The sequence below is a fragment of the Tachyglossus aculeatus genome, chromosome 5 (genome assembly GCF_015852505.1).
Source record: "Tachyglossus aculeatus isolate mTacAcu1 chromosome 5, mTacAcu1.pri, whole genome shotgun sequence".
Lineage (NCBI taxonomy): Eukaryota > Metazoa > Chordata > Mammalia > Monotremata > Tachyglossidae > Tachyglossus > Tachyglossus aculeatus.
In genome coordinates this window covers 25,225,772-25,514,129 of record NC_052070.1, presented here as the reverse complement: position 1 = coordinate 25,514,129, position 288,358 = coordinate 25,225,772, and the positions used below count along the sequence as shown (strand labels likewise).

Sequence of the window (288,358 nt, the reverse complement as noted above, 5' to 3'; positions counted from 1 at the left end):
CCCAAAACACCAAGGGACAAAAACCTATGGTCACTTATTTCCTCTACCTATCATTCACTGAACTGTCTTTCTCTTCCACGAAACTGTAAGCTCCTTGAGGGCAGAGATCTTGATTGTCCTTTTGCAAGCACTTACCAAAGTGGTCTGCACAGAGAAAGCACTTAATAAAATACCATTGATTAATTGATTGATAAAGAGACATATATAGCCAGAGAGGCTTAGATCCCCAACTCCTGCTATAGATGCTCTTTTTAAATATTGAACTACATTTCCAGGAGGACGTGGGCATTCCTAGTTATCAACATGAGATGTGTTGCATTTCACTTAGTAAGCTTTTCCTATTTCTGTAATTGTTGAATGGTAACTGGTAGAGAGGAATAGGGCTGTGGGTTGCTTTACATGAGATGAAGCTTGTCTCGAACCTGTCAGGACCTTGCAAATGCTCAAAATTGAAATCGAGAAGCTAAGTAACCCCCAAAGGGCTCAAAATGCCATGCCTTCAAAATCATTACATTATCGTGTGTCAGACAAAACTTTTGTACGGAAACTTCAAAAAAGAACTTGCTACATTTTGCAAAACTTTTACCGAGATTTGAATTTCAAAAAAAAAAAGAACCCTCTGTTACTGCATTGTACTTGAAGGCAGCCTGAAATGCTGTAAGTAGAAATCATGTTGATTCAAGCTAAAAATCTGGATTCGAATTTTAGTATTCAAGCCCTGGGCTTTGAACACCTTTTTCTGACACTGAGAAAACACCAGAATAATAATTTGATAATTATTCTGAGCCATTTACTTGTATCGAATACAATAATGGTATGTACATAGGTCTTTTACATTCAAAGATGACACTACTAATATGGAAAGCCTACCCATATATCATCATCATCATCAATCATATTTATTGAGCGCTTACTATGTGCAGAGCACTGTACTAAGCGCTTGGGAGGTACAAATTGGCAACATATAGAGACAGTCCCTACCAAACAGTGGGCTCACAGTCTAAAGGGGGGAGACAGAGAACAAAACCAAACATACTAACAAAATAAAATAAATAGAATAGATATGTACAAGTAAAATAAATAAATAAATAGAGTAATAAATATGTACAAACATATATACATATATACAGTTGCTGTGGGGAAGGGAAGGAGGTAAGACGGGGGGATGGACAGGGGGACGAGGGGGAGAGGAAGGAAGGGGCTCAGTCTGGGAAGGCCTCCTGGAGGAGGTGAGCTCTCAGCAGGGCCTTGAAGGGAGGAAGAGAGCTAGCTTGGCGGATGGGCAGAGGGAGGGCATTCCAGGCCGGGGGGATGACGTGGGCCGGAGGTCGATGGCAGGACAGGTGAGAACGAGGTACGGTGAGGAGATTAGCGGCGGAGGAGCGGAGGGTGCGGGCTGGGCAGTAGAAGGAGTGAAGGGAGGTGAGGTAGGAGGGGGCGAGGTGATGGACAGCCTTGAAGCCCAGGGTGAGGAGTTTCTGCCTGATGCGCAGATTGATTGGTAGCCACTGGAGATTTTTGAGGAGGAGAGTAATATGCCCAGAGCGTTTCTGGACAAAGATAATCTGGGCAGCAGCATGAAGTATGGATTGAAGTGGGGAGAGACACGAGGATGGGAGATCAGAGAGAAGGCTGATGCAGTAGTCCAGACAGGATAGGATGAGAGCTTGAGTGAAAAGGCCAATGCATGATCGATACTCTCTCTTGCATTATTTGCGTATGAAGAATTTATTAGCTCTCTTCCTCCCGTCCAAGCCCTACTGAGAGCTCACCTCCTCCAGGAGACCTTCCCAGACTAAGCCCCCTCCTTTCTCTCCCTCTCCTCCCCCTCCCCATCCCCTCCGCCTTACCTCCTTCCCCTCCCCACAGCACCTGCATATAGGTATATATGTTTGTACATATTTATTACTCTATTTATTTTATTTGTATATATTTATTGTATTTATTTTATTTTGTTAATATGTTTTGTTTTGTTGTCTGTCTCCCTCTTCTAGACTGTGAGCCCACTGTTGGGTAGGGACCGTCTCTATATGTTGCCAACTTGTACTTCCCAAGCGCTTAGTACAGTGTTCTGCATACAGTATGCGCTCAATAAATACGATTAAATGAATGAATGAATGAAAAGAAAAATCTACACTGCTGCTTTGATGTACTGATCCCAATACAGGGCCTCTGTCAACTTTTGAGCTGGTTTCTTTGTCTGCCAGTCTTCACAAAGCCCTGGGTCCAGGGCAGCAACTCCTCTTCTGAGTGCTATGTCCCAGGTTGGTCTCACCGCTTCAATGGTTTCCCAACACCCCACCAATATATTGCATTATTTGAGATTGTGCTTCAATGGGTATTTGAACAATCATGTAATCTCATCCGGCAGAGGAGTTGGTTGGAGTACATGCCAACCATAGAACAATCTTCACCCTCCCAGCACTTACCACATTGATGATGACAGGTCATTGACATACTTCTGGGCAGTAGCACCCATAGCCAGTTTCTTGAGCTATACATCAGGGTAGGTGGCTATCCCCTGGGCCTTAGAGAAAAGGACCAGAAAGTCTCCTCTACAAGAGGAGATGCTTTCGGCATCTTCCTGATTAGTCTTTCTCCTAGTAGCAATCAATCAATCATTTTTATTGAGCACTTTCTATATGCAGAGCACTGTACTAAGCACTCAGGAAGGCAGCAGTATAACAGAGTTGGTAGACAATTCCCTGCCCACAACTAGCTTACAGTCAAGAGGGCGAGGCAGGCATTACTATAAACAAATAAATGACGAAATGTACATCAGTGTTAGGAGGAACTTAGGTCCACTGAGTCTTCCAGTTTAAGGGCCTCATTCACCTTCCTTGTTTCCTGGCAGCACTGAACTCACCCTATTATGGAGGATGATTATGCTCTCCGTCCATAACCCAGAGGTTAATTTTTAGCTATGCTCACTGCAGAAAATTATTTCTTAAGTCCCTCAGAAAGACACTGATAATAGGATGTGATGGTGTTCTAAAGTGTCTGCAGGGAGACTTCACTGAGTGTTTTCATTTTCCCAATTGCAGGAAAGCCACTGCCCGATCACCATAAACCACCCCATAAATGCCAAGTTGTGACGAGGAATATTAAGCTATTGAGATGCTGAACTTTAACACTTTGGTGATGGCATTTCTGTCAGTTGTAAAATCATTGGTACAACTGGTGTGACACACAGTTTTCCTTGATTTCTTCAATTGTTTTACTGTGGACAGAGATCTTGTCTTCCAATTCAGTTGTATTGTACTCTCCCAAGTGCTTGGTACAGTGCCCTAAGTCCTCATTTCCTCTTCTCCCATTCCTTTCCATATCGCCCTTGCACTTTGATTTGCATCCTTTATCTATGCCTCCCTCAGCCCCACAGCACTTACGTTCATATCTGTAATGTATTTATTTATACTAATGTCTGTCAATCCCTTTAGGCTGTAAACTCTTTGTGGGGAGGGAACATGTCTACCAACTCTGTTATACTATAGTCTCCCAAATAGTTAGTACAGTGCTCTGCACACAGTAAGTACACAATAAATAGAATTGCTTGTTTGACGTCAGTAAACTCATTTTTTTGGGTCCAGAAGTGAGGGTTATGGAGGGCAATTTGTTCAACCTAAAATGCAAAATCAAAGAGACAGGGAAGGAGGGAAGGAAGGAAGGAAGGAAGGAAGGAAGGAAGGAAGGAAGGAAGGAAGGAAGAAAGAAAGAAAGGAAGAAAGAAAGAAAGAAAGAAAGAAAGAAAGAAAGAAAGAAAGAAAGAAAGAAGAGAAAGAGAGAGAGAAAGAAAGAGAGAAAGAGAAAGGAAGAAAGAAAGGAGAAAGAAAGAAAGAAAAAGAGAGAAAGAGAAAGGAAGAAAGAAAGGAGAGAGAGAAAGAGAGAGACAGAAAGAAAGACAGAGAGGAAGGAAGGAAGGAAGGAAGGAAGGAAGGAAGGAAGGAAGGAGGGAAGGAAGGAAGGAAGGAAAAGGAAGACTATAAGACTATTTGGAAACAATTAGAAATGCAATAGCTAATTTTTCAATCTGACAACAAGGAGTCCTGTTCACTGGCACTGTGTATGAGAAGGAAGCTTAGGATATGTGTGTTAGGAAGATCTGCAACTCCCATGCAAGACTGTGAATAATGGACTAGTGTGTTGTTCTCTTATTTCTTGATATTAGTTATAAGAATACAAAAGTGTTTGCTTTTACTAAGCATATTAATTACAATCACTAGTCTTGTCATACCATAAATCATCCCCCTTCATTACAAAGATGTTCCTTGGATTAATAAAGGAAAATTACAAAACAAACAAACTAATCTTAGCTGAAAAGGCAGCTGATGGTTGAGTAAATTAATGTCATGCTGAGCCTCCCTCAGCTTCTTTCCAGAGATTCAGGGGTGGTTTACAAAGCCCACAAATATTCTTCATCTAACAAAGCTGTTCTACCAGCAGGAAACTCATGTTTCATCAGAATCACTTGGCAGAGAATACACAAGTAGAGGGACTTGGTTGCTTTGTCTAGAAAGGAGCAGTGCAAAAGGGAGAGGAAGTTGGGGAAATGTGGGCTTAGCTGGGGAAGGGCTTTTGGAGGAGATATGATTTTAGTGTTTTGAAGTTGGGGAGAGTGATCACCTGTTGGATACGAAGAAGGAAGGAGAAACATCCATGCCACTGGAACAGAAACCCGCAGGCAGTATGGTATTGCCGAGGGTGATATATTTATTAGAGAGTAACCAGAGCAACACAAATCGTCCTTTGGATCCCCTTCTTACTATGCCATTTTTCTTCTTACTACTGATAGATAATGAGGGTCAAGACATCCCTATAGCTATCTGTATACCCTAAGCCAATTAGAAAGCCAGAGACCTCCAAATGACACATACCATTCCAATCCTGACAGAAAATCAAGGAGGCCAGATGGTAAAAATTAAGAGTTCTTGAGAATAACATGAAGTTTTCTGAGAGTGCTTCATCCTTGAAGATTGATGCTACTTCAGAAATCTTTTCACAATGCCCCCTGGTTCAAAATACTCTCTCAGTTTCAAAGCACTTTGAGTAGTTTCAAGTTTGTATCCATGTTTTAGGCAGCTCTCATGAGCACTGAATGTCTCTTCTCATCTAACAACATAGCTCTTGTTCTATACCCCCTCAGCAATCTAGAAGATATGTCCTCTAGTTCTTTGCTTTCCTGAACCTTCATCCTGTTTCATCTAAGCATTTTTGTTCTCCCACTATCCCCAGGATTCTTACTCATTTTCTCTTCACTATTAGAGAAGCAGCATGGCTCAGTGGAAAGAGCCCGGGCTTTGGAGTCAGAGGTCATGAGTTCGAATCCCGACAGCCACATGTCTGCTGTGTGACCTTGGGCAAGTCACTTAACGTCTCTGAGCCTCAGTTACCTCATCTGTAAAATGGGGATTAAGACTGTGAGCCCCACGTGGGACAACCTGATCACTTTGTATCCCCCCAGCGCTTAGAACAGGGCTTTGCACATAGTAAGCACTTAACAAATGCCAACGTTATTATTATTATTATTATTGGTTGCCATTTAGCTCCAGAAGCGGCATGGCTTAGTGAATGGAGCACGGAGCTGGGAGTCAGAAGGTCATGGGATCTAATCACGACTTTGCCAATTGTCTGCTGTGTGACCTTAGACAAGTCACTTCACTTCTCTGGGCCAGAGTTCCCTTATCTGCAAAATGGGGATTGAGACCAAACCCCACATAGACCGTGAGCCCGTTGTCTTCTAGACTGTGAGCCCATTGTTGGGTAGGGACCGTCTCTATGGGTTGCCAACTTGTAATTCCCAAGTGCTTAGTACAGTGCTCTGCACACAGTAAGTGCTCAATAAATACAATTGAATGAATGAATGAATGACAGGAACCACATCCAGCCCAATTTGCTTGTATCTACCCCAGCGCATAGTACAGTGCCTGACACAAAGTAAGTGCTTAACAAAGACCACAATTAATTAATTAATCAGGAATCTGATGAGTACTTTGATAGAGGCACCACACCCAGGTGACACATCCCTTGCTAAATTGACAGCTTCAGTGACTGTTGGATAACTACAATTTCCAGACAGATTAGCTGAGAACATGAGGCCCAATCACGACATACTGCCTGATGGAAATGCCTCCAGGTCATGACTCCAACCACAATTATGGCTAACCATGGTACTTACTCCAAGTAGTAATTCCAAGAAGAGGAGCATTCTGGGCTTTGGGGGCGGTTCGGCACCTTTAGGGATCAGAAAAAGGCAGGTACCAGGGTTGATTTCCCCCTCCTACCTTCCCTCCCTGATTTCCGACTACAACCCAGGCTACACACTTTCCTCCACTACTACTAACCTACTCACTGTACCTGGATCTTATCTATCTCACCACTGACTCCTCGCCCTCTGGCCCCTGGCCTGGAATGCCCTCCCCCTTTGTATTTGATGTACAGTCACTCTTCCCACCCTCGAACCCTTACTAAAAGCACAACTCCTCCGAGAGGCCTTCCCCATTTAAACCCTTATTCCCTCTTCTCCCTGTCCTTTCTGTGTCACCATTGCACATGGATTTGCCCCCTTTATCCACCCCTCCCTCAGCCCCACCGTACTTAATTACATACCCATAATTTATTTATTTATGTTTGTATGTGCGCGTCCCCTTCTGGACTGTAAGCTTGTTCCGGACTGGGAACGTGTCTACCCACTCTGTTACAGTGTACTTTCCCAAGCCCTTAGCAACCTGCTCTGCAGACACTAAGCACTTAATGAGTATGACTGAATACTTGATTGATCTCATACCACTTAATCACAGCCATGGATCACCTTAATAAGTCAGCTTTCTTTGCTCCTGTGCACTGAGCACTGCTGACAAAAAGCCAGATATCACAACAACCTTGTCTATCTCAATTTCATCCACACCCCCTTTAACTCTGCCCTCTTTTCCATGTAGCAACATTATTTTTCCATCCTTATTTACTCTCATGCCCAATGCCTGGGCCTGTGGTTTCAGACATTAAACTCCCTATTCAATCCCCTTGTACCCCTATTCTCCCATCTCCTGCCCCAAAAGAGCTGGGCACAAACTTCATCGATAAAGTTGTAACCATCAGTCGTAATCTCCCTAAAAATCTCCCCAGCTTCTCTTCAGGCCTTCCTTCTTTCTGCCCCTTCTACTCACCCATCTTTCCCAGCAGTTTCACAAGAGATTTCCTACCTCCTCTCAAAATCTGTCTCCTCAGGCTGCACCTCTGACCTTATCCCTTAACACCTAATCAAAACACTTGTCCCCTTCATGTTTCCCTTCCTGACTGCCAACTTCAACTGCTCACTTTCCAATGGCTTCCTTCCCACTGCTTTTAAACATGGTCATGTATCTACTATCCTAAAAAACCCAAAAAACTTTTTTGACCCTTCAGCTCCCTCCTGCTATTTTCCTCCTACCATTCTTTTCCAAGCTCCTTGAGCAAACTGTCTTCAACCACTAGCTCCACTTCCTCTCCTCCAGTTCTCAACTTGACCCCCTCCAATTTGTGTTCAGCACCATTCACCGCATGGAAACTGCCCTCTCAAAGGTCACCAATGATCTCCTTGATGTCAAATCCAAATGCCTCAACTTTATTCTAATCCTCCTCGCCATCTCAGCTGCCTTCGACACTGACCTTCCCCTTATCCTGGAAACATAATCAAGACTTGGCTTCACTGATACTGTCTTCTCTTGGTTTTCCTTCCATCTCTCTGGGATGCTCCTTCTTAATCCCTTTTACAGGTACTCATCTGTAGATCTATTCTGACCTACACCCACTTGCTTGGAGAACCCATTCACTCTTATGGCTTCAACCACCACCTCTATATTCCTGAGTCTCAAATCTGTATCTCTAACCCTGACTTCTCTCCTTCTCTGCAGTTTCATATTTCCTCCTGCCTTCGGACACGGAAACTTGGATGTCCCATGGACTCCTCAAACTTAACATGTCCAAAACATAACTCATCTTCCCACTCAAACCCTGCCCTCTCCCTGTCTTTCCCATCACTATAGACATCACCACTAGTTTCCTATCTCAGAGAGGTAACTTTGGCATTATTATCGATTTAGCACTCTTATTCAACCCATGTATTCATTCTGTCAGTAAATCCTGTAAGTTCTATCATCACAGCATTGCTAAAATCTACCCTTTCTGTTACTTTGCTGATCGAAGTACTTATTATAATAATGATAATAATAATAATAATGGTATTTGTCAAGTGCTTACTAGGTGCAAAGCACTGTTCTAAGCGCTGTGGAGGTTACAAGGTGATCAGGTTGTCCCGCGGGGGTCTCACAGTCTTAATCCCCATTTTACAGATGAGGTAACTGAGGTCCAGAGAAGTGAAATGACTTGCCCAAAGTCACATAGCTGACAAGTGGCGGAGCCAGGATTTGAACCCATGACCTCTGGCTCCGAAGCCCAGGCTCTTTCCACTGAGCCACGCTGCTTCTCCTAATCTCCTTATCATACTCCACCTTGACTCCTGCATCAGCCTTTTTCACTGAATTCCCTGCCTCTTGTCTCCCAACTCCAGGCCTTACTTCAGTCTCCTGTCCAGATCATATTTCTAAAAACAGTTCAGTCCGTGCCTCTGCACTCCTCAAGAACCTCCAGTGGTTAATCACCTACCAGGTGCTCATCCACCTCTGTAACTAACAGAAATCCCTTACAATCAATTTAAAGCACTTAATCAGCTTGCCCCCTCACTGATTTCAAAAGACAATCTAGCCAACCTGCTTTACTTCTCTTACCAAATTTACTCACCATACCTTGATCTCATCTATCTTGCTTCCAATCACTTGCCCACATCCTCCCTCTGGCCTTTAACTTCTTCCCCCTTCATAGCTGACAGACTACTGCTCTCCCCAGCTTCAAACCCTTATGAAGGTTATATCTCTTCCAAGACACCTTTCCCAACTAAGCCCTCACTTTCTTTCCCTCCTCTCCTCTATGTGTCCCCTATACCCTTGGAGCTTTACTCTGTAAGCACTTGATATTAACCCCATTCTTAGACCCAGAGCAGCTATGTACATATCCGTAATGTATTTTAATATCTGTCTCCCCATCTAGACTGTAATCTCCTTGTAGAGAGGGAACCTGTCTGTGACCCTGTAGGATTGTAGTATTGAGAAACAGCATGGCTCAATGGAAAGAGCACGGGCTTTGGAGTCAGAGGTCATGGGTTCAAATCCTGCCTCTGCCAATTATCAGCTGTGTGACTTTGGGCAAGTAACTTAACTGCTCTGTGCCTCGGTTCCCTCATCTTTAAAATGGTGATTAAAACTGTGAGCCCCCCGTGGGACAACCTGATCATCTTGTAACCTCCCCAGGGCCTAGAACAGTGCTCTGCACAGAGTAAGCGCTTAACAAATGCCATCATTATCATTATTATACTCTTCTAAGTGCTTAGTGCATTGCCCTGCACAAGGCAAGCACCCAGTAAATACCACTGATTGATTTAAATTATATAATAATAATAATTATAATATTAATAATACTTAAAGTGCCTTCAATGTGATGGGGTATGTATAATATAATATATAATATATCCTTCTTTCACAAAGGGCACACAGTCTAAGGGGGAGGGAGAGCAGATAGCCCCACTTTTGCAGATGATGAAAATGAGGCACAGAGAAGTTCAGTGGTTGCCCAAGGTCACACAGCAGACAAGTGACTGCATCAGATTTAGACCCCAGCTTCTCTGAATGCCAGGTTCTTGCTCTATACACTATGCCACACGACTTCAGCTGCTTACAGCCTTGCTTTAAAAGTGAGGCATCCACGATGATCAAAAACTTTTTAAAATATAAGTGTAGGTTGCTTTTCAACAGAAACTGTATCTTCCTTCACACAATAATAATACTAATAATAATAATGGCATTTGTTAAGCGCTTACTATGTGCAAAGCACTGTTCTAAACACTGGGGAGGATACAAGGTGATCAGATTGTCCCACGTGGGACTCACAGTCTTCATCCCCATTTTACAGATGAGGTAACTGAGGCACAGAGAAGTTAAGTGACTTGCCCAAAGTTACACAGCTGACAATTGGCAGAGCTAGGATATATACCGTACTATGAATTAGGCTGAGCTGGCTTTGTGCCAGAGCCGCAGGAATGATTCTCAGGAGCTGGAATTTTTCTTTTGTTTTCATCTATAATCAAGGAAGGAAACCAACCTTAGTTTGTTAGCAGAATACAACACATATTTGTTACAAGTGACAATTTATTGTCGTCTGAGGAATTGTCCGTATTCCTTCTCCCCCTTAAACATAGCCAGACTCTGTGATCTTCTCCTTTGTTCTTTATGCCTTCTCACAGTTTATCCTTTAACTCTCCTAGGAGTAACTGTCACTTGAGTATAATTAGCCCAAGGGGTGGAATGACACACTATGACTCCAGCTGAAACAGTCATTGCAACCCATCGTTACTATGATTGATTTCCAGTTATTTATTTTTAAATCACGGACAGAGTGCATTGAACTAAAGCAAATATGCTCAAGGGATGAGGAAGCCCTTCCCCCTTAGTATTTGACAGACACCACTCCGCATCTTCAAAGCCTTACTAAAATCACATCTCCCCCGGGAAGCCTTCTTTGAGTAATCTCTCATCTTCCAAACCTGTTTTCCCTCCCTTGAGCACCCTTCTGTATAGGTGAATCCACCTAAGTCCTTACTCCTTAAAAAACTAGCTTCTTACTCTACTCCCTGACCCCCAGAGCATTTATGTAGACACTTTTATACTTGGCTCCTTCTCCTTGTTGTACTTGACTTTAAGATCTACCTCCCTGTCTAGACTTTAAGCTACTTGAAGGCAGGTATTGGGTGTACTTAACTAATGTACTCTCTCAAGGGCTTGGTGTAGTGCTCTGCAAAGGGTAAGCACTCAGTTTATACCATCAGTTGATCGATTGAAGAAGAAGAATTATGATATTTGTCCAGCACTAACTGAGTGCTAGGTAATAGACCAGGAGGTGTCAAAGATGCTTCATGAACAGAGCAGATGTGGGGCTCACAGTCTCAGAGGGAGAGGGAACAAAACAGTCATTCATTCAATTGTATTTATTGAGCACTTACTGGGTGCAGAGCACTGTACTAAGCGCTTGGAAAGCACAATCCCGCCTTGAAAGGAAACACATTATGTTGATCGGGTGCTTCTATAAGCCATCATCTCCCGCCTCTCCCCTAGATTTATTCCTTTTATACTCTGGAGGTGCACAGGCTATCAACATGATGTTGAATGAAATTCCGGCACGAGGCACTTGAAACAAAAGGTTTTTTTTTGAATTATTAAAAAAACTACAAAGGCAGAATCAGACAATTCACAGGAAGTCATGATCTGAAAAAAGACCAATAACAGACAGTACATTTTAATGAAGTCCAGAGTAACGCTGAAATGCATCATTTCATTTGCCGTTAACCTTTTTGCTATGTGACTCTGAGGTTTTTAGCTTCTTAAGGCAGGAAGCTTTTTTAATAACAGGGACAGGTGACTGTTCTTTTCTTTTGAGGCTGCTGACTGAACATGGCAGGGAGGCCAAATCAACAGGGACTATAAGCAAAGAGATATAGAATGCTTAAAAGAGGTGATTGAGTACTGAAAGGGGACGGCTGTTTCTCCTAGAGTTTGGAACTATCTCCCCGACTCCTTCGCGTAGTTAAAATAGAATCTCTGCCATTTAAAAGAAAAAAGCGATCACATTTTTTCCAGATGCTGTCTTATTGAAATTGCGACACTACTTTTTAAAGTATTTGCTCAAATGGAAAATGCCGAGGATCATGAATCTAGTTGCTGAAAGTGAAGTAACTCCCCGTATTTGAATGGTTCAGCATTTATAGTGGATTTTATATATAACTCTTTTTGCCAAATTCTTTTATATTTCATTGTTTTATTTCATGAAATTTCTGTGAACTTCACAATTTAATGTAGATAGTGCATTTGTTCTAGCTGGGCCAGGCAGTTTCGACAGAGGAGAAGTGTTCTGTAGAGGCAGCCAGCAAATGTTTAAATATTTAATACAAAGGACTTTCGGGTTGTACTACCAGCTCTGCTGTCACCTTTCCCACATAGCACTGCCTCATAAACAGTTCTGAAACCATTAGGTTCATGGAATCAGCAACAGGGTGAATCATGGTTCACGACGTAACCGTGTGCTGCTCTTCCCAAACCTTCCATCCCTAATTCCCTTGCTTAAGATTTTAGACATTTGTACCTATGAGGAATTTCACATGGCCAACCAGCAAATTACGCTTTTCTGTATGAAAAACCACATTCCTAGACTGCAAACTTGTTGTGGGCTGGGAAGATGTCTACCAACTATGTTGCATTGTACTCTACCAAAGGCTTAGTACAGCATTATGCACAGAGTAATTGCTCAAAGACTATCATTAATTGGCTGATTTAAAAGAAAATGTAGGTCTTCTGGGAATATTGTGGGTGGTTTTGGTTACTGCATTTTATGCAAGAGCTGTGGAGACGGTCAAGGGGATGGAGAAAGTTTCTTATGAAGATTAGTTGAAAAGGTTAAGACACTTGGGGATGAAATGATGAACGTTGTGGAGGGGCATGTTTGAAATTTAGAAAATCATGACTAGGGTGGACAGGATCATGTGGGATTGTCGTTCACCAAATCCCATACAACCAGGGTAAGTGGGTCCCACTGGCACTGGAGGGGAGTAGAATTAAAACAAACTGAAAGGAAATAATGTTTTCACACAGTGGGGTCAAAAACATAAGGGATGTGTTTCCACAAAAGTTTGCAGAGGCAGAAGACAGTAATGAATTCAAGGAGGACTTGGATATATTCATAGATTAGAAGTCCTGAATAGGATACTGAAAGGAAAATGAAGGAATACTAAAGTATACATCTTTAAACATGGGGAAGCTGTTAAGGCCAACAATCTTCACACTTCCTCCAAGCATCCTGTTGCTACAGTTGGAGGAAGAATGTGGGATTGGATGGATTGTCTTTCTGACAATATGGCATTTCTTACGATCTTGAGTACTGTTTGAAAATGATCAAAATACAATTGAAACACTGTCATAAACCCTTTTAAATTTAGTAATTTTGATTCTGCTTCCACATGAGAATAATGTGAACTAAATATTACAGGCAAAATGAAAACTCTGGTTTAGTCTCCTCACAGGAGGATTCGGGGGAGTTGAACAGCTTTGCCGGTGAAAATTGGAGAGAATAGCAATTGCCTTTTCACTTCTATCTCACTTCTTTAACCTCCCAAATCTCTGAAGCCCCCTAAGAGAGTAAAGTCTGGGGAATCTTCCCAGAAGTAAGGGTCCAGATTGGGGTTGAAAGGGGATTCACTTAATCGATTGTATTCATTAAGCACTTACTGTGTGCAGAGCACTGTACTAAGCATTTGGGAGAGTACATTATAACAACATAAATGATCATGATTTTTGTTACGGGCTCACTATGTGCCAAACATGTGGTAGATATGAGATAATCAAACCCCACAAGGGGCTCACAGTCTAATTAAGAGGGAGAACAGGTATTGAATCCCCATTTTGCAGATGAGGGAACTGAGGCACAGAGAAGTTAAGTGACTTGACCAAGGTTACATGGCAGATAAGAGGTGGAGCTGAGACAAGAACCCAGGTCCCCTGAGTCCCAGGCCCATGGGTCTTTTCACTAGGCCACACTGCTTCTCAGAGTTGGCAGATACATTCCCAGCTCCAAAGTGTTTAGAGTCTAGAGAGGACCCTGCAGTCTACAGAAGACAAAACTTACCCAGTTCTCTCACCCATGAATAAATACTACTGTTTCATCTACTATCCATTATTCACAATGATTATCTCCATATATATAGCACTTTCCTTCTTTTCAAAAATAATAATTTGATAATGAGATTTCATCACTCATACAATCTTGTCTGGAAGAACACCAATTAATCAATATCGATTGTACTTATTGGGCGCTTAATCCAGAGGAGCAGTGTGGCTCAGTGGAAAGAGCCTGGGCTTTGGAGTTAGAAGTCATGGGTTCAAATCCTGGCTCTGCCAATTGTCAGCTGTGTGACTTTGGGCAAGTCACTTAACTTCTCTGTGTCTCAGTTACCTCATCTGTAAAATGGGGATTAAGACTGTGAGCCCCCCGTGGGACAACCTGATCACCTTGTAACCCCCAGCCCTTAGAACAGTGCTTTGCACATAGTAAGTGCTTAATAAATGCCATTATAATTATTATTATTAATCTTGTGTAGAGCAGTCTACTACTGATGGATAATAGTGGTTCTTTTCATTTTGTGTTTCTATAAATACTGCTATTTTTCCTACTACCTCTACTACTATCTCTACTAGAGAAGCAGAGTGATATCCACCCCAACCCCAACCCCACAGCATGTCTGTATGTATCTTTTAATTACATATTGTGAATTAGTTATTTATTCATATTAATGCCTGTCTCCCCCTCTAGACTGTAAGCTTGTGTGCAAGGACACGGAACTGTTACACTACAAGGTTGCAGAACTGGAACTGTCCCAATCAGATAGACACCCTGGGAACATGGGGAGGACAAACCGGGACTAGGGGATGTCGTATATAAGAGGAATTGCTGCTATTATTAGTTGTAGGCATTTAGACTGAGCCCTGCAGAGCCTGCCCTGCGATTAGGACTCAGACCCCCCTCCTTCACTTGCTTGCTGCATTATAGCTATGTGAATTCACCCAGTAAAGAGGCAGAAGTGATCACTCTGGCTCGGTGTCTCATCTTTGGCTCGTCATCGCTCAAACTAAAGAACCCGGAGCCTCCCTCTGGTCAGCGACCCCAGCTGACTTGGGGGGTATCTCCCCACAGCTTGTTACGTGTCTGCTAATTCTGTTTCATTGCACTTTTCCAAGCATTTAATACAGTTCTCTGAACATAGTAAGCACTCAATAAATTCAACCGATTGATTGAGTGATTGATTGACCTAGTGGAAAAAATACTAGACTGTGAATCAGAGGAACTAGGTTTTAATCCCGCTCTTCTACTTGCCTGTTACATGAACTTGCACAAGTCATTTAACTTTTCTGTAGCTCAATTTTCCCTTCTGTAAAATGTGGCTTGGATACCTGTTTTTTTGGGGGGGTTGTTTGTTTGTTTTTTATGGTTATTTGCTAGGCTTTTGCAATGTACTAAGTGCTTTTAGATACAAGCTAATCAGGCGGGACACAGTCCATGTCCCACTTGGGGCTCACGGTCTTAATCCCTATTTTACAGATGAGGTAACTGAGGCACAAATAAGTTAAGTGACTTTCTCAAGGTCACATAGCAGGCAAGTAGTGGGGCCGGAATTAGAACCCAGGTCTTTCTGATTCCCCTATCCATGTTCTATCCACTAGGCTATATTGCTTCTCCAGTAGGCCAGCTTTTCTCCCTTACTTAGACTGTGAGCCCCATGTGGGATAGAAACGGTGTTTGATTTGATTATTTGATTTTTACCTACCCTACATGTTGTACAGTTCTTGGCACATAAACCATTTTCCTTATTGTAACTACTATTTGTGTGTCACCTTGTGTTCTGTGGGGCCAAGGAAGGAATAAAGAACATCCTTCCCTCATCTTCAAAAGTACTCCTCCACTGTTTTGTGGGGTGCCAGAAATATGGCATCCCAGGTCTCTACGCCTAGTCACAAATGGAGATGAACTGAGTCAAGTCCACTCAGGAAAAACTCATTGTCTTGTATTTGTCCCAGCATTTGACACATCAACACCACAACTCACTCCACATACACAGGTATCATTAGCTTCATTTGAAGCCTTGGTCACTGGGTGTGGCATACACTGGTGCTTCTGGGATGAATGCAGGGATGGGGAAGTGTCTCTGAGGCCAAGCGAAGGGAGAGAATACACTGTCCCACCAGCTCCAGAAGGGTACTTCTGTACACACACAACAGCCTTGTGGCTTTCAAAGGAGCAACTCCCTGGGTAATGAAAGCCTTTTGGCCACCTTCTCTTATTTCGGTTCCACCAAAAACCAAATATCAGTTTGCCGTAGTGGTTTACCCTTATCTCTCCATCCCCCTACACCACCTTAGTTCTGGAATCCAGGCACCCAACTCCAAGGAAACTGTGGTGGGGAAGTGAGGGGTGGAGTGGTAAGGTGGGAAAATGAGGGGAGAGGGTAGCAGCAGCAGACAAGCCTCCTTAAAGACAGCACTGGTTTCCCCTGCACTTCATCATCATCATCATCAACCGTATTTATTGAGCGCTTACTGTGTGCAGAGCACTGTACTAAGCGCTTGGGAAGTACAATTTGGCAACATATAGAGACAGTCCCTACCCAATATTGGGCACTTCCCTGAAGACAGCTCCCTGCCGTCACCTGGCATCCTTGTATCTCTCCAGCCACAACTGAGCTGTGGTTCTTTTCAGCACCCCCAACCTCCAGGCCCAGTTTCAGCCCCAGGCACAGCAGGCATCATCATCATCAATCGTATTTATTGAGCATTTACTGTGTTCAGAGCACTGTACTAAGCGCTTGGGAAGTACAAGTTGGCAAAATATAGAGATGGTCCCTACCCAACAATGGGCCTACAGTCTAGAAGGGGAATTCTGCAATTCTGCAATTCCGCTCCTCTAGCCACCGCAACCTACTGAGCTTCATTTTTATCTTTCTGTTCTCTTAGTGTTCCATTTTATCATTCCTTATATGTCGATCACCTGTCTGCTCTCCCCCTTTTTTTTTAGATTATGAATGTCCCACGGGTCAGGGACCATATTTAATTCCCACCTGTGGATTCTTTACTAGTTGCTAGCACAGTTCTGGCTTTATCTCAGCCTAATCTGGTAGTGAAAGGTCAGGGAGTTTGGCCAGTTGGCATGTGGGTGACGGTCCCGAAGGATCATTAGGATGGCTTTGCCCTGCTTCTCAGCTGGAAACAAATCCCCATCTTAGGAGTCAGGGAAATGTGTGACTGGATCAACGGTGCCCCACAGCTGCCCTTGACTAGGCTGCAGCTTTCCTCCATACTCAGGGTGGGCAGGAGGGGCAAATGGGTTGGGAATCCAGGTTTCCAGTATCGAGGAAACCGTGGGTACCTTGGAGATACTGTGGAAGAAGAGACAAGACCCTCCTGTCTTTCTAGAGGTGTGTCAGTTCTGACTCTTCACCTGTCCCTGACCTTTTGGTTAGTAGAGTCAAAATCGATCTGGACTTTGAAAAAGGGTAAAGCCACCTGTAATTTAATCAGATGTCATTTAATGACCCCGATATGATGCTCGCTTTCAAGAAAGTTATCTAAATTGTCATGGTTCCTCTTCTGTTTCCCTTGGCTCTTTCTGGGAGTCAACTATGCTCACCCGTGTAGGGAAGGGTGATGAGGCACATTTTTTTATGGCACTTCTTAAGCACGTACTTTGTGTGCCAGAGACTGTTCTAAGCTCTGGAGCAGATAAAAGTTAATCAGGTTATCCAGAGTCCATGTCCCACCCAGCGCTTACAGTTTTCATCCTCATTTTACAGATGAGGGAACTAAGGCACAGAGAAGTGAAGTGACTCACCCAAGGTCACCCAGCACACAAGTAGTGGAGCTGGGACTAGAATCCAAGCCCTTTTATCTCCCAGGCCTGTGCTCTATCCACTAGACAACACTGCTTCTGGAGGATGAGGGGAGGGGAATTGAGATGACTGTATCAAAGGATCACCAAAATACCAACTACATTTAAAAAGCATTTTGCTATCGATATTTTGAGTCACACAGTCCCTATTAATAAAAAAAAGAAAATCTAGTTCCAGAGAATTTCCAGTGCTAATAACTGTTCTCTCCAGTTAGGGGTTTGGTGTCAGGAGCATTAGAACAAATATTGAAAAATACAATTTCCCAGAATATAGTCATGAAGGTTTAGGAAAATAGATAAAAACAAAACACTGTCAGGGCTGCTAGGCTTGCAGTCCTTTAATCATGAGCAATTACCCACAGCCTGAAAAAGTAGGTCATTGGTTTGATTTCCAATATTGACTCATGCATATGTACGCCTTTTCTGGCCAAATTGCTTTTAACTCGCGAGGAGTTCGGGGAAGGCCTCAAATAAACCTGCGTTTACCTATGGCTTCTGAAAATTTCAAAATAGGTCCCACCAGTGGCAGAGACCATCATTTAAGAAGATAATTTGTCTATACTTTGGGATGATGAACTAAACTGGCAGAGGGACTGAAGTCTGCTCTCCTAAAACCGACTCCTGGACCTGGATTTCCATCGATTTTGACCCTGAAGTTTTTATTTACAGGATTGTCTCAGGCAGGCAACCCACACTCAGCTCTGGTCCCACACAGCTGCAAGCTTATTTTTTGGGGTCCTTCTTCCAAGCCTCTCATTGCAGTCATTTTCCTTTTAATGTGTGGAGGGAAGCTAAGCCAAACATCTTTGGGTTCACCCTGACAGCAGCATTATGCTCAAAAGCATAGAACAGTTCTTTAAATATAATCATGCAGGTACATGGGTAATAATGACAATAATTACTATTATTACTATTCTAGTATTTGTTAGGGGCTTACTATGTGCCTAGCACTGGGCTAAGCAATGGGATAATAATTATGGTATTTGGTAAGCCCCTACTATGTTTCAGGCACTATATTAAGTGCCGGGGTAAATAAAAGATGATCAGTTTAGAAACAGTCTCTGTCCCACAGGGGCTCACAGTTTAAGTAGAAGAGAGAACAGGTGTCTTTTCCCCATTTTATAGATGAGGCAACTGAGATCCAGAGAAGTTAACTGATTTTCCCAAGGTCATACAACAGGCAAGTGGCAGAACCAGGGTTAAAACCCTGTTCCTTTGACTTTCATTCATTCATTCATTCAATTGTATTTATTGAGTGCTTACTGTCTGCAGAGCACTGTACTAAGCACTTGGGAAGTACAAGTTGGCAACATATAGAGACACTCCCTACCCAACAGCGGGCTCACAGTCTAGAAGGGGGAGACAGACAACAAAACAAAACATATTAACAAAATAAAATAAATAGAATAAATATGTACAAAGAAAATAACTAGAGTAATAAATATGTACAAGCATATATGCATATAGACAGGTGCTGTGGGTAGGGGAAGGAGGTAAGGTGGGGGAGAGGAAGGAGGGGGCTCAGTCTGGGAAGGCCTCCTGGAGGAGGTGACCTCTCAGTAGGGCTTTGAAGGGAGGAAGAGAGCTAGTTTGGCGGATGTGCAAAAGGAGGGCATTCCAGACTAGGGGGAGGACGTGGGCCAGGGGTCGATGGTGGGACAGGCGCGAACGAGGCACGGTGAGGAGATTAGTGGCAGAGGAGCAGAGGGTGCGGGCTGGGCTGGAGAAGGAGAGAAGGGAGGTGAGGTAGGAGGGGGTGAGTTTATGGAGAGCCTTGAAGCCGAGGGTGAGGAGTTTTTGCTTGATGCGTAGGTTGCTTGGTAGCCACTGGTGATTTTTGAGGAGGGGAGTAACATGCCCAGAGCATTTCTGCACAGAGACGATCTGGGCAGCAGCGTGAAGTATGGATTGAAGTGGGAAGAGACAGGAGAATGGGAGATCAGAGAGGAGGCTGATGCAGTAATCCAGTCGGGATAGGATGAGAGATTGAACAAGCAGGGTAGCAGTTTGGATGGAGAGGAAAAGGCGGATCTTGGCAATGTTGTGGAGGTGAGACCAGCAGGTTTTGGTAACGGACTGGATATGAGGGGTGAATGAGAGAGCAGATTCGAGATGACACCAAGGTGGCGGGCTTGTGAGACGGGAAGAAGGGAAGTGCCATCAACGGTGATGGGAAAGTCAGGGAGAGGGCAGGGTTTGGGAGGGAAGATAAGGAGTTCAGTAACTGACCCTTGAGGAACCCCTTCAGTAAGGGGATGGGAGGGGGAGGAGGAGCCCGCAAAGGAGACTGAGAATGAACGGCTGGCTCGTGGGGTTCCAGACCTGTGTTATTTCCACTAGGCCAAACACAATTTGATCAGACACTGTCCCTGTCCCACATGGGGCTCAAAGTCTAAGGAGGAAGAAGGTCACTAATTTAACTCTCACTTCATAGATGAGAAAACTGAGGTAGAGAGAAGTTAAGTGAATTTTCCAGGTTCACACAGTAGGCAAGTAGTGAAGTCCTATTTAGAACCCAGGACTTCTGACTCCTAGCCCTGTGCTCTTTTCACTAGATCAGGATGTTATGAGACATCTGAGGATGCTATTACTGTGCCAAGGTGAACCAGAACACCCGCCTTCTGAAGGTCAAACCACTATCTTGCGACTGGCCAAGCTAGCGAAGAGTGACCTGGTAACACTGATGGGGAACCGCACTCGTTTCCTAAGCCGCCAGATACATTGGACCAGGAATGCCAGAGAAGGTGTCCCTTGTCCCCATTCCAACCAAATAAAATATGGAGGAGCAGGGAGAGGGGATGGGGATTGGACAAGAGAAATGTGGAAACCTTATTATCCCAGAAGGACAGATAATAAACACCTGCCTCATCCAATGCTCCGGGCAGCAGATCAAGACTTGCAGTAACCGGCTGCGTGGGGATACCCACTCTGTCTTCATCAAGTGAGGAACCGTGGAAAAGAGGAGTGTCCCACTGAGCTCACCATGGAGAGTACTGTACTAAATGCTTGGGAGACGTGATCCCGACCCACGAAGAGTTTATAATATAGTGAGTTTACAATCAGGTTGCTTACAATCTACTAGAACAGTTGGGAACCTCCTGAGTTCAGATCGCCATCGCCCAGGTCAGTGAACTACACTTCCAATCCTATTCTGAGATGCTGTCCAGAATATAGATCTCAGCTGTCATCTGACCGGTCCAGGCAGAAAGCAAGATAATTTGGGAAATTCTGATTAGTCTGAGAACTAAGATGCCAGAAAAACTCAGGCTTGCTTAACTGTGGCTGGGGATTTGAATCCTGATGTGATGCAGTTGGTGGTATCTGAACAGTGGTGAAGCTACAAATTTCTCTTGGGAGAAAATAAATGAGAAGATTCTGTTCACTTCCATCCCAACAGAATGAGAACAGTGAAAACAGACCCACTAGTAAAATATTGATCTACCCTTTCACTCTCTGTTGACTTTTCTGGTCAGCAGTGCACATATTGTTCTGCACACTGTAATGGCTCAATAAATGTGATTGAATGAATGAATGAATATTTTTAAGAGAATATTGTTGAACTCATGAAGGCTGCATGGGCTGAAGGGAAAAAGGAATATGGTACTCACAACTGGGCAGAGCACTGGAGGGTCATTCTATTTTGATTCCTGGGAGGTTTGAAAAGGTCAGTCAGAAGGTACTTTTTAAAAAAGCCTGAAAAATCACATCACATGATTTGAAGAAATAACATATAGCCTTATTGTCCCTACATTTATACTAATTCTCACATTTATACTAATTCAAATCACCTTCTAAATAATAATTATGGCATTTGTTAAGCACTTACTATGTGCCGAGCACTGTTTTAAGTACTAAATGTGTTCCAAAGAAAAGTATTTATAAAATCAAAGGGATGGCTTATTTTTAAACCCAGTGTCTCCCAGGTTTGGGCATTTCTGCTACCACACATGCTTTTATTATGGGATTTGGTTATAAAACAATGGTAATATTAAGGAATGTTGTTCCCTAATCACAAATCTGTTCTGGGTATAACATAATGGATAAACTGGTAAAAGCAATAGTGATAGTTACAATTGTAGTATTTGTTAAGTGCTTACTATGTACCAAGCACTGTGCTAAGCACTGGGGAAGAGGCAAGATAAACCAGTCCCTGTTCCATAAGAGGTTCATTTAGGTAGAAATTAATATTTGTGTCCAAGGACGTGGTGATGGCTAAGTGAGATACTGGTGCCCTTACCAACTGAGAGTCCTACTGAATGACACCAAACTGTACTTTGTGTTCCTTATTTTCACCTTTTTTTTGGTATTTAATACAGTAAAAAATAATGAGTGAAAAGCTTCCTAATAGTATTGCCCTCTCAAAAATCACCAATGATCTCCTTCTTGCCAAATCCAATGACCTCTGCTACATCCTAATCTTTCCTGACCTCTGAGCTACCTTCAAACACTGTCGACCACGCTCTTCTTCTGGAAACCTTATCCAACCTTGGCTTCACTGATACTGTCCTCTCCTGGTTAGTACAGTGCCTGGCACAAAGGTACCACGATTATTATTATCGTCATTATTATTATTATCATTATTACAGAGGTGGGAAAGTCAGAGGGAGGACAGGGTTTGGGTAGTAAAATGAGGATTTCTATTTTGGGCTTATTAAATTGGTGGTGTGGGCAGGACCTCAAACTACAGATGTCCTGAAGGCAGGAGGAAATACGAGAATACATTTTCTTTTCTCTCTGCCAGTGGAAAGAGCCTGGGCTTTGGAGTCAGAGGTCATGGGTTCAAATCCCGGCTCTGTCAACTGTCAGCTGTGTGACTTTGGGCAAGTCACTTAACTTCTCTGTGCCTCAGTTACCTCATCTGTAAAATGGGGATGAAGACTGTGAGCCCCCCATGGGACAACCCGATCACCTTGTACCTTCCCCAGCGCTTAGAACAGTGCTTTGCACATAGTAATCACTTAACAAAATACCTTCTCAGTCTCTTTCACAGACTCCTTCTTTGCCTCCCACCTTCTAAATATTGGGGACCCTGAAGGCTCAGATCTGCGTCCCCTTCTACTGTCCATTTCCATCCATACCCTTCCATGGCTTTAACTGTGCAGATGATCCCAAATCTACATCCCCAGCCCTGATCTCCCTCCTTCTCTGCAGTCTCCCATTCCCTCCTGCCTTCAGAACTACTTGGATGTCCTGCCGACACCACAAATTTAACATGCCCAAAATAGAAAGCCTCACCGTACTACCCAACTTCCACCTTCCCTCTACCATTCCCATCTCTGGTACCGTAATAATCGTGGTACCTGTGAAGCACTTACTGTGTGCCAGACACCAGGGTGGGCACAAGGGAGATTGGATACAGTCCCTGTCCCACTTATGGCTCAATCTTAATCCCCATTTTCCAGATCAAGGAACTGAGGCACAGAGACATTAAATGCCTTGCTCCAGGTCACACAGCAGAAAAGTGGCAGAGCCGGGATTAGAACCCAGGTCCTTCTGATTCCTAGGCCCAAGCTCTATCCAATAAACCATGCAGCTTCTCTTACATCACCATCCCTGTCTCACAAGTCCATGATCTTGGAATTATCCTCAACTCATCTCTCTCATTCAAACTACATATTCAGTCATCACCAAGTCCTGTTGGTTCTACTTTTACTACATCGTTAAAATCCACCCTTTATGCTACAGCAGAGACGACTGTCCTCGTTATTTAATTCTCTTATTACCTTTGGCAAAACTTCTGACGGAGACCTTGCTTTTACAGATTTTGGTTTTCCCTCTGCCTGCTGGAAGTGCTGTGCTTTAACACATAATCTGATTTTCTCAGGTCCCTTGACATAAATGAGTTGGCAAACCTCTCTCTCCTTAATACTCCCCAGTTCTAAGCACTGCCTGGGGGTGCCCAGGAGGTTTAAAACCCTCCCTCCAAATTGGCAGAATTCCCATTGTCTCCTAGGGCAGGGGTGGGATTCAGGATGTTAAATGTCAGCAATTAAAATTAATTAAAAATCATTAAGCAACTCCCTTTTCCCTTTTCCCCATTGGTATTTATTTAATTTTGACATTATCTCTTAGTTATTTCCTGCTGTCAGACTGAGCACAGTGGCCTTCTCTCCATCACTGTTCCCTGGATTACTGTTCATGGATGTCAATCATCTGAACGACTCTTAGACTCTTCTACCATACTGGCACTGAGCCAACAAGAGGAGAAAACAGGTGGTTTCACTGCCTTCATTGCTCTCCCCTTTCTCTCTGTTACAATTGTTAATAACTCTGCTTCAGCTGGGGAATGTTTAATGGTTTTAAGAGCTATCTTATGGTTTCACCTGCATTTTGCAGAGGCACAAACTTGAGAATTTCTTCTTAGGCTAATTCAGTCTCATTAGCTCGTCCTTCTCTTTCAGATGGATTGTCCTTCTCCCTTTGTGATAATCATACAGAATGATTATGGTTTTTTAAGCACATACTGCGTGTCTAGCACTGGATTAAAACACTCAGGTAGATACAAATTAATGAGGTAGGATGCTGATCTTGCACTGCAGCATAGTCTCGTGGCAAGAGGGCTTGGGAGTCAGAGGACGTGGGTACTAACCCCAGTTCTGCCACTTGTCTGCTGTGTGACCTTGGGTGAGTCATTTCACTTCTCTGTCCCTCAGTTACCTCATCTGTAAAATGGGGATTAAGACTGTGAGCTCCACGTGGGACAACCTGATTACCTGGTATCCACCCCAGCACTTAGAACAGAGCTTGGCACATGTAAGCACTTAACAAATACCATCATTATTATTATTCTTACAGTCCAACTAGGAGGGAGAACAGGCACTGGATCCCCATTTTACAGATGAGGAAACAGAAGCACAGAGAAATTCAGTGACTTGTCCAAGGTCATACAACAGATAAATGGCAAATCTGGGGCCCCCAGGTCTATGTGCTTTCCAATACACCACTCTGCTTCACACCACCTCTCTCTCCATGGGCTTTATTTTAAATCTATTTCTGTCCAAATATTGGTGTAGCTCTCGTTCTCTCAAATAAGAAACAGAAGTCATCAAACCCCATCTGTGACAATGAAATGTTAGGCATATGAAATACACAAATAGACACCGCATGGGAAAACAAGATGCAAGGAAAATAAAGCTGATATCCATACTCTGTGTGCCACATCATACTTCTCTAGGGATCCCTACTAAATCATGGATGAGAAGAAATGTGAAATTACCATCCAGAAGTCGAGGTGGATTCTGAGGTGAGAGAACCAGATTGACATCCTCTCCCAACTCAGATCATCTGAAATAATGCTCTCTTGCCATCTTCCCTAGACCAGCAGGGTGTTAAATTTTGTGAAAATGTAGGAAGGCAACATAAGGACTTGCCCAAGGTGGGTTTGATTAGCAGAGCAAGTATTTCAAAGGCTTTTTCCCTGAGCGTGGAAGGATTTATAATCTTGATTCAAGGTAAACGCTGGGCATACACATCCTGTGGGCTACCCAGGAGCTCCTTGGATAGGATTCTACTTTGGTGGTTAAACCCCTTCAATAGTTTTCTCTTAGAGGAAATCACGGGTTCATCTGTCATGTTATTGCTATATAGCTTAGCCTGTTAAAGCCCATAATGAGATACCTGGGGAGACAAATACACTTTTACTCTCTAATAGCTCTCAAATCTTTATCTTCTTTTTGTCCTAACTAGAAGACAAACTCACTCGTCAATTCTAGTTCACACCCAATTTAAGCATAGAATAAAAAAAAATGTTTCTCTATCTCATTTCAGATAAGACAAAAGTGTGGCTAGAAGATGGAAGAAAGAACCACTTGAAAAAAACAGAAAAGATTGTCTGTCATCTTAAAATCGGGACATCAGTTTGTTACTGAAATCCTCAGCCTAAGAGCAGAGTACCAGTAGAAGCTACACTTCCTAGTATTCTTTTCAAAATAATATTAGCTTAGATATAAAATGTTAAATAACCTTTGTGTGATCCAGATATTTTTACAAGCAAATATTAAATTAAGAGAGTTTTTATGGCACAATATTCTAAGTAAAGAAGGGTGATAGTCCACTGACAATGTCCTAGTTAAAATATTACAGAAATAATGGATTTTTTTTAACACTAGCAAGCATACAACACCTTCTTAACAAGCTCTCAATTATATCATCTTTTTTTCTATCATATACACTTCATATCGCCCTCATGGTTTTGAAACTCTAAATCCCAAGCATTACGACTCCATAATCTGATGATGCTAGAAATTGAGATGATTGAGTCCAATCAATCAGTTAATCAGTCAGTGGTATTTATTTAGCACTTTATGTGTGCAGAGTGCTGTACTAAATGCTTGATAGAGTACAATACAAAAAAAGTTATATACATGTTCCCTGCCCACAACAAGCTTATGGGCAAATCTCAATGTCTGGAGAAAGATTTTCGCAGGCAACAAAATCCCAAATTGGTCATGAAAAAAAAAAAACTGTCATAATGCCAATCACCAAAAAATAAAAGCCTAAAGGTCAATTTTCAACAAATCACCTATTTGATCATTAACAGACCAACTGTAGACAAAAATCAATCATTGAAATGCTATCAAAGAAAGCCCTAACAATAGCCTTATCTTAATCTTGTGGGGTTCTTCATTAATAAAGGATTTTTCATGATCGAGCTCACTGACAATTGTATTTCTGTTGTGAGGTATGTTGTTGATTGGAGTGCAATTTAGATATTTTGTTTAAAGGCAGTTCAGTTTCCTGACAGGTGTTATATATTATAATGACATTTATTAAGTGCTTACTATGTGCAAAGTACTGTTCTAAGCACTGTGGAGGTTACAAGGTGATCAGGTTGTCCTACAGGGGGGTTCACAGTCTTAATGCCCATTTTACAGATGAGGTAACTGAGGCCCAGAGAAGTTAAGTGACTTGCCCATAGTCACACAGCTGACAAAGTGGCAGAGCCGAGATTTGAACCCATGACCTCTGACTCCGAAGCCCGGGCTCTTTCCACTGAGCCATGCTGCTTCTCTTGGTAAATCTTTTGGTAAATCTACATTCCTCTCTGAAGCGGTGTCTACATAGAACTGCATAATTCAGTTTTTTTTAAACCTTCCATTTAAAGAGAAAGAGGGATTATTAAATTCAATTATCCAGATTTGCAGCCTTTCTCAGATAAGAGCTCAATGTTTCGAGCACTGACTGAGTCATATCAGGTTAGATACATTACCATCCTCCTTACCCTTATAACTGTTTTCCCTTTTGGGAGTATTTTGGTAAGAAAGGGAAGAATTTTCTCAATCATATGGATTCAAACTACTTTTGAGGGATGCTGTCTAGTCCTTATCAATCAATTAATGGTATTTATTGAGAGCTTACTGTGTGCAGAACTCTGTACTAAGTACTTGGGAAAATACAACGGAGTTGTTTGATATGATCCCTGCTCTCAAAGAATGAACACCCTACAGTCTACATGCTGACTTGTGAAAACAAAATCACTCCCTGAATCTACCACTTTCTAGCTGCTCCTGGTCTACAACTTTAATTAGTTTCTGGGCCAAAAGTAGTAAAATTTTAACACGGTACTCATGGAAAGGAAGCTAACTTTTAGCATCCCCTTGGCCCTAAATATTTAACGAGAATGGAAAGTCAACTTCATAAGGCCATTTCAATTTTTTCTGTAAATGCATTAGTTCAAATCATGAAGGTTATGACCTCAGCTAGATTTGGAAAGACCAAGCAATTAAATCCAAAATCAACTAAGTGTAGTTCCATAGAAGACTTTGAAAGGCAAGGAGGGCAGAAAGGGTATGGAACTCAGACACTTCCCTGGAGTGAGCAGATTTTTCAACTAATTATTGGTAATGATTATAAAGTGCTTGGAAAATATCAAAGTACTCCATATGGTTCAGATAATAAGGATGACAGTTGTATTTCCCAGACAAATATAAAGTTTGTTTAACCTCCTTATAGAAAACCACCTCTTCTGGTCATGTGCAATTATACTGGTCCTGGGCTATTCACCTATTCCAGTCCTCACATTAGAATTGCCTTTTCTATTAGAAGATGATGTCAATACTGATCAAAGGTATGTATTATCTGGCAGCTGTCCGGGGCTGAGCGTGTGGTCTCTGGATTTACAGCAGAATATCTTTGCCCACAGTCCTCTGCAAGACACTGCAGAACATGACCGCCTCAGATGAAGAAATTTTCATCAATGTTTGCATGTAGTGGTAATAAGAGGAAGAAAAATGGGAGAAGCAGAGTGGCCTAATGAATAGAGAATGATTCTGGGAGTCGAAAGGACCTGGGTTCTAATGCCAACTCTGCCATTCGTCTGCTGTGGGACCTTCTCCCTAGTGGTTAACGGGCCTGGGAGATAGAAAGACCTGGATTCTAATTCAGGCTTTGCCACTTGTCTGCTGTGTGACCTTGGCAAGTCGTTCATGTCTCTGAGCCTCAGTTACCTCCTCTGTAAAATGGGGATTAAGACTGTGAGCCCTATGTAGGACAGGGATTGTGTACTATCTGACAACCTTGTATCTACCCCAGTGCTTAGTTCAGTGCCTGACATATGGTAAATACTTAACATATACTACACACACACAAAAAGACACTCAACCTCTTTGTGCCTCAGTTGACTCATCTGTTAAATGAGGATGAAGACTTTGAGTCCCATGTGGGACATGGACTATATCCAACTTGATTATCTTTTATCTACCCCAGCATTTAATAGAGTGCCTGGCACATAGTAAGCACCTAACAATTACCATAAAAAAGAAGGAGAAGGAAGGAGAAGGGATGAGGTAAGGTGAGGAGGAGGAGGAGGAGGAATAGAGGGAAGGTGAATAATGGTAACATTTGTTGAGCCCCCACTTTTTGCGGTGCACTCAAGTAGGCATTTGGGAATTACTGAATAAAAACATGATGCCATCCCTGCCCACAAGGTGCTTACACTCTAATGAGGAAATAATTATAAACATATTTATGCCTACAGTGATCAAATTAACAATTGGTTATGGTTTACTTAACTGTACAGTTAGCTATTTGATTACATAGGTGCACAAATAATTGTTTATTCATCATATATACACCGAAGCTAAGGATAGGGGTAAAAAAGTGAACAAATGCTAGAGTTGGCTGATGGGATGATATGTTCAGGGTGCTGAGAAATCAGCCCGGGAAGCTTTTTGGAGGAGGTGAGATTTTAGAGAGAATGGATGACAGCCTCTAGGCGGTGAGCTCATTGTGGACAGGGATTGTCTCACTTTATTGCTTTATTATATTTTCCCAAGTGCTTAGTAGAGTGCTGTGTAAATGGTTAGTGCTCAATAAATATGATTGAATGAATTAATGAATGAATTTTAGGAGGAATCCAAAAGTGGGGAAAGATTTTGTCTGTCTGACAAGCGCTTAGTACAGGGCTCTGCACACAGTAAGTGCTCAATAAATACGATTGAATGAAATAAGGGCAGGGAGGGCCTTATAAACTGAAGTAACAGCATGAGAGAGGAGTTGAAAGCAGGAATGTGGAGTGAGAGGTAGAGCTAGGGACTGTCTCTATATGCTGCCAACTTGTACTTCCCAAGCGCTTAGTACAGTGCTCTGCACACAGTAAGCGCTCAATAAATACGATTGATGATGATGATGATGACTTGGGAGGAACAAAGAGAAAATCTTGGGGGATTGTGGGTTGGTGGGCAGCCTTGTAGCTAATCGTGAGTTTTTGTTTGCTACAGAAAAACCTGTGTATGTGTTTGTGGATTATAAAACCAATGCTTGACTGACAATACCTTCTGCCTTCTGTGCAAATACTGATTGTCCCTTGCTACACTGTTATATTTATTACCCACAGCTCCTGAAGGTGTATTTTTTTTCTTCTTCTTGCAGTCACAAGATGATAATTATCCCATTTGTAATTGCTGCATATCAGTTTCATTAATGTTTTCCGGGTGTTTCCTAACTGTCAAAACTTCTATGACCTGAAGTGCTTTGATATGCATTCCTCCTCAAGGCCCATGCATGTACGCACACATTCATCTGTAATTTATTTTAATTGTGGTATTTCTGAAGTACTTACTATACCAACACCGTGTGTTGAATACAAGCTAATCATGGTGGACAAACACAGTCCCTGTCCCAGATGTGGCTCACAGTCTTAATCCCCATTTCACAAATGAGGAAACTGAGGCACAGAGAAGTTAAATGACTTGCCCAAGGTCACACAGAAGACAGGTATGACAGTAATATCTGTCTCCCAAACTACTAAACTCTTTGTGGGCAGGGGTCATCTACATCTATTCTTTTGTATTGTGCTTTCCCAATCAATCAATCAATCATTTATTGAGCACTTACTGTGAGCACGTCACTATACCAAGCATCTGGAAGTGTAAAAACACAACAATATAACAGACATATTCCCTGCCCACAGTGAGCTTTCAGTCTAGAGGGGGAGAAAAATACCTAATACAGTAAGCACTCAATAAATAATGAGAATGATGGCATTTATTAAGCGCTTACTATATGCAAAGCACTGTTCTAAGCACTGGGGAGGTTACAAGGTGATCAGGTTGTCCCACGGGGGGCTCACAGTCTTAATCCCCATTTTACAGATGAGGGAACCTAGGCCCAGAGAAGTTAAGTGACTTGCCCAAAGTCACACAGCTGACAATTGGCAGAGCCGGGATTTGAACCCATGTCCTCTGACTCCGAAGCCTGTGCTGTTTTCCACTGAGCCACACTGCTTCTCAATAAATCTCATTTCAAGTTTTGCTTCATTGATAGCACCTCTCCTGTCCACATTTTCATTCAGCTAATACTACGTTTCAAGTGTCTACTGTGTGCAGAGCCTCTCTTGAGTAGCCCATTTCAGCTCACCATAGTGATGTTGGCGGAGTATGCTACTGTCGTCCATTGTCCTCGTACATCCTGCTCAATGAAAATGGGATGTGCTGATTATTTTTCCAATGACGGTGCCTGCTCAAGTTTCAGAACCCAACTGTGAAGGATCCTGGCTTGGCAGCTGAAGTTAAGAATTGTGTGTAGGTAGTGTTATTCTGGAAGTCCCAGATGGCATAATAATAATGATTATTTTGTTATTTGTTAAGTGCTATCTAGGAACCAAGTACTATACTAAGCAGGGGGTTGGATGCAATCAAATGAGATGCAGGCCTTGTCCCATGTGGGGCTCACAGTCTATGAAGTAGGGAGAACGGGTATTTAATTCCCATTTTGTGGTAATAAAGCTGAGGTATGGAGAAGTTGTGACTCGCCCAAGGTAGCACAACAGGCAAATGGGATGGATCTTTGCTCTTTCCCCTTGGTGATGCTGTGGATCGATGTCTTCAGACTGATTACCACCCAATGGGTATTTGACAGCTGCTTCCAGATCCTCTGATACATCCTTGAACAACCAATTGAGCTTAGCCACTTGGATTTGATTAATGTTCTATTCTATTGGTGTTGGACCATCAGCTAAGTTCCTCCAGATACAATGTGGCCAGCCAAATCATTGTGGACTGGGGTTCTAATCCTGGCTCCACCACTGGCCTGCTGTGTAACCCTTACCAAGTCAGTTATCTTTTCTCTGCCTCACTTTCATCATCTGTAAAATGACTATGAAAGACCTGTTCTCCTTCCCTCTTAGGCTGAATCCCTTTTGGAATAGGGGCTGAATCCAATCTAAATGAATTGTGTCTACCACAGGGCTTAGTGCTTGAGACACACTAAGTGCTCAACAAATACCACAATCATTATTGTATAGGTAACATAGTCTATTGCATAATATTCTATGATTATATTAGTAATGATATTCACAGTCGGCTCTCTTACCATTTGTCTTGAAACTGGTGATAATGGTGGCATCCTAGAAATCCTGTGCTGCTTCATCAGTGCTCCACATTTTCAGAAAATACCTGCAGAAGTGATTGAGCCGAATGGGCCCCTCCTACTTGCAGTTTTCTGCTGGTTGTGCCATCAGAATTTGGCCATCCTTTGTGGCTCTGCCTGCAGTGGAGACATTATTAAGTTGTTCAAGGAAGAGTCTTGTTTTTGTGAGGAAGCAGTAGATAGGGGAAATGGAGGAAAAAGGGAGGATGATGGAGAAGGAGAAGGAATGAGGATGAGGGAGGAGGAAAGGAAACAGGGAAGGGGAAGGAAGAACAAAGGAAGTGAAGGGGGAGAGAGAGACAGAGGACATAGGGAAAAAGGAAGGGAAAACAGAGAAGGGGAAAGAGTAATTGGGAGGGGAAATGGGGGAAAAGGAAGATGACAGGGAGGGAAGGAGAAGGGATGTGGATGAGGATGGGGGAAAGGAAACAGGGAAGGGGAAGGAAGAACAAGGGAGAGAGGGGGAATGGGGAAGCAGGGAGGGAAAATGAAGAGAAAGAGTGCTCCTCTTGGGTCCTCATCCTCTATGCTGAGAAGTTTGCCAAGGAGATCCTTGAGGTCAAAGGTTCATTTTGAACTGCAAATATGTGCAAATTAGACTTTGAGACTAAAAAAAAAAAAAGCTGAGCTTGCTCATTACCAACACATATTCCAAAATGTTATTTATACTGCATAAGCTGTCCTGCTTGGAGACATAATTGTTTGAAGATTTTAAAGTAAAGGAAGGTTGATGATTAAACATAAATACTGGCTTATTCCTGACCTTTTTATGTCAAGTTAACAAAACGTCTATATTATCAGAGAGCATGTTCAGCATGTAATTGTGAACAAAGGAGCACAAAATTGCAATGAAAATACTTTGAATTATGGGTAGTTGCATGGGTTCGGTAGTATATTTCTGAACATAATGTCACATCTTTCAAATGCTATAGAGCAAGGAGGAGATTCTGTTTGCTTTGATTAACTGTAACTATTTGAGAAAGCATTTCAATAATTACAGGTATTCTTTGTATTTCAATCTGCCTTTGTAAAACCACACTTAGGAAAATATTATAGGAGTCAGAAGGCCTGTGTTCTGTTGTAGTTTTTTGATTAGCCAGCTGTGTGACCTTGAGCAATAATAATAATAAGAATAATAATAATAATGGCATTTATTAAGTACTTACTATGTGCAAAGCACTGTTCTAAGTGCTGGGGAGGTTACAAGGTGATCAGGTTGTACCATGGGGCGCTCACAGTCTTAATCCCCATTTTACAGATGAGGGAACTGAGGCCCAGAGAAGTTAAGTGACTTGCCCAAAGTCACACAACTGACATATGGTGGAGCCAGGATTAGAACCCATGACCTCTGACTCCAAAGCCCATGCTCTTTCCACTGAGCCACGGGGCAAGACACATAACCACTCTGTGAGTCAGTTTCCTCATCTGTACATTTTTTATTTATATTTGCTTCACTGCCTCTAGATGCTATTATAAAGATAAAATGACATAATGTGAAAATGATTCATAAAAATTAAAAAAGCTCTGCAAATTCAGGGTGTTAGTATTAAAAAACCTTTGTATGAGTCCATGTGTTTGTTCCAAATATATGTCAACATTTTGTTAACTAGCAATAAAAATAATAGTAATGGTATTTGTTCATTCAGTCAATCACATTTATTGAGCACTTACTGCGTGCAGATCACTGTACTAAGGGATAACAAGCAAGATACGAAGCTGTAAGGTAGGAACAAGGCAATCAGATCAGGCATAGTCTTAGTTCCATACAGGACTGAAAGTGTAAATGGGAGGAAGAAGTTGTTTAAATCCCATTTTTTATGTCAGTAAACTGAGGCACAGAGAAGTCACACAGCAGAAAAGTGGAAGTATCCAAGATCATTCATTCATGCATTCAATCAATCATATATATTGAGCTCTTACTTTGTGAAGAGCACTGTACTCAGCATTTGGGAAAGTAGAGTGCAACAATAAACAGTGACATTTCCTGCCCACAACAAGCCTATGGTCTAGAGTGGGGGAGACAGACATCAAACTAAATAAATAAAATTACAGATAAGTACATAGTTACCGTGGGTCTGGGAGCGGGGAAGAGCACAGGGAGCAAGTCCGGGTGACTCAGAAGGGAGTGAGAGATGAGGAAAATTGGGGCTTAGTCTGGGAAAGCCTCTTGGAGAAGATTGACCTTGAATAAGGTTTAGAAGGCCGGGGAGAGTAATTATGTGTTGAATTTGAGGAGGGAGGGCATCCCAGGCCAGAGGCAGGACGTGGGCTAAGGGGCATTGGCCAGACAGGCGAGATTGAGGCACAGTGAGAAGGTTAACACTAGAGGAGCGAAGCGTGTGGGCTGGACTGTGGAAGGAGAGAAGCTAGGTGAGGTAGGAGGGAGCAAGTTGATGGAGTTATTTAAAGACAATGTGGGAGTTCTTGTTCGATACAGAGGTGGATGGACAACCTTGGAGTTTTTTGAGGAGTGGGGTGACATGTCCTGAACGTTTTGTAGAAAAATGATCCAGGCAGCAGAGTGAAGTAGGAACTGGAGTGGGAAGAGACAGGAGGCTGGGAGGTCAGCAAGAAGGCTGATGCGGTAATTCAGGCAGAATAGGACGAGTGACTGTGTTAACTTGTTGGTAGTTTGGATGGAGTGTGGGTTGAGGGAGAAAAAAGAGTCAAGGGTGAGTTTGAGGTACCAGGATTGTGAGGAAGGAAGGATGGTGGTTTCGTCAACAGAAATGGGAAAGTTGAGGGAAGGAGAGAGTTTTGGAGGGAAGATGAGAAGTTCAGTTTTGAACACGTTGAGTTTAAGGTGATGAAGGCTGTAGGGAATCTGAGATTGCAAAGAGTGGGAGAGATTGGGGCGGGAAAAGTAAATTTGGAATTCACTGGGATAGAGATGGTAATTAAAGCCGAGGGAGAGACTGTGTTCTTCAAGGAAGTGGTTGTAGAAGGAAAATAGAATAGAAATAAATAGATAGAAATAAATAGAATAAAATAGAAAATAAACCAAGGCTTGAAGGATCCTCACAGTTAGAAAATGTAAGGAAAAGGAGAAGTTGGTTAAAGAAACCCAAAAGGAGCAGCCAGAGGGGACGTTTAGGTAGACAAGCAGCATTACCTACTAGGTAGAGCATGGGCCTGGAAGTTATACACCACTTATCTGCTACATGACCTTGGACAAGTCACTTCAGTTCTCTGTGCCTCAGATACTTGATCTATACAATGGGGATTAAGACTTTGAACCCCATGTGGGACAGGGACTGTGTCCAACCTGATTAGCTTATAACTACCCCATTGCTTAGAACAATGCCTGGAACATAGTAAGTGCTTAACAAGTACCCTAAAAAAGGAGGGGAACCAAAAGAGGACAGTGTCAGAGATAGCCAATAGCAGTAGTAAAGCAACTCAATATTACAATTTTTAAAGTGCCACCATGGGAAAATGGGATAAGAAAACCAAAGTTCAGTCTGACAGAGAAAATGGAAAATGTTTTAAAGAGTCTTTGGGTTGCTGTAGCCAGGGAGTACAGATAATTGGGGTAGGGGGGCCTATCTGCTTACCACTGGGGAAACCAGCCCAGAACGAAACGACAGTTGAGATTCATTCTGCAGTCAGACGGTGAGTTCACTTTGGGCAGGGAACATGGCTACCAATTCTGTTGTATTGTACTCTACCAAGCACTTAGTACAGCACTCTGCACACAGTAAATGCTCAATAAATACCACTTTTTGATTAATGAAGAAGAGTCTCCCCTAATTTATAATAATGCTAGTAGTATTTGTTAAGCACTTTCTGTGTGCCAAGCACTATGCTGTGCATTGACCTAGAATATCATATCAGACACTGTGCACATTCCTCATGAGGGTCAAAAGCTAAGGGGGAGGGAGACCTACATCTACATTTTACAAATGTAAAATAAGGAAATCGAGGCACAAGGTCACACGCAGCAATCAAGTTCAATAGCTGGGAGGAGAATGCAGGTCTCCTGACCCAGGTTTTTCAGTTCTCAACTCCATTAACTTCCTGCTCATTCATTCATTCATTCATTCATTCATTCATTCAATCATATTTATTGAGCACTTATTGTGTGCAGAGCACTGTACTAAGCACTTGGGAAGTACAAGTTGGCAATATATAGAGACGGTTCCTACCCAACAATGGGCTCACAGTCTAGAAGGGGGAGACAGACAACAAAACAAAACATGTGGACAGGTGTCGTCACCATTCATTCATTCATTCAATCGTATTTATTGAGCGCTTACTGTGTGCAGAGGACTGTACTAAGCACTTGGGAAGTCCAAGTTGGCAACATATAGAGGCGGTCCCTACCCAACAGTGGGCTCACAGTCTAGAAGGGGGAGACAGAGAACAAAACAAAACATATTAACAAAATAAAATAAATAGAATAAATATGTACAAATAAAATAGAGTAATAAATATGTACAAACATATATACATATATATAGGTGCTGTGGGGAGGGGTAGGAGGTAAGTCGGGGGGAGGGGGAGGGGGAGGAGAGGAAGAGGAAGGGGGGGGGCTCAGTCTGGGAAGGCCTCCTGGAGGAGGCCACACCTCACCCACTCACCAACCTGGAGATACTCTCAGCCTCATCATTTTTAGTCACTCAGTCTATCATATTTATTGAGCTCTTACTGTGTGCAGAGCACTGTACTAGACTTTCGGGAGAGTACAATACGACAGTGTAACAGACACATTCTCTGCCCACAGCAAATTACAATCTAGAAGGGGAGACAGACATTAATATTAAGAAATAAATTACAGGTATGCACGCAGGTATCGTGGGGCTGGGAGGTGGGGATGAGTAAAGGGAGCAAGTCAGGGTGACACAGAAGGAAGTTTAAGAAAATGAAAAAGAGCTTAATCAGGAAAGGCCTCTTGAAGAAGATGTGCCTTCAATAAGGCTTTGAAGCAGGGTTGGGGAGGGGAGTAATTGTTGGAGATGAGGAGGGAGGGCATTCTGGGCCAGAGTCACACGGGCAGGGATCGTATTTACCAACTCTACTTAGGATGCATTTGGGATGTTTCCAGAGGTTCTCAGTCCTAAACCCAGCTGAAAGAGTCTCCTCTCCTGCCTCCAGTCCGTTTAGGAGTGCCCGGCTCCTGGTCAACCTCAGCTGGGTCAGAAATCCATTCAATCCTCTCATTTTGCACGGGTTTGGAGACCATTTATGCTTAATGCTCCCCAAGTCCCTGCAACCTCTATCACTGAAGCCCAGGTGTCTCCGCAAAAGTGAAGAGGTCATTAGGTACTCATATCACCCCAAATGCTCTTTAGGAGAAGCATTTAGCAGTAGACGACATCTTGCAAGGACTGGCACAGTGCACTCAATGGGCTTCTAGTAGCCTGAAAGAGTTAGTTTTACTCCAAAATGGCCTAAATTACTCCCTAGAAGTAACTTTCAACATTAGGAGAATCAGACCAATTTTGTTGTTGTCATTATTTTTGTTGTCATCAATTATTTCATGGTATTTGTTAAGTGCTATTTGCCAGGAATGTACTAAGCACCTAGGCAGATGCAAGCTGATCGGTTTGGACACAGTCTTTGTTCTACATGGGGGTCCTCATGACTTGCATTGTGGTTTAGAGGAAAGGGAACAGGCTTGAGAGGCAGAGGATGTGGGTTCAAATCATGACTCTGCCACTTGTCTGCTCTGTGACTTTGGACAGGCCACATAACTGCTCTGTGTCTCAGTAACCTCATCTGTAAAATGGGGATTAAGACTATGAGTCCCACATAGGACAACCTGATTACCTTGTATTTATCCCAACATTCAGAACAGTGCTTGGCACACTGCAAGAACTTAACGAATACCATAATTAGTATTAATTACTATTATTATTATCTGGAAATCTCTCCTCCAGCTCCTACCACTGGTGGACAAATGTGAGATATCAGAAGTATTTTATAGGTTTCTAAGAAGGTAACAAGGAAAATATGAAATATAAATATAAAAATATGAGATATCAGAAGTATTTTATAGGTTTCTAACAAGGCAACAAGGAAAAAAATTCTAATTTAAATCATCTTTTCTTCAGTCTATTCCATTTCCCCTCAGGATCCTTTCTACTTCCCTGTAGGTGTGCCAGGGCTCATGTTCCTCTGTCCCTTCCCCTCTTCTCTCTGGGCATCTCAGATTCTGGTCTCACCAACTCCAAGCCCTTTAGAATCAGGGTTCCTCAATGTCCTTTCTCCCCCTCAGGGGCAGAAGCCTCGCTCCTCTGGAATCTTATTTGTGGGACCCTAAACCTCCTGGGTACCTAAACCTTAATATTGGATCTTTTCCAATCCTTCCTTGTGTCCTGTGTCCATTCAGGGTCACGGCACGAGCTCACCCTGTGTTCTGCTCTCCCAGGACTTCAACTCACCACAACCTCCCCTTAAGATGGCTGGGGGTGATCTCCTTCCACAATCTGGACCCTCTACGTCCTCCCCAAGCCCTCTCTGATTATTCCTGCTGAGCATTTACACTTCCTTCAGGAAGGGGAACCACCATGTGAATCGCCTGACTTCCTCCTTCCTCTCCTAAGTGTAGGGGCCAGTGGAACTGTTCATCCCACCACTGTACTCTCCCATGAGGTTAGTATAGTGATCAGCTCACAGTAAGCACTCAATTATGACCATTAGTTGACTGATGGATCCCGTCTCCCAATCTTGTGCTGTTTCCATTAGGGCACACTGCTTTTCATATAAAATATTCGAAAATAATAATGACCCACATCATCCCAGTGCCTAAAGTCCTTCCCTGGGAATAGGATACACACTTTAGGAGAAGCATTTAACAGCAGATGACATTGCCAAGGACTGGGACAGAGCACTTAATGGTCCTCTAGTAATCTGAAAGAGTTTGCCTCCCAGATGGCCCATTTACTCCCTAGAAGTAACTTTCAACATTAGGAGAATCAGGCTAATTTTGTTGTTATCATTAGAGAAGCAGCATGGTGTAGAGAAGCAGTATGGCGCAGTGGCTAGAGCGTGGGCCTAAGAATCAAGCACTTAGTACAGTGCTCTGCACACAGTAAGAGCTCAATAAATACGATTGAATGAATGACTGAGTCAGAAGGTCATGGGTTCTACTCCCAACTCTGCCATTTGTCTGCTGTGTGTCCTTGGGCAAGTGCGTGGCTTTGTGAGTCAGAGGTCATGGGTTTGAATCCCGGCTCTGCCACTTGTCAGCTGTGTGACTTTGGGCAAGTCACTTCACTTCTCTGGGACTCAGTTACCTCACCTGTAAAATGGGGATGAAGACTGTGAGCCCCAAGTGGGACAACCTGATTACCTTGTATCTACTACATCCCTTAGTACAGTGTCTGTCACGTAGTAAGTGCCTAATAAATATAATAATAATAACAATGATGGTATTTGCTAAGTGCTTACTATGTGCCAACCACTGTTCTAAGTCATCATCATCATTAGTTCTTTATGTTGTCATCAATTATTTTATAGTATTTGTTAAGTGCTATGTGCCAGGAACTATACTAAGCACTGGGGCAATCAATTTGGACACAGACTCTATTCCACATGGAACTCAAGGTCTTAACCCCCATTTTACAGATGAGGTAACTGAGGCATAGAAAAGTGAAGTGACTTGAGCAAGGTCACACAACAGACAAGTGGAGGAGCTGAGATTAGTGAAATAAGACTTCTAAACCTGTGCTTTATCCAGTATGCCATGCTGCTTCTCAGAGAAAAAGCCCAGGCTTGGGAGTCAGAGGTCATGAGTTTGAATCCCCGCTCCACCACTTATCGGCTGTGTGACTTTGGGCAAGTCACTTAAGTTCTCTGTACCTCAGTTATCTCATCTGTAAAAGGGGAATTGAGACTGTGAGCCCCATGTGGGACAACCTGATTACCTTGTATCCCCCCCAGAACTTAGAACAGGACTTTGCACATAATAAGTGCTTAACACACACCATTATTATTATTGTTATTATTATTATTATGTTTTCAACGTTGTTTCTGATGCTGTTGATGTCGTTGTTGGTCTGTTTTTTCCCTGTTCAAACATGGTTAGATGAAAAGTGAGATCCTATCCTTGAGAACAAGTGTGGTGTGTACTATTCCAAAGCACTCATGGCATTCTGAAAATTAGTCTGTTATCTCTTTGCCTTCAAGATATTTTCTACACTTTCTAAGTAGAGACTTAATCTTGTAGAAAAAAGTATACTCTGTTTGAACTAGAGGGTCTCACTCTGCCTCGATCTCGCCTATCTCGCCGCCGACCCCTGGGCCACATTCTGCCTCTGGCCTGGAACTCCCTCCCTCCTTAAATCTGACAGACAATTACTCTTTCCCCTCCTTCAAAACCTTATTAAAGGCATATCTCCTCTAAGAGGCCTTTCCAGACTATGTCCCACATTGCCTCATCTCCCACTGCCTTCCGCATCACCCCGACTTAATAATAATAATAATGGTATTTGTTAAGTTCTTACTATGTACAAAGCACTGTTCTAAGCACTGGGGAGGTTACAAGGTGATCAGGTTGTCCCACGGGGAGCTCACAGTCTTAATCCCCATTTTACAGATGAGGTAACTCAGGCACAGCGAAGTGAAGTGACTTCCCCAAAGTCACACAGTTGACAGTTGGCGGAGCTGGGATTTGAACCCATGACCTCTGACTACAAAGCCCGGGCTCTTTCCACTGAGCCACACTGCCTCTCATGCTCCCTTTGCTCTCCCCAACCCCGAGCCCCACAGCCCTGATGTATGTACCTGTAATTTTATTTATTTTTATTAATATCTGTCTCTCCCCACCCACCCCTCCAGACTGTGAGCTCCCTGTGGGCAGAGATTGCCAGCATTTATTTTTGTATTGTACTCTTCTAAGCACTTAATACAGTACTCTTTATTAAGCAAATGCTTAATAAATATGATTGAATGAATGAAAGATAGAACCCAGAGCAAGGCTGAGAATGAAAGTTTATGAATCCATGTATCTTTTTTCTTTTTTTTTTCTTTTAATGGTATTTGCTAAGCACTTTTTATGTGCCAGGCATTGTACTAAGTCCTGGGGTAGATTCAAGTTAATTAGGTTGGACACAATCCTCACCATTAAGGTGCTGAATGGACAAGTCAATCAATCAATAGTGCTTATGGAGTGTTTACTATGCGCAGAGCACAGTACTAAGCAACACGCTACTCTTTGACCTCTAAAGTCCCCCTTCTAGACTGTGAGCCCACTGTTGGGTAGGGACCATCTCTATATGTTGCCATTTTGTACTTCCCAAGCGCTTAGTACAGTGCTCTGCACACAGTAAACGCTCAATAAATACGATTGATTAAGTGTTTCCAACCATTTCACTGAGCATCAGTTAACTGATTTCAGAGTCCAGGAAGAGCGAGATTCACTTAATTTTACAATACAATTTACATTTGAGTCTCCCGAGTTTACCTTTTCGTTTTCCAAAGTGTACTAAATTGAAAACTTCCACGTTAGCAGCTCTCCGATGACTTGTAGCTTTCAAACAACACATCCTGTTTCTGAGCCGGTAAGAGGAACAGCACATGTTCTAGCATCCTGTCACCCAGAATGGATCAGCACATTATTCAAAATTATCTTTGTTGCTTGTGAAACACATGTGTTAAACCAGTTCAATGAGCAACTGTGGAGGAATTGCTCAATGTTCTTTGTTTCTTTAAATGTAAAGTTCAGCAACAACTAACGGAATATTCTATGGGAAAAAAAAAAAACAGATTATGTTGCCAAAGTCTTCTATCAGTTCTATTCTATTTGCAGATTACTTGCTGTTTTGCCAATAGTCCACAGAGAGATAGTCCATAGCTTTCCCCTCATTCAGAGCCCTTCTCAAATCCCACCTTTTCCAACAGGCTTTCCCTGATTATTTGCCCAGAAACCTGAACCATAGCCACCCTTCAGCCAACTCCAACTCTTCTGAACTTACTTATACCCTTCTCAGACCAGCAGCTATGTTCATGTTCGTCTCCCAATCAATCAGTGGTATTTACTGAGTTTCTACTTGTGCAGAGTACTGTACTAAGTGCTTGGGACAGTACAATACAACAGAATTAGTGGACTTGTCCCCTGCCCATAATGAGCTTACAGTCTACAGAAATGTATTGGTGAAAGCTTCTTATAGGTTGGAATTGTGTCATTTCTTCACTGTGTGCTTTCCAGCCTCCTAGTACAGAGCACTGAACCAAGTTGGTGTCTAATTAATGCTCCTGCTGCTATTACTACTACTAGCAGCTGGTTCTCCCATAGTGTGGATCTTGCTTTTCTTTCAAAGATCCAGATTAAGGAAAAGTCTTGATGTAGAACTCAACCATTCTGATGTCATGTGTATCTGCATCAGGCATTTCTTTGGACACTGTAGTGCAATTTAAACAAGTTCTGTTTAGCAGTCAACAGGCTGTGAACCCAAAGCCAACAGGTTGTGACCCCTGTGTGTTGCAGGGACTGTGTACCACCTGATTATCAATCAATTAATCATACTTTTTGAGCACTGCAGTGCAGCACACTGTACTAAACTCTCGGTACTAAACACAGCAATATAACAGATATATTCAGAGAAGCAGCGTGCCTCAGTGGAAAGAGCACATGCTTTGGGGTCAGAGGTCATGGGTTCAAATCCCGGCTCTGCCAATTGTCAGCTTTGTGACTTTGGGCAAGTCACTTCGCTTCTCTGGACCTTAATTACCTCATCTTTAAAATGGGGATTAAGACTGTGAGCCCCCCGTGGGACAACCTGATCACTTTGTAACGACCCCAGTGCTTAGAACAGTGCTTTGCACATAGTAAGTGCTTAATAAATGTCATTATCATTATTATATTCCCTGCCCACAGTGAGTTTATACTCTAATGGGGAAAAGAGAAATTAATATAAATAAACAAATTATGGATATGCATATAAGTGCTGTAGGGCAGGGGGCTGAATGTTGAATAAAGGGAGTAAGTCAGGGAGATTCATTCAGTCAGTCAGTCATAGTCATTGAGCGCTTACTGCGTGCAGAGCACTGTACTAAGCGCTTGGGAAGTACAGGCTGGATGCAGAAGGGAGGGGGAGAAAAGGAACTGAGGGATTCACAGGGGAAGGTCTCTTGGAGGAGATGGGTTTTCATAAGGCTTTGTTGGTGGGGAGAGTCTGTTTGATATGAAAATGGAGGGTGTTCCAGGCCAGAGGTGGGACATGGGCTGGGCGGCGAGATAGATGAGATCAATGCACAGTGAATAGGTTGATTATCTTGTATCAGCCCCAGTACAGTGTCTGGCACACAGTAAGTGCTTAACAAATACCATTAGTAGGAAGGGAGGGAAAAAACGAAGGGAGCGAGGAAGGGAGGAAAAGATAGGGAACTTATAGAGGCAGGAAGCAAGGAAGAGAGGGAGAAATGGCGGAATAGAGAAAGGCAGGGAAGAAGGGAAAACTGTATTTCCTTTAATCCATCAAGAATCTGGTGGAAAATCATAATATCCATTCTGAAATACATGTTTCCACCGTGACATTTAATCTCTTCCAGTGTAACAATATCAAAGATCTCTAATTGAGCTAATGGTGACTTCCCAAGAAAGAAAAGGAGATAATAATGACATATAAATTATGAGATCAAAATTCAATAGGTCAGAAGCAAATGTGGTGCAAATAAACCTTTTCCCTTTCACATGACTGTGCTACATACTTATCCACTATTCATTCATTCCTTCAGTTGTATTTTCTGAGCGCTTACTGTGTGCAGAGCACTCTACTGAGCGCTTGGGAAGTACAAATGCAAATACACTAGGTTCTGTTTGTCCATCTGTTCTGATACTACTTCTTTTTGTGTATGTTTGCATTACAAGGCTTTTGCACTGTTTTTTTTTCACAGTGATGAACTGAAGCAGTTTCTTCATTGCCACAGTTTACCAAGATCACACATTCTAGAAAGGCATGAAATATTCAATCCCTTTCCTGATTCCCAGACTTCAGTGCTGTGGTCCATTTATTTGATGATTACCCCATGCTCGGGTGTCATCACGAGAGAGACCCACTGCACAAGTCAATCTCCAGAGGAATGAAATGATATAGTCTTAGAATTTCACTTTTATGTCCAGACCTAGTACTGTGGCTATTTTTTTTTAAAAAAAGCACCAGCATCTGTTTACAATGTTCTTTTGTATATTGAGGAAAGCCATGCATTTCCATTCACAAATCCTCACCCTGGTGTGTGGTCTCAGGACAGACCCGATGGATAATAATAATAATGATATTAGCATTTCTTAAGTGCTTACTATGTGCAAAGCACTGTTCTAAGTGCTGGGGAGGTTACAAGGTGATCAGGTTGTCCCACAGGGGGCTCACAGTCTTAATTCCCATTTTACAGATGAGGGAACTGAAGCACAGAGAAGTTAAGTGACTTGTCCAAAGTCACATAGCTGACAATTGGCAGAGCTGGGATTCAAACCCATGACCTCTGACTCCAGAGCCCGTGCTCTTTCCACTGAGCCACGCTGCTGAAACTTTTGTGTCTCTATGGATATAGCTTCTGTATGCCAGCAAAATTATTTTAGAAATTAGAGAAACAACAGTTTTGAGAGTAAGAAGAACTTCAAATCATGATTTCAGTAATGAACAAAGTTGTGGTTGTGGGTCTCTCAACTGCCATTCAACCTCCTGAGCATTCATGTCTCCTGACTTAGTCCTCTCTGAGAAACACATTCTTTGCTCCAATTCACCACCTCTGTCTCTGGTTGTTATTTTGAGTTCAAACAGCACATAAGCTCGTTACGGGCTGGGAATGTGCCTACCAACTGTGTTATATTATACCCTCTCAAGCGCTTAGTATAGTGCTCTGCACCCAGAAAGTGATCGATAAATACAACTGATTGATTATCAGCATTTCGTGATGGATCCTCAGTGTCTGGTAGGCCTGGTGGAAAGAGCATAGCATTGAACTCAGGAGACTCAGGTTCCATTTCCAGCTCTGTCACTTGCCGGCCAGGGAAATGAGGGCTTAATCAGAGAAGGCCTCTTGGAGGAGATGTGATTTTAATAAGTCTTTGTAGGTGGGGAGAGTGTCAAACTGTCTGTCAAATATGTACTGGCGAATATGAATTGGGGAAGGGAGTTCAGGCCAGAGGCAGGACATGGGTGAGCGGTCAGTGGAGAAATAGGTGAGATTGAGGTACAGTGAATAGACTGGTGTTGGAGGAGTGAAGTGACCATGCTGAATTGGGGAAAGAAACCAGCACCGGAGGAGTGGAGTGTGTGGGCTGGCATGTCTGCTGTGTGACCTTGGACAAGTCACTTATCTTCTCTGTGCCTCAGATACCTCATCTGCAAATGGGGTTAAGAGTGTGAGCCCCACGTGGGACAGGGACTATAGCCAACCTGATTGACTTGTATCTTCCTCAATACTTAGGACAGGGCTTGGCACATAGCACTTAACAAGTACCATTTATTTTTTTTTCTTGACAAGGACATAATTATTTTGTCTTACAATTCCGTTATATTGTACTCTCCTAAGTGCTTATTATGGTGCTCTGCATACCATAATTGTCTGGTAAATCTGACTGATTGATTGTAACTTTGGACAAGTCACAATTTTTCTGTACCTCAGTTTCCTCAAGCATAAATGGAAATTAAGATTTTAAAAATAGTTATCTCCCTTTAAGACTCAGTCCAACATGGGACTGGCTCTGTGTCTTGGAACAGGGACTGAGTATCTTTTATCTGCCTGAACACTTAATGCAATGCTTGGCACATAGTAATCCTTTAATTCATTCATTCATTCATTCAATCATACTTATTGAGCACTTACTGTGTTCAGAGACTGTAGTAAGCGCTTGGGAAGTACAAGTCGGCAACATGATGGGCTCACAGTCTAGAAGGGGGAGACAGACAACAAAACAAAACATGTAGATAGGTGTCAAAATCATCAGAACAAATAGAATTAAAGCTATATGCACATCATTAACGAAATAAATAGAATTGTACAAAATAAATAGAAGAGTAAATAATAAATACGTAGTATATTTAATAAATAGCATCATTATCATTGAAGTATTTCTCCTGTCCAACCTGAAAGTTAGGGTTCTTATATACATTTTAAAATCCTGGAGCCCATGAAAAATGGGTAGATTCTCTAGTTCTATCCACTATCCCCTCCACTTTGGAGGCTTTGTTTCATATCATATCTATTACAGGACCAAATCCTGTTGGTCCCACTTTTACATCATCGCTAAAACCCTCCCTTTCCTCTCCATCCAAACTGACTGTGAGCCCGTTGTGGGCAGGGATTGTCTCTGTTGCTGAATTGTACTTTCCAAGCTCTTAGTACAGTGCTCTGCACACAGTAATAAATAAATAAACACTTAATAAATATGATTGAATGAATAATACGATTACTCATCCTATCCTTCCTGAATTACTACATCAGCCTCCTTGCTGATCTCCCACCCTCCTGTCTCTCCCTACTCCAGTCCATACTTCAATCTGCTGTCCGAATCATTTTCCCACAAAATTATTCAGGACCTGTCACCACCCCCATTCTCAAGAAACTCCAGTGGTTGCCCATCCACCTCTATATCAAACAAAAACTCCTCACCATTGGCTTTAAAGCACTCCACCACCTTGTCCCCTCTTACCTCGCCTTGCTTCTCTCCTACAACCCCACTTTCATACTTCGCTCCTCTAGTGAGGCACCTTCTCACTGTGCCTCCATCTCGTCAGTCTTGCCTCCGACCTCTCGTCCACGCCCTGCTTCTGGCCTGTTACACCCACCCTCCTCAAATCTGACAATCATTTTCCCCCCTTTATAATGGCATTTATTAAGCGCTTACTATGTGCAAAGCACTGTTCTAAGCACTGGGGAGGTGACAAGGTGATGAGGTTGTCCCACGGGGGGCTCACAGTCTTCAACCCCATTTTGCAGGTGAGGGAACTGAGGCCCAGAGAAGTGAAGTGACTTGCCCAAAGTCACACAAAAGCCCGGGCTCTTTCCATTGAGCCACACTGCTTCTCCGATAAATTAAATCCCTTTAAATCCCTTCCCCCTTTAAATCCGTATTGCAGGTACATCTCCTCCAAAAGGCCTTCCTAGACTCAGTCCCACTGTTACTCATCTCCCGCTCCCTTCTGCATCACCCTGACTTGCTCCCTTTCCTTTCCCCCCCACTTCCAACCCCACAGCACTTTGTGCAAGACACTGCACAAAGCAGCAGTTTCCCCTGCTCTAGACTATCAGCTCATTGTTGGCAGTGAATGTCACCATTTATTGTTTTATTGTACTGTCCCAAGTGCTAAGTACAGTGTTCTGCACCCAGTAAGCACTCAATATATACAATTGAACTGAATCAAATTGAATCTTGTCTGAGAAGAATGTCAAAGCCCAATCTGGTTCTCCTCCTACCTCTCTGACTACTCCTCAAGTGTGTTTGCCAGTTCCTCCTCTGCCTCTCATATTTTTATCAAGAGAAGCAGGATGGTGCAGTGGCTAGAGCATGGGCCTGGGATTCGGAAGGTCCTGGGTTCTAATCCCTGCTTGGCCACTTGTCTGCTGTGTGACCTTGGACAAGTCTTAGTACAAGCGCTTAGTACCGTGCTCCGCACACAGTAAGCGCTCAATAAATACGATTGAATGAAAGTCACTTGACTTCTTGCTGCCTCAGTTACCTCATCTGTAAAATGGGGATTGAGACTGTGATCCCCTCATGGGACAGGGACTGTGTCCAACTCAATTTGTTTGTATCCACCCCAGTGCTTAGTACAGTGTCTTGCACATAGGAAGCACTTAATAAGTAGCATTATCATTATTAATATTACTGTGTGTAAATTTGTATGGCTGTCTTCTGGGTTTTCTGCTCTTCTTACTTACCACTCACTGTTTGAGGGTCTAATACACACCCTTAGCATCAGTTAGCACTTCTCTGGAAAAGACTCCCAAATCTATCGGTCACATTGACCTCTCATTCATTCATTCATTCAATCGTATTTATTGAGCGCTTACTGTGTGTGTGTTTATGGGCCTATATTCAGTTATACATTCTAATATTTAACCTGAGTATCCTTTTTAGAAATATTTTATGTCTATTTCAATAGAGTGTAAGCTCCTGGTTAATACTGATCAACTAGCTTCATTCATTCATTCAATAGTATTTATTGAGCGCTTACTGTGTGCATAGCACAGCACTAAGCACTTGGGAAGTACAAGTTGGTAACTTATAGAGACAGTCCCTAACCAATAACGGGCTCACAGTCTAGAAGGGGGAGACAGACAACAAAACAAAACATGTGGACAGGTGTCAAGTCATTAGAATAAATAGAAGTAAAGCTAGATGCACATCATTAACAAAATAAATAGTATAGTAAATATGTACAAGTAAAATACATAGAGTAATAAATCTGTACAAACAAACATACAGGTATTGTGGGGAGAGGAAGGAGGTAGGGCGGGGGGGATGGGAAGGAGGAGAGGAAAAAGGAGGCTCAGTGTGGGAAGGCCTCCTGGAGGAGGTGAGCTCTCAGTAGGGCTTTGAAGGGAGGAAGAGAGCTAGCTTGGAGGATGTGCGGAGGGAGGGCATTACAGGCCAGGGGAAGGACTTACACCGGGGGTTGACGGTGGGACAGGCGAGAACGACATACAGAGAGGAGGTTAGTGGCAGAGGAGCGGAGGGTGTGGGCTGGGCTGGTGAAGGAGAGAAGGGAGGTGAGGTAGGAGGGGGCGAGGTGATGGACAGCCTTGAAGCTGAGAGTGAGGAGTTTTTGCTCCCATGTGGGACATAGACTAAGTCCAATGTGATTAGCTTATATCTACTCCAGCATTTAGAATAGTGCCTGGCACAAAGTAAGCATTCAACAAGTACCATAAAAAGTAGGTGCTTCAAAGCCCTACTGAGAGCTCACTTCCTCCAGGAGGCCTTCACAAACTTAGCCCCCTCCTTCCTCTCCCCCTCCTTCCCCTCTCCATCCCCCCTGCCTTATCTCCTTCCCCTCCCCACAGCACCTGTATGTACGTATATATGTTTGTACGTATTTATTACTCTATTAATTAATTTATTTATTTATACATATTTATTCTATTTATTTTATTTTGTTAATATGTTTGGTTTTGTTGTCTGTCTCCCCCTTCTAGACTGTGAGCCCGCTGTTGGGTAGGGACCGTCTCTATATGTTGCCAACTTGTACTTCCCAAGCGCTTAGTACAGTGCTCTGCACACAGTAAGCGCTCAATAAATACGATTGAATGAATGAATGAATAGGTGCTCAATAAATGCAACTACAAGTACTAATTCTACTAATCATAAGACAGTGCATAACACCTGGCAGTTAGGAAACAGATGCAGAAGGCTAGTCATCTTGGCATGTATCTCCCAGAAATAGGACAACCGCCACTTAGCCGAGGCTTCGGAGAGATGGTGACTCTGAGGAGGAGAGAAACAAAATCAGGGACAGCGCCTGTTGTGACAAATGTGACAGTGTAGCAATGGGTAATTGTGAGTCCCCTGAAGGACAAGGGATCATGTGGAAATCCCACCTGTCTATTTTTTCTCAGTGCTGGTAGAGGGCTCTGCACAAGTAAGTACTTAATACTATTACTACTACTACTACTACTACTACTACTACTACTACTACTACTACTACTACTACAAATATTGCAGAAGGGATTGTCAGTCACTCATCGATAGAACACACATGCACACACATACACACACATAGATAAAATCACACCATCATTAGTGCCATCTCTGAACTTTACTGTTAGCTACATGTTCTTTTTCCTAAAGCTGAAAGGAGGACCCCAGATGAGCAGCTTGCCACATAGCAAGCCCCATCCCTTAGGATTTAAATTTATCTATATTCCTCAGTAGTGTTTCTGTTACTTGCACTCCTGTTGATGCAAGGAGTCCTGCAAAAATCATGTCATGACATCTTAATTGGTTATTCCGTGATTTTTCTTCAATAAAAAAGGTACTTAGGGGTTTCTTGCCAAAATATCTTCCAAAAGTCACACAAAAAGTAGAAATCATGCCATTTTTCATAGTAAAGAAAATATTTTGACAGGGAAATGTCGGCTTTTTAGAGAGTTTTCTCAGAGGAAATGAATGGGTTTGGTATTAGCTATTGGAGCTGTAAAAATAAGTTCTGTGTTTTTGATTAAGGAGTTCTAGATTTAAACATTTAAAAATTACTCTCATTCCTTATAGATGGTTTTATTGCTATGGGATACACCAAGTCTATAGGGTAGGATGACTTAACCAAGAGGGTACACACACACAAAATCCAATTAATGATCAATACCAATCAATAGATAAAAGTGCAATAATAGCTTTTCTCTCCTTTCTTTGGTGAACCTCTACCCAGCTTCCATTATCTCTTGCTCAGCTAATGTCTCATTCTATCATACCACTAGAAACACTAACCTTTCCGATGAGTTTGCTATCTAATCTGTGCTCCATCACCTTACTGTTGTGTGACCTTAGGCAAATCATTTCTGTGGGCTTCAGTTTCCTCATCTGTAAAATGGGGATCAAATGCCTGTTCTTCTTGTGCCCTAGACTGGGTCCTCCATGTTGGGACAGGGACAATCTGACCTGATTACCTTGTATCTACCTTAGCTTTCAGTACAATGCTTGGCATAAATTAAGCATGACAAAAACAAAACATAAGAAATCACAATTATTATTATAGTGAAAGACACTGTTTACCAAACATAAGAGAACATTTTTATTTTGAGACATCAAGAGCATTCAACTGAGGCACACTATTCTTGTCTGATATAAATGCTTTTATGTGGCTTAAATGACCCATTTAATATTAAACATGCCCCTTTCTGGCAAGTCATTTCATCTTATAAAGACATAAATAAGTATCTGCGTTTGGATATATTGTAGAAACTCAGCCACTACAGAGTCACAGTGGATGCTAAGAGTCTTGGACTCAGAATCTTGTCTTAAATTGCTCTGTGAGACCCTCATTTCAAAACAAAATCCAGGATCTCCAGACAAGGGTAGAGTTGAACAATTACTCTGGGTTTTCTGATCTTTGGTGAAGCTGGAGTGTTCTTCACAAAAGCCCTTTATTACTTCTCTTTCTCAGTAGTGATTAAACTATCTTATGAGATCAGCTCCCCTGAAATTGAATTATGAGCAACCTAAAATTCATCACTTTAGCCTAATTGCAAATTGAACAGAATTGCGAGGGCCGTGTGCCCTTTGATTTTCTTACCCACTGCCCCAACTAGAAGTCAGACTCCACAGACTCATTTATAAGAAACGAGGTTTCCCAGAAAAAAGCAATGCACATATTTATTCTGGACCTGCTTGGGACAGTGTAACCTCATAAACCAACTTCCAGAAATATAGAAATCTCTATTAGGCAGCAGATGCCAAGAAGCCACCAAAGAAGCCCAAAGAAGCCACCTGGTCAGACAAACAATCCACTTACTAGCCCATTCTTCCTCAGTCTTCCTAAAGAGGAATTGCGTCTTGCAAAACGTTAGAGATTCACTTCTTACCTGGCAGGAGTTTCCTCATGGATGGAAGGATTCTGATTCTGGAGTACTATTGAAGGAAAGAAGGTAGACACCAGAAATAGGGGGCCTAATGGAAAGAATGCTGGTGTGGCAGTCAAGGAACCTGATTTCTACACCTGGATCTACCATTTTTCTGCTTTGTGATCTTCAGCAAGTCATTTAACATCTCTGTGACTTGGTTTCCTCATCTGAAAAATGGGGATGGGCAAATACCAGTTCTTCCTTCTACGTAAACTGTTCCTACTTACATTCCTCCTACTTAAACCTTCTATGTGGGACTGTAGATGACTTGATTATCTTATAGAGATTTTCTTACAGAAAAGCAGTGTTGCTTAGTGGAAAGAGCACAGGCTTGAGAGTCAGAGGTCGTGGGCCCTAATCCCGGCTCTGCCATTTATCAGCTGCGTGACTTTGGGTAAGTCACTTAAATTCTCTGTGCCTCATTTACCTCACCTGTAAAATGGGGATTAAGACTGTGAGCCCCTCGTGGGACAACCTCATTATGTTTTATCTATTCCAGAACTTAGTACAGTGCTTGGCTCATAGTGAGCGCTTAACAAATACCATCGTTATTATTATCTTGTATCTAGTATAGTGTTTAGCTCACAGTAACTGCTTGCCAAATACCTCTATTAATAATATTATTGTCATTATTACTTTGGTGATGATGTTAATTCATCTGTTTCTACAACATTGTATTTTAAGGCCAGGCCCTGGGGGTGGGGCAAAGACCCTGAGATTCTCACCTCCTGAGACCCCTCCCCCTAATGATCTTCAGAGTGTGCAGGAAGTGGTGGGGAAATACTGGGGTTACATCTCTCTCTCTCCCCTCCATTACCTAGGCCTTCTCTCCTGTCGTTTTCTTGTCCCCTCTAAACTGATTTTTCTCCTCTCCTCACACATATACCCAAAGAAACAGCATGGCCCAGTGAATAAAGCACAGGTCTGAGAGTCAGAAGGACCTGGGTTCTAATCTGCGGCTCTACCACTTGTCGGCTGTGTGGCCTTAGGAAAGTCACTTAAGTAATCTGTACATCAGTTGCCTCATCTTTAAAATGGGTATTATACCTTTGAGCGCACTGTTGGACAGTGACTGTGTCCATCCTGATTAAGTAGTTCAATCTCTCATTCTATCCCGACTGGATTACTGCATCAGCCTCATCTCTGATCTCCCAACCCCCTGTCTCTCCCCACTTCAATCTATACTTCACGCTGCTGCCCGGATCGTCTTTGTGCAGAAACGCTCTGGGCATGTTACTCCTCTCCTCAAAAATCTCCAGTGGCTACCAATCAACCTACACATCAGGCAAAAACTCCTCACTCTCAGCTTCAAGACTCTCCATCACCTCGCCCCCTACTACCTCACCTCCCTTCTCTCCTTCTCCAGCCCAACCCGCACCCTCTGCTCCTCTGCTACTAACTTCCTCTCCATGCCTCGTCCTTGCCTGTCCTGCTGTCGACCCCCAACCCACGTCCTCCCCCTGGCCTGGAATGCCCTCCCTCCACACATTCGCCAAGCTAGCTCTCTTCCTCCCTTCAAAGCCCTACTGAGAGCTCCAGTTCTCCAGGAGGCTTTCCCACACTGAGCCCCCCCCATTCCTCTCCCCCTCCCCATCCCCCCGCCCTACCTCCTTCCCCTCCCCACAGCACCTGCATATATGTTTGTACAGATTTATTTTACTTTGACATATTTACTATTCTATTTATTTTAATTTGTTAATACGTTTTGTTTTGTTGTCTGTCTCCCCCTTCTAGACTGTAAGCCTGCTGTTGGGTAGGGACTGTCTCTATATGTTGCCAACTTGTACTTCCCAAGCACTTAGTACAGAGCTCTGCACACAGTAAGCACTCAATAAATGCGATTGAATGAATGAATGAATGAATGAATAATTACTACAGTGCCTGGCACATAGTAAGTGCTTAACAAATGCCAGGAGAAAAAAAAAAGATAAAGATCCAAAAAAATGGATAAAGCATGAAATGATTTCTAAATATTTGGTTATCATCATCATCATCAATCGTATTTATTGAGTGCTTACTATGTGCAGAGCACTGTACTAAGCGCTTGGGAAGTACAAATTGGCAACATATAGAGACAGTCCCTACCCAACAGTGGGCTCACAGTCTAAAAGGGGTTATATGTATAACATATACATATGTACATACATATACATATACATATACATATGTATAACATATATAGTTATATGTTCCAGCAGTAGTAATAATGCTCATTGAGTATCCACTGAATACAGTGCAGTATGTTGAGCACTAGTTTCTAGACTGTGAGCCTGTTGTTGGGTAGGAACCATCTCTAAATGTTGCCGACTTGTACTTCCCAAGCACTCTGCACACAGTAAGCGCTCAATAAATACAACTGAATAAATGAATGAACCTAGTTGATCAGTATTAACAAGGAGCTTACACTCTATTGAAATATACATAAAAATATTTCTAAAAAGGATACTCAGGTTAAATATTAGAATGTATAATTGAATATAGGCACACAAACACAAACACACATACCTCGAGGAAGCATGTGAATAATATTTAAAGTGACTGAATGGTGGTTTGAGATAGACTCAGAGAACACTTGTTGTAGGAGACCTTCCCAGTCTGAGCCCCTTCTTTCCTCTCCCCCTCGTCCCCCTCTCCATCCCCCCGTCTTACCTCCTTCCCTTCCCCACAGCACCTGTATATATGTATATATGGTTGTACATATTTATTACTCTATTTATTTATTTATTTATTTATTTTACTTATACATTTCTATCCTACTTATTTTATTTTGTTGGTATGTTTGGTTCAGTTCTCTGTCTCCCCCTTTTAGACTGTGAGCCCACTGTTGGGTAGGGACTGTCTCTATGTGATGCCAATTTGTACTTCCCAAGCGCTTAGTACAGTGCTCTGCACATAGTAAGCGCTCAATAAATACGATTGATTGATTGATTGATTGATAGGAGATGGGATTTTATGAGGGCTTTGACCATAGGAAGAAGTGTAGCGTGTCCAGTCTGGGGATTAGCATCAAGTCACAGCTCTCCATATAACAAACCTTTGCATAATATGGAAGAAGAGAAGTAGTAGTATGGCTTAGTGGAAAGAGCACGGGCTTGGGAGTCAGAGGTCATGGGTTCTGATTCTGGCTCTGCCACTTGTCTGCTGTATGGCCTTGGGCAAGCCACTTTACTTCTCTGGGCCTCAGTTACCTCCTCTGTAAAATGGGGATTTAATGGCCCACGTGGGACAACCTGATTACCTTGTATAATAATAATAATAATAATAATGGTGTATGTTAAGCACTTACTATGTATGAAGCACTGTTCTAAGCGCTGGGGGGGATACAAAGTGATCAGGTTGTCCCACGTGGGGCTCACTGTCTAAATCCCCATTTTACAGATGAGGGAACTGAGGCCCAGAGAAGTGAAGTGACTTGCCCAAAGTCACACAGCTGACAAGTGGCGGAGCCAGAATTAGAGCCCACGACCTCTGACTCCCAAGCCCACGCTCTTTCCACTGAACCACGCTGCTTCTCTGTCTACCCTAGTGCTTGGCACATAGTAAGTACTTCACAAATGCCATTATTATTATTATTGTTATAATATAGCTTCAGAATATGTAAATTACTTAATTTGCCACACACACACACACATATACATACACACACATATATATCCCATCCTTGAGAAAACACAATAGCTGTAGACAGCTCATATGTCTACAGACTCTCTTGTGTTGTATTCTCCCAAGCACTTTGAACAGTGCTCTGCACACAGTTTGTGCTCCTACAAATATTATTGATTGATTTTTAAAACAAATTTCTCTTTCCCCCAAATCATGACATTCATGAATCCTGGAACGAGATTAGTATGCTGGGAATGACATTTCCCATCCCCATTGGGTAATCAATCACTCAATAAATACTATTGAAAGAATGAAAAAATGAATACGGGGTGCTCTCTCACTGAACAGTGACACTCTCAACTAGATACTCACGTAAAGTTTAACAAATGTTTTCAATTGTCATATTAAGTTATTAAAAGTTTCTCAATATCAACATTTCCTGTAAGAAAAATCCACCATATGACATATTTTATATATTAACAGCAAAATCCTCACTTATTTTCAGTAATTTAAGCCTAGGTATATACACCGAACTAGGTTCCTAAAAAAAAAAATGGTGGTAATTTACAGCCAGTAAATCACCATAGTAACTCATTCTTAGTCTGAAAGGTGTGCATTGGCATCACTCTGCTCCATTCTTTTGCCCTGATATGTCTAATTATGCATTTTGATTTCTATTCAGTATTCACCAAATACTGCCTCAATTTGAAATTCTCCTTCCCTCGGGTATAATAACTACGTCTATTCTGTATTCATGAAATATAAAAAGATTGGATTTGTCTTTGTGATCCGGCTGGTAGCCTTCCAGTTGCCGTGCCCGCCTGATATTTTTAATCGGGAAATCTTGTTGAGTCAACTTACCCAGAAACATGGCCTGCTCGGGAGATGGGATTGGGGGCACAGTTAGAAATTTTGTTTCCAGGGAGGGGACAAGGCCCATCACAGCAGTCTCCCGAGGCAGGTGGATTATCCTCAAGAAGCAGCGTGGCTCAGTGGAAAGAGCCCGGGCTTTGGAGTCAGAGGTCGTGGGTTCTAATTCCGCCTCCGCCACTTAGCTGTGTGACTTTGGGCAAGTCACTTAACTTCTCTGGGCCTCAGTTCTCTCATCTGTAAAATGGGGATGAAGACTGGGAGCCCCACGTGGGACAACCTGATTACCTTGTATCTACCCCGGCGCTTAGAACAGTGCTTTGCACATAGTAAGCACTTAACAAATGCCAACATTATTATAAGAAGCAGCTTGGCCTAGTGGATAGATGAGGAGATGAGAGTCAGAAGGACTTGGTTCTAATCCTGGCTCTGCCACTTGTCTGCTGTGCGACCTTGGGCAAGTCATTCAACTTCTCTGTGCAGAGTGGTTGTGTTTTAGTCGACCGAGGCAACTTTTCATTTTCAAACCAAAAACCATAACAGATAGCTTAGTTTCAGTTATTGTAAAGAATGTAAGGGAGTCATTTGTTGCTCTGAGGTCAGCGTTTCCCCTAAAACCACTCCCATGCCCTTTCTGATCTCCGCCCGTGTCACTCTTCCTGGAACCAGATATTTCTTAAATATTCATTAGCTCTCAGTTGAAATGTTTCCCGTAGCAATAGTAATAGTGCAGAAGCAGCGTGGCTCAGTGGCAAGAGCATGGGCTTGGAAGTCAGAGGTCATGGGTTCAAATCCCAGCTCCTCTGCTTGTCAGCTGTGTGACTCTGGGCAAGTCACTTCACTTCTCTGTGTCTCAGTTACCTCATCTGTAAAAGGGGGATTAAGATTGTGAGCCACACATGGGACAACCTGATCATTTTGTATCCTTCCCAGTGCTTAGAACAGTGCTTTGCACATAGAAGTGCTTAACAGATACCAAAATTATTATATATGATTCCATCAGCATGAGGTAAGCTTGCCCTTTCTTGATTCTGCCATAGCAGAAAGAGAAGCAGCGTGGCGTAGCGGATGGAGCAAGGGGCTGAGAGTCAAAAGGTCATGGGTTCTAATCCCAGCTTGGCCACTTGTTTGCTGTGTGACCTTGGGCAAGTCACTTCGCTTCTCTGGGCCTCAGTTACCCCATCTGTAAAATGGGGATTGAGACTGTGAGCCCTACAGGGGACGGGGACTATGTCTGACCCGATTTGCTTGTGTCAACCCCAGCACTTAGTACGGTGCCTGACACATAGTTAAGCGCTTAACAAATACCATTATTGATGATTAATAATAATAGTTATAACTTGAGCATATTGTGAGCCAAAATCATTCAGAATTAGCACCTAAAACTTTGAAGGTACCCTGAGTGAGTGATACATGCCTTCTGTTGCGAGGGGAGCTTAGAAACATGAAAATGATTCCAAGGGTGGCTTTAGAGAAGTATCGTGACTTAGTGGAAAGAGCACGGGCTTGAATGTCAGAAGTCGTGGGTTCTAATCCCAGCTCTGCCACTTGTCAGCTGTGTGACTTTGGGCAAGTCACATAACTTCTCTGTGCCTCAGTTACCTCATCTTTAAATGGGGATTAAGACTGTAAGCCCTACGTGGGACAACCTGATTACCTTGTATCTACCCCAGTGCTTAGAACAGTGCTTGGCACATAGTAAGCATTTAACAAATACCATTATTATTATTACTGTTATTATTATTTAATGGAAAGAGCAGCAGCCAAATAATAAAGGGCCACGGATTATAATTACAACTCTACCTCTTACCTGCTGTGGGACCTTGGGGAAGTCACCTAACTTTTTTGTTCCTTGGTTTACTCATCTAGTAAATGGTAATGATAAATGGGGATAAAAATATTATGCTCTCCCATATTTTGGACTGTAAGTCCCATGTGGGCGAGGGACTGTGTCTCATCTGATTTTCTTTTATCTACCCCAGCACTTAAACTAGTGCTTGGCACATATTAAGTACTTAACAGATACCACTATTATCATTATTATTAGTATTATGGTTGTCGATGTTATCATCATTATTATCATTATTCATTATCATTATTCAAAAAGGTGGCTTTAATGCACTTAATCACCTTGCCCTCTCCTACCTTACCTCTCAGAATACTATAACCTAGCCTGCATATTCACTCTTCTAATGCCAAACTACTCACTGTACCTCGATCTCTTCTATCTCATTCATTCATTCATTCAATTGTATTTATTGATCACTGACTGTGTGCAGAGCACTGTACTAAGCTCTTGGAAAGTACAAGTTGGCAACATATAGAGTTGGTCCCTACCCAACAACGGGCTCACAGTCTAGAAGTGGGAGACAGACAACAAAAACAGACAACAAGAGAAGGAGGAATCAGTCTCACTGCTGACTCCTCACCAACTTTTTTCCTACGGCCTGAAGCTTCCTCTCTCTTCTATCTTCATTCATTTATTCAATCGTATTTATTGAGCGCTTACCGTGTACAGAGCACTTTACTATGCACTGGGAAGTACAAGTTGGCAACATATAGAGATGGTCCCTACCCAACAGCAGGCTCACAGTTTAGAAAGGGGAGACAGACAACAAAACAAAACATATTAACAAAATAAAATAAATAGGATAAATATATACAAATAAAATAAATAAATAAATAGAGTTGCAAATACGTACAAACATATATACATATATACAGGTGCTGTGGGGAGGGGAAGGAGGTAAGGTGGGGCGGATGGGGTGGGGGAGAAGGGCGAGATCTCTCTTTCCACCCTCAAAGCCTTATCAAAAGAACCTTTCCTTCAAGAGAACTTCACCAACTAAGGCCTCTTCTTCCACTCTCATCTGCTTCACCTTTGCACTTGGACTTGCAGCCTTTATTCACCCCATCTTCATGTACGTATCTGAAATGTATTCATTTATGTAAATGTTTGTCTCCCTCTCTGGACTGTAGGCTCCTTGTGGGTAGGGAAGGTGTCTACCGTCTCATCGTTAAAACAGGGATAAGACTCTGATCCCCATGTGGGACAGGTATGTTGTCCAGCCTGATTAACTTATCATCATCATCATCATCAATCGTATTTATTGAGCACTTACTGTGTGCAGAGCACAGTACTAAGCGCTTGGGAAGTACAAGTTGGCAACATATAGAGACAGTCCCTACCCAACAGTGGGCTCACAGTCTAAAAGGGGGAGACAGAGAACAAAACCAAACATACTAACAAAATAAAATAGAATAGATATGTACAAGTAAAATAAATAAATAAATAAACAGAGTAACAAATATGTACAAACATATATATATATATATATATATATATACATATATACAGGTGATATAGATATATACAGGTGATATACATATATACAGGTGATATACATATATACAGGTGATATACATATATAAACTCGAGGAGGCCGACAGATTGAATAAGCTGGCAAGGAGGATGGATAAGCATTAGCTATGTTTAAAACAAGATCATCACTCTCTCCCTTCTATGTTGTCACAGTCTTTTCCCACTATCCCTCAGTTTACAGTGCTTTGCACATATTAGCCATTCAGTATTACTGAAAGATTGGTTTACTGATTGAGAATAATAATAGCACAATACTATTGAAACATCTACACGTATAATAATGAATAATTTTGGTATTAGCACTTACTATGTGCCTGGCACTCTTTTAAGTGCTGGAGTAATAATAATAATAAAAATAATGGCATTTATTAAGTGCCTACTATGTGCAAAGCACAGATCTAAGTGCAGGGGAGGTTACAAGGTGATCAGGTTGTCCCACTGAAGGCTCACAGTCTTAATCCCCATTTTACAGATGAGGTAACTGAGGCCCAGAGAAGTGAAGTGACTTGCCCAAAGTCACGCAGCTGACAATTGGCAGAGCCGGGACTTGAACCCATGACCTCTAACTCTTAAGCCTGTGCTTTTTCCACTGAGCCACGCTACTTTGGAGTAGATGCAATCCGATCAGAAACAGCCCCTGTCCCATACAAGACTCATAGTCTAAGGCAGAGGAAGAACAGATAATTAATCCCCATTTCACAAATGAAGAAACTGACACCCAGAGAAGTGAAAGTAACTTGCCCAGTGTTGCACACAGCTAGATTGCAGAACTGGAATTAAAACCCAGGTCTCCTCCTGTGCTCTGTCCTTTAGACCACACTGCCTTCTAAAGAGATTAAGTGGTTATTGATGATCAATAACAATAATAATAATTGCAATGGCTTCATTTTTAAAGCATGACCAATGGCTTCTTCCTCATATGACTCTAATATTTACTAGAACGCTTCAAATACGTGTATTCATTTAATTCAGTACCGTTTTCCCAAATAACTCGAATAATTTTACCCATATTAACCCAATAATCCTTTCACTATCTCAATTAAAGAAATTAAAGGCTCAGATTTTATCCTAGTTTTGTAAATTGAGAAACAGAAGTATTGAGAAATTAAAGATTTAAGTAGGTTCTTTACTCCTGTGGTAAGCCTTACTTCAATGATTTTTGAGGCATTGCTGGTTAATTAGTCTGCTTATTACTTTCTCAAACCCTTGTTCTTTTTCTTGGAAGGAAACCACTGGAGCAGGATGCGAACGTGATAATGAAAACCTATTCACTTAGAGTTGATTGCAATTAGCTTTTGATTTAATATGAGTCAAGTAATACTGTCAACACATTTATTAAATACTTCAGACAATGAAAAGTCTATCAGATGCAGGAAAATAGTATTGACTTTTTTCCCCTAGTTCATTTAAACTCAATCCAGATATTTTCAAAAGCAAAGAGTAGTTGTTATTTAAGGAGAAAAATCAGTGCTTGACTGATCTGCTGGCTCAAAAAGGAAAAATTCATAAATAAAAGAGCCAATTTTCATCCTGAGTATGGGGATGAGGAGGAAAACATGAGCAAAGCTAAAAGCATCTGATACAATATGATACAATACAGTATGAGAAGTATGTTTGAAGTCTGAGTATAAGTATGAGAAGTCTCATACTTCTCCTGAGTATGAGAAGCAGCGTGGCTCAGTGGAAAGAGCACTGGCTTTGGAGTCAGAGGCCATGGGTTCAAATCCCGGCTCTGCCAATTGTCAGCTGTGTGACTTTGGGCAAGTCACTTCACTTCTTGGTGCGTCAGTTCCCTCATCTGAAAAATGGGCATTAAGACTGTGAGCCCCCTGTGGGACAACCTGATCACCTTGTAACCTCCCCAGTGCTTAGAACAGTGCCTTGCACATAGTAAGCGCTAAATAAATGCCATCATTGTTGTTGTTGTTGTTATGAGAAGCAGTATGGCTTAATGGAAAGAGCACGGGCTTGGGAGTCAGAGGTTGTGAATGCTAATCCCGCCTCCACCATTTGTCAGCTGTGTGACTCTGGGCAAGTCACTTAACTTCTCTGTGCCTCAGTTACCTCATCTGTAAAATGGGGATTAAGACTGTGAGCCCCACCTGGGACAACTGTATTACCCTTTACCTTCCCCACCTCTTAGAACAGTGTTTTTCACATAGTTAAGCGCTTAACAAATGCCATTATTATTATTATTATTATTATTATTATTATTACAAGAACAGTGTGGCATAATGGACAGAGCATGAATCTGGGAATCAGAGGGTCTGGATTCCAATCTCTGTTCTGCCCCTTGTGTGCTGTTTGACCTTGGGCAAGTTACTTAAATCTTCTGGGACTAAAGTTTTTGATCTGTAAAATGGAGATTAAATCTGTGAGTCCATATGGGTCATGGACTGTGTCCAACCTGGTTAGCTTGTATCTACCCCAGTACTTAGTACAGTGCCTAGATCATAGTAAGTGTTTAACAAATACCACTAAAAAATGTTCTGTTGGAAATAGATGTTTCAGGAAATGGTCAGTCAGTCAATCAGATTTCATTCATTCATTCATTCAATCATATTTATTGAGCGCTAACTGTGTGCAAAGCACTGTACTAAACACTTGGGAAGTACAAGTTGGCAACATATAGAGATGGTCCCTACCCAACAACAGGCTCAGAGTCTAGAGGGGGAAGACAGACAACAAAACAAAACATGTAGACAGGTGTCAAAATCGTCAGAACAAACAGAATGAAAGCTATATGCACATCATTAACAAAATAAATAGAATAGTATGTACAAGTAAAATAAATAGAGTAATAAATCTGTACAAATATATATACAAGTGCTGTGGGGAGGGGAAGGAGGTAGGGAGGAGGGGATGGGGAGGAGGAGAGGAAAAAGGGGGCTCAGTCTGGGAAGGCCTTCTGGAGGAGGTGAGCTCTCAGTAGGGCTTTGAAGGGAGGAAGAGAGCTAGTTTGGCGGATGTGGGGAGGGAGGGCATTCCAGGCCAGGGGGAGGACGTGGGTCGGGGGTCGACTACGGGACAGGCAAGAACGAGGCACGGTGAGGAGGTTAGTGGCAGAGGAGCGGAGGGTGCGAGCTGGGCTGGAGAAGGAGAGAAAGGAGGTGAGGTAGGAGGGGGTGAGGTGATGAAGAACCTTGAAGCTGAGAGTGAGGAGTTTTTGCTTGATTCGTAGGTTGACAGGCAGCCACTGGAGATTTTTGAGGAGGGGAGTAACATGCCCAGAGCGTTTCTCCACAAAGATGATCCGGGCAGCAGAGAGAAGTATAAACTGAAGTGGGGAGAGACAGAAGGATGGGAGATCAGAGAGGAGGCTGATGCAGTAATCCAGTCGGGATAGGATGAGAAATTGAAACAGCAGGGTAGCGGCTTGGATGGAGAGCAAAGGGCGGATCTTGGTGATGTTGTGGAGGTGAGACCGGCAGGTTTGGTGACAGATTGGATGTGTGGGGTGAAGGAGAGAGCAGAGTCACGGATGACACTAAGGTTGCGGGCATGTGAGACTTGTTGTGTTTACTGTGTGGAGAGCACTGTATTAAGCAATTAGGAGAGTAATATAACAATATAGCAGATATATTCTGATTGTAGGGATTCACTACAACATTGGCCTATGCCATTCAAAATATGGAAGAGTCCAGCTCACTATGCTTTGCCAACAGGCACCACTAGTTGGAAAAGCATTGGAGTTCTAAAAAGAGAGACTGTGGGTGTCATAATGGACAGGGACTGTGTCTGACCTGATTATCTCATACCTACCCCAGCACTTAGTACAGTCCTCGGCACAAAGTACGAAACATATAAGCATTGAAATAATGATATTTTGAATCCTGAACAGGTGCTCCTGGGTCTGTGGAATAAAATCTGACCATTCAATCTAGGAAGCAAAATATTGGAAGAGTCAGAATTGAAGAAATAGACTGCCTGATGAATCTCGGGAATAGTTCTTTGTTGTTTCTTTTTAATACCTGTGCTAAGAATGTCCCTCCTAGGGAGCTCAAAGACCATTAAACATGATTTTAATGTACACAGGTGAGGAACCAAACAATAAAAAAACCTAACATAAATATGGAAACTAAAGTTGATAAGACAGATGCTCGAAATAAAGGTGAAGATGAGGAGTTTAGAAATTGAATAAGGTTTAGGAATGAATAAGGTAAGTTATGTCTTCTGCATAACAAGCACTTTATGACAGTGTCCATGAATGCAATGAATCTATCATTTATTATATAACACATCTAATCACTTTAAGAAGTGTACAAAACCATCTCAGGGTTAAGAATGCCAGTTTCTTTCTACAGAACCCTGGTATCCTCAGCATACATGCTTTCCTTCAGATACTTTACTTCGGTGCTAATTCAAACATTGAAATGATTTTGCATATGTTGGAAGTATATAATATGAACAAGCAGCCATAATACATTGTCTCATTGCTCCCAAGACAGCGATGGATTTTGAGGAATGTCATTGCAAAATCCAGTCTTTGAATGCATTCCCTTTAGTACAACTGGAGCTTTCATTCATTCATTCATTCAATCAATCATATTTATTGAGTGCTTACTATGTGCAGAGCACTGTATTAAGCACTTGGAATATGCAATTAGGTAACAAATAGAAACAATCCCTACCCAACAACAGGCTCACAGTCTATAAGGGGGGAGACAGACAACAAAACAAAACAAAACAAGCGAACAGGCATCAACAGCATTTGTAAATACATGCTATAATTTTCCATTTTGGAAAGAAGGATCTGGGTTTTAATCCCGGCTCCACCACCTGTCTGCTGGGCGATATTGAGCAAGTCATTTCACTTCTCTGTGCCTCAGTAACCTAATTAACTTGTATCTAATTAACTAACCTAATTAACTTGTATCTATCTCAGCATCCAGTAGTGCCTGAAACACAGTAAGTGTTTAACAAATACCATAAACAAAGACACCAGATATATTGATTCTTTACCCTTTCTCCTTACATTCCTATCCCTCTCCCCAAAGCTTGAAACTTTCCTTCTTCAGATGTGGAAGCTTTTTTATTTTCATGGTTTTCTCAACTCCTTCATTATGCTATTGTCATCAGTATGTTATTGTTATTAATACATTATGAATGCACAGAGAGAGAGAGAGAAGGAGAAAGAAAAGAGGGAGGAACTAACCAAGAAATGAGAGAATTAGGGGAAATTGGAAGGGGAGAGGAAAGATAGGACAAAGGGAGAGTAGGAAAGAGAGACAGAAATAGACAGGCTCAGAAAGATACAGAGAGAAACAAATGTGTAAGCTTATGGGTGATAATTGAAGAACGAGCTTAGCATTTAAGTGGGCTTCTTCACGTGGAACAGCTTCAGGAGATGCTTTGTCTTGTTTTCACTAGTAGTTCCCTATTAATGCAGAATAAAAAAGTTCCTGAAGGTGTAGAGAAGCTTGGATGAAACATTGACAAAGCAATCAATAAGAGCTAGCTCAACTATGGCTGGCAGCAAAAATGCAGTATGTCTGTGCATATATACATGTTTATGTACATGTGTGAGAAGAAAAGCATATACAGGAACACCTAAGTTACAACCATCTCACAATGTGCACAACCAAGGCCCGCAGCCAATATCGTTTGATATTTGAATCCACAACTTCAGTGCTAGGCACCAAAACAGAAGGAAAAGTTATAATCTCTCCATCACCTGGTAAGATTTGGGGATTTGAAAGTCTTGTATCAATATTAAACAGATGGATTTATAAAAATGATTGGCAAAGATCCTGTTAGAGTGGAGGAGTTTAATGATGTGAAGAGGTGTTCAGAAGGAATTGGCTTATTATGAGGTACTTATTTTATGAAACAAGAAAGCTGTTACTTGAGGCCAGGGATCATGTCTATTGACATTACTATACTCTCCAAGGGCTTAGTTAAGTGCTCTGCACACAGTTAACACCCAATAAATACTATTGGGTATTTATACGCAATACCAATACTCTATTCCCAGAGAAGCAGTGTGGTTCAGTGGAAGGAACACGGGCTTTGGAGTCAGAGGTCATGGGTTCAAATCCTGGCTCCGCCACTTGTCAGCTGTGTGACTTTGGGCAAGTCACTTCACTTCTCTGTGCCTCAGTTCCCTCATCTGTAAAATGGGGATTAAGACTGTGAGCCCTACATGGGACTACCTGATCACCTTGTAACCCCCCCCAGCACTTAGAACAGTGCTTTGCACATAGTAAGCGTTTAACAAATACCATTTAAAAAAGTCAATTAACTTCTCTGTGCCTCAGTTACCTCCTCTGTAAAATGGGGATTAAGACTGTGATCACCCCGTGGGCCAACCTGATCACCTTGTAACTACCCCAGTGCTTAGAACAGTGCTTTGCACATAGTAAGCGCTTAATGAATGCCATTATTATTATTATTATTACTAATTGATCGATTGAAACATTCATCACTAGAGATGAGTAAGCACTACCCTCCTCATTAAAGTAAACCGAGTTTTGCAACCTCCTGAATAGATTCGTCACACTGAAACTCTTCATTTAATTAAAGCAGTAATGTTACGCTTTTAATTACTTTAAGATTATACGATAGCTTAGTGATTCTTAATGTAACCGTTACATAGCACATAAAGACAGTTCACATCGGTTTTCCTGAAAGGATTCCAATTTATAAATGTAAGTCAATGGTAAAACATGTCCCACAGTAGAGCGATTCACAATATCATCTGCATTTTGAAGGAATGCATCAAGGCTGTATCATGGGGAACATTTGTATCAGACAATGAATTCTCAGGTTCTGAATTGCTTCTTTTTCTAGAATAGGCTTAACATTTTAGTGGGTTTGGAGGTAGAACTTTGAAGAATGTTCAAGCTAGCTCTCTTCCGCCCTTCAAAGCCCTACTGAGAGCTCACCTCCTCCAGGAGGCCTTCCCACACTAAGCCCCCCATTCCTCTCCCCCTCTTCACCCTCCCTGTCCCCCCAGCCTCACCTCCTTCCCCTCCCCACAGCACCTATATATATGTTTGTACAGATTTATTACTCTATTAATTTTACTTGTACATATTTACTATTCTATTTATTTTATTTTGTTAATATGTTTTCTTTTGTTGTCTGTCTCCCCCTTCTAGACTGTGAGCCCGCTGTTGGGTAGGGACAGCCTCTATAGGTTGCCAACTTGTACTTCCCAAGCGCTTAGTACAGTGCTCTGCACACAGTAAGCGCTCAATAAATACAATTGAATGAATGAATGAATGAATTTTGTTAATATGTTTTGTTTTGTTGTCTGTCTCCCCCTTCTAGACTGTGAGCTCGCTGTTGGGTAGGGACTGTCTCTATATGTTGCCAACTTGTACTTCCCAAGTGTGTAGTACAGTGCTCTGCACACAGTAAGCGCTCAATAAATACGATTGAATGAATGAATGAATTAGTAAAGTGCTCTGCACACAGTAAGCGCTCAATAAATACGACTGAATGAATGAATGAATGGGACAACCTGATTGCCTTGTATCTATCCCAGTGCTTAGAATAGTGCCTGGCACATAGTAAGCGCTTACCAAATGCCATTATTATTATTATTATTATTATTAATAATAATAATAATTTCATATCACTTAAGAACCATTCTCAAAATGAAATGGTAACATAGGTTTCCCATCTCCTGTAATACTTCTCCCGTACTTTTAAAATTGAACTGGGACACCTCCTTCATAGTTCTGGTTCAGCCTGCTGGTGTCATTACTAGTGAAGGTTTCTGACCGTCAAAACCACCTAGATTGTTCTGCAAATTGGATAGGCCCAGGAGGAATACCGACAATAAGTCAGTTAACGAGGACAGCAAAGACCCCAGAAGCTACCAGGATAACGATCTGTCAGGCCGAGGGCCTTCCAGGCAGCACTACCTGCTTGTGGGCAAGGGACAGGTCATCATTTCGCTGTTTACTTCCCAATTCAGGTGTATTACACTCAGTGAATGCTCAAAAATACAATTACTAATACTGTACAGAGGTTCTGCATACAAAAACCAGAGAAGCAGCATGCCCTAATGGCTAGAGCGTGGGCCTAGGTGTCAGAGGGAGCTGGGTTCTAATCCCAGCTCTGCCACTTGTCTCCTGTGTGACCTTGAGCAAGTCACTTCACTTCTCTCTGCCTCAGTTACTGCATCTGTAAAATGGGGATTAAGACTGTGAGCCCGATGTGGGACAGGGACTGTGTCCAACCTGCTTAGCTTGTGTCTACCCCGGAGTTTAGAGCGGTGCTTGACACATATTTAGCACTTCACAAATATCATCATTATTATCATTATTCCAAAATGCTGCACATATATCCACCTCCATACCTGTTGCACAACCATGTCCCAGTGGGAACTCACTCAGCAGGCAAGAGAGAGGGTGAGTGATGATGCTCAAATCCAACCTTTCTTGCAGGCTTTTAATTCTGAAAGTCCCAGGATCAAAGCTTCTCTCCCTTACTTCATCAGGACCTTCGTTCGCCACAGACATACATTGACTGTGGCTTAATAGAAAGAGCATAGGCTTGGGAGTCAGAGGTCGTGGGTTCAAATCCTGCCTCCGCCTCTTGTCTGCTGTGTGTCCTTGGGAAAGTCACTTCACTTCTCTGTGCCTCAGTTACCTCATCTGTAAAATGGGGATTAACAATAATAATAATAATAATGATCGCATGTATTAAGCGCTTACTATGTGCAAAGCACTGTTCTAAGAGCTGGGGAGGTTACAAGGTGATCAGGTTGTCCCATTGGGGGGCTCACAGTCTTAATCCCCATTTTACAGATGAGGGAACCGAGGCCCAGAGGAGTTAAGTGACTTGCCCAAAATCACACAGCTGACAGTTGGTGGAGCCGGGCTTTGAACCCATGACCTCTGACTCCAAAGCCCGTGATCTTTCCACTGAGCCACACTGCTTCTCTGTGAGCCCACAGTCTTAATCCCCATTTTACAGATGAGGGCACCGAGGTCCAGAGAAGTGAGGTGACTTGCCCAAAGTCACACAGCTGATAGTTGGTGGAGCCGGGATTTGAACCCATGACCTCTGACTCCAAAGCCCGTGCTCTTTCCACTGAGCCGCACTGCTTCTCTGTGAGCCCCACGTGGGACAACCTGATTACCTTCTATCTATCTCAGTGCTTAGAACAGTGCTTGGCACATAGTAAGCCCTTACCAAATGCCATTATTATTATTATAATCATCATTATTATTATTAATAATAATAATTTCATATCACTTAAGAACCATTCTCAAACTCAAATGGTAAGATAGCTTTACCCTCCAGTGAGGTGATGGAATGCATTCAGCTCATTACAGCTTAGTTGGGCTGGCTCATCCTTTTTTTATAGTATTTGTTATGTGCTTACTATGTGCTAGGCACTGTACTAAGAGCTGGGGTAGATACAATTGAATCAGGTTGGACAAAGTTCCTGTCTCATGTGGGGCTCACCATGTTTATCCCCATTTCACAGATGAGGAAACTGAGGCACAGAGAAGTGAAGTGACTTTCCCAAGGTCACTCAGCAGATGAGTGGTAGAGCTGGGATTAGAACCCAGGTCTTTCTGATGCCCAGTTCCAAGCTGTATCCACAAAGGCTCTCTGCTTCTTCTGTTGAGGATTCTCAAGTAACCACTGCACAGTGAATATTACTGTGTGACTTTGGGCAAGTCAATTAACTTCTCTGTGCCTCAGTTACCTCATCTGTAAAATGAGGAGTAAGACTGTGAGCCCCACCTGGGGCAACTTGATTACCTTGTATCTATACCAGTACTTAGAACAGTGCTTGGCACCTAGTTAGCACTTAACAAATACCATCATTCATTTCTTTCTTATTTTATAAATAAAATAATCATTTTTTATTTTATAAATAGTGATCCAGAAGCATGGATGATAGAACAAACATTTTGATGATACACTGAAGCTTAACTTTAAACTCTATGATATAGTAATGGACTGATGGGAGACCTGCGCAGTGGACAGACCTGTTTGGTAGTGACAATTTGAAAGGGGCACGACCTCCTGCAGAGGTTTCAGAAAGACTGAGAAACAGACTTGGAAACGTCAACATAGGATGCAATTAACAAACACCTCGGAATGACAAAGCACAATTTTTATACACATATGGCATAGAATGCCTCTCAGGGTCACATCTGGAGAGTTTTCAGTACTCTCCCAGTCTTGACTATGGGAGGAAGATTCAAGTAGAGGCCTATCCATTCCATTCCTAGCTTGGGCCGTGGCTAGTGAGTGGAAGGCAATCTGCTACAAGTCGAAACACACCTGTGCTGGGCAGAAGCAGTGTGGGAGAGGGTCAAGGGCCAAGATTCAGGTTCACTGCGCAGAAGGAGGCTGTGATAAATGCTTCCATATTTTTGCCTAGAAAACGCTACGGATCCACTACCAGAACGATTGCAGATGGAGGGGGGGCATTCTGGAAGAGATGTGTCCATGGGGTTACTATGGGTTGGACACGACTCGGCAGCGTAAGACAACAACAACAAAAGCATAGAATGCCCTTCAATCCCAGTAAAAGGAGGAGGGGAGAGGGAGGGACTCGAAAGGAATTACACAACCATGAGGCGTTGTGAACTACACCAGGCTGCCTTTGAATTGTACCTTCCAAGCGCTTAGTACAATGCTCTGCACACAGTAAGCGCTCAATAAGTACGATTGAATGAATGAATGAAAGCTATTGGGGAAGTAGCTGATCATCCTTTTTTCACCCCTTTGGCCTTAGAGGTTTGCAAGTGTGTATTCTGTCCTTTGGTCAGCTACCTGTATGGGTCATTGTAAGTGGCACTTTTGGCAAATGCTCCCTGACCTGGGAGGAGCCTGGATAATAGTTGCGCAGTGGGTGACCTGTCCTTCTAAGCAGTTGGTGACTCATTCTAAGTGAGAGTTATCAGTTAGGCCTCAATGGGTATGATGTGGGGAGAATGGACAATAGTTAGATCCCAAAACCATGTATCATCTCTTTAGCCAGTTACATTTAATTTGCTGACACGTGACTTACGTATGATGGCCTCGGCCAAGTCTGGCTGGGTTTTCAGTTGTCGTGAGGGTGGAGGAGTGGGATCAGAGGTTAGAGGAGGCGCAGAGTACACTGCCTGTAGATAAAGGAAGTGGGTGGCAGTGTAGGAGGAGTACCAGGTGGCGTCCCGAGTAGTCCCCTCAGTTCTCCTGCCTCTGTTTCACACCTCTCATTCTCCCTCCATTTTCCTGTCCTCCTCTCCTTATTGGTTGCCTATCTTGAAAGGTCCCCATTCTTGGATAACGTTCGCTGTACGCAGAGGATCGCCACATCTGCGCCCTATCCCCTTCCTTCCCACTCTCTTTGAGGGGAGAGTTGTGGGTGACGTTTTGGGGCCTTCCCCCTTTGCAGATGGGGATCTAGACTGGCCACTCTCAATTTTGAGCACATTACTTACTGTGTCTCCATCTTGTTTGTCGCACTGTAGACCGTGGCTCATCCCCTCCCTCCAGCCTGGAACTTCCTCCCGCTTCATATCTAAAGACTACCACGCTCCACCACTTCAAGCCCTACTAAAATCATATTCCTCTAAGACACCTTGTCTGACTAATCTCACACTTCTCAACCCTATTCTCACCAACTTTTCTGCTTCACTTATGCATTCGGGTCTGTAACTCCCAAACACTATGATACCTATGCAACTGGGCCCCAGAGCACTTATGTATATATCCTTATAGCTGCTGCTCCCCCTTCCTAGAGTTTACTTCAATATCTGTCTTCCCCACTAGATTCTAATCTCCTTATGGATTATGTCTACCAACTCTATTATAGTGTACTATCCCAAGTGCTTAGTGCATTGTTCTGTCCACAGTAAGCATTCAAAAAATAGCATTGATCAATTGATGGACTTACTTTGGGATGGAGATGCTAGTTAAGCCTCACTGTAGGCTACCTGAGCTCCCGTTGAATGGTGATCTGAAATGGAGCACAGACAACAGGATGAGAGAAAAATGGAGTTGGTGGCAAGAAAAAAAAAAAGGAGAAACATTGACCTCTGGCATTAGACCAGCTCAAGCAGAATGCTTACCTGAAATATTTTGAAAATAAACTTCCCTAGAGGAGCAGTGTGGCTCAGTGGAAAGAGCACAGGCTTTGGAGTCAGAGGTCATGGATTCAAATCCTGCCTCTGCCACTTGTCACTGTGTGACTTTGGGCAAGTCACTTCACTTCTCTGTGCCTCGGTTCCCTCATCTCTAAAATGGGTTTTAAGACTGTGAGCCCCCTGTGGGACAACCTGATCATGTTCTAACCTCTCCGGCGCTTAGAACAGTGCTTTGCACATAATAAGTGCTTAATAAATGCCATCACTATTATTATTATTACCTACTACACTTCACTCTTGTTTCAGCCCCCAAGTATCTCTGGCACATTCCCTGCCTCCTGACAGGAACTCACCCCGCCCTTGTATATCTGACAGACTAGCACTTCCCTCTCTTCACAGCCCCACTGAAATCACAGCTCCTTCAGGAAGCCTTCCTAGATTAAGCTTTCTTCCCCCCCCACAGGCCCTATTTTCCCTCCTTACTGCTTCACTCATGCACTATTCCCAACCCCTAAGTAATTGTGGCATTTGTTAAGTGCTTACTATGTGCCAGGCACTGTACTAAGCACTGGGGTGGATACAAGCAAATCAGGTTGGACACAGTCCCTGTCCCACAAGGGGCACACAGTCTCAATCCCCATTTTGCAGATTAGGTAACTGGCACAGAGAAGTAAAGTGACTTGCCCAAGGTCACACAGCAGAGAATTGGTGGAGCTGGGATTAGAACCCTTGACCTTCTGACTCCCAGCCATCAGATCTCTCCATTACTCCATGCTGTTTCTCTATGTTTGAGCAGGGGTGTTTAGGTACTCACCCCACCTCTACCCTACAGCAAGAATGTACACATATTTACACTCTGTTGCTTCCCTTACCAATAATTCATTTTCATGTTTGTCTTTCCAACTAGATTGTAAACTCCTTGAGAACAGGAATTGTGTTTACACTTCCTCTGGTGTCCTATCCCAAGTGTTTAGTATGGTGTTCCACAAAGATTAAGCTCATTGTACTCTAGGCTGTAAACTAGTTTTGTGTAGGGAATGTGCCTGCTATATCGTTGTGCTGTACTCTCCCAAGTGCTTAGTAGTGTTCTGCACACAATAATAATAATAATAATAATAATTAATAATAATAATGATAATAATAATGATGGCATTTCTTAAGCACTTACTATGTGCAAAGCACTGTTCCAAGCACTGGGGAGGTTACAAGGTGTTCAGGTTGTCCCATGGGGGAGCTCACAGCCTTAATCCCCATTTTACAGATTAGGGAACTGAGGCACAGAGAAATTAAGTGACTTGCCCAAAGTCACACAGCTGACAATTGGTGGAGCCGGGGTTTGAACCCATGACCTCTGACTCCAAAGCCATACTCTTTCCACTGAGCCACGCTGAGCACTCAATAAATACCATTCAGTGCTCATTAAGTCCCATTGATTTTGAACCCAGTGCATTTCCAAATCACTCTGTTTTTTTATGAAAGCAGAGTATGCCCTCATTAAGATGTGGCCATAAATCTATAATACTTATGTTCTATTGTTTGTGTTGGAGGAAGAGTCATTTTGAGGTCTGATATTTTCCTTGTAAAATATATATATATGAGAAACAAGCCTGCTGTTGAGAAATTTGAGCATATAATATTTAACCATCCTTTTCACAGATTGTACATCAGAATAATCCCTTCTCTCCTCGGTGTAGGGAAAAGGTTTTCTCTATTTTATAAAATGTAAGCTGCCAGGTAATCTTACATATGACTTATGGCATTAGGTTTCATAACAAAGGATAAAATCCTATAGCACAATAATCCCAATGTGTTTTAGGAAATCTTCAAAGATAGACTACATATAGTTTAGCAGTTCTTTTCATCTAGTCTGAAGTTTTCAAAGAGTAATTTTATATCCAGTCGATGGGTTCTTAGTACAGTAAAATTTGAAGGATCATCCTGAAGTCATGAAAGAGCAAATGATTATGTTAAAAAAAAGGCATCTGAACTATCAGGGTGACCGTGTTTCTCAGTTTAGTTGGGAAAGTCCCAAATTGTCATTGGTCGCCTTGGCTTCACTTGCAGATGACCCAAGAATTAGAATCATCCTACTAAAATGGTTGAGCTGCATGCTCATAACCTACTGTTACCCATGCTTGAAATGCTTGACTTTCCATTTCAAAGATGGACCACATTCAGTGAAAGCTTAGTACGGGCGCCTCAGAACTACGAGGCTCGTAGCTCAGATTTCACAGAATATCGCTGAGAGACTGGAACCTCTCCACTGCTTTCACAGTCATCAAGAGAAGCAGCGTGCCTCAGTGGAAAGAACCCGGGCTTTAGGAGTCAGAGTTCATGGGTCCTAATCCCGGCTCTGCCACTTGTCAGATGTGTGACCTTGGGCAAGTCACTTAACTTCTTTGGGCCTCAGTTCCCTTGTCTGTAAAATGGGGATGAAGACTGTGAGCCCCACGTGGGACAACCTTGATTACCCTGTATTCCCCCCCCCACTGCCTGTGCTTAGAACAGTGCTTGGCACGTAGTAAGCGCTTAACAAATACCAACATTATTATTATTAAGAGCAAAGAGGGAAGCAGGCATGTGAGCTGGAGATGGTATCGTGACATGGACATGACCAACCCAGGCATGGACAGATCAAATCGAAGATTGACTTAAGATGAAAGGAATAGAAGAGGATTCAGATTCTGGGCATGTGGAAGAACAAGGCCACCAATGTCATTGTCCCAACGGGATCTTCAAAGGACAATTTAGTGAAATGCTTCCATCGGCACCTTTGACATCATAATCCCAAAGTACTGAAATATTTCATCTTCCTGTACACAAGGAGATTATTTTAAAGCTGTTTTCTCTAGACCCTGCTGTTGTAACAGCTATATTAGCTTAGGAGCATCTTTTATGAAATGGGGTAAGCTTGTGTGTTTGCTTTTTTTCCACATTATTTTATTGAAAACCTTACACGTGTGACTGAAAGTCAGGAGGCATATTCATAATTTCCATTACAAAACTGGTCATATAGATTTCTTAGTACAACTAGAAGCAAATCTATCAGTCGTGAAACAATGATTGTCTACAAAACGTTACCCAAATTAAAGAACTGTTTGCAGGTAATCAAATTTAATTAATCTTTTATTTTGATAAAGCTAAAGGCCACTTTCACATAGGTCATTTATAACATTGGGCTGCAAAAATTACAGACTCTCATAGATACATCTCCCCCATGTGTATTCAACATATTTTAACTTTTATTTAAAGGTATCTTTTCAGAAAGAAGCACTTTCAGAACACACTTTTCTACATAGTGCCCACTATCTGCAGATTCACTTAGGAACTGAACCAAAAAAAAAAAAAAAGAGAAAAAACTATCAAAAGAAAGAAAGAAATTCATTCTTAATTGAATATATGCATCATAGACTAATATTAAACCATGGACGATGATAGGTATAAATATTGAGTCATAAAAAAGTCATCTTAGTCTACGAAATCCTATTTCAAAATTGTTCAGTATTTTGACCGACTGTAATAATCTTCCTTCCTTTGGCACACCCAAACCAGTATAGAAATTATGCATTGTGAAGTAAATTCCTTGGGGCTTTTACTTATTTGCATCAGGATTTAAAGTTGGATTCTGAAGTTAATAGCATTACATTGCTTAACATATGAAAGGATTTTAAAACTCTTTTTCACTGAAGTGCTTCAACAGCAAAAGAGGGGGAAAAAAAATCAAGCTCTTTTAAAGTCTCAGGAGCACGTAGAACTTGTGACCTTGAAATCCAAATCTCGCATCAGAGACGCTCCTTGCTTCCTTGGAGTCTTCTTTCCGACGTGTACTGCGCCAATCTTTTATTCAAATGTTTCCAATGTGGTAATGGTTTGGAAGAACATCTGGGTGTCCTCATAGCTGTGTTCCTTCCTAAGATCTGAACGGCAGTTCGTGTGATTGGTCTACTGGGATTTCTCTATTTCTATGCTTCTTTTCCCTCTTGTAGCTGAGCCAGGAGAAAAAAAATCAGCATGTTCTGACGAGTTTAATACTGTGAGGCAGTATAATGGACCTGAGGAGATTGGCGCTCCAAAATAAATACACCACCATGTGTCAAATAAAATTTAAATAAAAAGATCAATTCTCCTGTACAAATCAGAAGAGATAATAAGAAACAACCAATAGACAGCAACTTTTTTCCATACCTACACAGGCACCACAGAATCATAGTTTTCTTTCCAGATTGTCCTCCTCAATCCATGGCTTTAGGAATTAGTGTGATGAGATAATGTTGAAGGCTTTCTCTTTCTGGGACCAAACCGCATTGGATTAGATTTTTCAGGAAGGGAGGGAGGGAATTATCCACGTATTTACGGATGCCACCGGTCACGTGGATCTTTTGACAAAATTTTGCCGGGTGTCAAAGCACAACTAACTGCAGCTTTCGCTGTAAACAAATCTGGTCAACCAGCTTGGTGTCGGTAAAGAACCAAGCAAGGCGTCATTGAACAGTCCATGATTTCCATCTTCCGCTCCTCACCAGTAGCTAATCAGCAATGCTGCGATCGACGCGGCTGGAGGATGAAGAGATTTACTGGACATCATCGGCTCCCAGAGCTCACAGTACATTTCTTCCCTCACAACCAGATGCCTCTGCAGGTATATACGGGGTTGCTGTCTATTCGCATATGGTGAGCATCTCGTTTTACCAAAATGCCATCAAATGCTCAGAATCACTGATAAGTGCAGTCCCTAGGACAAGTCGAATGAAGAAATGCTTCACCAAGGCAAAAAACCTAAAAGGTTAAAAATGGAGAAATATTTACAACTTCCTACTGTCCTCAAGCGGAGTTTTTATCTTTCTTCAGTGCATGTCAGAGGCGAGACCCAAGGCTATGAGTACAAGCTGTCCTGCCCCGGCCCATACAGGTCTGCCAGCCGTTTAAAACGGGGCCCCCAGTCACTGAGATAATCGTAATTTTGATCAGAGTTTGAGCTGATGGACTCTAAAGAGCTGAGGGACTCGGCGACTGAGCCGTTGCCCTCGAACGCATACGTCTGCAGAGAATCGTAAGGAGGAGCACAGGGATCCACGTCAGCTTCCTTTAGTCTCTCCCAGATAAATTCTCTAAAGATGACGTTATCCGGGATGCTTTTAAACGTCGGTCTGCTCAAGAACTGGATCTCAGGGGTCACGTCCCGCCGGCTTTTGGTATCTCGGATGATGTTGAGGTTCCTCAAGGCGGCCATGTCAAACGCTTCTGTGTCTTCCTCACCACCTCCCTCATCATCGTATCTGACGATGTTTTCTCGGATGTCCCTCTCCTCGTCAAAAATGAGTGGTTCCTTTTTCCGCCGTCTCATCGTAACGATCAGGAGGACCAGCACTGGAACACAGAATAGCGGACACTTAGCCAGAGTGAATTTTTCAGCAGCTTTTCTATTAATCTTTATTACTCCTGGAATCAGGCCTATAAAATTGACCCATAAAGAGTTCTCTCTAAATGGAAAACCATTGGCCACCCTGTACGATGGGGACTTCACACTACTAGATGGTTCTAAAATGCTAAAATGGCTTTTAAACAGAACATTTTTATACATCAAGAATTCCTTTTATATATTGGTTCTGAATTGATGTCTCCCTCTAATGTTATACCCTAAAGAATCTTATAGCACAAATTTAACAGCCAATTCAGGATGACTATTACAACCTCACAGCCATAAAATATAAAGAACCTTTTTTTGAACACCTTAATTGCTCAAGAAGTAAAAGCCGTTCACAAAGGTGCTGTTTGTAGTTTAACAATGGCAAATGGGAAAGTGACAAAATTACGGGATTTGGTCATAGGCTCTTTCATGAAATAGCCATTCCTTGACTGTGAAACTCTCAGTTAAGTCCAACATATCTTGTCGATACTCATGGATTAAAAGCATCTCAATAATAGATTAAACTTTGCTTTAATGTACAAAGTTCTCAACCTGATTCTTATGATCTTTGGCTCTGGTTTCTTAAACCTCCAAATGATCAACTTGGAATTTGACCGTTTGCTTTACTCTCCCTTCTATAAAGTAATTTTTTTGTTTTTGATGGGGAATGAAATAGTAAAAATGCACAAAATAGGTCGTATATATTTAGTATTTTCATTATCAGTTAAAACAATCATATGCTTCATATAGATAAATGAGAGGACTACCAAACAGAAGCTGAATCTTTTGGTTTCTTGAAAGTAGAAAAAAAAATGCAGTGTGAATTTCAAAACACAATCCTAAACTTCTGATTCCTTGGCACCTTAAAGGACTGCAAAACTTAAGTTGGAGAAAAATGGTGTGGAAATTTTATCTGTTCAAAAATATATTTATTCAATTGTTTTCATTCATTCATTCATCTATTAATCATATTTATTGAACACTTATTTTGGGCAGAGCAGTATACTAAGCACTTGGGAATGTACAATATAACAGAGTTGATAGACGTTTCCTGCCCACATCAAGCAGTCAGTCTAGAGTCTAGAGGGGGTGAAAGACATTAATATGAATACATTACAGATAGGTAAATAAGAACTGTGGGGCTGAGGGAGAGGTGAATAAATGGTACAAAGTGCAACTATTACAATGCACATAATAACTGTTCCATTAGCAGATGGCCTGAGAATATGAATTACTTCTATATCAACCTGTATTTTGGCAAAGCATCTAAAAGAAATGAAATAGATTCATTTGAACGGATAATTGTTAGTGACACATCTAGTGTGCAAAGGAGATTCGAAACATTTGAATTATGACTTTTCGAAATTTTAAAAATTATAAACTGGGTTGAAGAATTGGCTTTTGTTGCTGGTAGGTTCTACTGTCATTTTTTTGCTTTGTTTTGAGGTAAAATTAAATTATGTTTTCTGTTTATAATCTAAGTTTGTCATCTCAGTCCTTGTCTTTCTTCTCTTCAATCTTCCTTCAAACCCTCATGTCAGTCTGCTATCATTTATGTCCACGATATTATCCATTAATCATATTTACTGAGTACTTACTGTGTGCAAAGCACTGTACTAAGCACTTGGGAGAGTTCAATATAACAGACTTTGTAGAGACATTCCCTGCCCCTAGTGAGCTTACAGTCTAGAGGGGAAGGAAATGTTAATTTAAATGAAACAATTATAAATTTTAAACAAATAAATAAATAATTTCAAGCAACTACTTTTTTTCTTTAATCAAATGTGAGTATATTTTCCCATTGCAGCCAGGCAGAGATTTCCACTGAGACACTTAGTGCTCACTAAGGAACAATACTGAGTTAACTATGTCTTCCCCATGATACAATAAAAATAGAGACAAAACACATGTTATTTGGGGGTTAGTCTTGTAAATTTCAATTTTCCTCGAAGAATACAGAATATTTTAGGAGGATAGACAATTTTGATTTTGATCGTGTGAGACGGTATTCGTTCACGCCACTTGGGCCTCCTAGAAACAAATTTTAACCTTTACATAGACCAAGAATTAACTGCTCCACAGGGATTCTGGAGATAATTCCTAGATTAAGAAGAATGTTTTCCACCTAATTAATCAAGTGATTAAAATAAAAAAAGAGAGATTTTTGTGTGTCCAGCAGAGAGGCAGAAAAATGACAATGTCATTTTTTAACTTAGAAAAATGATGTTTGTGGTTCCATTCATTGCCCATTATTTACAGAGTGGGCATTTTTGTATCTCTTGTGCAATTACTGCTTCACCAAAATAATAATGATAATGATAATAATAATAATTATGGTATTTGCTAAGCACTTACTATGTGCCAAGCACGGTTCTAAGTGCTGGGGTAGATACAAGGTAATCAGGTTGCCCCACATGGGGCTCACCTTCTTAATCCCCATTTCACAGATGACACAACTGAGGCACAGAGAAGTTAAGTGTCTTGTCCAAGGTCACACAGCAGACAAGTGGCAGAGCCGGGATTAGAACCCCCGTCCTCTGAGTCCCAAGCCCGTGCTCTTTCCACTAAGCCACGCTGCTTCTCATGAATGAAAAGTAAAGGCAGAGCTGAAGTTCAGAGGATGATTAATCCCTTTTGCATACACCCTATATAATTATATCCCTTAGGACATAAGATCAAAAATATTGTAATTAGATCAATTTTGAAAATTTCTATGGATGTCTTTACCACAGCCATTGTAATGGTTTTTAGCTATTTAGAAGCTCTTCTATATATTGATCTGAAATATCCTTTCCTTTCATTGAATGTTCTTACCTTTTCCGACATACCCTTGGGTAATATCAGTGAATCCTCATATTTCTTTGGACTGAATTTCTTCCTCTCCAGCATTTTCCCTGAATTATTGTAACTTTTCAACCTTTGCAATAGAGTTAGAAATATAGCCAAAACAATCTAGAGTTTGTTCAGAGGCACAGAGTTTACTCTGAAAGGTTGCTGTGGTTCTAAGGAAGAAGATATACCCCTGCTGCCATTGTTGGCTTAATACCGAATAATATACTGTTCAGCAGAGCAGTTATTATAAAAGCAATTAGTATTGTGTCTGTGAGGTGCAAACCAAAAAATAAATTATGCTTCCTGAAATTGCCATATAATTTTCAGAGCAGACTATGTTAAAGGCTTTCAATTACTTATTCTAAACATTGTTTACAGCATAATATGAGTCACATTTGGTGGTCATTGGTTAAGGGTTTTTTTACGTGCATTAGTCAAAGTGTTCTTTGTTTGTTTCCCGTTTTCATACTGTGAACCTATTAGGTGGATGCAAGTATGAGTTTAAAATTCAATGGAAAAAATGACCTGGATTAGATGACCTCCCAATTTTCCTTCCAGCAATTTGATTCTCTGACTTAGGAAAGTATTAAGAAAAAACAAGTTGTGATGTCCTTGAAAAGTGATTAATTGTTTTTTGCATTGACTCTCTCTTAAAGGCTTTACTGATGTCCTCCTCTACCTTCACATACGCAAATCAAAGTCTACTTATTAACTAGTAGAAAGCACAGATTACCTGTATTAGAAATTTATAACACACTTTAGGTGCTTTAAGATCTTTTTCTATGTTACTTATTACAAAACCCCTTCAAAGGAAATCTGCATTGCTAACATCTCTGTACCCAGGGAAAATTAAGGGGTCAGATGAGCAGTTATTCAATGACGGATCAGCATAGACAGCCTCAGTGCATTATTCTAGCCCAAATCTCCTCAATATCTACATATCACTCCATTGCATTTTGTCTGAGTTAAAGTATCAGGCTCAAGGACATAGAGAGAGCTAGCACCAAATCAGAATGAACACTGAAACCCACTAACCTAGAGATGCAGCGTGGCTCAGTGGAAAGAGCATGGGCTTTGGACTCAGAGGTCATGGGTTCAAATCACTTAGCTGTGTGACTTTGGGCAAGTCACTTAACTTCTCTGGGCCTCAGTTACCTCATCTGTAAAATGGGGATTAAGACTGTGAGCCCCCCATGGGACAACCTGATCACCTTGTAACCTCCCCAGTGCTTAGAACAGTGCTTTGCACATAGTAAGTGCTTAAGAAATGCCATCATTATTATTATTTTTGTCGTTTAGATCATTGAACCTCAGAAAGGTGGAAAGAGACAGACTGGTATTTATTAGCATGGTATTTATTCATTCATTCAGTTGTACTCATTGAGTGTGTACTGTGTACAAAACACTGTACTAAGCACTTGTTTTGTTGTCTTTCTCCCCTCTTCTAGACTGTGAGCCCATTGTGGGCAGCGATTGTCTCTATTTGTTGCTGAATCATACTTCCCGAGCGCTTAGTACAGTGCTCAATAAATACATTTGAATGACTGAATGAACAGAGTTGGTAGGCATGTTCCGCTCTTTTCCCTCCACATGCAGTTCATGTCATCTTCTGATTTTAATTGTTTACTGCAATTAGGATATTCTATGATCTAGTCCCACCCACCCAAAAATATAGTAAAACAGAAACAATAATATAATAATAATATAATAATAATAAAATAATGACATTTGTTAAGCACTTACTATGAGCCAGGCACTGTACTGAGCTCTGGGGTGGATATAAGCAAATCCGGTTGGACACAGTACCCCCTCCCAGATGGGGCTCATAGTCTCAATCCCCATTGTACAGATGAGGTCACTGAGGCACAGAGAAGTGAAATGACTTGCCCAAGGTCACACAGCAGGCAAGTTGCCGAGCCAGGATTAGAACCCATGACCTTCTGATTCCTAGGCCCATGCTCTAACCACTACACCATGCTGCTTATCAATGCTAGTCTTGTGCTCCATCAATACTTCATTCATTCAATCATATTTATTGAGCGCTTGCTGTGTGCAGAGCACTGTACTAAGTGCTTAATACTTAATACTAAAACTTAATACTTAGTTTTTAAAATCCAACTGGCCCCCAAAGAGCTCAATAAAATGAGCTTCCTTTTCTTACAAATTCCCTGAGCAGGTGTTTCCACTTCACTGGCTTGTAAGGAAGCTGTTCCTAGCCTGCTATAATAATAATAACAATAATGACGGCATTTATTAAGTGCTTACTATATGCAAAGCACTGTTCTAAGTGCTAAGCACTGTTCTAAGCGCTATGGCATGGATAATTCCAATCCCAAATGAGAAAGTGATGAGGAAGGGTAGCCTGCCAAAATTTCTCTTGCCACGCCTCACAAGCACAAACACCACCACTCAAAATTTACTCCTTCCAGTCACAGCAGACTGGAAGTGTTTGGGAGATCCACCTAATCAATCAATCAATCAATCGTATTTATTGAGCACTTACTGTGTGCAGAGCACTGTACTAAGCACTTGGGAAGTACAAGGTGGCAACATATAGAGACAGTCCCTACCCAACAGTGGGCTCACAGTCTAAAAGGGGGAGACAGAGTCAATCCAGTAGGGAACAAGTCTTGCCACCAATTGTCGGCTGTGCGTGTCAGGGGACCTGTCTGATCAATCACACTTACAATGTGAAAGGGATGAAAACATCAGCCGACATGAGCTGTCTGATCAGATGGGTGCTTTCGTGACATTAGTGTCAATTATGTCAGTCGTTCCAAGAGATGTGGAAGCCTTTCGATTCACCATGGGGACACCAGGAACAAGGACAGAGCCTTGAATTATGACACATAATTTTTCGCAACATGTAAATCCTTTTCCCCACTTCCTAACGAGCCCCTTACCTCAGGTGTCCCAGCAGAATGATAGTAAGATGATTTTTTAAAAATGAATAATTACACAAAAAAGAGGGCAACTCTTCATGTCCAACTGGACCCCCTTCTAGACAGTGAGCCCACTGTTGGGTAGGGACCATCTCTATATGTTGCCAACTTGTACTTCCCAAGCGCTTAGTACAGTGCTCTGCACACAGTAAGCGCTCAATAAATACGATTGAATGAATGAATGAATGAATGAATGAACTGGACAAAGGAGAGGAAATCACTGGCTTATAAATGAGAATAGCTGACAGATAGGGAGTTGTATGTGGAGGAGTCTCTGCTCCTAAGCAAGTCTTATTACATTTATTATAAAGCAGGTAGGGTCTAATTAATCACAGCTGAACTAGAAATATATTGGCCAGAGGGACTACTGTAGGTTCTTGATTTTTGAACTGGGCTTAAAAGAGAAGAACAACAACAACAAAAAGTAAACTTTTACTGTAATTCTGCTTCAATTTTAATGTGCAGTAAAAAGCCTCTTTGAACTAAGCCACAATAAAAAGTGCCGGGAATTTCAACTCCGCATATTTTAGGAATACATTTTTAAACAAAGGAGCTAAAAACCAGTTCCTCTTTGATCATCTTCCATAAGAGACTCTTCCTCATTGGCTGCAGATGGGATGGCTCCACTCAGTTAATATTGGTTTCTGTAAATCGCTATGTGCCTTTTGGGAAATGGTGACATAAATTGACAATTAATATTTATCCTGATTAAAAGGACTGGCACAGTGTATGCATCTCTCATCTACTGAGGATATAATTTACTCTTAAGCCGCAGAGATACTGAAGCACTATGCATTCTTTTAAGAGATAAAAATGTTATAGGTTACTGGAGAAAATGAGATGGAGAAAAAAGTCTCATTTCATCTTAAAGCTAGCGTAATTATTATATCTTGTGCAGAATATTCAGAGCGAATCAATCAATGATATTCATTGGACACTTACTGTGTGCAGAGCAACATACTAAGTACTTGGGAAAGTAAATTACAACAGACTTGGTAGACGTTCTTTACCCATGATGAGCTTGCAGTCTATAGCAAATGAATTAAGTACTAAATTGTGAGGTCCTCAAAGGCAAGGATCATGTCTATTAAGTATCATGCTCTTCAAAGCAGTTAGTGAAGTGCTCTGCTCTAAATATGATTCAATGATTGATTGAATTAATTGTTATTAGCCGTTGAGACTCAGTCTCCCCTACAATATTAATAATGATGGCATTTATTAAGCACTTACTATATGCAAAACACTGTTCTAAGCACTGGGGAGGCTACAAGGTGATCAGGTTGTCCCACGGGGGGCTCACAGTCTTAATCCCCATTTTTACAGATGAGATAACTGATGTCCAGAGAAGTGAAGTGACTTGCCCAAAGTCACACAGCTGACAAGTGGAGGATCCGGGATTTGAACCCATGACCTCTGACTCCAAAGCTCATGCTCTTTCCACTGAGCCATGCTAAGAAACACTGGCTTTACTATACCAAGAAATATATGCTTCAAGGGCATCCCCAATACAGTAATATTAGTGAAAAATTGAATCAAAGGAATGAATGGTGTTTCTTGACCTTCTGTCATAGTCAGTCATTTTATACTTCCCAAGTGCTTAATACAGTGCTCTGCACACAGTAAGTGCTCAATAAATACGATTGAATGAATTCCCCTGGATATTGGCCTTGTTTTCAAAAATTCCCTTCTCAGCCTTCCCAGCTCTCTCTCTCTCTCCCCCCCCCCCCCCCCGCCACCTCTTTTTCTTCCTAAATGGTATTTTTAAGCACTTACTGAACACTAAACACTGTGGTCGATACAATGCAATGCAGTGCACTTATTGAACACTTGCTGTGTGTAGAGTCCTGTACAAAGCTCTTGATCAGACAGAGAGTTCCTGTCCCACATGTAGCCCATTATCTTAAGGGGGAGCAGAAGAGGTATTTAATCCCCATTTTCTGGTTGAGGTAATTGAGCCGTAGATAAGCCAAATGACTTGTCCAAGGTAACACAGCAGGCCAATTAGATCTGATTGCTGACGTTTAGGGAAGGAGTGGACAGAGGTGTTTGTTCCCCTAAACAGCCTTCCAGAATTTCCATACCTTTCATGGAAGCAGGTAAGAACAAAGTCCTATAATAAACTGCAAGCAAGTGGGAGGGAAAGGGGAATATATTATCTAGCCCCTCCTCAAGGACTTAAGCTGTTTTCTAGGCACAGGATACTGGGAACATTGAATTTGAGCTGAGACATAACCTGCTCAGAATTCAGGCTTCCAAGTCCAGGAAAATTGGAGGTAAATGGGTGGTTTGTGGGGAGGTGAGAGTTAAGAGGGGTGGTCCTGTAGCAGAAGGGGCTGGAGTCTGTTCCACCCACCTCCTCCCCCAGCCTTGTCCACTGTTCAGAAGGAAGGCCAAAATCAAGGCTTAGTAGAGTTGAGAAATGGAATAATTGCTCGGTAAAGACACCTCTAAAACAGCCAGTCTTGAGAGGATTCATCAAACATGTGGATCTCTGTTCAAAAATTTGGATTAGTTTCACAATACCGTAGCTGATTTAGAGTTGTGGCCACAAGCGGGCACCTAATGGTCACTACTGATGGTCAGATGGGGCCTTGCATGAATCAGAAATTGGCTGGGTTCTAGAGGTGAGAGAGAATGAGCAAACAGGGCACCAGGGTTACAACACTAGGACTTTCTACTTTCTTACCACTGGGTTCTATAAATGTTTGAAAAGTGCACTAAAAGGAGCCCATCCTACCCTGAATTGTGTATGTTATCTGAAAACAAACATTTGTTTAACAGGAACAGTCTGTCTTCAAATGTTTATCCAAGGAAACATAAGCTCCTCTGCATACTGCTAGGGAAATAGCTCGATTTTGATAATATTTATCTGAATTTTGAAAAGTACAAATGAATTTTGTTGCACGTGTCCCCCATACCTTGGAATAATAATAGTAATGGTAATAGTGATAACAATAATAATGATAATGAACTGTGGTATTTGTTACGCACTATGTGCCAAGAACTGGGGTAATAATAAGAATAATCATGATGCTATTTGTTTAGCATTCACTATGTGCCAAGCACTATTCTAAGTGCTGGGGTAGATAAAAGGTCATCAGATTGTCCTATTTGGGGTTCACAGACTTAATCCTCATTTTACAGATGAGGTAACTGAGGCACAGAAAAGTTAAGTGATTTGGCCAGGGTCACACAGCTGATAAGTGGAGGAGCCAGGTTTAGAACCCACAACCTCTGATTCCCAAGTCCATGCTGTTTCCACAAGCCAAAGATACAGGCTAGTCTGGTTAGATACGGTGCCTGTCCTTCATGAGCTTGAAGTCTATGAAAGAGGGAGAATATGAGGAAACTGAGACACAGAGAAGTTAATTGACTTGCCCAAGATTACCCAGCAGAGAAGTGGCAGAGCTGGAATTCACACCCAGTTCTCCTGACTCACAAACCCAGGCTCTTTTCACTAGGCCATGCTGCTTCTTCATCCTAATATAAATAGAACGTAAGCTTGTTGTGGGCAGGGAACATGTCTACCAACTGTGTTATATTATATTCTCCCAAGCACTTAGAACAGTGCTCTGCACACAGTAAGCAGTCAGTAAATATGATTGATTGATTGATTACCTTGCACACAGTAAGCACTCAATGAATACCACTGATTGAATGAGTGATTGATTGATCTCATACAAAGAATGTGTATAAATAGGCTTGGCATTTTCAGGCCTGAACAACTCTGCTTCAGGTTTGTTCCCATTATTCCTGCTGTTCTATTCATTCATTCATTCAATCGTATTTATTGAGAGCTTACTGTGTGCAGAGGACAGTACTAAGTGTTTGGGAAGTACAAGTTGGCAACATATAGAGACGGTCCCTACCCAACACCGGGCTCACAGTCTAGAAGAGGGAGACAGACAACAAAACAAAACATGTAGACAGGTGTCAAAACCGTCAGAATAAATAGAAGTATACCTATATTCATTCATTCAATCGTACTTATTGAGCGCTTACTGTATGCAGAGCACTGTACTAAGCGCTTGGGAAGTACAAGTTGGCAACATATAGAGACGGTCCCTACCCGACAGTGGGCTCACAGTCTAGAAGGGGGAGACAGAGAACAAAACAAACAAAACAAAACATATTAACAAAATAAAATAAAAAGAATAAATATGTACAAATAAAATAAATAGAGTAATAGATACGTACAAACATATATACAGATGCTGTGGGGAGGGGAAGGAGCTAAGGCGGGGGGGATGGGGAGGGGGAGGAGGAGGGGAGGAAAGAGGGGGCTCAGTCTGGGAAGGCCTCCTGGAGGAGGTGAGCTCTCAGTAGGGCTTTGAAGGGCCATATGCACATGGTTAATAAAATAAATAGAGTAGTAAATATGTACAAGTAAAATTAATAAATAACATACCATCATTAACCATCATTGCCTAATTGTGAAGGCCATTTAGTACCAGGGATTTTAGGAGGGAGAATGACGATGTGAGGAGAAAGGCTTCAAAGAACTCAAGTGGCAGAAAGCCACATTTCTGGGTTTCTTCAGCTCTGACTGTAAACTCAAGTGTGTTGTTGGAGACCGGACATGAGTGAGGCTGAAAGCCAATTCCAAAGATAGGGACAAATGTCCTCAGGGCCTCAGCGTCTCTGCTGAACTTCACATAGTACCACAAGATTACCAAGGACGAGGTCAGGAGCACAGTCAGTACACGGGCACTGAGGCAATGCTCATTGCTGCCAAGCTCCACTGGACAAGATGCAGAGGAGAATGGATAACCATCTGACACCCAAGCAGCAGCTATCAGGTGAAATGAAAGGGAAGCCAGGAGGGTACAATAAATGATGCCAGAAACCTTTGAAGCACAGTCTCAAACAACAAAACAGCAATACACCCAGACTGAGCCCCCTCCTTCCTCTCCCCCCATCCCCTTCCCCATCCCCCCCTGCCTTACCTCCTTCCCCTCTCCACAGCACCTGTATATATGTTTGTACAGATTTATTACTCTATTTATTTATTTTACTTGTACATATTTCTTCTATTTATTTTATTTTGTTAATATGTTTTGTTTTGTTGTCTGTCTCCCCCTTCTAGACTGTGAGCCCCCTGTTGGGTAGGGACTGTCTCTATATGTTGTCAACCTGTACTTCCCAAGCGCTTGGTACAGTGCTCTGCATACAGTAAGTGCTCAATAAATACGATTGAATGAATGCACTCTTGGGAGACCTCTATTGCAGGCCGACCGGCCCCGTGGCCCATAGTTCATTCATTCATTCATTCAATTGTATTTATTGAGCGCTTACCGTGTGCAGAGCACTGTACTAAGCGCTTGGGAAGTACAAGTTGGCAACATATAGAGACGGTCCCTACCCAACAGTGGGCTCACAGGCTAGAAGGGGGATACAGAGAACAAAACAAAACAAAACATATTAACAAAATAAAATAAATAGAATAAATATGTACAATAAAATAAATAGAGTAATAAATACATACGAACATATGTACATATATACAGGTGCTGTGGGGAGGGGAAGGAGGTAAGGCATGGAGGATGGAAGGGGGGGAGGGGGAGAGGAAGGAGGGGGCTCAGTCTGGGAAGGCCTCCTGGAGGAGGTGAGCTCTCATTTGCAAAAGGGGCTGGCCGAGGAATTGCTCTCCTGTAGCAAAGCCTTCACAGAGAAATACCTAATAAAAGACAGGCTCAAAAATAGATACAAACCCTACATTAGGGGGAAGCATTAGCTCAACAAGGAGTTATTTTTACACAAAGCAGAAGAGAAGCTTCATTAACACGTGGAGCTTTTCAATCGCACGGATGGGACTGCAAGGGCTTCTTCAGAAATGACACGGGTGGATGGGATTGGAAATGTGGGGAAAAGGCCGGGCCGTACCTAGCAGTGTCAGGACGCAGGCCAGGATGGCTATCAGGGCTCCGGTGCTCAGTCCCGCCGGGAGGATGTAGGCCTCGGCATTGCACGTTTGGGCAACTCCATCCGCGTCGCAGTCGCACACCCGGATTGTGAGCGTATTGGTGCTGCTCAGTGAAGGGGAGCCGCTGTCCACGATGAACACCGGCAAATAGAACACGGACTGCTCCTGCCTTCGGAAGCCGCTCCTCCGCGTGAGGATTGACGCTGTGTTGTCTAGGTAATTAAAGAGATGCAGGTGAGACTGGATTTCTTGTGGAATTGATCCCCACTTCTTTTTCCTCCCCCTGAAGCCAGGAATCCATCCATACCGCTACCCTGCTCATTCAAGCTCTCATACTATCCCGTCTGGACTACTGCATCAGCCTTCTCTCTGATCTCCCATTCTCGTGTCTCTCCCCACTTCAATCCATACTTCATGCTGCTGCCCGGATTATCTTTGTCCAGAAACGTTCTGGGCATATTACTCCCCTCCTCAAAAATCTCCAGTGGCTACCAATCAATCTGCGCATCAGGCAGAAACTCCTCACCCTGGGCTTCAAGGCTGTCCATCACCTCGCCCCCTCATACCTCACCTCCCTTCTCTCCTTCTACAGCCCAGTCCGCACCCTCCGCTCCTCTGCTGCTAATCTCCTTACCGTACCTCGTTGTCGCCTGTCCCGCCATCGACCCCTGGCCCACGTCATCCCCCGGGCCTGGAATGCCCTCCCTCTGCCCATCCGTCAAGCTAGCTCTCTTCCTCCCTTCAAGGCCCTACTGAGAGCTCACCTCCTCCAGGAGGCCTTCCCAGACTGAGCCCCTTCCTCCCTCCCCCCCTCGTCCCCCTCTCCATCTCCCATCTTACCTCCTTCCCTTCCCCACAGCACCTGTATATATGTATATATGTTTGTACATATTTATTACTCTATTTATTCATTTTATTTGTACATATCTATTCTATTTATTTTATTTTGTTAGTATGTTTGGTTTTGTTGTCTGTCTCCCCCTTTTAGACTGTGAGGCCACTGTTGGGTAGGGACTGTCTCTATATGTTGCCAATTTGTACTTCCCAAGAGCTTAGTACAGTGCTCTGCACATAGTAAGCGCTCAATAAATACAATTGATGATGATGATGATGATGATTTATTTTATTTTGTTAGTATGTTTGGTTTTGTTCTCTGTCTCCCCCTTTTAGACTGTGAGCCCACTGTTGGGTAGGGACTGTCTCTATATGTTGCCAAATTGTACTTCCCAAGCGCTTAGTACTGTGCTCTGCACACAGTAAGCGCTCAATAAATACGATTGATGATGATGATGATGATGATGATGAATCCGTTGTTGAGTAGAGCACGGCTGGGAATCAGGAGGGCTGGTAATAATCCCGGCTCTGCCACTTGTCCGCCAACTGCTAGAGTTAGGAGTGAGCAGTTGTGAACAGACAGCCTCCCGTAGCACTGACGCACCTATCTTTACAAACTTCTAACCTAAGCACTCTTCTCATTCCTAGCCACTTTACCCTTCACTCTCGTTGTTGTTGGTCTTGTTGTTAATGGTATTTGTTAAGTGCCTTCTATGTGTTAAACACTGTTCTAAGGGCTGGGGTGGTACAAATTAATTAGGTTGGTCACAGTCCCTGTCTCGCATGGGGCTCACAGTCTAAGTAGGAGAGAGAACGGGTATTGAACAAGTATTCATTTCTATCTGTAAATTAGTTTAGTGTCGGTTAATCTATGCAGTATGGACACATTAAAATAATAAAAGAGGCCTTTTATAATGATGGCCTTTCAAACTAAGTTTTAACATGGAATCAAATTTGAATGTGCGCTAGCCACATTAAGGCATGTTCATGAGTGTGCTTGCATGTGTGGTAGTTATCCATTTCTGCCAGAGGAAAAAGGAAACCTATTAAATGAACTTGAAATGTGTCCTCTAGGTCTCTATGTAAATAACTGCTAAAATCATAGCGAAGGAAGAACACAATCTAGGTTTGACTTCAGTTTTGTAGAGTTTTTTTTTCTGTTCTATACTCTATCGATACAGCGTAGGCCTTAGTAAAGGGTTTCAGACGTTTCCTAGGCATAAAAATGTTGATGGACAGAAAATGAGACACAACTCTTAGAGGAGAAAAATGGAAAGGTTTGGCCTCCCTTTTTTTGGCTAAAGGCTTAAAATGATTTAACAGCTGCTCTGTCGAGGCAGCTAATCCATGGATAAAAATGACTGGAGGGACTGATTTCTGTGTAATTAATGTCCACCGAGGCAAAGAAGTCCACCTCACCCTGAATAAGCATTTTCATTTCCTTGCTAAATGAAAAAAAGGCTCATCAGTGAATATTTACCAAATAGAACTATCTCTTCTCTGAATTCAAAGTTGACACTTCTGATGGTGACAGCCTACCCAAGTTTGTGGGACTGGCTTGAAAAGAGGTCTCTTCATGAGGGATAATCCACAGTGCCTACCTTTGTTATCCTTCAGGGAAAAATTGTGATTATTTGCTGCCTCGGCTGCCAAGCTGAAGTAAAACTTGTGACCATTCGATGGTTCATCCTTATCAACTGCACTGATTTTCTGGATCACCTAGAAAGAAATGTTGAGTGCCAAGAAATGGGTGTTGGGCAGCCATTGTTTAGTCACAAATCAAAGTTCACCTTCAAATTGCACGATTCACAATAAGTTAATGGTATTTCTTGAGCTCTTATTGTGTGCACAACACTGTACTAAGCATTTGGGAGAGTATAACATAATGGAGTTGTAGACATGTTCCCTGCCCATAAGGACCTTGCAGCCCAGAAGGGGAAACAGACATTAACATGACTTACAGGTATGGGAAATGAGTATAGGGCTATGTAGCTAAGCGCTGTAGGACTGGGGAAGGGTGAGTATGTACAGACCTAAGTGCATTGGCAACACAGAGGGGAAGGGGCATATGGTGAGAAAAAGAAAGGTTAGTCATGGAAGGCCTCCTGGAGGAGGCATGATTTCAGTGAGCTTTGAAAAGAGAGAGAGAGAGAGAGAGAGAGAGAGGTGGCCTGTTGGATAAGAAGGTGAAGGGAGATCCAAGGCAGGGTGAGGACATGGGCAAGGAATCAGCGGCGACAAGGTAGATAACCAAGATTGAGGTACCATTAGATTGGGATTTGATGGGTGTTAGAGGACTGAAGTATGCAGATTGGGTTGTAGTAAGAAAGTAGTGAGGTAAAAGCAGGAGAGGGAGAGCTGATTAAGCGCCTTAAAGCAGATGATAAGGAGTTCTATTTGCTACGTTGGTGGATGGGCAACCATAGGAAATTTTTGAGGAGTGGGAGATACATACTGAACTTTTTTTTAGAAAAATGATCTGGGTAGCAAAGTAAACTATGGACTTTAAAGAGGAGAGACAGGAGGCAGCGAGGTTAGCAAGGAGAGGCTGACGCAGTAGTAAAGGCGGGATATGAGAAATGTTTGGGTCTCAGTGGAGAGGATGTGATGGATTCTAGATATGTTGTGAAGGTAGAACCCGATAAGATTTGGGGATAGAATGAATATGAAGACTAAATGGAAGAGAGTCTCATCTTCTCACCTAAACCTTATCCTCCCCATGACTTCCCCATCACTGTAAAGAACAATGCCATCATCCTTGCGTCACAAGCTTGAAACCTTGGCATTATCCTAGACCCATCTCTCTCATTCAACTCACATAGTCAATTTGTCACCAAATCATGTCACCACACTGACATTTCCCCTCGGGATGTATTTGTATGTCAACCTCCCTCTCCAAACTGTAAGCATCTTGTGGGCAGGGAACACGTTTATCAACTCGTATTGTATTCTCCAAAAAACTTACTGCAGTGTTCTGCACACACTAAGATTCAAATACTCTTGATTGACAGACTGATTGATTACCTAATTGAAATTTGAATCAAGGATAAAGTCAAGATTATGGGCCAAGATTATGAGACAGGGACGATGGCTGTGTTGTCTACTGTGATGGGAAATTCTCAGAGAACGACAGGATTTGGGTTGGATGATGAGGAGTTCTGTTTTGAGATGTCACCAGGGTATCCAAGTAGAGGTGTCCTGAAGACAGGAAGAAATATGAGAATGCAGAGAAGAAGACAGGTCCACCCTATAATGGTAGATTTGGGAATTGCCTGCATAGAGTTGTGGGAGTGAATAAGTTCTTCAAGGGAGTGACTGTAGAGGGAGACTAGAAGGGAATCCAGAGACTCAAGGGATTCCCACAAATAGAGGCAGAGGGAGAGCCAATAAAATAGATTGAGAATGAGTGGCCAGAGAGATAGGAGGAGAACCCGGAGAGGACAGTGTCAGTGAAGCCAGGATTAGATAGCATTGCCAGGAGCGGGTGTTGGTTTATAGTGTCAAAAGCAGCTGAGTGGTCAAGGGGAATAAGGATGGAGTGGCCCCTTTTGAGACAAGACTATGTTAGATCTGATTGTATTGTATTTATCCCAGTGCTTGGCACAGTTCTTGGCACATGAATAAGTGCCTATGAAATAATACTAGTACTATTGCTATTATTTCTGTAGTATTAAGAATTATAACCATATCGAAATCCCCTTGATGCTGAATCACATCGTCACGCACGTTCTATCATGAAGACCAGTCAGTCATTGACAAGAATGCATCGTCGTCAATGTGAAAAAATATCAGAATTCCCCTCTCAACAAAATCAACCTTATTTAGGTTACGGTTAGGCAACAGTTACGTGAGACCATTTTGATTAAGGCTAGAAGTCTTATAATAAGGATTAAAGGTCCAAGTTCAACAATTGAACTGCTGATCATTGATCTTCTGATAATTGAACCGGCCGGTGCTAGTAGATTGTCAGTTACTGAATGCACAGTCCCTACTATATTCTAATGAATGAGTCATTTCACGTATTTTGAGTTGTAGGTATGGATTCAATATTTCATGTCTCATTTACAAAATTAAAGCAGATATCTGGACAACACAGACATACAGGATGAATCCAAATGAGATCAGCTGTTTTAAATTCCTGGGGCTGTGAGAAGCTTATAGCCCGCTGAGCCCAATAGTATCCGCAAACAGAGTCTGCTGGGTTTCCTGCTATAATACTGCTGAAGTACTTAGATATTTAACAGCCTTCTTTCTTGCCTGATTTCCTTCCTAAGGACTTTTCAACAGCTCCAGTAAACTAAAGTTTGAAAGTTCCTTTAATATTTGTTTATGCTGCACATCAAAGTGTTAGCTCAATGACAATGATCTGTTTATAGCTCCTCTTACAGCAGGGAAAGTTTCCAAAGGAATGCTACTCAACATCTAAAAATATCTGTCTGAGCTCGGGTAGGTAGCCATTTTACCTGGCCAGGCTGAGCATTTTCACAGACTGTCGTCTCATAGTCCATGGCAAACTCTGGAGGGTTGTCATTAACATCCAGGATGCTGATGGCCACATAGCCTCTTCCTACTTGCGAAGGGTTCTCTGTGTAAAAAAAAAAATATACAAAATTGCAAGTACCTTGGTTAGTAAGTGTTTGTTTATTCTCACCCTCTCTTGGCACATTCTATTTAAATACACACCAATTTTTTTTAAAAAATTGCCCAAATATCGAGCACCTAGAAATTCTGTGACTTTATTTACTCCTTGACAGCCCTCAGCCAGTGTGATTCTTTATACACTGAAATAAAACCTCTCCCACGGAAATCTGAAATATGACTAAGGCTGTGGGGCCTTACAGATAAAGGTATTTGGAATCCAGTTAGGTGTGTCTCTTATTCAGAAGGACAGACATTACATTCGCACAAAACGCTTTTGCTAATTTTGAATTTACTCAGCAGAATGTTTGATTTGTTTCAGCTTTGAGGGAAAACATCAATGCCATCTCCCCAAGACTATGAAGACAAGCAGGAACTGCACTGGAAATGGCTTTATATCAGAGGATTTCTACAGAATTCAGAAACTTGTGTCAGATTTCCCGAAAGGGTCTATACCCTTCAACTTAGCTTAACAATTTGGTAGGCAGGAGATCTAGGTAGTAATTATTAATTTGAAAAATTATATGCATAATCAAAAAGACCCAAACATACTTTTTTCAATCAATTATACTTCACACCCTATGATTTCCAGCAGCACATTGCTATAAAATATCTCATGCGGTGGGCTTTGTTGTGTGACTGTGGTCAAGAAATGAGCTTCCAACGTGAATACAGCAATCAATCAATTAGTGTGTACGTAAAAAAAAATATTTTGTCCTTTGAAATAATGAGGACTAGAAGATCAGTCAATCAATTAATGGAAATTATTACATGCCTATGTGCAAAGCACTATACCAAGCCCTGTGGGGAGTGTTTCCCTCCCAAACCCTGCCCTCTCCCTGACTTTCCTATCACTGTAGACGGCACTACCATTCTTCCCGTCTCACAAGCCCGCAACCTTGGTGTCATCCTCGACTCTGCTCTCTCATTCACCCCACGTATCCAGTCTGTCACCAAAACCTGCCAGTCTCACGTCCACAACATTGCCAGGATCCACCCTTTCCTATCTATCCAAAACGCTACCTTGCTGGTTCAATCTCTCATCGTATCCTGACTGGATTACTGCATCAGCCTCCTCTCTGATCTCCCATCCTCCTGTCTCTCCCCACTTCAGTCTATACTCCACTCTGCTGCCCGGATTATCTTTGTACAGAAACACTCTGGGCATGTTAGTCCCCTCCTCAAAAACCTCCAGTGGTTACCTTTCAACCTATGAATCGAGCAAAAACTCCTCACTCTCGGCTTCAAGGCTGTCCATCACCTCGCCCCCTCCTACGTCACCTCCCTTCTCTCCTTCTCCAACCCAGCCCGCACCCTCCGCTCCTCTGCTGCTAACCTCCTCACTTTGCCTCATTCTCACCTGTCCCGCCGTAGATCCCCGGCCCACGTCCTTCTCCTGCCCTGGAATGCCCTACCTCCACACATCTACCAAGCTAGCTCTGTTCCTCCCTTTAAAGCCCTACTGAGAGCTCACCTCCTCCAGGAGGTCTTCCCAGACTGAGCCCCCTTTTTCCTCTCCTCCTACTCATCCCCCATGTCCTACCCCCTTTCCCTCCCCACAACACTTGTATATATTTGCACAGATTTCTTACTCTATTTATTTTACTTACACATATTTACTATTCTATTTATTTTGTTAATGATGTGCACATAGCTTTAATTCTATTTGTTCTGATGATTTTGACACCTGTTTACGTGTTTTGTTTTGTTGTCTGTCTCCCCCTTCTAGACTGTGAGCCTGTTGTGGTGTAGGGACCATCTCTATATGTTGCCGACTTGTACTTCCCAAGTGCTTAGTACAGTGCTCTGCACACAGTAAGCGCTCAATAAATACGACTGAATGAATGAATCCCTGTCTCAAGGAGCTCAGAATCTAGACAGGAGAGATGCACCACACCAGAAATTACTAGTACTGGGAAGTGACAGAGTGAAAGGCTACATGCAAAGGGTTGCAGGTGTGGAAGAGAAAGAGTGAGTGGAGTTCAGTATAAAAATAAAGCTAAAATAACTAGTAATAGAAAATGATGTCAATAATAATAATAATTAGTAATAATTAGGGTATTTGTTAAGGCACTTACAATGTGCCAGGCACTGTACTAAGCACTGGGGTGGATACAAGCAAATCGAGTTAGCCTGCTGTTGGGTAGGGACCATCTCTATATGTTGTCAACTTGTACTTCCCAAGCACTGAGTACAGTGCTCTGCACACAGTAAGTTCTCAATAAATACGATTGAAGAAGAAGAAGAGTTGGACATAGTCTCTGTCCCACATGGGGCTCATAGTCTCAATCCCCACTTTACAGACGAGCTAACAGCCACAGAAAAGTGAAGTGACTTGCCCAAGTCCTCAAAGCAGACAGGTGATGGAGCCGTGATTGGAACCCATGACCTTCGGACTCCTAGGCCTATACTCTATCCACTCATCATCATCACCATCTCCTCCAAAATCATCAATCTCTTGGCTCAAAAGTATAATTGCACATTTTATTATCTCAAGTTTACATTTTACAACTGAAAGAAGCAAATTGCCCAATCTGCCTGTCTGAACTCATGTGGGATTGCTCCTTCAGAGCAGGATTTGGTTTGTCAATTACGGCAGACAATAAAGACAGATAACAGGAACCTTCAGAGTCCTCCATGAAGTGGCAGTTGTGGTAGGAGCCAGTCAGCAGGAAGGCAGGATCAATGGCCAAGGAAAGTCTCAAGTTAGACTGCGGAAAGACTTATAGGCAGAGATCCTGCTACTAACACTACGGTACTCTCCCAACCAATTATGTGTGTGTTCTGCACTCCATTTAGTGTTCAATAAATACTACTGATTGACTGACTGATTATTTTGGGAGATTAGGGGAGATGTCTGTCCCGATCTCACCATAGGTGAACTGACTATATGGAACAACTCTCATTCAACCCACATATTCAATCTGTCACTAAATCCTGCTGGTTCAACTTTCACAACAGTGCTAAAATCACCTTTCTTCTCCACCCAAACTGCTATTACAGTAATCCAACCACTTATCCTATCCTATTCAAGCACTTAGTACAGTGCTCTGCACACAGTAAATGCTCAATAAATACAATTGATTAAATGCCACCTTGATTACTGCATCAGCCTCCTTGGTGACCTCCCTGCCTCCTGTCTCTCTTCACTCCTGTCCATACTTCAGTCTGATGCCTAGATCTTTTTTCTACAGAAACATTCAGTTCACATTTCCCCACTCCTCAAGAAAATCCAATGGTTTCCCATCCACTTCTGCGTCAAACAGAAATTACTTCATATCATCTTTAAAACACTCAGTCACCTTGCCCTCTCCTATCTTACCTCCCTGCTTTCCTCCTTCACCCAGCCGACACACTTCACTTCACTAGTGCTAACTTACTCATGTCCCTCAGTCTCATCCATCTTGCCACTGACCTCTCGCCCACAACCTGCCTTTGATCTGAAATGCCCTCCGTCTTTATATCTGACGGATGGTCACTCCAAGAAACCTTCCAATCAATCAGTCAATCATACTTATTGAGTGCTTACTATTAGCAGAGCACCATACTAAGTATTTGGGAGAGTACAATATAACAATATAGCAGATGCATTCCCTGCCCACAATGAGCTTACAGTCCAGAGGGGGAGACAGACATTATTATAAATAAATAAATTATGGAAATGTACATAAATGGTGCGGGGCTGAGGCTAGGTAAATAAAAGGAGCAAAGCACTTAGTACAGTACCCTGCACACAGTAGGTGCTCAAAAATATGACTGAATGAATACAAAAGGTATGGGAAAAAAATGAAATGAGGCTTAGTCAGGGGAGGCTTCTTGGAAGAGATGTGCTTTCAATAAATTTTGAAGGTAGGGAGAGTAATTGTCTGTCGGATACGAAGAGGGAGGGCATTCCAGACCAGCTACGGGACATGGATGAGAGGTTGGCGTTGAGATACACAAAATCAAAGGTACACTGAGTAGGTTCATTCATTTATTCAATCGTATTTATTGAGCGCTTACTGTGTGCAGAGCACTGTACTAAGTGCTTATTGGCATTAGAGTGACGTATGCAGGCTGAGTTGTAGTAGGACAGTAGAGAGATGAGGCAGGAAGACGCAAGGTGATTGAGTGCTTTAAAGCTGATGGTGAGGAGTTTCTGTTTGATGTGTATGTAGATATGCAACTACTGGAGTTTCTTGTGGAGTGGGGAAACATGGGACTGAATGTTTTTGTAGAAAAATGATCCAGGCAGCAGAGTAAAGTATGGACTGGAGTTGGGGAGAGATAGCAGAGACAGGAAGAGGGAGGTCAGCAAAGAGGCTGATAGAGTGGTAATCAAGGCCGAATAGGGTAAGTGCTTGAATTACTGTGGTAGCAGTTTGGATGGAGAGGAAAGGGCAAATTTCAGTAATGTTGCGAAGTCTGAACTGGCAGGATTTCTTGACAGATTGAATATGCATGTTGAATGAGAGAGAGGAGTCAAGGACAACACCAAGGTTATGGACTTGAGAGACAGGAAAGGTGGCGATGCTGTCTACAATGATTGGAAAGTCAAGGGGAGGAGGACAGCACTTGGAGAGAAAGGTAATGAGCTCTGCTTTGGATATGTTTAATTTGAGGTGTCGGCGGGACATCCAAGTAGAGATGTCTTCAAGACAGGAGGAAATATGAGACTGCAGAGAGGGAGAGAGATCAGGGCTGGAGATCTTGATTTGGGAATCATTTCCATAGAGGTGGTAGTTGAAGCCATAAGAGCTAGTTAGTTCTCCAAGGGAATGGGGGTGAATGGAGAATAGAATAGAACTGAACCTTGAGAAATGCCCATAGTTAGGCAAAGAAGGAGCCCATGAAGGAGACTCAGAATGAGCAGCCAGAGAGATAGGAGGAGAACCAGGAGACGACAGTGTCGGTGAAGCCAAGGTTGGATAATGTATCCAGGAGAAGAGAGTGGTCGACAGTGTCGAAGGCAGCTGAGAGGTTGAGGAGGATTAGGATGGATTAGAGGGCATTGGATTTGGCTAAAAGGAGATTACTGATGACCTTTAAGAGGGCAGTTTCTGTAGAGCACAGGGAATGGAAGCCACACTGGAGGGGGTCAAGGAGAGAATTGGAGGAGAGGAACTTGAGACAGTCAGTAAAGACAACTCACCCAAGCAGTTTGGAGGGAAATGTAGAGTGGACACGGGGCAACTGGAGGGAGCCATGGGGCTAAGGGAGGGTATTTTTAGGAGAGGGGAGACATGGACAAGTTTTGAAGCAGTAGGAGGAAAAACCCTGAAGAATGAACAGTTGAAGATCATGGCCAGCAAGGGAAGAAGGAAGGGGGTAAGTGCTTAGATCAGGTATGAACGGATGGGGCCAGATGCGCAAGTGGTGGGGCTGGATTAGGTTCTCATGTCCTCATTTACCTTTCCCTTCTGCATCTCCCTTTTTTTTTGATGGCCTTTATTGAGCGCTTACTATGTGCAAAGCAATGTTCTAAGCGCTGTGGAGGTTACAAGGTGATCAGGTTGTCCCATGGGGGGCTCCCAGTCTTAATCCCCATTTTGCAGATGAGGTAACTGAGGCATGGAGAAGTAAAGTGACTTGCCCAAAGTCACACAGCTGACAACTGGCGGAGCCGGGATTTGAACCCATGAACTCTGACTCCAAAGCCCGTACTCTTTTCACTGAGTCATGCTGCTTCTCCCTTGCACTTAGCTTTGCACCCTTTATTTACCCTTCTCTCAGCCCCAAAGCACTAATGTACGTTTCCACAATTTATTTATTTACGTAAATATCTGTCACTCCCTGTAAACTGTAAGCTCATGGGTAGGCAATATGCCTACCAACTTTACTATATTGTACTCTCCTAAATGCTTAGTATGGTGTTCCGCACCCAGTAAGCACTAAAGAAATATCATTGATTGGTTGATTTACCTCAGCACTTTAGCAAAGTGCTTGGCACATAGTCAGTGCTCAGCAAAATCCATAAATTCTATTTTGTGTAGAAGGTATCTGTGGAAGTCTGGAAAGGGTGCAGGGGAGCTTTGATAAGAGATGATGTGTATATATGTAAGTGTGTATGGTTGACTTAAAAGGGTACGTTAAGGTAAGAAAAACCAAACACAGGGATTCAAGCACTGCACCCATTTAGAAAACAGAGTCTAGCATCTAAAAGAGATGGAGGAGCCTAATAATAAAATGATGGTATTTATTAAGCACTTGCTATGTGCAAAGCACTGTTCTAAGCACTGGAGAGGTTACAGGTAATCAGGTTGTCCCACGGGGGCTCACAGTCTTAATCCCCATTTTACAGATGCGGTAACTGAGGCAGAGAGAAGTTAAGTGACTTGCCCACAGTCACAAAGCTGACAACTGGCGGAGCGGGATTTGAACCCATGACCTCTGACTCCAAAACCCGGGCTCTTTCCACTGAGCCACGCTGCTTCTCTAGGAAACCTTTTACTGAACTAACCAAAGGGGAGAGAGGGAGTGATGGAGAGATACTGCTATGGTATCAAGTGTTTTATTTTCAAATAAAGCACAAAATGGCCTGTTAGTGCAGACACAACCCTTAAACATTCTGGAATCCAATTTCTGTGCAAGTGATTTATTTGATAGGATTTCAGGGCTGAGGAATAAAATTAGAGGAGTCTCAGACAGCAAATTATTACTCTATTTATCTATCTTGTACATATCTATTCTATTTATTTTATTTTGTTAGTATGTTTGGTTTTGTTCTCTGTCTCCCCCTTTTAGACTGTGAGCCCACTGTTGGGTAGGGACTGTCTCTATATGTTGCCAACTTGTACTTCCCAAGCGCTTAGTACTGTGCTCTGCACACAGTAAGCACTCAATAAATACGATTGACTGATTGATTGAAATCAGAAGCTTTCCTGCCAATCAATCAGTAGCATTTTTTGAGCTCCTACCAAGTGCAGAATGCTGTACTAAGCCTTTAGAAGGGAAGAATCGAATTAGCAGACATAGCCCTCCTCGTAAAGGAGCTTACACTGCAGTGGAGGAGAGAGAAAGAGATAGACAATAAAATAAATTACATCTAGAATGAAGGACAAGGAGATATATACGTGAATCAGCATTTATACTATAGGGTTTGCGAGATGTGAACACATGAACAAGTGCTATTGGGGAGGGTTTGTTTATACTTTAGCTCCCCTTTAGACTACAAGCTTGTTGAGGGCAGGGAACCTGTCTACTAACTCTGTTATATTGTACTCTCCCAAGTGCTTAGTACAGTGCTCTGCACACAGAATATGCTCGATGAATATGACTGTTTGATTAATGCTTAGGTTGCCCAGAGGTGCTGAAATGACAGCTTACGGGATATAAGCAGAGGAAAATTTAAAATTAATTGGGGAAGGCCTTTGCAGGACATGTGATGGAAAGGGCTTAAGATGGGGACAGTTGTAGCCTGTGAGATTTGTTGGCAAAGGGAGTTTCAGGCAAAGGGCATTCAATTGTGGAGGTGGGAGAGATTAGAAAAAGCTGGGGTGTGGTGGGAGAAGAGAGTGGATATGAACAAGGGTGAGAGCTGATTGAGTTACTTATGGTTAGATGTTTATTCCTAGTGTGGAGGGGAATGGGTAACCATTTTGTATTTTTGAGGTCTAGGCAGAACATTTTGGAAAAATGGTCAGGAGTATGGATGGGAGAGGACAGAAAATGGAGGCAGGGAAACCCATGAGGAGCCTGATGTGTAATAGCAATGTGCTATTATAGCCTGATGTGCTATAGCAAATGCCTGGACAACTATAGTGAACATTTGGATGGAGAGAAACATTTGGATGTTTGGAGAGAAAGATTCTAGAGATGCTGTGGATGAAAGACCATAAGGATTTTGTAACAGATTGAAAATGGGGGTTGACATATGAGAAGGAGTCAAGGATAGTGCCAAAGATATGTACTGCAGGAGATATGGAAGATGGGAGCATTGTCAACTGTGATGGGAAAGCTATGTGGAGGAGAGGATTTTGGAGGGAAGGTGAGTTCTGTTTTGTGTATATTGACATTGTGATGCCAGCAGGATATCTAAGTAGAGAAGCAGCATGGCTCAGTGGAAAGAGCCCCGGCTTTGGACTCGGAGGTCATGGGTTTAAATCCCAGCTCCGCCAGTTGTCAGCTTTGTGACTTTGGACAAGTCACTTAATGTCTCTGTGTCTCAGTTGCCTCATCTGTAAAATGGGGATTAAGACTGTGAGCCCCCCGTGGGACAACCTGATCACCTTGTAACCTCTCCAGCACTTAAAACAGTGCTTTGCACATAGTAAGCACTTAATAAATGCCATTATTATTATTATTATTATGTAGAAATGTACTGGACAAGGAAAGTGTCAACCAACTCTGTTATACTGCTCTCTTCCAAGCACACAGTAAGTGCTCACTGATTAAATACAATTGACTGACAAACTGGAAACAAGAGGTAATATGAGATTGAGGAGGATAGAGGTTGGATCTAGCAAGGTAAAATTGAGAGTCCGCTGCATGGAGGTGGCAGTTGAAGCCACAGAATGAGTGCAAACTGTTAGTGAAAAGGGAATCAGTACACTGATCTCGCAATTAAAACTGTTTACTTATCTACCTATGTATCTAACTTATCTGTCACAACATTCATTTGTTGAATCACCTAGCTAAGTTTTTTTTTATAAAATTAGGTAAGTTTGAACTCTGGCTAAGAAATGTAACTGATGATCTAGGTGCTCCATTTTAAGTGAGAAGTAGCAGGGTCAAACGGATAGATCACGGATCTGGGAGTGAGAGGATTTGGGTTCTAGGTCCAGCTCTGTTTTTTTGTTGTGCAATCCTGGGTAAGTCACTTAACCAATCTGTGCCTCAATTACCTCATCTGTAAAACAAGGATTAAGGCTGTTAGCCTCATGTGGAACATGGGGACATGGACCATCTCCAGCCTGATTAGCCTGTGTCTACCCCAGTGCTAAGAACAGTGCCTGGCACAAAGTAAAACGCTTAACAAATACCATTAAAAGAAAAAAAGTGCTTAAATGCTATTAGAAAAGTATTTTTTCATAGTTTGATTTCATTCAGTGTTGCCATAATTATGATGAGTTAAATCATAACTTACGACTTTCCATGGCCAAGACTGTGATGTTATGGACAGCATTTGTCTCTCGGTCCAAAGATTTGGCAGTTGTGATGACCCCACTGTTGGCATCAATATTGAAATAGCGTTCCAAGTCTGTGTTTCTATCTATTGAGTACCTGGTTGAAAAGAGAGGAAAACTTGTTCAATTTATCTTTAAAAGCAGGATATTTGAGATCCACCTGTAACTCTCAATTCTGTGGAACTGGTTCTTGCCATACACTAGCTATTGCTTCTCCTCACTACCTACCTTTTTCCACTCCAAAGAAACCAAAATATTGGGGTAAAACCTCATCATCCTTAGCACCCACCAGTCCCCAACCCCAGGCTCTTCACAGTTTCTTTATAGATCTTTCCCTTAGAATCATCACATTGACACTGGGTTCCTGCTAGTCAGAGCCCCCTAGGTTATCCCAACCCTCCCACAAAATAATAATAATAATAATGGCATTTATTAAGTGCTTACTATGTGCAAAGCACTGTTCGAAGTGCTGGGAGGTTACAAGATGATCAGGTTGTCCCACAGGGGGCTCACAGTCTTCATCCCCATTTTCCAGATGAGGTAACTGAGGCCCAGAGAAGTGACTTGCCCAAAGTCACACAGCTGACAAGTGGTGGAGCCGGGATTTGAACCCATGACCTCTGACTCCAAAGCCCGTGCCCTTTCCACTGAGCCATGCTGCTTCTCTATCCATCCACAGATCCATCCATATTCATTCATTCATTCATTCATTCAATTGTATTTATTGAGCGCTTACGGTGTGCAAAGCACTGTACTAAGCGCTTGGGAAGTACAAGTTGGCAACATATAGAGATGGTCCCTACAAAGTCACTTACACTTCGCCCTATTTGGTATATTCTTTCATCTTAGATCCTAGACATCTTCTTCCATGTCTCTTATCTGGCTATGCCAGCCTCTTAAATCCCTGAATTGTACTTCTCAAGCACTTACTGCAGTGCTCTGCATGCAGTAAGTATTCAATAAACATGATCGAATGAAGGCATTTCAATTGATCAATCATATTCATTGAACACTTACTATGTGCAGAGCACTGCATTAAGTGCTTGGGAGAGTACACATATTCCCTGCCCACAACAAGCTTACAGTCTAGAGGGGGAGACAGACATTAATAAATAAATAATGAATGAATTAATAAAAATAAATCATGGCTATCTACATGAGAACTGTGGGGCTGAGGAAGGGGTGAATAAAGGGTGCAGATCCTAGTGCTAGGGTGAGGCAGAAGGGGAAGGGAAAAGAAGAAATGTAGACTTAGTTTGGGAAGGCCTCTTGTGTCTACCCCAGTGCTTAGAATAGTTGCTTGGCATGTAGTAAGCGCATAACAAATACCATATTTAGAGAAGAAGAGTGGCTTAGTGGAAAGAGAACAGGCGTGGGAGTTAGAGGTCATGGGTTCTAATCCCGGCTCTGCCACTTGTCAGCTGTGTGACTTTGGGCAAGTCACTTACCTTCTCTGTGCCTCAGTCACCTCATCTGTAAAATGGGGACTAAGACTGTGAGCCCTACGTGGGATAACCTGATAACCTTGTATCTACCCCAGCACTTAGGACAGTGCTTGGCACATAGTAGGTGCTTAACAAATACCATCATTATTATTATTATTGTTACAAGTCTCACTACCACAGCCACTAGACTTCTAGAAGTGGTCTGAGGCCTTATGCCACAGGAGCTATTCTCTTCCCAGTGGGATGGTGTAAAGCAGGATGGGATGGGGTCCTCTTGATGATGTGGACGGGAGACAGCACCGGTTCCCCGGAAGGCAGCGTGGCTGCAGCACAGAGTTCACTCAGCCTCGGTCAGTGGTGGGGGCAAGACCGTGCAGGTGTCAGATGTTTCGCTCGGCCGCTGAGGTGAAGAGGTCGAGCAAAAGTCGAAATTAATTGGGCAAAGCCTCCTTTCCTACGATCCTAGTTATCATGAGGCACCACCATAGATTTTTGCAATGGTCCATGTTATTGACTCAACCCAAGAGAGGCTCCAAGTAACAGGAAAACACTAGTGGGCACGATCCCAGCTTCTTTGTTTACATTGTTTCAGCTCTTTCCCGACAAGTATTCCTTGCCACTCAAGTGCATAAGTGTTGTTCTTCCTTTCTGTCTACACACGGTGTTTCTTCTCTTATCAGAGAGTGCCAGTACTGCTGGAGCTTTAGTTAGCAAAGCTCTGGGAGAATTTTGCAGCTCATTGACTTCCTTCAGAGACTCTTCCTGTCACCTGGCAAAATTCTCAAACTTAGTGGTTAGAATGCTGTCATGCGAGTGACTGAAATGTTCTTTATTAGACTCAGAGAGGACTGAAGCTAGAGTAATGGTGGATATTCTCACTACACACAATATGAACCTGCAAAATACATTATCAAGAAAGTATTTCTGCGCTGATTAAATGCACTCTCATAGATAGGAGCACTGGCACTCCTTGGTAAATATTGCTAAATGGTAAACTCTTTAGGGGCAAGTATCATGTCTACTAACTCACTGGATTCTTCTAGGTTCTTAGCTTACTGCTCTGTGCAGAGAAGTTGCTCAATAAATTATAGTGATTTAACAGAGATTTAGCAGAGTCCTTACATACAGTTCCTAGAATTGAGTCTCCAACGCCAAAGCAGAGGATTGAATGACTCACTTCTGTATGACTGTCAGGAAGATTTAGGTAAAAGATTACTGCTGCAGTAGTGCACATCTGGTCTTCAAGTAGAACGAGACTGTGAGTGGGGAGATTTGCAGGGAGAAGGCTGTGATACTGAAAGGATAAGGTGAGTGACAGGGCCTGCTGAGAGATCCATCTGAATCCCCTTGACAGCACAATCTAACCCAACTCCTTGCAGTATTTCCTTCCTGTTAGGGTCAATGGGCACAGAAGGACAGGGATTGATTAGGTTAGGGGATGGCCATGCTGAAATAATAATAATAATTATGGTATTTGTTAAGTGCTCACTATGTGCCAGGCACTGTACTAAGCGCTGGGGTGGATACAAGGAAATTGGGTTGGACGCAGTCCCTGTCCCACGTGGGGCTCACAGTTTCAAGCTCCATTTTACAGATGAGGCAACTGAGACACAGAGAAGTGAAGTGACCTGCCCAAGGTCACCGGGCAGAAAAGTGGCAGAGCCGGGATTAGAACCCATGACCTGTTGAATCCCAGTCCCATCCATTACGCCATGCTTCTTCTCAGTTCTGCTACTGAAGCCCACATTTTGTCACACCAGGGTGACTCAGGTAAGGCATAATTTACCCTAGTGTTGATAGGTCCCTTCCGTCACAGTGTGGATATTTGTTGCTTCATGAGCGCAGACACTGAAATACAATAGAGATTTGACTTGTCTAAGACAAAGCCAATTGTCTGCCCGTAAGTCAAGAGCATGACTCAGTTGCCTAGGTTCCAGGTTCAATACCCATTTGAGGGTGCAATGTTGAATGCATTTCTCTTAAGACTTTACTCATGGAGTTATAGCCATGCCCTTTCCCCGTGACATTTGAACGACCTGAGAATTATGTTACATAAATCCTAAATGAGCTTACTCCTTTTATGAAATAACCTAATGCCACATTTATTCTCTCCAGCTCCATGCTATCACTATTTTATAAATAAAAAATCCCAGCCTAAAGTCAAGAAATTCACACTTCCATTAGATTCCATCCTGGGAGCTAATACTGCTATTATTCACTGAAACATCCAATTATCCCCTAGAGGGGCTTCTATAAGTGCCAAGAAAGGAACTAAAGAAAGTTTTGACTTATCTAGTAGTTGCAAATGAATTAAGAGCTTGCAGCATTGCACCCTGGATTCCTAGACTAAATCATTTGTCCATGGTTTGACATAAAGGCAAGACAAAATGATATGAATGTGAGCCAAGTGCATAGTATAAACATATCTCACAGACCCATCAACGCCCCTCACCTCTAGATCTGTTCATGCGTAATATATTTGTGATTACATATGCACACAATGTCTATACCAAATGGACACCAGGAACTGATGACTTTCCAGGGGAAATTTACCAGTAAGGAGGCAGTCTAATCCTTAGACATCTGATAAGTTCTTCAACATATGCAACATTGAAAAATGCAACAGAGATGCCACCTCGATCCCCGTCCTAAAGAAGGAAGATGAGAGTCGATGGAGGATGGTGGAAACTCTCACCGAATCTCTGAGTCTTCTAACAAAATCTTTCAAAATCCTAGAGAATAACATTGTCAACCATGAGCTACCTCGTTCCCAGTGTGGCTTCAGACCACGATGTAGCAAACCAGATATGGTCTTTGCAACACAACTGATCCAGGACAAGTACAGGGAGCCAAACCTAAACCTCGATATTGTGCACCAAGATCTTATCTAAAGATTACTCCCCTCCTCAAAAATCTCCAGTGGCTACCAATCAATCTGTGCATCAGGCAGAAACTCCTCACCCTGGGCTTCAAGGCTGTCCATCACCTCGCCCCCTCCTACCTCACCTCCCTTCTCTCCTTCTACTGCCCAGCCCGCAACCTCCGCTCCTCCACCGCTAATCTCCTCACTGTACCTCGTTCTCGCCTGTCCCGCCGTCGACCCCCGGCCCACGTCATCCCCCAGGCCTGGAATGCCCTCCCTCTGCCTCTCCGCCAAGCTAGCTCTCTTCCTCCCTTCAAGGCCCTGCTGAGAGCTCACCTCCTCCAGGAGGCCTTCCCAGACTGAGCCCCTTCTTTCCTCTCCCCCTCGTCCCCCTCTCCATCCCCCCGTCTTACCTCCTTCCCTTCCCCACAGCACCTGTATATATGTATATATGGTTGTACATATTTATTACTCTATTTATTTATTTTACTTGTACATTTCTATCCTACTTATTTTATTTTGTTGGTATGTTTGGTTCTGTTCTCTGTCTCCCCCTTTTAGACTGTGAGCCCACTGTTGGGTAGGGACTGTCTCTATGTGTTGCCAATTTGTACTTCCCAAGCGCTTAGTACAGTGCTCTGCACATAGTAAGTGCTCAATAAATACGATTGATTGATTGATTGATTGATGTGACAAGGCCAGACCTCTGTTACTTCGTAAGCAAACTTAACTGTCTTGTGAAATCATCCTACGCTACTCCATAACTCCATATTGGGTCATGTCAGAGTCAGATCTAAAGATGTCTTTTTTGCCCCTCTCCCCATCATTAGTGGAATGAAGCAGGGCTGTGTGATCAGTCCCAGTCCTCTGTGCACTTCAATTTGTGATCATTAGACACTTGATATTCACCCCACCCACAACCCCACAGTACTTACACACATATATTTGCATTATTTATTGGAAATTATTTATTCATTTTAATGTTTGTCTGCCCCTCTAGACTGTAAGCTCATTTTGGGCAGGGAATGTGTCTGTTGTTGTACTGTACTCTCCCAAGGGCTTAGTACAGTGCTTTGCATACAGCAAGCACTCAATAAATACGATTGAATGAATGAATAAAAGTGCTCTGCAAATAGTAATCGTTCACTAAATATGATTGATTGATCAGATTTTTTTCCACATATAGGTACTACGAGAAGATGCCTGCACTATATTGAGTACTTTGGGAGAAAAGAAGAAGAGGAAGGGGAAGGAGAAGATTTAGAAGGAGAAAAATTAGAAGAAGGGAAAGACAAAGGAGGAGAAGGAGGAGGATAAGAAAGAAGAAGGCGAAGGAGGAGGAGAACAACAACAAAGAGGAGAAGAAAAAGAAGGAGGAGGAGAACAACAACAAGGCAGAGGAGGAGGAGGAAGAAGAAAATGTAGAAGGAGGAAGGAGGAAAGAGGAGATAGGAAGGAAGGAGAAGAAAGGAGAAGGAAAGAGGAGGAAGGAGTAAAGGAGGAAGGAAGTGGAGAAGAAAGGAGAAGGGGGGAGAAGGAAAGAGAGGAGGGAGGAAGATGAGGAAGAGGAAGAAAAGGAGGAGGAGAGACTAGGAGGAAGGGGGAGGAAAGAGATGGAAGGAGGGCAGAGGAAGAAGGGAGGAATAAAGAGGAAGAGGAGGCCACAGGAAATCTGGAAGCTTAATCTCAGTCAACATCATCATCTTCAAAATGAACTCTCTATATTAATCTGGTTGAGATTAGTGTGATCCAAGTGAGATTCTCTAGATTGCTTGTTCCACCTCCTACCACCACCAAGCTGATCAAAGAGACTGCATCGCACTGTAAGAGTCTTGGAAGTCCTAAGCCTGTAGTGTGGGTTCAGTCCGGTACATATTTAATACAGTTGGATTCCTGAACTTCAACAATCTCCATTCCTGCTGTCTGCTCTCTGCTGGTCTAAGCAATAATGAAGGAGTGAATGGAGACAAAAAGCACATTTATCTTCCATTCTTTGCTCTGGCATTGTCTCCAACTGAGCTGGAGAGAAGGCCAAATGAAGAATAGGTAAAACTGTATTTACCTTTTCTGTGAGTGATGCTGTTGCTTCTGACACCAGAAAACATACCATATGACTATTCAATGGACCACACCTCCTTTATAAACATCATCCATGCTGGGCAGGGTAGTTTTTTTACTGAGCAAGAGTCTAAACCCATTTTATATAAAGTCAGCTATACTCTGAATTATATAACATCACAAAGACTGATCCCTTATTATCACCTTTAAAGTTTAAACAACCTATCATTGTGAGCACATTGTTTTTCTTTCCCAGTGTTTGATATGCAAATACACATGGAAATACATGATATATAAATGTTTATAATAAGGAAAAATTATGAAAATTTTCCAAGTTGCATTTATACATACACCTGAAGAACAAAGTAACGACTATGAGAAGAAGGAAGCTGTGCATAGAGTATTTTGTAAGATATCTGCCAAGATGAATGAATAGGACTTTTTCAAAGACTGGGCAACAGTTGAGCTAGGAGGGGCACCCACAAGCCAGGAGGGAAAGAAAACTAACATTAAAAAAAAAGGGAAGCACAATCTCAAAAAATCTGGCATGGCAGCGGCCTATCTGTAATATACCTGTAATTCATTTATTTATATTAATGTCTGTCTCCCCCTCTAGACTGTAAGCTCCCTGTGGGCAGGGATTGTGTTCGTTTGTTGTTATATAATAATAATGGTATTTGTTAAGCACTTACTATGTACAAAACACTGTTCTAAGTGCTGAAACGTTCTAAGTGTTACATTGTACTCTCCCAAGTGCTTAGTACAGTGCTCTGCACACAGTAAGTGCTCAATAAATATGATTGACTAACTGACTGACTATAGTAACACAACTGCAGCTGACAGACCAGACTGGCAATTAGGAATCTGGGAAATGGGCTGCTTTCCTTCAACAGAGACTTTGAGAAGATTGAAAGATCAAGTGGCAAGTCAAAAACAGAAAAGTCTTAAATGTAGGAAAGAGGCATGTTCCTCCATCTTTAGAAACAAGTCCAAATTCATTTGGTTAACTTAGCAAGCATCCTTGTCTCAAGCATAAACTCCAGTGATGCAATTTGTTCCACAAATGAATTTCTAATTTGAACTGTTCATTAATATATTGCTAGAACACACACACAGCCATTCTCCAACTAGGCGATGCATCACTTCATTTTTGAACATAGTTTGCTCTGAAATAGGTTCAGCATAATTGATTTAATGGAAACATAAGCTATGGCTTGTGGATAATGGATTCTTCCCAAAACAGCTACAGAATAATGACCTTGGATAATCATGTTTTTTTTTTTAATTACTTCCGAATTTAGGTTTTGAGACCCTGCATCCCTCACCACGGTGCAACAGAGGAGATACAAAAAAACACTAATGCAGCTCTCTGAGGCAGAGTTGGTCTGGGCTTGGAAGAGAGACACTGGGGTCCTAACAGGAATCTATGGAGAAGATTCAATTCATTCAATCGTATTTATTGGGCACTTACTGTGTGCAGAGCACTGTACTAAGTGCTTAAGATAAAGATAAGCCTTCCACTTACCTCACAGGACTGTTGGAAGAATCCGGGTCGTGAGCCGCCACCGTTCCAATGATATTCCCGACTTGTGTGGCTTCCGACACTTCCATGCGGTACAAACGGGAGGAAAATACGGGAGGCTCATCCACGTCCTCCACGATGATCTTGACTGTGGTCATATCGCTGAAAGGCCCCAGGCTCAGGAAGCGGGGATCTACATGCTTGTTGGATGCTTCTATCCGTAGAGTATAGCTAGCCTTGGTTTCAAAATCGAGCTCCTGCAAAGAGTAATATTGGAAATGCTTAATTATCAATTAAATAGGTGTAAAGCAGGGTTCTTCATATAGTAATTTCAATGTGCATTCAAGGAACTCTGTTATCAGAATTCAACCAAAACAACAGTGAAGCCAATTGATACCCTAGGAGCGTTTCTGAATAACAGATAATGGCTACTGCAGTTTCTGGCTGATTCTTCTGTTCTGCTACTCACCGTTTCACACAGTCTAAGCAATTTGACTATTGTATGAAAGGCAGCTGATAAAACAGAACTGTTTTCCCCTAGAGGCAAGATGCAATTTTCTCCTTTCCTATAATTCACCGGCACTACCCCAAGCTAAACTTTTAAAAAGGGGAACGTAACTTTCTGGAGACTTCCCTTCTTTGAAAGGCCAGTATCATTGATTTTGGAGGCTGTCTTGGCATATCGCTTGATGGGATGCAAATGTATTGCAATAAATGAATATACTATAATGTCTGATAGCTGAACCTGAGGAGTGGTGTGTCCTAGTGGATTGACTACAGGCCTGAGAGTCAGGAGGACCTTTGTCTTAATCCCAGTTCTACTGCTTGTCTGCTGTGTGCCTGGGGCAAGTCACTTCACTTCTCTATGCCTCCATTACCTCATCTGTAAAATGGGGATTAAGGCTGTCAGCTCCCAATTGGAATATGGACTGTGTCCAACCTGATTAACTCCCCCAGTGCTCAGTGCAGTACGAAGCATACAGTAAGCACTTAACAAATACCACAAGAAAACAAGTAGAAAAACTGGATGCAGAACTGAATCCTTCTAGTCAACCTCATTCATCCAACCTTATGAGCAAATACTTTTTTCTCTTTCATTCAGTCATATTTATTGAGCACTTACTGTGTGCAGAGCACTGTACTAAGTGCTTGGGAAGTACAAGTTGGCAACATAGAGAGACAGTCCCTACCCAACAGCAGGCTCACAGTCTAGAAGGGGGAGATTTGTTATTTGTTATTTGTCTTCGTTATTCTGATGCTTACTTGTTGCCATTTGGCAATTATTCACTAAATTCCACATAGGTGTTAATTGAGTGGGTGGAAGATCCCTAAGATGCATTTATTCTGGGCCACATGGTATGTGTGTGTGTGTTTGTGTGTGTGAAAGAGAGAGAGAGACAGAGAGAGAGCCAGAGAGAGATTACTGTACAAGATTAACAGCACATTTTTACATTTTCAGAAAATTTGACTGCTGCTCTGGCTTATACCATATGGCAGGTTAAGTGGTTTCCATAGAGTAGAGAGAACGTTGCACCACTGGAATAGTAACATAATAGTAACCCCAATAGGCTCTCAACAGGAAATATACTCATAACAAAATGTCCTCAAAAAGAAAAGAGAACCACCTCATAGGAGATCACAGCCCTTATAGCCAGGAGACTAGGGTTCTAATCCCGACTTCACCAGTTACCTGCTATGTGACCTTGAGCGAGTCACATAACCTCTCTGTTTTTCATTTCCTCATCTGTAAAAAATGAGGATAAGGTACCTGTCGTCTCTTTCCCTTAGGTTGTGAGTCTCAAGTGAGACAAAGACCAAGTATGATCTATTTATATTGTATCTACCCCAATTCTTAGTACAGTACTTGGCATAGAATAAATTCTTAACAAATACCAAAATTATTACGATGTACTTGCCCACTAATTTGGGATGTAGGAATAAGAGAAACATGTTTGAACATGGAATTGTCTGATTTTTTAGAACACAAACAGGTGTTTTGTGAGCATCTTGTTTTCATCTATTTTTTTATACAGCAATGAAATGATGTGTGGCTGCAGCATTGCAACGGAGTGAAATGTTGCCTTAACTGTTTCAGCCATGGCTACGTCTTGTGACTCTGCTGCCTCTTCCTAGCCACACACTAAAGACTGTCCCACTCAGTAGCCATAGTTTGAGTGCTGCCAACACACCTATTCACATAGAAAAACTTTGACGCCGCCTACATCCATGACTCTGCTTCTGCAGAGAGCACCTGAGCTTCTTTTGTAGCAAAACAGCAGTGTCGCTCGTTGTCCAAACTGACTCAATAGATGCAGTATATCCACAGACGGTGAGGTAGGTAAGAGTTGCCATGAAACTCTTTTTCCCCCACAAGGAATGGGGACAGAGTTTAATTCCCACTTCTGTATTCTTCCCCAGTGGTTAGTATATTGCTCTGTTTAATGTAAGTGCTTGTTAAATGCTGTTACAACTACTGGAACTCTTCTCTTCCCATATGAGAATGTTTTCCCACCAACCACTGCAAACCTGACATTTCACAAGGGCTAAGCAGCTATACACAATCTCTATTTAAATGGTAGACTGTATAATGAAATCATATGTTAATTTTAAAGTTAGGTGAACCATGCATCTCCATTTAACTGTGGAATTCCAAAGTTTTTGTCTAATGCCCTGGACAGATTTGAGGTAAATGTGCACAAATTAGAGGATTGAGACTGTCTCAGGTTTTCAGGTCAGATTATCTCATGCTGATTGGGAGTGGCTCTTGCTCAATCTAAATGCTGGGACATCCATGCTTGTTCTGGGTCATGCTCATCATCCATCAGTTTATGTTTCACTGTATTTTGGGGCTTGTAGTATGAACAGCCCCAAATTCTGATAGACTGTAATTCCACACTTCTCCCCTGCCCTGTTTTGTGATACTCGGAGGAAAGGGAAAGTGTACAAGCTTGAGTTGGCATCTTGGGTTCCTATCTTTCAAGAAAAAATTAGATCAGCCTACGAGCTACAAGAGGTAGAAACAAACCTATCAATACCTAATCCCTGTTCATCTGAATTTTCAACTTGAATTCATAAAGAAAAAAATCAGAAAAAGTAAATGATAATCCTGAGGACTGTATATTATCCTTTAGAGAGCCACTCAGAGAAGCCTTATCTAATAATAATCATTCATTCATTCATTCGTATTTATTGAGCACTAATAATAATGGTATTTGTTAAGCCCTTACTATGTGCCAAGCAGTGTTCTAAGCACTGGGATAGATACAAGGTTATCAGGTTGTCCCATTTGGGGCTCACAGTCTTGATCCCCACTTTACAGATCTAGGGAATTTCTAACCAGCAGCACCTAAAATAACTTTGATGTTATCTGAGGAATAGCATCTCTAACATGGTGAATACTTGTACATATTTACTATTCTATTTGTTTTATTTTGTTAATGATGTGCATCTAGCTTTACTTCTATTTATTTTGAAGAATTGACACCTGTTCACATGTTTTGTTGTGTTGTCTGTCTCCCCCTTCTAGACTGTGAGCCCGTTGTTGGGTAGGGACCGTCTCTGTATGTTGCCAACTTGTACTTCCCAAGCGCTTAGTACAGTGCTCTGCACACAGTAAGCACTCAATAAATACGATTGAATGAATGAATGAAATACTCATGGGACAATTTATGAAAATCAAATAGCTTTTCTTGTCCACAAGTTGATTCCAAAATAACAAATAGTAGCAGTAATACTAGTGGTAACAAAAGTATTTAATTATCGTACTCCTACAAGTGCTTAGTACAGTGTTCTGCACACAGTAAGAGTTCAATATATGTCATTGACTGAGTGTCTACTGAGTGCTTTTCCCCGCACAAATGCTGGGGAAAGTACAATCAAAGCGTCAGATATGCTCCCAGTCCGCAAAGAGTTTTTACCTCTACAGGAGTTTACACTATAACAAATAGCTTCCCCTAACTGCCGGGTCAGCATAAGATTTCAAAAAGAGGGAAGAAGTGTGGTTTAGTGGAGAATCAGAAAGGCTGGGAGTCAGTGGGCCCAGTTTGAATCCTGGTTCTGCCACTTGCCTGCTATGAAACCTCGAGCATGTCTCTCAACATTTCTTTGTGCTTCAGTTTCCTCATCTGTAAAACGGGAATGCGCAACCTTTTCTCCCTTGTAGTTACACTGAGAGTCCTATGTGGACAGATCCCCATCAGACTTGATTACCTTGTATTTGCCCCAGTGTTTACTACAGCGCTTGGCACATAGTTAGCACTTAACAAGCACCATTACCCTTATTATTAAATGTACATGTAAATATGAACTCATTATGGCATCTAAGTAGTGCCAGGACGGATATCAAGTATGCTATAATTTAGAGACATTTTGATGAATGAAGGTACATTCTGAAATTTTAATACTGGGAAGGGTGCAGCTATTTTGAGCCAATGCTCTTTTTCATATCAGAAATATAAGACGAAGTGCACACATCTGGAAGCCATTAACGAATAAAGAACTACAGCAGTGCACACAGTGATTGCAGGCCTAAAAGCCATTATGGAATTAGGGTAATAAAGTGATTGGTGTGATATGTGCTGGGTCAGGATTTCAGACAGAATGAGTTTGCTGCATATTATTGACCTTCTCAATATCTCTTCTGAAAGAATATATATGGAAAATAACCAAAGTGCAGGATCCCAAAGAGGAGCTGGTGGTGTGTACTGAAATGAAAAGGTGATAGCTCTGAACTGAATAAAATCCTGAACTGTTCAGAAATAACAGCTTCTCTTTTTATCCTCTGCGTTTTGAGACCTTTCCCTTTTATTATCCAATTAACAGCTAATATATTTGTAGGGACTATTTGTCTCAAAATTTATCCTTGGGGGATAAAACAAACATGAAAAAGGATAGAAATATGAGGAAGAAAAGGAGAATAATAGTTATTCTTGAAAAACAGGCTTAAGCCTAACAAATCTGAAGCCCAGAGAGGGAACTCAAGCCTTGAAGAATTGGATTTTGGCACCAAGAGCAGTTTTGGGCACAAAGTTGGTGATCAGTAATTAATGCTGATGGATGGTGATGGTGATGATGATGATGATGGTGGTTGCATCTTAGCCACCCACTGGCACATCCCTTGCTGGCTAGAAAAGCCTCCATGCTTAAGCCATCCTCCCCCTCCACCTCGAGCCTGAGGACACTGCCACTTGGCCAGACCTTCCACTTCTGAAACTGTCAGCTAAATTTTTTTTTATCACCTCCCAAGTCTAACCACTCCCTGGATCAAGTGCCTAGACTGCTTCAGGGCACTGTGACAAGAGAAAGGTCAGTGTATCTTCGTATGTCTTTCACTGACTTATTAACGCAGCCCTGAAAGAATATAGAATTTGGTCCTGGCAGCCCTTCAAATATCTCTGTAAATTCATTTTTTCTGGCATGTGAAGAATAAGAGAAAAAGATATCAAGAAGCATCCCACTTGATTGTACAGTATATAGATCTGCTTAATTTATATTGCAGTTCAATATCTTGCTAATGTTTCTTCTTTTCATTTGTAATATTATTTCAGTAAGGAAACTACATTAAACTAAATTTTATAAAGTTGGGAATCACATAATATTGTGGTGTACCCCTCCCCCCATTTTTTTTTTATTTTGGCAATAGTGTTAAAACTATTGTCTTGTTTCTGCATATTTCTCTAGACTACTTTGGCCAGTGTTGCCTTTGGCATAACAGAATATGGTACAACCTGTACCTAACTTGTGCTCAGTGGAAAGAGCACGGGCTTTGGAGTCAGAGGTCATGGGTTCAAATCCCGGCTCCACCACTTGTCAGCTGGTGACTTTGGGCAAGTCACTTAACTTCTCTGTGGCTCAGTTACCTCATCTGTAAAATGGGGATTAAGACTGTGGACAGCCTGATCACCTTGTAACCTCCTCAGCGCTTAGAACAGTGCTTTGCACATAGTAAATGCTTAATAAATGCCATTATAATCATTATTATTATTACCCCAGCACTTAGAACAATTTTTTGGCACGTAGTAAGTGTTAACAAATACAGTAACAATAATAATGATTGCCTTCATCCTTGCAGATTCAACCACCTAAGGCTTTGCTATTTGTGAACTGACTTCTTACATTAATGTAAGTGTTTTACCGTCTTTAATAATTACTGTTGAGAGAGCACAGTCCTGGGAGTCAGAAGGTCATGGGTTCTAATCCCAGCTCCCCCACTGGTCCGTTGTGTGACCTTGGGCAAGTCATTTAACTTCTCTGTGCTTCAGTTACCTTGTCTGTAAAATGGGGATTGGGACCGTGAGCCCCGCATGGGACAGTGACTGTGACCAACCCAATTTGATTTTATCCACCCCAGCACTTAGCCTATTGCCTGGCACATAGTAAGCCTTTAACAAATACCTCAACTATTCTACCAGATACACTTCTACAACCCTGATTATTGAGCACAATTGTTTGGGTGATTTGGATTGCGGTTTTAAAACTCATATCTCTTTTAAATAGACAATAGTTCAGTAATTCACTCTCCATTTTCCTCCTCCTATTGACAAAATCAGCTTGCTGGTTGTATTGTAGTCACTTTGGCAAAAACATCTCCAAACCCTTTTTCTATTTCCTTCCTTATGTATTGATACCTATCTTTGAGGGAATGCAAGTAGCTTTAAATCTTAAGAATGAGTGAATGGCATAACTGTAATTAATCCAGAAAACTAAAGACTCCACAACACATTTTGAACTCAATCATTTGGATATCTCTAGTAGAATTGCATTTTATCTCTCAATTATCCAGAAAGGGTTTGTCGAGGACTAATTTATAGTTAATTCTGTTCATACAGCAGATGAACTGTTCTTAAAATACAAAATAAATGTCTAGACAAATTATATATGTCAATATATGGCAACATATTATTCCAAAATAGTAAGAAAGTGAAGATTAAAATGAAATACTAACCCATTCTGCATTCACTTATCTGTTTTTGGAAAGAATGCTAGAAATTAGGATAAAATGTTCAAAGGAGTAGTATGCTATGGCTACATTTATAAAATCATCATTGTATTAGCCTTGGTAGAGTGGTACAATAATATTGGTGCCAAATTTAGTTCTTGAAACTTAAATCCCTGAAGCAATGTGGAAATACAGAAAAATGTGTCCTCAGCAACATAGCCTACTGGGAAAAGCACACAGAACTGGGAGTCAGGAAACCTAACTCCTACAGCAACTCTATCACTCTCCTGTCTTTGACCTTGAACTTATCTGTGCCTCAGTTTCCTCATCTGTAAAATGAAGATTAAATTCTAATTCTCCCTCCTCCTTACACTGTGAGTCTCACGTAGAGAAAGGACTGTAACTGATCAAACTATTTTGTATCCACCCAAGAGCATAGCAAAGGACTTATAAAGTGCTTAATAAATGTCATCACTATTATTATAATTATTATTACCATTATTTTTGTTAATAATAATAATAATAAATATAGCCCACATTGCAATCAGCAAAATTTCCAAAACACAGTGCCCCCACAAATTGCAGTTTCCTTGAGGTTACATGCTACTGTAGTGGGGAAAGAAAAATAAATCTGTACTTGTGATTTCTAGGATTAAAAGACACACATCAGGATTTACGAGTCCCACAGAATTAATGGGTTTATTAACATAGCTACTGCACCTTAAATTTAGAATAATTTGCAATGAATTACTGGCCTCATATTTTCACAGTCCCTAAACTAATTTGTTCTACAGGAGTTGAGAATGTCAGATTAAAATAGCAAATCAAATATTTAATATAGTCGTGTACAATAAGAGAAGTGTAACATTCCATCCTAGAATTGGTATGAAGCAGAATTAGGCAATATGAATATGATTGACTGTGATGTCTGGAAGTCAGGACATCTCTAGACAAAATCACTACAAAGAGTTGTCTATGTAGAGGTTATTAACCACTGCTGCTGTTGTGGGACCCAGTACATCACTCTTCACAATTCCTTACAGCAAAAAGAAGTGGAAGAGTTTATTGTCTGAACTGTTGCTGCAGCCTGGAGATGCCAATGGATTAGCCACAAAGGTGCAAACTTTTTTTGGAGCATGGAGAGGGGGCAGGGAATTTAGGGGGATGAGAATTAAGAGAGGGCAGACTTCAACTTGAAATGGAAACCACCCTTGTCAGAGGTAAGACAAGCAAATCTGAGAGCCCAGCTCAGAAAACTGCAGGGGCGATGCTCTTCATGGAAGGGTCACCTATGATTAGCCACACAACTCATTAAAGGGTTAGAAATGGTTTCTCAGAGAGACAGTCTAAAGTAATGGAGTTTGTGTGAGCCCGCTGTTGGGTAGGGACCATCTCTATATGTTGCCAACTTGTGCTTCCCAAGCGCTTAGTACAGTGCACTGCACACAGTAAGTGCTCAATAAATATGATTGAATGAATGAGTGAATGTTCAGCCTGGGGAACAGAAGGCAGGAGGGAGGGAAGGGGAATCTATTAAATACCTGGATGAGGAGGGATGAAATCACATCTCTTCCAAGATGTCTCCCCAATTAATTTCTCTTCCTTCAAAATTTTATCCTCCCAACCACCAGTTCAGTATTTCTGCACTTGGATACTTGCAATCACCCAGAGTGCTTTTGTACACATAAATTTATATACCTTACTAGTTACTCATTAAGTGTATCTCCACTTTTCTATCTCCTTTCTATACATACATCATTTCAGTGTTTGTCTTCCCTTGCATGATCTTCATAGCGTAAGCTTGTGGGCAGGGAATATGTCTACCATCCCTGTTGTATGGTACTCTCACCAGCACTTGGTGCTCTGCACATGGTAAATGTTCAATAAGTACCGCTGATTGATTCACAAATTCTATCATTCTCCTAAGGGTTTAGTATAGTGCTCTGAACTTAATACGTGTTCAAGAAATAATATTGATAGATTGATCTGAACAATGGAGATGGATTAGATTTATCATTCAAGGTCTTTCCCAGCTCTCTAAGTTTGCATGATAATGTCAGTTTCTACTGCTACATATATTACATACATTTTAATTTTTATTTAATGAGAGAGAGAGAATGAATACCTTGTGTTTGAATATCCTGCTGCTGACATGACTGAGTTGCCACAGCCCTGACCATACTGCATTCATGAATATTCGGTAGGGTACCTTTTCTATGGTCTTTCTTGAGTGGGATAATCCCAAAGTTTTTATCCCAAAGTGTTTTACACGTAGTAAGCGCTCAATAAATACTACTGAATGAATGAATGAAAGTAGGGCATTTCAGATGTCAAAGGTACTGCTAGATATTTGATAATAATCGTAATGATGAAATTTAAGCGCTTACTATGTCCCAAACACTGTTCTAAGCACTGAGGTAGATACAAGTTAATCAGGTTGCTCCACGTGGGGCTCACAGTCTTCATCCCCATTTGACAGATGAGGTAGCTGAGGCCCAGAGAAGTGAAGTCGCTTGCCCAAAGTCACACAGCTGACAAGCGGTGGAGCCAGAATTAGAACCCATGACCTCTGACTCCCAAGCCCGTGCTCTTTCTGCTAAGCCATGCTGCTTCTCAGAGTGCTTACTTGCTACTTATTTCTACCTTTTAAATGAAAAGAGCCCATCATTGGACTATCTGTTTACATAATAATTTAGTTTAGGTTTGGAGGGAAAGCTGAAAAATCTACATTAGCTATAGGACTAGTACGGAAACTTGACATGTTTTCCCAGTAGTGGTGATTGGCTCTGAGCTCTTGAAGAAGTCTTGGTTCCACAGCAGAGGATTTCAATTACAATCTCTATGTCATTCTATGAAAGCTGATCTACCAGGAAAAGTTCATAGTTGTTCCTGTCAGGCCTAAACACTTTAGAAATCTTTAGAGACAGGGGCTTAGTTTTTAATCTAGCCAGAATGGAGGAGAGCAGAAAGATAGGGCCGAAATACCTACAATGAACTAATCATATGGGCTTCAATAAATACACAAACTTACAAAATCTCACTATAAAACAATCATAAATAAACAGGCAAAATTCAATAATACACATGCTTTCTTGGGCCTGAACACATTTTGCTTGATTTCCTATGTGGTCACAACAAATGAAACACCTGAGAAGTTCCACTTAAGAGTGAAACAGCATAACTGCAGACAGAGAGATCTGACACTCCCAACTCCTGACTGTTAAAGTTCCGCACATCTTGCTGCTTCACTAGACCCATTGCCCTCCTAGAAGTTTTTAGGAAATTTTTCCTTCTGCATTCTGGGAATGGAGTTCCCAGAAAAACAGAATTACCTCAATAAATTGCATACTGTCCATTTAGAGATATTTGATTTCAAGTCAGTCTCCAATGGGGGATCAAATATTTCCACAGCCAAGTTTTTGCAACATTACCAAGCACACACTAAGTGGGTCACATTTTCTCACCCAATCCCTATGTAGCCCAAAATATGCAAGCTGGTTGACAGATGTAATGAGTGCACTCTGTTCCCAGGCAAGTGTGGGAAATATCATTGTTCCCCGAGGCGAAACACTGCCCTTAGCTGAGTCCGGTAGTCTTATGGGCTGTGCAAGGATCAGTTGTCTCTATTTTTCTTGGCAAAATTGGCAGAAAGTGAGATCAAAAACCAGTGCAGCCAAAACAAACTGAAAGAATGGGCATGGTGGAGATTGGGGTTGGGGAGAGGAAACCATACCCCTATTTCCAAAATACCAACATTCAAGATCAGTTATGCCTCAACAAAGTGCTGATAATTTAATGGTCGGTTGCTCCCCCTCTTACCTGGTGTTTTGTCATATCGAGCTAAAGATATATCTGTAATCGCATCATTTTCCTGATACAGAACTAATTTGTGCTTTGCATCTATCATTTGTGCTCTTCTGAAAAGCAAATAAGAAGTGATCCTGTTCATCATCACCTTTTATGTCTCTATTTCTTTAGCACATACAAGAAATTCCAGACTCTGTGGAGCTACAGATTCCCCCTAAAGCCGTATCTATTCAAGACCAAGGGAACCAATTATCAGAAAAATAGCCACAAGTGGAAAACAGCATAGTTTTGCCCAGGTACAGCAATGCAGTATATAGTACAATCTAGGATTATGCCTGATGACCACTGCAGATTCCTCAATCTGGCACGCCCTTCCTGTATTCGATTATCTCTCAATGCGTGCACATTTGACTAATGTTCTGTCTTCTTGCTGGCACAGCACACATATACGAGGCCCATTACTTTATGAAATTATCATAGATTAGCTTTCCTAAATAGAGCATTTTAAATCACCAAAAGAATGCCATTGGCCTGTGAATGCCTTTTTGGGAGAGAAAAACAAAATTTGAAACATCGAAATGTTACTATATTAGGAATTGGGTTCAGGGTACAAATTCAATCACATGGGCCTACCCATGAAGCAGCACTGTGTGGTGGAGAGAGCACAGGCTTTGGAGTCAGAAGGTCATGGGTTCTACTGCCGGCTCTGCCACTTGTCTTCTGTGTGACCTAGGGCAAGTCACTTCACTTCTCGGGGCCTCAGTTACCTCATCTGTAAAATGGGCATTGAGACTGTGAACTCCCTGTGGGACAGGGACTGTGTCCAACCTGATTTGCTTGTATCCACCCTAGTGCTTAGAAAGGCCTGGCACATAGTAAGCGCTTAACAAATACCACAATTATTGCTATTATTATTATTAACATATGACTACAAGCCTTTAGAAACTGTAAGCAGATCTGTATCAGATAAAGCATCTTCCTCATCACATGGATTTGCTCTGATCTGAAATTTATGGATTAAAAGAAACAACCTGAGAATTTTTAGTCCAAGTAGACAACACCTGGACAACAGAACACTCGTACATTCACATCCAGAGACATCCTCACTGGCCTTCACATCGTGAGATCATTTTAGCAGCCCAAATCCCACATTTAAACTAAAGTCCCTTTTTGGGTTGTAAATTCACAGCTGAATAGTCAAGACACTAACTGAAAGATATGAATGATTTTGGAGGTACATGACCTTGCAGGATTTGAAAATAATACATGAACTGATTGAATCTTTAGAATAACACCAATTGATACAGAGGGCCACAAGTGTGAAGCCAGATGAATTATTCATGTATTACTAAAGTACATGAGGTAGAGGGAAAATGATAAAGCCTAGGGATCTTGGGTTAGAGACTCGGGTCTTTGTTTGGCTCATTCTTCAGATTCTAAGATGCTGACAACATTGTCAGTATAAATAATACATAACAATGTGGTTTTCAAAAATTGCAGATGTGACCAAAGGCAGATGAAAGGTCATCAGGAGGTCTTCCGATTGATTTCCAATCCTGGAAGTCCTGTTATTCATTTCACCAGAATCTTAGTGAAGAGAACAAACCACAGACTGCCCTCTTTCCAAAGCAAACAGGGAAAACAATTTGCCTGATTTACTTAAGCAACACAGAGCATCACCAGTTGGAAGAACTGGAAGTCAGAAAAGTTGACCCTAGAAAAGGTAAAACTAGAAAGCAGAAGCTTAGGAAAAGAACAAAATATATTAGGGAGGTCTTTGCTGTTGTTTTTCCTGTACCAATTAGATACTGAGAGCCATTTAACTGGTCTTGGAATTACTCATTCATTACAGAATGTAATAAGAGAAGCACACATTTCAATAACACAACATCAAACCGACAGCATTTAAATCACTACATCAGTGCTGAAGGTTAAAAGGACAATAGATGTGCCTGTTCTTCCTGCAGTACAGTGAATGGAGGGTGACAGCTTCATTAATATCTGCGCATTAGTGCTATCTGATTAGATTGTAAGGCTGCTCCATTCATCATTTTTGGGAGGGGTGAGAGGGGGGAGGATCAGATGCTGAAGAGAGAGTGGAAGGAGGACTGGGATTGAGGAAGGTTAAATATTTTCCCTGTGAGGATGAAATTACAAAACAAGCTCTCCCTATCTCTGATCTTGGATGTGCAACTATCCTTCATACGAAGCAGATTTTAATAATGCTCATTTTTAACTGTACAATAACTTCATAATAATGAATTTTATAGAGGTGGAAATCCCATTTTAATCCCAGTTGAGGTTGTATATTCAGCAGCGCAGTACATCAGACAAAGACACATTATCTCTCAAAGGCACCACAGACGGCTCAAGTTCTTTCATTACGAGCTCGAATTCTGAATTTAAGGGAAATTTTCTGGCTGGAAAAAGTGAAATGATAATACTAATAGAAAGATGTCTTTTCAAACAGAATCTTGTTCATGAAAATGCTATTTTTGTAGCCGTAACATGAGTCCTAGACCTAACAATTGAATCTTTTAATAATATCCTAATAAGCAATTTATGCTATAAAAATCTCTTTGCCAAATTCATTTCCATCTTACTTCTCATTTTCATATTTGGCTGGAAAATTATTTATGAAAAATAAATATGGTAGCATGTGTAGTGGAAACAAACTCAATTTATTAGGCCCAACTTAAGTATGTTTGCTTTTAAGGGACTGACCAATCAATGAATTGTCAAAGTTGCAGTCAAGTTTTCTTCAGGAGGTTTCTGCGTGGATGGATATATCTGAACCATTACAAAGGGACTATGGTTCAGATTCTCGGGTGGGGCCTGGGGCCAGGAGCCCGTTAAACATCCCTAAAATCTGCCCATGCCTCTCCAGCCAAACTGCTACATCCAAGCACTTATCCTATCCCACCCTGATTACTACATCAGCCTCCTTGCTGACCTTCCAGCCTCCCGTCTCTCTCAGCTCCACTCCATATTCACTCGGCTGCCTGAATCGTTTTTCTACAGAAATATTCAGGTCATGTTTCGCCACTTCTCAAGAACACCCAGTGGTTGCCCATCCACCTTCACATCAAACGGAAACTCCTCATCATTGGCTTTAAATCATTCAATCACCTTGGCCCCTTCTACCTCACCTCGCTATTCTCCTACTACGACCCAGCCCGCACACTTTACACCTCTAATGCTAACCTTCTCGCTGTACCTCGATCTAGTCTATCTCACTGCCCCCTCTCACCCAAGTCCTGTCTCTGGCCTGGAACCCACTCCCTCCTCATACCCAACAGACAATTACTCTCCCCACCTTCATATTGAAGGCCTTCCCTGACTAGGCCCTCTTATCCTTTTCTTCAGCTTGTGTCCTTAGTACATTGCTCTGCACATATTAAGTGCTCAATAAATATGACTGCCAAATCCAACAGCTCTTACTCTATCTTAATCCTCCTCGACCTCTCAGCTGCCTTCGACACTGTGGACCACCCCCTTCTCCTCAAAAAGCCATCCAACCTTGGCTTGACAGACTCCACCCTCTCCTGGTCCTCCTCTTATCTCTCCGGCCGTTCATTCTCAGTATCTCTTGCGGGCTCCTCCTCCTCCTCCCATCCACTTACTGTAGGCGTTCCTCAAGGGTCAGTTCTTGGTCCCCTTCTCTTCTATATCTACGCTCACTCCCTTGATGAACTCTTTCACTCCCACGGCTTCAACTATCATCACTACGCTGATGACACCCAAATCTACATCTCTGTCCCTGTTCTCTCTCCTTCCCTCCAGGTTTGTGCCTCCTCCTGCCTTCAGGATATCTCCATCTGGATGTCTGCCCGTCATATAAAACTCAATATTTCCAAGACTCAACTCCTTATCTTCTCTTTCAAACCCTGCCCTCTCCCTGACTTTCCCAACACTGTAGACTACACTACCATCCTTCCTGTCTCACAAGCCCGCAACCTTGGTGTCATCCTCGACTCCGCTTTCTCATTCACCCCACACATCCAATCCATCACCAAAACCTGTCAGTCTCACCTCCACAACATTGCCAAGATCTGCCCTTTCCTCTCCATTCAAACCGCTACCCTGCTGGTTCAATCTCTCATCCCATCCCGACTGGATTACTGCATCAGCCTCCTCTCTGATCTCCCATCCTCCTGTCTCTCCCCACTTCAGTCTACACTTCACTCTGTTGCCCAGATCATTTTTGTGCAGAAACGCTCTGGGCATGTTACTCCTCTCCTCAAAAATCTCCAGGGGCTGCCTGTCAACCTACAAATCAAGCAAAAAGTCCTCACTCTCGCCTTCAAGAGTCTCCATCACCTCTCCCCCTCCTACATCACCTCCCTTCTCTCCTTCTCCAGCCCAGCCCGCACCCTCCGCTTCTCTGCTGCTAATCTCCTCACCGTGCCTCATTCTCGCCTGTCCCGCCATCAACCCCCGGCCCACATCATCCCCCTGGCCTGGAATGCCCTCCCTCCCCACATCCACCAAGCTAGCTCTCTTCCTTCCTTCAAAGCCCTACTGAGAGCTCCCCTCCTCCAGGAGGCCTTCTCAGACTGAGCCCCCTCTTTCCTCTCCTCCTCCCCATCCCTCCACTCTACCTCCTTTCCCTCCTCACAGCACTTGTATATATATATATTTGTACAGATTTATTACTCTATTTATTTTACTTGTACATATTTCCTATTCTAATTATTTTGTTAATGATGTGCACATAGCTTTAATTCTATGTAATTCTATTTATTACAGATTTATTACTCTATTTTACTTGTACATATTTACTATTCCATTTATTTTGCTAATGACCATCATCATCATCAATCGTATTTATTGAGCGCTTACTGTGTGCAGAGCACTGTACTAAGCGCTTGGGAAGTACAAGTTGGCAACATATAGAGACAGTCCCTACCCAACAGTGGGCTCACAGTCTGAAAGGGGGAGACAGAGAACAAAACCAAACATACTAACAAAATAAAATAAATAGAATAGATATGTACAAGTAAAATAAATAAATAAATAAATAGAGTAACAAATATGTACAAACATATGTACATATATACAGATGCTGTGGGGAAGGGAAGGAGGTAAGATGGGGGGATGGAGAGGGGGACGAGGGGGAGAGGAAGGAAGGGGATGATGTGCATATAGCTTTAATTCATGTAATTCTATGTAATTTAATTCTACAGTGCTTTGCACATAGTAAGCGCTTAATAAATGCTATCATTATTATTATTATTATTATTATTATTATTATTATTATTATTATTTGTTCTGATGACTTTGACACCTGTCTATATGGGTTTTTTGGTCTGTCTCCCCCTTCTAGACTGTGAGCCCATTGTTGAGTAGGGACCATCTCTATACGTTGCCAACTTTTACTTACTAAGTGCTCAGTACAGTGCTCTGCATACAGTAAGCGCTCAATAAATACGACTGAATGAATGAATGACTGAAGGAATGAACTCCCTTCTGTATCGCCCTGACTTGCTCCTTTTATTCATCCCCCCCCAGCCCCACAGTCCTTATGTACATTACTGTAATTTATTTATATTAATGTTTGTTGCCCTGTCTAGACTTTAAGCTTGTTGTGAGCAGAGAATGTGCTATTGATGTCTGTCTACTTGTTTTGTTTTGTGTCTGTCTCCCCCCTTTCTACACAGTGAGCCTGTTGTTGGGTATGAATTGTTTCTATTTGTTGCCGAATTGTACTTTCCAAGAGCTTAGTACAGTGTTCTGCACACAGTTAAGTGCTCAATAAATATGATTGAATGAATGAATGATCTTGTTGTACTGAACTTTTGTACGCTTTTAGTACAGTGCTCTGCACACAGTAAGTGCTAAATAAATATGATCGACTGACTGGTGTCCAACTAGATTCTGTTACAGATGGGGCTGAGTCAAATGGCCCCTCAATTCCTCACTTCTACAGTGATTCAGGGGAAGGACCAGAGTCAGATGTGCGTTTCCCACAGAACCAGCTCTCTTAGTGGATTGGGGGAATGCCACATGGCCAAAGTCCATTCCTGGCCCTTCCAAGCATGTGACAGGCCCAGATTGTGGGGTCTCAGTGCTCTGTGTAGGTGGCCTGGACTTGGATCTTCCCTGGTTTATGTGTGGAAGAAAGGCTCTAACACCTCCAGAATAAATAATTTTTCTCTGTCCCATTACTTTGTAATATATGAAAACAATGTGTACTCGGATTCTCCAACTCTTGGGAAAACAGCATCAGTACTCTTACTGAACTTCCTGGCTCCAGCCTCCCCACCTCCAGTCCATACTGCACTCTGATGATGCCTGGATCACTTTTCTAAGTAGCACAGACCTCTTCACTCCTCAAAAACTTCCAGTGGTTGCCCATCCCTCTGGACATCAAACAGAAAATTCCTCTTCCCACTGCCTTTCCTTTCTTTTTACTTACTCTGCTTGCCCATCCCTTTGGACATCAAACAGAAAATTCCTCTTCCCACCGCCTTTCCTTTCCTTTTACTTACTATGCCCTAGCTTGCACTCTTTATCCACTCAAGCAGGTTGCTCATTATGTCTCTTAATCATCTCTCTCAATCAATAAATCAATCAATATTATTTATTAAGTGCTCAGTAAGTGAGCCCAGGCTTGGGAGTCAGAGGTCATGGGTTCAAATCTCAGCTCTGCCAGTTGTCAGCTATGTGACTTTGGGCAAGTCACTTACCTTCTCTGGGCCTCAGTTCCCTCATTTGTAAAATGGGGATGACGACTGTGAGCCCCCTGTGGGACAACCTGATCACCTTGTAACCTCCCCAGTGCTTAAAACAGTGTTTTGCATGTAGTACACGCTTAACAAATACCATCATTATCATTATTATTATTATGGGTTCTAATCCTGGCTCCACCACATGTCTGCTGTGTGACCTTGGGCAAGTCACTTAACTTCTCTGAGCCTCAGTTACCTCATCTGTAAAATGGGGATTAAGACTGTGAGCCCCAGGTGGGACAACCTGATCACCTTGTATCCTCCCCAGCACTTAGAACAGTGTTTCACACATAGTAAGTGCTTAACAAATGCCATCATTATTATTCATAGCAGTAGTAGTAAGTGTAGAGCATTGTACTAAGCATGTGGAAGAGTAAAATACAGAAGAGTTGGCATCCACAGTCCCTGTCCACAAAAACCTACAGTCTAGCGGGGCAGACAGACAAGAAAATGTACAAATAATGGGTAGTATATACTATAAAGTTATGCTCATAAGTGCTGTGGGGTTGAGGATATATATTATATATATATATATATATATATATATATTTGTACATATTTGTTACTCTATTTATTTATTTATTTATTTTACTTGTACATATCTATTCTATTTATTTTATTTTGTTAGTATGTTTGGTTTTGTTCTCTGTCTCCCCCTTTTAGACTGTGAGCCCACTGTTAGGTAGGGACTGTCTCTATGTGTTGCCAATTTGTACTTCCCAAGCACTTAGTACAGTGCTCTGCACACAGTAAGCGCTCAATAAATACGATTGATGATGATGAGGAGGAGGATGGGAAGAATATCAAATGTCCAAAGGTCACAGATATAACTGCATAGGAGATGCAGAAGGGAGGAGGAGCTATAGAAGCTGTGTGGCTCAGTGGAAAGAGCCCGGGCTTTGGAGTCAGAAGTCATGGGTTCAAATCACACCTCCACCACTTGTCAGCTGTGTGATTTTGGGCAAGTCACTTCACTTCTCTGGGCCTCAGTTACCTCATCTGTAAAATGGGAATTAAGTGTGTGAGTCCCACATGAGACAACTTGATTACCTTGTAACTACCCCAGTGCTTAGAACAGTGCTTTGCACATAGTAAGCACTTAATAAATGCCATCATTCTTATTACTATATTATAGAAAAGAGGGCTTAATCAGGGAAGAGCTCTTGGAGGAGATGTGACCTTAATATTATTATTATTATTATTATTATTGTGGTGCTTGTTAAGTGCTTACTATGCTCCAGGCACTGTTTGCTTAGAAGTTTGGAAGAGTGGTGGTCTGGCATATCTGAAGGGTGAGGGTTTCCCAGGCTATGGAGATGATATGGGAAACGGGTCAGTGGCAAGATAGACGAGATCAGGGGACAGTGAGAAAGCTGGCACTAGAGGAGTAAAGTGTGTGATCTGAGCTGTAATAGGAGATCACCAAAGTGAGGTGTGAGGGGGCAAGCTGACTGAGTGCTTTAAAGCCAATGGCAAGGAGTCTATATTTGATGTAGAGGTGGATGAGAAACAATGGAAGTTCTTGATGAGTGGGGAGACACTGAGTGACCTTTTCTGTAGCAAAATGATCCGGGCAGCAGAGTGAAGTATGGACTGGAGTGGGGAGAGACAGGTGGCAGCAAGGTCAGCAAGGAGGTTGATGTAGTAATCAAGGCAGGATAGGATAAGTGTTTGGATTAACGTGATAGCAGTTTGGATGAATGGAGAGGAAAGGGCAAATTATAGCAACGTTATGAAGACAGAACCGACAGGATTTCATGTGGGTGGAATGAGGGAGATGACGTGAGGACAACGCCAAGGTTATGGGCTTGTGAGATAGGGAGAACAGTGGTAATGTCTACAGTGATCGAAAAAAAAAAACGAGAATAGAGTTTCTGTGGGAAAATGAGGAGTTCATTTTTGGACATGTAACATTTGAGGTGACAGCAGGACATCCAAGGGATGTCTTGCAGGCAGGAGGAAATGAGAGATTGCAAAGAAAGAGAGAGGTCAGGATAGAGATTAAGGTTTGGGAGTCATCTGCATAGAGACAGTAGGTGAAGTTCGAGAGAGAATGAGGGAATGGGTATATGGAGAATAGAAGGGACCTAGAATTGAGCCTTGAGAGACTGTCTGTCAGAGGGTGAGAGGCAGAGGAGGAGTCTGCAAAAGAGACTGAGAAGGAGTGGTCAGAGAGATAGGGAGCAAACGAGTGCTTGGCACATAGTAAGCGCTTAACAAAAGCCACTATTATTATTATTAACCAAGACAGGCCAGTATCACTGAAGCCAAGATAGGATAAAGTTTCAAGAAGAAAGGGGAAATCTACAGGTTTGAAGGCAGAGGTTTTCAGATTTAGCAAGAAGATAGTTATTGGTTACCTTAGAGAGGGCTGTTTCTATGGAGTAAAGGGGGCAGAAGCTGGTTTGGAGGGGATCAAGGAGAGGACAAGAGGGGAGAAAGTGGAGTCAGTGGGTGTGAACAAATTCAAGGAATTTGGAGTGAATATTAGGAGGGAGATGGAGTGATAAGGAGGGAGCTGTGAGGTCAAGCTATTTTTTATTTTTCATTTTTAGGATAGGGCTATATTTGAAAGAATTGGGAAAGAAGCCATTGACAAGTGAACAGTTGAAGATGACAGTCAAGGAGGGAAGAAGGGGGCAATGAGTGTTTTCATAAGGTATTAAGGAATGGGGTCAAAAGCACAGGTGGAGGGAGTAGAGTTAGAGAGGCGATGGGAAATTTCACTGCCAACATCTTACACCTTCAAGTCTCTCCTCACTCACATTTCACATTCTTCAAAGCCCTTTTTAATCGATATCCTCCAGGAAGCCTTCCCTGTTTAATCTCTCATTATCCCACCCTATTTCTCTCCTCTACAGCCACTCAGCACTTCCTCTTCACCTACGTACTTGGTTATTCAACCCCACTCCATAACACCTAGAAATATCTTTTTAAACTCTATTTCTTAACACTTTCTGTAATCTGTTTGTGTCTGTCTCCCACGATCGATTATAAACTCTGTGAGGGCAGGGATCAAATCTACCGTATTGTGATCTCCAAAGTACTTGTCTAGTCTTCTACCCAGAGTATTACTATTGATCGATTGATTGATAGTTGAGATGAGATGTCACTCAAGTTTTACTTAGGGGGAACCATGTCTTATAATAATAATAATGGTATTTATTAAGTGCTTACTATGTGCAAAACACTGTTCTAAGCACTGGGGAGGTTACAAGGTGATCAGGTTGTCTCCTCACAGTCTTCATCCCCATTTTACAGATGAGGTAGCTGAGGCACAGAGAAGTTAAGTGACTTGCCCAAAGTCACACAGCTGACAAGTGGCGGAGCCAGGATCTGAACCCGTGACCTCTGACCCCAAAGCCCATGCTCTTTCCACCGAGCCACGCTACTTCTTCTTCCCCCTTCTTCATTAGAGCTGAGAAGTTGGGTGGTTCATTCCACACAGGGATCCAGATCTAAGTAGCAAACTTCGCTCCTCTAACCCAAATCTACTCTCCGTGCCTTGAGCCCATCTATCCTGCCGCCAACTTCATGCCAGCATCTTTCCTCCATCCTGAGACTTCCTCCCCCTTCTTATCTGACAGACTACTGTTGTTGTTCAGAAGCACAACTTATTTTCAACATCAGGTTCTTCAAGTAAGCAACTCATGTGTTCCAGGGGCATTGTAACTCCAGATAAACTTTGCTGTTAAATATCAAAAAAGGGAGGAAATATGGAAAACAAAAAGAAAAGGCACAGTGCTAGAAGATATGCATTGACTGAAATGTGTATTTTCAGTCTCTGCCAGGTTAAAAACAATTTTCTAGAACAGCCTTTATCAGTGATAAATGCAATATTATTTCAGAAATCTCCAATTACATCATTAGACCATATAGAAAACTTCAAATAGAATTTTCTGAGATTTTTTTTTCATTATAGGCAAAGAAACCGAGGTAGGGTAAATGCATTTTAACCCTACCGCTACATATTAGTGCAAATCATACTGTCATTTGTGTTTTAAGCCTATGGCAGGTAATTTACCTTCTTTCACACTTTCATCTTGTACAAAGCTATTGCCCTGACAGGGTGACTTAAGTAAGTCCACTTATTTTATCAGTTCTTCAGTGTGTCTATCTGTCCAATAATGGTTACTGCTGCATTTTTTCCTGGTTGTTGTGAGGATACATAGGATATATCAAAGAGCACTAAACTTGAAGGTCTTTGGGGCAAAGGGGCTCTATAAACCCAAATCAGTGGTAAATCAGAAGAGAAGGATGGGAAGCATAAGAAAGCGGTCATTGGGATTCAAGATGAGAGCTTCTGTTGGTGACGTTTTATTCACCCGGAAGAGTGTAGTTGAAAGGGCCTTTGTAAGCTGACAGTTTAGGGGGGGGGGGGACATGGAAACTCTTACTGATCGTCTTTGAAGTAGAACCTGCCATGCTTCATCGTATAATGGAAATATTTTTAAAAAATCACTGTGACCATTCCTCATCTGAAGAAAGGTTTCAACCCATTTAGTAAGGGAGAAATCTAATGAGCCAATTCCTGAAACCAGAATTTTAACATACTTTCATAAAAGTCATTTCAGGAGAATTTTTCACAATGGTTCAGGTCCCATTAGATGCAGAGATCCATAAACACAAATGATTATGGCGCTGATAAAATCATGGCCAAATGAGTCCATAATCTACATAGCTGAGAATGGAGTTCTTATAGCTTAAGCCATACTTTTAAGGGCTCATAAAGATTGAAATGTGCAAATCCATTACTGAATTTGATCGTAAGAATGAACATTTAGATTCAGAATGATATTACAAGAGCCTTAAGACTACCTCAGAATTGTTCAATACAACTGAAAACTGCAGGTGAACTTCTCCCAAATCTAGAGTCTAGTACTCTATGAAATATCATCCTGTAACTTGATTATCACTGGATTGCCCCCACAAGATGAACTCTCTGAGTTGCATTTCAATTTACCAGAAGAAAAGCAATCTTGAGCACACACATACACACACAGCAGCACATACAATGCAAAGAACCTCAAACAATGTGTAAATACCATTAAAAACCACAGTTTTCACACCCATAAAGATAACTTTGGAAATATTTGCAAATGTTCATAGTAGTTAGCCAGGGTAAACACAAAATCAGCTAGTGAATTGGCAGAGGTAGCATAAGGAATTTCAATTTGTTGCAAGCCATTCTACTGGCCGAGTCAATTTTTTTTAATTGTATTTGTTAAGCACTTACTATGTGCCAAGCACTGTTCTAAGCTCTGAGCACTGTTCAGTTCGTCCCAGTCTTATCTGGGAGAAGTCACTTTGCACCTATTAATCATAGCTTTGACAAAAATGTGTTTACCTTTTGAATAGCAATTATTCCTTCCTGGGTTTCTTTGTCAACGGAAATTTTGAACACTCCCAGGCCATCACCATCCACAATTTTGTATTCCATCTCCGCGTTTGGTCCCACATCTGCATCAGCAGCTTTAATTCTGGCCACCACTGATGCCACAGGCAGTGACTCTGGAACATTGTACTGATACGACCCTGGGAAATGCAAAACAAAGGCTGAACACAATGTTGTCTTCCGGAGTCAGGCCTAGAGTTCTTCCTATTTTATTCTTAATTTTCCTCCATAGTCTATTCATCCTCCATTAGAATAAAAAATTAAAGACACTAAGTAGGAAAAGGAGCTTTTATTCTTCACTCCCTTGCTTGCATCTCTCCCTCTCTCTCTCTCTAAATTGCCTTAGGCGAGAGGAAAGTAGAGCCTTTTGTGTTGGGGCCTGTAAGAACAAAAAGGATTAATAAGAATATAGTCAGACACTGGCTAACCTAAGTCTTGGAACTTACAATTTGATGAAGTTTAATATCAGTCCCCACAACTTTGCATGACTAATTAATTGATTTTCATAGTAATTAATGTGAACTTCCTCTACCTGAGAGGGTTCCTTGAAACACTTATAGAGTAACCTGTCATCAACCAGTGAGAAATGGGCAATAAATATAAGAAAATTTAAAAACTCAAGTCAAAATACAGAGTAATAAGATTTCTTGATTGGTTTTAATACTTAGGAGTACTATTGAAATAATTACGATCCAATTATGATTGGATCCATTTATGATCCGATTATGATCCAATCATTATGATCCAATCCCAACAGAAGAAATTAGAAGTATTATAAAGATCTTTTCACTATTGCCAGAAAGGAAGATACCATTTCTTTTACTATGACAGTAAGACTGTGGCTCTTTTTATTCAATATTTCTTTCTACTTAGAGGCCAAACTACCTTTACCTCTATTTCTAGTAGATGTTATATCACTAATGATCAGTATTTTAAGTGTAAATCATTATTATTATTTTGTTAAGGGAGTCAAAAGAGCTTAGAAGCCAGACTGCTAATAAAACACATATATAGATAAATATATCACACACATTTTCTCAAAGTTGTTTAGTATTTGCCATTATTATTCTCAGCTAATTGTTTGCAGGAATTCAAATTCTTTTATTTTGAATATTTTCAAAAAATGGCATTCTGAAAACTTTTCTAACATCTTAGACCTTTGAAAAAATGAAACAACAACAAAAATGAAAAGAAAATGGGAGAAAATTATTTTTTTTTAACCAACAGGACACCTCAATTTTGAGACCATATATCTCTTTTCTTTCCTTGATTAAGTCAGTCAGAAGCCACCTGGACAAATGAAGAAATCGAAGGGCAGCTGGCATTCTTGTTCTTAGACTGATTTGTTTTGAAGCACTCAGTGACTGCACAAGAAAAATGTGGTTGAACATCTAAAAGAAGGTATGGGTAAAAAGGTGTGAAATCCAAATTTGAGTGCTAAATATGAATACACTTTTACCATTTAGCAGGAAAAAAATAATCATTTCCAGAAAGGTATTGTGCCCTGAGATAATCTGATTCACACTAATTGGAAAAATTGTTCAAAATTCCTCAAAAACTACAGAATGTGTAAATGAGATGAAGTGCATGATAGGAAAAGACAACATTTAATCAGGGCAATACCGATTTTTTTCCCCAAAATTGTAACATAGCATGCTTTTATCCCTGTGTCTTTGAATTTTATTATACATTCCCAAACCCTTAACAGAATACTCTGCACACAACAGGTGCTCAACAAATATCACTGATTATTATGACACCTTTAATTTATAATAAAATTATGAATAAAAATAATACTGCTAGATTTATATTGGGCAAAAAAAGAGGAAAGCACATCTATGAAAAGGGCAGAGTTTTGTTTAAATAAGGGGTAATGCCCAAGGTATTTAATTTATTTAAATTATGGTATTTGTTAAGCACTTACTATGTACCAGACACTATTCTAAGTGCTAAGATGGATGCAAACAAAATGAATTATTTGATTGATTAAGTATTTAATTCACTATGAAACCGTATCACCTTTCCAGATTACATGAAAACAAAAAAAAAATGGCAATGCAAATAAAGCATGGTTTGCTTAGTTAAAAGTCTTACTGCGAGGGAAGCGGGGAGGATTATCGTTGACATCAGTAAGGGTAACTGTAACTGATGTGGTTCCCGACAGTCCTCCATTTTGTCCAACCATGTCCTTGGCTTGAATTACAAGCAGATACTGGTCTTTGGCCTCTCTATCCATGTTTGGAAGAGCTGTCTTGATGACACCTGGAAAAGCAAAAATGCTATTAAAGAAATCATAGCTTGTGTCTATAATTCACAAACAATTTGATTAACTAAGAAGAAAAAAGGCTACAATGTAGACTTTAGACAAATAGGATGCGCTGTGTATGTCAAACATTACTAAAAAAGAGGGCTCTGCAATCAGTAGGGCAACTGTTTTTAAAATAGAGGTTAAATGGAAAAGTTTAAAGTCAGCTATGGTTGCCAATATCTGCTGCCTGCAGAGTCTTTCATGGTACAAGGACTGTAGTTGGGTAAGAGCCTCCCTCTATCCAGTTGGCCCCATCTGATTGATCCTTCCTCCATCCTAGATGGGGTCAAAATGCTTCTCTCATCCATTCCCTTCTTTTATTCACTCTCCATCCCAGGGGAATCCACCAGGCTGGCTTTCTGGCAATGACGGTGATGTTTCTGTGATGGAAATGAGGGCCACATGACCAGGTCCACGTGGGAATTGTTGCAGGCTGGAAAAACTGAAGCAGTGGCAATATTTGGCTTCCAGCTCCCAACCCGATGGACCGCCGAAGTACATTGCTGATAGCCGCCATCGCTCGCCTTCCCCTTGGTCATCCTGAGGCATAGAGCAGTGACTTGTCCAAGATCACACAGCAAGCAAATGGCAGATCCAGGATTAGCACTCCAGTTCTCCCAGGCCCATGTTCTTTCTACTGGTCCATGCTGCTTTACAAAAATGGCTGTAGGTTTATTAACCCCGAGGAAACTGAAACACTGTTCCTCTGGCCGCAGAATCCTCTGGCTATTTTTGATATTTTTTTAAAAAATGTATCGTGCCCTTGTCTTTCAAGTTGTTCTCAGATTTATTACTTCATCCTTACCTATGTGTCTTGGCCAGTGGCCATCATGTATTAGACAAAGGCAACAGAGGAAAAAAAGCCAGGTATCCTGACAGGAAAGTTGACTCAGATCAACGGTAATCTAGAACATTTCAGTTGAGTATAAACTGCTAGTGAAAGAACTGAAGGGCCAACACTCCGAAAATCACATCTCCATGAAGCCTTGCCAGATGAAGCCCACATCACTCTTAATCACTCCGCCTCCACCTCAGCTATGCTTTTCACTGTGGACTCCTTAAGTGCTTTAATACTTTCCCTCACTGTGGGAGTCCCTCAGCACTCATTTCTGGGTCCCCTTCTATTCTCCATTTACACCCACTCACTTGGAGACCTCACTGACTCTCATTACTTCAACTACCATCTCTATGTGGAAGATTCCCAAATCTACGTCTCCAGCCCTGATCTTTCTCCTTCTCGGCAGTTTCACATTTCCTTCTGCCTTCAGGACATTTCTATTCGGGTGCTCCACTGACATCTCAAACTTAACATGTCCAAAATAGAACTCCTCATCTTCCCACCCAAACTCTGTCCTCCCTGAGACCTTCCCATTACAACACCATTATTTTTCCAGTCTCACAAGCCTATAACCTTGGAATTACCTTGGCTCATCTCTCTCACATGAATTTGCGTAGCGAATCTGTAACAAAATCCCGTTGTTTCAATCTTCACAGCATTGCTAAAATCTGCCCTAGCTGCCATCACGTTAATCCAAGCACTTATTCATTCATTCAATCATAGTTATTGAGTGCTTACTGTGTGCAGAACACTGTACTAAGTGCTTAATAATAATGGTATTTGTTGAGCAGTGCCAAGCACTGCTCTAAGCGCTTGGGTAGATATAAGGTTATTAGGTTGACCCACATGGGTTTTACAGTCTTAATCCTCATTTTACTGATGAGGCAACTGAGGCACAGAGAAGTTAAATGACTTGCCCAAAGTTACACAGCAGACAAGTGACAGAGCTGGGATTAGAACACATGGCCACTGACTCTCAAGCCCACCAAGCTGCTTCACTTATTTTACTCTGCCTCAGTTACTGCATCAGCCTCCTTGCTGACCTCCCTCCCTCCTATCTCTCCTCACTCCAGTCTACATGTCACTCTGTCGCCGGGATTATTTTCCTACGAAACGATTCAGTCCATGTCTCCCACTCCTGAAGAACCTTCAGTGGTGTCTGATCCACTTTCACATCAAACAGAAACTCCTTTACCTCTGGCTTTAAAACACTCAATCACCTTGCCCACTCCTATCTTACCCCATTAGTTTCCTAATACAATCCAGCTTGCTCACTTCACTCCTCTAATGTCACTGTGTCTTGCTCTTGTCTATCTTGCTGATGACCCCTCACGCATATCCTGCCTCTGGTCTGGAATGCTCTACCTTGTCACGTCTAACAGACAAACACTCTCCCTTCCTGTTTAAAATCCCATCTCTTCCAAGAAGCCTTCCCTGACTAAGATTTCATTCTCTCTACTCTGTTTCCCTTCTGCATCACCACTGCATTTGGATTGTTTTGTCAGCCCCACGGCACTTATGCACCTAACCAAAATGTATTTATTTATATTACTATATGTCTCCCCTTATTGACAGAATGGTCCATATGGGCATGGAATATGTCTACCAATTCTGTTATATGGTACTCCCCAAAGCACTTAGTACAGTGCTCTGCACACAGTCAGTGATCAATAAATATAACTGATTGATACTCACCCCAGCTCCATAGCACTTAGGCAAATATTCTTATACTCTGTTATTTCCCCCTCTGTAATTTATTTTAATGTCTCTCTCCCCCTGTTGACTGTAAGATCTTGTGGGCAGAGATCTTGTTTACCAACTCTGTTGTGTTTTCATTTCCTAGATACTCAGCGCAGTACTCTGCACACAGTAAATGCTCAATAAATACTATCAATTAATTGATTGAATAGAGCAACTCACTACTGCAAGCAGAAACAGTCAGTGTGGACTCCTATGATAGTAACTTATTACATAAATCAATCAGTGATAGTATTGCATGCTTACTGTATGCAGAGCATGTACTAAGCACCTAGGAAAGTATAGTACAACATAATGGTTAGACAGGCTCCCTGCCCACAAGGAGCTTACAGTCTAGAGGTGGAGACAGTTATTATAAAAATTTTCAGCTATGTACCTAAGTGCTGTGCGGCTGAGGGGGGAGTGAACATCAAGTGCTTACAGGGTACACATCCAAGTACACAGGTGACACTGAAGGGAGAGGGCATAGGGAGAATATTAATAATAATAATAATTATGGTATTTGTTAAGCACTTATTATATGCCAAGCACTGTTCAAAGCACTGGGGTAGATACAAGGTAATCAGGTTGGCTATAGTCCCTGCCCCACATGGGACTCACAGTCTTAATTCCCCATTTTCCAGATGAGGTAACTGAGGCCCAGAGAAGTGAAGTGACTTACCCAAGTTCACACAGCAGATGCGGTAGTGCCAGGATTAGAACCTATGACCTTCTGACTCCCAAGGTAGTGTTCTCTCCACTACATCGTGCTGCTTCTCAATGAGGGGTTAGTCAGATGAGGATTCTTGGAGGGGATGTGATTTTAATAAGAATGAGGTGGAGAGAGTGTGGATCTGTTAGATATGAAGGGGGAGAGTGTTCCAGGCCAGAGTGAGGACATAGGGAAGGAGTCATCAGGAAGATAGATAAAATCTAGCTACAGTGAGTCAGTTGGTGTTGGGAGAAGCGAGATGTGTTGGCTGGCTATAGTGGGAAATCAGTGATGTAAGATTAGTTGATTCGAGACTATTTCTTCCTGTTAGACTACAAACTCCTCGAGGGCAGGAATTGTATCTTTTACACCAAATGTATGCTTCCAAGTAATAAGTATAATGTTAGGCACAAAATAAGAGCTCAGTCCTGATATTCCTTTCCAAGGTACCAAAATGACACTTCCATACCTTCTCTTGAGTTGTCCACTTTCCAAATGAACAACGAATTTGTTCTAGATGCCAAATCAACCTCAAATATACCGGTTTTTAAGCTCCACATTAAACCATGTTAGCCAAGGTTGTTTAAAAGTCAGTCATCATCCAGCCTAAATTTCTACTTGCAATTGGGAACTCTGGCTACAATCATGGACGTACTGCTAATGATATTCATAGCACAGCATTCATGTCCCTTTCATCTGTTTAGAATTAAGCTCTGAAGCATTCTAAATGAACACCCAAAGTAAAGCGATCACACATCTAGTTTGTACTGTTGATAAGAATCAGATAAATAAATATTCTTCCCAAAGCCATGATGACTCTATGAATATTTCATGACTAGTACCCAGTCTAGCTGCTAACTCTGATTTCCAGAGAGGCAGAAATTGACTTCCACAGTTCTCGCTGTCACTAAAAAAAGAAGGAAATATAAACAATCTAAATAAAAGACAGTAACACTGGGGCCTGTATCTCTTCATCTCTAATTTGTCAAATGTTAGGCAGATATTTTATTTATTTCCCCTTTCTCTGGAAGTCGGCATTCCTATCCTAAAATGTTTGGCCAGTTGACAGGGTTCAGCATATTTCATCTTGACGGTGCAAATAAAGTTTTATAAAAACCAAAACATGACTAATTTGAGACTTCCTAGCTGTCAAACCTGATTCTTTAATTTTCACTGATTTTTTTTTCCAACATTTTTCATGACTAACTTCAATGTCTTCAAGTGAGTCATCTTTGAAAGCTCATTATCACGGACAGGGAGCACTATATCACTGAAATTAAACCAAAAAGCAAATACCACAGACTCATCCTCTAAAAGTTTTATTTTATGGTGCTCTCCTCCACAAGACACTGCATCATTAGAAAAAGAGTGCAGATTTAACAGAATTGATTCAAAACCTTTCACTTCCTCTCCATGGAAAGTAATATTGAAAGAGGCTATTTTCTGAAATCTCTCCAGGAAAAAGGTCAGGTCAAAGTTAATCCACAAGCACCTGAACCATTAAAAGTAAACTAGTTTTGACAAGGACGGAGAGGAGAAAATGGGTAGGTGGGTAGGTGAAGAAAGTCAGAGAACTTGGTTTTGAAGGCTAGGTTTTATCTGTAAGGTTGAATTTGAGTATGAAGAAAATCTAAATCTGTAAGGGGGTCACCCCAAGGATTTGAAGAACAGGATATCAGGATCAATTTCTTTTTGATCCTCGATACACATAACATAGTGCAAAACATAAGCATTTTATCCAGGAATTATGTCAGGCATGCGTGCCCTTAGGTGGATGGAACGCTCACTGAAGTTTATGATATAATTGAAATCAATGTTAAATCTGTAGCAATTGGCAGAATGAGAAGAAACAGCCCTTAATGTTTGCAAAAAAGCACTTAGAAGATGAGTAGTGCCATTGTTATTGGACCAGATTGGCTGGCTTTGAGATTTAGCAGTCCTTCTACCCAGTGAGAATATGACTAGCAACAAAATCACTTTTTTTAATGGATGCTGAATATCAAAGGCAAACACATGGTTGCTGTTTCTACCCTTTGGCTATAATAATAATAATAATGGCATTTATTAAGCGCCTACTATGTGCAAAGCACTGTTCTAAACACTAGGGAGGTTACAAGGTGATCAGGTTGTCCCAGGTGTGGCTCACAGTCTTAATCCCCATTTTACAGATGAGGTAACTGAGGCACAGAGAAGTAATAATAATAATAATAATAATAATAATAATAATAATAATGACATTTATTAAGCGCTTACTATGTGCAAAGCACTGTTCTAAGTGCTGGGGAATTTACAAGGTGATCAGGTTGTCCCATGGAGGGCTCACAGTCCTCATCCCCATTTTACAGATGAGGTAACTGAGGCCCGGAGAAGTTAAGTGACTTGCCCAAAGCCACACAGCTGACAAGTGGCGGATTTGGGATTTGAACCCATGACCTCTGACTCCAAAGCCCGGGCTCTTTCCACTAAGCCACACTGCTTCATGAGAACTATAAGAGGCTATAAAAACATACTTCTCAACCTGGAGCTAAGCAGATTCACGGGCAGTCTGATCAACCACCCAATCAGTTGTATTTCTTGAGCATTATTGTGGGCAGAGCGCTGTATTGGTTGGGAAAGTACAAAACAAGGGAATTGTTAAACATGATCCCTACTGGAATTTGTGTTGTTAAGTGCTCACTATGAGCCAAGCACTTCACCAAGCACTTGATGGTTACAAGCAAATCAAGTTGGACACAGTCCCTGTCCCATGCAGAGCTCACAGTCTCAGTCCCATTTTTCAGATGAGGTAACTGCAGCACAGAGAAGTGAAATGACTTACCCAAGGTCACACAGAAGACAAAGTGGCAGAGCCGGTATTATAACCCATAAACTTGTCACTCCCAGTCTTGTGCTCTATCCCCACACCTTGGTCCAAGACATAACTCTAAATGATGCAACTTGCCACGTACAAATGTCTTTGACTCTGGTTAGCGACCGAGTTTGTGCAGTGGATGATGAGAGCACCTGGTATCTACAAAACCTCCAGTTTCCTTGTGACTATCCAGCCCACCATCCTAGTCAAAAACAATATTGTAATTCCACTTCAAGTGCTTAATGTACTTGAATAATGAGGAAAAAGTGATTTCTCCTCAGCTCTCCCCTTCAGTTCAAAGTTACAAGTCCACTACAGATATTGTTTCAGGAAGCTAACTATGCTCAGTTCTCACTATAAGCAGAGATGTATGCTTTCCATTAGAACGCAAAACAGCAATTTGGAAGATAGAGACTTTCACTGTTATATTTAGCAGAAAGCTGCTCAGCAAATATGCACTGCTACTTGGGCAATTCAATCAGGACAAAAATTCACTCTGGGAGGAGCAAGAAATCTTTCAAACTCCTTAGAGAGCTTACAACGTATCGCTCACTACACTGTGCATAGAGTGCTGCAATGGACTGAACAATCCAGTGGTCTGGAAGAGTGAACATTTCTCTTTATTCAGGCATTCATAAGTTATTTTCACCCCCAGTGGTATCGAACAAATACGAAGTACATATGAAGAGTTTGAAGGGACTGATTTACGCCCAGGAAGTACACTTTAGAGACTGGTAGAATTAGGCTTGTTAGTGGCATTAAATAATGACCTAGATTCTATTCGAAGCCCAAGCCACAGAATGATGCTAAATTAGACATGTCAGTATTCAGAAACTCTTTCCTCCCACTGGGGACCACTCTAGTGTAAAATTGCTACAGCACCCAAAATGCCCCATAGCAGTCTGAAAATGGCTCAAGAATGGCTCATATGAGAATAATGACACTGCAGATCTATATAGGGTTGGTTTTCTCAGTCTTTCAGGCCCATTTCTTCATCTATTCTACTGCTATCTTTTTTTTTATGTTACTTGTTAAGTCTGCGTTATGTTCCTGTCACTGTTCTAAGCAGTGGGGTAGATACAAGCTAATCAATTTCATTCATTCAATCATATTTATTGAGAGCTTACTGTGTGCAGAGCACTGTACTAAGTGTTCAATTTGGACACTTCCCAATTTGTACTTCCCAAGCGCTTAGTACAGTGCTCTGCACATAGTAAGTGCTCAATAAATACGATTGATGATGATGATGATGACACAGTCCCTGTCCCACATGGGGCTCACTGTCCTAATCCCCATTTTACAGATGAGGGAACTGAGGCACAGAGAAGCGAAGTGAGTTGCCCAAGGTCGCACAGCAGACAAGGAGACAGGATTAGAACCCAGGTCCTTCTAACTTCCAGAGAAGCTCTCTGTCCATTAGGCAATGCTGCTTCTCAAGTCCACTGTTGTAGGCAGACAAATGAGAGTCTGGGAAACCTGCCCTAAAAGGTATTTACTGTTCAAGTTATCCTTGGGTTAAATTTCTATCAGGAAACAACACTGACCTCGATATACAATTCTAAAAGCAGTAAATAAATCCCTCCCACATTCCCACATTAACATATGGGACTGAAATATAACTAATTCCCAGGAATGGATGGGTCCACTTTAATATCCTTAGAAAATGAATTATGCCAAGAAATCATGATGCTTTAAAGCTAAACTTCAAAGAGCACTGAAGAATTTTAAACAGACATATCCATCCACTCTGATGAATTTTATGAAATTCATTCCTTGTATTGTTAAATAAGAAAATTGTTTCTAATTTTGTTTAACTATATTAAGTCAAACAAATGAAATACTTTTACTGCCATGCCTATTAGGTACCTGAAATAATATTAAACACATAACAAGATAGCAAGGTCATGGTACCTGTGGATGTTCACTTTGTTATAATGAAGTGAAGAAATTGGCCGTGTGGCCTAAGGGAAAGAACACAAGCCTGGAAGTTGGAAGGACCTGAGTTCTAATCCTGACTCTACCGATTACTTGCTTTATGACCTTGGGCAAATGACTTAACTTCTCTGTGCCTCAGTTTCTTATTTAAACTGTGAGCCCTGTGAGGGACAGGTACTGTGCCTGATTCAATCAATATGTACTTACCCCAGGCTTAGAACAGTGTTTGAAACATACTAAGCGCTTAACAAATACTATAAAGGAAATGGATAGAAAAACTAAAGAACACTAATTAAAGCAAAATAAAATATACAAACAAATCTGCCATTATTGTGTAAGTGCCTTCCTTCACTGCAGGGATGACATCTTCTACTTTTAATGCAGCTCCCAATTGCCCAGTACCATGTTTTGCACACAGTGGGAGCCAAATAAATTATGATGATGTTGATGATAATGGAGAGTGACTAAAGTCTTTTTGATAAGGAACTAGAGTCCACAATAGACTACAAGATGAATAGTTAATAAAATTGTGAGGTCCTAGAATACCAAATCCAACTGGAGGTTCTGTAAATAAAAGTGATGAAAAGAATACAAAAGGTTTCCCTGAGGGAGAGACGATAGAGACTAAAAAATGTGTGAAATTGAAACTATAGAAAACAGATGGTAGGAATCAGGGATTTTGAGAAAGAAAAAGCTTGATTGGCAACATTAGAGTGTAAGCCCCTTGATATAAAGGAGGAGGGAGTTGCAGACCAGAGAGAGAATATGCTGTGAGGGGTTGACGGTGAGGTAGACGACATCGAGTTTGTTTAATAGGTTGGTTTTGGAGGAGAGAAGATTGTGTGTAGGAAATCACCTAGGTAAGATAGGAGGTGGAAGTGTACTTGAGTGTTTTAAAGCTGATGGTAAGGAGTTTCTTTTTGATGTGGAGGTGGATGGACAACCACTGGATGTTTTTTAGGAGTAGTGAAACACGGACAGAACTTTTTTTTAGAAAAATAAGGACAGACAGGTGTCAGGGAGGTCAGCAAGGAGGCTGATGCAGTTGTCAAGGCAGAATAGGATATGTGTTTGGATTCATGTGCTTAGTACTAAGCATTGTACTCTGTATTACAAAGTGCAGTGCTCTGCATATAGTAAGCACTTAATAATCATGATTGATTGATTGATTAGCAGAGAAGCAGTTTGGATGGAGAGTTAAAGGCACATTTTAGTGATGTGAATGCATAATGGACAGGATTTGGTGACAGGTTGAATACGTCAGTTGGATGAAAGAGATGAGTTGATAATGCCAAGGTTGTGAAACAGGAAAAATGGTGATGCCATCTACAGTGAGGGAAAAGTCATGGGGACGACAGGGTTTGGTTGGGAAACTGGGTTCAGTTTCAGACATGTTTAGTTCGAAGTTTCAGCGGGACACAGGTAGAAATTTCCTGATGGCAGGAGAGAAAATTTAAGACTGTGAGACTGCAGGAAGGAGAGAGGTCAGGCCGGGAGATGTAGCCTTGGGAATCTTGACTTGAATCAGACTTGACACCTGTCCACAAGTTTTGTTTTGTTGTCTGTCTCCCCCTTCTAGACTGTGAGTCTGTTGTTGCATAGGGACCGTCTCTATATGTTGTTAACTTGTACTTCCCAAGCATTTAGTACGGTGCTCTACACACAATAAGTGCTCAATAAATATGATTGAATGAACGAATGAATGAATCATCTGCACAGAGATAACAGTTAAAGCCATGGGAGAGAATGAGCTCTCTCATTCATAGAGAAGCAGCGTGGCTCAGTGGAAAGAGCACGGGCTTTGGAATCAGAGGTCATGGGTTCAAATCCTGGCTCTGCCAATTGTCAGCTGTGTGACTTTGGGCAAGTCACTCAACTTCTCTGTGCCTCAGTAACCTCATCTGTAAAACGGGGATTAAGACTGTGAGCCCCACGTGGGGCAACCTGATCACCTTGTAACCTCCCCAGCACTTAGAACAGTGCTTTGCACATAGTAAGTGCTTAACAAATACCATTATTATTATTATTATGAGCTCTTCAAGGGAGTGGGTATTGATGGACAGTAGAAATGAACCTAGAACTGATCTTTAAGGGACTCCCACTTTCAGAGGGGAGAAGACAGAGGAGGATCCAGCAAAACAAACTGAGGAGGCACCATCAGAGAGATAGGAGGAGAACCAAGAGAGGACAGTGTCAGTGAAACCAAGATTGGACAATATTTCAAGTGGTCTACAGTGCCAAAGGTAGCTGAGAGGTTTAGGAGGAATAGGATAAAGTAGAGGTCATTAGATTTGGCAAGAAGATGGTCATTGGTTTCCTGAGAAGGAGCTTTCTCCTTTGAGCGCAGGGAGCGGAAGCCAGATTGTTGTTGTTTATGGTACTTGTTAGGCACTTACTATGTGGAGAGCCCTGTTCTAGTCACCGGGTTAGATACAAGTTAATGAGGTCAGACACAGTCCCTGCCCCACAGGGGTCTCACAGTTTAAGTAGGAGGGAGAAGGATTTAATCCCCATTTTATAGATGAGGTAACTGAGGTATAGAGACATTAAATTACTTGCCCAAGGTCACACAGCAGTTATGAGGCAGAGCCAGGTTTAGAACCTAGACCCTCTGACTCCCGGGCCACTGGTCTTTCCACTAGACCTTGCTGCTCGACTGGAGGGGAACAATCAATTAATCAAGCATATGTACTGAATGCCTACTGTGTGCAGAGCACTGTACTGGGTGTTTCTGAGAGTGGAATATTACAGAGTTGACAGATAATGTTCCCTGTCTACAACAGAGGTGAGGAACTAGAGGCAGGGAGGAGGATCGTGCTGCTTATAGTGATGGCAAAGTCAGAGAGAGGAGAGGGTTTACCTGGGAAGATATGGAATTCTGTTTTGGACATGTTAAGCTTGAAGTGATGGCAGGACATCCAAGTAGAGATGTCCTGAAGGGAGTGGGGATTAGACTTTAGATTAGACTTAGACACGTGGCTCCACCACGTGTCTGCTGTGTGACCTTGGGCAAGTTACTCCACTTCTCTGGGCCTCAGCTACCTCACCAGAAAAATGGGAATTAAGACTGTGAGCCCCACATGGGACAGGGTCTGTGTGCAATCCAATCCAAATTGTTTGCCTGGCACATAATAAGCGCTTAACAAAGGGGAGAGATAACTGAGTCTTAAGGTACCCCCACAGTTAGGAGTGGGTGGCAGATGAGGAGCTTGTGAAAGAAACTGAGGATAAATGGATGGAGATTTAGGAGGAGAACCAGGAGACGACCATATCAGTGAAGCCAAAGTTAAATAATCTTTCCAGAAGAAAGGAATGGTGAGGTTAGCCTGGTATGCAGCAATACAAAATGCCCTGGAGAAGAGGCTTCAGAAAGAACATGATATCATCGAGAGGAAAAAACAGAGTGTCAGACCCTGGGAATTGCAAATGCTAGTGAGCATCAAGGGGCAATCTTTACAAGCAAATTGATTTTCTCAACACATATATTGTGTCTGATCTGATTATTTTGTATCTACTACTGGGTGTAGTGCAATGTTTGGCACATAATAAATGCTATGTGCTATGCTATATAGCACGTATATAATAAATATAGTAAGCACATATATAGCAAATGCTATATGCTATGCTAGTAAAAACAAACATCACAATCATTATTATTAAACATACACAAAAACACCTCCACAAACCTAAAACAAACAAAAAAAAATAACCTCTCCCTCAGAAATCGTTTCTTTGACCCTGTAGGATAAAAGTAAACAAAGTGCTAGGATTCAATCTCTCACTGTGCATATAATTCTTCCTGAAATAAATCATAAATTTAATAATGTTAATAATAATAATAATGATGGCATTTATTAAGCACTTACTATGTGCAAAGCACTGTTCTAAGCACTGGGGGGGATACAAGGTGATCAAGTTGCCCCACGTGGAGCTCACAGTCTTAATCCCCATTTTACAGATGAGGGAACTGAGGCTCAGAGAAGTTAAGTGACTTGCCCAAGGTCACACAGCAGAAATAATAATAATAATAATGATAGCATTTATTAAGCGCCTACTATGTGCAAAGCACTGTTCTAAGCGCAGGGGAGGTTACTAGGTGATCAGGTTGTCCCATGGGGGGCTCACAGTCTTAAATGTGGCGGAGCTGGGATTAGAACCCATCACCTCTGACTCCCAAGCCTGTGCTCTTTCCACTGAGCCACACTGCTTCTCCCAATACTAATACTAGTATTACTAGTAGTGATACTAGTAATAATTTTTGTTAAGCATTTACCATATGCCAAGGACTGTACTAAGCACTGGGGTAGAAACAAAATAATCAGGTTGGACACAGTCACTTTCGCCTATGGGGTTCACAGTCTAAGTAAGCGGAAGCCAAATTAAATCTCCATTTTACAGATGATGAAATGGAGGCTTAGACAAGTGACTTGCCCAAGGCCACAGAGCAGATGGGTGGTGGACTGGATTAGAAGCCAGGTCCTCTGACTTTCACGCCTGTGCTCTTTCCATTAGGCAACATTGTTAGCAACTGAAAAGTGATTATTGGAGCACAGTTTCCTGAAATTTTTGTGGAGGGTATCTTTAGGGCTTTTCTTTTATTTCTTCTTCCTAGCACATCCCTTTTCCTCTTTCTCTGAAGGCTTTAGATGTGCAAACAGAAGATATAGCATTGTTTCTCGCATAAGTCAGAATCACACTGACACCATGTAAAGGAGAAAGATGAAGGAGCACTTGATTTGCAGCTTCCCTGACTCTTTGGGGATTCTCAACTTTCTGCTTAAGTCAGGGGAAAAAATGACTTTTTCTGGTAAGAAATGATTCTTGCTTGGTGTGAATTTCTAAAACGGCAAATAGAGAAGAAACGAGTATAACCCCATAGAAAGTCAAATTTCAATCACGAACCACACACTAGCATGTTGAAAAAAAAGCTCTCCTATTTTCAGGACAGCATGATCTTTCCTTTAAGACATTTCTGGGATGTTAATAATGAACCTGATTCCGACATCTCTGCTGAGCCGGGGGTAGGCTGGGGGTGATTTCTCTGAACACCCCCCACCCCCAGACCCAATTCAGCAAATGAGAAAGGCAAAGCCCTGAGTCAACTAATCATTATGCAATGGCTTTCAATTGCTCTGATCTGTTCCTGGGTCTAATCAATCTATCTATCAATCATTCATTCACTTAGTCATTTTTATTGAGTGCTTAATGTGTGCAGAACACTGTACTAAGCCCCTTGGAAAGTACAATACAACAATAAGCAGACACATTCCCTGCCCACGATGAGTTTACAGTCTAGAGTCTAACTTACAGTCTCAATCACATTTTTGAGTGCTTACTGTATGCAAAACACTGTACTGAGTACTTGGGAGTGTACAATGTAACAGAGTTACTAGACATTTTCCCTGTGCACAAGGATCTTACAGTCTTGCTGGGCAGACAGCTTGCTGTGGGCAGGGAATATTTCTGTTGGTTATTATACTGTACTCTCCCAAGCACTTTTGTACAATGCATACAGTAAGTACTCAATAAATACAACTGAATGAATTAATTAATGAAAATAAATTACAGATATGTACATAATTGCTATGGGACTGAGATGGGGAGAATAAAGGGTACAAATCCAAGTGCAAGTATGATGCAGAAGGGAGAGGGAGTAGGGGAAATGAGGACTTAGTTGGGGAAGGCCCCTTGGCCTAGTAACTTGTACTTCCCAAGCACTTAGTACAGTGTTCTGCACACAGTAAACGCTCAATAAATATGATTGATTGATTGACTGATTAGTAACTCTAAATTAACTGCACTGATACAGGTGCAGAGAACTTGCAGAGTCCTCACCTTGGGGCTGCTTGGTGTTCCTTGGGAGTGCCCAGAATTCACAGAATACCTCTGGGGGACTCTGTACATTCCCCAAATAGTTCTAGTCTGGCACTGGATATTCACTCATCAATCAATAGATCATCTTTACTGATCCCTTACTGTGTGCCAAGCACTGTGTGCTTGGGAGAACACAATAATAATAATAATAATAATAATAATGGTATTTGTTAAGTGCTTACTATGTGCAAAGCACTGTTCTAAGCGCTGGCGGAGATACAAGATGATCAGGTTGTCCCACGTGGGGCTCACAGTCTTAATCCCCACTTTACAGATGAGGTTAACTGAGGCTCAGAGAAGTTAAGTGACTTGCCCAATGTCACACAGCAGATATGTTGCCCGGGATTCGAACCCATGACCTCTGACTCCAAAGGCCGTGTTCTTTCCACTGAGCCACGCTGCTTCTCTATAAAAAGAGAGTTGCTAGACACGTTCCTTGTTCATAATGGTCGTCCACTTGGAGTCGTGGATGGCTCCATAGCAGCTTCAGCTCCTTGGGAGGCTCTTGACAGAAAGGAAAAGAACTCAGCTGGCTGTTGCAGAGGGAAGACCTTAACCTGAATTTAGGAAAGTCCAACAGTACCCCAGGAGTCTCGAGCTGCTGCTGGGCTTGGATGGTATATGTCCTCCACACCCTAAGTAAGCATCCATAAGTTCAAAGTAAAGGAGAGGGACTTATCCTCTCCCCTCTACCTTATTCTATGGTTGGGAACACTCTGCAGTTACCTCCCTTCCAATCTCCAGATTCTGAGAATGAAACCGCTTTTTGTAGTTGCCACACAAAATTGCCATTTCCCCATTTCAAATCATTGAGTTAAGGAACAATTTCCCTCAGTTATATGGAAAACCCACCCTTAGATGGGAGGCAGAAACATATGTTACCCTTTATTCGAAGCAAAAGATTACACCCATTTCACCATGCCCTCACAATCCTGGAGAGTGTGATGTCTTAAGAAAATGATCCAAATCAATTCCAAGCATCTGTGCTATAGAGAAGCTACAGGTACTGGGAAATCATCTCTCACTAAACCCCCACCTTCCACAAGGCTTTCTTTACACTAATGGCCCCTCCTTGCATAGACCCTGGGAGGGCTCCTGTACTTTTCTTACAAACACTGGGGAAATCTCCTAAATTCAGGATTGAGTGAACTGACAATATCAAGTAGACCATGAAAGAATGCTGAGAGAAGTAGCATGGAGTAGTGGAGAGAACTCGGGCCTGGGAATCAGAAGGTCATGGGTTCTAATCCCTGTACTGCCACTTGTCTGCTCTGAGACCTTGAGCAAGTCACTTCTCTTCGAGAAGCAACGTGGCTCAGTGGAAAGAGCCTGGGCTTGAGAGTCAAGGGCATGCGTTCTAACAATAATAATAATAATGATGGTATTTGTTAAGCACTTACTATGCGCAAAGTACTGTTTTAAGCACTGGGGGGATAGAAGATCATCAGGTTGTCCCACGTGGGGCTCACAGTCTTAATCCCCATTTTCCAGATGAGGGAACTGAGGCACAGAGACATTAAGTGACTTGCCCAAAGTCACACAGCCGACAATTGGCGGAGCCAGGATTTGAACCCCTGACCTCTGACTCCAAAGCCGATGCTCTTTCCACTTAGCCACGCTACTTCTCTATCCTGGCTCCACCACATGTCTGCTGTGTGACCTTGGGCAAGTCACTTGACTTCTCTGAGCCTCAGTTACCTCAACTGTAAAATGGGGATTAAGATTGTGAGTCCCACGTGGGACAACCTGATCACCTTGTATCCTCCCCAGGGTTTAGAACAGGGCTTTGCACATAGTAAGCACTTAACAAATGCCATCATTATTATTATTATTATTTTCTTTTCTGTGTCTCAGTTCCCTCATCTGTAAAATGGGGATTGAGACTGTCAGCCCATGTGGGACAAGGACTGTGTCCAACTCGATTTGCTTGTAACTTCCCCGGCGCTTAATACCATCATTAATATTATGTTGTTCATGAACAGATTCCTCCTGTTGACCATATAATTTCCTTTCAGAGCATCCCATTGCATCTCCCCACCGTACTCCCTGTCTTCTTTGCTCCCCAAACTACCTTGGTCACCTATGTGTTTGATTACTTGCTCCCTAAGCATTTAGGTACTCACTTCATCTCTTCCTATCAGAGCACTTTTTTTTTAATGGTATTTGTTAAGCGCTCACTATGTGCAAAGCACTGCTCTAAGCGCTGGACCTAGGTACATACCATTAATCTCTGCTGCTTCCCCTACTTTCATTTATTCATTCAATCATATTTATTGAGTGCTTACTGTGTGCACAGCACTGTACTAAGCGCTTGGGAAGTACAAGTTGGCAACATATAGAGATGATCCTTACCCAACAATGGGCTCACAGTCTAGAAGGGGGAGACAGGCAACAAACCAAAACAAAACATATTAACAAAATAAAATAAATAGAATAGTAAATACATACAAGTAAAATAGAGTAATAAATCTGTACAAACTTATATACAGGTGCTGTGGGGAGGGGAAAGAGGTAGGGCTGGTTAGGATGGGGAGGGGGAGAGGAAGGAGGGGGCTCAGTCTAGGAAGGCCTCCCTACTTGTAATTTACACTAAAATACGTCCACTACAGTATATTTCCCCCCATTTGACTGCAAACTTCTTGAGGCCAGGGATCATGGCTACTCACTAGGTTGGAAGCTCCTCCACTAGACTGTAAAGTCCTTGAAAGCAGGAATCGTGTCTAGCAACTCTTCTACTTCTTGTACTTCTTGTACTTCCCAAGCACTTAGTACAGTGCTCTGCACATAGTAAGCACTCAATAAATATGATTGATTGATTGATTGATTCTGAGAAGCAGCATGGCTCAGTGGAAAGAGCATGGGCTTTGGAGTCAGAGGTCATGGCTTCAAATCCCGGCTCCACCAATTGTCTGCTGTGTGACTTTGGACAAGTCACTTAACTTCTTTGTGCCTCAGTTACCTCATCTGGAAAATGGAAACTAAGACTGTGAGCCCCACCGTGGGACAACCTGATCACCGTGTAATCCCCCAGCACTTTAGAACAGTGCTTTGCACATAATAAGCAATTAATAAATGCCATTATTATTTTTATTATTATTACACTTTTCTCAGCACTTACTACCATGTTTTGCACATAGAAAGCACTCAATAAATACCACTGACTGATTGATTACTAACTTGATTGATTAACTCTTTAATGGTCTGAAAAGGAAAGGGATCATCCTCATTGTAATGAGAAGGAAGCTGAGGCACAAAAATAAGCCAATTGACTGATGCCCCACAGTGAGTTAGCTTTGGATCTTGGGGTGAAAATCCAGATTCCTGCACAGCAAGAGTCAACCTCTTTGCTTGAATTACACTGAGACATGTTGTTCCTAAATATAATAAAAGAATGTTCAGGAAGAAATGACCTGCAGGAAACCCGTTCGTAGCACTAGGAGAGGAGCATTTTAAAGTTGGTTCCTCTTCTGCCCAGGGCCATCATCCCCCTCTGAGTAAGTTATGCCTTTTTCATTAAGGTAAACAAGCTACTGGAGGGCATGGATCTCATCTTATTTTTCTGTATATTCACCAAGCATCTAGTGCAGTATTCTCTGAACAATATACTCAATCAATGTTAGTGATGGTGCTATCACTGAGGCTGCTCCTGCTGATGGTGATGATAATAATAATGGCATTTGTTAAGTGGTTACTATGTGCAAAACACTGTTCTAAGTGCAGGGGAGGTTACAAGGTGATTAGGTTGTCCCATTGGAGGCTCACAGTCTTGATCCCCATTTTACAGATGAGTTAAGTATTTTGCCCAAAGTCACACAGCTGACAATTGGCGGAGCCAGGATTTGAACCCATGACCTCTGACTCCAAAGCCTGTGCTCTTTTCACTGAGCCACAGTGATGATGTTGATGGTGGTGACAATAGCGATTCACTGGTGCCTTAATGGTCCGAAAGGCACTGAAATAAGGGCCTGGACTCAAACAGCCACCACGAAGTTGGGAATCCATAGCAATTAAGGGAGGTAGAGATATCTCTAGTCTTCTCCAAATCACTTCCAAAATGAATGACAGATAATGTAATTTAGAGCAGGCCATTCGTTACAGGAGTAAAGATGTTACTTATGGAAACAAAATAACACACAATACAATCCCAATTCTGGGCCCAAACACAGAGATAGAGTTCACGTCTTCCTTGGTGACACTGGCAGTGTGGATCTTACCTGTCTTTGGTTCCACAGAAAAGTACGGCTGCCCTTGCAGAATGCTGTAAACCACCCGGGCGCTGTTTCCGTACGTGGGATCATCGGCATCCGTAGCCGTTACTTGGACCACTGATGTGCCTGTGTATAAGACACCACTTCCATTAGTGAATCTGAACTCCATCAGTGTAGCAAAATAGTCTAGGCAGTGGGTTCTTACATATAGCAGTATATAAATGGTGTGTATATAATGGTGCCACTTTCAGGCTTTAACTCCTTACTACATTTTAAAAAAATCCTTTAATGTCAATTTAGATTTTAAAAACATTTGGAAAGTATTAAAATTGTGTCTGTCAAAAAAGATCAATCATACTAGGCAAAGACATGATTCTTCAACATCTGACAAATACCAAAGCTGATTGTTGTTTTTTTTTTTTTTTTGCAGTGGGCAGGGAAAATTGCTTATGAAATGAAATATCTGAGCCTTTCAAGCAGAAGGATCTTCCACCAAGAAACACATAACAATGGCCTTCTATTTTAATTTTCTCTTATTAAGGCCTGAAGGTCCTTAGCTTGAGTGGGTGTGTTTATTTCTTTCTCCACATCATAGTTACAAAATTAGTAATTGTCTTATCTTAAGGGATTGACCAGCAATATATATCTAGATCTTAGATTTGTTTCTTTGCCATGCTGACATTTCCTATGTTTTGGCATTAACATTTTTTGGTCAGTGGGCCTTCAGCTGCCAATTTCTCCTCCATATTAAACTTTTTAAACAAGTGCACTTTACCAGATCACAAATGATATATGTCTTTTCTTTTACCTTGGAAGAGAGGGGGATTAATTTAAAGGAGATGCGCCCCAAGCTTGCCTGATGAGGACAGAAATCCAATAATACTTGATTTGCATTCTTGTAATATTCAACTATCAGCACATATCAACACAGGATATCAAGGATTTCTCCTTTTGTATATATGCTTCAATGGAGATAGTTTGATTTTACTGAACACTTAAAACATGACTGCTTGATTGATTCTAAAAGGAGAAAAAGCTTCAGAAACTGCTGAGGAACCACAGCAGTTGAAACTGAACCTAAAATTGTAATCAAAAGGGAAATGGTAAAACTATAAAAGAGCTCTAACATCTTGATTGGAGAAAACACAAAAGTCAGAGACAAAGCCTCTATATTTGGTTTTGATAGTGCTGTTCTGAAGAAGTTGCAATAATGCTCATGGCTGGTTAACTTATTTAATAATGATGACATTTATTAAGTGCTTACTATGTGCAAAGCCCTGTTTTAAGCTCTGGGGAGGTTACAAGGTGATCAGGTTGCCCCACGGGGGTTCACAGTCTTCATCCCCATTTTACAGATGAGGGTACTGAGGCACAGAGAAGTGAAGTGACTTGCCCAGAGTCACACAACTGACAATTGGCAGAGCCGGGGTTTGAACCCCTGACCTCTGATTCCAAAGCCAGTGCTCTTTCCACTGAGCCAGGTTTCTCAGCTGTGGTTTATTCTTCAACTCAAATGATTCATTGTTCTTGACTATAACGGTGGTAAAAAAAACCAAAATACCTTAGATTGCCCTTGATACACTGTGGAAGCTGGGGATGTTAAATGAAAGAGGAAGGAATGTAAATTAAGTAGGATCCCCAAGACCAAATCTCCAGGGCTGGGGATCCCAAGGTGATCCACTCTTCTCTCCTGTAGGGGAGAGTGAGTTTAAGTTCACTGGGCCCCATGTAGGTTCACTGTTGTTCTGCTTGGTTCTGGCTTTCTATTCCTTTCTGTCACCCATTAACATGATTCAAAATCAGTAAGTGGAGGTGTCAGAGTGAATGGTGTCCTCTCCCAACCCCGGTACTTTCTGGCTGCTGTTACATCAGTAGTTAAGTGGCAGGGAATGGGGAGAATGTTCTGCTCACAGACACTGCAGAACATCCCTGCCTATTCCTCTCCACATCAAGCAATAGCTTCTAACCATTGGCTTTAAAACACTCGATTAGCTTGCTCTTTTCAACTTATCCTCTTTCTTCTGCCACCACACCCCAGCTCACACTCTTTTTTCCTCCCAGGCTGACCTACTTACACCAACATTCTCACTTTGCTTCTTTCCCATGGCCAAAATCTTGCTCAGATCTTATTCCCTGCCTGGAACCCCCTCCACTTTCATATCTGTAAGCCCATAGATCATCACATCTTCAAAGCCCTTCTGAAATTACATCTCCAGCAGGAAGCCTTCCCCAATTAATTTCTAGTCTCTTCTTATATCCCCCCTACTGCATATTCAGCATTTCCTCACCACCAAAGTACATAAGTACCGTCAACCTCCCGGATCATTAAGTGCATATCTTCTACATCTCATTACTAAATGCTAACTTATCCATTCATTCATTCAATCGTATTTATTGAGCGCTTACTGTGTGCAGAGCACTGTACTAAGCGCTTGGGAAGTTCAAGTTGGCAACATATAGAGACGGTCCCTACCCAACAGCGGCCTCACTTATCTAGATAACCCCCCTTTATTCCCCTTCCTATCTGTTTTTTAGTGTCCATTGCCTCCTTAATGGATTGTAAGCTCTTAAAAGACAGAGAGTTTCTTCTCTACTCCCCTTATCCATTTCATCCCAAAGCTGAGAACATATTTCCCTAATTCCAAATGGCCCCCTTGTAGACTGTCCCCACAAATGCAAATTACCCAGGTAAGTAAGGTCTGGATCTGACTTCAAACTACCATGAAATGTGCCTAAGGCACCCAGAAAATTCAGCCAAAATATTTGCTTGAGTCTGAATAACTGAATAATTTGCACATTTTCACAGTCAGATAATGGGGGATGAGAATGTGGCCATCTTATCTAACCAAAGAGTATGTCAAACGAGTGTACTGCAGTCCTTAAATATCAGAGACACGATGAAGATAAGAAAGTCTCCCTTTTACCCTCAAAGATACCCTGTTCAGCTCTAGAATCACCTCTCTGAAAACCTAGCTCTATCAGAGCCATTTAAAGAAATACACACAGCAAACATTCTGGATTCACTGAGGCTCAAGGAACTATCTGTGAAATCTAAGTTGCATGCTCTCCAACATTGTATTGGGAACATATCTGCTCCAAATTAATTTGGATCTGGAATAACCTTACCCTTGAAGAATCCTTTAGTTAAAATATTGGTATTTCAATTTTGAATGATCATCAAATCAAAGTTGCACCAAAAATAATGACTTCCTTCAAGAATAAAGTTTCAAACAAATTTCAGCCGCAAGGTCACTTGATCCTTTTAAAGATCATTGATTTCCATCTTTTATTCTTGAGTCTTTTCTGCCTTTACCCCAGTGATAGTACTACATATCACCAGTATTTGGACAAATGAAATGAGTATAGGAAAAGCAAGGTCATGTATTCTTATGTTCTAGAAAAAAAATCTTTGAAATACTTTACTTGGCATCTTGCCAGGTCAAAATATGATTTCATCCAAGTTGAAAGCACACAAACCTTTATTTTGCTTTCATTTATACTCTATGGCTGGATGCTGCTTTATTCCTAGTAGAAGTCACTATACACTTTTGTGCACTTAGGCTTAGGGGAAAATTAGAACTCAATTAGAGGATGAATGCAAATGCACACATTCCACTCCAAAAGCGAGAGAGAGAGAGGGTCAGGCATTCTGAATGCTGAGCTCCACGGTCTTTGATGCCATACTCACTGGGGCTCAATGGGGCCTTGACAACAGAGTACTATACAAAGCCTTGATCCATTACCAACATGGATGGAAAAAAACAAAATTTCAAGAATTTTTGTTGCCTTAGGATGTGTTTTTGTGTGTCTGTGCGTGTGTATGTGTGTGCGCGTGTGAGCCTGAACATAGCTTGGAGCTACCAAAGGAAAACTGTATAGCTAGTTTTCAGGCCCATAAATTTGATATTAAAGCTATGGGGAAGTACAGTGTCATAAAATCATAGGTCAGGTCAGACAGGAAGACAGCATAAACCAAGAGCCTTTCTGAAACCACATATCCATCACTTTATTCCTTCAAATAATGGGGGTGATGATGTTTTGGGTGCAAACATCATGGGAGGATCAAGAATTGTTTACAAAATACTTCAAAACTAACTGGACATAATCATACCCATGAACTTAACTCCATTAGCCTCCAAAGAGGAGAATGAAAGAAACAGATCAAAATGAGAAAGCCCACAACCCTATTAAAGCCAAATGATCTGCACTTACCAACAGGAGACATTTCAGGAACTCCCGCCGTGTAAGGTCCATCCAGAAATTTGGGTTCGTTGTCGTTGATATCCTGAATCTTAATGACGAATTCAGACTCTGGTTCCACAGGTTTATTGGTCAGCCTGTCTAGAGCTTGGGCTCGGAGGGTGTAATAGGCCTGCTCTTCACGATCCAGCCTCTTTGTAGCATGAATATCCCCAGTGTTCTCATCAATAATGAAAATGGAACTGGCCCCTTCTCCCGACAAGATGTATTTGATGGAGCCATCTCCTTTATCAACATCCGAGTGAAGCTGGTGAAAAATCGATGGGAGATGAGATTAACGTACCAGAGAGACAGCACTATGGAGATATGTAAAAATAATTTTTATATCAGGTAGCATTTCATGGAATTTTATTGTTGTTGTTCTGTTTGCACAACAGAGAAAGACTATTGGAATCTACCGACTTGGTTTTTTGAGCAAGATCATTTCATTCCCTTTTCTTAAAGTCTCATTTCCAAATGCCTTTGAGGTTCACTACACAACTGCAATTTCCCACTCTACTTTTCCTCAGTAATTTCGCCTTCCAGGTGTAATCAAGGCATTTCTAGAAGTGGGAGTCCAATCCCAGATATGAAAGTACTTTGTATTTAGGAATGGGGATCCAGTCTGCTTCACTTAAATCTCACCCAAGCATCATCTTCTAGTCTATCCCAAGCAAGCTTCACAGAAATGATTGCTTTCTACTTCTGTTTTCTCTTGGTCCTTTAAATTACCTATGAAGACTTGGTGAGTAGCAAGTTAATAAATTCAACTCAAAAGGGGGGAAAAAAAAGTAAGTGAACATTTAAAATCCAGAACCAGATAAAATCACACTGCTTCACTCAGCAGGAGGGTGTAGCAAATCAATTTAAGCTCGATACCTCAGTAAAAGCCTTTCTTGAAATACCAAAAATGATATTAGCTCTGAATGATGAATACCCCACTCCCAGCATTGAAACCATCATTTCTGGGCTAGAACCAGCCATGCTATATGTAAGTAAAGATTGTTAAACAAGGATCTCGAGGCACCTTGATATAGTGACATTTCCTGAACTCCTGAGATACATACAGCTCAATCTTTCATGTAACAGGATACTGTATTTCATACCCCAGACTGAATTCAGGCCAGTACTCTCTTCTCTGGCTTCATATTTTTTCTCCAGAGGCCAAAATGAAGTCCCTTTCAACCTTTGAATGACAGCTGGGCTATACAACTTTGAATAGTGAATTATATGCTCAATTAGCCTTCAACTCCCTATGTTTGGCGATTTAGGTTCTCATTTGAGGATGTTTCCAGATCCCTATCTGCCTCGCTTGCCTTCCAAGGTGAAGAAGGCACCAATGACTCTGTCATAGATAAAATTATCCTGCGCGGGCATAGGTCTTTCAAGGGCAAAGCTCCTTTGTATGCAGAACTGTCCCCACCAGCGAAAGAGGGGTGAGGGAGGAAGAGGAGACAAAACTCAGCTTTCTTTATTTCTAGGGCTGATTTCCCAGTTTTGAATTAGTTTTGAGTCAATTGAATAGTTTTTCTAAACAACTGAGGGCACAAAGAAGGGCCCTGGAGCCTGCCCACTACACTCCTACTGGACAGTTACTTCATATTGTTATTTCACTGCATAGAACTGGAATGGTTTACACTTGGCAAGTGAGCACAGTTGAATTGTTTTCTAAACTACTGAGGGTGCCATGAAGAGACCTAGAGGCCTTGAGTCTGCCCAGTGCACTCCTGGACTGTTATTTCAGTTTGTAGCTCACTACATAGGGCTGGAATGATCTACACTTTGCATACGAGCACAGTTCAATGAGGATTGAGACTGCGAACCCCATGTGGAACAGGGACTGTGTCCAACCCAATTTACTTGTATCCACCTCTGCTCTTAGTACGGTGCATGGCACACAGTAAGTGCTTAACAAATACCTCAACTACTGATATCATCACCACCACCATCATCAATACCAACACATATCAGAACCCCTTGAACTTGTGCTTCATACAACATACTGAGCTCTCTCACTGTCTATGTCATGTCTGCCTAGGGGTATCACAATTTTGGAAGGACACTTTTTGTAGACAACTGTTTTCGCCATGGATAGACATGAGAAACAATTAATGCTAAGTGGGCAAAATCTCCAAGTTAGTTTTGGTATTTTATGAAGGGTTATGTACTAAGTAGTGTGCTATGTTCTGGGTCAGCTAAAAGGCATATGTTATGCACAGTCCCTGAGCACCTAGAATAAGCAGGAGGGAGGGTAGTTATCTTATGTCCATTTTACAGATGAGAACACTGAGACACAGGGAACTTAAGTGATTTCCCCTAGGTCACAGCAGGCCAGTGGTAGAGCTGGGACTAAAATCCTGTTCAATTGATTCTTGGTCCTGTGTTCTCTTTTCACTTGGACAGATCACCTCCACAAACCTAAAGTTCACAGGTATTTCATTGTGCAGGCAAGATCCCCCTCAATATGTGCCAGACCACCACTCTCTCCACCTTCAAAGCATTACTATGGTCACATAATAATAATAATGTTGGCATTTATTAAGCGCTTATGATGTGCAAAGCACTGTACTAAGCACTGGGGAGGTTACAAGGTGATCAGGTTGTCCCATGGGGGTGCTCACAGTCTTAATCCCCATTTTACAGATGTGGTAACTGAGACCCAGAGAAGTGAAGTGACTTGCCCCAAGTGACACAGCTGACAATTGGTGGAGCCGGGATTTGAACCCATGACCTCTGATTCCAAAGCCCAAGCTCTTTCCACTGTGCCACGCTGTTTCTCTTGCTGTCACATCTCCAAGAGGCCTTCTCTGATTAAGCCCTCTTTTTCCTGGCTCAGCCTCCCTTCTGTGTCATCCAGGACTTCAATCTGTGAATTTGGGACACTTGATATTTGTTCCATCCCCAAACCCACAGAACTTAAGTACATGTTTTCAAATTATATGTTATAAATTACTTATTCATATTAATGTCTGTCTCTCTGTCTATACTGTGAGCTCATTATGGTCAAGGAATGTGCCTGCTCATTCTGTTGTACTGTACTCTACCAAGTACAGTGTTCTGCACATAGTAAATGCTCAAAAAATACAACTGATTGACTGATCAATCACTGGTTTTGGAAACACAAACCTGAATCCTACTTCCAAGGTAACCTCAGAGACCCTTTTGTCTTGCTGACTGACATACTATATTTTAGGGTTTTCCAATCAATTACAGAAGTCCTGTCCTCTTGTCCTGCTGCTTCAAATCAAGAACATCCCTAGTGCTAACGTAGGTTGAGAGAAGGATAAGGATGAGAGAGCAGAGAGTGGGACTACAACCACCCCTGAGCAACTATTAATTTGGGAGATCTCTCAGCCTATTGGCAGGCCTGCATGCAGGTACAATTTTACAGAAAAATTATTGACTGCCTAAGCTCAACCTCACACTTTCCAAGACTTCCAATCCGATTTTGACAAAAAAACTCTTCTCCTAAATTACCAGAGAACTCGCCGGCTAAGAAACTGGATTCTCCCTTTATGAGCCGGGGATCCGTGAAAATTTTGCAATTGTCGATTAGGTTTGCAAAATGTTGATATGCCCCCCGACTTGGCCTCGTACCTCTCTGCCATAATAATCCCTCAAATGTAGTGTGCTGATTCATGTCTTCGACAGACCCATTTTCAGAACATAAAATATGGTACCAAACTGCTTCCACAAAGCCCCAAATCTAAGTCTTAAGCAGTACAATCACTTCAGGGGCAAGAAATTACCAATCTGAAACAAGTTAAATGCTGACTGTGAGCTCCAGATTGGAAACTGATGTTTTGATCAAAGGCAGAGTCATCCGTCATTAGAGAAAGCAACGTGGTATGAGGATCACAGGGATCAAACTACTTGTCCGTCTACAACTTTGGGATCCAGACATTCCCCTCTCTGTCAGGGGTCCTGTTCTTTACCATAATTTTCTCCATCATGGACAATTCTCTCATGTCTAGGAGGACCCCTGAAACTGTAATTGCAGCCAAAATCCTCAGGCAGAAAATCACTTTCAGTCAGAACATAATGTCTTCGCTAGGTCTGTGTTAGCCCCGGCAGTCACAATCGGTGACCAATTTTGAAATTTTAAGATGGATAAATAGCTCCCTATTACGAGCTCTGCCTTATGTCCTTCAGACATTGAATCTGTGCAATTACAGGCACTATCGCAATCTTAATAGGTGGATTGAAGTCTATGCTTTTAGTGGAAAACTGCTACCCTCTGTGCCAGAAAAGAATGATCCACAATAGGCTATGATGTTCAAGGGGAAGATGGCATGTGGTACTCTCAAGATGTTCACTTTCTTGAGTGGTAGAGAGCTGTTCAGGTTCAGCCTGCCTTCAAAAAAACCCCTAAGTCCTTCATGCTTATAGTGACCAAAATCCTGCCTCATTCAGATTGATATGAGGAGAAATGGCATTGCTGAACTACTGCGCTAAATATGCCAAAGAATTGAGGTGTGATTTCTGGCAGCCAGGAAACAGAAGCTTGGGTCAAATAACACACTGAAATCTGCCGTGGACCTTTGATACCAGGACTCAATTCAAAAACTCCTTCACCAATGGCTTTAAAGCACTCCATCACCCTGCCCCCTCCTACCTCAACTCTCTTCTCTCCTACAACTCAGCCCTCACAGGAGCATGGGCCCAGGAGTCGGAAGGTCATGGGTTCTAGCCCCTGTTCTGCCACTTGTCTGCTATGTGACACTGGGCAAGTCACTTAACTTCTCTGTGTCTCAGTTCCCTCATCTATAAAATAGGGGTTAAGACTGCAAGCCCTATGTGAAAAAAGGGGCTGCGTCCAACCTGATTATCTTGTATCTACCCCAATGCTTAGAACAGTGCCTGGCACATAGTAAGCGCTTAACAAATACCATAATTACTATTATTGTTATTATTATTGATAATCTTCTCACTGTGCCTCGATCTCGCCTGTCTCACCGCCAACCCCTAGCCCACGTCCTGCCTCTGGCCTGGAATGCCTTCCCTTCTCAAATCTGACAGACAATTACTCTCCCCCCGTTCAAATCCATATCGAAGGCATATCTCCTCCAAGATGCCTAACGAGACTATGTCCCACTTTTCCTCATCTCCTACTACCTTCTGCATTGCCCCAACATGCTCCCTTCACTCTTCCCCATTTCCAGTCCCACAGCAAATACGTACAGCACTTATGCATCTATCTGCAACTTTATTTATTTGTATTGATGTCTGTCTTCCCTTCCTAGACTGTAAGCTCATTGTAGGCAGGGAATGTCATTGTTAATTGTTGTATTGTACTTTCCCAAGCACTTACTACAGTGCTTTACACACAGTAAGTGCTCAATAAATACAATTGAATGAATGAATGCCAAGGTAAAAAATCTTCCAAGTAGTAGGGAGTGCATCATGAGTGTAAAATTGTGCTGGATAAGGAACTTGTCTGTACACTGAATTCAGGAATGTGTCATCATCCTTACAGGTGCACCATCCCAGTGCTCTTGGCAACTTTCAATGCCATGCATGCCCACAGCAGTATTTTGACATGCATCATAGATCCAGACAACTGTGAATCTTTCTTCTCCACCCGCTAACTAAAAAGCCAAACATTAATGTTCAGTGAATACAATAATGTGAACAGTGGTAGAAGCAGGAGTAGTAATAGTATCACCCTCATCATCATCATCGACAGTATTTATTGAGCCCTTACTGTTTGCAGAGCACTTGCTGTTTGAAGAACACTGTACTAAGCACTGGAAAAGAATGCACAGGTGAAAAACAGATATGATTTCTGGCCTTCAAGGGACTCACAGTCTTAGACTATAAGGCTGGAAGAAGAGATTAATGACAGGCACACAGTGAGACGAAACAATGAAATCCTAAAATGACATAAAAGTGAAGGACAAATACACAGACCAAAACTCAAAGCAGTAGGGGACTGTGCTAAAGAAACAGAATTTCAGTTCCACACAGCACTGAGTTTCAGAGTCACTACTGTAGCCACAGTGACTGCCACAGCAATTGATTTTCCATTTCAATCAACCGTATATATTGAGCATTTGCTGTTTGCAGAGCACTGTACTATCCAGTTGAGAGAGTATAATGCAGTAGAAATGGTAGACATAGTCCCTGCCCTTTTCTGAGTGGTACTAGACAATCAATCAATCAATCCGCAGTATTTATTGGAGAGCTTACCTTCTGCAAATCCCTGTACTAAGTGCTTTGGAGAGTGTAATACTACAGAGTTGGTAGACATGATCCCTGCCCTCAGGCTGAGAAGAGGTGTTGTCTAAAGGATAGAGCACGGGCCTGGGAATCAGAAGGACCTGGGTTCTAACTCCTGCTCCTCCACTTGTCTGTCGTGTTACCTTGGACAAGTCACTTCACTTCTCTTTGCCTCAGTTAAAATGGGGATTAAGCCTGTGAGTCCCACGTGGAACAGGGACTGCGTCCAACCTGGTTAGCTTGTATCTATCCCAGCAATTAGTACAGTGCCTGGCATATGGTAAGTGCTCATCAGATAACATAAATGCTAAAAAGACATTTACAATCTAGTGCAGGAGCTCTAATGGAAGCCCAGGTCCATGGTGGATTGTTAGCTCCTTTCATGTAAGGGATATCTATTACCTTGGTGGACTTTCGCAAGTGCTTAGTATAGTATTCTGGATAGAATAAGCCCTCAATAAATACTACTGATGATTGGAGGGAGCCACTGTGGATTCCTGGAGAGGAAGCCTAGCTGCTCAGGGGGGAGTCAGCCAGTCAATCACATTTATTGAGCACTTCCTACATGCAGAGCACTGTATTGAGCATTTAGAAGAGTACAATACAACATCATGACAGAGACATTCCCTGCCCACATTGGGTTTACAGTCCAGAGGAGGGTGGGTGGTTCATTTCTTTCTCTCTGGAATACAGGTAACCACGTCGATGTCAGGGTGCTCTTCTATTTTTTGTGTACCTGATCTCTTAGAGCAAAAACTCCTCACTCTCAGCCTCAAGACTCTCCATCACCTTACCCCCTCCTACCCCACCTCCCTTCTCTCCTTCTACAGCCCAGCCCACACACTCTGCTCCTCTGCCGCTAACCTCCTTACTGTGCCTTCTTGTCACCTGTCCCATCATCAACCCCTGGCCCAAATCCTGCCTCTGACCTGGAATGCCCTCCCTCCACACATCTGCCAAGCTAGCTCTCTTCCTTCCTTCAAAGCCTTACTGAGGGCTCACCTCCTCCAGGAGGCCTTCCCAGATTGAGCCTCCTTCTCTTCTCCTCATCGCCCCCCGCCCTACCCCCTTCTTCTCCCCACAGCACTTGTATGTATTTCTAAATATTTATTACTCTATTTTATTTGTACATACTATATTTATTTTATTAATTGTGTGCATATAGCTATAATTCTATTTATTCTGATAGTATTGACAATCAGTCAATCAATTATATTTATTGAGCACTTACTGTGTGCAGAGCACTGTACTAAGCACTTGGGAAGTACACCTATCTACTTGTTTTGTTATGTTGTCTGACTCCCCCTTCTAGACTGTGAGCCCATTGTTGGGTAGGGACCATCTCTGTTGCCAATTTGTACTCCCCAAGTGCTTAGTACAGTGTTCTGCACACAGTAAGTGCTCAATAAATATGACTGAATGAATGAATGAGACCAGGCTCATTTAGGGAAGCTCAGGAATTCTGTAATACTGTTTCACTGCCCAGCCTGGTCCGTAGTCCAAACCATGTTTCTAAGGCAGTGAGGCTATCATTGTTACTAGGATTAGAACCATTAGAACCATTCCCTGACCACTTCTGTTGAGGATTTTATCATGTACCATTGAGTCAAAAATACCCAGAAAGGAAGATGGTGTGCTGAGCAGGAAGAGAAGCATGGAAATCAATACTTTGATTACTAAATTAGACATATTTCCAACCTCTACCTTCACCACTTCAACTGTGCAAACCTTACTGGTGTGTTACAGTAAACCACTGTTTAGGGTTGTTTGAAAGTTTTGCTGCATATTGTATCTCATCCCTCCTGTTTACAATCATTTTTATGGAAGAATTGGATTCAATGAATGATTCAACAGAAGTCATATTTTTGGAAACATGACTGCAACAATAAGTAATGGGTGGGTATATAATAATAATAATAATAATAATAATAATAATAATAATAATGGCATTTATTAAGCTATTAAACACTTACTAATGATAATAAAGATGGCATTTGTTAAGCGTTTACTATGTGTGAAGCACTGTTCTTAGCACTGGGGGGGATACAAGGTGATCAGGTTGTCCCACGTGGAGCTCACAGTCTTAATCCCCATTTTACAGATGAGGTAACTGAGGTCCAGAGAAGTGAAGTAACTTGCACAAAGTCACACAGCTGACAAGTGGCAGAGCCAGAATTAGAACCCATGACCTCTGGCTCTCAAGCCCGTGCTATTTCCACTGAGCCACGCTGCTTCTGCTTTACTATGTGCACAGCACTGTTCTAAGGGCTGGGGGGTTACAAGGTGATCAGGTTGTCCCATGGGGGGCTCAAAGTCTTAATCCCCATTATACAGATGAGGTAACTGAGGCACAGAGAAGTTAAGTGACTTGCCCAAAGTCACACAGCTGACAATTGGAGGAACTGGGATTTGAACCCATGACCTCTGACTCCAAAGCCCATGCTCTTTCCACTGAGCCATGATGCTTCTCTATATTAGGCGAGGGTTGTCAAGTCTCAGAATCAGCAATAAATCTATTACTAAAAACTAATATTATTTTGGGAAAAATATGATCATCCAATCAAATTTACTTTGTCAGGTTAAGGTCTAGTATCTAGCAAAGCATAATTGGGAACACAAGAATAAATACATTTTAAAGGCAAGGCAAGAGTTCTTTTTCAGATTTAAAGAGGTGACATCAGGACTGTGTGGCCCCGTGATTACTGAACTGCTGATCGATAATGAAGTAACGTTATCGTGGAAAGAGCAAGGGACTTGTTTCTGCCACTGTTACTGGCCTGTTGTGTGACTTTGGAAAGTCATTTTTTCTCTCAGAATCTCAGTTTTCTCATTGGTAAAACCAGGATAAGGTGCCTACTGTCCCTCTCTCAGACTGTGAGCTCCATGTAAAACATGCTTAACCCACAGTAAATGCTTAATTTGGTCGATCATAATATTAACAAATAAGGGAAAGAAAAACATACAGAAGATATTCTGTTATCAAGGATCTCATGCTTAGTAAGGCACAGCTTATTAATCATCCATTCATCAGTTCTTACAGAGGCTCTCATGGGTGCAAGGCACTTTAGCAGATTTCATTCAATAGTATTTATTGAGTGCTTACTGTGTGCAGAACACTGTGCTAAGCACTTGGGAAGTACAAGTCAGCAACATATAGAGACGGTCCCTATCCAACAACAAGCTCACAGTCTAGAAGGTAATAATGATGATGGCATTTGTTAAGCACTTACTATGTGCAAGGTAATCAGGTTGTCCCACGCAGGGTTCAGAATCTTAATCCCCATTTTACAGATGAGGGAACTGAGAAATGAAGTGACTTGCCCAAGGTCACTCAGCAAACAAATGGCAGATGCTTGGGGCCTACCATAAAATTAAAGACATAAACCCTGACCTGGACAATCTCACAGTTAATAAAAAAGGGGTGGTTGACTACAATCCTATATTGGTAATAATAATAATAATTATTATTATTATTATTAATCCCTATTTTACAGATGAGGTAACTGAGGCAGAGAAGTTAAGTGATTTGCCCAAAGTCACACAGCTGATAAGTGGCAGCTCAGGGCCACATGGGAGAATGGATAGGTGGGCCAAAGTACCCAGATAATATCATGGGGGCTCGTGAGAGAGATACAGTCGCCATAGTTAATCTAGGATTGGGTGGGCTACAAAGACAAAGAAAGCCCAAAGTTGTGAGAGAAAATGATTTTCCATTCACTTCTAGTAGTAGAAACAGTACCTATTAAGCACCCACTGTATGCAAAGCACTGCATAAGTGCTGAAAAAACTAAATACCCCATTGAGAATTTGACCCAATTAATTGCCACCCCCAAAGGGTATCACAATTTAAAATAAGGGGGTGGCAGGATGGGCGGGGGTGAGAGGAGACTGATGCTAGACAAATGAGGAAAGTTGAAGCAATAAAAACACAAGAACATTGTAAGAGACAAGAATAATGAAAAATGCAAGAACAATACAGTCCTAGGCTCACTCGAGTTAGGGAAGGTCCCTAGGTGCCTTGCTCTAACAAGACCTCCTGGAAATTCTCCTAGATCTAGGAGCGCTCTAGTTGGCCAATCAGTCAGTCAATCGTATTTATTAAGTGCTTATTGTGTGCAGAGCATTCTACTAAGTGCTTAGGAGAGTACAATATAGCAGTACAACAGATATATTCCCTGCCCACAGCCTAACAGACAAGAGGGGGAGACGGACATAAATATAAATAAATACAATTACAGATATGCACAGACGTTCTGTGGGCTGAGAGGGGAGGATGACTAAAAGGAGCTCTAGTCAGGATGGAGGGACCTAGAAGCAGCGTGGCTCAGTGGAAAGAGCCCAGGCCTGGGAGTAAAGGTCGTGGGTTCTAATCCCAGCTCAGCCACTTGTCAGCTGTGTGCCTTGGACAAGTCACTTCACTTCTCTGTGCCTCAGGTACCTCATCTGTAAAATGGGGACTAAGACTGTGAGCCCCACGTGGGACAACCTGATTACCTTGTATCCCGCCCAGTACTTAGAACAGTGCTTGGCACATAGTAAGTGCTTAACAAATACCGTTATTATTATTGTTATTACTACCTGGCATGAATAATGAAGTGGCACCTTCAAATTCTAAGGGACCTCAAGGGCTTGAAAATATAGGCAGGACAAGTCCACTAGCTGTGCCCTGGCCTGGGTAAACTGTTTCCAAGCTAATATGCATTTTCTGTCTGATGTTTCTGGTTTCAAAAGGGATTATCCAAGCCAATCCCATCACCAGCTATTCCTTGAAACACTTAACTCAAGTGCAGTACTGCAGAATTACAAGCCAGGTATTTTTTGGGAGGTGAACCTGGAGAGAAAGGACCAGGGGAAGGGCTTATGAATAGGAAAAGCTATACAATCCTGAATGTGTCCCTCTGTAAGAAGTAGGCGGTAGGCAAAGAAGAAGCCATTACGATTTTATCAATACTGTATATTTTTTGTCTCTCAATAGCCAACTCAATGATTGAAATCAGAAATACATCCCCAGCTATTGCACAACTAGACCTTCATTTTTCTAGTTCCATTTGTATTCACAAATGAGGTAATAAGGGGATGAAAAATGCACACATAAGCCTGTTTGGGCATGAAATTAGTCCACCTGGGAATGATTATATCAAGTATTTGCACAGGTAAATGACATGACTGGTTCTCTCATTGCAGACCTCTGAGATGTGGCCTTTTAAAGCCTAAAAATCAAACACATTATCTTGCAGTTTAGATAATTTCCATTTTAAAGCAGGCAGTGCACTTTCTAAGACGGGCAGGTAAACAAGGCAAGGGAATTAAGGGAAACAAAGGGAGGAATTCAACCTTTCTTGACTGTGTAAATTTTCTCCTCTTTTATCATGGTCTTTAAGAGATGTTTGTCTTACACTTTCTGAAGCCTCATCGTTCTAACCAGTTGGAGAATATTCCCAGGTGAAAATGAATGTTTGAAGCCCTTTCTGGCTAAAGTGGTGTTAGTTAACAGCCATCACTAAAATGTCACTGCTTTAGGAGAATGGAACATAAGTGACACACCTTAGTTGAAGACAGCACAACTGATGGGCATGAACTGACAGAGGTACCTGGAGAAAGATGTATTTTTTGAAGTATTTGAGACTAGAAATCTCCATTTTTTCTCCCTGAAGCAGCAGGAAATGCATCCTAATCTCAGTTCTGACCTGTTCACAGGCTAGTTTCATGCAAAGAATGAATGGATTTTAACTTCTGTGTACCTCTGACCCTGCCTTAATGTCCTCTCAAGGACTCTGGCACAGGCCTCTCACACCCACAACCCCAACCTTTTTCTCTTCCTCCAGTTTTCAGCCTGGCTTCACTCCACCAGGGAGGGTCCAGCTGCCCCTGCTTGATTCAGTAATCTATCAATCGGTCATGTTTATTGTAAACTTACTTGTGTGCAGAGCACTGTACTGAGCATTTGGTAGCATACAATATCAATCGATGGTATCTGAGTGCTTACTAAGTGCAGAGCACTGCACTAAATGCTTGGAAGAGTAGAAATCCTCTTGAAATGAGAGCATTAAGGGCAGAATATCCTACTATTCTGATGGAAGAAAGGTCAGCTCAAATTGAGGTTTATCACCAAGGTGGTCAGTGGATGTTGCTGACCCTTCTGGGCAGCAGTTGTCAATCAAATTTCTGGGCCAATTAGGAACATGGGGACATTATCTTACAGAAAAAAAATAGCTCTGGGCACAGATCACAACAAGCTGTCTCTATATGTTGCCAACTTGTACTTCCCAAGCGCTTAGTACAGTGCTCTGCACACAGTAAGCGCTCAATAAATACGATTGATTGATTGATTGATTGAATTCCAATGGATCCAAATAGAAGGTAACAAAAGCTCAGTTGCAAATGCCATATCTCTATAATATTGTTAATTATTTTTATTAAATCTATCTCTCCCTCTAGATTGTAAACTCACTATGGGCAAAGAACATGTTTGCTGATTTGTGTGTACTGTATTCTCCCAAGCACTTAGTGTAGTGTTTAGTTGCTGTCATGTTGTCGAGTCATTTCCAACCCATAGCGACACCACAGAAACATCTTTCCCAGAATGTCTGCAATAATTCTGCTAGCATATCCATAGAGTTTTCTTGGTAAAAATACAGGAGTGGTTTACTGTTGCCTCCTTCCATGCAGTAAATGAGTCTGCCCTAGACTCTGCCATGCTGCTGATGCCTCAGTGCTTAGTACACACTGATTAATCTATTACACTCAGAAAGAGGCTGTTGAGAAGCATGTGAACCAAAAACATGTTTTAAATATATATACTTTTTTTCCTACTGGAATCAGTCATCGTTTCATTTTAAAAGAGCAAAAATTCAGGAGACCGGGAATGATAAAATGCACAGGGCGAAGAGGTCAGGACAGCATTTTTCTTCAATGGAATGGGTACAGGTTGTCATTTCACTAGGATTTTGTTAGGCTTTGTTTTGTTAGAATACAATAAAACATTAGCTGGATTCCTTCAATATTAAAATAAATTTCAGGACAAGACATCGTTTCCCTGCAAAGAATGGAAAAAACATAGGAGAGAGATCCCAACAGCATCAAATACTCTTCCTGACTAGGGATTCAGATTCATAACAAAGCTCAAACCCAGGCAAATCATTTCCTATTGGCCTTCCATGAAAGACTGAGCTACCGCATGCCAGGCACGAATATCAAAACCCTGGATCCAAAATGCCTCATTGAGTATCAGGGTATCCACAATAATTACCATGGGAACAAAGAGGTAGTAAGCAAAGATCTGCCAACTGATCCACATGGTATCCAAGCTGAGCACATGCAAGTTGGATCTCTAGGATCTGCATGAAAACTGATGAGACAAGACATCAAGTACCATACATGCAATCATCAAGTTCAAGGTCATCTATTGGTCTGATTAATTTCCAAATTGAATATAATATTTTCCCCTCTTTTTGGAATTTGTCATGGCCTGGCAAATTTGGAGACATATAAGCAGGAGGACATAGTGAAAAGAGTTTGGGCCTGAGAATTAGAGGACCTGGGTTCTAGTCCTGTCTCTGCCACTCGTGTGCTGGGTAAACCACTTGACTTTTCTGTGCCTCAGTGACCTCATCTTTAAAATGGGAATTAAGACTGTGAGATCTATGTGGGACAGGGATTGTGTCCAGCGAATTATTGTGTATCTACCCCAAGGCTTAGGAAAATGTGTGACACAGGGTAACTGATTAATGAATATGAATTTAAAAAAAAAAAAGCAAACTGATCCTGGGAAACTGATTTGGATTTAAGAAAATTATTTCCCTAGTAATTTTGAATATTAGTTAATCAGTGATTTTCCTTTCCTTTAATGACTAACCTTAGGCCTTTGTCATTCTCTCCCCTTTGTTTCAAAAAGTCTTGTAGAGCAGGTAAATACCATTTGGAAAGCTAATTGCATTTATTTTTCAGACTACTAAATCTGTAGTTTGCTCCTCTGATAACCTATAGGATTTGAACTGTTTATTCAAAATAAACAATTAGCACTCAAATTAACACTCCAGATTAAGGTGCTTTAGGCTTTGTGTTTTATTCATTTATTTTTTGATGGTGTTGGATATGGGTTTTTTTTAGGAATGAAAAAGAAAATATCTGAAAAGTAGAGTTCAAAGATCATGAATTTCAAGCAAGTAAATATTGGGGTTGGAACTCTTTGTTCAAAAGAGTATGGTATTAATTACACTCATTTATATGCATCAGTTTAGCTAATTCCACATCCATAAAATGTATTAACATCACTTTGAAATAAATGTGCAACACAGACTCATTTGTTGTACTTGTCTATGACAATGTATCTCTTGTGCAGTTCTTTTTTTCAAATTTAAATATATATATGTATATATATATGTGTATATATATATGTGTATATATACATATATATTTATATATACACACACATATAGTTTAGCTGTATAATTCTACTTCAGTTTGAACTATCTAAAATAGCTTGCAGCATGTCTTGGTGGATAATGATTTTCCTGGCAGAAGCCTGCCACTAAGAAACATTAAGGCAGAGAAATAGATTCCTGCAGGGCATGACTTCAGGTGGGTGTTCTTTTTTTTCTTTTTAATGTTGCATCCATTAACTAACATTTCCTTTGCTGTAGAAATCTATCTACCAATGCCTCCGTTTTACTCAGTGTGAGAGCAAAATGACAAAGCTAAATGGGGTGGGTGAAAGTTGTAAGACATCAGACATAAAACTAAATAATTACCGTGACTGATTTTCTGAAGATGCATGCAAAGTGCTGCATCATTTCCATGCCAGTGGAGCTACTACCCAGGTAAAGTTCAATACACTGATCCTCTACCTTGTAATTCCTTTTTCTCATTAAAAATGGATGAAATCCCAAAAGTATCAAACGTTCCACCAAATAAAGAAAACATCACCCGTAACTTCAATCACCGTTTTCATTTTCGTCAGTATAAATGATGCTCTGAATGACATAACTCTCCGGTTTCTAAATTCCTCATTTCCCAACTCTTCTGTTATAAAGTAGGTCTCAGACCTTGACCCAGATCATAAGGGATAACTGTAATTTATTCATTTATATCAATGTCTATCTCCCACTCTAGACTGGAAGTTCATTTTTTGCAGGGAATGTTTCTGTTATATTGTACTCACCCAAGTGCTTAGTACAGTGCTCTGCACACAAGGAATACCCTTATAAAGCTGCTGACTCTGCATGGCCAGTTGAGAGTCACCAATCTATGCCAATTGAGGTGGGGGTGTTGGGTGGGGGAAGAAAGTTGGAGGGAAGATTGTGGGGGCAGATCAGAAATAGGCAGTTCCTGGATTCCTCCAGCATATCATGTCTGAAATTCCTTAATGATGATCAAATAAGTCAGCAGTTATCCAGTAGTAACGAGAAACATTCCCAGGGTTAAACAGTTCTATCCCACCGTTTGGCTAAAGTCCATGACCTCAACAAAGAACCACACAGGAAAAAATCTTGCTATGGTTGGGCTTGTCTAAGAGGGGTTTTGTATGGGGTGAACAGAATGAAGAGACTGCGTTATTCACTTGCATTTCGACAACCGAAGCAGTAACCGTGAGCTTCAATTGCCACCCAGAAGTTTACACAAGTCAGAACCTTTTAAATGTCTTATGTCTGGTAATTGCGTATAGTGTGAGTTGTCAGACAGCGAGAATTGGGTATTTCATTGTTCCGTTAACAATTGAGTAAAAGGGAATGAGCATTTACATGGGCCACAAGACAAGGATGGAATCATCCAGCAACTCTCAAACTACTCAGTAAAGCAAAAGTAACCTTGTTTTTTTGGACTTATCCCAGTACAGCACCTGACACATAGCAAGTTCTTAAATACCATTACAAAAAAAAAAAAGAAAAGTAAAAGAAGCTCACAGGATAGGTCTGAGAATTGCCATTTCTGCCTGAATGGACCAAATTGAGACTCACAGTCACTGACTAAAAGCTAACCTAAAGGAAAAAGTATTGAAAAAGTTAAAAACTTCCTTTCATTGTCCCTATGGAAAAGCTAATGGGCAGAGATGCAGACCTAGAGACAAGGAAAGTGATTCTATTCCTGGATCCATACACATTAGCCTCTTTCTGCACTCATTTCTTTTTGGAGTTAAATGAAAAAAAAAAAGAAAACCTGTTTTCACTTTATTGCTTCGGGTGCAATGAATTTCATCTGTTAAGTGCTCTGACCTTTTGGGAGAGAAAAGGGACTTCTGGAAACATAAGGTAGTTTGTAAGACATTCCTGACCCCTTTGATTTATTGACTGATGCACAGCAATGGTTTTCTAGCAGTACTGTGGAGCCAAATCTGCCCCAAGCTTTAGGTTATCTGATAGTTAAGAACTCTAATCACATTAAATCTACACTGAGAGTCAGGTAGGGCTTGATACTTGTCCAGGACCTGAGACATGCATGCAGCAATTTCTAAAATCCTTTGCTTGTCATTTAAATGAGTTTCTTGTGAGTAGTCATCAGAAGCAATATCGATAATATTGAGTTAGATTTTTTTATGTGTATATGTGTGCATATGAATTTGTGTGTGTGTCCATCTCATTAAGATTGTGAGCTGCTTAGGGGCAGGGCCCATGTCTAAGCACTTAGTACAGTGCTCCGCACACACCATCCAATAAGTATGATTGAATGAATGAATATTTGGTCTTTTTTTATGCTATTTACCCCAAAACGTAGTTCAGCACTTGGCAATAGCCCTGACCACCTAATATGTTCAGAGCACTGTATAAAGAAAATAAAACATAATAAGTATGCTCAAACTCTGACCTCCCCACTTAGTCTAGTACTGCAAATTCTATCACACTGTAACGCATTTGATAGATGATGGTGGATGATGACTATGTCAATGAAAATGGTGACACTAATTAGAGGTGCTGCTTCTAACAGCTAAAATACACAAATTTATTCTTCTGTCTCTCTCTACTCTGTGTGTGTGCGCTTGTGTGTGTAGACACAGAAATCATCATCATCAATCGTATTTATTGAGCGTTTAATGTGTGCCAAGCACTGTACTAAGCGCTTGGGAAGTACAAGTTGGCAACATATAGAGACAGTCCCTACCCAACAGTGGGCTCACAGTCTAAAAGGGGGAGACAGAGAACAAAACCAAACATACTAACAAAATAAAAAAAAATAGAATAGATATGTACAAGTAAAATAAATAGAGTAATAAATATGTACAAACATATACATATGTGCTGTGGGGAAGGGAAGGAGGTAAGATGGGGGGGATGGAGAAGGGGACGAGGGGAAGAGGAGGGGACGAGGAAGGAAGGGGCTCAGTCTGAGAAGGCGTCCTGGAAGAGGTGAGCTCTCAGTAGGGCCTTGAAGGGAGGAAGAGAGCTAGCTTGGCGGGTGGGCAGAGGGAGGGCATTCCAGGCCCGGAAGATGACGTGGGCTGGGGGTCGATGGCGGGACAGGCGAGAACGAGGTACGGTGAGGAGACTAGCGGCAGAGGAGCGGAGGGTGCGGGCTGGGCTGGAGAAGGAGAGAAGGTAGGTGAGGTAGGAGGGGGTGAGGTGACGGACAGCCTTGAAGCCCAGGGTGAGGAGTTTCTGCCTGATGTGCAGATTGATTAGTAGCCCCTGGAGATTTCTGAGGAGGGGAGTAACATGCCCAGTGCATTTCTGGACAAAGACAATCCGGGCAGCAGCATGAAGTATGGATTGAAGTGGGGAGAGACACGAGGATGGGAGATCAGAGAGAAGGCTGATGCACTAGTCCAGACGGGATAGGATGAGAGCTTGAACGAACAGGGAAGCAGTTTGGATGGAGAGGAAAGGGCGGATCTTGGCAATGTTGCGGAGCTGAGACCAGCAGGTTTTGGTGACGGCTTGGATGTGAGGGGTGAATGAGAGGGCCGAGTCCAGGATGACACCAAGGTTGCGGGCTTGTGAGACGGGAAGGATGGTAGTGCCGTCAACAGAAATATGTATGTACATTGAGTTCCAGGAGGGTAGACAGCCCCCTACATCCCACTATCCAGAACTCGCCTCCAGAGGAAATCCACAGGTTAGTGGGGTAGCCTGAGAGTCAGTACCACCCCTATTTCCCACAAGAAATTGCAGAAGCCAGGCCCTCCCTGCCTCCACAAAAGTTCAGGATGAGCTCGAAACTCCTCCCAAATCTTGAGGAACCTTGAGGAACTGAGGGGATGAAGGGAAAATGAACTGTTATAGTGCATTTGCTTCTTGAATTTGTTTATTTTGGCTTCCTTCCCCCCCTGTACAGAATAATGAACTTAATTATACCCATCATTAGAACTTTCATATGTATGTTTATTCAACTGTACATTCAATCACTGTTTTTGACAAACTCCATTTGTAAATATTTGAATATCTCCTTCAGTTGGAGTGTAAGTTCCTTATGGCCAGGAATCATGTTGCTTCTTAGTTTTGTACTTTACAAAAATTCCTTCATTAGGAACTTTAGATTTCAGTAAACACTGTTACTACTATTCTCTTTCTGCCTCTCCTCTCTGTAATTGGGTATCTTTACACAGCCTCCCATGTCTCTGCGTGTTTCTGTCTCTACCTTGCTTCCTCCTCCTCCCTGTCTCTCTCCTCTCTGTCTCTGTCCCACTCATCTTAGTTGTGACTCTGTCTCTTTCTGTATCTCTTACTCCGCCCTCCTCTGTCCTTCTCCTGCGGGGTCTCCGTTCCTCTCCTCCAGTGTCTCTGTCCCTCTCCTCTTCTACGTGACTGCCTCTTGCTTCCTCTCTTCCTCTCCCTCTCCTTCTCTCCCTGTGTGTATGTAGATTCTCTCCCCACTTTAGTTTACAAGCCTCCTGTGGGCTAAGGACCTTGTCTCAATGTCCATGAATCCAGCTGCTGCATGCTGTTTCTCAGTAACATCTGTCAAACCCTTACACCCTTTCACGTAGTGTAAGGTTTGATAAATGTTACTGAGAAACCGCATAGCCTAGTAGAAAGAGTGTGAGTCTGGGAGTTGGAGGACCTGGATTATAATAATAATAATAATAATAATAGCAATAAAGGTAATTGTTAAGGACTTACTATGGGCCAAGCACAGCTCTAAGCATCAGGGTAGATACAAAATTAGGTTGCTTCATGTGGGGCTCACAGTCTTAATCCTCATTATACAGATGAGGGAAGTGAGGCTCAGAGAAGTGAAGTGATTTGCCCAAGGTCACACAGCAGACAAGTGTCAGAGCTGGGATTAGAATCATGGACTTCAGACTCCCAGGCACTTGTTCTAGCCACTGTACTACTACTACTAATAATAATAATGGTATTTGTTAAGTGCTTACTATGTGCAAAGCACTGTTCTAAGCGCTGGTGAGGTTACAAGGTGATCAGGTTGTCCCACGGGGGGGGCTCACAGTTTTAATCCCCATTTTACAGATGAGATAACTGAGGCACAGAGAAGTTAAGTGACTTGCCCAAAGTCACACAGCTGACAGCTGGTGAAGCCAGGATTTGAACCCATGACCTCTGACTCCAAAGCCCATGCTCTTTCCACTGAGCCGCAATGCTTCTCATTGTACTCTCACGCTTCTCAAGGTACTCTGACACATCTTCTGTGTGGCCTTGGGTAAATCATTTCATTTCTCTGTGACTCAGTTTCCTCCTCTGTAAAATGGGGATTCAATACCTTTATTCTCTGCTATTTAGAATATAAGCTCCACATGGGACAGGGACTGTGACTTGATTAACATGAAGCTACCCCAACACTTAGTACAATACTTGCGTCCTAGTAAGTGCTTAACAAATAAGGATAATGAATAATAATGGCATTTGTTAAGCACTTACTATGTGCAAAGTACTGTTCTAAGCACTGGGGAGGATGCAAGGTGATCAGGTTGTCCCATGTGAGGCTCACAGTCTTCATCCCCATTTTACAGATGAGGTCACTGAGGCACAGAGAGGTGAAATGACTTGCCCAAAGTCACACAGCTGACAAACGGCAGAGCCACATTATAACTGATGGGATGGTTGATTGTTCTGAACTGTAATTAGAAGAATATAATGAAAAGTAGCAAAACATTAGCAGTATAGTACAGTTCATTCATTCATTCATTCAATCGTATTTATTGAGCGCTTACTGTGTGCGGAGCACTGTATTAAACGCTTGGGAAGTACAAGTTGGCAACATATAGAGATGGTCCCTACCCAACAGTGGGCTCACAGTCTAGAAGGGGGAGACAGAACAAAACAAAACATATTAACAAAATGAAATAAATAGAATAAATATGTACAAATAAAATAAATAGATAGAGTAATAAATACGTACAAACATATACACATATATACAGGTGCTGTGGGGAGGGAAAGGAGGGAAGGCCAGGGGGATGGGGAGGGGGAGGAGGGGGAGAGGAAGGGGGGGGCTCAGTCTGGGAAAGTACAGTATAAAACCACAGTATAAAATATAATGAAACTTTTTCATGGCATTTGTTACTAAGTGCTGTGGTAGATACAAAGTAAATAGGTTGGACTCCACCCATGTCCCACATGAGGCTCACAGTCTTAATCTACATTTTACAGATGAGGTAACAGAGGCACAGAGAAGTTAAGGAAGTTGTTCTAGGTCACAGAGCAGACAAGTGGTGGAGAGGTGTTTAGAACGCAGGTCCTTCTGATTCCCAAGCCCATGCTCTAGGGCATATCCACTAGGGCATGCTGCTGCTCTACAAAGCCTAAAACATAAAAATAAAATCTAATGACACACACCTAACATAATGTATAATGCATAATAGCATATGAGAACAGGTAAAAAGCTAAACTCTCTCATCCTCATCCTGAATTTATTGGAGAAGATGGAGCCAGAGTCAGGAAGGATATTATAAGTGTTAACAGGAGAAAAACTTAAAAGTCTTTGGAACTTCTCATAAGAAAGGTAAAATATTGTGGCAAGTGTCATGATTAGTTTCAAAGTTATTCATGCTTATCTTACTTCTCCTCAGCTCCGAAAACCTCAATGGAGGCACGGCAGTAGATCCTAACATCTTCCAGATCCTTGTGGTGCTCGGCATGCCTGATCAGTGAGTTTCTAGCTGCGTGCAGTGACTCATGCTTTGCTGATCCGATGATTGCAAAGGCAGGAATTTTTCATGTTTTGCTGACTACATGCAGTGCTAATTGATCACAATCTTTATTCTCTCCTACCCCCTTACAAGCACCGTGCCAACCACAAACATCTGACAGTATTGAATTCAGACAGGGAGCTATTTTGGGGCCAATTCTGAGCCCAGCTGGAGGGTGGGAAAGGGGAACTGTAGGGTATTCACAGCTTCCCCTCCTCCACTATGGCAGGGATCCCTTCTTTGGAAGTCACTTGCTGAGGTGGTTTCAAGGGAAGAAAATCTTTTTTAGAAATACAGGAATGAGGCCTATCACTTTCTCTGTGTGTTGTCCAAAGCAACAAAGGTAGGAAGCAAGTGCAGATGTGATGAAATTGCCCCGCGGATTCTCTCATTCCCTTGCCAGAGGGAGCCCTTTTCCCCATCGAACACTGACCAACTCAGTTATGGGCCACCAATCAATCAATCATATTTACTGAGTGCTTCCTGTGTGCAGAGCACTGTACTAAGCACTTAGAAGAATATGATATAACAGAGTTGGTACACACATTCCCAGGCCACAGTGAGTTTGCAGTCTAGAAGGGGAGACAGGCATTAATATAAATGAACATATTATAGCTATGGATATAGATATCCATGGGAAGCAGCGTGGCTCAGTGGAGAGAGCATGGGCTTTGGAGTCAGAGTTCATTTGTCAGCTGTGTGACTTTGGGCAAGTCACTTCACTTCTCTGGGCCTCAATTACCTCATCTGTAAAGTGTGGATTAAGATTGTGAGCCCCCCGAGGGAACAACCTGATCACCTTGTAACCTCCCCAGCGCTTAGAACGGTGCTTTACACATAGTAAATGCTTAATAAATGCCATTATTATTATTATTATCATTATTATATAGATGCCATGGGGCTGAAGGAGGGATGAATAAAGAGTGGAAATCCAAATGCAAGAGTGATACAAGAGGGAGTGAGAGAAAAGAAAATGAGGGCTTAGTTGGGGAAGGTCACCTGGAAGAGATGGGCTTTTAACAACACTTTTAAGACAGGCAGGGAACATTCATTCATTCATTCAATCGTATTTATTGAGCGCTTACTGCGTGCAGAGCACTGTACTAAGCACGGAGCACTGTATTAACTAACATCTACCAAGTCTGTTATATTGTACTCTTTTAAGAACTTAATGCAGTGCTCCACAAACAGTAAGTGTTCAGTAAATGATTTATTGATTGATTGTTTGAAGGTGAGAACAGTGATAATCAGTCAGATATGAAGAGAAAGGGCATTCCAGGAAAAAGGCAAGACATGGGGAAGAAGTCAGTGGTGAGATAGATGAGACTGACGTACAGTGAGTAGGTCTAGATTAATGGAGTGATGTGTGCAGGCTGGGTTGTATAGCAGAGTAGTGAGGTGAGGTAGGAGAGGTTAGGTGGTTGAGTGCTTTAAAGACTATGGTGAGGAGTTTCTTTTTGATGTGGAGGAGGATGGACAACCACTGGAGGTTCTTGAGGAATGGGGAAACATGGACTGAACATTTTTTGCAGAAAAATGGTGTGGAGTGGGGAAAGACAGAAGGCAGGAGGGTGAGCAAGAAGGCTGATGCTGTTATAAAGGTGCGTTAGGACAAGTTCTTGGATTAATGTGGCAACAGTTTAGATAGAGAAGAAAAGGTGGATTTTAGCAAAGTTCTGCAGGTTGATATGACACTGACAATGTGGTGACGCTGAATATGTGGGTTAAATGAGAAAGATAAGTCGAGGATAACACCAAGCTTAGAGGCTTGTTAGACTGGGATGATGGTGCTGCTGACTACAGTAATAGGAAAGTCAGGGGGTGGTCAGGTTTTGGGTGAGAAGACAAGGAGTTCTGTTTTGGACACGTTAAGTTTGAGGTGTCAGTGGGACACCCAAATGGAGATGACCTGAAGGCAGAAGAAATGTGAGACAGCATAGAAGAAAACAGATCAGGGCTGGAGATGTAGATTTGGGAATTATATCTGCATAAAGATGGAAGTTTAAGCCATGGGAGTGAATGAGTTCTCCTAGGGAGTGGGGAAATATAGGGAATAGAAGGGGACCCAGAATTAAGCCTTGAGGGACTCCCATATTTAGGGGGACAGAGGAAAAAGACTGAAAATGAGTAGCCAAAGAGATAGTAGGAGAACCAGAAGACAGTGTCAGTAAAGCCAAAGCTAGATAGTCTTTCCAAGAGAAAGGGGTCATTGATAGTGTTGAAAGCAGCTGAGAGGTCAAGGATGTTTAGATGGAGTAGAGGCTGTTGAATGTGACAAGAACAAGCTCACTGGTTACCTGTGATAGGGCGGGTTCTGTGGAATGAAAGGGATGGAAGCCAAATTGGAGGGAATCAAGGAGTTAACTGGAGGAGACAAACTGGACACAGCCGCTACATGCAACCTGCTCCAGGAACTTGGAAAGGAATGGTAGGAGGGAGATGGGATGATGTTGCCAACTTGAACTTCCCAATCATTTAGTACAGTGATCTGCACACAGTGAGCGCTCAATAAATACAACTGAATGAATAGAGGGAGCCATTGGGTCCAAGGGAGAGTTTTTTTTAAGACTAGGGAAGACATCTATTTACATATTTACTATTCTATTTATTTTGTTAATGATGTGCATCTAGCTTTACTTCTATTTATTCTGATGACTTGACACCTGTCCACGTTTCGTTTTGTTGTCTGTCTCCCCCTTCTAGACTGTGAGCCCGTTGTTGGGTAGGGACCGTCTCTATATGTTGCCAACTTGTACTTCCCAAGCACTTAGTACAGTGCTGTGCACACAGTAAGTGCTCAATAAATACGATTGAAGGAATGAATGAAAGAGCGTGTTTGAAAACAATTCAGGGGAAAGCCATTGGAGAGTGAACATTTGAAGGTGGTGGTCATGAAGGGAATAAAAGGGGAGGTAAGTGCTTTGATAAAGTGCAAAGGGATGCTGTCAGAGGTGCAGGTGGCAGAATGGATATTGAAAAGAGGGAGATGGTCTCAAGATACTGCTGGAAAACATGGGAGTGTTGAAGAAAGGACGGACTGGAGAGGAGCAGGGGATATTTTAAGGCTATCACATGATGATTTCAACGTTCTTAGTAAAGCACCACTTAAGAAGTACAGATAGAGTGGAGCTTCCCCTAGACCCCATCCCATCTTTAGACCTAACTACCCCAGACAACAGGGCAGCTATATAATATACCCTCTAGACTGTTAGGTTGCTTTGGACAGGGAAAACGTCTACCAAATCCAAAGTATTTAACACTTCCAAATACTTAGTAAAATAGTCTGCACATAGTAAGTGCTCAAAATACCAGTGATTGATTGAATGATTGATCCTAGTTGATACTGGAAACCCAGCCATTTTATAAGTTTAGATATAAGCTCTTAATTCCTTCAGAAATCAGAAAAAAAATTTACATTTGCATCCACCCTTTACCTCATTCAAATTTAGCGTGGCATAGATTGCATTCTTAAGTCTACCTTGTGCAGAGCATTGATTAATAATAATAATAATAATGGCATTTGTTAAGCGCTTACTATGTGCAAAGCACTGTTCTAAGCGCTGGGGGATACAGGGTGATCAGGTTGTCCCACGTGAGGCTCACAGCCTTAATCCCCATTTTACAGATGAGGGAACTGAGGCACAGAGAAGTTAAGTGACTTGCCCAAAGTCACACAGCTGACAATTGGCAGAGCTAGGATTTGAACTCAAGAGCAAATCCCATGCTCTTTCCACTCAGCCAAGCGGCTTCTCTAGTAGGCAATTGCTTGATTGTTGTTGTTGTTGTCTTATGGTGTCGAGTCATGTCCGACCCATAACAATAATAATAATAATAATAATGGCATTTATTTAGCACTTACTATGTGCAAAGCACTGTTCTAAGCACTGGGGAGATTTCAAGGTGATCAGGTTGTCCTACAGGGGGCTCACAGTCATAATCCCCATTTTACAGATGAGGTAACCGAGGCACAGAGAAGATAAGTGACTTGCCCAAGGTCACACAGCTGACAATTGGCGGAGCCGGAATTTGAACAAATGACCTCTGACTCCAAAACCCGGGCTCTTTTCCCTGAGCCATGCTGCTTCTCATAGTGATGCCATGGACACATCTCTCCCACAACACCACACCTCCGGCTGCAATCGTTCTTGTAGTGTATCCTTAGAGTTTTCTTGGTAAAATTACGGAAGCAGTTTACCATTACCTCCTTCCGTGCAGTAAACCTGAGTCTCCGCCCTCGACTCTCTCCCACGCGGCTGCGATCCAGCACAGTCTTTACAACATAAATAAAACACAAACACAGTCTCTGCCCTCAAGGAACGTACAATCCAATGTTTCTAGCAAATCACACTACGATTAATTTTTACCAGTATTATTGGTGCTGCTCCCTGGTCTAAGAATTGCCACAAAAATAGAAGGCTTTCAGAAGGAAAGAGGCCGCAGTGTTCTGGAATCAACTAGATTACATAATTGCTATATTTGAAAAAAGGCTTCCAGTTCTAATTCTATACATCCTCCAAGTTCCACATATTTTCAGAGTTTTGGAGCAATACACTGCTTTAGATGGTTCTCAGGATCCTCCTATGTTTCAAAATTTCAATTTACATAAAAACCCAATTGATGCCAATATTGTACTTTCTGTCTATCACAGGATTTTGTGTACTGAAGAAATAAGAGCTCTATGAAAAGAAGCTGATAGAATTAATATAAACAGGCATAATCATCATTTCCATGCTCTTTTTTCTCTATGGCTATATGGAAATAAACCCAAAATCTGTTCTCTTTCCACATCAGCAAGAAGATATTTCAACCATTATAATCAATGGTATTTATTCAGCATTTATTGTGCACAAGAGAACTGTACTAAGCACTTGGGAAGCATAATAAAATAGAGTTAGCAAATGTGATCCCTGTCCATAAGTAACTTGGCTGAGACTGTGAGGGCTAGACTGTAAGCCCGTTGTTGGGTAGGGACTGTCTCTATACGTTGCCGACTTGTACTTACCGACTGTTCAGTACAGTTCTCTGCACACAGTAAGTGCTCAATAAATATGATTGAATGAATGAATGGTGGTGGGGAGAGATGGCATGAGAGGGGAGGGATTGGATAGGAGTGAGTTGAGGGCCACCAGGGATGGGGGAAAAGGGATGAAGGGTGGCACTGGGGAAAAACGGATAGCGATGGGGTGAGGAGGTGGGAGGGAAGCACAGGGATGGGAAGATGTTGGATGGGTCAGCATGAGGGGATGGAGATGAGGGAGGGATCTGGGTGAGAGGGTCAGGCATGGGCAAGCAGAGAGAGGGGACTGAGGGGGTTTGGGGAGGTCTCAGGATCCTGGGGTGTGGTGTGGTGGGAGAGGGAGCTGGAGCAGTTGGCATCGCTTCCGCTTGCCCCATTCTCAAATCCCCAGCTCAAGGAGGGGTTGGGGTGCCATTGTTTCTAGACTGTGAGCCCACTGTTGGGTAGGGACCATCTCTATATGTTGCCAACTTGTACTTCCCAAGCACTTAGTACAGTGCTCTGCAAACAGGAAGCGCTCAATAAATACGATTGATTGATTGATTGACTGTCCTGTCCCTTTGGCACAACTGCAAGCTGTGGAGTGGGGCTAGTGTGGTGGAAGAGGAGAGACTGAGGGCTATCAGTATCCCTTCCACTTGGCTTAGGTTAAGGCCCCCGATGTGGAGTGGAGGGTGGCGGGCAGCATTTCATTCAACTGTATTCATTCATTCATTCACTCAATCGTATTTACTGAGCGCTTACTGTGTGCAGAGCACTGTACTTAGCACTTGGGAAGTACAAGTTGGCAAAATATAGAGACGGTCCCTACCCAACAGTGGGCTCACAGTCTAGAAGGGGGAGACAGATAACGAAATTACTTATTAAGCACTTACTGTGTGCAGAGCACTATACTAAGCACTTCAGAGAGTACAATACCACAATAAACAGACACATTCCCTGTCCACAAAGAGATTACAGTCTAGAGGAGGGGAGACAGGCATTACTAAAAAAAGATAAATTACAGATATGCACATAAGTACTCTGGGACGGGATGGGGGAGGAATGAAGGGTGCAAGTCAGGGTGACACAAAAGGGGGTGGGAGAAGAGGAAAGGGGGGGCTTAGTTAGGGAAGGCCTGGAAGAGAAATGTCTTCAATAAGGCTTTGAAGCAGGGGAGAGTAACTGTCTGTTGGATTTGAGGAGGGAGGTCATTCCAGGCCAAAGGCAGGACTCGGGCAAGGGTCGGCGGTGAGATGGGGGAGACTGAGGCACAGTGAGAAAGCTACCATTAGAGGAGCAAAGAGTGTTGTCTGGGTTGTAGTGGGAGAGTGACTAGTGAGGTGGTGGGGGCAAGGGGATGGAGTGCTTTAAAGCCAGTGATGTGGAGTTTTTGTTTGTGTGGAATTGGATATGCAACCATGGGTTTTTTTGAGGAGCTGGGGGACATGTCCTGAACGTTTTTGTAGAAAAATGATCCAGGCAGTGGAGTGAAATATGGACTGGAGTGGGGAGAGGCAGGATCCTTTCCCCCATCGCAATCCCAGGCTCCCCGCGTGGGCCCGTATCCACTTTCATTGAGGTCAGCCATTAGTCGAAGCTGTTTAAGAAACCCTATTTCATTTTATGAATAGGAATTCAGTATATGCTAAGTACTTTCTTTATACACACTCTTATGAATTCCTGTGAACAAAGTCATTTCTCCTGGAGATTTCAATTGGTTTTAGTAAAACACCGGTCCTAACATCGATGATTAACCTTGCCTAGATTTTTTCTGACCAAGTGTGTAACCTCTGCTCCAGACGGAGAACTCACAAAGTTTAAAAGGTCTGGTACAATAATAATGATAGTATTTGTTAAGTGCTTGCTGTGTGCCAGGCACTATTTTAAGCGGTGGGGTAGATTCAAGTTAATCAGGTTGGACACAGTCCCTGTCCCACATAGGGCTCACAGTTTTACTCTCCATTTTACAGATGAGGGAACTGAGGCACAGAGAAGTGAAGTCACACTTCACCCAAGGTCACACAGCAGGCAAGTGGTGGAGCCAGGATTAGAACCCATGACCTTCAGACTCCCACTAGAGAAGCAGCGTGGCTCAGAGGAAAGAGCATAGGCTGGGGAGTCAGAGGTCATGGGTTCAAATCCCAGCTCCACCCCTTGTCAGCTGTGTGACTTTGGGCAAGTCACTTCACTTCTCTTAGCCTCAGTTACCTAATCTGTAAAATGGGGATTAAGACTGTGAGCCCCACTTGGGACAACCTGATCATCTTGTATGCTCCCCAGCGCTTAGAACAGTGCTTTGCACATAGTAAGTGCTTAATAAATGCCATTATTATTATTATTATTATCATTACTCTATCCACTCCACCACTATGTCCCAACCCTGAGAAAGACATCCTAGTTATCCTCTTGGGATAACTTCTTCCAAAGCCCAAATATACTGATATACAACAAAAATATGGAATTTGTGACAGATTTTCCTCATGCACATGTCTGCACAGGATGCCCCAATGGTATTGAGACTGTGAGCCCCAAGTGGGACAAAGACTGTGTCCAACTTGATTTGCTTGTATCCATCTCAGCGCTTAGTACACTGCCTGACACATAGTAACCACTTAACAAATACCACTAGCATTATTATTATTATTACCTTACCAATTCAGTTTGGCAAGGTGAAACTAATCATTTAGGGTCACATTAGTCTGTGGGGTTGGATGCTCACAGTAAAACAAGTAGTGTGAGGACTGTCATTTCCAAGAATGAACCCATACCAGACATATTCAAGTTCCCTGATTTTCAACAAAGGAAACAATTTGGGAGGACGGCCCAGATAGGTGGGGGGGGAGGGAGGGTGTTGGGTGTGTGTGTGTGTGTGTGTGTGTGTGTGTTTATACGAGCACTCTTGTTGGTGTTTCAGTGGCGCTACTGAAACTTGTTTCAGTACTTAAGGGTGCATTTATGACTGGATCCAGTCCTAGGACCCTGAATGAGTTCACTCCCTAAATCACTGTTATCAGACCAAAATGAAAAGAAAAAGGAAAGGAAAGGAATGAGGAAGAAACACCAGGTCAGCAAACTCCTCCTAGTTCTCTGTTATGTCAAACTAATTTTGCAGCAGGAAACATATAAACCTGGAATCTTCAGAAAGTTAGAACTAACCCAGAACAGGCTGACCATCTTCCAGAAGTAGTGCAACCCTAATTGTCCTGTCATTGACAGAACACGGGAATGGTACAATAGAGGAGACAGAAGGACCTAGGACCTAGATTCTAATCCCATCTCTGCCACTTGTCCGCTGTGTGACCTTGGACAAGTCACTTCACATCTCTGTTACCTAGGAGAAGTTGTCTCAGTTACCTCATCTGTAAAATGGGGATTAAGATTGTGAGCCCCAGGTGGGACAGGGATTGTGTCCAACCTGATTACCTTGTATCTACCCTAGTGCTTAGAATAGTGCTTGGAACATAGTAAGCACTTAATAAGCATCATTATTATTATCATTATTATTAATGTAACCCACGCCACGTAACACCCTATGATGGTAAATTGCCCCCTAAGGATAGTGCATATATCCTTCCTGGTCAGTCAGCCCAATAAATCCCTTTAGCACATGGACACACGTGTATACATGTATGAACGTACACATTAGAAATTCAATCAGTTGTATAAGTATTTGAATCTAATCTCTTTCTCTTTTCCCCACTGTATATTTAGTCATCTGGACCTTCTTATCTCCTCTATTAACCTGTAAGTTTCTCAAGGGTCTGGACTGAATCTGTAATCTCTATAGCATGATCTCAAGTAATTAAACCTGTGTTCTGCACTCAGTAAGAGATCAATCAATCAATCATATTTATTGAGCGCTTACTGTGTGCAGAGCACTGTACTAAGCGCTAGGGAAGTACGAGTCGGCAACATATAGAGATGGTCCCTACCCAACAGTGGGCTCACAGTCTAGAAGGGGGAGACAGACAACAAAACCAAGCATATTAACAAAATAAAATAGAGTAGATATGTACAAAGAAAATAGAGTAATAAATATGTACAAACATATATACATATATACAGGTGGTGCGGGTAAGGGAAGGAGGTAAGGCAGGGGGGATGGAGAGGGGGAGGATCAATAAATGCTCTTCTTTTATGGTAGTGATGACAGTGATGATGAGGATGCTGCGACAGTGGATAAGTATATCTGGGTTTGGAGTGTCCCATCAATCAGGTCCCCTGATTAGTTAAGGAGTTGTCTGATTGACAGCTGTCATCTGAAGGTTCTGGCTTCCCTTCACAGGACCCCTGGCTTTCATCCCCAATCTTTCTGGACTACAGTGATGCCCCAAAGCCACCCAGGGGGTGAAGAGGGATGGTCAGCAGAGCTAAAATGCTATCATGCATCAACCAGGCACATTGGATGATTCAAAGTACACAAGAAAAGCTCAGAGGGGAGAGAAAAGAAGGAAACACTAGGGGATGAACCAATAGTTCGGTTTATCTGACATCAATAAATAGCCCCTTCCTTGGGCACAGTCCTAATATTGCAATGGTGTCTCTTGCCTGTTGGGATCCTTCAGTGAATTCCTTAAATAATAATAATAATGGCATTTGTTAAACTCTTACTATGTGCAAAGCACTGTTCTAAGCGCTGGGGGGGATACAAGGTGATCAGGTTGTCCCAAGTGGGGCTCACAGTCTTAATCCCCATTTTACAGATGAGGGTCAGAGAAATTAAGTGACTTGCCCAAGGTGACACAGCAGACATGTGGAGGAGCTGGAATTCGAATCCATGACCTTTACTTAAACCCTAGAGGGAGGAAAGGGTGGGCTAGTGGATAGAGCCCAGGCCTGGGAGTTAGGAGGACAGAAATTCTAATCTCAGCTCTGCCATTTGGCTCCTGTGTGATCTTAGGCAAGTCATTTCACTTCTCTATGACTCAATTCCCTCATCTGTAAAATGGAGATTTAGACTGCGATCTTAATGTGGGACAGACATTGTGCCCAACCTGATTCATTCATTCATTCAATCATATTTATTGAGTGCTTACTGTGTGCCGAGCACTGTACTAAGCGCTTGGGAAGTACAAGTTGGCAACATATAGAGACGTTCCCTACCCAACAATTGGCTCACAGTCTAGAAGGGGGAGGCAGACAACAAAACAAAACATGTGGACAGGTGTCAAGTCATTAGAATAAATTGACATAAAGCTAGATACACATCATTAACAAAATAAATAGAATAGCAAATATGTATAAGTAAAATAGAGTAATAAATCTGTACAAACATAGACAGGTGCAGTGGGGAGAAGAAGGAGGTAGGGCAGGGGGATGGGGAGGAGGAGAGGAAAAAGAGGGCTCAGTTTGGGAAGGCCTGATGAACCTGAACCTATCCCAGGGATTAGTACAGTGCATGGCATGTACTTAGCAAATACTTAGCAAATATATGCTTAGCAAATACTATTTAGAAAAAAAAAAAGAATCAGTCTGGCCTAGGGGAATTAGCTCAGGATTAGCACTCAGACCACTTAAATTCTAATCCTCACACTGCCTCTATACCTGCCGCGTGACCATGGACAAGTCACTTAATTTCTCCAGGCCTCAGTTTCCTCACCCACAAAAGCAGTATTACATATCTCACATCCATTATGAGAAGCAGCGTGGCTTAGTGGAAAGAGAACGGGCTTGGGAGTCAGAGGTTGTGGGTTCTAATCCCGAATCCGCCACTTGTCAGCTGTGTGACTTTGGGCAAGTCACTTAACCTCCCTGTGCCTCAGTTACCTCATCTAGAAAATGGGGATTAAGACTGTGAGCCCCACGTTGGACAACCTGTATCTATCCCAGCGCTTAGGACAGTGCTTGGCACATAGTAAGTGCTTAACAAATACCATCACTATTATTATTATTATTATTATATCTGTCTTCCTTCCCCCTTAGACTGTGAGCCATAAATAGGACAGGGACAGTGTTTGATCTGATTGTATTGTATCTACTCCAGTATGCTACATAATGCTCAACACACAGAAAACACAACTCTCACAATTTTCACTGTTATTGTCATTATTATTATTATTATTAATAAAGAATATTGAACAGCAAAAGAAGGTGTTTTCCTTGTTGAGGCCTTCTGTTACTTGGAAAACGATCAGATGGAAAAGTCTTCATTTGAGCAACCAAAGGTTTTAAGAATGTACAGGCAAGAATCTAGTCTTTTTCAAGATGCTTGCTATTTTTCAATATACAGTTCATAAAAAATTTCCTTAGAACTTTCCTCAACCCCTGGTTGTCCCAGTGCCACCTACTATGGGAATCTCATTTTTTTTAAGTGTTAGTTTCTGGCCCATTCATTAATCAATCTATCAATCATTAGTTTTTATCAAGCACTTACTCTGTGCAGAATATATCAGAGTTAGTAGACACATCCCTGCTCTCAAAGACTCTCTAATATAATAGAAAAAGAAGACACTAAATCTCTAATAAATTAAAGATAGAAATACAGAATAAAATAGAAACATGGATCCAATCTCTTAACCTTATTTCTAACCCCAGTACTTAGTACAGCACTTTGCACAGAGTAAGTTCTTAACAAGTACCACAGTTATTACAAGAGCTCAGGGAGGAGGAACGGGTTGCAAAGTACTGAAGTGTTTAAGTCGATCAATCAACCAATTAATAGTATTTATTGAATGCTTACTGTGTGCAGAGCACTATACTACGTGCTTGGGAAAGAATAATAGAATAGAGTTGGTAGACACATTCTCTGCCTGCAGCTTAGGTGGTCTGGAAATGCTGAACTGACAGCTGTGGGGATATAAAATAGGGAGATTAGAAATGATCAGGAAAGACGTCCTGGAGGAGATGGGCTTTGAGGGTGGGGAGAGCCAGCCGCGAAGGCGGAAAGAATTCCAGTCTGAAAGAAGGCCGTGGGCAAGTGGTAGGGAGTGGGATAGTTGAGAATTAGGCACTGTGTGTAGGTTAGCTTGAAATAAATGAAGAGTAATTGCTGGAGTGTAGTGGGAGCAAAGAATGGATAAGTAGGAGGAAGAGTGCTGACTGAATGCCTTAAAACCAGTAGTCAGGAATTTCTGCTTATTGCAGGGAGGAATATGAGAAAACGTGGGCCGAGTGATATTTAGAACAACAATCAAGGCAGTGGAGCAACTGAAGTCAGAGAGATGAGCAAGGAGACCGATGCAGTAGCTAAGCTATGAAAGGGGCAGGCTCTGGAAATGTTGTGGAGGAAGAATCAATAGTAATACAGTTGTCCTATCCCTAACTCCTCATTAGATTGATGTTCCTGGTCCTAAACAATTTACCAGGCTTTAGATGCAGTGTGGCTTAGTGGATAGAGCACAGGTTTGGGAGTCAGAAGGACCTGAGTTCTACTCCTGGATCCCACATGACTGTTGTGTGACCTTGGGCAAGTTACTTCACTTCTCTTTGCCTCAGTTACCTCATCGGTAAAATGGGGATAAAAGTGTGAGCCCCACGTGAGACAGAGACTGTGACTGTGACCAACCTGATCACCTTATATCAACCCCAATGCTTAGAAAAGTGTCTGGCACAAAGCAAGTGCTTAACAAGTACCATATTTATTATTATTATTATTATCACCTTCTCATCCTTCCGAGACCCAACGAGTCTATGCTATCTCCTTCTGATGGTTCTTTCTCCACAGGGCCTGGTCTGGCGGATTCTCACAGCCTAATCGGGATTGGTAGGACCCAGGAGGCCTCTCCCATGGCCCCCAACCCCAAGCCCCACTATCTAAGGATCAGTGCAGAAGGAGACTCATTTTTTTATTGTTGTTCTAATTGCTCTCTCAGATCTGAACTGAGCACAAAGTGAGGTAGAGGCAAAATAAAGAAATTATACATCAACATGAGCTTTTTTGTTGCTGTCACTGCCAATCCAGGATCACTCAGATCATGAAACCACTGCCATCAAGTGTCCATTGAAATGGGGCAGACCTTGAATAAATAACAATAATAATAATAATAATAATGGTATTTGTTAAGTGCTTATCATGTGCCAGGCACTGTACTAAGCAGTGGGGTGATACAAGCAAATCAGGTTGGACACAGTCCCTCTCCCAGGTGCGGCTTACAGTCTCATTTCCCCTTTTGCAGAAGAGGTAACTGAGGCACAGAGAAGTTGAGTGACTTTCCCAAGGTCACACAGCAGATAAGTGGCCAGAGCCGGGATTAGAACCCATGACCTTCTGACTCCAAGGCCAATGCTCTATCCACCTCACTAGGCTGCTTCTCATGCCATGCTGCTTCTCACCATGGACAAGTCTTCCAAAAGTTTACAGCTCAGACGGTTCAGTCCCTGAGTTTTTGAGTCTGGCTGGGTCAGGCTGGAGAACTAGATCAGACCACTCGCTATTCTGACTAACATGCAAACCTCAAAACAAAGCAGACAGATATTCACAGATTCGAATCTCTATCTTTCTGCCTCTCTCCCCATCTCAGCAGCAGGGACAGAGAAGCAACGTGGCCTAGCAGAGCAAGGTTCCCAAACTGGGCCCCCCCTTCCTCTCCCCCTCCTCCCCCGCCTTACCTCCTTCCCTTCCCCACAGCACCTGTATAAATGTATATATGTTTGTACGTATTTATTACTCTATTTATTTTACTTGTACATATTCTATTTATTTTATTTAGTTAATATGTTTTGTTCTCTGTCTCCCTCTTCTAGACTGTGAGCTCACTGTTGGGTAGGGACTGTCTCTATGTGTTGCCAACTTGTACTTCCCATGGGCTTAGTACAGTGCTCTGCACACAGTAAGCGCTCAATAAATACAACTGAATGAATGGATGAAAGGTGGCTGAATGGCTAGAGCATGGGCCTGGACCTCCGAAGGACCCGAGTTCTAATCCCAGGTCTGCCACTTGTCTGCTGTATAACCTTGGGCAAATCATTTCACTACTCTGGACCTCAGTTACGACATCCATAAAATGGGGATTAAGACTATGAGCCCCATGTGGGACAGGGACTGTGTCCAACCTGATTAGCTGGTATCTACCCCAGTGCTTAAAACAGTGCTTGACCCATCATAAGGGCTTAATGAATGCCATCATTATTACCATGATTATTAGACAACACGGCTGATTTGTAGAATCCAGTAAGGCAGGAAGACAGGGAGAGGAGGGCAGGTTCAGTTCCCCCACCAGGCAAGCCTGTTGAGTGCCCTGACAAGGGGGACTTTAGGAGAAGGGAACACTTTGGGGTGGCTTTTGGAAAAGAAAGCTACTCCAGCTGTCACTAACTCTTTCACCTCATTGCCAATTCCCTCAGGGTGCCAAGATGGATAAGCAGCCTGGCCTAGTGGAAAGAGCATAGGCCGCGGAACCAGAGGACCTGGGTTCATTCATCATCATCATCATCATCATCAATCGTATTTATTGAGCGCTTACTATGTGCAGAGCACTGTACTAAGCGCTTGGGAAGTACAAATTGGCAACATATAGAGACAGTCCGTACCCAACAGTGGGCTCACAGTCTAAAAGGGGGAGACAGAGAACAAAACCAAACATACTAACAAAATAAAATAGAATAGATATGTACAAGTAAAATAAATAGAGTAATAAATATGTACAAACATATATACATATATACAGGTGCTGTGGGGAAGGGAAGGAGGTAAGATGGGGAGATGGAGAGGGGGATGAGGGGGAGAGGAAGGAAGGGGCTCAGTCTGGGAAGGTCTCCTGGAGGAGGTGAGCTCTCAGCAGGGCCTTGAAGGGAGGGAGCTGGCTTGGCGGATGGGCTGAGGGAGGACATTCCAGGCCCGGGGGATGACGTGGGCCGGGGGTCGATGGTGGGACAGGCGATAACGAGGTACGGTGAGGAGATTAGCGGTGGAGGAGCGGAGGGTGAGGGCTGGGCTGTAGAAGGAGAGAAAGGAGGTGAGGTAGGAGGGGGCGAGGTGATGGAGAGCCTTGAAGCCCAGGGTGAGGAGTTTCTGCCTGATGCGCAGATTGATTGGTAGCCACTGGAGATTTTTGAGGAAGGAAGTAATATGCCCAGAGCATTTCTGGACAAAGATAATCCGGGCAGCAGCATGAAGTATGGATTGAAGTGGAGAGAGACACGAGGATGGGAGATCAGAGAGAAGGCTGATGCAGTAGTCCAGACGGGATAGGATGAGAACTTGAATGAGCAGGGTAGCGGTATGGATAGAGAGGAAAGGGCAGATCTTGGCAATGTTGCGGAGCTGAGACCGGCAGGTTTTGGTGACGGCTTGGATGTGAGGGGTGAATGAGAGAGCGGAGTCGAGGATGACACCAAGGTTGTGGGCTTGTGAGATGGGAAGGATGGTAGTGCCGTCAACAGAGGTGGGAAAGTCAGGGAGAGGGCAAGGTTTAGGAGGGAAGACAAGGAGTTCATTCATTCATTCATTCATTCATTCAGTCGTATTTATTGAGCGCTTACTGTGTGTAGAGCACTGTATTAAGTGCTTGGGAAGTACAAGCTGGCAAAATATCCCAGCTCTGCCAATTGCTTGTTGTGTGACCTTGGGCAAGTCACTTAACTTCTCTGTGCCTTAGCTCTCCTGTTCCTCTGCCTACTTATGACTGTGAACCTCATGCAGGATAGAGACTGTGTCCAACCTGATTAACTACCCCAGTGGTTGATACACAGTAAGTGCTTCACAAATGCCATAAAAAAACTAAAAAATGGCAGGTTCTAACCACTGCTCCCAGGGCCAAGGCAGAGAGGTATGGCTTTGGGAGCAAAGGAGAGAGGGGCATCTTCCTACGGTACGGAAACCCCTAAAACAGCACTTGGGGGAGGAGCCAAAAAGTATTCCATTCTGCCACTTGCCTGCATTGTAACCTTGGGACGGTCACTTAACTTCTCTGTGTCTCAGTTTCCTCATCTGTAAAATAGGGATCCAATATCTGTTCTTCCTCTCCCTTAGACTGCGAGTTGCAAATAAGACAGCGATTGTCTGGTTATCTTGTATCTACCGCAGTGTTTAGTTCTGTTTCCGATGCATAGTAAGTACTTAATACTACAATATTATTTGCAGAGGTTAACTTGAAAATGGCAGCTTCATGCCCTACCTATCCCTTGAGCAGCTCTGTTACTAGTGAATTTTGGAAGGAGTGTGCTCTAGTGATAAGAGTATAGGCTGGGAGTCAGAGGACCTGGGTTCTAATCCCAGTTCTACCACTTACCTGCTGTGGGTCCTTGGATAAGTCATTTCTCTTCCCTGTGCCTCAATTAACTCATCTGTAAAATGGGGATTAAATCCTCCTCCTTCCACCTGAGACTCTGAGCCCTTATGTGGGGCAGGGACTGTGTCCAACCTGATAATCTATAGAGAAGCTGCATGGCTCAGTGGAAAGAGCATGGGCTTGGGAGTCAGAGGTCATGGGTTCTAATCCCGGCTCCGCCACATCTGCTGTGTGATCTTGGGCAAGTCACTTAACTTCTCTGAGCCTCAGTTACTTCATCTGTAAAATGGGGATTAAGACTGTGAGCCCCATGTGGGACAACCTGATCAGCTTGTGTCCCCCCCAGTGCTTAGAACAGTGCTTTGCACATAGTAAGTGCTTAACAAATGCCATCATCACTACTATTATTGTCTTGTATCTATGCCAACATTTAGTACTGTGGCTGGCACATAGTAAGTGTTAAACAAGTACTTTAATTTTTTTTTTAAATAGGGAAAGTCTTAGAAACCAAGTCAGTTGCTAAGAACTGTGCTGATGCTTCCTTTCTGGAGGAGAGAGTAAGATATTTACTCCGGGGGTTCTCCACGTAGATGCCAAACGAGAACATTTAGACATTTAGAACATTTAGTCCTTCTAGACTGTGAGCCCACTGTTGGGTAGGGACCATCTCTATATGTTGCCAACTTGTACTTCCCAAGCACTTAGTACAGTGCTCTGCACACAGTAAGCACTCAATAAATATGATTGAATGAATGAATGAACATTTGAAATGCGGTGAAAGCTGCTGCAGTTTGGAACAATGACAGCCAGCCCAGAGTCTGCAAGAATGCAGAGTTCAGTCTTTCCCTGCAGTGATGGGCTGCCTTTTGTTTTTCAACCGCAGTGTGACCTACTGGAAAGAACGCAGGCCTTGGAATAGCACAACTTGGATTCCAAATGTAGCACCACCACATCTCTGTTGTGTGTCTTGGGCAAGTCACTTCACTTCTCTGGGCCTCAGTTCCCCTCATCTGTAAAATGAGGTTTAAAACTGTGAGCCCCATGTGGGAAAGGGACTGTATCCAACCCGATTATCTTGTATCTACCCCAACATTAGCCCAGTGCCTCGTATATAGTAGGAGCTTATGAAATACCACAATTATCATTAACTGTTCATTTTACTGAATTTACTCTGCTGTTTGTTTGTGATTGGCACAGTTCCTCCACATCCCACCTCCCATTTAAAATATGAGCCCCTTGTAGACTCAAGAGAGTGCCCAAAATTATATTCTTGCATATTTGTAAGTGCTTAAAAAACGATAGAAATAAATAAATAAATAAATAAGCAACATGGGACTAAGCGTTAGAAGACTTGGATTCAAATCCCAGCTCCACCATTAGCCTACTGTTTGATCTTGGGCAAGTCACAACCACTCTGGGCCTCAGTTTCATCATTTGTAAAATGGCGATAAGGTAGATTGTGAGCCCCACCAGGGTCTGACCTTGTAACCTTTCAACTATCCCAGTTCTTAGCTTAATTAATAAGCACTTAATAAATGTCATAGTAATAATGATAAAAGTAAAGAGAGCAGGGATAGAGTGTTAGTAGCTTTGGGATGGTCTTTTGAGTTCATTCATTCATTCAATCATATTTATTGAGCGCTTACTGTGTGCAGAGCACTGTACTAAGCGCTTGGGAAGTACAAGTTGGCAACATATAGAGACGGTCCCTACCCAACAGTAGGGTCACAGTCTAGAATGGGGAGACAGAGAACAAAACAAAACATATTAACAAAATAAAATAAATGGAATAGATATGTACAAATAAAATGAATAAATAAAAATAGAGTAATAAATACGTACAAACGTATATACAGGTGCTGTGGGGAGGGGAAGGAGGTGAGGCGGGGGGGATGGGGAGGGGGAGGAGTTGATCTCCAAAGGTAGGGACAAATCATGAAGAGTCCCACTCCCCTCTCTGCCCCTCCCAGCCCCCTAGTTAGGAAAGTTTTGAAAATGCAGTAGGGCCAGGGGATATAGATGCAATTGACTCTGCATCAAATTCATCAGTATATGTTCATCCCTCTCTGGAATTGCTTACCGGGGATCTTTAATCAAGTGTTTTCAGGTGGAAAATTTGATTTTTAAATATCTCTCCCTTTCTCCTAGTGAATTTACGGGCTAAGGTGAGCATCCAATACCCTCATGATATAAGCCCGCAGGCTTCCTCTCTTCCCAATTAAGGATGTTAATCCTAAACCTTCTGTGCTTACTCAGGGCTAAACATGAAATCCTGTTTCCAGCCCTAGGATGTTCCAAATTTAAAACTGTGGATTCAGGTCTGTCTTTGGGTGATTCATTAATCTGGTAAGAGAAGTGGTGACTGGATAATAATGACAATTGTGGCAGCAAGCAAGCGGCAGAAATCTTTCTAGTAGTCCACACTGCTTCTAGATATTCTCTTGAAAAAAATGTGACCAGATTTTGGCTGAAAGGGAGGATAGCCCCCATTAATTAATTTATAAAATTTGATTAACACGTTGAAAATCATATCCTAGAATAACAGGTGAGAATTTTGGGGGGGTATTTATTGGCCACTTACTAAGCACTTTGTATTGATGGAGTGGAGTATTTGTGAGCCCACTGTTGGGTAGGGACCGTCTCTATATGTTGCCAACTTGTATACCTGTATATATGTATATATGTGTACCTGTATACATGTTTGTAGGTATTTATTGCTCTATTTATTTATTTTACTTTTGCATATCTATTCTATTTATTTTATTTTGTTAATATGTTTGGTTTTGTTCTCTGTCTCTCCCTTCTAGACTGTGAGCCCACTGTTGGGTAGGGACCGTCTTTATATGTTGACAACTTGTACTTCCCAAGCGCTTAGTACAGTGCTCTGCACACAGTAAGCGCTCAATAACTATGATTGATTGATAGATTGATTGATGTGCAAAGCACTGCACTAAGCACCTTGGGAGAGCACAAAACAACAGGGTTGGTAGACACATTCCCTGCTCACAGTGAATTTAAAGTCTAGAAGGGGAGACATTACAAATATAAATGAATAATGTAGAATATATAATTTATAGACATGTACATAAGTGTCCAGAACCATGTTCCCCTAATCAACAGATGGCTGTTAGGTGACAGGTCATAAAAATACTGTACCTTATTGCAGTGAGATCAAAAGCAAATGTTTAGCATCAGCTTCAAGAAAGGTGTGATTTTTTTTATTATGGGATAGTATTTTCTGTGTGTCTGAGTGGCTACTTGATGGATACATCAAGAGGTCTTCGCAGACTAGGCAACCCTTTTCCTCAGCTCCCCCTTCCTTCCGAATCACCTCGACTCGCTTCCTTTGCTCTTCCCCTGCCTCCCGCCCTGCAGCACTTACATATATCTGTATATATCTATATTTACATTTATTTATATTGATGCCTGTTTACTTGTTTTGATATCTGTCTCCCCCCCCCACCCAAGACTGTAACCCCACTGTGGGCAGTGATTGTCTCTATTGCTGTATTATACTTTCCAAGCGCTTAATACAGTGCTTTGCACACAGGAAGCACTCAAATATGATTGAATCTCTTCCACACACTCCTCCGAGGCCCTCTTTAGAAAATATGAAACAACTTAGGATATGTTTCTTTTGCTGTTGTTCTTTCTGGGAACCAGTTTAGACTAGTGGAAAGTGCATTGACAGGGTCTCAGAAGACCCTGAATTCTAATCCCAGTTTCACCATCGGCTTAATCTTTCTTTGTTTTACTTTCCTCAACTGTGTAATCTAACAGTCCCTATGTGGAACAGGAGCTGTGTTAATAAATACTGCTACCACTACTACAGTGTTCTGTTCTGATTATTGTGTATACTGAATAAAATCAGAAAAAAAATTCTGAAAAATCATATTTTAGAATACCAGGTAGGACTTCCCCTTTTGAGCAGTCTCCGAAAGATTTCTGGGTCCAATTTGACTACTAAACAATCAATCCATTTATTTTCCACTTCATTAAAAAGTTCACATATTTTACTTTGTTTTTAAATCCAGAAACACTGTACAATTTCACCAGAAAAAAATATAATCAGCCATTCATGGGTGCCAAGCTGCTACCAAAAGACAAAAAACAAACAAAAACAAAAAAAAAATCTACCAAAATAGTTTAGGCTTTCTCCCTGTTAGTCGAAGATCTCTGGCAATGGGAAATAGCGTAAATGAGCTAATGCATCAATCCAATCCTGCTATGGATCAGACATGAAACCTCACCTTCCTCTTATCCTGCCTCCCCACTGGTCATTACAGCTGGCCACACACAAAGCATATCTTGTTCTTTCCTGAAGTTAGTCAAACACTGAACATTTTCCATCACCAATTATACTCACATTTGCAACAGGAGGATCTAATCAATGGGGGAAAACAGTCTGGTTTCACCCCATTACTTTCCATTAATGCTCGCCTTGAATTTAGTGAATATATCTGTCTGGTCATGGATAAAAGGCTATTTACAGGTGTTATAACATCAAACCAAAAGGAAAACTTTAACTACTCTTAATCGCTCTCCCCTCAGCAATGATCTTGACATTTCTGACCTTAGTGATCGTCATAAAGAATTCTCCCATTCTACCTTAGCAATCATCTGAAAAAGTAATTATCCAGGAACGGGGACCTCATCGACAACCTACTAACTTGCTGCTGTTTGAGACAGTGTTTCAGGAAAATCCTGTGCTAACGATCTTCCAGATTTTCAATTTAAAGCTACAGTCAGTTTGTCTGCGGTGATTGTGTAACATCCGCAATGATTTCTTTCAGCAGGTATCCTAAGGGTTTAAATGGCTTTTGCTTTTCCTGCCACATAATTAAAGGTGACTTGATAGGAGTGTCTCTCTGGTGCTAATTAATGACCTTACTTGAACACTTACAAAGCAGTCAGTGATTGTACAGTTCAGGAAACTGCTTCTTGGCCCTGGGGAATAGAGAGGAGATAGCAAATTCAGGGCTGGGAATTTCTAGGATTAACCAGGTGAAACAAAAAAATGGTTCTCATCCATTTTTGTTTGTTTTTCTTCAGTACTAAATACATTACAGAGAGTTGACTTTTGGTTTGAGGCAGACTTTCCTGGTTAATCAATCAATCAATCGTATTTATTGAGTGCTTACTGTGTGCAGAGCACTGTACTAAGCGCTTGGGAAGTACAAGTTGGCAACATATAGAGACAGTCCCTACCCAACAGTGGGTTCACAGTCTAAAAGGGGGAGACAGAGAACAAAACCAAACATACTTACAAAATAAAATAGAATAGATATGTACAAGTAAAATAAATGGAGTAATAAATATGTACAAACATATATACAGGTTAATAACTAAATACAAGTTAGCTTTCAGGCTGCTGTATACCTCTGTTCTAGTGGGGGCTCTAAAATGACTCCTCAATCTGAAAGAACCCATTCTAAGGTACAAAATGAGTGTCATCTGTTAAGCACTTACTATGTACCAAGCACTGCCCTAAACACTGGGGATAGATACAAGATTATCACACCGTGCTAAGCACTAGAGCTATAGAAGCTGTGTGCCCACTGACAAGAACAAGGCCTGTGAGTAAGAGGACACGGTTATAGTAATAATAATAATAATAATAATAATAATAATAATAATAATAATAGCATTTATTAAGTGCTTACTATGTGCAAAGCACTGTTCTAAGTGCTGGGGAGGTTACAAGGTGATCAGGTTGTCCCACAGGGGGCTCACAGTCTTCATCCCCATTTTACAGATGAGGTAACTGAGGCACAGAAAAGTAAAGTGACTTGCCCAAAGTCACACAGCTAAGTGGAGGAGCTGGGATTTGAACACACGATCTATGACTCCAAAGCCCGAGCTCTTTCCACTGAGCCACACTGCTTCTCATAATCCTAATCCTATGAGAATTCTAATCCTAGTTCTGTCACTTGCCTGCAGTGTGACATATGACAAGTCACTTAATTTATCTGTGTCTCAGTTTCTTCATCTCCTAATAGGGATGATATTCTCCCTCCCACTTTAAACTGTGATCTCCATGTGTCTCAGGGAGTGATTCTGATTTGGTTATTCATTATCTTCCCCAGCGCTTAGCCCAGAACTTGGCACAAAGTAAATGCTAAACAAATACAACTATTTTGATTATCACTGCAATTGTAGTATTGGCAGGATTACTCAGATCAGACACAATATCTGGCCCACGCAGGTAAGGCAAGTACAGTTTCTCATCCCATTTTTCCAAGACAGAAACTGAGGCAAGACGGGTTAAAGTGATTTGCCGAAGGATACTCGGCAGGCCAGTGGAAATGCTGGAACTAAAATCCACATTTCCTGAATCTCAGTTCCATGCTCTCTCCGTTAGTCCATGCTGCCATTCAAGGCTGTCCTAATAAACAATTTACACATGAGAAATATTTCACTCTTACATCCACTGAGCATGGTCATATTTGTTGTTGCTTTAAGATCATAATTTTAGGGTTGTTACCTTAATGCTTTAAACCATCACACTTTTTACCTATGAAGTTCTGAAAGCAGTGCCTTATTGGATGTCAGGTCTATCCTGCTGTTAGTGGGAGAGACCGCCATAGGCTTCCAGGGTCCTGGACCCTAAGATGACACAAATCTGTTACAGGCTGGAGAATGGACGCAGAAACACGCTGAGCCTGACGCAGAGGTCAAATTATCGTTAATGCCGGCTGAAAACCCAGACAGATTACCTCACTAACTTCCCTTTCTTCCAGTTGCTAGCCCTCCTTTTGTCAGTCAGTCAGTCAGTCAATCATATTTACTGAGCACTTACTGTGTGAAGAGCACTGTGGTAAGCACTTGGGAGAGTACAATATAGCAGATGCATTCCCTGTCCGCAACGAGCTACATTTATCCAGTTATGTCCCTACCGCTTATGTACTTTGCTACTCCAGCAGTTACGTACTTTCCTTCAAGCACTAAATCATATTTATTGAGTGCTTACTGAATGCAGAGCACTGTACTATATTCAGCAACAGAGACAATCCCCACCCACAATGGGCTCACAGTCTAGAAGGTGTGGGGGGGCAGATATCAAAAGTAAACAGGCATCAGTAGCAACATTATAAATAGAATTATAGATATATACACATCATTAATAAAAAATAAATCAAATTATAATTATAAATATGTACACATATACATAAGTGCTGTGGAACAGGAAGGGGGGCAGAGAAGAGGGGAGGGGGAGCAAAGGAAAAGGGGGATCCTATCCTTATACTCTGCTGCTTCCCCTATCCATAATTTATTTCAACATCTGTCTTTCCCATTACATCGTAAAACCTCTGAGGGCACAGGTAGTGCCCACCTACTCTATTGTATTGTGCTCTCCCAAGTTCACAGTACAGTGCTCTTCACCCAGTAAGTCCTCAGTACCATTTATTAATGGTGTACTACACTCAGATACTGTCTTCAATGCTCCCCCAGTTCTTCTATCCCATTACCTCTCTGCCGGTCTCTTTCGTTTGGTTAAAATAGTCCAGCTGAAGGAAGTCAGGCCACCCCCTCCCCTGAGTACCAAGTGATGATTGTTTTGCTCATTAAATTTTGATTCCTAAAAGCCATTCCAGTATCTAAGAGAGACTCCATTGGCTGAGAAATCTGTTGGGAAAGAAAAGAGGCAGAAATTGCAGCTGAGACCTGGAGTCCTGGGAATCTTGATCATATCCCTGTTTAGACTTGATAGCCAAACATGCCAGACTACCTGTTACATGTTCTTAACCCAGTTGTCCAAAGCAAGGAACACAGACTCGATAATCTGTTTCCATTTAATCAATGGTCAATCTCCATAGCATTTATTGCGATTCTTTGCATACAACAATGCCCTAAGCGTTTGGGAGAGTACAACAGAGTTGGCAGATTCATTCCTTCATTCATTGAATCCTATTTCTTGAGCGCTTACTGTGTGCAGAACACTGTACTAAGAGCTTGGGAGAGTACAATTCAGCAACAGAGACAATCCCTGCCCACACTGGGCTCACAGTCTGGAAGGTGGGAGAGACAGACATCCCTACCCTCAAAGAGCTTCCAGTCAAATGGAGGAGGTAGGCACTAAAATAAACTAGACAGGAGGAAGTAAAAGAGTGGTAAGGGGTGTATTTGTGTGCTTTGGGGGGTTTGCATTGGGAAATACGTGGTGACAAAGAGCTGAAATGACAGTTTGAGGAAGTAGAGTGGGTACACATGACCTGAGCCCTCAAGGAGCTGATAATCTAGGGAGAGAGCTAGACATTGAAATAATGTTTAGCTAGGAGAAAGAAACATAAGCGGATACGTATGTAAGTTAACAATTAAACAGTAGAGAAAATGGTTATGTGTCCGTTGAAGGCAAGCTTTTGGAGTTCAGGGGTTTTGTCTCTCAAATCTGATGCACTGTACGCTCCCAAGTGCTTAATACAGTGAGAAGCAGCATGGCTCAGTGGAAAGAGCCCGGGCTTGGGAGTCAGAGGTCATGGGTTCTAATCCCTGCTCTGCCAACTGTCAGATGTGTGACCTTGGGCAAGTCGCTTGACTTCTCTGTGCCTCAGTTACCTCATCTGTAAAATGGGAAGTAAGACCGTGAGCCCCACGTGGGACAACCTGATAATCGTGTATTCTCCCCAGTGCTTAGAACAGTGCTTTGCACATAGTAAGCGTTTAATGAATGCCATCATTAATACAGTGCTCTGCACACAGTAAGGGCTCAATAAATACCATCAACTGATTGGAATTCAAAAAACCCAGATCCATATCCACTATTCTGAAATTCTGTATCATACAGACAGAGAAATTTAGACATCGCGCTAAAGAAACTTATTTTTTCAATAGTTTAACTGTCTTATATTTACCCAGAGGAAACTTTTCAAGTTTTAAGAAGAAAAAGTTTGGAACCAGTGTATCACAGGAGGAAACGGGTGTCTTTGCAACTGTGGACCTGTGAAATATGTTGCTACCTGTTGTCAATAACTACTTTATCCTCACCCATTTATCATGTGCAGATTAAAAAGCTATAGCTGGATTCAGTGACTTGAGCTGGCCTCCTCGTATGGTTGGGTAATTTTGTGACAAAAGCAATTACAAAAAAATGCCAAATTGCTACATATTGAATTGATAACAAATGTATCTTGGGCTCAAAAATAAATCCTGGAGACTACCTAGGTTTTTTTTCCTTGCTTGTTTGTTTGTTTTTTTGTTTTGTTTTTAATGGCTTTTATTAAATTGTATTTGGAGAATCACTGTGGCTAAGTAGAAAGAGCCCAAGCCTGGGAGTCAAAGGATCTGGGTTCTAATCTCAGCTCTGCCACTTGCCAGCAATTCACCTGACTTCTCTGTGCCTCAGTTCCCTCATCTCTAAAATGGGGATTCAATTCCTCTTCTCCCTCCTACTTCAACTGTGAAGCCCACGTGGGACCTGATGATCTTGTATCTACCCCAGCGCTTAGTACAGTGCTTAGCACATAGTAAGCACTTAACAAAAACCACGATTACTATTATTATTATAATCCTATGTCAAACACTGTTCTAAATCCTGGGGTATATAATCAAGTTGGACATAATCCCTGTGCCGCATAGGGCTCTCAATGTAAGCAGGGCTCACGTTCTCCCTTTCTCCTAGATAAAGAGAAGCAGCGTGCCTCAGTGGAAAGAGCACGGGCTTTGGAGTTAGTCATCATGGGTTTGAATCCCGGCTCCACCACATGTCTGTTGTGTGACCTTGGGCAAGTCACTTAACTTCTCTGAGCCTCAGTTACCTCATCTGTAAAATGGGGATAAAGACTTTGAGCCCCACGTGGGACAACCTGATCACTTTGTAGCCCCCCCAGCACTTAGAACAGTGCTTTGCACATAGTAAGCACTTAACAAATGCCAACATTATTATTATTATTATTATTATTATAAAGAAAAAGTCTTCAACCCCTACCATTCATTATTAGATGTATAACTCCTGGCATTTAATCAGGAGCAGCAAGACATAGTGAATGGATCACAAGCTGGTTCTAATCCCAGCTCCACAGCCTGTCCGCTGTGTAACCTTGGTCAAGTCACTTAACTTCTCTGGGCCTCAGTTACCTCATCTGTAAAAGATGGGGACTAAGAGTGTGAGCCCAATGTGGGACAGGGACTGCGTCCAACTTGAATAACCTGTATCTTCCCCAGTGCTTAGAACAGTCCTTGGCACATAGTAAGCGCTTAACAAGTACCATAATTAATATTATTGTTACCATGGCAGTATCCCAACAGTCCAAGCCTTTTTCAACTTGACAAAACACAGTTCCAGTCTCTAAGGAGACAATCTGGACTGTCTTGAATTGTTCTCTTTCATTCTGCAGTCTTTACAGTTTCCATTCTTCTAGTTAGGGAGGGCACTGTCTTTGATAAACAGCTCTCCCACTAGAATGGGAGCTCCTTGTGGGCTGGGAATGTGTCTTGTGCTTCTGTTGTTCTTTCTTCAGGGCTTAATGAAATTCACTGAACCCAGTGGGTGCTCAATAAATACTTTTAAGAACTTGACAACTCACCTCACGCCAACAGAACCTATATAAATATCCTTATACCCTACTATTTCCCCTGTCTCCCCTGTAGACCAAAAGCTCCTTGTGGGCAATGATCACATTTACTGATTCCATTGTATTATATCGTCCCAAGTGCTTAGTCCCAGGTTCTTCACACAGTACAGGCTTACTAAACGCAAAAATAAATCATTGCTTAAAATTATTATTACTACAAAGGAATACTACTAATAATAATTACCTTTACTGTAAACTCACTGTGGTCAGGGAGCGTGTCTACCAACTCTGTCATGCGTATTCTCTCAAGTGTTGAGTACAATACAGTACTCAATAAATATGATTGACTGATTTTTACCATTGCTCCACTATAGCTACAGTAGGTTGGACTCAGTATTGCTCAGTGATCTAGAACTGGGCATGGAGGTGGGGAACTACTCAGTAGGTATTGGTTGAATTTTAAAAGGCAACATAAAGCTGAACCATGCTAGATTTGAGATGCACATAGTAAGCGCTTAATAAATGTCATTATTATTATAGAACAGTAAGTGCATTCATTCATTCAATCATATTGATTGTATGCTTACTGTGTGCAGTGCACTGTGCTAAGTGCTTGGGGGAGTACAATACAACAATAATCAGACACATTCCCTGCTCAAAATGAACTGGAGAAGCAGCATGCCCTAGTGGGCCTGGGAATCAGAAGGTTATGGGTTCTAATCCTGGCTCTGCCACTGTGTGACTGTGTGACTTTGGGCAAGTCGCTTGATTTTTCTGTGCCTCAGTTCCCTCATCTGTGAAATGGGAATTAAGACAGTTCTCTGTGAGACAGAGACTGTGTCCAACCCAATTATTCTGTATCTTCCCTAGTGCTTAGAGCAGTACCTGGCACACAGTAAGCACTTAATATTTAAAAAATCATGAGTTTGCAGCCTAGCTATGTATCTTGGGCTCTACCACTCTGCCTGTAGAATCATTTTGGGGTAGACACGAACATATAGAACATGTGTGTACCAAATATGTGTACTCTACATGCCAGTCTAACAAGAGCAGCTCCTGAGCTGTGCCAATTAGGATCATGGTATGCTGTCTCCATGCTACCCTAGGCTTCTTGACATACTCCTTTAGTGGCACAGAACATTTCAGGCTATTTCATAATTAAGGTATGCCCCACACATATGCTGCACAATAACAAAAATAACAGTAATATGTTTTAAGTAATTACTATGTGCCAAACACTGCTTCTAGACTGTGAGCCCACTGTTGGGTAGGGACCATCGTTAAATGTTGCCAACCTGTACTTCCCAAGTGTTTAGTACAGTGCTCTGCACACAGTAAGTGCTCAATAAATATGACTGAATAGAATAGAATAATTGCTAGGGCAGAGAGTACAGTGCATTGCACACAGTAAGTGCTCAATAGATACAACAATGAATGAATGAAAAAATAATTAAATCAGAAAGAACCCTTATCCCCTTTGGGATCGGTCTAAGGGTGGGGAGAACAGGCATTTGAGCCTCATTTTACAGATGAGGAAACTGAGGCCCAGAAAAATTAAATTCATTCATTCATTCATTCAATCACATTTATTAAGTGCTTACTGTGTGCAAAGCACTGTACTAAGTGCTTGGAAAGTACAATTCGGCAACAGAGACAATAATGATAATAATGATGGCATTTCTTAAGTGCTTATTATGTGCAAAGCACTGTTCAAAGCACAAGGGGATCAGGTTGTCCCACGTGGGGCTCACGGTCTTTAATCCCCATTTTACAGATGAGGTAACTGAGGCTCAGAGAAGTTAAGTGACTTGCCCAAGGTCACACAGCAGACACGTGGCAGAGCCAGGATTCAAACCCATGACCTCTGACTCCCAAGCCCGTGCTCTTTCCACTGAGCCACGCTGCTTCAACCACGAGCTCACACTCTAGAATGACTGATCCACTGACACCCTTCAGACAGACTGCAGAGTCAGAACTTGAACCCATGTCTCCAGACACCCAGGCTCATGCTACAGTCCAGGTCAACCTGGCAGATGGATAGGGTTGGATGATCAGAGGTCATGTGTTCAAATCCCGGCTCCACCAACTGTCAGCTGTGTGACCTTGGGCAAGTCACTTCACTTCTCCGTGTCTCAGTTATCTCATCTGGAAAATGGGGATTAAGACGGTGAGCCCTCAGTGGGACAATCTGATCACCTTGTAACCTCCCCAGCGCTTAGAACAGTGCTTTGCACATAGTAAGCACTTAATAAATGCCATTATTATTATTATTATAGGCTAGCTGCAGCTGGTAGTTAGCAATGGTCAGTAGGAAGACTGACTGATGAAGGGACATTACAAGGATGCAGCTTTATTCAAAATGTCACTCTACACATCTCTAAAATATCATCATCATCAATCGTATTTATTGAGCGTTTACTGTGTGCAGAGCACTGTACTAAGCGCAAGAAAATATGGTTTTCTTGTCCCACCAGACTGGACCACAATAGAAATTCCAGTTAGCAAGTACAACTTATCAATAGCTGATGAATGGGTTAGGCACTGGTGACACCGTGAAGACCCATTATATGAATTAAGAAGCAGCATGGCATAGTAGATAGAAATGAGGCCTGGGAATGAGAAGGTCATGGGTTCTAATCCCAGCTCTTCCACTCGTCTGTTCTGTGATCGTGGGTAAATCACTTTGCTTGTCTGTGCCTCAGTTACCTCATCTATAAAATGGGGATTGAGACTGTGAGCCCCATGTGGGATAGGGACTGTATCCACACCAGTTTGCTTGTACCCACCCCAGTGCTTAGTACAGTCCCTGGCACATAATAGGCACTTAAAAAACACTTAAAGAAGCAACATGGCCCACTGGAAAGAGCACAGTCTTTGGAGTCAGACATCATGGGTTCAAATCCCAGCTCCACCACTTGTGAGCTGAGTGACTTTGGGCAAGCCACTTAACTTCTCTGTGCCTCACTTACCTCAACTGTAAAGGGGGGATTTAGACTGTAAGCCCCACGCGGTACAACCTGATCACCTTGTAACCTCCCCAGTGCTTAGAACAGTGCTTTGCACATAGTAAGCGCTTAATATACTTAAAAAATACCACAATTATTGTTATTATAATAAATCATTTTTCAGTTTGCTCTACAGAAGCAGGAACCAGTCCACTAATAATCTTATCCCTCATTCCCCAGTATCGCTGCCAAGCCAAGATGATGCTTTCCTACTTGGGAAGTTATCTCTCTGGAGCAGTCACGGGAAGGCGAAGAACTGAGCTGGTCCAGAAACAACCACCTGCTGCCCAGGGGTATTCTCCCAGCTTTAAAAGGGAGACATCTGGGGGTCAATCCAAACCCAATCAGATTTAACTCTGAGGTGGTCTGACCTGATTAAAGGAATTAGGATCATTAAGAGACCCAAGCTACGCCCGGCCTGCCACACTTGTGGAAATAGACATTAGTGTCAAGGGGCAGCCAGGGATGGGCCTGGCATCCTAAAAGAATGAAGTCTAACACCCATTGGCATTCAAGTCACATGGAGGCCTAATCATAGATGTACCACAGAGAAGAGAGAAACATAGAGAAGCAACGTGGCTCAGTGGAAAGAGCCCGGGCTTTGGAGTCAGAGGTCACGGGTTTGAATCTCTGCTCTGCCAACTGTCAGCTGTGTGACTTTGGACAAGTCACTTAACTTCTCCGGGCCTCAGTTCCCACATCTGTAAATAATAATGGAATTTGTTAAGTGCTTACAGTGTGCAAAGCACCATTCTAAGTGCTGGGGGAGGCTATAAGGTGATCAGGTTGTCCCACGTGGGGCTCACAGTCTTAATCCCTGTTTTACAGATGAGGTAACTGAGGCACAGAGAAGTGAATAATAATAATAATAATGGCATTTGTTAAGCGCTTACTATGTGCAAAGCACTGTTCTAAGCACCGGGGGGCTACAATAATAATAATAATAATAATGGCATTTGTTAAGCGCTTACTATGTGCAAAGCACTGTTCTAAGCGCTGGGGAGGTTACAAGGTGAGAAGGCTGTCCCACGGAGGGCTCACAGTTTTTAATCCCCATTTTACAGATGAGGTAACTGAGGCCCAGAGAAGTTAAGTGACTTGCCCAGAGTCATGCAGCTGACAATCGGTGGAGCTGGGGTTTGAACCCATGACCTCTGACTCCAAAGCCTGGGCTCTTTCTACTGAGCCACGCTGCTTCCCTTTAAGGTGATCAGGTTGTTCCACGTGGGGCTCACAGTCTTAATCCCCATTTTACAGATGAGGTAACTGAGGCGCAGAGAAGTGAAGTGACTTACCCAAAGTCACACAGCTGACAAGCTGCCAAGTCGGAACCCATTACCTCTGGCTCCCAAGCCCATGCTCCTTCCACTGAGCCATGCAGCTTTTCTTAATATATGCGCTTCAACCAAGATTAGGAGAGGTTTTAGAAATAGAAGATTAGAGGACTTTAGGAAAAAATATTCAGGCTATGAATAGAGGATTTATGTAGGATTGTGCTATATATATTTTTACACTCTTTTCTACTTTAAGTGTAGTCCTTTATCTTTTTAAGCTCTATCATCTGGTGATCTGGGAGGGCTTGGGCCATTTGCTACACTTTAAGCTGTCAACAGAGCATCACCTTAACCTAGCTGCGATTTCCCAGCTAAAGAACGAGTCGGCCTCTATAATTGTCCGCAAACATAGATGCTGAGTACCTGTGGTAAAAATGATTAGTGAAAAATGATTTTGCATCTTTCATAAGCAGGAGCATTATGATTCTCTTATGAATAAAAATGGCCATTTAGTAGTAATTACAATATTAGAGTTAGTACAAATATTATTGTAAATACCAACCTGGGCTTTTTGCATCTAAATTAGGAAGGAAGAATGAGTCCTTAGCCATAGAAGGGGAAAATGCATCTGAAGGAGGAATTGGGCAGATAATGGGTGAGTGGTCATTTATTAAAGAAAACAGGTTAACTCAGCAAGACACTTCAGAGAAATATACACTTGGAGGGAATCCCTTCTGCCATAGCCAGCGGGGAGGAGAGGGGTTCCCCACTGAAATGGTTTGTAAGTGGCTCATCAACACCACAGGACCAATCTATCGCCTCGGGCTTCTCTCTCCTGGATTTGTGTAGACCCAGGACTGGAGCATGCTCGGACAGCAGCGACTGCCACTAAAACTAATAATTATGATAGCATTTATTAAGCGCTTACTATGTGCAAAACACTGTTCTAAGCGCTGGGGAGGTTACAAGGTGATCAGGTTGTTCCACGGGGGGCTCACAGTCAAACCCCATTTTACAGATGAGGTAACTGAGGTACAGAGAAGTTAAGTGACTTGACCAAAGTGACCCAGGTGGCAAGTGGCGGAGCCAGGATTTGAACCCATGACCTCTGACTCCAAAGCCCGGGCTCTTTCCACTGAGACACACACCTAAATGTCACAGGGGAAAACAGACAGAGTTGCATCATGTGGCCTGCTGAAGGCACTCATTCATTCAATCGTATTTTTTGAGCGCTTACTGCAGAACACTGCACTATCCCCTGCACCAGAGTGACCTGGGGACGTCTGAGACACAAGGTTCCAGAAGAGGATGAGGGAAGGGTCCTCTCCTATGGTTTAGAGAGAGCTCTGGCACTTTAAAAAATTATTTACATCCTACTTGCCATTCATGTCTGCTCTACCCGCTTGTTTAGACTGCTCAAGTAAATATTTTTGTTTGTCTGCCCCATTAGAATCTAAGCTCTTTGTGAGCAGGGAACTTGTCACTTGGCTGTTCTGTACTTCCCAAGGGCCAAGAACAGTGTACTACTATTACTACTACTGCCATCGTGGGTTACAATAATAATAATGGCATTTATTAAGCGCTTACTATGTGCAAAGCACTGTTCTAAGCACTGGGGAGGTTACAAGGTGATCAGGTTGTCCCATGGGGGGCTCACAGTCTTAATCCCCATTTTACAGATGAGGTAACAGTCACAGAGAAGTTAAGTGGCTTCCCCAAAGTCACACAGCTAACTGGTGGAGCTGGGATTTGAACCCCTGGCTTCTTACTCCAAAGCCCATGCTCTCTCCACTGAGCCATGCTGCTTCTCCAGGTTCTAATCCCAACTCCACCACTTGTCTGCTGTGTGACCTTGGGCAAGTCACTTCACTTCTCTGGGCCTCAGTTACCTCACCTGTAAAATGGGGATGAAGACTGTGAGCCCCACATGGTACAACCCGATCACCTTGTATCTCCCCCAGTGCTTAGAACAGTGCTTGGCACACAGTAAGCGCTTAACAAATACCATTATTTTATTTTCTGCTACTTTCAAGTCCAGCGTACTACTACTGCTACCAACAAGTACCATGTACTTGCCTACAGTGAGAAGCAGAAGCAGAGACGCAGAAGCAGCTGTGGCTTAGTGGAAAGATCATGGGCTTTGGAGTCAGAGGTCATGGGTTCGAATCCCAGCTCTGCCACTTGTCAGCTGTGTGACTTTGGGCAAATCACTTATCTTCTCTGGGCCTCAGTTCCCTCATCTGTAAAATGGGGACAAAGACTGTGAGCCCCATGTGGGACAACCTGATAACCTTGTATCTTCCCCAGGGCTTAGAACAGTGCTTTGCACATAGTAAGTGCTTAACAAATACCATCATTATCATTATTTTTACAGTGGTAGCTCTTTAAAATCCTTGTTGCTAAAAATCCTTACCAGAAGGGTTCCCGGTCCCGTTGCCCTCAATTCTGTGTTAGAAGCGCTCAATAAATACGATTGATGATGATGATGAAGGAGGAAGCAGCAGTTTAGCAGAAAGACCACAGTACTGGGAATGAGGAGATCCAGATTTTAGTCCCAGCTGTGTCCCTTCCTTTTCCACAGTCTTTTAGACTGTGAGCCCACTGCTGGGTAGGGACTGTCTCTATATGTTGCCAACTTGTACTTCCCAAGCGCTTAGTACAGTGCTCTGCACAGAGTAAGCGCTCAATAAATACGATTGATTGATATGTATATATGTTTGTATTCATTTATTACTCTAGTTATTTATTTTACTTGTACTTATCTATTGTATTTATTTTATTTTGTGAATATGTTTGGTTTTGTTCTCTGTCTCCCCCTTCTAGACTGTGAGCCCACTGTTGGGTAGGGACCGTCTCTATATGTTGCCAACTTGTACTTCCCAAGCACTTAGTACAGTGCTTTGCACACAGTAAGCACTCAATAAATACGATTGATTGATTGATTGCCTGTTGTGTGACTTCAGGGAAGTCAATTTACTTCTCTGTGCCTCGGTTTCCTCACCTGCATAATGGGGATTCAGTACCTGTTCTCCCTCCACCTTTATTCATTCATTCAATCGTATTTATTGAGCGCGTACTGTGTGCAGAGCGCTGTACTAGGTGCTTGGGAGGTACAAGTTGGCAACATATAGAGACGGTCCCTACCCAACTGCGGGCTCACAGTCTGAAAGGGGGAGACAGACAATGAAACAAAACATATTAACAAAATAAAATAAATAGAATAAATGTATACAAGTAAAATAAAGAGTAATAAATCTGTACAAACATATATACATATATACAGGTGGTGTGGGGAGGGGAAGGAGGTGGAGAGGAAGCAGGGGGCTCAGTCTGGGAAAGCCTCCTGCCTCATGTGGAACAGGGACAGTGTTTGATTTGATTGTATTTATTTCACTGGTGAGCAGAGGGCTTGGTCAGTCATAGCACTTAACAAATACCATAGGTATTACTATTAGGACCTGTTCACTAGATCTGACAGATCCTCAAGTGGAAGTGAAGTTCGCATCACAGAAAGCATGGCCTACTTCTATCAGGGAAACATTCAGGCAATAAGTCGAAAGTATAACACATGTTACTAGACAAACAATTCACAGATAAATAGAACTGGGAGTTGAACTCACTCATTGAAAACAGACACGTAGCCTTGTGCAGAAGCAGTTTCCTTACAGTTCTTATTTAGCTTTCCAAGAGCAGTGGAAACTAAAAACAGGGGCAGTGGTGGAAGAATTGCATTTCTCTATCTTCCAGCACCATAGCAGGTACAAAATAGACTGTGAGCCCATTTGTTGGGTAGGGACCGTCTCTATATGTTGCCAACTTGTATTTCCCAAGGGCTTAGTACAATTCTCTGAACACAGTAAGTGCTCAATAAATACGATTGAATGAAAATAACATATATACTTTCCAGGGTCCTTGGAAACATGGTACAATTTATGTTTTCATAGCATTATGTTCTTTCCGTAAGCCATCAAAACCATCTTTCAATAGAAAATCACAGAACTATCCTGAATTAATAGTAGATGCCTAGTCACTTGGTCATAAACTTTGGTGATTTCTTTTAATCCGGTAAAAGAAAGCGATATGTGAAAGCAGTGGATTGGTAATTTTGAACACAGAAAATGTATTCAATAATTTATAGTGATACTATAGACTTCCAAAAGCTAAAGTATGCCGTAAAAACCCAGGGCATTTCTTGCATTGCTTTACCTCCCACAGAGCCGATCCAAGCCTGGGTTATTTTTGAAGTCCACAGGAGCTTCACACTTCGATTAGCAACCCAGAGGGAAGATGAAAAAAAAACAAGCTTGTGGAATTTTATTCCTCCTGAATTCATTATTAAGACGACCTCCCCTCCAGATGCAGAGGAAATAACAGAAGCCATGTCTTCTACTAATGTTTGAGCAAATACACAATAAAGTCAGTCAACAGAATGTCTGAAGACTCAAAACATATGCTTTTATGGCCCTTTAAAAGCACATTAAAACGGAAATTAATGCAGATCTTCACCAGCATCTATCACCAGAAAACCATTTCAGTGCATGACTTTCTAAAAGAGAAAAATCTTGCCATTAATAACTCCGGATAAGTAGTTTGGATTTACTACTTTTTCCTCGGTGTATTCACGCAGAGCTAGGGATCTAATTTTCTAATCCCGTTTGGGATCGCAGCATGGTGGGAAGATGAAGATCTTCTATTCTGGAACATTGAACTTATCTCTAGCTATCAGGAGACAGAGCCCCTTGGTGAGAGAAAATGCTGAGTGTAATTAAATACATCAAAGATACTCTGCAATCCTCCCAGGCAAGGTTTAATTTAAAAACAAAGAAAATCCCCTGATGCGTTTGTAGGAATGGGCACTTTGTGGGGTAGTGGGATTCTCCGACTGGAGGAGGGCAGGAAGGGGAGGAAGGTCGGGAGCAATGGTGAGGTCACAGGGATGTGAACAGCTGGAGATGTAGAATGTGACAACAATCCACTCATTACAACAGAAGTAATGGCCCATCGTGCCACGGTAAGGTTGGTAGCGCATTGTAGTTCTAAAGGATGAAAACTTCTTCTACTCTGAGGAACAAGGACTCGGTTGGCTCTGGGGACAGAAGTTTCCGATGGATGGCACAAGGGCATGAAGTGAAGCCCGCCAATGGGACAGGTGGATTGGCAGGAGGAAAGTGCTCTGCTGTCAGACTTTTAGAGAAGATGTCACTCCCCGGGTGGCTTGGAGGCAGCTAATTCAGCACAGATAACAACAGTCAAGGAAAAGAACAGCTACCAAAAGCCTTTAACAGGCAACAGTTCAAAGGAAGCTCTGATGATACACTCCACGTTATTCAACAATGTGGCCTATGTCCATCTCTCCCTCCAGACTGCAAGCTCCTTGTGGACAAGGGAATGTGTTGAACAACACTGTTTTATGGTACTCTACCAAGGGTTTAGTATGGTGCCCTGAATACAGTAAGCATTCAGTATATACTACTGATTGATTGAGTGCTTACTATGTACATTACTTACCACTGAGGAAGCTCCAATCATACACTCTATGTTACCTAGACTGTAAATTCACTGTGGCCAGGAAATGTGCCTGTTTATTGTTGTATTGTACTCTCCCAAGCTCTTAGTACAGTGCTGTGCACACAGAATGCACTCAATGAATACGAGTGAATTAATGAATAATAATTATAATAATGATGGTGGCATTTATTAAGCACTTCCTATGTGCAAAGCACTGTTCTAAGCACTGGGAAGATACAAGGTAATCAAGTTGTCCCACGTGGGGCTCACAGACTTAATCCCCATTCTACAGATGAGGCACAGAGAAATTAAGTGAATTGCCCAAATTCACACAGCTGACAAGTGGTGGAGCCGGGATTTAATAATAATAATGATGACATTTATTAAGCGCTTACTATGTGCAAAGCACTCTTCTAAGTGATGGGGAGTCTACAAGGTGATAAGGTTGTCCCACGAGGGGTTCACAGTCTTAATCCTCATTTTACAGATGAGGGAACTGAGGCACAGAGAATTGAAGTGACTTGCCCAAAGTCGCACAGCTGACAATTGCCGGAGCTGGGATTTGAACCCATGACCTCTGACTCCAAAGCCTCCAAAGTGCTCTTTCCACTGAGCCATGCTGCTTTTACTCCGCAGAACAAGGGCTCAGGTGGCGTTGGGGACAGAAGTTTCCAACGGATGGCACAAAGGCATGAAGTGTGGCTCAGTGGAAAGAGCACGGGCTTTGGAGTAAGAGGTCATGGGTTTGAATCCCAACTCCGCCACGTGTCTGCTGTGTGATCTTGGGCAAGTTACTTAACTTCTCTGGGCCTCAGTTACCTCATCTGTAAAATAGGGATTAAGACTGTGAGCCCCACGTGGAACAACCTGATCACCCTGTATCCTCCTCAGCGCTTAGAACAGTGCTTTGCACATAGTAAGCGCTTAACAAATGCCAATTATTATTATCATTATTATTATTATTATTAATTCCACAGCATGGCCTTGTGGGAAGAGCACAGAACTGGGGGTTAGGACACTTGGGTTCTGATTCCAGCCCCACGGTTTTTCCGTTGTGTGACTTTGGGCAAGTTACATACAGCTTTCCTGTGCCTCATCTTCTCACCTGTAAAATGGGGATTAAATGCAGCTTCTTCCTCTCGCTTATATTGTGAGTCCTATGTGGACTGTGTCCGATCTGACTGTATCCCAGTGTTTAGCACACAGTATGTGCTTAACAAAATCAATGGCACTTTTGATTGATTTTCTTCTTAGTAGAACAGAATGTGTCTAACTACTCTGCTGTACTCTCCCAAAGGCTTAGTACAGTGCTCTGAATTCAGTAGTCTTCAATAAATACCATTGCTTGATTATCATCATCAATCATATTTATTGAGCACTTACTGTGTGCAGAGCACTGTACTAAGCGCTTGGGAAGTACAAGTTGGCAACATATAGAGACAATCGCTACCCAACAGTGGGCTCACAGTCTAAAAGGGTTGATTGACTGCTTACTGGGTGCAGAGCACCATACTAAGGCTGGGAAGCATCCAATACAATGAGAAGCAGCATGGCACGGTGGAAAGAGCCCGGGCTTTGAAGTCAGAGGTCATGGGTTCAAATCCCGGCTCCGCCAATTGCCAACTGTGTGACTTTGGGAAAGTCACTTCACTTCTCTGGGCCTCAGTTACCTCATCTGCAAAATGGGGATGAAGACTGTGAGCCCCGCTTGTAAATTCCCCAACACTTACAGCAGTGCTTTTCACACAGTAAGTGCTTAATAAACGCTATTATTGTTATTATTATTACAAAAGCGTTGGTAGATATGATCCCTGTCATCAAGGGCTCTGCCACCATTATCACTGTTAAATCAGTTTCACACTTGCTCTAGCCATGTTTCCTCTCCCACAAATGGTGATGTAAACATCAGAAGAGAGGAGAGCAGCTGAAACCTGGGGTCATGTACTTTAGATGTCCATCTCCTTGGCACCCCGGGAGTCTGTCGGGGACAGGGCTGCCTCTACCCACCCCCAGATATTGGAATTTCAAATCCTGCCTTCCGCTGCCCAGCCACCCCCAGAAACCTAGGTAGATAGAAGCACCCACCCAAATTTCAGAATGCCATGGTGATCCCTTCACTGGTAACCGAGAAGTCAAAGGAGAAGCAGTGTGGCCTAGTGGCCTATGAGTCTGAAGGACTTGGGTTCTTACTGCTGTCCACTTGTCTATTGTGAGACCTTGAGCTAGTCACTTCACTTCCCTGCCCCTCAGTTACCTTATCTGTAAAACGGGGATGAAGACTTTGAGCTCCACGTGGGACATGGACTGTGACCAACTCGATTTGCTTGTCTCTATCCCAGCGCTTCGTGCAAGGCCTGGCGCAAAGTAAGCGCTTAACTAAGGCCATAAAAATAGGCCCATGTAGTAATCAGTCAATGGTATATCAAGTGATTTACACAGAAGGTGAGTGGCAGAGCCAGGATCGGAAATCTGGTCCTTTCATTCATTCATTCAATTGTATTTATTAAGCGCCTACTGTGTGCAGAGTCAATCTGCGCATCAAGCAGAAACTCCTCACCCTGGGCTTCAAGGCTCTCCATCACCTCGCCCCCTCCTACCTCACCTCCCTTCTCTCCTTCTACTGCCCAGCCCGCACCCTCCGCTCCTCCACCACTAATCTCCTCACTGTACCTCGCTCTCGCCTGTCCCGCCATCGACCCCCGGCCCACGTCATCCCCCGGGCCTGGAATGCCCTCCCTCTGCCCATCCGCCAAGCTAGCTCTCTTCCTCCCTTCAAGGCCCTGCTGAGAGCTCACCTCCTCCAGGAGGCCTTCCCAGACTGAGCCCCTTCTTTCCTCTCCCCCTCGTCCCCCTCTCCATCCTCCCGTCTTACCTCCTTCCCTTCCCCACAGCACCTGTATATATGTATATATGGTTGTACATATTTATTACTCTATTTATCTATTTATTTATTTATTTTACTTGTACATTTCTATCCTACTTATTTTATTTTGTTGGTATGTTTGGTTCTGTTCTCTGTCTCCCCCTTTTAGACTGTGAGCCCACTGTTGGGTAGGGACTGTCTCTATGTGATGCCAATTTGTACTTCCCAAGCGCTTAGTACAGTGCTCTGCACATAGTAAGCTCTCAATAAATACGATTGATTGATTGATTGATTGCAGAGCACTGTACTAAGCGTTTGGGAAGTACAAGTCGGCAACATATAGACAACAATGGGCTCACAGTCTAGAGGGGGGAGACAGACAACAAAACAAAACATGCAGACAGGTGTCAAAATCGTCAGAACAAATGGAATTAAAGCTATATGCACATCATTAACAAAATATAAAGACTAGTAAATATGTACAAGTAAAATAGAGTAATAAATCTGTACAAACAAAGTGCTGTGGGGAGGGGAAGGAGGGAGGGCGGGGGGGATGGGGTGGAGGAGAGGAAAAAGGGGGCACAGTCTGGGAAGGCCTCCTGGAGGAGGTGAGCTCTCAGTAGGGCTTTGAAGGGAGGAAGAGAGCTAGCTTGGCAGATGGGCGGAGGGAGGGCATTCCAGGCCAGGGGAATGACGTGGTCATTCAGTCGTATGTATTGAGCACTTACTGTGTGCAGAGCACTGTACTAAGCACTTGGGAAGTACAGGTTGGCAACATATAGAGACGGTCCCTACCCAACAGCGGGCTCACAGTCTAGAAGGGGGAGACAGACAACAAAACAAAACATATTAACAAAATAAAATAAATAGAATAAGTACGTACAAGTAAAATAAATAAATAAGTAGAGTAATAAATACGTACAAACACATATACAGGTGCTGTGGGGAGGGGAAGGAGGTAAGGGGGGGAGAGGAAGGAGGGGGCTCAGTGTGGGAAGGCCTCCTGGAGGAGATGAGCTCTCAGTAGGGCTTTGAAAGGAGGAAGCGCTCAATAAATACGATTGAATGAAAGGAAGAGAGCTAGCTTGGCGGATGTGCGGATACAATGCTCTGAACACAGGAGGTGCTCAATGAATACGATTGACTGACTGGCTGACTACAATCTAACAGAGTTGGTAGACACGTTCCCTGCCCACTAAGAGCTTACCGTCTTGAAGGGAAGACAGACATCGATATAAATAAATGACTTAGAACGTATAATTTAAAGAAGGGCCTGGGTTCTAATCCCGGCTCCGCCACTTGTCCTCTGTGGGACTTTGGCCAGGTCACCCAACTTTTCTGGGCCTCAGTTACCTCATCTATGCAAGCGGGACACAGTCCCTGCCCCACGTGGGGCTCCAGTCTAAGTAGTCCCCATTTTACAGGTGAGAAAACCGAAGCACAGAGAAGTTACGACCTGCTTCATGGCGGGCAAGGGGCAGAGTGAGGATTAGAACCCAGGTCCTCTGACTATCAAGCCCATGCTCGTGGTCTAGGCCACGCTGCTTCAATCCATCAGTAGTATTTACTGAGCACCTACTGAGTGCAGGGCACTGTAGCTGGCGCTGGGCAGAGAACAACAGAAACGGTCAACCTAAATCCCTACACCAAAGATTAGAAATTAATCAGGGAAGGTCTCCTGGAGATGCAAACTCAGAAAATCTTTACATTTTCTCTGGTCTTCTGACTCTCACGCCCGTGCTCTTTTCACTTGACCCCACTGTTCTCCTATTTGATATAAATCCATATGGACCGACATGAAATAGACTGATAAACAAAAAAGAGATACGGCACAATTCTGAACGGCAGAGGGTAATCTCTAGAAAATAACTACAAACAGAACAGGCTAAACTCAGTGTATTTTGGGCACTCAGCAACTGTTTAAACACAATAATTATCAACATGTTAATTAAGGGTGCCTCTTTGATGAGCAGCAGTGCAAATTTAATCTCAAGATTCATCAAGGCGGCATTTTCTCACAGCTACAGGAACAGGCAGGAGCCCTGTTTGAGAAAAGCCTGCAGTGTCCGCACACAACCTGTAAAAAAGGTTGTAGAGGGCAGACAGGCACTACCCGCCCCCACAAAGAAACCCACAAAATTTCTACCAAAGAATATTAATATAACCTGATTCATCCGATCCACTTATACTGGTCACAAAGGTGATAATACCCGCCACGCTCTAATGTGCCAGCTTCAAATATTTTCCAGACAAGCTAATCAATCGTTAGTAAACTGATTATGCAGATGATTATGTAGATATGTTTCACCTCCTGTAGCACTATCAAACGTGCTTGGGAATGCATTAATTGGTTTAAACATTACATCCACCACCTCACCAAAATCTGGGCAGTAATTAGCTGGGTGGATGACAGAAACTAGAGTGGGCTGAGGGGACCCTGTATTTCTTGTGTGAGATTGAGCAGAAGGGAATGTGTCTGATCATTTGTTATATTGCACACTCCCAAGTGCTTAGTACAGTGTTTTGCACACAGTAAGCGCACAATAAATACGATTGAATAAATGAATGAAAGCACTGTGCCCTAGTGGATAGAGCACAGGTCTGGTAGCCAAAGGAGATGGGTTCTAATTCCAACTCTGCCGCTTACCTGTTTGTGTGACCTTGGACAAGCCACTTCACTTCTCTGTGCCTCAGTTTCCTTAACTACAAAATGGGGAATCAATAACTGTTCCCCCTCCTACTTAGAGTATGGGTGCTATAGGATACAGGGACTGCACTGGGCCTGATTAACTTATATCTACCCCAGCGCTTAAAGCAGTGCTTGACACATAGTAGGTGGATAGTAAATATCATAAATTAAAAAAATAAAGCTACTTATCAGTAGTTCCATATGCCCAGGTTCTCACCAAAGCTCACCCTTTCAATATTGCGGCCAAATAGATAGCTCTGTTCATGTTCTCTTTCCTTCTGTCAGTGCTGCGTGACTGACTCTCTATCACTCTTTTTAGCCATCTAGACTATTCCCTTTCAGCTTCATGACCCTTTGACTCCTCTGTCTCATACTTCCCAAGCGCTTAGTACAGTGCTCTGCACACAGTAAGCGCTCAATAAATACAATTGATTGATTGATACAGTGCTGCTCTGCTGCTTCTCTCCTGCCTAATCCCCCCACTCCCGGCCCTCTCCCTCACTCACCTTGCGATTGCTCTGTGCTTAGAACAACCTTTCAAGTTCCCAGCCCCAGCTATCTCCCTCCCATTCCTCAAAACCTATCACCAGCTCCAAGATGTCTTGCCTGATTAAATACAAGAGAGAAATAAAACACACCTCCCCAAAGTCAGATCAGCAACCCGCAGGATCACCAGGAAGTATTTAAGGTGTTAACAACTTGCATCTGTGAAGCTAGGCCCTCTCATTCAATTACTTACAAAAGTGACTTGCAGATAGGCCTTGGGACTTGGGTCTCACAACCTAAGTTAAAAGGAGGCTGGAGAAATGATCTGGCTCATTTGCTCTCTGCCACAGCCAACTACATAATTACTGAAAGTTAATATTTCCTTTTTCTGGATTCTGAATTATCCAGTTGGCTGGTGGCATGGAGCAAGTCTTTTAATTGCCCAGTCTTTTCACTTCCCTAAGCGGTCAGGTGGTCAAGCGGCTCAATCAATCAATGGTATTTATTAAGTGCTTACTATGTACAGATCACTGTACTAAGTGCTTGGGAGAGTATAACACAACAGAATTAGTGGATACGTTCCCTGTCTATAATCAATCAATCAATCAATCAATCATATTTATTGAGCACTGCAGTGCAGAGCACTGTACTAAGCGCTTGGGAAGTACAAGTTGGCAACATACAGAGATGGTCCCTACCCAACAGTGGGCGCACAGTCTAGAAGGGGGAGACAGAGAACAAAACAAAACATATTAACAAAATAAAATAAATAGAATAGATATGGACAAGTAAAATAAATGAATAAGGAGCTACAGGACATCAAGGCATGACACTTTTTTTCCTCAGGTGAAGCCTGAGGTGAAGTTTAACACTTCTACCTTTAGCAACACGTACTGACAGCAAACATACGCAACACACACAAATGAGCAGTTGCATTTTGGGGTGAAGGGGGTTTCTGGGAGTCTGCTCAAGGAAAATCCACCAGTCAGCCCAGCACAAATGCCACAGGGCTGGTCTGTAGAGCTCCTCTCCTCTCCTCCAGTCCCTCAGAGAACTATCGGCCAACTTGACCTGCCAGCAAGCAGCATGGCCTAATGGAAAGAGTGCAAAACTGGAAGTCAAAGGACCTGGGTTCCAATCGCGGCAAAGTGGAAAGAGTGTGGGCTTCGGGGTCAGAGGTCATGGATTCTAATCCTGGCTATGCCACTTATCAGCTGTGTGACTTTGGGCAAGTCACTATACTTATCTGTACCTCAGTTACCTCATCTGGAAAATGGGGATGAAGAATGTGAGCCCCATGTGGATGCCTTCCGAGACTGAGCCCCCTTCTTCCTCTCCCCCTCCTCCCCATCCCCCCTGCCTTACCTCCTTCCCCTACCCACAGCACCTGTATATATGTATATGTTTGTATGAATTTATTACTCTATTTATTTTATTTGTGCATATTTATTCTATTTATTTTATTTTGTTAATATGTTTTGTTTTGTACTCTGTCTCCCCTTTCTAGACTGTGAGCCCACTGTTGGGTAGGGATCGTCTCTATATGTTGCCAACTTGTACTTCCCAAGTGCTTAGTACAGTGATCTGCACACAGTAAGCACTCAATAAATATGATTGAATGAACGAATGAACAACCTGAATACCTTGTATCTCCCCTAGCGCTTAGAACAGTGTTTGGCACATACTAAGCACTTAACAAATACCAACATTATTATTATCATTGCCTGCTGTTCGACCTTGGGCAAGTCACTTAACTTCTCTGTGCCTTGGTTTCCTTATCATAAAATGGGGATGAATTACTCCTCCCTCTTACCTAGGCTGTGAGCCCTATGCAGGACAGTGATGGTGCCCAACTCGATAACCTTGTATTTTATCCTACTGTTTAAAACAGTGCTTGGAATATGGAAGCCCTCAACAGATACTGTAATTACCAGCCCTGCCTCTTCTATGCCCTGCTCGCTCCTCCAGAGAAAGTGGCTCCGGAAAGCCCCCCAGGTCAGGGCTGGCTGACGGTGAGATGAGAGCAGACAGGCCAAATCCCCAGGTGTCTGAGAAGCCCAGCTCAATCAGGCCTGCTCTTGGCTGAAATTGTAAATGAAATGGGGAAACAGCATGGAGTAGTGTGTAGAGTAGAATATGGGAGTCAGAAGGTCATGCGCTCTAATCCATGTTCCACCACTTCTCTGCTGAATGACCTTGGGCATGTCGCTTCACTTCTCCGTGCCTCAGTTACCTCATCTGTAAAATGGGGATTGAGACTGAATCCCGCATGGGACAGGGACTGTGTCCAACAAAATTTGCTTGTATCCCCCCTGTGCTTAGTACCACGCTAGGCACATAGTATCGCTTAACAAATACCACTGTTATTATCAGTGTTATTAAATGGGTGGCAGGTTGCCAGCCCCACTTAACTCCTTAGTGGTCCTTGTCTATATGTCCTGCTTTGCTCCGTACAGAGAGAGAACAAATAATAATAATAATAATAATAATAATAATGGCATTTATTAAGTACTTACTATGTGCAAGGCACTGTTCTAAGAGCTGGGGGTATACAAGATGATCAGGTTGTCCCACAGGGGGCTCACAGTCTTCATCCCCATTTTACAGATGAGATAATTGAGGCCCAGAGAAGTTAAGTGACTTACCCAAAGTCAAGCAGCTGACAAGTGGCAGAGCCAGGATTTGAACCCATGACCTCTGACTCCAAAGACCGTGCTCTTTCCACTGAGCCATGCTGCTTCTCTATCTCACATTAAGGAAACATGAGCTGGTGTGTATACTGTTGCTGAATTTCACCCCATTCAATCAGGGTTTACTGAGGTTGAAAAAGCAAAATGAGGAGAAGGGAATTAATTCAGTGGGCTTTTCAAACACTGACAGGGGAGGAAGGATTTTCTTCTTCATCTTTGTCACCTTTGTAAACCAAGCCCAACTGTGGGCCTCAAGTCACTTACTGAGGACACCCTCCACACTCTGGAAGACTCACCAGCTGAGTCAGCACAAGACAAAATCCATGAAAGTAAATTCCACACCCACAGTTCCTAGTGACCTGCCTGTGGGCAGCTCATTTTCAAGAGAACAGAGAATGGATGTTGTGCTATTACTGTCTGTCAGAATTCAGATGGAAACTTAGGAAAAACATTATGCTGAGTCTGAGTCATGCACGTAGGAGCCTATTGCTGTACAAGTAGGCCTTGAAAAATACCCGACAGTGTACCCAAGGTGCTACCTGTCAGGGAAAGCACAACTTCTCTGCTCCCTCAATCCCTTTGGGCCCCTCCCCAGAATTTACATTTGCCCCCTCTCTGCTGGATGGGAAGAGGAGAAGCAGGGTGACTCCTTACCAGGCCTCCTCCATCATAACTACTACTTGCCCTCTTCCTCCCCCAGCTCAAATTGCCTCCTTATTTTCAGCTCTGGTTGGGGTGAGGAGAGAGATGTCATGGCAACCATTACATTGAAAAAGCAAAGGCAAGCCAGAAATGGGGACAGGGACGGTCCATCAGGAGGGCAGGCAGAGAACTCGGTGGGGGCACATGGTAAGATGACCCTTTGCCTGGTTTTATATCACAGCCTGCTTTTCTTCTAGACTGTGAGCCCACTGTTGGGTAGGGACCATCTCTATATGTTGCCAACTTGTACTTCCCAAGCACTTAGTACAGTGCTCTGCACACAGTGAGTACTCAATAAATACGATTGAATGAATGAACTAGTCCATCCCTTCCTCAATACAGATCCAGTACCAGACGCCTTTATGTTTTCATCACCCAGCATCCCTCCACCTCAGTTCCTGGAGCTTTTATCTGGAATCACAAGGTTTCTACAAAGGGAATGTGGTGGCTCGGAAGCAAGTGCGGAGTTCAGTGGTCCTCCAGAGAAACGTTCTAATATTGGGTGAGGTTGGTGCATTTCTGCAAGCTGTAAGCTTACTGTGGGCAGGGAGTGTGTCTGTGATATTGTTATACTCTCCCAAGCACTTAGTACAGTGCTCTGCACACAGTAAGTGCTCAATAAATACAATTGACCGACTCTTTTGACACTGTCACTTTACACTGTGAGGCCAGTGTCACACGTAAAGACTCATATGTCTCAATGTCCAGCTTCCCAAGGGTTGTCGGTGTCCACTCTACCACACAGATGGTGATGGAGGAGTTCAGAATATGGGAAAAGGAGGCAGGAGAGACAGGTGGGTGGCAACTCTAAAAGCAGTGCAGGATGGGGTTGAGATTGGCAGGGAGAGGAGGAGGAGGAACATATATGGTGCCTGGCTTATAGTAAACACTTAAGAAATAGTATGATTATTATTATTATTATAATATATCCTTATCTGGCAGGAAAATCCCCAAAAGGAAGAGGTAGCAAAAATCACTTGCTTAGAAGAGATATGACCTTCCTTAGCTGTGTGCCTCCTCTTCGTTAGAGAAATGCTGCCTTAAGCAACTGACATTATTTCTCTCATTTCATATGGTTTTGCGAGGATTTACCTTTTGATCATCAGAGCCAGAGCCCATATGTGAACAGAGGTTCATGGCTGAGGGGGGCATTGGACTTGTTTTGCTCCTCAGAGTGGCTCAGTTTTGTGCCCCCAAGGAAACAGCAGCAGCAGCACCAGAGTGTGATGGTCTCCGCTCCAGTAATGAGCACTTACTGAGTGCAGAGCACTGTACTAAATGCTAGGCTGATCATGAAATATGCACAAGGATTTGTGATTTACTTACCAAAAACTCTCTGAGATCAATCCCACCTCTGTCTTGCTTCTAGTGTGGGGATGTTTTTCACAATGCCCAGCACAAAATAAGCACTCAAAATATACCACTGATTTATTGTCGAACAAGGAAACTGAGATAATTCAGGAGCAGTGTTTTGGACTTGAGAGCGCTTCTCAAAATGGTCAAGCCACCGTGCATCCCCTTGTCATTCAAATAGCTAGCCCTATCCCTAGGCCAGTAATATGGGAGCGGGGCCCTGTCTTTGCTGGGTTCCATAGGTAGGGTCTGAAGGTGCAGCTAATTTGCCAAAATGAGAACTTAATAATAATAACTGCAGTTAAGACCTTACTGTGTGCCAAACACTGAACTAGGCTCTAGAGTAGATTTGCAGATTGGACGTAGTCCCTGTCCCACAGAAGGCTCAGAGTTTAACGAGGAGGACAAGCAGGTATTTTATGAGGAAACTGAGGCACATAGAAGTGACTTACCCAAGGTTCCACAACAGACAAGTCACAGAGCCAGGATTAAAACCCAAGTCCTGTGACATCCTGGCCTGTGCTCTTCCGACTATACCATGCTGCTTCTTAGGTCAAAATAAGAAGTTTAGGCAACTGGTTAGTAGTCTTACAAACCTACTGATGAGATTCAAGCATCTCTCAGGTGAATTTTCTAATGACAGTGGCAAGTTAGCCATCCTTGTGTCGAGACAACTTCCACTGCCAACGAGGTGGAAGTCAATCCATCCCAGTGTTTCCAGTGGGAATGGCATGATTTGATTAGTGTGGGGGCTTGGGGGCTCTGGATGGGAGAGATTCCTAAGGGGATAGGGGTTCACTATTTGCTAGTTTTGCTTTTGGGAGAGACCCCCCCCCCATTTCAGGCTAGTTGGGGGGACCCTCTAATTTCTGCACCCTGCAGACCTACCTCTCGCTCTCCCCAGTCCCACCACATCACACCCCATACCATGACAGCGGCAAAACGTGAGATTTCATTTTAGCCAAAAATACGCAGCAAAAAATGTCATTCTTTCAAACTTGAGAAAACCCACAATTTTACACTTCGCTTTAACAACCTTCGTATTAATCCAAGACCCTATTGCAATGCGGCTCGGCGTTGGACTGGACAGGCCAAAATTGGCATTCAAATCCATTTTCTTAGCGTGCTTGCATCTCTAACTTATAAAAGAATTACAAAGAAACCTACCTTTTGGACACAGATGGGTCTGAAGAAGAGGCCCGGCTCTCCTTCCTGCCTAGCATTGCCTCAGCACAAAGGGGTGCCAGGATGAAGCCGAGATTTTAGCCTGTGTCTGAGGAAGGAGAAGAGGGGGGTGGTTTCCCTTCCCATAGCACCGAGGATGCTCTACAGCTCTTGCAGGAGCTGTGGTGGGCTGGGGAGCCTGGTCCGCTGACAGTGATGCTTATTTCAATTCTGCAATGCTAGGCAGGGAAGGCTCCTAAAATGAGGAGCGTTCGGTGCACGGGTATATTTAGGCAATCTGGCCAACCGGTAAGGAGATGGATATTTCTAGATGATAAGCTCTGCACTAAGCATCCAAAAATGCACGACTTTGCTGCTACCCACTGGAAAAACACCGACTTCATGGTAAAAATGAACTGCATTTCACAAGAAGTTATTGGCATGAAAAAAACCTATCCCTTAGGAAGGATGGGGGAAGAATTACTCTGTATAAATGAAAACTTCACAGGAAACAATATCACATTAATGAGGTTCTACTCTATTTGTTACATATTAACAGATGCCATCTTGGGAAATACAGAGACAGATTTTACAAGGCTCTAGCCACTCCTGAGTTTTGACTAACGCTCACTGGGAAGTTGCTTTGACTCTTTTGGTCCCCTTCCATTCCTTAAATTATTGTTACGGTGGTGTGGTTAGAACACTGGTGCTCAAAAGGGGAGCTAAGTGGCACTCTAGTGACTGAGGTTTACAAGTCTAATTTACACTGAGAGCCAGCTAGAATAAGACTCTAGCCCAACGAGTAGTTCGAATAAAGACCACCTGCTGATCACGTATTTCAAGACAAAATATCTTTTGTCGCTTTTGTGGCTTTATCTTTCCACGATCTTAACTCCTCAAGGCAAAATAAATTTTGCAATTCACCAAACTACACACATGTAAAAATAAACATCTGCTTCTTCCACCTGCCAGGGCAATCGTTTACCTTGCCAACATAGAGGGGGTCTGTGCCCATGTATTCCTCCAGCACGAAGAATTGATTCCACACCCAGCTGCGTTTGGTCCTTGACTTGCCGGACTGAAAATAGGGCTTTGATTTGGACCTGGAGAGCTCCACCTGACTCGTCCCAGAAAGACAGAGGAAAAGCCCGATGATCTGCAGGAGGTGGCAGAACTCCACTCTGCCCAACTTCATCTTTGTAGCTTTCTATCACAGTCTTCCTTTGCCCTGTGTAAGAAGGAAAAAAAAAAATCTCGACGGCCGAATGGGCCCAGTTCCAGTTGGCTTGCTAGTTCTTGCCTCCGGCTGAGTGGCAGCTGGGAGTCCAGAGATGATAATTTGGGGAGTGTTCGATTGGAAGAGGTCACAACTGCTGCAGAATTATCTTCTCTAGAGAAATGCTGTAAGAGGTACCTAGCAGGCAAAAAAAAAAAACAACGAACTGATGTCAGATTGTAAAATAAAATAAAAATCATCTTATTGGCTACACTTCCTACCTCAATATTTGCTTTGCCCAGAGTTGCATGGTCTCAAGACACCTTTTCAGATTAAATAAGAAGAATAACTATTAAAATGATGATGATTATGATTGTATTTGTTAGCACTTACTAAGTGTCAAGAACCGTTTTAAGTACTGGGGTAGGTACAAGTTAATCAGATTGGACACAATCCCTCTCCCACATGGGGTTCACAGTCTAAGTAGGAGGGAGAATAGGAAATGAACCTCCATTTTTGTAGATGAGGTAACTGTGACACGTGAAGTTAAATGACTTGCCCACAGTCACAGAGCAGACAAATGGCAGAGCCAGGATTTGAAAACAGGTCCTCTGACTCCCAAGCATAAGCTCTTTCCTCTAAATCATTCTGTTGCTTTAATAAACACAAAAATAAGATTGTCACACATTCAATTCCATAACATGGGGGTTATGTCTTTGATGTACTACATGTTAAGGAAAACTCGCATTATACTATCCCCCCCTGGACCTAAGCCTCAGGGATCATTCTCCAAAGCACAAATGCTGCAACCAGATAGGCTTGTGTCTTCCAAAGAATATACTCTAATTCAATCAATCAATCATATTTATTGAGCGCTTACTGTGTGCCGAGCACTGTACTAAGCATTTGGGAAGTATGGATAGACTTATTATGGAAGAATTGAGTGTTCCCTGTTTAGCTACTTAACAGTGTTATTTCTAATGGCTGATTTTTCTAATCTAGTGTTGTTTTGATGATTATGCAACTGGTTAGGTACCGTTATTCTAGATACAAAATCCAACACATCAAACAGTGTATTTTCATTCATTCATTCAATCATATTTATTGAGTGCTTACTGTGTGCAGAGCACTGTACTAAGCGCTTGGGAAGTACAAATTGGCATCATATAGAGATGGTCCCTACCCAACAGTGGGCTCACAGTCTAGAAGGGGAGACAGAGAACAAAACAAAACATATTAACAAAATAAAATAGAATAAATATGCACAAATAAAATAGAGTAATAAATTCATACAAACATATACATACATACAGTATTTTATACTCATATGACTGACAGAAGTGCTCTGAAATGTCTAGAATGAAAGGACTTGTGTTTCTTTCTCCCCTCTGTTACAATTTCACTGGTTGGTATTAGAATTATGAAAACAAGGCAACTAAAACCAGGGATTTATCCAAATGGAAAGTATGTTCCCTCAAATCTCTTCTGTGCAACTGTAAAGAGAAATAAGATAGTCTAAGGTGACTTAAAACTGGTTGATTGATTTTGAGTCGCGGCCCACCAGCTGTTTGGATGTGTGCTGATTTAATTGTGTTTAAGGTAAAAGCACTGCATATCCCAAATTCCAAACTCAGTAATGCTGGGTATTCTGGATAGCATGTTAGTTTCTATAGCTCTTAGAGAGGTCAGAAAATAAGAGACTATTGTATTAATCCAATCCATGATTTCCTGGAGACCAAGCAGCTCTTAAATAACATTTTTTCTTTACAATATACCCTATTTGTTTTAGCTGCACACAGTCCAATTATTCAAAAACAAGGAAAATCTGTTATAAAATGAAAGCCCAGAAACAAACCACAAGACACAGAGGAAAGGGAATTGAAATCAACTAGTGCCTTAAATCACTCTGAAACATCTTGCCTTTTCCTGGATTCATTGTACTCTAAGTAAATCAACCAAAGGGTAATTAAGGCAACAGCTTATCATACCCTTATTCCTATTCAAAAACAGAATCAAAGTATACAGTTCCATACGATAGACTGAGAGGTATTTTATCAAAATGGAATTTACACTGAAAGCGTATCATTCCCGAATTATGATTATAAGGTCCTCATCACACCGATGTATCGAGCAGTCGGGATTCAAAGGAAAAAATACCAAAGAAGGAAAACAAAATCAATACAAAGCGTGCTCATTCACAGCCTCCTTATTCAGAAACGGCTGGAGGGAATGAGTTTCCATCTGCCCCGTGTTTTCCTAACTGAACGGATTAGCCCCGGCTGCTTCTTTAACATTGCAGCCTCCCTTAGAAAGGGCAGAATTCCCTGGCAGACAGCCAGTTGGAGATTAAAGAACCAAGTGAGCACTTCCCACCGGTCAAAGGGCACCAGAGCCAGAAGGATTTCAGTCCGGTGAAGTAGTTTGGGTCATGGGATCATCATCATCATCAATCGTATTTATTGACCGCTTACTATGTGCAGAGCACTGTACTAAGCGCTTGGGAAGTACAAATTGGATGACCAGCAAGGTCCCCAGGCTGCAATACTGCCAACTCACCCCGTATTCTGAAATCCTCTAACAGCAAAACAAGGGTTGGCTTCCTGGGATAGAAGCAGGTATGTGAACTCATGAAGCTGAACACTGAGTAGGGAGGATACTAAGTATCCTGTACAGTGCTAAGCGCTTAGTACAGTGCTTTGCACACAGTAAGCGCTCAATAAATACGATTGATTGATACTTTGTCGACCAATCAATCGTATTTATTGAGCACTTGCTGTGTACAGCGCACCGTTCAAAACACTAGGGAAAGTGCAATATAATAGAGTTGGTAGACACACTCCCTGCCCACAACAAGGTTACAACCTTTGGAGTCAGAGGTCATGGGTTCGACCTTGGGCCAGTCACTTAACTTCTCTGAGCCTCAGTTACCTCATCTGTAAAATGGGGATGATGACTGTGAGCCCCACGTGGTACAACCTGATCAATCAATCGTATTTATTGAGCGCTTACTGTGTGCAGAGCACTGTACTAAGCGCTTGGGAAGTACAAGTTGGCAACATATAGAGACAGTCCCTACCCAACAGTGGGCTCACAGTCTAAAAGGGGGAGACAGAGAACAAAACCAAACATACTAACAAAATAAAATAAATAGAATAGATATGTACAAGTAAAATAAATAAATCAATAAATCACCTTGTATCCCCCCAGCACTTAGAACATGTGCTTTGCACATAGTAAGCACTTAACAAATGCCATTATTATTATTATTATTATTATCATTATTGTTATTATTATTATTATTATTACAATCACCCCACCCTCAATTCCACAGAACTTATGTGAGAAGCAGCATGGACTAGTGGAAAGAACAAGGACCTGGAGTCATAGAACATTGATTCTAATTCTGGCTCTGCCAGTTGTCCACTATGTGACCTTGGGTGAGTCACTTCAATTCTCTGTGACTCAGTTCCCTCATCTGTAAAATAGGGATTCAATACCTGTTCTCCCTCTGATTAAGATTGACCCCCATGTAGGACCTGATGATTTTGCATCTATCCCCAGAGCTTAGCACAGTGCTTGGCACATAGCAAGCAGAGTGGCTTAGAGGAAAGAGCTCTGGAGTCAGAGGTCATGGGTTCAAATCCCGGCTCTGCAAATTGTCAGCTGTGTGACTTTAGGCAAGTCACTTAACTTCTCTGGGCCTCAGTTACATCATCTTTAAAATGGGGATGAAGACTGTGAGCCCCCCATGGGACAACCTGATCACCTTGTAACCTCCCCAGCAGTTGGAGCTGTGCTTTGCACATAGTAAGTGCTTAATAAATGGCATCATTATTATTAATATTATTATAGCAATTGTTTAACAAATACCACAGTTATCATTATTATTATTACATAACCTTAATGTGTTTATTCATATTAATGTCTGTCTCCCCCTCAGAACCATATGTTCCTTGTGAGTAGGGGACATGTCTACCAACTCTGTTGTATTGTAGTCTCCCAAGCTACAGTGGTACAGTGCTCTGCACACAGTAAGTGCTCAGTAAATACAATTGACTGATTGAATCTGATTGACTGATTCTTTTAGGTAGGTATGACCCTCCACTCAACCCCACTGAACCTCACTCTATTCCACACCCACAAAAACTAGGATGACTCTGAGAGAATTGAGCCTCCTTTTGAAGATGTCCTGAAGCTCCGGGAGCCTGAGACCTCCAGAGCCACACTGGGAAACCACTGGTGATGACACAGAATAATTATGGTACTTGTTAAGTGCTTATTACTATGTGCCAGACACTGTTCTAAGTGCTGGGGTAGATATAAGATAACTGGGTTGTTCACAGTCCCTGTCCCACATAGAACTCACTGTCTTAATCCCCATTTTACAGATGAGGGAACTGAGGCAGAGAAATGAAATGACTTGCCCAAGGTCACATGCAACAGGCAAGTGGCAGAGCCAGGATTAGAACCCATGACCTTCTGAATCCCAGGCCCGTGCTCTATCCACTAGGCCACCCTGTTTCTCAGAGGTAGCATGAAAGTCACAGACTAGAGTATCCTTCCTTGGATCCCATTGGACACAATCCTTGCCCCACACGGGACTCACAGTCTAAGTAGGAGGGAGAACAGGTAACGAACCCCCATTTTATAGAAAAGGTAACTGAGGCACCTAGAAATGAAATGACTGGCCCACAATAACAGAGCAGACAAATGGCAGAGCCAGGATTTGAAAACAGGTCCTCTGACTCCCAACTGGATTTTTTTTTCTGGAGCAGAATTGGAAAGCCAAATCATCAGATCACAATATGAAATACAAAAATATGAGAAGCAGCGTGGCTTGGTGGGAAAAGCCTGGGCTTGGGAGTCAGAGGTCGTGGGTTCAAAACCCGGCTCTGCCTCGTCAGCTGTGTGACTATGGGCAAGTGACTTCACTCAGCCTCAGTTACCTCATCTGGAAAATCGGGACCAAGACTGTGAGCCCCATGTGGGACAACCTGATAACCCTGTATCTGTCTGAGCGCTTAGAACAGTGCTTGGCACATGCTAAGCACTTAACAAATACCATCATTATTACATTATTATTATTATGAAATCTTTATCAGGATTCACTGGTGCACAGCATAGAAGTAGTGACAGTAGTAATAATGATGCATACTAAATGTAGGGCAATTTATGTCCTAAACATTTGGGAAAGTAAAACAGAAGGAAAACATACAATATTTACCCTTGAGGAGAATACAATACAATTAGAAGACACAGTCTCTACCCTCGGTGCCTTAATGGAGAGGACAGGTAGACATGAACTAAATACACACAATAGGAAGTGAAGTAAGACTAATTCAATCCATGCGATTAATTGAGCACCTACTATGCAGAGCACAGAACAAGTTGTTTGGGAATTATACAGAAAAAAAAGGCTCTGTCCTCATGAAGTTTCCAAGCTAGAGTAAACATAGCCATAACTGGTATAATTCAAAAGCAAAAATGAAATGAATGCAAGGAATGAACACTAAGTCTGAAGGGTGGATGATGAAATATGTCCTATGAGGTGGACAGTAATCAGGGAAGGCCTCCTGGAGGAGGTGGAATTTGAGGAGGACATTGAAGGAGAGAATGGATGTGGTGTGTTGGATCTGAGCAGAGGGGAGATCCATAGTGGGGAAAGAGCTTGCACAAAGTGACAGAGATGGGAGAGTTAAGAGTGAGGTCTAGTTAGAAGTTGAACTTGGGAAAAGTGAAAAGTGTACGGTGTAGTGAATGCCTGAAGAGTGAGTGAAGGTAAGAAGGAGATTAGCTGGTAGTTTGATGCAGAGAGAAATGGGTAGCCATGCACTCTGAATGGTGTTTTATGAATAGGACCAGAAAGACTGAAGAGGGGACACGCTGGAACTTGGAAGAACACTAAGGAGGCTAATGCAGTAATTCATCTGGAAGGAGACAAGGATTTGGGCCAGGATGGTGATCATAATGATGGAGATATGGGAAATATATCAAACAGAAAAATGAGATGACTTTGGTTATTCGTTATAACTGCCAAAAAGGGACTTGAATTTCTTCCTGAAAATTTCAATTGAGAATGCCATGGTTAGGTATACCTCTAGATTGTAAGCTCCTTGTGGGCAGGGATCATGTCTTCCAACTCTACTGTATTGTAATCTCACAATTTAGTACTGAGTTCTGCACACAGCTAGAACTCAATAGCATTGATTGACTGGTGCACACAGTAAGCATTCAATAAATATAATTGATTGTCTTTGCATGGAAGAAAAAAGGGTGTTCACTCATTCCCAAGTAAGAATGACTGTCATTAATGCTTCTGAACATTACTGTTTCCACACCATCAGCCCTCTTGATGGGAGAAGGCAAAAAGGATAAATGACAGTTGAAAAGGCCAAAGGATGCAGGAGAAAGAGCTGAAGTCTTGGTGGAAGAAAAAGACTAAGGATAAAAAACCTCTGAGAGTAGTAACACATGGATTTTTTGTTTAAATGGTTCTCATTAAGCTCTTACTAAATACCAGTAACAGAACTCAATGCTGGATAGAGAGAAAATAATTAGAATGGATACAGTCCACAGCCCACATGAGCTCACGTTTGAGTTGGAGTGAGGAGGATTTAATCCCCATTTTACAGTTGAGATAACAGACACAGAGAAGTGAAGTGGCTTGCTCAGGGTCACACAGCAGACAAATGTCAGAGCTGGGATTAGAACCCGGTTCTCTGACTCCCAGGCATGTGTTCTTTCCACTAGACCACTTTACTTCCCTATCGAACCACAGAAGGATCCTCACAAAATGGTAGCAGGGCCTCAGGGGGAGGAGGGAAAAGGAAAAAAGGAAGTTGAAGCCAAGCCTCCCACGCAATGACTTTAGAACCACCTGAATATTGTTGCTTTGATCAAGTTGCTTAATAACCTTGACTTTGAAAACTCCCATTTGCGCAACTGGACCAAAGTGGTGAAAACAAAATGTTATAAAACAAATGTTAAAAAGGAATACCTTATGACGTTTTGTTTTCTTGGGTAATCGGAATGAAAATGGAGAAACTTTATTTTTTGGACTTCAATAGGTCTCAGTGACACCGTGCCTTTGGCAAAGCTTGGTATAACAAATCAAAGATTATTGACTTAATGAGACTGCAGACCACAGCCCGGCACAGAAGATATGATCTTTGCTGCAGTTCAGATACAGGAATAGTAGAGAAAACAACACTGAGGCTTCTGCACCATATCTGTAGACCAAACAAATGCAGTTGACATCATCAACAGATCCTAGCTCTGGAAACTGCAACAGACATTTGTTTGCCTTCAGTAGTTTATCAAAAACTCAAGATTATTTCATGATGACACCAATGACTGGATCTGGATTGGGTAAATCCTACCTGATACTTTCCTCATTACCAACTGAGTAAAGCAGGCCTGAATTATAATAATAATAATTATAAAAATGCTATGGTATTTGTTAAGCGCTATGTGCCAAGCACATAGCAGACACATGGGGTAGCTACAAGGTAATTCATTCATTCATTCAATCGTATTTATTGAGTGCTTACTGTGTGCAGAGCACTGTACTAAGCGCTTGGGAAGTACAAGTTGGGGCACCAGGTTGTCCCACGTGGGGCTCGCAGTCAATCAATCGATCAATCAATCGTATTTATTGAGCACTTACTGTGTGCAGAGCACTGTACTAAGTGCTTGGAAAGTACAAGTTGGCAACATATAGAGACAGTCCCTACCCAACAGTGGGCTCACAGTCTAAAAGGGGGAGACAGAGAACAAAACCAAACATACCAACAAAATAAAATAAATAGAATAGATACGTACAAGTAAAATAAATAAATAAATAGAATAATAAATATGTAAAAACATATATATATGTGTGTGTATATATATATATATATATATATATATATATATATACAGCCAGGACTACAACCCATGTCCTCTGACTCCCAAGTCCACATTCTTTCCACTACGCCATGCAGCTTCTCCAGCCTATTCTAGTAAGCAGGGCTCTAGGTTGCAACAAGTAACCCGGAATTAAAAATTGGAATATGATCCTGATCCTCTGAGAAAAGGCTTCATCAAAGTTCTTGAAGCAGGCCCAGAGGAAAATCTACCCACCACAAACTATGCTCGGAAAACTTGCAAGTGGGCTCGCGTGTGCACACAGACACCCACACACCTTAGTACGGTGCTTGGCCATAGTAAGCACTTAATAAATACTATTGTTATTAAAATAAGATTATGCAAATTATAAAGAAACGTTATGAATTGGCAGACAGAAAAACCATGAGGTCAAATTCTATTTTACTCCTAGGAAGTCCATCTAGGGTTTTATGCTACATGAATTCTAAGACTGACAGATGTGTGTTGCCAACATGGCAGCAAGGTTAACCCTGAAATTAGAGTCAGTAGAGCAAAGGTGGAGGCCCAATTTCCATATGGCCAAATCTCCCTTTTAGAGTAATTCTACCTTCAACGTTTAATGATGATACAAGGCTCCTCCTCCCCATCCCCCCACTCTGCCCTACCTCCTTCCCCTCCCCATAGCACTTGTATATATTTGTACAGATTTATTACTCTATTTACTTTACTGGTATATATTTACTATTCTATTTATTTTGTTCACGATGTGTATATAACTATAATTCAAGTCACTTAACTTCTCTGTGCCTCCGTTACCTCATCTGTAAAATGGGGATTATGACTGTGAGCCCTGTTTGGGACAACCTGATCACCTTGTTTCCGCCCCAGTGCTTAGAACAGTGCTGTGCCCATAGTAAGTGCTTAACAAATGCCATCATCATCATCATCATAATCATCTATTTATTCTGTTGGTTTTGACACCTGTCTCCATGTTTTGCTTTGTTGTCTGTCTCCCCCTTCCAGACTGTGAGCCCGTTGTTGGGTAGGGACCGTCTCTATATGTTGCCAATTTGTAGTTCCCAAGCGCTTAGTAGAGTGCTCTGCACACAGTAAGTGTTCAATAAATACGATTGAATTAATAACCAATGAGATGTGAGTAAGAACTCAGTACATCACAGCGATGATGACTATAAACTCCTTAAGAACAGGGAGAAGAAACAAAGTGGAAAGAGCACAGGACAGGGGTTCATGAGACCTGGGTTCTAATCCCAGCTCCACCACTTTCCTGCTGTATGACCTTGGATAAGTAACTTCACTTCTCTGTGCCTCAGTTTCCTCATTGGTAAAATGGGGATTGAATGCTTGGTCTCCCTTCCTCCTTAGACTGGGAACCCCATGTGGGACAGGGACTGGGGCCAACCTGATTATCTTGTATTTACTCTAATGCTTAGTACAGTGCTTGCCACAGGAGCGCATTCTGTAAGCCCCTTGAGGGTAGTAATTGTACCTACCAACTCTATTGTATAGTAGTGCACATAGTGAGCACTTAAATACTACTGCTTGATAGATTAACAATTAACAATTATCATATCTACTAATTTAATTGTATCATACAAACATATATACAGGGGCTGTGGGGAGGGGAAGGAGGTAAGGTGGAGGGGGGGATGGGGAGGGGGAGAGGAAGGAGGGGGCTCAGTCTGGGAAGGCCTCCTGGAGGTACTCTATCTATTTTATGTGTACATATTTATTCTATTTATTTTATTTGGTTTATATGTTTTGTTTTATTGTCCATCTCCCCCTTCTAGACTGTGAGCCCGCTGTTGGGTAGGGACCGTCTCTCTATGTTGCCACCTTGGACTTCCCAAGCGCTTAGTCCAGTGCTCTGCACACAGTAAGCGCTCAATTCATTCATTCATTCAAGCACTCAATTCATTCTTTCATTCATTCAGTCGTATTTATTGAGCGCTTGTACTGCTTGGGAAGTACAAGTTGGCAACATGTAGAGACGGTCCCTACCCAACAGTGGGCTCACAGTCTAGAAGGGGGAGACAGAGAACAAAACAGTGTGAGAAGCAGCGTGGCTCAGTGGAAAGAGCCCGGGTTTTGGAGTCGGAGGTCATGGGTTCAAATTCCGGCTCCACCAATTGTCAGCTGTGTGATTTTGGGCAAGTCATTTAACTTCTCTGTGCCTCAGTTCCCTCATCTGTAAAATGGGAATTAAGACTGTGAGCCCCCTGTGGGACACCCTGATCACCTTGTTACCTTCCCAGCGCTTAGAACTGTGCTTTGCACATAGTAAGCACTTAACAAATGTCATCATTATATTATTATTATTTTCCCAATAACTTAATACAGTGCTCTGCACAAAGGAGGTGCTCAATAAATATTATGTATTGATTGACTAACATCTTCAGTGGATGGGACATGGGAAGGGAATGGACAACAACCAGATAACCAAATAATTGAAATGGGGAAATCATACACATGAGAGATTTTAAAAAAAAAACAAAACATAGCAATTAGAAAGAGGGAAATAGTCTTGGAACTGAGGCTTCACGAAGATTACAATACAGTGACAGAGAAATGCAATTGGGGTCAGCCAGCGAGGGTATCAAATGCAACAGTGCAGCAAGAGATAAGCAGTGTGGCCGAGTGGAGACAGTACAGGCATGGGAGACAGAAGACCTGAGTTCTAATCCTATCTTTGCCACTTACTTGTTGTGACACTTTGGACAAGTCATGTCATTTCTCTGTGCCTCAGTTCCTTTATCTGCAAAATGGGGATTCCTTACTTGTCCTCCCTCCTACTTAGACTGTGAGCCCCATGTGGGGCCCGGTTATCTCGCATCTCCCCCGGTACTTATTACAGTGTTTGGCACAGAGTAAGCGCTTAACAAATACAATTAACATTACATAATTAACAATAATGTCAGCATGAGCACTGTGAAGAAGAGATTATCAGTCACACATTGGCTTTCGGAGCCACACCTCCACTCAGTGGAGCATTTTCTCTGAAACCCAAAAGATAGTGGTTTGCTGTACTCTGGCAGGAGCAGGAGCAGTTAGCTCACCGCCGACACTTCTCCATTTGCGCTGCCCGCGTGTCCAATCTGAAACAGAGCCTAAGGAATCCTCACTCACCATACAGCACTTTGCGCCCCCAGCTCCACGCTCAAGTGTAATCTTACAGCGTGAAACAGAATGGAATAAAAATGAAACCAAGCCCCGGGCTATTGGCAGCTGGTGAATCTGGAATTAAGTTGGACAGTTCTTCCTTCCTGCCTCCTCCACAATAATCCTGTATCCCTGGCCTTTATTTCCTTCTTCTTGACAGCTTTCCTAACCACATGTCCCCCCTCCATTCCCCCTCACCCCATTCCTCCTCGTGGGCTGGTGTCGGTGAGATAGACTTGTGAGGAATGAAAAGTGTGGGCAGTGCCATCCGTCCAGCATGACCACCCACCCCCGTCGGGGATTAAAGAAACCTCTACCTCTATTTCACTCCACCCCCATTACAGTGGTAGAACAAGAGTATCCGTACCTGCTCCCATCTTACAGACGCCTGCCTGAATGAAATAAAGGCAGCAACAAGAACGTGGTTTATAAGTCTCTGACAGCAAGTGGTAGGAGCATGATTTTATGGATAAAAGAATCATATCAACAGTGTTTTCTCCTAAGAGAAAATCAGTTGCTTTGTGACAAAGAAAAGTAAATGGAAGAATGACAGCTTTCTGAAAGAAACTGCAGGAACAGCTATTGGTCTAATAATTAGAGTTTGAAACCCAATCTCTGTGATTAACCCTGTAAAATGTCTTTCTCTGCCTGACACTGTGCAATGTTTATGGCAAGCTGCCTTCTTTCCATAAACTCTTACACCCCTGAAAATGTATGAAAGCTGCCATATGGAGTGCAACGATCACTGCCACCAGACTCACACCCAACAGCCCCCACTGAAAAAACTACCTTGATATAAGCGGATACATTGAACACTGAAGAACCATTTGACAAAGAGAAAAATAATTTAAGGAACGCCGTGAAGACACCCTTTAAAAAAATCACCATTATTTATTTAGCCAAAGTCACTTTATCACCCTGTCTCACTGCTGCAATTATTTTTGTTCGGTTAAGTGGTAACACATTATTTCCAAAAACATAGCTTATTATTCATTTAATCCCAAATAGATAATGTTACTTGATCTGGACTAATTCATTATTTCATTTTTTCAGCTTTTCCAGTCTGCTTAACATCTCAATGAAACCATTAACCAAACCACAGATTAATAACCCATCATACCGGTAACTAGATGTTTTGTTCATACTTCAAACTAATGAATAAATAGTCTTCGAGGGCTAAAAATTTTCACTTCTGTTTCTAAATTAACAAGTTGTTCGATGTTTCAGCCCTAGTGCGGAAGAAAGTTTAAGATGAACTCCACAAATACCAAAGGATTCATAGACAATAAGATACCATCCGAGACTTGTGTAGATGCCAACTCAAAAAGACCTACTAGCCTGACCACTGCTGATTAATTTGCATATTAAAATGATATGATTATTTAATATGCACTAAAATGAGCTCTCTATAGATGCATAAATCTACAATGCATAATTACAAGCATATGAGAAAGTAAGATCACTTAACATTTCAGTTTTTGTGCAACTTGAAGGTGAACTGAAATATATCTTACCTACCCAATTTTGAATGCAAGTCCCCCCCCGCAACACACATACACACAAACTACACACACCCTCGACCTCCCCACTCCCCCAGCAGGAAGAACATAAACCATCCAGTCCAGAATACCTTAAATATTAAACAAAATGTTATGAATTGTGCTACAGTATCACAGAGTAGCATTTTCATGACTTTTAAAATATGAATAATCAAAGCTTACATTACAATCCCCTTCCCAGTCTATCTTAACAATAAAACTTTCAAGTAAGCCTTTAATAAAGCCGGGACACCATTCCATTTCACTGCCTGATCAAAGAGAACAGTGTCAGTTACAACAGAAAGGATATTACGATGACTCAGAAGTGAAGTCTACAGTGTCTTCCTTTAGTATTTCAGTTTTCACCCAGTGTGAAGGTATGCGATGTCAGGACTGAAAGTACACTTGATGGAGTCATGCATGATAATCAGAAAAAGCCATACGGGCTCACTACTGAACTACCAAATCTTGTTTATGTTCCCTTAGACATTAAGCCAGCTGATCTATAAAACATTATAGCAGGAGAAACCACAAAAGCAGGGGAAAAAAAAACCCAAAAAACTCTTGCTGTTGGTAAGATCCTGTCATTTCTAAAATTGTTTGGAAATAGAGCTACATTTTGATCCATCCTGGCAGAGCAGATTTAATGAATACTTACAGAGAAAGGACAAGCTTTCATACTGAAATGCAGTCCTTTAATGTTGGAGCCAAAGAACAGTCGATGTTTTGTCAGAAGGATTATCATCATTTTGCGGAGCTTTAAAACCAACGTTTCATTTACAATATTCGAAAGATTTCCATGTTTCTTCTTGCTCAGGCCTAGATGCCTTGTTCTCCACTTAATTTGGCCTGATCCCATAAGGCTTGGGTTGATAAATGCCCTAGGTTAGGCTACTCAACCCCTTATATCAGGAGACCAACTCCGGTCTCCAGACTCGTCTTTGGGCTACCTCCATCTGTCACAGGTGGTCTAATCACTGTGATTTACCTCCAGCTGAGCAGAATATCATTCTTCCTCTCCCAAAAGTCATAGGGCTCCACCTAGGATCCTTCTTTCAAAGGACTGCCCAATTCAATGCAGTACTACAAATCTAAATGCTCACAGAAATATAAAGTAGCATGTCTCAAGTCCCAGTATACCTGCTCCTGTAGCACAGGGCTCCTGAGGGCAAGCAGGGGCAGAAGGAATAGAGGGGAGGGGGCAAAGCGGGTAGATGCAGGGGTGCGACCTCCTCTGAGCTCAGTTCCCCAGGAATACTCTTGAATCAGGTTTGGAGAGGAAGGACAGGAGGAGAGGAGGGGTGAGGTGGGGAGGGCGGGCCAAAATTATGAGGATAACACTGTGGAATAGAGGAATTCAAAGAGGGTAATGGCATCTGGGGTGGCATTGTCAAAGGGGGAATGGAGACATTTAGATATGTAGATTTTGGAAAGGTTGACTGACTTCAATATGGATTGAAGCAGAGCTGTTTTTCAGTAGACCGCTGGGTAGGTGAAGCAGTCTGATTTATCACCTTTACAAGCCAGCTCTGTAAGTCAAGGGGGCAAGAGTTAGAAAACTACTTCCTTCCCCAGGGGCTTCCACACTGCCATCAATACATAAACTGGATTTGTGGGCTTGTGTATGTGGGGAAGGGAATGAGAGGAGGGACCAGTCATACTTAGAATATCTTTTTTACTCCTTTCTTCTTGTCTATTTTCCATTCCTAAAATGTTTCCCCCTTGTTGTTTGTTTTTTTTGTTTTGTTTTGTTTTTGTGGGGGCGGGGGGGTTGTTCGTTTCTTTTCAATACAACTATGCCTTCTGGTTAAATTCACTAAAGTATTAAAGTGCTGTGTCTGAAAGCTTCCCTCCAAGTGAAATTGATTATGATTATGAAAGTGATTATGTCATCTACCCACTGCTACCTGTGCTGGATCAGTAGTGAAAAGTTATCCCTTGTTTGCTTCACTACATTTCAGTTATTCTGTAAAAGAATCTCTTTATGCTTTGAGAGGATGTGGTAATTGGCTCCTGCCTCCAGAACCCAACCCCTGACCTCCTGATAGCTTTAGTATCCGGTGGTTAGTTCCAGAGCAACAGCACTTAAAAGAAATCTGTTTAGGAGCGCAGTTGGGCAAAATACAGCAGAACTAAATAGGAAACAATTTTCTTACAAACGTTGTGTTTAATATGCCTATTTTACCTTCCCTCTGTATTACAATTGCATTAAATCCATGCTTTTTCGGGCTACTAAACAATTATGCTACAGAACAAATCCAGTTTATTAAAAGCGATGGGTACAACTGCTCCCAACATTCTTCCAGTCAGTACTTTACATTTTGACGAATGAGCAGAGACTTCTTAAGTGGGGACAGAGAATGTGACTAAGCCCCAAAACTCTAAATCATGTTCAAAAAATGAGCCACTTACAGATTACCCATTCGAGCAGAGACCCTGTAAGCAAAGTCTTCTCCCACACAATTCAGCTGGTTCTCGAACAAGGGGGCGGGGGTGGAATGGGACTCCCCACTGTGGCACTGGTTAATATTTCATAGTTGAAATCCTCTTTTTAAAAGGAATTGGTTTCGTTCATTCTGAAGGTACAACTCTTTGGCTCCTGTCCCCACTCATAAAAAACTTTGAGTCTCATCCCGGGGCCCAGGGCAGATGCCAACTGTTGCCCCCCACCCTGGGCCACGGGGTGCGGCCGGGGCCACCAGGACCATCCTCCCCATACCCCCTGCCTTACCTCCTTCCCCTCCCCACAGCACCTGCATATATGTATGTACATATTTATTTGTACATATTTATTCTATTTATTTTATTTTGTTAATATGTCCGGTCTTATTGTCTGTCTCCCCCTTCTAGACTGTGAGCCCGCTGTTGGGTAGGGGCCGTCTCTGTGTGCTGCCAACTTGTACCTCCCAAGCGCTCTGCACACAATAAGTGCTCAATAAATACAATTGAATGAATGAATCTGCAAAAAGTGTCAGATGTGATTTATCTGGTGTAGATTCAAAAACATCTGATTAACTCGATCCATTTGCAAAAGGACGTTAAAAAAATGAGTTTACAGTATCCCCAGGTGCCGCCAAAAGGCAGCCCGGGTAGTTAGGCCCTGAGCAGAATGCCATGGTTAGATTTCTACATACTCATCTGCTCTGCTAGCTTTCCAGTGCGGAATCAGGAAGCATCTCGGAGGGAGAAACTCCGAAAGGCCTCTCTCCCTGCAGATCTTCTGAATTCCCAGAGGAGGCACCCCTGTATCACAGCTTAGAGCTACGTCTGTCAAACTGCCTGGGACTGAGGAAACCTCACGTTCAATTCTTGGATCATATGGCTCACTGGTTCACTTATCTAGAACCAGGTAGCTCCGAAGAGCCAGAAAAAAAAAAAAAAAACATTCTCAGTATCCTGTCTGGAGGCTTTCAAGAACAAACCTTGCATGATCATCTACTGCAAAGGGGAATAAGAATGCTCTCGACCGCGAAGGGTAATGGCAGGCCATGAGGTCCGTCAATCGAATAGCTAACATTGCCAAGGCATTCAACTCACTATCGCACAGAGTCCTGGAAAACCGAACATGTCGGCAGTAAATATTTACTATAAAAGGAGAACTTAGGCATTAAGCACCTTTCCCCAAGAGTTCTAAAATCGGCAGCGAGCTGGATTTGATACCAGCAGAAACAATAGCTCGTCTCTTTTTCTATGTCATCGTGATTTTCACGAGAAGTTTTCTGGGGAGTGTCTTCCGCTCACCGAGCCAAGCAGAGCCCCCTAATGAAAAATAAACGGTGGCTGTGCCTGCTTGGAAGGGGATGAACAGAAGTCAGCTCACTCTGCTGCAAGCCCTTTCCTCTTCATTGGATACTAAAGACTACAGTCAATTCAAGGGTAAATTGCAGTTATACAGATGTTTTACAATTATCCTTTTATAAGAAAGGGTAAAAGCCCAGTGCTATTAAATCAATAAAAGTAGACCTAAAAAGAGTTGTGAGGCCCTCGGCTGATGGTTAACGCAGTTCTAATGACCTAGAGGGGCCCTTAATTACAATAATATCTCCCATTGTAAGGGCACAATGCCCTTTGATTAAAACTGCAAACCTTAATAGCTTTTCACAGGAAGATGGGCTACACCTCTGAGTGTATCTTCCCACCGATCTGCTTCTTGGCATGCCAGAGTGGATCCGAATATGAACTTGGGTTATTAACGTAATTGTTCAGCAGACCACCTCCAGGGTACAAACAGAAATAAGACTTTGTTTAAGGAAGTTGTCAGTCCATTGATAATTCTGTTTCATCCTTCCTTTAGGATGGGAAGGTTTCACATCAATTTATATTTTCCAATATTAATCAAAGCGCAACTTGCCACTGACAGTACTATAAGGAGAGGGCTGAGTCAAAAACACTGACTTTGAAATCTTGAAATATTATAACCAAAACATTTTAGTTTGAAAAGGGCAGCTGAATTATTTCTCTAAGGCTTAATTCCATCATCGTTGCCTTTTAAAATGCCTTCGTATTGTTGACAACATACCCAAGTATTTCTGTGCATTTTTTCTTCACTACCACAGAATGCCTAACTCTTGGAAGCACTTATACCAGAGCGCAGTTCTAGGCTGTAAATCTGATTTGCAAAAGGAAAATACACCTGGCTACTTCTCCCTCCCCTCCACCCACTAACGCATCACCAAAGAACCTTTAAAAAAGGAAAAAAGAAAGCCCTGATTCATAATAAAGTCTTTAGAAAGTTATTTTGTCCGTGCTGCTCTGCCCACGCAAAAGTATAACAGGAAATGTGCCTCCATGTCACAATGTACTTACACTATTTTGTTCCTGGAAAATCAGGTATTTGGACAAAACTCTGCTGTTTTCTACTTCTAAATGAAGAATAGCAGAGAAGTTTGTCTCGGTGTGGGAATCAAGAAGCATCCTGGTTTCTCGAGTCTCCGCTTTCTCCTGAGAAGTTGCCACGGATTTTCTATGAAATGGGACGGATTTAAAGGATAAATGTATCCGTCTGTAGAATCAAAGAAGGCTCCCTAAACCTCAGCCCTCGTCTCTCTCTTCCTTCATTCATCTCTCCACCGTCTTCTCGAAAACTTTTCAGCTAGAGTCCTCATCTCCCGGACCCCAGTCTCTCAGGGGTGGAGGGACGGGGGAGAGGAGGTGCGTAATTCCAAGCGCTTAGTACAGTACTCTGCACACAGTAAGTGCTCGAGAGATAGGACTGAATGCATGAATAATTCCCTCCTTTTTAGAAGACAATTTCTCCTCCAACTGGAAGGCTGGGATCTCGGGCAACCCAACGTGTCCACTGTTGATGTCTGATTCAGAGCCACAGGGCACGACCCGCCGGGTGAATAATAATGATGACGGTCTCTGTTAAGTGCTTACTACGTGCGAGACACTGTCCTAAACGCTGGGGTGGATACCAGCAAATCATCAATCGTATTTATTGAGCGCTTACTGTGTGCAGATCACTGTACTAAGCGCCTGGGAAGTACAAGTTGGCAACATATAGAGACAGTCCCTACCCAATAGTGGGCTCACAGTCTAAATGGACACAATCCCAGTCCCGTTCGGGGCTCACAGTCTCAACGAATGTGTCTTTCATCAGAGACGGGGGATGCGGGAGTCAGACACCAAAGAGATAAAACACCGCAGAACCAACGGTACCCATCGAATACCCATCCAAGGCTCTCTAATACTACTACTAATAATGATCATCATCATCATCATCAATCGTATTTATTGAGTGCTTACTATGTGCAGAGCACTGTACTAAGCGCTTGGGAAGTACAAATTGGCAACATATAGAGACAGTCCCTACCCAACAGTGGGCTCACAGTCTAAAAATGATGATGATGATGATGGTATCTGTTAAATGCTTGCTACGTGCCAAGCACAGTTCTAAGCGCTGGGGGGGTGGGGGTGGGGGGTAAAAGTAATGAGGTTGTCCTACGTGGGGCTAATTCCCATCCCCATTTTACAGATGAGGGAACTGAGGCGCAGAGAAGGGAAGTGACTTGCCCGAGGTCACACAGAACTCATGCCAGTCTCACCTTTCTTAAACGCTGGGCCTCCCCCCAGCCTGGGGTGGGCTTTGGGACCCTCTCAGGGGAGGAAGAGGAGGAGGAGGAGGAGGAGGAAGAGGAAGAGGAGAGCTGGACCCCACCGGTCCAGGTGGGAGGAAGCCCAGCCCCGGAGTGGCTCTCTGCACCCCCCCGCTGAGTTGGCATCCCGCCCCATCCCGGGCACCCGAGCCACCCCATCGCCCCGGGAGGGCGGGTGAGCGCTTAGCAGCGGCTGAGAAGCAGGTGGCTCAGTGGAAAGAGCGCGGGCTTGGGAGGCAGAGGTCATGGGTTCAAATCCCGCCTCCACCAATTGTCAGCTGTGCGACTGTGGGCAAGTCACTTAACTACTCCGAGCCTCAGTTGCCTCATCTGTAAAACGGGGAATAAGACTGGGAACCCCCCGGGGGACAACCTGATCACCCTGTAACCTCCCCGGCGCTTAGAACAGTGCTTTGCACGTAGTAAGCGCTTAATAAATGCCGTGATTAGCAGTAGTAGTAGTAGTAGCAGAGCGCTCCGCGCACAGTCAGCGCTCCGTAAGTAGGTCGGAGCGGAGACGCCGGTTTGGGGGCCTCGACTCCGGGATGGCAAGTTGGGCATCCGTGCTCGCCCTTCCCTTCCTCCCTTCCCCGCTTCTCCTCGCTCCCCCGGAGGCTTCTGCTTTACCTGGTCCGGGGCGGTGAGCCCGGCGGGGGCGGGAGCGGGAGCGGGAGCGGGGGAGACGCCCAGCCCGGCCCGCTGCGGTGCCCCCCGCCCGGGGCGATGGGGTGCCCCCCGTCCGGGGTGCTGCTGCGGTGATGCCCCGGCCGGGCTGATGATGGGGTGCCCCCCGGCCGGGCTGATGATGGGGTGCCCCCCGGCCGGGCTGATGATGGGGTGATCCCCCTCCCGGGGTGCTGTGCCCGGGCCCGGCCCCGGGGAAGTTGCGGCGACGGTGGGAGCAGCCTGTGCCAGCCCCGCCGCCCGTGCCCGCTCCAAAGCCCGGAGACGGGCGAGGGGCCGGGGCCCGGGGGCCGGGGGGCGGGCCCGGGGAGGGGCCCGGGACGCGGGGCGGGGCCCGGGGCCCGGGGGCCGGGCACACTCTCTTCGCATCACGCCGGGACCGGGAGGAGGAGGGAGGAGAAGGGAGGAGGAGGAGGAAGAGGAGATGGAGCAGGAGGAGCAGGAGGAGGGAGGAGGGAGAGGAGGACCAGGAGGAGGGAGGAGGAAGAGGGCGGAGGAGGACGAAGAGCAGGACGAGGAAGGGGGGAAGAGGGGGGAAGAAGCAGGAGGAGGAGATGGAACGGGGGGAGGAGGAGGAGATGGAGCAGGAGAGAGAGGAGATGGAACAGGAGGAGGAGGAGATGGAGCAGGAGGAGCAGGAGGATGGAGGAGGACGAAGAAGAGGAGATGGAGCCGGAGGAGGGAGGAGGAGGAAGAGGAGATGGAGCAGGAGGAGGGGGGAGGAGGAAGAGGAGATGGAGCAGGAGGAGCAGGAGGAGGGAGGAGGACGAAGAGCAGGACGAGGAAGAGGGGGAAGAGGGGGGAAGAAGCAGGAGGAGGAGATGGAACCGGGGGAGGAGGAGGAGATGGAGCAGGAGAGAGAGGAGATGGAACAGGAGGAGGAGGAGATGGAGCAGGAGGAGCAGGAGGATGGAGGAGGACGAAGAGGAGATGGAGCCGGAGGAGGGAGGAGGAGGAAGAGGAGATGGAGCAGGAGGAGGGGGGGAGGAGGAAGAGGAGATGGAGCAGGAGGAGCAGGAGGAGGAAGAAGGGCGGAGGAGGACGAAGAGCAGGAGCAGGACGAGGAAGAGGGGGAAGAAGCAGGAGGAGGAGATGGAGCAGGAGGAGGGGGAGGAGATGGAGCAGGAGAGAGGGGGAAGAAGCGGGAGGAGGAGATGGAACAGGAGGAGGAGGAGGAGATGGAGCAGGAGGGAGGAGGAGGAGGAGGAAGAGATGGAGCAGGAGGCTCTCTCCCCAATGCCCCCGCAGCTGGGCGCCCGGCTGTCAGGAGAAGGACCCCCTCCCCGGCCCGCCCGGACTCAGGCCCCCGCACCCCGGCTGGAGCGCAGACGGGGCGGGAAGCAGGGAAGGCGGCCGGAGGACAGACGGACGGACGGACGGACGGACGGAGGGAGGGAGGGAGGGAGACGGACGGACAGGCAGACGAGACAGCCAGGCAGGGGATGAGCCCCGGTGTTTCGCATCTTCCACACTGGGAGCCGGTGGTTGGGTAGGGATTGTCTCTATCTGTTGCCGAATTGTACTTTCCAAGCGCTTAGTCCAGTGCTCTGCACACGGTAAGGGCTCAAGAAATACGATTGAATGAACGAATGAATGAATGAATGAATGAATCGAGAAGCAGCCTGGCTTAGTGGCAATCCTGGCTCCGGCACTGGTCAAATGGGTGACTTTGGGCAAGTCATCAAGTTTCTCTGGGCCTCAGTGACCTCATCTGGAAAATGGGGATGAAGTCTGTGAGCCCCGCGTGGGACAACCCGATGACCTTGTATCTCCCCCCAGCGCTTAGAACAATGCTTGGCACATACTAAGCGCTTAACGAATACCATCATCATCACTATGATTACTATTATCATTATTACCTGGCTCGGGCTGTCGGATCCTCGGCTCCATCCGCGAAGGGGGTCCAGGGGGCGAGGGGAGACTGAGACTTTTCATACCTTTAGCAGTCCGGCTCCGACTGAGAAGCGATCCAAAAAAAGAACCTAAGCCCCTCGCTTCTCCATCCTCTCGCTCCTCTCTCTTTCCCTCCTCCTGTCGGGGTAGGGCCCAGGCAGAAGGAGGTCCTGGATAAAAATCCGGACGGGGCTTTAAAGGGGCTGGGACTGCAGCAGCGGATTTCCCGGCCAGGTATTTGCATTTGAAAGCCCCAGAGCTTGAGGAGAGAGTTGAAGTTGTGTTTTTTTTCTCCCCCTCCTCTCCCCCATTAGCTTGTCATAGGAACAGTGATCAATTGAACTCCTGAGGCATGAAGGCAAAGTCATAAAACTAATCAGAACTTACAGTTTTCTTGGTTTATAGTTTTGCCCTTTCCATCTCCTCGGCCTGCCCTAGTTCCACTTCCCTGATGCACTGCACATCCCAGCCCGACTACCTCCTCCCCTGGGCTGCTCTCTGGACCAACTTTTCAGTGGGATGGGCTGTTTCCCTCCGCGTGACTCTGGAAACCTAAAGAAGACAGTTGGTGTGGCGGGGTGGGCTGATGGATCTTGTTTTCCATCAGGGTTGGCAGTTTCCGACTGGGCTTCCCTCAATCCTCCATTTCCCACCCCTGCCATCAGACTGGTGCCAGTCAGAGAGGATGGAGCCACTCGTTCAGTCGTATTTATTGAGCCCTTACTTTGTGCGGAGCACTGAACTAAATGCTTGGGAAATAATAATAATAATGATGGTATTTGTTAAGCGCTTACTATGTGCAAAGCACTGTTCTAAGCGCTGGGGAGGTTACAAGGTGATCAGGTTGTCCCACGGGGGGGCTCACAGTTTTTAATCCCCATTTTTGCAGATGAGGGAACTGAGGCCCAAAGAAGTGAAGTGACTTGTCCAAAGTCACACAGCTGATATTTGGCAGAGTTGTGATTTGAACCCATGACCTCTGACTCCAAAGCCCTTCCTCTTCCCACTGAGCCACGCTGCTTCTCTAAAAAACCCAGAGAAGTGAAGTGACTTGCCCAAAGTCACGCAGCTGACACTTGGCAGAGCCAGGATTTGAACCCATGACCTCTGACTCCAAAGCCCGGCCTCTTCCCGCTGAGCCATGCAGCTTCTCCACAAAACCCAGAGAAGTGAAGTCACTTGCCCAAAGTCACACAGCTGACAATTGGTGGAGCCGGGATTTGAACCCATGACCTCTGACTCCAAAGCCCGGCCTCTTCCCGCTGAGCCATGCAGCTTCTCCACAAAACCCAGAGAAGTGAAGTCACTTGCCCAAAGTCACACAGCTGACAATTGGTGGAGCCGGGATTTTAACCCATGACCTCTGACTCCAAAGCCGAGCTCTTTCCACTAATAAAGAGTGGCAATCCCTGCCCACAGTGAGCTCACAGTCTAAAGCTGGGGAGACTGACACCAATACAAATAAACAGACATCAGTACAAATAAATACAATTACATAAATATACATAAGTGCTGTGGGGCTGGGAGGGGGGGAAGAACAAAGGTTGCTAGTCAGGGTGAGTGACAGTGGAAGGGAATGGGAGAAAAGGAAAGGGGGGCTTTGTCAGGGAAGGCCTCTTGGAGGAGATGTGCCTTTGGTAAGGCTTTGAAGCAGGGAAAATAAAGGGACAGGCAACTAATTCACCTAAATAAGAGGCTTTTCTTCAGATTTCCTATCTCAGTCAATGCAGCATCTTTCCAAACCTCTGGCAGAGAACCATGGACCTTCCCCTTCCCCTCTTTTCTTCTCCTAAGCATCACATGCTTGTACACAAACAGAATCTTCTGCACAAACAGAATCCCTAAGCCTTGCTCACTAGTGTACTGACAGGTAGGACTGGGAAACAGTGAGGCCCACTGGGAAAAGCCCAGGCCTTGAAATCAGAGAACGTGGGTTCTAATCCCAGCTCTCTGGCTCTTGCTTGCTGTGTGACCTTGGGAAAATCACTAATCTTCTCTGTGCCTCAGATTACTGATTCGTAAAATGGGGATTCAATAGCTATTCTCCTTCCTACTCAGACTATGAGCCCCACGTGGGAGAGGAACTGTGCCCGACCTGATTAATTTGTTTCTTCCCCAGTACTTAGAGCAGTGCTTGACACATAGTAAGCGCTTAACAAACGTCATTAAAAAATAAAATCAAGGATAGCTGTGATGCTCCTGTTTTTTCTGAGGCTGATGTACAATCGACTGATGGTACTTGAGTGCTCATGTGCAGAGCACTGTACTAAGCTCTTAAAATCTTACTCATGCTCCTAAAATCTCAGATGGGGTCTTCAACCACATTTCTCATCTGAGGACTTTGAGATAATTTTCAAAATGCAAACAGATGGGGTAGTGAAGGTGAATCCTTATTTGCTGGAAACGAGGGGAGAAGAGTTGAGAAGCAGCGTGGCTCAGTGGAAAAGAGAGTGGGCTTTGGAGTCAGAGATCATGGGTTCAAATGCTGGCTCCACCAATTGTCAGCTGTGTGACTTTGGGCAAGTCACTTAACTTGTCTGTGCCTCAGTTACCTCATCTGTAAAATGGGGATGAAGACTGCGAGCCCCACGTGGGACAATATGATCACCTTGTAACCTCCCCAGCACTTAGAACAGTGCTTTGCACATAGTAAGCACTTAATAAATGCTGTCATTATTATTATTATCGGGCATGCAGTGAATGTGTTTTTCCTCTGGCATATAAACCATCTGAGAAACGGTTGTCCTGGAGAGTGTTTTTGCGATAGCTGCCTTTCCCCAACTAAGGATGCCACGTGCAATTGTATTGCCCTGACCACAGGCAGTCCTTCCTCTCCTCTCGCTCAAGATGTCCACAAGGTCTTCCCATCCTACATATCAGCTCTCATCACCTACTGCTCCCTAGCTTGCACCCTTCGCTCCTCCCAAGTTCACTGTCTTTTGTCTCACTCAACATCTGACTTCTAACCCTTCCCTCAAGATGTTCTCTCCATCTGGAATGCCCCCCAGGATGCTTTGCTGGACCACAGCTCTCATCAACTTTAAATCCCTTCCCCCTCAAATTTCCACCTTCTCCAGGATGCCTTCCCTGATTAATTCACTCCACTTCAGACTTGACAGCCCAACACCTATCCTTGGCTGTATGTGTACTCTATTCCAAACTTCGTCACTCACTTACATAGGAGTAATTCATGTGCATAATCAAATTGTAATCGCAGTTGCATCACTCGCCTGCTTTGTGATGCCTCAATTTCCTCATCTGGAAAATTGGGATAAATTGCCAGTTCTTCCTCCAGCTTGCTAAGCTGTGAGCCCCATGAGGATCAAGCACTGTGCCCAAGCTGATGATCTTGTTTTTACCCCCAGACTCAGGACAGTGCTTGGCATGAAGTAAGCAGATAATAAATGCCATCGATATCATTATGCTTTTTTAATTTATAAATGTTGTTTGTATTGTCATTTGTTCAGCTATTTGTCACCTGCTTTGTCCTTATATTTTTTAAGTCCCATTTTATCCTTGTTCTTCCCCTGACTTTTATTCTCTGAAAATCATTTTGATCTGTCTCCTCCATTTAATCGGAAGCTCCCTGAAAACAGGGAAAGTGTGTCTTCCCACTTAAATACTCTCCCAAACGGCACACTGCCTAGTACTAAAAAGGGACTTAACAAATACCAACGACATCTCTGTTCTCCCCTTCCTCTCCCTCATCTCTTTCTTCACCCACACTTCATCCTTCTGGAATGGCACTCAGCTTTCCTACTATTTCCTTAAAATAAGAAAATCTTCAGAGTAGTAAAGTCCTTCACTAGCTGTTCACCGAAGAGCTTCTCCCCACTCGGCACTGCAAGTTGCAGGGAGGGGTAAGGGGAGGGGCGGTTAGATTTTGGTAGCATAAGGAAGAGGTTTAGGAAGATCCAGTCTCCAGGATATCAGCTTAAAGGACTGTGAGCCCCATGTGGGGCAGGGACTGTGTCCAACCTAATTAGGATGCATCTACCCTAGTGCTTAGAACAGTATCTGGCACAGAGTAAGCGCTTAAATACGGTTAAGAAGTGGGAAAAGGGGGAGGATGGCGGATGAGAGAGTCTATTGCCTCTATTGAATCGGCATGATCAGTTGCAAAGCCATTAGCTTCCCTTTCACAGCTTTGCGGGCAGGTGTAGGTAAAATAGAGTTAATCGGTTCTAGCCCTCAGAGACTGGAGCTGGAAGTGGACCAATGTGGTCGAGCTGCTAAATGAGCCCTGGAAGTGGTCTATGGCTTCCTCTTGCCCCACTGGGGTTGAGAGTCACAGTTAAGGCTTGGCAGTACAGTAAGAACTCCAGAAGAGAGGTAGGGGCTTTCTGGGACCACCAAGGAAGTCAGGGTTGGCACAGGGAAGGGGACTTTTCCCACTGGAAGCCACACCTCCTTGAAGATCCTTTCTGGACACCATGCCCTCTTGAAGCACTAAACCCTCACTGGTCCACCTTGAGTTTGTCTTGGGCTCAAAATAAAAAGCCCATCCCCTACACGAGATGTCTGATGGATACTTAAGGACATTTAGTTGAAAAGTCCTTCCAGGAGATTAGATGGCTACTGCATTAGCAATGATTTGTTTGTTAAGCGCTTACTATTTGCTGAGCACTGTTCTAAGCGCTGGGGTCGATACAAGATTATCGGGTTGTCCCCCGTGGGTCTCACAAACTTAATCCCCATTTTACAGATGAAGGTCACTGAGGCACGGAGAAGTTAAAGTGATTTGCCCAAAGTCAGACAGCTGACAAGTGGCAGTGACGGGATTAGAACCCATGACCTCTGACTCCCAAGCCCGGGGTCTTTCCACTGAGCCTCGCTACTTCTCTAACTGCATTGAGCAGTTTCTGTATGCAGAGTACAACACTAAGCACTTGGATGAATACAATGCAAACAAGACATTTTCCCTATCTTCCAAGAGTTTATGGTCAAAGGAGGGAGGCAGACAAACACAAAGTATTTACAAGTAGCGAGAGCAGGAGAAGGCTAAAGTTACAACTGCTGGTAGCTAGAGGATAGAAAGATGAATAAAAAACAATTATAAGTGAAAAACACAAAAAAAGAACATAAATGGATGTGTCCATAAGTACTAAGGACTGCTTTACAGGTACTCAGTACAAGCTGATGCTTCAGAAAAGCCTGTGTCAGCCGCACAGCATAGGATGATTACTCCTTCAATCAAACAACCAAACCAATCAATCGAAACCAACCAATCAAAATCAATCAATTTTGATTTTACCAAAATCAGAGTGGTTGAATTAACAGGATATACTACAGAACCGGAAAGAAGAAAAAGGGATCCCCAAATCCCTTGCAGACATTTTTTTTTTTCATTTTTCCATGGATAGAGAAGGCATTTTTGGGACAGGGTCTCTGAGCCTTAAAATATACTACCCTTAGTTGATTGTAGTAAGACAGTGTTTTAAGCAGAAGTACCACTTCCTGCTTCACTTCAGAATTCTCAAAATTTTCTTTCTGAATAATGAAATCATTTGATTGGATGTGATGTTACACCAAACTGAGAGACCACTTTCTTATTTAAAAGATTATCAATGTGCAGTCTAAGATAATATTTTCCTCCAATTCAGAATAAGTTGAACACAAATTACTTTTAAAGCCCTAGCTTATATCAAGGAAATTATCAGGTACAATAAACCCAGGCCAGTGTTGTCTTTTGATTTATAAGTCTTCACTAAGGCCTTCTTCAGCCTTCAAAGAGGAAAGCAATAACGCATATTTCTAATTAAATGTTGCTCTCCAATAGATGACACACTGTGAAGTGTGGCAGCACTGATAACAAAAAAAGAAGTGGAATAAATGATTTTCTTTTTCAACCAGATTTAGCCAAATTCTTCCAATGTGTAATCTATAGCTGGAAATTAGTTTCACATCTTTGGAATTTACATTAACTTTTTTAGACTACTATCATAGGTCCTGAAATTAACAGCTTCACCAGAAGGAAATGATGGTGACTTTATACCTAAGGCATAGTTTACTTTCTGAGAGGATGAACCTATTTCCCCCAAATCACTCCAACTTCCTAAACTGATTTGTAAACTTAATAGCTTCTAACAGTGGTAATTATAGCAGATTTAACACTTTTTTAAAAAAAATGGTACTTATTAAACACTTACTATTTGACAGACTAGGGCATATATATATATATTATATATATAAAATAATATATAAAATAATCAGGTTGGAAACAGTCTATTTCCCACGTGGAACTCATAGTCCACGAGAGCTCATGAGAAGCAGCATGGTTTAGTGGAAAGAGTCAGAGGTCAGAGTTCATGGGTTCTAATTCCTGCTTCACCACTATTCAGCTGTGTGACTTTGAGCAAGTCACTTAAATTCTCTGTGCCTCAGTTACCTCATCTGTAAAATGGGGATTAAGACTGTGATCCTCACGTAGGACGACCTGATTACATTGTATCTACCCCAGTGCTTGGAACAGTGCTTGGCACATAGTAAGCACTTAACAAATACCATCATCATTATTATTATTATTATAGTCTTAATCCACATTTTACGGATGGGGTAACAGGCACAGTGAAGTTAAGTGTCTTTGCTCAAGGTCACACAGCAGACAAGTGGCTGGGCCGGGTTCCTAGGTTCTGACTTTCCATTCCAGAAAGCTATCCTTTTCTTTAAACCTATTTCTCAGGCATTTTTCTTGGTGGTACCCTTTTAGAAGAAATAAATAGCATGCTGTCCTAAGTAGGTTGATGACAAGTGAAAGAGAAGTGAAAATACAAACTCTGTTTCACAATTGAAAGCATGTTTGGAAGCTGTCGCCTGTCTAACTTGTTTTTCACTATGGAGAGCTCAGATTCTGATCATTATGAATTTGTTTTTAGCATCCACACAATACAGCCTTAAAATGGACAATGAGTGGATTGTTGGCCTAGGGGTATGATTGTTCTTTGGGTGTGTGAGGTCCCAGGTTCTCATCCTGGGCAAGTACAAGTTATTTTTTTATTTAGAGAAGCTGCCTGGCCTAGTGGATGGACACAGGCATGGGAGTCAAAAGGACTTGGGTCCTAATCCTGGCTCTGCCACTTGTCTGTTGTGTGACCTTGGTCAAGTCACTTCACTTCTCTGTGCCTGTTCCTCATCTGTCAAATGGGGATAAAGATTGTGAGTCCTCATGTAGAACAGGGACTGTGTTCAACTCAATTTGCTTGTATCTATCCCAGCACTTAGTACAGTGCCTGACACATAGTAAGTGCTTAACAAATAGCACAATTATTATTATTATTACTTTAAAAAAGCAAATTAAATAGACTCACATCGCCTCAATAGGATCTTAAATCAGAGGTAGAATATGCTTATGTGATCAAACACTAAACAAGTTGGAAACAAAACATCTCAAGACAATAAATATAATATTATCATTATATATGCATTAAGGCATGTGTTTTCAGGAGGAAGATAAAAGTGAGATGAGTTTGTGTCATGTAAAATGCTTAGTACAGTGCTCTGCACACAGTAAGCGCTCAATAAATACGATTGAATGAATGAATGCAAAACATTTGCAGATTGAGGTGGGGAGAAAATGTCACTTCCAGTTGTTTGGAGTTCTAGATTTCAGCATTTTAACAGGGAGGACCTACATCAGGTTTATACATATTTACCTTCCCCAAAGAGTAATTTTAACTGTAACCTCCTCAAACTCAGGTACCTAGACTTCAACTTTTTTTATATTTCTTTGTGAAATCCAAAAACAGTGTGCGCTCAGTAAATGTTGCTAATGATCAATCAATCAATCAATTGTATTTATTGAGTACTTACTGTGTGCAGAGCACTGTACTAAGCGCTTGGGAAGTACAAGTTGGCAACATATAGAGACAGTCCCTACCCAACAGTGGGCTCACAGTCTTAAAGGGGGAGACAGAGAACAAAACCAAACATACCAACAGAATAAAATAAATAGAATAGATATGTACAAGTAAAATAAATAGAGTAATAAATATGTACAGACATATATACATATATATAATAATATATATTATACATATATAATGATGATGATAAAGTATGCAAAAATATTATTTTAGGTGGTGCTTAAATAAAGGAATGTATCCATTCAGAAGTAGCAATTGATTAGGACACTGTGAAACATTGGGTTTGTATATGTTGCATGCACCCTTAGAATCTGAAGATGTCTGTGGTTATAGTGAGATCTGTTCTTTGAGGACAGATCTGAATGGAAAGATCAAACCATGACAAGTGCTCAATCCCAAACTGTGGGCACGTAAAGATTGCCCTTTGCCACAGTGATGCACTTAACACTTGCAGCAGCTCTCTTTGAATCCCTTGCTTAGCATCCAGATCTTTTCAGAAGCCTCTGCTCAAGGAAAACAATCCCCTGATTGCCCCCTGCCTGTCTCTTCCATAGAGGTGAAAATAAACCAAGACGGGCTAGAACAGCATACCGGTCAAGCGATAAGTGTCACACTGTTGATATTCCAGTGCGTAAAGGTGGACTTTTATTTTCTTTCCCTGGGGTCCAGGGCCAGGCGGTTGTGTGTCAGGCAACCAGGTGGCCACCATGATTTCCCTCAGCTCCCAGGCTGAGTGATCATGGTTGTGTGGGGAGGGTTGTGTGGGGAGGAAGGGAGGAACGTGGGAGTAGTTGGAATGGACACCGTAGGAAAGCCAAGTCCACTCTCCCACGGCTCCAGCTCTTCAGTTTCTCTCATCCACCTTCTCCTAGAACACCTGCTCACCACCTTGAGCGTGGCTCAATGGAAAGAGCCCGGGCTATGGAGTCAGAGGTCATGGGTTCAAATCCCAGCTCCGCCAACTGTCAGCTGTGTGACTTTGGGCAAGTCACTTCACTTCTCCGGGCCTCAGTTCCCTCATTTGTAAAATGGGGATGAACCCTGTGAGCCCCCCATGGGAGAACCAGATTACCTTGTACCCCCCCCCAGCGCTTAGAACAGTGCTTTGCACATAGTAAGCACTTAATAAATGCCGTCATTATTATTATTATCATCTTCAGTGGTAATAAATGCTTCACCTTCCTCCCCTCAAAATCATAATGATAATTGAGGAATTTGTTAAGCACTTATTATGTGCTACACACTGTACTAAACTCTGGGGTAGTTAAAGGATAGAGGAGCAACATGACCCAGTGGATAGAGCAGGGTCCTAGGAGTCAGAAGGACATGGGTTCTAATCCTGGCTCTGCCACTTTTCTTCTGTGTGACCTTGAGCAAGTCACTTCACTTCTCTGGGCCTCAGTTATCTCATCTGTAAAATGGTGGTTGAGATTATGAGCCTAATGTGGGTCATGAACTATGTCCAACCTGATTAGCTAATAACTATCCCAGCATTTAATACCGTTCCTGGATATCATAAGCAAAATTAACAAATACCATTTAAAGAAAAAAATAGATAGGTCAGATGCAGTTTGTGTTCCACGTGGTGGGGTTCATGGTGCAAGGGGCAGAAAGAACAGGTATCAGATCAAGATTTTACAGATGAGGAAATTTGAAACACAGAAAATTTAAGTGATTTGCCCAGGATCACTCAGCAGGCAAGTGGCCCAGGCTGGATTAGAACCCTTCTCCATGCAATGCCTAATTTTCATGCTGCTGCTGCACAGAGTACACAGTTTGGACCTGGGAGAATAGAAAGTGTGGAGCCTGGGCCACCATTCCAGATTGGCTACAGCATGGGAGGGCAACAGGTGGGAAGGAGGGAGGGAAGGAAGGAGGGAAGTGTGAGGAGAAAAAGGTGGGGAAAGAGAGAGGAAAAGGGAAGGGAGGGGAGGAGACTGTAGGTTCTAAGGCTTGAGGCCGGTAGAGCACGGGCTTTGGAGTTAGAGGCCATGGGTTCATATCCCAGCTCCACCAATTGTCAGCTGTGTGACTTTGGGCAAGTCACTTATCTTCTCTGGACCTCAGTTCCCTCATCTGTTAAATGGGGATTAAGAGTGTGAGCCCCCCGTGGGACAATCTGTTCACCCTGTAACCTCCCCAGCACTTAGAATGGTGCTTTGCACATAGTAAGCGCTTAATAAATGCTATCAAAAAAAAAGTGCAATCCTCAGACCTGTGGTACCCCTGTCCATCTAGAGCTGTCCTCCCCATCTGTGCTTAATCATGGCCTCGTGGAAGGAGCATAGTGGAGTTAGAGGACCTGGGTTCTAGTCCCAACTCTGCCATGTTCCTGCTGGGTAACCTTGGGCAAATCGCTTAACTTCACTGAGCCTCAGTTACCTCAATTATAAAATGGAGATTCAGTACCTGTTCTCCTTCCTGCTTAGACTGTGAGCCCTTTGTAGAAGAGGAGCTGTGTCTGACCTGATTATGCTGTATCTTCCTCAGCTCTTAGAACAGTGCTTGACACATAGTAAGCACTTAACATTAACCACAGTTATCATTATTATTACTATTATTATTTTTATTATTAAGGCCAAGAAACCACATTAGCTCCCTCACTGTTTCAGGGAAAAGAAGAGACACCATGTCTCTGGGCTTTCCAGAGCACCAGCTCCAGAGAAGGGAGAAAGGGAAGGAGGGAGGGAGGGAGGGAAGGAGGAAAGTCTTGTCTTTCAGGCTCAGGGTCTGTATGTTGTACTTCCCAAGCGCTTAGTACAGTGCTCTCCATACAGTAAGTGCTCAATAAATACAACTGAATGAATGAATGAATGAATGAATGGGTAGCAGCAGTCCCACTCCTGGCTCTGAGCAACAGCCATTCACTGCCTTGGTGCCAGCCCAGTGGCAACTTGAAACAACCCATCTGGTAAAGGTTTTTTATTTTCTCCCCCACTGTTCTGTCCGCTGCAGTTTCTGCAGAGAGCTCTACTGTAGCACACTGTCTTTACCTTCCCTGATTGTGTGTCCATTTCCAGATCACGAATCAGCAGTGGTGCGGGCATTGTACTTGCACACTTGGGAAACTCATTCACTCTGACAGCTTCAACTACCAACTCTAAGCTGATGATTTCCAAATCTACCTCTCCAGCTTCGACCTCTTTCCTTCTCTGCAATCTCACGTTTCCTCCTTCAGGCCTCTCTATCTGGATGTTCTGCTGACATCTCAAACTTAACATGTCTAAAAGAGAATCGCTCATTTTCCCTCCCAAGCCCACATTCCCACTGACTTTCCTATCACTGTAGTCAACATCAGTCAATGAATCAGTCAATTTATCATATCCATTGAGATTTTACTAAGTGCAGAGCACTGTATTTAGCACTTGGAAGAGTACAATACAACAGAGTTGGTAGACATGTTCCTTATTCACAAGAAGGCTACAGTCTAGAGGGGGAAATAGATAACTAATATCCATTATGGTTATCTATATAAGTGCTGTGGAGCTGAAGGTGACATGAATATCAAGTGCTTAAACAGTACAAATCCAAGGCATAGATGATGAAGAAAGGAGAGGGTATAGGCAACGTGAGGGCTTAATCAGGGAAGACCTCTTGGAAGAGATGACAGCGTGGCTCAGTGGAAAGAGCACGGCCTTGGGAGTCAGAGGTCATGGGTTCTAATCCCGGCTCCACCACCTATCTGCTGTGTGACTTTGGGCAAGTCACTTAACATCTTTGTGCCTCAGTTACCTCATCTGTAAAAGGGGGATTCAGACTGTGAGCCCCATGTGGGACAACCTGATTACCTTGTACCCCCCAGCGCTTAGAACAGTGTTTGACACTAAGTGTTTAAAAAATCCCATCATTATTATTATTATTAATAAGGCTTTTGAAGTGAGGAAAGTGGTGGTCTACTTTATGTCAATCAATCAATCAACCCTATTTATTGTGCACTTACAACATGCAGAGCACTGTACTAAACACTTGGGAGAGTACAATACAACAGAGTTGGCAGACGCATTCCCCGCCCACAATGAACCTGCAGTCTAGAGTGGGAGAGAGACAATAATTTAAATGAATATGAAGGTGGAAGGAATTCAAGGTCAGAGGGAGGACTGGGCATGGCCAAGGAGTTACTGACAAAAGAGATGAGATTGAGGTTCGGTGAGCAGGTTGTCATTAGAGGAGCTAAGTGTGCAGGCTGGGTTGTAGTAGAAAATCAGCAAGTTAAGGTGGGAGGAGGCAAGGTGACTGAATGCTTTAAAGACTATTGTGAGGAGTTTCGTTTCTGTTTGATGTGGAGGTGGGTGGGCAAACACCAGAGGTTCCTGAGGAGTGGGGCGTCTTGAAATAAACTGTTTAAGAAAAATGATCTGAGTAGCAGTGAAGAATGGACTGCAGTAGGGAGAGAAAGGAGGCAGGGAGGTGAACTAGGAGGCTGATGCAGTAGTCTTGTACATATTTACTATTCTATTTATTTTATTTTGTTAATATGTTTTGTTTTGTTGTCTGTCTCCCCCTTCTAGACTGTGAGCCCACTGTTGGGTAGGGACCTTCTCTGCATGTTGCCAACTTGTACTTCCCAAGCGCTTAGTACAGTGCTCTGCACACAGTAAGTGCTCAATAAATATGATTGAATGAATGAATGAATGAATGAATCAGCATAGGAGCAGTTTGTATGGAGAGGACAGGGCAGATTTTAAAAATGTTGTGACGGTAGAACTAACAGATTTAGTGACAAAATGATATGTGGGTTGCTTGAGAGAGATGGGTTGAGGATAATGCCCTGGTTACGGACTTGTTGTTGTCTACAGTTGTGGAAAAGTCGGGAGAGTACAGAATTTGGGTTAGGAAGATGAGTTCTGTTTGAACCTGTTAGGACAGTGTGTGATGTCTACAGGACATCCAAGAAGAGTTGTCCTAAAGGCGGGAGGAAATGTGAGACTGCAGAGAAGAGTCATGGATGGAGAGTTAGATTTGGGTTTCCATGACAGGTTAGCACATTTTGCATTGCAAAACATTAGTGAGGTGAATTCCTTCAAGACGATATGATAAATGGGAGAGCTATAATGGCTATATTATTATTATTTTTAATAATTAATAAGTCATTATTATTACTACTACTACTACTGTGTAGAGAAGCAGTGTGGCTTAATGGAAAGAGCATGGGCTTGGGAGTCAGAGGTTGTGGGTTCTAATCCCGGCTCCACCACTTATCAGCCTTGTGACTTTGGGCAAGTCACTTAACGTCTCTGGGCCTCAGATACCTCATCTGTAAAATAGGGATTAAGTCTGTAAGCCCCACGTGGGACAACCTGATTGCCTTGTATCTACCCCAGTGCTTAGAACAGTGCTCTGCACATAGTAAGCGCTCAATAAATACGATTGATTGATTGATTGATCTATCAACTTATAGTTCCTATTATAAAGTCACCCAATTTTCCAAGCAGGAGCCTCATGTCCTCCCTCTGGCCTGGGACTTCCTCCCCCTTACCACCACTCTCCCCATTTTCAAATATTCCACCAAGAAGCCTTCCTTGACTAAGCCCTCATTTACTATTTGCCCTCCCTTGGGCATATTGACTATGCACTTGGGTCTGTACAACTTAAGCCCTATGATTCTTTCCCAACCACAGCCTTATATCATCTTTAAACACTTGGTTGCATTGATACTCACTCAGCCCCACCCCTATAGCATTTATGAACATATCATTATACTCTGCCATTAATTACAATACTCATCTTCCCCACTAAACTGTAAGCTCTTTTTTTAATGGCATTTGTTAAATGTTTACTACGTGCCAGGCACTCATCTAAGTGCTGGGGTAGATGCAAGATAATTAAGTTGGACACAGTCCATGTCCCATATGTGGCTCACGTTTTTAATCCACATTTTACAGATGTGGTAACTGAGGCACAGAGACGCTGAGTTGCCCAAGATCACACAGTACACAAATGGAAGAGCCAGATTTAGAACCCAGGGCTTCTGACTGCCAGGCCGATGCTGTTTCATCTAGGCCGTGCTGCTTCCGCTTGAGAGCAGGAGTCATATCTACCAAAGATATTGTACTGTACTCTCCCAAGTACTTAGCACAGTGCTCTGCACACTGTAAGCACCTAATAAATATTACTGATTGATTGACTGATTGATCCGTATGGGTCTCACAGAAGGCTGGAAACTTGCAGACTATCACCCGAGGCTTTTAGGTATATCATCATCGATCGTATTTACTGAGCGCTTACTGTGTGCAGAGCACTGTACTAAGCACTTGGGAAGTACAAGTTGGCAACATATAGAGACAGTCCCTACCCAACAGTGGGCTCACAGTCTAAAAGGGGGAGACAGAGAACAAAACCAAACATACTAACAAAATAAAATAAATAGAATAGATAGGTACAAGTAAAATAAATAAATAAATAAATAGAGTAATAAATTTGTACTGACATATAAACCTACTCTCACCTCCAGACCCTGAGGATTCGAAGTTCACTGATGGGAGTCACTAGGCTCAGTGCTCTGGCCTTCACATGGGCCTCAGCTTCCCTTCATCCATTAGCCATCAAGGGACTCCAAAGGGTGAGCAAAAATCAAGAACAGTGCGAACCTGGGAGCTGGGGGGAGTCTTTGGGGAACTTTAGGGAAGATGGCCCCTTTCAGGGTTGCACCTGGAGAGTTTCCAGTCCTCTACCAGTCTTGACTATAGGAGGGAGAGTCAAGCAGAAGCATATCCTTTCCATTCTTGCTTGGGCAGGGGCTAGTGAGTGGAAGGCAATCTGCTGTAGTCAAAACTCCACTGTGTTGGGCAGCAGGAGCACAGGAGAGAGTTGAGGGTGGAGAGTCGAGTTTACTGAGCAGAAGGAGGCAATGGTAAACCACTTCCAGATTTTTACTGAGACAGCTTTATGGATTTACTACCAGAATGACTGCAGATGGAGGTGGGGTGTTCTGGCAGAAATGTTTCCCTGGCATCCCTATGGGTTGGAGACAACTTGAAGGCCTAAGACAAGACAAGGGGAAGATGGACTGTGGCTAGACTGGGGAAAATCAAAAGACTCCACCCCCATCTCAAGGACTGTCCTCAATAACGATAGTTACTATTCATAGGAAGTAAACACTCCTTACTTTCCTAGTGACTAACTCTTCAATCAATCAATGACATTAATTGGCTACTTAATATCATCATCATCAATCGTATTTATTGAGCGCTTACTGTGTGCAGAGCACTGTACTAAGCGCTTGGGAAGTACAAATTGGCAACATATAGAGACAGTCCCTGCCCAACAGTGGGCTCACAGTCTAAAAGGGGGAGACAGAGAACAAAACCAAACATACTATGTGCATAATATGTGCAAGGCACTGCACTAAATGCTTTGGAGAGGACAATACAAGAGAGTTGGTAGACATATTCCCTTCCCACAAGGAGTTTAGTCATACCTTTAGTCATACTCTGCTCTCTGCTCTGATAAGCATGAAGCTTTGGGCTCAGCTAGTCTTTCCTGCTAGCGGGTTCGGAAGGGAAGATAAGGAGTTCAGTCTTGGACATATTGAGTTTTTGATGGCGGGCTGACAGCCAGATGGAGATGTCCTGAAGGCAGGAGGAGACACGAGCCTGAAGGGAGGGAGAGAGAGCAGGGGCAGAGATGTAGATTTGGGTGTCATCTTTCTGAATTAGAAATTAATGGGGGAAGGTCTCTTGCAGGGGATATTACTTTCCTAAGGTTTTGAAGGTTGGAAGAGTGATGGTCCGTGGATTGAGGAGAGGAAGGGAGTTCCAGGCTGCAAGGAGGGCGTGGCCAAAGGGTTGGTGGTGACTTAGATGGGATTGAGGTACAGTGAGTAAATTGGCATTAGAGGAGTGAAGTGTGCTGACTGGATTGTAATGAAAATCAGTGAGATGAGGTGAGGCTGGTCTGGGGGGAGCTGATTTAGTGCTTTAAATCCAATGGCAGTGCGTTTCTGTTTGATGTGGAGAAGGGGCAGCCACTGGAGGTTCAGGAGCAGGAAAAGGTGGACTGAACATTTTTTTAGAAAAACAAACAGGAAGCAAAGTGGGCATTTGGGAGGCAGGAAGCTGGGAGATCAGTGTGGAGGCTGATAAAGTAATCAAGGTGGGCAAGTAATCAAACTTGTACTTCCAAGCGCTTTGTATTTCCCAAGCGCTTAGTACAGTGCTCTGCACACAGTAAGTGCTCAATAAATATGATTGAATGAAAAGGTGGGGTAGGATAAATTCTTAGATCAGCACGGTAGCAGTTTGGATAGAGAAGAAAGGGCAGATTTTAGCAGTGTGAAAGTAGAACTGACAGGATTCGGTGACAGAATGTATGTCTTGCGTTGAATGTGAGAAATGAGTCAAGTATAATGCCAAGGTTATGGGTTTGTGAGATTAGGAAGATAGTAATGTTGTCTACAGTGCTGGGAAACAGGGAACCCCTAACTTAAAGGAAAGACTGAATTATTTACAAGTTTCTGTATCATGTTCTTTTTGATGAGTGTAGAGTTCTCTTTTGGTTTGCTGCTGGTGGTGGGAATGCATCCATTTATGTGTCTTAGAAAGAATTCCACACTTTTGCCAAGGAAAAAGAAAATGGGTCCCTGCCATTCAGGTGAGAATTGCTTTGGCACCAAAGATTACATTGGAAAAGATGTAGCCCTAGATGAGCAGGACATGGCCTAGAGATGCTTTTGCAGTAGTGGTGATGGATTACTTTGGTCCATCAATCAGGCAATCAATCAATGGTATTTGCTGAGCACTTACTATGTGCAGAGCACTGTACTAAGTGCTTTGGAGAGTACAATGAAACAGAGTTAATAATAATAATAATAATGATGGCATTTGTTAATAATAATAATGATGATGATGATGGCATTTGTTAAGCCTTACTATGTTTCAAGCACTGTTCTAAGCACTGGGGTAGATACAAGGTAATCAGGTTGTCCCACGTGGGGCTCATAGTCTTCATCCCCATTTTACAGATGAGGGAACTGAGGCCCAGAGAAGTGAAGTGACTCACGCAACGTCACAAAGCTGATAAGTGGCGGAGCTGGGATTAGAACCCACGACCTCTGACTCCCAAGCCCGGGCTCTTTCCACTGAGCAACATTGCAGAGTTGAGAGATACATTCCCTACCCACAATGAGCTTGCAATCCCTAGGGGAAAACAGACATCAATATAAATGAGTAAATTACAAATATTCATTCATTCATTCTATCGTATTTATTGAGCACTTACTGTGTGCAGAGCGCTGTACTAAGCCCTTCGGAAGTACAAATCGGCAACATATAGAGACGTTCCCTACACAACAACGGGCTCACAGTCTAGAAGGGGGAGACAGACAATAAAACAAAACATGTAAACAGATATGTACACAGACATGTAGACAGAAACAGCGTGGCTCAGGGGAAAGAGCACGGGCTTTGAAGTCAGAGGTCATGGGTTCAAATCCCAGCTCCACTGCTCGTCAGCTGTGTGACTTTGGGCAAGTCACATAACTTCTCTGTGCCTCAGTTACCTCATCTGTAAAATGGACATTAAGACTGTGAGCCCCAAATGGGTCAACCTGATCACCTGGTATCCTCCCCAATGCTTAGAACAGTGCTTTGCACATAGTAAGCACTTAACAAATACCAAAATTATTATTATTATTATTATATAGGTACTGGGGGGCTGAGAGAGGGGTGAATAAAGGGTGCAAATCCCAGTACCAGGATAATTTTAGAAGGGAGCAGCACCTAGTCTAGTGGATAGAGCACAGGCCTGGGAGCCAGAAGGACCTGGGTTCAAATCCTGCCTCACCACTGGTCTGCTGTGTGACCTTGGGCAAGTCCCTTAACTTCTCTGTGCCTCCATTACCTCACCTGTACAATGGGGATTAGGATTGTGAACCCCATATGGGACAGGGACTGTATCCAACCCAACAGATGTACATTTCCTGGGGTTCCAGCCTTTCCAGAAGGCAGGCTGTGTTTTTTCTGGTGCTCTTGGCACCGGGTTTCTCCAGCTGTGCCTTGCTCTGGGATGCCAGGAGCACTGCTGACAACCAGTGATTCTCTAGGCAATCTGGGAGATTACTTCTGATTCTTCATCAGTTTCATTACCCTGCTTTTTGAAGTTGCCCTCCTAGCAGTGAGCGATAACACCATGAAGGAGAGCATACGTGATGATGATAGAAAAGCTGCATGGCCTAGTGGAAAGAGTATGGCCTTGGGAGTCAGTGGACCTGGATTCTAATTCTACCTTTGTCAAATGCTTGCTGTGTGACTTTGGGCAAGTCACTTAACTTCTCTGTGCCTCAATCCTCCTATTCTACCTCCTACTTAGACTGTGAGCCCCATACAGGACAGAGACTGTGTCCAGCCTAATTCATTTGCATCTACCCCAGTGTTTAGAACGGTGTTTAACACATGGTAAACCTTTAACAAATACCATTAAAAATTTGCCCTTAATTCTCTTGGGCATGAAAGTTAGAATTGGGATGATTCTTGTTATCCTCTCTATGTAATTTTGCAATTTGTTTCATTTAGGTGGCCTTCACATTTAAATGTAGAATTCAGAAGGTAGGACTTCAGGACTGATTGTCTTTGTGAATACATTCTGCATTTTGCCTAATGGGGAGTTCCCCAAGTGAAACAAGACTTAGAAGCCTTTGTGTTATTTCGGTAACATGGTGAGAAGCTGAAAGAATACTCGTTTAAATTACATCTTAAAGGTGGTCTCTCTGAGAGGCAGTATGGCCTGGTTCAAAGAACGCAAGGTTAAGAATAAGAAGATCCGCATTCTAGTCTCAGTTGCACCACTCTCCTGCTGTGTGACCTTGGGTAAGTCACTACCCTCTCTGTGCCCCAGTTTCCCCTTCCTTCCTCTCTCCCTCGTCCCCCTCTCCATCCCCCCATGTTACCGCCTTCCCTTCCCCACAGCACCTGTATATATGTATGTATGTTTGTACATATTTATTACTCCATTTATTTATTTATTTATTTATTTTACTTGTACATATCTATTCTATTTATTTTATTTTGTTAGTATGTTTGGTTTTGTTCTCTGTCTCCCCCTTTTAGACTGTGAGCCCACTGTTGGGTAGGGACTGTCTCTATATGTTGACAACTTGTACTTCCCAAGCACTTAGCAAAGTGCTGTGCACACAGTAAGCTCTCAATAAGTACAATTGATTGATTGATTGATTGATTTCCTCATCTACAGAGTGGAGCTAAAATGCATGCTCGCCTTATCCCTGAGATTCTGACCCCTGGGTGGAACAGGAACTGCATAGTAATAATAATTGTTCTATTTATTGCACACTTAAATAGACTAAGCATTATACTAAGTTCTGGAGTAGGTACAAGATAATCAGGTTAAACAATCTCTGTCTCAGGTGAGGCTCATATTTTTAGTAGGAGAGAGAACAGGTGTTGAGTCTCTATTTTACAAATGAAGAAACTGAGGCATAGAACAGTTAAGTGACTTGCTCAAGGTCACATGGCAGGCAAGTGGCAGAGTCAGGACTAGAATCCAGGTCCCGTGACTCCTAGGACTGTGCTCTTTCCACTAAGCCATGATGATGGTGTACCCACCCCAGCATTTAGCACTGTTCTTGGCACATAGTGAATGTTTAAGGGAGCTCTGTGCCTCTGTTATCTCATCTGTACAATGGGAATTATGACTGTGAACCCCATGCGGGACAGGGACTGCATCCAACCAGATTAGCTTGTATCTACCCCAGCACTTAGCACTGTACTTGGCATATAGTGAATGCTTAAGGGAGCTCTGTGCCTCTGTTATCTCATCTGTAAAATGGGAATTAAGACCGAGAACCCCATGTGGGACAGGGACTGCATCCAACCAGATTAGCTTGTATCTACCCCAGCACTTAGTAATAATAATAATAGTGATGATGGCATTTGTTAAGCGCTTACTACATGCAAAGCACTGTTCTAAACGCTGGGGAGGTTACAAGGTGATCAGGTTGTCCCACGTGAGGCTCACAGTCTTAATCCCCATTTTACAGATGAAGGAACTGAGGCACAGAGAGGTTAAATGACTTGTCCAAAGTCACACAGCTGACAATTGGCAGAGCAGGGATTTGAACCCATGACCTCTGACTCCAAAGCCCAGGCTCTTTCCCCCGAGCCATGCTGCTTCTCTAATACTACAGTGTGTGAGAGCTCAACACCCACTGCAGTATACCTTCCAATTTACTTTTGAACAAGTTTGGGTAAGATATTCAGCAACTGATCTATCATACTTGCCCACTCCCAATCCTGTTGTACATTCTTATGATCGGTTGCATTTCATCAATCAGTCAATTAATCATTGGTATTTATTGATCACTCATTGTGTGCAGAGCACTGTACTAAGCCCCATTTTGCCCCTTTTTCTCAGGCCCCAGTGGATTCTGACCTACATTTACCCTCAACTCAGGAATAATCCCCTAAAAATGCAGTTCTCAAATTTTAGGACTTTTTCATAATTCCCCTCTTCATTTGACAATTCACCCATCCTATCTTTGAATGCAATCTACTGTCACCTTTATGCTATTTTACTCAACCCTCCATTTTCCTCCATTTTAATCTTACTTAAACCTACATTTTCTTCCTGTTTGCACTTGAATAGAATAAACTGGAGTTTCTTAATCCTGTAAAATTACCCAGTTGAAAGTATGCCTCCTGGATTACTCCAAATTGGTGTAAGTAAATGTTACTCCACTTTTAACATTAAAACTATTTTTTTCCCTCACAATTTGAATTCTGTGGTATACTGCAATAGAAATGAAAATGATTATGTTATTCTGTATTGACTCATCTATAGATAAAGGTGTGAGGACCGTGATTTAATGTAGCAAATTATCATGCCTTTGACTATGCAGTATAATAATAATAATGATGGCATTTGTTAAGTGCTTACTATGCGCAAAGCGCTGTTCTAAGCACATGTTATCCCATGTGGGGCTCACAGTCTTAATCCCCATTTTACAGATGAGGTAACTGAGACACAGAGAAGTTAAGTGACTTGCCCAAAGTCATAGAGCTGACAAGTGGCAGAGCCAGGATTAGAACCCATGACCTCTGACTCCCAAACCCGGGCTCATTTCACTGAGCCATGCAGCTTCTCCGAGGCTGTAATGTTTTGAATAGAGTAATAGAATGTCCTTGACGTGGTTATTCAGAAACTTCGGTGTGCTGCTGACTCTCCTCTAGGAGTAAATAGGAAAGAGATTACAGAAAGCATGCAGCATCAGCATGACTCTATAGATTTAGGATGACTAAAGTTACCATCTGCACCAGGAAATTCCTCCAAAGAGCCAAAAATCTGCACTGGCAATATAAAGCAGAAATCTGCCACCAAATACTGCTTCTTCAACAGAACATTGCAAAAAGGACAAAGAAATAAGAACACAGATCATGGAAATCAGCAGATGGTTTGGCAGAGTCCTAGGTTGAGAGCATTGTCAGATCAGGATTTTATTCTAGAAATACCATAGAGTCTATAGAGAAGTAAGTTGAACTTATTATGGGCCTGGGAATTCAATGGACCTGCCTCAAATATCACATTCATTGTGTAAACTGGTGCCATCAGCACTATTTTTGAGCCACGCATTTTAGCAGTTGGCAAGCCAAGATTTTCAGGGAGGAGTTAGTATCAGGAAACCATCACTTCACTTTATCAGCCCTGAAACTACTCTTCTCATTCCATTCATTCATTCAATCGTATTTATTGAGCACTTACTGTGTGCAGAGCACTGTACTAAGCGCTTAGGAAGTAGAAGTTGGCAACATATACAGATGGTCCCTACCCGACAGCAGGTTCACAGTCTAGAAGGGGGAACTCTGTTCCAATGCAAATCCCCCGAGATAGGTCAAGACACTGGGTGGATAACAGCAGAATACCTAAGCCCTGAACTCGACTGATGTAGGGCACCGGAGAAATATGAGCCAAGAAATGGTTTCACTGCTCTGTGAAGCACAACGTCCATCCATGTGGCAGACCATTGACCGCTGACAGCCCAGCCACAGATAAAATTAGCTTGTCACTTTAGAAACAGAGTAGCTTATTTTAAGTTAAAGTCCCAAGAGGTTTCATGAGGTTAATGGACTGAACAAGATGGCAGATTTCCCAAACAGGGAACCCCATCCACCAACTGAGTGTTCAGGGGGAGAATGCAATGGACCTGCCTCAAATATCACATTCATTGCGTAAACTGGTGCCATCAGCACTATTTTTGAGCCATGCATTTTAGCTGTTGGCAAGCCACGATTTTCAGGGAGGAGTTAGTACCAGGAAACCATCACTCCATTTTATCAGCCCTGAAACCACTCTTCTCATTCCATTCATTCATTCAATCATATTTACTGAGCACTTACTGTGTGCAGAGCACTGGACTAAGCACTTGGGAAGTAGAAGTTGGCAACATATACAGACGGTCCCTACCCAACAGCGGGCTCACAGTCTAGAAGGGGGATACTCTGTTCCAATGCAAATCCCCTGAGATAGGTCAAGACATTGGGTGGATAACAGCAGAATACCTAAGCCCTGAACTCGGCTGATGTAGGGCACCAGAGAAATATGATCCAAGAAATGGTTTCACTGCTCTGTGAAGCACAACGTCCATCCATGTGGCAGACCATTGACCGCTGACAGCCCAGCCACAGATAAAATTAGCTTGCCACTTCAGAAACAGAGTAGCTTATTTTAAGTTACAGTCCCAAGAGGTTTCATGAGCTTAATGGACTGAACAAGATGACAGATTTCCCGAACAGGGAACCCCATCCACCAACTGAGTGTTTGGATCATGGCTTTGTTATTCATTCATTCATTCAATCGTATTTATTGAGCACTTACTGTGTGCAGATCACTGGACTAAGCGCTTGGGAAGTGCTTTCCTGGTGGGGTCTTGTCAGGTTCACTGAAGGAGAGAGAAGGCAAGGTGGCACTGTGTATGTTCTGGGGGATGACTACATTTGCCCCAATAGATCAATCAATCAATCAATGGCATTTATTGAGCAGTTGCTGTGCGCAGAGCTTGGGAGAGTTGGTATGTATTTTCCCTGCCCATAAAGAGCTTACAGTCTAGAGAGGAGTTTACAGTCATGGAAATGCTTGGAGTGCTGCTCTGCACACAGCAGGCACTCAGTGAATACGAATGATTAGCTAATTGATTGGAAGGCCTTTTGGAGGAGATGTGATTTTAGTAGGGCTTTGAAATGGGGAAAGTATTTGGACCGTCAGATATGAAGGGAGTTGGTGGGTGGAGGGGGTGGGTGGGGAGGGGACAGATTTCAGGCCAGAGGGAAGACAGACGCAACCAAGGTGCAGTGAGGAGGTTGGCATTAGGAGTGAAGTGTGTTATCTCAGGAGTAGTAGATGAGGGAAGTAATGGCAGAGCTGACTGAGTGCCTTAAAGCTGAAGGTGAGGAGGTTCTGTTTGAAGCCAAGAGAGATGGACAACATTGGAGGCTTGTCAGGCATGGGGAGCTGCTTACAGAACACTTTTTTAGGAAAGTGATCTGGATGCAGAGTGAAGGGGAGCGTTACAGGCTGGGGGAACAGGGTGAGCAAAGGGTTGGAGGTGAGAGAGATGAGAGCAGGGTACACTTGAGTAGCAGCATGGCCTAGTGGGTACAGCACAGGCCTGGGTTCTTAATAATAATAATAATAATGACAATGGCATTTGTTAAGCGCTTACTATGTGCAAAGCACTGTTCTAAGCTCTGGGGAGGATACAAGGCAAGTGGGTTGTCCCACATGGGGCTCACAGTCTTCATCCCCATTTTACAGATGAGGTAACTGAGGCTCAGAGAAGTTAAGTGACTTGCCCAAGGTCACACAGCAGATATGTGGCAGAGTTGGGATTCGAACCCATGACCTCTGACTCCAAAGCCCGTGCTCTTTCCACTGAGCCACGATCTCCCTGCTCCATGACTTGTCTGTTGTGTGACTTTGGGCAAGTCACTTGCCTTCTCTGTGCCTCAGTTCCCTCATCTGTAAAAAGGGGATTAAGACATGTGACCTACGTGGGTCAGGGACTGTTTCCAACCTGATTATCTTGTATCTATTCCAACATGTAGAACAATGCCTGGCATATAGTAAGTGCTTAACAAATACCATAATTATTAGTAGTAGTAGTAGAGGAGGAGGAGGAGGAGGAGGAGTTTACAGGCTTGAAGTGTTGGGTCACAGATATATACATAAAAAATGATAGTGGTCACCTCTCTCCTATTCAGAATGTGTAGCCAAAGGCTCCATCAAACGGTGGGAAAGGCTATAACTTCTAGGAAAAGGAAGTCACAGTGGTGAGCGGCAGAGTGGATAGAGCACAGAGCTGGGAATCAGAAGGTGCTGGGTTCTAGTTTTACCTCTGCCACTTGTCCGCTGTGTGATCTTGGGCAAGTTACTTCACTTCTCTGTGCCTCTGTTACCTCATCTGTAAAATTGAGATTAAGACCGTGAGCCTCAAGTAGGTCAGGGAATGTGTTCAAACTGATTATCTTGTCTATACCCCCGTGCTTAGAACAGTACCAGGCACATAGTAAGCACTTAAGAAATACTGTAAAAAAAAGTAGGTAAGAACCAATGAGAGAAAGATAGCTCAGGGAAGATAGGAAAGGAGAGACAGTAGAGGTCATGAAGGATCCGACAACGGAGTTTTCCACATCCAGCTGTCCCCCAAGCCTCTCTGCCGTATTTCTCTGGGGCTTCTGCAATCGTTTTCCTCTTCTGAACCCTCTGCCGTTGCTCGACAGAAACAACAGGACAGATATTGCTTGGATAGAAAATCCTGATGGCTGCACAGGATTTCTGATTACCGCTGTACAGTCTCTAGAAAGCGGGGGAGGTTATGGTAGTTTGGACCAAGGGTATCAGGGCCTGGAACAGCAAGGAACTGGACAGCCAGAGACAATACCTCCACACCAGTAATCAACTCTTACTTCTGTTGGTATTGATTGGTCAAATGTGGTTGGTTTCTTTTTCCTCTCATCTAAATGCTGCCCTCTCTTCCTCTTTAGACTGAATTCCTATAGGCCAGGGACTGTGTCTGAATAATAACTGTAGTACTTGTTAAGCACTTACTAGGGGTTAAGCACTGTACTAAGGCTGGGGTAGATACAAGATAATCAGGTACCACCTGGGTCTCACAGTCTAAGTAGGAGGGAGAGCAGGTAAGAAATTCCCATTTTACAGATGGGGAAACTGAGTCACAGAGACGTTACCTGACTTGCCCAAGGTCATGCAGCAGACGAGGAGAAGGGCTGAGATTAGAACCAAGGTCTTCTGACTCCCAGTCCTGTGTTCCTTCTGCTAGACAACACTGCATTTCTCAGAATAAATGTCTGTAGTTTCTCCACAGCGCTTAGTAATAATAATAATAATAATAATAATGATGGCTTTTATTAAGCGCTTACTATGTGCAAAGCACTGTTCTAAGTGCTGGGGAGGTTACAAGGTGATTAGTTTGTCCCACGTGGGGCTCACAGTCTTAATCCCCATTTTTCAGATGAGGTAACTGAGGCCCGGAGAAGTGAAGTGACTTGCCCAAAGTCACACAGCCGACGATCGACAGAGCCGGGATTTGAACCCCTGACCTCTGACTCCAAAGCCCATGCTCAGTAGAGTGCTTTGATCATTGCAAACAGCTTAATGATGTTATTATTGATCATCTGACTCTTCCTCTTTCATAGAATAGCAAATGTTTCTTCACCTTATCCTTGTCTTATTCTGCCAGTAAACCTTGCTGAAACCTGGTGCTCCCTATTCCTTCTAAATGAATCTAAGTAAAAAGCAAAATGGGAAATTAGCCTAAAGAATTTCAACCAGTAGAGCATTATAGTACCATGATGTCATGATGGCTGCCGGGTATATGACTTTCTAAAGAGTCTTTGTTAGGATGCTTTCACTGAAGAACCCTGCTGGTACTTCCTCCAATAAGTTACAATTCATGGTTCATTCTGTTCATTGCATGTGTTTATTATTTTCTTTTTTGAGCCCAGAAAGGGAGGAGGAAGAAATACAGAAGATACAACTACATTGCAGACATTAATCCTTCAATTTTGATGAATCCTTTTAATGGTTTCATAATGATAATTGTGACCAACCAACATTAATTCTCCTTTCACGCTAAATCACTGGAATCATTAGAATTTTATTTTGGGGACGAAGTAAGTGAATCCATTCCGATTAATCAGTTTCGGAGATTTGAAGATGTATCTGCTTTTCAAGAATCCTTATCGTTTGACTTCCATCATGTTTTCAGAAAGCAACATCAATAGCCTTTGAAAGCCTTACATGAAAAAGGTTTAACTGAATGATTAAGATATCTCAATTATTCATGATATGAACCCCAAAACACAGCAAACATCTTGCCAGGTGTTGAACATGGTCTTGCCTGGTCTCAAAAGCCTTTTCTTATTATCTGCGCTTTAAAAAAAATTACTTGTTTTTTGCTTCTGATGTCATGCTAGTGAACTATCTTAATCAGTTTTAATAAAACCGATGGAATTTGTTAAGCGCTTAACTATGTGCCAGTCACTGAAATAAGCGCTGAGGTTGATGCAAGCAAATCGGGTTGGACACAGTTCCTGTCCCATGTGGGGCTCACAGTCTCAATCCCCATTTGACAGATGAGGTGCCTGAGGCCCGGAAAAGTGAAGTGACTTGCCCAAGGTCACACAGCAGACAAGAGGCCAGGCTGGGATTAGAAACCATGACCTTCTGATTCCTGGCCTGTGCTCTAAGCACTATGCCGTGAGCTTTACATTTAAATGCACCAAAGCTGGTTTCAGAATTTCAGTGGCGGAAAAGTGAGGCAAGTTTCATATGTGAGCGATGCGTTATTCATCTTCAGTCCTAAGGCCACTGAAGACATAGATTCTTTTTTGAGAAGCAGATGCCTGCAGGAAGATAATATACCCACCAGTTAGTCAGTTGCTTCATCTGTCATTTTTATGAAGGCATGTCATGGTTGGACTGAGCAAAATTGCCTGTGAAAAGCATCTTAAGGAAAAAAAAATCAGGTAACTGCTTCAATGGAAGAACTAGCTAAAAGGAATGCTTCTTGGAGCAGGCCAGTTTGGGGGTTAGAATGGGAGGAGCAGCATAAAATCTCAGGGGTGTAAAAAAAAAAAACCTTAAAACCACCTATCCGTGCAGAAGTGTTAAATCCCAGGAATTGCTTTGGTGCTAGCAGCACTTAGTATAAAAGTGAAATTAATGAGAAAATTAGAAAGTAACAGATGTGAAACAATGCAAAGCATAAATTCCTTCACACTTCTGATTAACTGTGCTTTGAGTTTTAGGCTGTCAGACACCTTTTAGTTATCGAGAATAAAGCCAAGGAAGGGGAAAATGTAACTGTTCTCCACCTCTTTAAGTCTATTAAGCACTATAATTGGGGGAAGATTTGTTTTCTGACCACTTCCACAGAAAAGAGAGGGGTGGGTTTCGGGGGAGGGGAGGGAGGGAGGTTGTTTTCTTCTAAGGCATTCTGACAGGCAGTCATAAAAAAGCCCCAACTGTGTGTGTTGGGAAACATGTCCAAACACTCCCTCTATATGGAGCCTTTTCTCTCTTCCAGCGGAATGTCAGCACCCTTTGAAAAGATATTGTCCCCACCCGGGACCCCGGTGAAAGGCAACAGATGTTGCTCAGATCCTCCCCAGTCTGTCCTCTCCCCTGTCTCATCTCTGAAAGGGAAGAAGAGAGAAGCAGGGATGGGGAGAGAAAGAAAGCCGAAAGCTTTGCTTTAAATCACCGGTCCATTTTGCACTTCGGCAATCTGTTAGCACATGCTCGGCTAGGCTGACAGAAAAGGCCGAGCTCTCGACAATCGGCCCGGGGTCAGCCCTAGTGCTCTGAGCTGCTGGACTGCTCTCCCCTTTCACATGGAGCAGCTGCCTCTGGTTCCAAGAACACACTGAGGTGATTCGGGCCACCAGCGGGGCAGCCTTGTAGCCTCCATTCACCAGAAAAAAGGAGGGAACAGACCCACTGGGGCAGCCCACAATAAAGCGTAGGATTAGATTGGATACACTCAAAATTAAGACATGCTCCCGGTGAAAAGTAGGCACTAATGCCGTAACAAACTACAAGACGGTTACATGAATGAGAACCGGAGAGGAAATGGTGTCTAGGCATTTATTAAGTTACACCGAATTATGGAGCAACCTGATGGCATAAAACCACTTCCCCTTCATAGCCAGGGGATTTCCACGGAGCCCGGGACTTCCCCGGAGCAAGTCATGCACATGGCCCTTGCTTGAAGGAGTGGGACGAGGTCATTATCAAATCACACTTAGTGACTATGATCCGCTGGCATTCGGGAAAACTCCCGATTTGCTTCCATTTTTAGGATGAAAGTGCATGATCCTAGTGAGATTTATTTTTTTCCAAACATGCCCCAAATCATGTGCTTCTGTGCTTGAAGGATCTCAGGGAGGAAAATGCTTTTTCCCAGTTCAGATGATGTCATCAGCATGGATCTAGCCCTGAGAGCCACATCGTATTGAAACAGTGAAGAAAAGAAACCATAGCAGAAAAAACTCCAAAGAGGCAATGTTTACCTTTAAAAGGGAGAATTCCCTCCAATTTTCTAAATGAGCAAAGAACCCAAAACAGACATCCACAGAGAACAGATAATGGCCTAGCCTCTTTCTTGGGGCTGCTGAGCTCATGAAATTAATAGCTTCAATCCCCAATCTCTCAGATCCCCACATTTACTACTGTGCCAGAGTTCAGGCAGGGAATGCTTTGAGGCTGAGAGAACAGACCACTAATGCATTAAGGCACACAATGCCAACTTCTTATCACTTTGAAAAGCAGAAAGTTCTTTGATGGTGTTCGAAGAGAAGCAAATCTTGTGCTGACACATAGAACATTTCACAAGATCAGTAAAAAAAAAAATGTGCCCCAAGAAAGAGATCTGAATTCACAATCACCGAAGTGGCAGGTATAGTAGCATTTGAAATTTGGAATTACAACAAACAGTAATATAACCTAGCCATAATATTTGATGTCTCTTTTTACTGACTTCTTACACATACCCTCCCAATCTGGGTGGAACTCAGTCAATGTAGGCATTTATTAAGTGTTCTTAATCTAAGCATTTATTAAATCAGTGGTATTTATTGAATGCTTAGTGTGTGCAGAGCACTGAACTAAGCACTTGGGACAGTACACAGAGTTGTTTCCTGCCCACAGTAAACTTACAGTCTAGAAGGGGATACAGATATTAACATAAATGAATAAATTACGGCTATACGCGTAAGTCATGGGATCTAATCCCGGCTCTGCCACTTGTCTGCTGTGTTACCTTGGGCGAATCACTTCACTTCTCTGAGCCTCTGTTACCTCATTCGTAAAATGGGGATTGAGACTGTGAGCCCCATGTGGGACAGGGACTGTGTCCACCCCAATTTGCTTGTATCCACCCCAGCGCTTAGTACAGTGCTTGGCACGTAGTAAGTGCTTAATAAATATCATAATTATTAATTATCATTATTATTATAAGTGCTGTGGAACTGAGAGTTGAGAGAAAGAAGGGTTCACATCCAAATATAAGCCCGTTGTTGGGTAAGGACCGTCGCTAAGTATTGCCGACTTGTATTTCCCAAGCGCTTAGTTCAGTGCTCTGCACACAGTAAGCGCTCAATAAATACGATTGAATGAATGAAATGTAAGGGCAATATAGAAGGGAGTGGAAGAAGAGGAAATGAGGGCTTAGACAGGAAAGGCCTCTTGGAGATGTGCCCTCAGTAAGGCTTTGAAGGTGAAAAGAGTTTTTGTCTGTTGGATATGAAAGGAGATGGAATTCCAGGCCAGAGGCAGGATGTGGAAGAGAGGTCAGCAGCAGAGATAGATGAGGTTGATGTACAGAGGAGCTAAATGTGCATTTATCTATTTTGATGCTGTTGTTTCCTGTCTACTTGTTTTGTTTTGTTGTCTGTCTCCCTCTTCTAGATTGTGAGCCCGTTATTGGGTAGGGATTGTCTCTGTTGCCGAACTGGATTTTCCAAGCACTTAGTACAGTGCTCTGCACACAGTAAGCACTCAATAAATATGACTGAATGAATGAATGTTTGGTTGTAGAAGGAAAGCAGCAAGGTAAGGTAAGAGGGAGCAAGGTGATTAAACTAGCTCTCTTCCTCCCTTCAAAGCCCTACTGACAGCTCACCTCCTCCAGGAGGCCCTCCCAGACTGACCCCCCCCCTTTTCCCCTCTGCTCCTCCTCCCCTCCCCATTGCCCCCACTCCCTCCCTCTGCCCTACCCCCTTCTCCTCCCCGCAACACTTGTGTATATTTGTACATATTTATTACTCTATTTTATTAATGTTATGCATACATCTATAATCCTATTTATCTGTTTTGATATTGACACCTGTCCACTTGTTTTGTTTGGTTGTCTGTCTCCCCCTTCTAGACTGTGAGCCCATTGTTGGGTAGGGACCGTCTCTATCTGTTGCCGAATTGTATTTTCCAAGCTCTTAGTGCAGTGCTACTATGCGTGGCTCAGTGGAAAGAGCCCAGGCTTTGGAGTCAGAGGTCATGGGTTCAAATCCCGGGTCCGCCAATTGTCGGCTGTGTGACTTTGAGAAAGTCACTTTATTCATTCATTCATTCATTTATTCAATCGTATTTATTGAACGCTTACTGTGTGCAGAGCACTGTACTAAGCGCTTGGGAAGTACAAGTTGGCAACATATAGAGATGGTCCCTACCCAACAGCAGGCTCACAGTCTAGAAGGGGGAGACAGACGACAAAGCAAAACATATGAACAAAATAAAATAAATAGAATAAATATGTACAAATAAAATAGAGTAATAAATACGTACAAACATATATACATATATACAGGTGCTATGGGGAGGGGAAGGAGGTAAGGCAGGGGGGTGGGGAGGGGGAGGGGGAGAGGAGGGAGGGGGCTCAGTCTGGGAAGGCCTCCTGGAGGAGCCTTTATTTCTCTGTGCCTCAGTTACCTCATCTATAAAATGAGAATGAGGACTGTGTGCCCTCCGTGGGACAACCTGATCACCTTGTAACCTCCCCAGTGCTTAGAGCTTTTTAGACTGTGAGCCCACTGTTGGGTAGGGACTGTCTCTATATGTTGCCAATTTGTACTTCCCAAGTGCTTAGTACAGTGCTCTGCACATAGTAAGTGCTCAATAAATACGAGTGATTGATTGATTGATTAGAACAGAGCTTTGCACATAGTAAGCGCTTAATAAATACCATCATTATTATTATTATTAAGCACTTAGTACTGTGCTCTGCACACAGTAAGTGCTCAATAAATACAATTGAATGAATGCTACTACATACTTACTACAGTGCTACAAGGACTGTGTTCAAATACAATTGAATGAAGGAATGAATGAAAAGCCTAGGGTAAAGAGTTTCTGTTTGATGGAGAGATAGATGGGCAACAACAAAGGGTGTGTTGTCCCCGTCTTCAAAGTCCTTTTCAACTCACACCTCCTCTAGGAGGCTTTCCCCAATTTGTCTCTCAGTTTCCCACCCTATACCCACTGCCACTTCAACACTTCCAGAATACCTAAGCACTTGAGTACTCACTCTCGTTTTTAAGGCAGAGCAGGTGCTTACTAACTATTTTGGGCTATCCCAATTGCTTAGTACAGTGCTCTGCACCCCAGTAAGCCCCCACTAACTATGATTGATTGCTTTAGGGAAGGTTGGAAATATCTTTATGCAATTTGCTGGTTAGTAAATAAATCATAGGGCAACTTTCTTCAAAAATGAAAGCTACAGAAAACACAAGTGGATGGAAGAGAAATAAGATGGCTGTAGGAAAGGAACACATTGAAATTCAATAATGAGAAAGTGGGATAGTGTAAAACTAAGCAACTAATTCAAAAGAAATAAGGCAGATACTATATTTAAGAAAAACATTCAGAGAAGGATGTGACCCATTGCGTCAACCAGATAATAGACTACCTGAATTAGAAGAAATAAATAAAAGAAAGCAGCTGAATGGACAATTTAATTTTTAAACAGTTGTTTTACTAGACAATACCTGAGCAATAAAAAGAGAAAAAATGTTGGGGTACTCCATTGGACTGCAGACCAGTGAGTCTTAATTACAGTCAAAAAAGACCTAAGAAAAACAGCATGAAGAAAAAACAGCACATAATAATAATAACAATGGCATTTGTTAAGTGCTTACCATGTGCCAAGCACTGTTCTAGGCACTGGGGGAGATGCAAGGTAAGCAGGTTGTCCCACATGGGGCTCACAGTCTTACAGATGACCTAACTGAGGCAAAGAGAAGTTAAGTGACTTGCCCAAAATCACACAGCAGACAAGTGGCAGAGCCAGAATTAGAACCCACAACCTCTGACTCCCAAGCCCGGGCTCTTTCCACTAAGTCACACTGCTTCTCTACATAGTAGTAGTAGTAGTAGTAGTAATAATAATAATAATAGTAATATTTATTAAGCATTTATTGTGTCCAAGCACTGTACTAAGTTCTGGAGTAGATACATTGATTCATTCAGTCATACTTATTGAGTTCTTACTGTGTTGAGAGTACTGTAATAATAATAATAATAATAGCATTTATTAAGTATTTACTACGTGCAAAGCACTGTTCTAAGCACTAGGGAGGTTACAATGTGATCAGCTTGTCCCACGGGGGGCTCACAGTCATCATCCCCATTTTACAGATGAGGTAACTGAGGCTCGGAGAAGTGAAGTGACTTGCCCAAAGTCACACAGCTGACAAGGGGTGGAGCCAGGATTTGAACCCATGACCTCTGACTCCAAAGCCCGGGCTCTTTCCACTGAGCCACGCTGCTTCTCTATGCACTTGGGATTGCACTTGGAAGTGTACAATGCAACAATAAACAGACACACTCCCTGCTCATAAAGAGAGATCATCAGATTGGATATAGCCCCTATACCAAGTGGGGCTCACAATTTAAGATAGTGGGAATACAGATATTGAATCTCCATTATACAGATGAGGAAACTGAGGCACAGGGAAGTGGAGTGCCTGGCCCATAGTCACCTAGCAAGCAAGTTCATTCATTCACTCAGTGATATTTATTGAGCACTTACTGTGTGCAGAGCACTGTACTAAGCCCTTGGAAAGTACAATTCAGCAATGGCAACTTGCAACAGCAAGTGACAGAACCAGGATAAGAACCCAGGTCCTTTCCACTAGGCCATGCTGGTTCTGTAATTTAGCTCTTTTTTTATATTAATGTCTTTCTCCCCCTCTAGACTATAAGTTCATTGTGGGCGGTGAATATCTCTATGGTAATATTGTACTCTCCTAAGTGCTTAGGAGAGTGCTTTGCACACAGTAAGTGCTCAATAAATACAATTGAATGAATGAATGGCTCTCCCATACTTACTCAATCAGTCAGTTATATTTATTGGGTACTTACTGTGTGCAGAGCTCTTTCCTAACCCTTTGGGAGAGTACAATTAAAAATATGACACATTTCCTGTCCACACGAGCCACACATCAATGGTCCAGTTGGGCTGAATCGATACGTACTTGGTAGAGAAAGAAGCTTTCAAGAAAAGACTTCCATGTTTACAACTTCTCATTTGGAAAGAGAACTGGAAAAAGATATTGGGAGGGTACAATAAACCGGTGTAACAAGGAGTAGTCAATGGTACATTGGGAGCTGGGATAGGGTGAGCAGGAGAGGGAGTCAGAGGGGACTAACCAACTTGGGAGAGCTCCGTGAATAATAAGTTAGTGGCTGAGCAGGGAGACAGTCGTCACTAGGGAGTCTCTGCAACACTCCATCTCCATCTTCCCAAAATCCCACAGGAGGATCTCACTTTTCTTGGGGCTCCCTAAGCCTGACATCTCTCCTTCTCTGCAACCTCACTTTTCCTCTGGCTTTCAGGGCATCTCTACATGGATATCCTTGGTTTTTGTGTCGGTGGAAAGCTTCTGGTGGGCAGGGATCATATCTACCAACTTTATCATATTATACCATCCCAAATACTTTGTACAGTGCACCACACATCATTGATTGACTAGTTCTTTGAGCTTAATATGTTCAAAAGTCGACTTCTCTTCTTTCCCAAATTCTCTCCTCCACCTTTCATTTCACAGCTGATAACACTACCAACCTCCCTGTCTCTCAAAGGTCATCACCTTGACATAGTCCTTAACTCCTTCCCTCTCTTTCAATCACCAAATCCTGTCAGTTTTTTCTCCAACATTTCCAGAATCTATCCCTTCCTCAGTCTATCACCCAATCGTCAGTTTTTCCTCCATAACATTTCCAGAATCTATCCCTTCCTCAGTCTATCACCCAATCGTGTCAGTGTTTCCTCCACAACATTTACAGAATCTATCCCTTCCTCAGTCTGTCACCCAATCGTGTCAGTTTTTCCTCCACAACATTTCCAGAATCTATCCCTTCCTCAGTCTATCACCAAATCCTGACAGTTTTTCTCCATGACACTTCCAGACTCTATTCCTTCCTTCTCCATCCAAGTAGCCACCAGACTGTTAAAGGCATTTTATCATCATCATGAATGGCATTTATTGAGCACTTGCTGTGTGCCGGGCACTGTACTAAGTGCTTGGAAGAGTACATTACAACCGAGTTGGTATACATGTTCCCTGCATATAAGTTTACATTCTAGAATCTGTCATATTCTGACTGAGTACTGCATTCTCCAGTCTCTCTGCTCTCCACTCCATATTTCACTCTCCCCATGCCTCAGACAGTTCCAGTTTTTTTTTAATAGACTGTTAAGCACTTTTTTATGTCATTTATTAAGTGCTTACTATGTGCAAAGCACCGTTCTATGTGCTGGGGAGGATACAAGGTGATCAGGTTGTCCCATGTGGGCCTCACAGTCAATCTCCATTTTACAGATGAGGTAACTGAGGCAAAGAGAAGTTAAGTGGCTTGACCAAAGTCACACAGCTGACAGTTAGTGGAGCTGGGATTTGAACCCATGACCTCTGACTCCAAAGCCCATGCTCTTTCCACTGAGCCACGCTGCTTCAGGCCCCACACTAAGTGCTGGGGTATATACAAAACAACCAGGTTGGACACAGTCTCTGCCCCACACAGGGCTCACACCCTCAATCCCCATTTTACAGATGAGACAACTGAGGCCCAGGAAAGTTAAGTGACTTCCTCACCTTCACCCAGCAGACAAATTGTGGAGCCAGGATTAGATTAGGTCTTCTTACCAACAGAGACTCAAAGCTCAGCCTTACTAGTAGACTTTTTAGTCTGTTTTGCTTTTGTTCTCCCAAAATATCATAGAGAATATACCAGACATAAACCATAAGTGTAGTTCCTGGGTAGTTTTTTAAACTAACAGCTATCATGCCTGCTTCCTCTCTCCATAATGAATGGATTTAAATCCAGCTTCAGCAGTGTGATTTAGATTTATCCAAACAAACTGTTGCCAGTTTCTTTTCCCATTAAAGCAAAAACTCCTGACTACTGCCTTTAAGGCATTCAATTGGCTCGCTTCCTTCTTCTTAGCCACTCTCTTCTGTCACTCCACCCTAGCTCACATTCTTCTTTCCTGTCCAGTTAACCTACTCATTGTGCCGCATTTTCAGCTCTCCAGATACCTGTCTCATTCATTCATTCATTCAATCATATTTATTGAGCACTTACTGTGTGCAGAGCACTGTACTAAGCACTTGGGAAGTCCAAGTTGGCATCATATAGAGACGGTCCCTACCCAACAGTGGGCTCACAGTCTAGAAGGGGGAGACAGAAAAAGAAACAAAACATATTAACAAAATAAAATAAATAGAATAAATATGTACAAATAAAAGAGTAATAAATACATACAAGCATATATACACTCCCACTCATGCTCTCCTCTAGCCTGAAACTGCCCTCCCCAATTACATCAGAAATGCCCATCTTCAGAGTCCTTCTGAAAATCACATCTCCTCCAGAAGGTCTTCCTTGATTGATTTCTGATCTTCTTACATCTCCAACTGTCATGTCAGCACTTCTGAGTTACCAAAGCACTTAAGTTTCCACAACCCCTCATAACATTTATTCATTCATTCATTCAGTCGTATTTATTGAGCGCTTACTGTGTGCAGAGCACTGTACTAAGCACTTGGGAAGTACAAGTTGGCAACATATAGAGGCGGTTCCTACCTAACAGCAGGCTCACAGTCTAGAAGGGGGTGACAGACAACAAAGCAAAACATATTAACAAAATAAAATAAATAGAATAATTATGTACCAGTAAAATAGAGTAATAAGTATGTACAAACATATATACATATATATACAAGTGCTGTGGGGAGGGGAAGGAGGTAAGGTGGGGGGGATGGGGAGGGGGAGGAGGGGGAGAGGAAGGAGGGGGCTCAGTCTGGGAAGGCCTTCTGGAGGAGGTGAGCTCTCAGAAGGGATTTGAAGGGAGGAAGAGAGCTAGCTTGGCGGATGTGCGGAGGGAGGGCATTCCAGGACAGGGGAAGGACGTGGGCCGGGGTTCGATGGCGGGACAGGCGAGAATGAGGAACAGTGAGGAGGTTAGTGGCAGAGGAGTGGAGGGTGCGGACTGGGCTGGAGAAGGAAAGAAGGGAGGTGAGGTAGGAGGGGGCGAGGTGATGGACAGCCTTGAAGCCTAAAAGCTCTATTATTTCCATGTCTGTAGACCGTAAACCTAAAACCTCTATTACTTCCATGTCTGCAGACTGTAAACAACATGGTCTAGTGGAAAGAGAATGGGCCTGGGAGTCTGAGGTCATGAGTTCTAATCCTGACTCTGCCACATGACTGCTGTGTGACCTTGGACAAGTCACTTAACATCTCTGTGCCTCAGGTATCTCATCTGTAAAGTGGGGATCAAGATATTGAGCCCTATGAGGGACAAGGACTATGTTCAACCTGCTGACCTTGTATCTCCCCCAGAGGTTAGAACAGTGCTTGGTATATATTAAGCGCTTAACAAATACCACAATTATATTGTTTTGGGCAGAGAACATGTCCACCAATTGCATTGTATTTTCCTCTCCCAAGCACTTAAGATAGTGCGCTCTACATAGTAAGTGCTCAATATATACCATTGATTAATTGATGCTTCTGAAATTTCTTTCCCTCCTCCAGGAGGCCTTCTCACCTCCTCCAGGAGGCCTTCCCAGAATGAGCCCCTTCCTTCCTCTCCCCCTCGTCCTCCTCTCCATCCCTCCATCTTACCTCCTTCCCTTACCCACAGCACCTGTATATATGTATATATGTTTGTACATATTTATTACTCTATTTTTTTATTTATTTTACTTGTTCATATCTATTCTATTTATTTTATTTTGTCAGTATGTTTGGTTTTGTTCTCTGTCTCCCCCTTTTAGCCTGTGAACCCACTGTTGGGTAGGGACTGTGTCTATATGTTGCCAACTTGTACTTCTCAAGCGCTTAGTACAATGCTCTGCACACAGTAAGCACTCAATAAATACAATTGATTGATTGATTGATTTTAGCATCTTTCTCCTCATTTAGGTTTTAAATCTTTTGAAGGCTGGGATGGTATGCAGTGCAGTGCTCTGTCCAAAACAAATACTCAATGAATACTGTTGACTAATGGCTGGATCTACTGATTGATTGATAATGATGGGTAATTATGGTATTTGTTAAGCACTTACTATGTGTCGAGCACTGTTCTAAGTGCTGAGGTAAACACAGTTCCTGCCCCACATAAGGCTCACAGTCTACGCGTGAGGAAGAAAAGGTATTGAATCCCCAATTTAAATATGAGAAAACTGAGGCACAGAGAAGTCAAGTGACTTGCCTAAGGTCACACTGAAGGCAAGTGATTGTAACTCCAGATCTCTACTCTCAAACCTGTGGTTTTCGCTCTTGGCTTCTCACTGATCCTGTGGATTCTTTCCATAACGCTGCTGAACTGGTCTCTCTTTGTCAATAACACTTTCTATAGGTAGTGGTACCTATGTGTTACCACCCATTTTCCCTGCTACTTTACCATTTAACAGTTAATTAGGTTTAAGGTAACTGGACACTCATCATTATGAGTAGTGGTGACAAACAAAAGAGTAGCTATGGGACAAATCCTGCTTTTCCTCCCTAATTGAATGCTGAGTAGCCAAAGAAGCAATTCATCATGCACTAAATAAAATTATAAGTGATCAGATAATACTCATTGCAAGAGAAAGGTTTGATGAAGTTTTTATTGCAATAAAATGAAATCAAGAAATGCCAGGAAATCTTGAGGTAATGAGTGCATTCAGAAAGTTGAATATGCACCTTCCTGACAAATATATTTTATTCTGGCTATTAACCAGCAACAGCCAGGTAATGTTTCAAGCTTCTTGGCCAATGGATTGTGGTTGATTGGAAAAATTCTTACACTGAAAATTCATCAGCAACTGAAAGTTTCC

At 42.6% G+C, this 288,358-nt stretch overlaps 1 protein-coding gene and 1 non-coding gene across 3 annotated transcripts; one reads left to right on the top strand and one right to left on the bottom strand.

Annotated features, from left to right (window-relative positions):
- Window positions 1-68,895: 68,895 nt before the first annotated feature.
- On the top strand, window positions 68,896-69,033 carry LOC119929014. The gene has a single exon (XR_005451158.1). It is a non-coding gene; the product is annotated as a small nucleolar RNA SNORA7 (small nucleolar RNA).
- Window positions 69,034-74,243: 5,210 nt separating this feature from the next.
- CDH7 (cadherin 7) lies at window positions 74,244-250,156 on the bottom strand. Of its 2 annotated transcripts, none has more exons than XM_038746940.1 (12): window positions 250,122-250,156; window positions 228,669-229,097; window positions 157,950-158,244; window positions 153,744-153,863; window positions 135,369-135,536; window positions 133,227-133,414; window positions 110,408-110,661; window positions 102,477-102,613; window positions 93,238-93,359; window positions 90,376-90,493; window positions 87,901-88,152; window positions 74,244-76,203 (listed from the first exon to the last, which is right to left on the bottom strand). In XM_038746940.1, exons 2-12 carry the CDS (start codon window positions 228,876-228,878, stop codon window positions 75,710-75,712), a joined length of 2,358 nt encoding a protein of 785 aa, XP_038602868.1. In that variant the 5' UTR covers window positions 228,879-229,097; window positions 250,122-250,156; the 3' UTR covers window positions 74,244-75,709. The 2 variants fall into 2 exon arrangements, with proteins under 2 accessions (XP_038602868.1, XP_038602867.1); XM_038746939.1 differs by lacking the exon at window positions 250,122-250,156 and adding an exon at window positions 248,206-248,239.
- Window positions 250,157-288,358: the final 38,202 nt, after the last annotated feature.

Bases quoted from the DNA above. Each gene is read 5' to 3' on its own strand.
- CDH7 (XM_038746940.1), bottom strand. From the start codon at position 228,878: ATGAAGTTGGGCAGAGTGGAGTTCTGCCACCTCCTGCAGATCATCGGG. The intron at 135,537-153,743 runs GTAAGATCCACA...TTGCTTTTCCAG, and splicing joins TTCTGTGGAACCAAAGACAG to GTGTCATCAAGACAGCTCTT. The intron at 110,662-133,226 runs GTAAACACATTT...TACTCTTTGCAG, and splicing joins GAATAATTGCTATTCAAAAG to GAGCTCGATTTTGAAACCAA.